The sequence below is a fragment of the Dendrobates tinctorius genome, unplaced genomic scaffold, assembly GCF_039654945.1.
Source record: "Dendrobates tinctorius isolate UK_male_01 unplaced genomic scaffold, ASM3965494v1 ptg000103l, whole genome shotgun sequence".
Lineage (NCBI taxonomy): Eukaryota > Metazoa > Chordata > Amphibia > Anura > Dendrobatidae > Dendrobates > Dendrobates tinctorius.
This window is the reverse complement of record NW_027361771.1, coordinates 33,657,705-33,946,062: the sequence shown is the minus strand read 5'-3', so window position 1 is coordinate 33,946,062 and position 288,358 is coordinate 33,657,705. Positions and strand designations below refer to the sequence as shown.

At 43.2% G+C, this 288,358-nt stretch overlaps 3 protein-coding genes across 11 annotated transcripts in view; all 3 read left to right on the top strand.

Annotated features, from left to right (window-relative positions):
• LOC141100177 (uncharacterized) overlaps positions 1-43,980 on the top strand; it is a 53,352-nt gene extending 9,372 nt beyond the window's left edge. The window contains exons 2-9 of one of the 4 annotated variants that reach the window (XM_073588465.1): positions 7,766-7,894; positions 10,155-10,334; positions 10,420-10,543; positions 30,256-30,353; positions 30,537-30,615; positions 30,973-31,070; positions 31,198-31,309; positions 41,132-43,980. In XM_073588465.1, the coding sequence (XP_073444566.1) occupies positions 7,817-7,894; positions 10,155-10,334; positions 10,420-10,543; positions 30,256-30,353; positions 30,537-30,615; positions 30,973-31,070; positions 31,198-31,309; positions 41,132-42,285 (1,923 nt within the window). In that variant the 5' untranslated portion in view covers positions 7,766-7,816 and the 3' untranslated portion in view covers positions 42,286-43,980. Of the gene's footprint in view, positions 1-7,763; positions 7,895-10,154; positions 10,335-10,419; positions 10,544-25,742; positions 25,781-26,331; positions 26,826-30,255; positions 30,354-30,536; positions 30,616-30,972; positions 31,071-31,197; positions 31,310-41,131 lie in introns of those variants that run through there. The other 3 variants (XM_073588466.1, XM_073588467.1, XM_073588468.1) reach the window with 3 other exon arrangements.
• Positions 43,981-50,599: 6,619 nt separating this feature from the next.
• Positions 50,600-117,490, top strand: LOC141100171 (uncharacterized). Of its 4 annotated transcripts, none has more exons than XM_073588458.1 (8): positions 50,600-50,745; positions 73,236-74,103; positions 84,702-84,787; positions 84,885-84,963; positions 85,446-85,543; positions 89,817-89,931; positions 116,203-116,353; positions 116,434-117,490. In XM_073588458.1, the coding sequence occupies exons 2-8, from the start codon at positions 73,257-73,259 to the stop codon at positions 117,203-117,205; spliced, it is 2,148 nt and encodes a 715-aa protein (XP_073444559.1). In that variant the 5' UTR covers positions 50,600-50,745; positions 73,236-73,256; the 3' UTR covers positions 117,206-117,490. The 4 variants fall into 4 exon arrangements, with proteins under 4 accessions (XP_073444559.1, XP_073444558.1, XP_073444560.1 ...); XM_073588457.1 differs by lacking the exon at positions 50,600-50,745 and adding an exon at positions 56,243-56,400; XM_073588455.1 differs by lacking the exon at positions 50,600-50,745 and adding an exon at positions 56,418-56,634.
• An 18,344-nt stretch (positions 117,491-135,834) lies between these two features.
• On the top strand, positions 135,835-286,538 carry LOC141100191 (uncharacterized). 3 transcript variants are annotated; one of them, XM_073588504.1, is made up of 9 exons: positions 135,835-135,987; positions 236,527-236,602; positions 244,467-244,507; positions 249,223-249,367; positions 255,296-255,478; positions 256,331-256,385; positions 283,705-283,802; positions 283,925-284,039; positions 285,070-286,538. In XM_073588504.1, exons 4-9 carry the CDS (start codon positions 249,290-249,292, stop codon positions 286,227-286,229), a joined length of 1,689 nt encoding a protein of 562 aa, XP_073444605.1. In that variant the 5' UTR covers positions 135,835-135,987; positions 236,527-236,602; positions 244,467-244,507; positions 249,223-249,289; the 3' UTR covers positions 286,230-286,538. The 3 variants fall into 3 exon arrangements, with proteins under 3 accessions (XP_073444605.1, XP_073444604.1, XP_073444606.1); XM_073588503.1 differs by lacking the exon at positions 244,467-244,507 and having other exon boundaries at positions 135,836-135,987; XM_073588505.1 differs by lacking the exons at positions 135,835-135,987; positions 236,527-236,602; positions 244,467-244,507; ... (2 more) ...; positions 283,925-284,039; positions 285,070-286,538 and adding an exon at positions 257,329-267,795 and having other exon boundaries at positions 255,442-255,478.
• Positions 286,539-288,358: the final 1,820 nt, after the last annotated feature.

Below are 288,358 nucleotides of genomic sequence, written 5' to 3'. Positions count from 1 at the left end.
TTTATGCATTTTCCAACATATATATCAATCCGATTTCACAAACCTTGTTATATCATGCAATGGTAAGATCTAACTAAAACTTCTAAACTACAGCTAGCACTACATCAACTAATATCTACTATTTCCGCAGCCTGGTCTCCTATATCATATTATGTCGCGTGTGATGTCTCAGCCTTGTAAAGTGAGGTGAGAGGAATTCCACCCAAATCTTTTCAAATTTTCCCGGGCATCCCCTATTTTGATATAACGTGCGCTCATATGGAACAATTGAATTTACCAACTCGATCCAGAATCTAAGGGAAGGACATGAGCCGCCCATCCACCGCAATGCCAGCGCCTTCCGTGCCATAAACAGCGTCTCACGCAGGAAGACCCCAGTATAGCGATCCCAAGTCTCCTCCCCCCATACCCCAAATATGCAGACCAATGGCTCTAGAGGGACAGGGGCCTGCACCAGGGATGTCAGTAGTGTAGTCACCTCTTTCCATTAATGTAGGATAATGGGACACTGCCACATCATATGAATAAAATCCGCATCTGGCGAGTGACATCGCATGCATTCTGATGATTGAAGCCGACCCATCCTAAAAAGGCCAACGGAGTCAAATATGATTGATTTATTATATACAATTGTATCATTCTGTTATTAATAGATGGTGATACTCCAGTCGGAGACTCTAGAATCTCCTCCCGCTCTCTTTGTGTATTAGGGATGAGTCGTTCCCACTTCCTCTCAACAGAGCTTATGGCCGATTCTGCCCCTACTGATAGCATGTATGTATCCAAAGAGGATATGAGACCCTGGGGACCCTGCGAATTAAGGACTCCTATCAGAGGTAGAGATAAAATAGTACGGTCCACACCCCTATCCCTCACATGTGATTGAAGAGCCGATCTCAACTGAAAATAACGAAAAAACTGAGATCTCAGAATATCATGTGTGACCTGTAATTGTTCAAAAGACTTTAACCCCTTCCTGCCATCCGACGTACTATCCCGTCCACGGTACCCGGGCCCGTATGACCGGGGACGGGATAGTACGTCGGCGCGATCAGCGGCGCCCACGTGGTGAGCGCCGCTGATCGCGGCCGGGTGTCAGCTGATTATCACAGCTGACACCCGGCACAATGTGTCAGGGGCGGTCACGGACCGCCCCCGACACGTTAACCCCTTGCACACCGCGATCAAACACGATCGCGGTGTACCGGGGGTTAAAGGGAAGCATCGGCAGGGAGGGGGCTCCCTCCGTGCTTCCCTGACCCCCCCACGGCAGCGCAATGTGCAGCGCTGCTGCGGGGGACTCCCTTCCTTCCAGGCCCCCGAATCCAAGATGGAGACGGGGGCCTTCGGGGGCCTGCGGAAGCTGGCTTCCTCAGTGCCTGCAAAGCGCAGGCATGAGGAAGCCTTCTGCAGTGCCTGTGTCAGATCGCTGATCTGTCACAGTGATCTGTGATGTGACAGATCGCTGATCTGTCACAGGACAGTGATGTCCCACCTGGGACTATTTAATAAAGTAAAAAAAAAATAAAAAAAAGTGTAAAAATAATTTTAAAAAAATCGCCAAATAAATTAGAAAAAAAAAAAAAAATATTCCCCCAATAAATCCATTTTTTGGAAATAATAAAAAAAAAAACAATAAAAGTACACATATTAGGTATCGCTGCGTCCGTAACGACCCGCCCTATAAAACTGTCCCATTAGTTAACCCCTTTAGCGAACCCCTTAAAAAATAAAAATAAAAAACGAAGCAAAAAATAATGATTTATTATCATACCGCCAAACAAAAAGTGTAATAACGCGCGATCAAAAAGACGCATATAAATAGCCATGGTACCGCTGAAAACGTCATCTTGTCCCGCAAAAAACAAGCCGCCACACAGCATAATCAGCGAAAAAATAAAAAAGTTATAGCTCGCTGAATAAAGCAATGCAAAAATAATTATTTTTTATATAAAGTAGTTTTCATTGCATAAAACCGACAAAAACATAAAAAACGACCTAAATGAGGTATCGCTGTAACCGTACTGACCCGAAGAATAAAACCGCTTTATGAATTTTACCGCACGCGGAACGGTGTAAACGCACCCCCCCCAAAAGAAATTCATGAAACACTGGTTTTTGTTCATTCTGCGTCCCAAAAATCGGAATAAAAAGCGATCAAAAAATTTCACGTGCCCGAAAATGGTACCAATAAAAACGTCAACTTGTCCCGCAAAAAATAAGACCTCACATTACTCGGTGGGTCAAAATACGGAAAAATTATAGCTCTCAATATGTGGTGATGCAAAAACTATTTTTACAATAAAAAGCGTCTTTTAGCGTGCGACAGCCGCCAAACATAAAAACCGCCATAAATAGTAAATCAAACCCCCCGTTATCACCCCCTTATTTAGGGAAAAATAATAAAATTAAAAAAATGTATTTATTTCCATTTTTCCATTAGGGTTAGGGCTAGGGTTAGGGCTAGGGGTGTGTTGGGGTAGGGTTAGGGTTAGGTTAGGGTTAGGGCTAGGGCTAGGGTTAGGGCTAGGGTTAGGGCTAGGGTTAGGGTTAGGGGCGTGTTGGGGTTCGGGTTGGAGTTAGAATTGGGGGTTTCCACTGTTTGGGCACATCAGGGGCTCTCCAAATGCAACATGGCGTCTGATCTCAATTCCAGCCAATTCTGAGTTGAAAAAGTCAAATGGTGCTCCTTCCCTTCCAAGCTCTGCTATGCGCCCAAACAGTGTTTTACCCCCACATGTAGGGTATCAGCCTACTCAGGACAAATTGCAAAACAATTTTTGGGGTCCAATTTCTCCTGTTACCCTTAGGAAAATAAAAAATTTGGGGCAAAAATATCATTTTTGTGGAAAAAAATGATTTTTTTATTTTCACGTCCGAGTGTTATAAACTTCCGTGAAGCACTTGGGGGTTCAAAGTGCTCACCACACATCTAGATAAATTCCGTGGGGGGTCTAGTGTCCAAAATGGGGTCACTTGTGGGGAGTTTCAATAGTTTAGGTACATCAGGGGCTCTCCAAACGCACATGACACCCGCAGACCATTCCATCAAAGTCTGCATTCCAAAACGTCACTGCTTCCCTTCCGAGCCCCGACGTGTGTCCATACAGTAGTTTTCTCCCACATATGGGGTGTCAGCGTACTCAGGACAAATTGGACAACAACTTTTGGGGTCCAATTTCTCCTGTTACCCTTGGGAAAATGAAAAAATTGGGGACTAATTGATCATGTTTGTGGAAAAAATACGATTTTTTTATTTTCATGCCCTGGCATTATAAACTTCTGTGAAGCCCTTGGGGGTTCAAAGTGCTCACCTCACATCTAGATACGTTCCTTAGTGGGTCTAGTTTTCAAAATGGGGTCATTTGTGGGGGGTTTCCACTGTTTAGGTACATTAGGGGCTCTCCAAAGGCAACATGACACCCGCAGACCATTCCATCAAAGTCTGCATTCCAAAACGTCACTACTTCCCTTCCGAGACCCGACGTGTGCCCATACAGTAGTTTTCTCCCACATATGGGGTATCAGCATACTCAGGACAAATTGGACAACAACTTTTGGGGTCCAATTTCTCCTGGTACCCTTGGGAAAATAAAAAAATGTTGACTAAAAGATGTTTGTGGAAAAAATACGAATTTTTTTATTTTCACGCCCGGGCGTTGTAAACTTCTGTGAAGCACTGGGGGGTTCAAAGTGCTCACCACACATCTAGATAAGTTCCTTGGGGGGTCTAGTATACAAAATGGTGTCATTTGTGGGGGGTTTCCACTGTTTAGGTACATTAGGGGCTCTCCAAAGGCAACATGACACCCGCAGACCATTCCATCAAAGTCTGCATTCCAAAACGTCACTACTTCCCTTCCGAGCCCCGACGTGTGCCCATACAGTAGTTTTCTCCCACATATGGGGTATCAGCATACTCAGGACAAATTGGACAACAACTTTTGGGGTCCAATTTCTCCTGGTACCCTTGGGAAAATAAAAAAATGTTGACTAAAAGATCATGTTTGTGGAAAAAATACGAATTTTTTTATTTTCACGCCCGGGTGTTATAAACTTCTGTGAAGCACTGGGGGGGTCAAAGTGCTCACCACACATCTAGATAAGTTCCTTAGGGGGTCTAGTTTCCAAAATGGTGTCATTTGTGGGGGGGTTCCACTGTTTTGGTACATCAGGAGTTTTCCAAACGCGACATGGTGTCCGATCTCAATTCCAGCCCAAAACGTCAAATGGCGCTGCTTCCCTTCCGAGCTCTGCCATGCGCCCAAATAGTGGTTTACCCCCACATGTGGGGTATCAGCGTACTCAGGACAAATTGCACAATAACTTTTAGGGTCCTGTTACCCTTGGAAAAATAAGAATTGAGGGTGAAAAGATCATTTTTGTGGAAAAAATATGATTTTTTAATTGTATGGCTTTATGTTATAAACTTCTGTGAAGCCCATGGGGGTTCAAAGTTCTCACCACACATCTAGATAAGTTCCTTAGGGGGTCTAGTTTCCAAAATGGTGTCATTTGTGGGGGGTTTCCACTGTTTTGGTACATCAGGGGTTTTCCAAACGCGACATCGTGTCCGATCTCAATTCCAGCCAAAAACGTCAAATGGCGCTGCTTCCCTTCCGAGCTCTGCCATGCGCCCAAATGGTGGTTTACCCCCACATGTGGGGTATCAGCGTACTCAGGACAAATTGCACAATAACTTTTAGGGTCCTGTTACCCTTGGGAAAATAAAAATTGGGGTGAAAAGATCATTTTTGTGGAAAAATATGATTTTTTAATTGTACCGCTGTACGTTATAAACTTCTGTAAAGCCCTTGTGGGTTCAAAGTTCTCACCACATATCTAGATAAGTTCCTTGGGGGGGTCTAGTTTCCAAAATGGGGTCACTTGTAGGGGGTTTCCACTGTTTAGGTACATCAGGGACTCTCCAAACGTGACATGGCGTCCAATCTGAATTCCAGCCAATTTTGCATTGAAAAAGTCAAACGGCGCTCCTTCCATTCTGAGCTCTGCCATGCGCCGAAACAGTCGTTCCCCCCCACATATCAGGTATCTGCGTACTCAGGACAAATTGCACAATAACTTTTGCAGTTCAATTTCTCCTGTTACCCTTGGTAAAATAAAAAAAATTGAACCTGAAGTATTTTTTTTATGAAAAAAAGTTAGATGTTCATTTTTTTTTAAATATTCAAAAAAATTCCTGTGACGCACCTAAAGGGTTAATAAACTTCTTGAATGTGGTTTTGAGCACCTTAAGGGGTGCAGTTTTTAGAATGGTGTCACTTTTGGGTATTTTCTATCATATAGACCCCTCAAAGTGGCTTCAAATGTGATGTGGTCCTAAAAATAAAATGGTGTTGTAAAAATGAGAAATCGCTGGTCAACTTTTAACCCTTATAACTTCCTAACAAAAAAAATTTTGGTTCCAAAATTGTGCTGATGTAAAGTAAACATGTGGGAAATGTTAGTTATCAAGTTTTTTGTGTGCCGTATCTCTGTGATTTAAGGGCATAAAAATTCAAAGTTGGAAAATCGCGAAATTTTCAACATTTTCGCCAAATTTCCGTTTTTCTCACAAATAAACGCAAGTTATTTGAATGAAATTTTACCACTAACATGAAGTACAATATGTCACGAGAAAACAATGTCAGAATCACCGGGATCCATGGAAGCGTTCCAGAGTTATGACCTCATAAAGGTACAGTGGTCAGAATTGTAAAAATTGGCCCGGTCATGAACGTGCAAACCACCCTTGGGGGTGAAGGGGTTAAGGTCCCCTTGTCATACAAGTCTTCCACTGAAGAAACTCCACACTGGGTCCAAAAAACAGCGGATGGGTGATTCAGCAGCTCGGGAAAATAGTTATTACTCCACAGAGGCATTTCCGCCATAACATCTTTAAACCCAATTACCTTCTTGATTTGTCTCCATATTAATCGTGCCAGCCGGAGCAGGGGCAGCAGACGTGGGACATTAGTTTTCTCCAACTCCAGGAAACCTAATGGGCAATCCGCTTGTGCAGCGTGGAGCAAGTGACTTTCAGAATTGGGGAGACAATTACCCGGCATCCATTTACTTAAAGCTTTAGCCTGCCCAGCTAAGTAATATAGGAAAAAATCTGGCAACGCCGCCCCACCTCCCTTCTTTGGCCTTTGTAAAGTGGACAGTTTAAGTTTGGGCCTAGTTTTCCCCCAAATAAAGGACGTGACGAGGGAGTTAAGATTAATAAAAAAGGACTTGGGCACCGCTACCGCGCTGTGCTGAAGCGAGTAGCTAGATTTAGGGAGTAATATCATTTTAATCAGATTAATGCGTCCAGCCACAGATAATGGGAGCCTACTCCAGGATGCAAATTTAGCTTTAACTAGTTCCAGCAACTGGTGGACATTAAGTTGTAGATCAAGTGTACTATTATTGGATATATGGATGCCCAAATACTTTAAACTAGATACGATAAACAGCGAGGAGAGAGCCTCCAGCTGGGGCATCGGGGAATGGGAAAGGGGTAACAGGGCAGACTTCTCCCAATTTATATGTAGACCTGAATATTTACTAAATTTATCTATAAGGGATATCACCTGTGGCAAAGTTTCCTCCACATTATTCAAGAATATCACCATATCATCGGTATAAAGGCCTATGGTATCCACCCGGCCTGCTATATCTATACCTCAGATATTAGGGGAGGACCTAATACGTATTGCTAGTGCCTCTATCGCAAGGACGAAGAGGGCCGGGGAAAGAGGGCAACCCTGACGGGTTCCCCTATGCAATGCAAAAGACTCAGATATAGAATTATTTATTATAATACGGGCCTTGGGTTTCATATATAATATTTTGATCCATGTTATAAATTTATTGCCAAAGCCATACCTTTGCAAACATGCGGAAAGGAAAGGCCATTCAAGAGAGTCAAAAGCCTTGGCAGCATCTAACGATGCCAATGCCCATTTGTTATCTGGCATTAGGGAGCTATATTGGACTATTGACTGGACCCGTCTGATGTTAATGGAAGTACTTTTACCAGGCATAAAGCCCGTTTGACCTGGATGTATAAGATTCAATATAATTGAATTCAGTCTAGTAGCTAGAATCTTGGTGAAAATTTTATAGTCCACATTTACTAATGAAATGGGACGATCGGATCCACATTCCAAAGGGTCCCTCCCCTCCTTCCTCAGCACTATGATATTAGCCCTGTAAAAGGACTCAGGCATAGAATTCCCCTCCCATATTCCCCGAAATACCTTTACCAAAAGTGGCGTCAATATATCCCGATACTTCCTGTATAGTTCAATAGGTAACCCATCAGGTCCAGGGGCCTTCCCAGAGGCCATGTCTGTCATAGCATTATCTATCTCCTCTGCGGTGAACTCAGCATCCATAAGGGCTCGCTGTTCCGAATCTAATGTGGGGAATGATACGTAAGATTTTTGTTGCCCACAGTGTCGCATTTCTAGAAGTTTAACCAATAGTTCTGTGGTGGGGGAAAAAAAGTTTTTCACAATGTACCGCAATGTTTAATTTTAATTGCTCCTTTTATGGCAACTTATGTACATGGGGTTGCTGTCACGCAAATGTAGGGCCATCAAAGTGTAGGATTTTTTTAATCCTCCTGGTTATGCAGAACTGATCACAAATTCAGTATTGCGGCTATTTATACTTTTGTATAAATGCTGAAAAATTTCCACCAATATCTGCCGGAACGTTGCAATACGGATGTATTTATATATCTTCGTTTGATAGAAGAATTTGTGTTTTTTAGTGAAGGTACCTGCAGTATTGCAGTATAGGAAACATCTCGCTGATTTCAAGAATGAAAAAGCGGAGGAATAAACTCACCAGAACGATACTGAACTTTACCCTTGAAATCATCTACCTGTTGACTGGAGAGGTGAGAGATTTTGGGAACTATGTTTTGAGATACCACTCTACTAATAAAATGAGGGCACAACTAGAAAAGGGAGAGATGTTGTAGGGTAAAGAGAAACCAACTGGGTCATTATTTCCACTTTTGTTACAGAGAGATGAGGTAATGTGGACACGTCAAGAGAATCTCCTTTTCACCTCATGATAGTTTACTGATGGGTTGGTTGTTTCTGGCTAAAAAGACTCGCTAGGGTCCGAACTGATGTCATGGTGCATATGAATATGTGGTTGAGGGCACCATGATTTAGAGTACTTATACCTAAGGTAAAACTAATTTCTGGAGCCTTCCAAGCCAAGGACGGGTATAAGGAAGACTGAAAATTAGTTCTAACATTGTCATATAAATAAGTCGTTCACTGGAAAAAACCCTTTGGTCATCAGTTCATCAGTTAGGCCCTTTTCGCATGATTTAGTTTTCTGTACATATGCTATCTGTGTTTGTAACAGCACACAGACATGTTATAGTCTAGGTCATTAATGGAAAATTCCTAGAGATTGCAGGAAACTCTGTCCCCTCAAGATAAGAGCTTCAGGGTTTGTCAGTAATCCATACTGCATGTTAGCGAGTTGCGGGTCTTGATGTAGGGCACATTACAGTGTTGTTGGCAAGGTGTACCTCATCAGGAGAGAAAACCTATTAAAGGGAATTTCACCACCAAGAATGCTAAACGGCTCTCAAATCATGACTGGCCGACTAATGGGAGCAACAGCTGCAGGGAGGAAATTGTTTTTATTCTCCCTGCATTTTCTTACTTCTACAGTTGTCAGCGCAGTGGAGGGAGCCATTACAGTTACCGCTCACTACACAGTGGCACTATGATTGACAGACTGCTCTCAGTGAGAATAAGACTTTGATTACTCCCTGTATCTGCTCTTTCAGTAAACCCGTCAGACACCCTTTAAATGCTATTTACTTGCAAGTCCCCACCAAATCTGCAGGTAGTCGTTTTCGAGGTGATTGGTTTCCTTCAAGGCACCATTTGTTTTCAACAGCTATTAGTCAACCAGGAATTCCTCCCAACAACTCCTTGCTCCCTTCGTGTGCACGTGCACCTGTGGCATCTTATCTCCATGGAAAAGAAAAGGATTGGGTGTTGAAATGTATAATGCCCAATTCTTCTTCGCCCTGACATCATTAATCCTTGGAAAGTCTGGAGGCCTCCATACACATAAGATAATCAGCCGGGTTCAGCTGATTTCTTCAGTGTGTATGAATATCTTTAGAATAAAGAGGCCTTTATCAGACTGGGTGAATTCGATTCGGACATCTGTGACCTTGGATGCTTTTAAACCTTGAGCAATAAATAAAATATAAGAAAGACATGAGGATGTTAAGCTGGCTATATGCATTAGATAGCTGCCATCTGATTAATGGTTAGGCCGACAACTACCTCAGCCGACTCCTATACACAAGAGTGCTCCTTCCGCCAAGTGCTCCTTTGTATAGTATTAGCATTCTGAAATTTGACATGTTCAATTAACATTTTTACCAAGCATTAGTTGGATGACACCCCTATACAAAATAGACCATTGTCTTTACCTGTTGATTTCGATAGTCTAATGTATTTTGGTACCTTTAGGCTCTGAGGAGGTTGTGAACTAGAGTGGTGACATTTCCTCCCCTAGCTTGTAGCCACTGTCAGACTGAGGAACATTGGGCCCACCAGAGGACTCAATTCTGAGGGCCCACCTTTCATCTATACAAAACCAATGCATTTTCATTGGACCTGGGCTAATTTTCAACAGGCACTATATCAAGTGATATAACCGTAGGATACACAATGTTTGGTTTCGGCACTGCTTGCTGATTCAGTCGGTTATCACGTGATTGCTCAGATACTGTTGAAATACAGATGGTGGCACTGGTTCTCCCTCACTGAAAAAAATTCCTGGCATCTGCAAGGTCTGCACTATAGACTTTCCTGGAGGAGAAGCCAAGGCCCATCTGAGGATCCTCCGGTTCTCTGGTGGGCCAGTCTAATCTTGGTTTTAGCTTAATGAAGAGAGTTGTGGAAGGGCTGAAATGTAACTTTATAGCAATGGGAATAAGACATGATTGTTACCTCCTTTACTAAAACCAGAGCTCAGCTGGTGAGGAGAGGGATTCTGGTGTCTATTTCACTTCACACATTATTCTTGTCTGTCTTAATAAAATAGGGATGTAACCAGAGATTGATTTTGGCAATGTATATAATGATATGTAACAAGAATATATCCATAAACAGGATTACACAGTAATAAAGAATACAAATGGTGAGTGTCTGACCCTCAACAGCTGCCTTGAAAAGTCAGGTGGATGGAGCACGACCCGGAACCCATTTACTCATTCAGTGATGCATGAAAGAAGCAAGGAGCGTAAGATCCTCAGACTCGCCAACAAGATGATTGAGCTGCTGACCGGAGAGGTGAGCGCTGCTGGGAATACTGGGGCATTATACAGTAACACAAGGGATGATGTGTCTGGGTGATGACTGTATCATTGTGTGTCAGGTTCCTATAAGGTGTCAGGATGTCACTGTCCATTTCTCCATGGAGGAGTGGGAGTATATAGAAGGACACAAGGATCTATACAAGGATGTCATAGTGGAGAGTGAACAACCCATCATATCACCGGGTAAGAGGAGACCTTTTTAGGCTACATTCTAAAGTAGCAAATGTATGCTTTTTATGATATATGTTAGGCTAGTTTCACACTTGCTTTTTTTTGCAGCGCGTTTTTCCCGTAAAAAAATGCATTGAAAAAACGCATACAAAAGCATACAACTGCTGCGTTTTTTTCAAGCATTTTTATGAGCATGCATGAAAAAAACGCAGCGTTTTTATGCGTTTGTATGCGTTTTTAGTGCGTTTTTACCGCGTTTGCGGTTTTTTCCAACATTAGGTGGCCCCTCACACTAACCCAAACCATGACTTTACTAACCCTAACCCTGACCCTAACCCTAACCCTGACCCTAACCCTTAACCAAACCATACTTAACCCTAACCCAAACCCTAACTAACCCTAACCCTGACCCTAACCCTGACCCTAACCCTAACCCTGACCCTAACCCTAACCCTTAACCAAACCATACTTAACCCTAACCCAAACCCTAAACCCTAACTAACCCTAACCCTAACCCTGACCCTAACCCTGACCCTAACCCTTAACCAAACCATACTTAACCCTAACCCAAACCCTAACTAACCCTAACCCTGACCCTAACCCTTAACCAAACCATACTTAACCCAAACCCTAACTAACCCTGACCCTAACCCTGACCCTAACCCTAACCCTGACCCTAACCCTTAACCAAACCATACTTAACCCTAACCCAAACCCTAAACCCTAACTAACCCTAACCCTGACCCTAACCCTGACCCTAACCCTGACCCTAACCCTTAACCAAACCATACTTAACCCTAACCCAAACCCTAAACCCTAACTAACCCTGACCCTAACCCCAACCCTAACCCTAACCCTAAACCCCCTTAACTAACCCTAACTCTAACCCAAACCCCTAAATTCCATGGTTAACAAAAAAAACGCATGTGCAAAAAAACGCATACATAAGCATGCCAATGCGCACATATGCGCACCCATAGACTTATATTGGGTGTCTTGCTGTAAAAAAACGCATTGCGCGCGCATGCGTTTTTTTGAGGCAAATCGGACGCACAAAAAATGCAACAGGTTGCATTTTGTGCGCCCGAGCGCATACCGCAAAAAAACGCATGCGCGGTAAAACGCGTACAAACGCATGTGTATGCGCACATAAGCGCATCCCATGCAAAGTATAGGGAAAAAAAACGCATGCGCTATTTAGCGCTAAATTACCGCGAAAAAAAACGCAAATGTGAAACCAGCCTTATGTCTATTTTTCTAAAATTGAGTCCCACATTATAATGGTAACAGACACAGTAAGAGCAGCTAAAATACTGTTAATATACTGTTTGTGTAAATGAAGAGAGTCCGATTGCAATTCATCACAGGTGACAACAGTATATGATATCTAAAGACTGTCAAGTGCACCGTATCTAGTAAATTAGACCAAACTAACAACATTTCAGAATGAATGAGACTCAAACCTTAGTATTAGCATACGTGACAATCCATGAGCGCAAAATAAACGTGTGAGACGAAATACACTTTTTGATTATATAACCATGAGGTCTGCTCTTGTTGGCTTTCGTCGCAAAGTATTTGTCTACGTCATATACTGTTTGCCATACTATTGGTGGTTATTGGTAGTTAAGGGCCCGACTGAAACATCCTTAAAGCTGTCATACACATTAGATGGCTGTCGGTTGAACAATGATTTGGCCATTTGGTTGGCAGCCATCTCGGCAGGGTCTCCCATACAAAGGAGTGCATACTCGGCCGAGCGCTCCTGCGTTCTTTATAATTGAGTGGTCGCTTGGCATGCAGGTGCCAAACACTACAGTCATGCAAGGACAATATCCACCTGCATATTACCAGGGGCATTGGAGGAACATTTTGTTTTTCTCCGTTTCTATTGAAATGATATTACATGTATAGCTCCTATTTCTATGTTGTATATGTAGTCTCTCCCTCTCTTTAGGCCGATGAGTGCGCGCTGCATCTCCAACCTCTTCACTACAGGCCAGGACTTTCAGCCAGTTCTTAGAGGTCTTGGTACATCTCAAGGTTGCAGCGCACTTATTGACATCACAACCTTACAACACGCAGTGACCTCCAAGGCCAGGACGCTGCTGAAAGTCCTGGCCTATAATTAAATCTATCATCAGGGCAGCATGAAGTAAAAACTGAGATCCAAATTTCAGCGATGTGTCACTTACTTGTTACTTAGTGTAGTTTTGATAAAATAACTTTAATCAACAGGAGATAATGATTAGAGGACTAGTAAACTTTTTGCCAGGCAGTCATAATCATGAGCTCTGTATAACCACACCTCCACCAGCGATTGGCAACTTTCTGGCCATGTACAGTGTTTACAGAAAACTGCCAATCGGTGGTCTGTCAGAGTGACTGCAGACTTGTGATTCCTTACGGCGTGCGCTGTCAGCATTCGCCAGCATCAAGCACAGGTGGTCCTGAGAACACAAGTATGAACTATGCATACTTTTGGCCACGTTCTGACAAGACAGTGCGGCCTCACTCAATTCACTTGTATTTACCGAAGCCACGCATGTCTAGTCGGAATGTGGCTGAATGATACATATTGTATTTTTGCAGTCACATAACCGCTTGGTCTCACCACTGACACAGAAGAATCCTCACATTGCTTGATCTAAGCTCTGGGAGGATTCACAAGTCTACAGTCACATAGACTGACTTTCGTGAAAATCCTGGAATACCCCTTTAATGACCAAGCTCCTTTTTTCAGTTCTGACATGTCACTTCATGTAATAATAACTCCAATGGTTTAAGATATTCCTGTGGTTCTAAGTTTGTTTTTTCATGATACATTGTACTTTATATTAGCTGTAAGTTTAGGCCAATACGTTTTGTGTCTTTTTGACTGTAATTTGATGTAAACTTAAAACAATTTGCAATTTTCAAACTTTGAATACTTATGCCTTAAACCAGATAGTCATACCACGCACAACAGTCAATAAGTAACATTTCTCATGTGTCTACTTTATGTCAACATCATTTTTCAAACGTCCTTTTATTTTTTTTTATCATGTTAGAAGGGTTGATATTTTACATCAGTCTTTCATTTTTGTCAAAGAAATGTAAAAATTTTATTTTTTTATTGCCCCTTTCAGACAAAAAGGTATTTTGAGAGGCTATATGATGAAAAACCCTTATGTAAAGTATACACAGAAAGCTACCAATCACTGCTGGGGGCGGGGTTCCACAGAACTCATGAATGGGCAGCACGGTGGCTCAGTGAATAGCACTGCCAGCCTTGCAGCGTTGGAGTCCTGGGATCAAATCCCACCAAGGACAACATCTGCAAGGAGTTTGTATGTTCTCCCTGTGTTTGTGGGTTTCCTCCAGGTTCTCCGGTTTCCTCCCACATTCCAAAGACATACTGATAGGGAATTAAGATTGTGAGCCCCATCGGGGGCAGTGCCAATAATTTCTCTAAAGTGCAGTGGAATTAATGGCGCTATATAAATGAGTAAAATAAAAATAAAATATGCTTGACAACTTGACAGTTGTTTTACTAGTCTTCTAATGAAAATCACCTTCTGATAAAACTGTGATTTTTATCAAAACTGCAGCAAGCAGCCAAGTAAGTGACACATCACTGTAATCGAGTCTCTGTCTCTACTTTATGCTGCTCTTAGAATAGGTGGCAAAAGCCTTGTGACAAATTCCCTTTAACCCCAAGTTTGTAATTTTCACATGGGTAAATAGGAGAAAATGGATAACGTAATTTGTTACACAAATTAACATTTGTTTGGGTGCATAGCAGGACTAGAATGCATTGTGAACATTGTCGCATTTGCAGGTCTCCTGACATGCCTAGACAGCAGAATCTTCCCACCCCTGTTTTGGAAAATAGACTTTTCAAGGACTTAATATAGGGGCGTGTTAAAATTTTTTAACCTACAGGTGATTCACAGAACTTATCTATAATTTAAGAAAAATGTGTCTTTTTTTTACAGTAGAATGTTTTGGCACCAAATTTGTAATTTTCACAAGTGGTAATAGGATAAAATGTACCCTATAATTTGTTATGCGGTTTCTTTTGAATGCAAGTGACACCTCATATGTGGCCAAAGACTAATGTTTGGGCACATGGCAAAACATTGTAAGCGAAGAGCTCAATTTAATTTTTGGTGTGTAAATTTGGACACCATGTTGCATTTATAGAGCCCCTGAGGTGCCAAAACAGCTGTAACATCCACAAGTGACCCCATTCTAGAAACTGAGCCCCACTTGAAATTTATCTAGGTGTGGTGAGCTTTTTTGTCCCACAAATTACATTTGGAACATTTATAAAATTGGGCTATAAAAATGAAAAATTGAAGGATTTTCTACAAAAATGTTATTTAGACTTTAAAGTTTAAAATTTTCACAAGTGTTAATAGGAGAAAATGGACAAAACAAGTTATTAGGAAATTTTTACCTAATTTGTCAGTACTCCATATGTGGTTGCACAGTACTGTTCGAGCACATGGTGAAGGCCGGATGGAAAGGAGTGCTACTTGGCTTTTAGAATGCAGATTTTGTTTAAACAGATTGTTAATGCCATTAGCTGAGCTCCTGAGGTGCCAGAGCACACAAAAAAAATTGTGACCCTGTTTTTTAATCTTCACTGCTCTAGGAATTCAGGATTCATATAGGGATATGCATACATTGTAGGCTGTGTGCACACTGTGCATTTTTGGTGTCTTTTTTTTTGCACGGAATTGGCCCAAAAATTCAATGGAATCCTTATCCAGCTAAGTAAATAAGAGTTCTGAAGTGCTGTGCACATGATCAGTAATTTTCCTTTCAGGATTTGCTGTTCCTATAAATCTGCAGAATGTCAATTCTTTGTGCATTTTTGCCGCACTTTTCACCCACCGTTAAGATTATTACCATCGTACAGAACATTGCGGGGTCACACTGTGAAATGTCAGTGTGATCCCTCAGCTGTGACAAACGGTAAGAAGCTTACCACAGGTGACAGGCATCGGCTGATGAAAGACTACTACTTCCATCAGCCGACGAATGCTGTCACTGATTACGAGAGCAGGCGGTAGCTGATGGATGTAATCATTAGCCGGCACCTGTGCTCAAAGTAAACAAAAAAAAGTAGAAATACATATTGAAACAAAATTAAAAAACAGTATATACTCACCTTACACCTAATCCCTGAAGCCCTTGTCTCCAGTAAAAAAATAAAAAACACCATATACCCAACTTAACGCCTAATGTCACCAAAAAAGAGAAAAATAATAAACCACCATATCACCTGTAGAGCAGTCACATCAGCTGATAACATAACATAACATAGTTTTGAAGGCTGAAGGAAGACCTTATGTCCATCTAGTTCAGCCTATTTTTAGTGCAGCTGTTCTGCATTGTTGGTCCTGGGGAAGGCAAAAAACCCACAGAGTTGAAGCCAATTTTCTCCATAGGGAAAAAAAATTCCTTCCCCCTAAGTTGGGTCAACCATCTACCTATAATATTATGTTATTCGTAACCTATACTGTTACTCACAAGAAAAGCCTCCATTCCTTTCTCAAATTCATTCAGTGAGTTGGTCATCACCACTTCCTCAGGAAGAGAATTCCAGAGCCTCACTGCTCTTACCGTGAAGAACCCTCTTCTATGCTGGTGCAGAAATTGTCTTTCCTACCTGGCAGCCGGCGACACACTGACAGGAGTGTGTAATTGCTCTGTGGTAAAGTTCACCGGACTTCATCAGCTGAAGAGACCTGGTGACTCTTTTACGGCACTACTGCATGAGAAAGTTCTTACGCAGCAGCACCATCAGTGAGATCATCGGGGTTCATCAACTGATCAACTCCGGTGAAATTTCTCACCGCAGCTCAGCGCTACACACTGCAGGAATGATTACCTTTTGTGTCAGTGTGTAGCCTGCTGTCCTTGAGAGCAGTTGCATCAGTGACTGCTCTCAAAGTCTTCAGAATTGTCGTGGGACATTATGGATAATCTCTTCACTTCGGAGAGGTGAGGAATATTGTGGTTTATTATATTTTTTAATTTACAGAAGATGTTGGCTTCAGTGGACTGGGTGATGATGTGAGTATGGTTTAATTTAGAGTCATTAAAGGACTCACATTATTTAAAATAAAGAACTTTATTCTGGATGTGTGCTTTTTTTATACAACATAACTATGGTGATGATAATGGGGGCGTCTTATAGACACCTCTCCACTAATCTCTGAGCTTGATGTCACCTGACATTACAAAGTTGATATCAACCCCTCCAACTAGCACCTCGCTTGCCAATGCACCAGGGCAAGTGGGAAGAGCAAGGCTAAGTGCCAGAATTGGCGCATCTTATGGATGCGTCTTTTCTGGGGTGACTGAGAGCTGATATTTTTAGTCAGCCTATTAATATCAACCCACAGAAGTGTGCCTAGCCTTTGCTGGTTGTTATTTATAATGGGACCCTACGACATTTTTTTGGAAGGGTCCCCCATTTTAATAACCAGTAGAGGCAAAGTGTACAGCTGTGAGCTGATATTAACCCCTTCATGACCCAGCCTATTTTGACCTTAATGACCTGGCCATTTTTTTTGTGACGTAATAACTCAGGAACGCTTCAACGGATTCTAGCGATTCTGAGATTGTTTTTTTCATGAGATATTGGGCTTCATGTTAGTGGTAAATTTATGTCGATAATTTTTGCGTTTATTTGTGAAAAATTTGGAAATTTGGTGAAAATTTTGCAATTTTCACATTTTTAATTTTTATTCTATTAAACCAGAGAGTTATGTAACACAAAATAGTTAATAAATAACTAATTTCCCACATGTCTACTTTACATCAGCATAATTCTGGAAATAAAAGTTTTTTTTTGTTAGGAAGTTATAAGGGTTAAAAGTTGACCGGCGATTTCTCATTTTTACAACAAAATTTACAAATCCATTTCTTTAGGGACCACCTCACATTTGAAGTCACTTTGAGGGGTCTATATGGCTGAAAAGACCCAAAAGTGACACCATTCTAAAAACTGCATCCCTCAAGCTGATCAAAACCACATTCAAGAAGTTTATTAACCCTTCAGGTGTTTCACAGCAGCAGAAGCAACATGGAAGGAAAAAAATGAACATTTAACTTTTAGTCACAAAAATGATCTTTTAGCAACAATTTTTTTTATTTTCCCAAGGGTAATGGGAGAAAGTGGACTTCAAAAGTTGTTGTCCAATTTGTTCTGAGTACGCTGAAACCCCATTTGTGGAAGGGAACCACTGTTTGGGCGCACAGCAGGGCTCGGAATTGAAGGAATTCCGTTTGACTTTTTGAATGGAAAATTAGCTCCTGTCGTTAGCGGGGACACCATGTCGCGTTTGGAGAGCCCCTGTGTGCCTAAACATTGGAGCACCCCCACAAGTGACCCCATTTTGGAAATTAGACCCCCCAAGGAACTTATATAGATGGATAGTGAGCACTTTGAACCCCCAGGTGCTTCACAAATTGAGCCGTAAAAATGAAAAAGTACTTATTTTTCCCAAAATGTTTTCTTTTAGCCTACATTTCTTTCATTTTACATGGGCAACAGGATAAAATGGATCCTAAAATTTGTTGGGCAATTTCTCTTGAGTACACCGATATCTCATATGTGGTCATAAACCACTGTTTGGGCGCACGGCAGGGCTCTGAAGGGAAGGAGCGCCATTTGCCTTTTTGAATGGAAAATTAGCTGCAATCGTTAGCGGACACCATGTTACGTATGGAAAGTAATAAGTGTATGTCAGGTTGGTGTGTGGTGTGGTGTAGTGTACGTCAGGTTGGCATGTGTGGTGTATACTACACCACACGTACACCAACCTGACGTGTACTACACCACATGTACACTACACCACACACCAACCTGTCGTACATTATGCCACACACACCAATCTGACACCCTATGTGAGGTTGGTGTGTGTGGTGTAGTGTACGTCAGGTTGGTGTGTAGTATACACCACACATACACCAACCTGACGTACACTACAACACAAACACCAACCTGACGTACACTATACCACACCACACACACCAATCTGATGTACTGTATGTCAGGTTGGTGTGGTGTAGTGTAGTGTATGTTAGGTTGGTGTGTGTGGTGTAGTGTACGTCAGGTTGGTGTGTGTGATGTTGTGTATGTCAGGCTGGTGTGGGTGAGTTCTGTAGTGGAGTGTCAGGATGTGTTTAGTCCACGGACGTGTGATGAATTCTGAAGCATTCATTCAAACACAGTGCAGGTGTTTCAGGATACGTTTCACATTGGAAACAAGTTGTTTTTCTTGTCCCCCTTTTATAGCACACCCGACACCTTTTTCTTACTTTCCCCTCCCTGGGAAAATGTTGCCCTGGTACCATACGGGAAACTTGAGTTCCTGGGGTGCACTCCGTCCTTGTCTCCAAAAATCATGGCCTTTATCACTGCCTCCTGGAACTGAAGTAAGGTGTTGTTGTTCTGGTCTGCACATCATGATAGTACGTATGCGTTATACAGTGCCACTTGTACGATGTGCACAGCCAGTTTTTTATACTACACCTTCGCCTTTCGCATGACACTATAGGGCTGGAGGACTTGATCAGAAAGATCAACTCCCCCCTTGTGTTTGTTGTAGAATCAATCATAGAATCGTAGAGTTGGAAGGGACCTCCTGGGCCATCTGGTCCAACCCCCTGCTCAAAGCAGGATTCGCTAAATCATACCAGTTAGATGTCTGTCCAGCCTCTGTTTGAAGACTTCCATTGAAGGAGAACTCACCACTTCTCGTGGCAGCCTGTTCCACTCATTGATCACTCTAACTGTCAAAAAGTTTTTTCTAATATCTAATCTGTGTCTCCTCCCATTCAGCTTCATCCCATTGCTTCTAGTCTTTCCTTGTGCAAATGAGAATAAAGTTGATCCTTCTACAATGTGACAGCCCTTTAGATATTTGTAGACAGCTATTAAGTCTCCTCTCAGTCTTCTCTTTTGCAAACTAAACATTCCCAAATCCTGCAACCTTTCCTCATAAGACAGGGTTTGCAGACCGGTCACCATTCTGGTCGCTCTTTTCTGAACTTGCTCCAGTTTGTTGATGTCTTTTTTAAAATGTGGTGCCCAAAATTGGACACAATATTCCAGATGAGGTCTGACCAAAGAGGAGTAGAGGGAAATAATTATTTCACGTGATCTAGACTGTATGCTTCTGTTAATACATCCTAGAATTGCATTTGCCTTTTTTGCTGCTGCATCACACTGTTGACTCATATTCAGTCTGCGATCTATTAGTATACCCAAGTCTTTTTCACATGTGCTGTCACTTAGCCCTATTCCTCCCATTCTATATATGCTTTTTTCATTTTTATTGCCCAGATGTAGTACTTTGCATTTCTCCCTGTTAAAAACCATTCTGTTAGTTGCTGCCCACTTCTCCAGTTTATTTAAATCTTTTTGAATCCTCTCTCTCTCTTCTCTAGTATTAGCTATCCCTCCTAGCTTTGTGTCATCAGCAAATTTAATCAGTTTACCCTCAATTCCTTCATCTAAATCGTTGATAAAGATGTTGAACAATACAGGGCCCAGGACAGAGCCCTGTGGTACCCCACTTGAGACATTCTTCCAACTGGATGTGCAGCCATTTACGACCACTCTTTGGGTCCGATCACTAAGCCAGTTATGAATCCACCTAACAGTTGCCTTGTCCATTCCATACTTAGTCATTTTTTCAATAAGGATTGTATGAGAGACTTTGTCAAATGCTTTGCTGAAGTCAAGATATACTATATCTACAGCATTTCCTTGATCCACCCAATCAGTAATACCATCATAGAAGGAAATTAAATTAGTCTGACATGACTTATTAGTTACAAACCCATGCTGACTTTGTTTAATCACTTCATTCTTATCCAGGTATTGACATACATGTTGTTTAATAATTTGTTCAAAGATCTTTCCTGGTATAGAAGTCAGACTCACCGGCCTATAGTTGCCTGGGTCCACCTTCTTCCCCTTTTTGAAGATAGGAACAACATTTGCTCTTCTCCAGTCTTCTGGCACTTCTCCTGTTCTCCAAGAATTTTCAAAGATTATGGAGAGGGGTTCAAAAATTTATTCTGCTATCTCCTTCAGTACTCTGGGGTGTAATTCATCTGGACCTGGAGACTTGAATACATTTAGGTTAGCTAAGTGTTTCCTCACTATCTTTCTGTTTATAGATATCCTGGATTCTTCTATTCCCTTAATAGGACAGTGAATAACAGTTGATGTTACATTTCCTTTCTGAGAGAAAACAGATGCAAAATAGGAATTTAAAAGTTCAGCCTTCTCAACATCCTGTCTTACCATTTCATCATTTTCATCCTGTAAAAATCCTATAGCATCTTTGACTTTTCTTTTACTTTTGACATATCCCCAAAATCCTTTATTATTGCTTTTGACATCTCTTGCAAGCCTCAATTCATTTTCAGCTTTAGATAATCTGATTTGTGCCTTGCAGGTTCTGCAGACAGCATTATATTCTTCTTTAGATATGCCTCATTCTTTCCATTTTATAAACATTTTTTGCTTCCTTTTTAGCATGTGCTTAAGTTCTGTGTTCATCCATCCTGGTTTCCTTAAATGCTTCCTATTCTTCCCTCTTTTCGGAATTGTTAACAACTGTGCTTTGAGAATTTCATTTTTCAAGATTTCCCATCCTTCCTGGACATTTTTGTCTTTAAGGATATCCAGCCATTGGATCCCTCCAATTCTCTTTCTGAATCCCTTAAAATCTGCCTTTCTGAAATCTAACCTTGACGTCTGAGTCTTCACAGGTCTTCCGCCTCTAGTTATCCAAAATTCTAAAATAGCATGGTCGCTACCTCCTAGGGTCCCAGCCACTTTTACCTCCTCAACCATTTCCTCCCTGTTTATAAGGATTAGATCCAAGGTAGCAGTTCCCCTTGTTTTCTCCTTTACCTTTTGGAAGATAAAGTTGTCAGCAAGAGAGGATAAGAATTTCCTTGACCTGTTAGTTTTGCCTGAGAGAGATTCCCAACAAATGTCTGGATAGTTGAAATCTCCCATGACAACTATGTCATATTTTTTGGAGAACTTGGCCATTTGATGCATAAAGAGTTCATCCATATCTTCAGCTTGCACAGGCGGCCTGTAGTAAATGCCTACAATGGTGTCCTTTCCATTGTTCTGTCCTTGTATTCTTACCCAAACAGTTTCCACAGAACTCCCAGTCTCTGAAGCTTCAATCTCTGTGCAGATATACGCATTTCTAACATACAATGCGACACCCCCTCCTCGTTTATCAAGTCTGTTTCTTGCAAATAAGTTGTATCCTTCTAGTCTTGTATTCCAATCATGTGTATTGTCCCACCAAGTTTCAGTGATTCCAATGACATCATATTTCTTTTCCTGTGTTAGTAGTTCCAATTCTCCTTGTTTGTTGCCCATGCTTTGTGCATTAGTATAGAAACATTTTAGTTTGTGATTGGTTTCTCTTTCTCCAATATTTTTTTTAATTAGATTCTTTCGTCTTTGTTCTTCCTTTCCACTTCTAATAGCAGAGTTCTCAGTAGCATTTGTCAGGTGTATGGCTTTTTCTGGTCTTTTGCTTCCCTTCCCATGTTGTTCTAGTTTAAAGATCTCCTTACAAGTGTAGCAAGGCGACTTCCAAATACCTGCTTTCCAGTCTTCGTAAGGTGCACCCCATCTCTAGCAAGTAGTCCATCGTATAAGTAGTTCACTCCGTGATCCAGAAATCCAAATCGTTGCTGACGGCACCATCGACGTAGCCAGTTGTTCACCTGCAGAATCTTATTCCACCTCCTTGTTCCATGGCCATCCACTGGGAGGATGGAAGAGAAGACCACCTGCGCTCCCAGTTCTTTCACTTTCTTGCCTAAGTCTTCAAAGTCTCTGCAGATGGTTTCCAGGTCGTTTCTTGCGGTGTCATTTGTCCCCACATGTAGTAGCAGGAATGGGTAGTCATCTGTAGGTCTGAAGAGTCCTGATATCCTGTCAGACACATCTTTAATTTTTGCACCTGGAAGACAGCACATTTCTCTTGAAGTTATATCCGGTCTGCAGATAGCGGCCTCTGTTCCTCTCAACAGGGAATCCCCCATGACCACCACTCTCCGTTTCTTCTTCACAACATTTTTCTTTCTCCATCCAGGAGGACTCTGAAGGCGTACAAGGTTGCTGTTTGTTGGCAAAGTCTTATCCTGATGTATTTCTTCATCGTTTTCCTGCGTGAGAGCCTGGTACTGGTTTCTGAGCAGTATGGGTGCTGACTGCCTCCTGATCCTCCTGCTTCTCTGGGTCACATGTCTCCATTCCTCTGTTTCTTCAGGTGCACTTCGAATTTCTTCTCTTTCTGTAACATGAAGAGATAATTCTGCTCTGTCCAAGAACTCTTCACCTTCCTTAATGATCTTCAACGTAGCTAACCTCTCTTCGAGATTTTGCAACTTTTCCTCCAACAGGGTCACAAGCTTGCATTTGTGGCATGTGAAGTTTGGCTTTTCCACTGGTAAATCTGTGAACATGTAGCAAGAAATGCAGCTCACCAAATGGCTCCTGGCCTCTTCCATCTTGAGATTTCTTAAAAAGATGAAAGATGAGCCAAAATTCTCCGATTTCCTCTTTTCAGCTGCAACGGCCAAAACCCAGTGATCGTTGAGCTCGCGGAGACTCTTCACTTATCCCAGAAGGCACTGGGAATATGCAAATGATCTCCTCAAGACTCTTCCCCTGGTTTCTCCGATTTCCTCTTTTCAGCTGCAACGGCCAAAACCCAGTGATCGTTGAGCTCGCGGAGACTCTTCACTTATCCCAGAAGGCACTGGGAATATGCAAATGATCTCCTCAAGACTCTTCCCCTGGTTTCTCCGATTTCCTCTTTTCAGCTGCAACGGCCAAAACCCAGTGATCGTTGAGCTCGCGGAGACTCTTCACTTATCCCAGAAGGCACTGGGAATATGCAAATGATCTCCTCAAGACTCTTCCCCTGGTTTCTCCGATTTCCTCTTTTCAGCTGCAACGGCCAAAACCCAGTGATCGTTGAGCTCGCGGAGACTCTTCACTTATCCCAGAAGGCACTGGGAATATGCAAATGATCTCCTCAAGACTCTTCCCCTGGCACAGTCCGGTTTGTGGACCTGTGCTGGGGTACCTCGAACGGTGGTAGCCGTGGTGCTGGGACCATGGATTGTTGTCAAGAAAAAGACGTCTCTTTTGTCATTGAATTTGACCACAAGCATGTGCCACTACATTGGGCTTGGATCTCACCTTTTGGGAGAGCCTGCTCAATTAGCGACAAAGGGAGACCCCTCTGGTTTCTGCGCACAGTACCGCAAGCAACGGTAGCTCTGGCAGAGAGGGATTGAAAGAGTGGGATGCTTGTATAAAAGTTATCAACGTACAGATGGTAACCTTTTTTTTTTTTTTTTTAAACTCTTTTTATTAAAGAATTCCACATCATAGTATATCAAAAAGAACATTACAATATAGAGTCAGAGTTATTCATAGTGACATAACCATGATATCATATTTCAGTAATAAGAAACAAACAAAACAGTTACAACGCAATATTCTTACACAGTACAGTATACCATTCGTTGCATCTTTTAGCTTACAGGGTCTATTTAGGATCCATGAGCTCGTATCAGGTCTGATTATAGAAGATACACATTCTAAATTTCACAAAAATCAAAGCTTGCATGGTCTAGAAGTGACATCACACCATATCTCGAAATCGAAGAGACCATATCATTAGGAGCCAATTGTGTCAAAGGGGAGTCACACCACCTTTCCCAAATCCTGTGGAACTTTTGGGGACATTTTCTGTTTTTACATAATATGTTCTCGTAAGGAATTATGTCATTTACCAATTTCTTCACAGATGGTAACCTTTATCAAGCAGTGGGTGGACCAAATCCCACACTATTTTCCCACTCACCCCAAAGCAGGTGGACATTCTGGGGGCTGGATCTTGGTGTCCTTTCCTTGGTAAACTCTAAAGCTGAGAGTGCACCCTGAGGTACTCTCACACAGCTTATAGAGTTTTATCCCGTACCTCGCCCTTTTGCTGGGCAGGTACTGACAGAACTGAAGCCGCCTTTTGAAGTGGATGAGAAATTCATCCACACAAATTTCCCTTTAGGGAATGTACACTTCAGCAAACTTGTTGCTGAAGTGTTCGATGACCGGCCAAATTTTGAACAGTCTTATCAAAATTCAGGTCATCGTGGGGAAGGCTGTCAGTATTGTCCCTAATATGGAGAAACTTATGAATCACCTTAAAACGTTTGCGAATCATAGCCATACCAAATACTGGAGTTTGATGTAAAATATCATTCCTCCAGTATTGGCGAATTTCCGTTTTTTTCACAATCCCCATGTGAAGGACCAGTCCCCAATATTTCATCATTTCTACAGAGTTAACGGGACTCCAAGTAGAAAATGATGAATTCGGGTTTTCAGCAAAAAATTGCTGGGCATACAAGTTTGTTTGCTCCACCATGAGACTGACAAGTGACTCCGAGAAATAGACTTTGAAAAAGTCTATTTCCCTGAAGTTGGCAGTCTCGAACTGGAATCCTGATAGGGGAACGAAATCAGGAATCTGTGGAGCAAAATTTTCAGGGATGAGGGTCCAGACCGGGGCACTAGTGCTAGGTTGGGTGTGACTAGCACTAGGTTGGGGGTTACTCACACTTGACTGTGGGTCTTCTCCCCCAGCCTCTGGCTCTTCCTCCCTGGGCTCCGGACGATTTCTCGTCCTGCGACATCTTGCGGTGGTAAGTCTGTGTCGCTGGAGGAAGAGTGGGAGGAATAGAGAAAAGTGAGGTCCTCTCCCTCACTATCAGTTTCAGAGGCAATAATGTCATATGCCTCCTCAGCTGAGTACACCCTTTGTAACTGGGATGAGCGGGACATTGTGCATGTGTGTATAAAAAATCTAAACTTTATTATAGTGTGTGCGTGTGTTTGTGCAAGTGTTTGGTGAAACTTTCTACTGCAGGAGGAGGCTGTCAGGCATTGGGGGCTGTCAGGCGCGGGGGGAAGGAGGGGGCTGTCAGGCGCGGGGGGGGGCAGGAGGAGGCTGAGGAGATGCAGCAGCGGATGGAGCCGGCAGCAGCAGCACGTGATCAGGGAGTGATTGGAGTGATCACTGGGGCGGGGGGGGGGTGATCACTGGAGGCAGGAAAGGGCTGTCAGGTGCAGGGGGCAGGAGAGGAGCAGAGGAGGAGATGCAGATTGAGCCAGCAGCAGCAGCAGTAGGTGGTCAAGGGGGCAGCGGATGATTGGGGTGATCACTAGGGTGGGGGAGGAGGGGGCTGTCAGGCACAGGGGGGCAGGAGGGGAACAGAGGATGAGATGCAGATGGAGCCGTCAGCAGGTGATCAGGGGGTGATTGGGGTGATCACTGGGGCGGGGGATGATCACCAGGGAAGGAGGGGGCTGTCAAGCGCGAGGGGGGCAGGAGGGGAGTAGAGGACGAGATGGAGCCGGCAGCAGCAGCTGGTGATCAGGGGGGGGCAGGGGGTGATTGGGGTGATCATTGGGGGGTGTGATCACCAGAGGAGAAGGGGGCTGTCAGGTGTGGGGTGGGCGGGCAGGATGGGAGCAGAGGGAGAGATGCAGATGGAGCCGGCAGCAGGTGATCAGGGGGGCAGGAGGGTGATCACCAGGCGAGGAGGGGGCTGTCAGGCGTGGGGGGGGAGGGGAGCAGAGGATGAGATGCAGGTGGAGCGAGCAGGGGATGATCAGGGGGGCAGGGGGGAGGGAGCGGAGGTTGGGGGAAGGGGAGGGCAGCAAACTGGATGTCGTTTCTATTCTATACAGTCGGGTCCTGCTGTGATTTTACTGTATGCGGCAGATGAAATGTCGAGTTTTTTAAGAACATGGGTGTTTAAAAATCTGACTGCACTCACATGGTCAGTATGCCGGCTGTTGTTTCTCTCGCACCAATTGACTTGCATTGATGAATCTCGTCCGATATACAGGACAATCGCAGCAGGCTACAATTTTTTTCTCATTCCGAATTTAGCTGAGAAAAAAAATCGCAGATTAGCAGGGACTCATTGATTAACATTGATCCGAGTGCAATCCAATTTTTTTTTATCAGACAATTTGAAATTTTTATTGATACCATATTTATTTTTAGTTGAAAATGCTCAATAAGCACATCTAATGTCCTGGTACACACACACACACACATATTATCTAAAATGATGTCACTTAACCCCTTCATGACCCAGCCTATTTTGACCTTAATGACCAGGCCATTTTTTGCAATTCTGACCAGTGTCCCTTTATGAGGTAATAACTATGGAACGCTTCAACGCATCCTAGCGATTCTGAGATTGTTTTTTCGTGACATATTGGGCTTCATGTTAGTGGTAAATTTAGGTCGATAATTTTTGCGTTATTTGTGGAAAGAAAAGGAAATCTGGCGAAAATTTTGAAAATTTTGCAATTTTCACATTTTGAATTTTTATTCTGTTAAACCAGAGAGTTATGTGACACAAAATAGTTAATAAATAACATTTCCCACATGTCTACTTTACATCAGCACAATTTTGGAAACAAAATTTTTTTTTCGTTAGGAAGTTATAAGGGTTAAAAGTTGACCAGCGATTTCTCATTTTTACAACAAAATTTACAAAACCATTTTTTTAAGGGACCACCTCACATTTGAAGTCACTTTGAGGGGTCTCCCAAAAATGACACCATTCTGAAAACTGCACCCCTCAAGCTACTCAAAACTACATTCAGGAAGATTATTAACCCTTCAGGTGCTTCACAGGAACTAAAGCAACGTGGAAGGAAAAAATGGACATTTTAATTTTTCCAACAAAAATTTTCTTTTAGCATCAATTTTTTCATTTTCACATGGGTAACAGGATAAAATGGATCCTAAAATTTGTTGGGCAATTTCTCCTGAGTACACCGATACCTCATATGTGGTCATAAACCACTGTTTGGGCGCACGGCAGGGCCCAGAAGAAAAGGAGCACCATTTGACTTTTTGAATGGAAAATTAGCTCCAATCGTTAGCGGACACCATGTCGCATTTGGAGAGCCCCTGTGCGCCTAAACATTGGAGCTCCCCCACAAGTGACCCCATTTTGGAAACTAGACTCCCCAAGGAACTTACCTAGATGTGTGGCGAGCACTTTGAACCCCCAAGTGCTTCACAGAAGTTTGTAACGCAGAGCAGTGAAAATAAAAAATCTTTTTTTTTCCTAAAAAATGATTTTTTAGCCAGCTATTTTTTATTTTCACAATGGTAACAGGAGAAATTGGACCACAAAAGTTGTTTTCCAGTTTGTCCTGAGTACGCTGGTACTACGCTGGTACCCCATATGTGGGGGGGCACCACTGTTTGGGGACACGTCGGGGCTCGTAAGCGAAGTAGTGACGTTTTGAAATGCCAACTTAATGGAATGGTCTGCGGGCATCATGTTACGTTTGCAGAGCCTCTGATGTGCCTAAACAGTGGAAACCCCCCACAAGTGACCCCATTTTGGAAACTAGACCACCCAAGGAACTTATCTAGATGTGTGGTGAGCACTTTGAACCCCCAAGTGCTTCACAGAAGTTTATAACGCAGAGCCTTGAAAATAAAAAATAATTTTTTTCCTCAAAAACTGACTTTTTTAGCCCGCAATTTTTTATTTTCACAAGGGTAACAGGAGAAATTGGACCCCAAAAGTTGTTGTACAGTTTGTCCTGAGTACGCTGGTACCTCATATGTGGGGATAAATCACTGTTTGAGCACACGTTGGGGCTTGGAATGGAGGGAGCGCTGTTTGACTTTTTGAACGCAAAATTGGCTGGAATAAATCATGGCACCATGTGCGTTCGGAGACCCCGTGATGTGCCTAAACTGTTAGGCGTCGGATTCCTGCAGCTGCACAGCGGAAATCCAGAGCCATACATCTAGCGGTCTCCCATTCCTTTCTGACCTCTCAGGGACCTGCACAGCAATCTCGGCGATCCAGGCGCCCTGCTCAGACCAGCTCTCTGGGTCTGGATGTTGCTACCACCTCTGGACCAGCAGTGGTAGCGCAACCTGCTTTGCAGGAAACCACTCCAGAGGCTAAGTCCTCTCGCCGCGCTACTGGGCATGGCTATGTGTGAATGGTGACGGATGTATGATTCTGGTGACTGACTCATTATGAAACCCCTTCCCTCTGATATTACGCATGTGGATAGGGAATTAGAGTTATAGTCAGCGCCAGCCAGTGGCAAGCCATACGCCACAGTGCATACCGCACCGCTACACTAGCGTCCGATAGTATGATGCCTCACGGCACTGTCGTACAGAGGCTGTAGTTACCGCCGCGCTGCAGTTAGCAGCACTTACTGGCGTCCACGGTAGCGACGCCGCACGCACGGTAGGTCAAGACGGGCACCGACCTCTGCCTTGGGCCGTGTCCTGTGACCATATACTGTGTGTGCACGCCAGCTGAGCCCTGTGAAGCTAACAGTCTCGGCGTTTATGTTTTATTCGTACTAAAGCGCCTCTGCTCAGCCCATTTTCCTACCTCCGTTTGTGTTTTCATCTTGTCTCACCGACAATATATGTTTGGGGGCTATCTATTCCTTTGGGGTCTGCTCTGGGGCAGTTTAGATTTCCCCTTTCTTGCTTTAGGCTTATTTAGTTCTCTGGCTGTGTCGAGGCGTCTAGAATCATCATAGGTACGCTCCACGGCTACTGCTAGTTGTGTGGATTGGATCAGGGGTCTGCAATCCGCTTAGTTACCAACCTCTCTGGTTTTCTGTGGCTTGGTCTTGCTCTCCTCCTCGGTGACCCAATCATAACACCTACCCCTAATTCTAACCCTAACCCTATTTCTAACCCTAACCCTATCTCTAACCCTAATTCCAACCCTAACCCTAATACAACCCTAACCCTAATTCTAACCCTAATGGAAAAATAAAAATATTTTTTTCATTTTATTATGTGTGCCTATCTATGGGGATGGTAAACGGGGGGTGTATTTACTTTGTTCTTTCATTTTGATCACTGTGAGAGTTTATAACAGTGATCAAAATGAAAAATGAATGGGAAGCCGGCAAATTCATGGGTACCGCCATCTTGGAATGGCAGGTACACTGCGCATGCGCCCACCATTTTCCAAGATGGCGGCGCCCATGATCGAGGACGGCGGGACCCCGGGAGCCACAGCAGGATGTCGGAGGTACCGGGGGGTGAGGGGGGGGTCGGAAGGTGGGAGGGAGCGGAGGGAAGGGGAGGGGGAGCAGATGATGACGGCGGCGACTGATCGCCGCCGTCCGTCGGTGTCGGGGGCCGATCGTCCCCGCCAGTCAGTGGGGGGGGGGTCGGGTCTCGGTGTACAGCCATGTCCAATGCTATTGCAGCATCAGCCATGGCTGGATTGTAATATTTCACCAAATTTCATTGGTGAAATATTACAAATCGCTCTGATTGGCTGTTTCACTTTTAGCAGCCAATCAGAGCGATCGTAGGCACGTGAGGGCTAAGCCACGCCCACTGGGGTTAACTGTTAAGTGTCCTCTGTGTGTGGGTCGGGTGACCTTTCAGTGACCCCGGTCACCCGACCTGCAGGGGGGCAATCAATTCATGACGCCACATAGGCGTCATGGGTCGTATTGGCACGACTTTTCATGACGCCTACGTGGCGTCAAATGTCGGGAAGGGGTTAATGATCACGTCACGTGTAAAACATGCATAGTCATTGTGTGTGTGTGTCTCTTGCAGATATGATCAGTACCGAAAATCAGTCTGAGCGAAGTCCCAGTTCTCTACATTTCCAGGATTTTTCAAAGCTAAATGAATGTGTCCCACAAGATCATCAGGTAAACTGAGCTGAAGTCTTGCCACATATTAAAATATCATTAACAGTAACTCATTTAACAAAAGGGTTTTTTTTTATCTTACTAATGATTTACCAACAGGTGGCGCTATAGACTTCAAGTCCTATTTTTCTCTGAAGAGGCAATTTGCATAATGATTTACAATAATTTTTCTTATCTGTTTAGGGTGAAGCAATTTTTGATATTAAAGTTGAAGTAAAAGATGAAGTAGAAGAGGAGCCTTTCATGAAGGCAGATTACCAATGTAAGAAGGCGGAGAAGTCGACTAACGTGTAACTAAACTTATAGATGTGTTCTTTTCTAGAAATATGAAGTCTAGTAGATTGGTGGAGGTTCGGATCTTGAAACACTATCTATTGCTCAAAAGACTGTACAAAAGCGCCCTGGCGTGTACTCATTGGCAAGGGTATGGTCTGTACATATTGCTTTGAGGTTGCTTATACAGGAGTGATTTAGAGTAATTAATGGGGATCTTTGGTTCCTTACTGATCTATTTAAAAAAAAAATCTTAATATTTAGTTAGAGGTGTTTTGAGAGTCAGCTAGATATCATTGGTTCATTGCACATGAATATTAGAACTCACTGTTTGCTTTTCCTACAGGTGAATTTAGTCCAAGAAATCCACCCGACGGACATCTCAGGTTTCTGTATTCCCACAGTTATCCAGAAGAGGATCATAATATCCCACAGAATTATCAGGTAGATGGATTAAAATTGTGGCAACCTCCTGGTCATTGAAAGATGTAGTCTTAGATTTTTGCTGTTTTTTAGAAGAATAAGTTGAACTTCTCCAAATGTCTTCTCAGTTGTACATATGTCAAATCAGGGTGAAGAACTCTCGGATTCAAAAGTGGAGAGAATATCGGATGAAGAGGGGGCGTTTGTGAAAGGAGTGCAGCTGTGGAATGAGGAACAAATTCCAGTATTTCTTGGCACAGGTTAGTAATAACCATAGGGGATAACCCTAAGTAGACTACTCCTTCACCAATATCAACACAGACTGACAGAATTGAATTATTTTGTTTCCTTGTCCAATGTTTGCAAACATTTTTTTTCCTAAGCATGGATCTTCTCGAAATAATAAACTGAGGCAGTGATCAGGTGACTAGAACAGCATGTCATCTAACCGCTGCAACCTATCACAGGATTCGCTTGTCCTGTCAAATCCGTATGGTGCAAACAGCACTTACAGAGTGGTGTTGACTGGATCCATGGGGATGATGGAAGGTGAGTGCTACCATTTATTAATTTGGAAAAGTTCATGCCTAGAAAAAAAAGTTTCAGAGTTGGACACTCCTTTAGGGTAATGTAAGCCTGAATGGTTTTTGTTTAATTTTTTTCATTGGGAATGCTTTTCGACACCCTGGAGGCACGTGTGTTTCTGCCCGAAAAAAGTAATCTGCCCTGCTACACAGGATTCGCTCTCTCAGAAGTCCCTCCACTTGCTTCCTCCGGGTTCTGCATGTGCATACTAGCTAAGATGGTAGCCTCAATGGAAGCAGTTCCATTGGCTCAGTTCCACACCCGTCCTCTAAAACTCTTTCTTCTGTCAAGATGAGAAAAGTCCTCTCGCTCCCTGGACCAACTTGTCACACTTCCTTTCCAGATTCATAAGTCCCTGGATTGGTGGAGATGTTGCCCCCTCATCCTTCACAGAAAATCGTTTCTTCCAATGCTTTGGAAGGTCGTAACAACGGATGTCAGTCTGCTCGGTTGGGAACAGATTTTCAAGACCTATTAGTCCAGGGCAAATGGAACGCTCAGGATTCGTCTCTTCCCATCAACATTCTGGAACTCAAAGCAGTATTCTTTGCTCTTCTTAACTGGCAGAACCTTCTCTCCAGTCGTCGTATACAAGTTCAGTCCAACAATGCCACGGCATCAACCACCAAGGAGGAACTCGAAGTTGAGCATTGATGTCAGAGGTGGCTTAAATCCTGTCATGGGCATAAAGGAACGTACTGGCAATCTCAGCGGTACACATCCCAGGGGTGGACAACTGGGCCGCCGACTGTCTCTGCCAAGAGGGCCTCGTCATCTGTGAATGGTCCCTAAACCCGTTAGTTTTCGACAAGGGTACTTTCTTCGGGCAAAAAAACCTTATCTGCTTATCTGCACTGTGTTTAATAGCATTCCCATGGTTTTCTGTGTCCCCCAATGAAGGCTCAGAGAAAGAGATTTTACATTTGAGTACCCAACATCTTTTCAGTGTGTTTTGGGTGTCTTTTTATTGGCCCTTTTCTGAAGTGTTTTAAAATCCATTAAGCAGATGACTAAAGCATTCATGATTTTTGTCTCAAATACACTTACAAATTGCTCAAAAAGAAGCCCAGGCATCTTTTTATCTTAATTAATGACTTCTGTTGTACATCATATAATGTCTTCCTGGTGTAAAATGCCTGTAGAATGGACAGTTCACATCTCGTAAATGTTTGGTGTCCTTGAAAGCCTAATACAGCTAAAGACACTCAAAAGCTAGAACAAATGAACAGCAAGTAATTTTTCCATTTAAATAAATAGGACAATTCTTTCGAGTGCTTTCTTTAGCACTTTTTTCTGCGTTTTTTTTTTTAGGAGTGAACTTGCTCAAACAAAGGCCTGAAAAAGTCACAGTATGCACATACCATTAGGCGTCCCCTTCACAGGACCATTTTTTCGTCCATATGCGGTCTGTTTTTTAAACGCAAATACAGATCCATGCTCACACATTGTATTCAGTGGAGCCGCACGCACATGTCAGGTTTTTCAGATGGACATCATGGAGGAAATGCGTGCCACACTCGTGCTCACTGATGACATATGGATGACACTCGAGTGATGTTGGTATCATGCGAAGATTAATCAAAAGTTTTGGTGGCTGGGAAAAGCCATAAAGTTAGCGTTTTATCAGGCGCCGGATACTGACTACAATTCTCATCATCCTCGCCTGGGATCAGCGAGACCAGGTGACGCTGATAATAGTTGTAGTCAGTGCATTAAATAAATAAATACAACAATGTGGGGTCCCCCCTATAGTATAAACCAGCTCAGATAAAGCAGACAACAGGCTTCTGTTATCAGGCTAGGACAGTCCATGGTTAATGGCCCATTTCGAGCTCAAAAATAGAAGCCCACAGCCACCCCATAATTGGCACATCACATTAGATGCGCCCATTCCGGCACTTTACCGGACACATCCTAATGTCCTGGTGCGGTGCCATTTGGGGTAATAAATGGGTTTGAAGTCAACTGTGATTTGTCAAAATAACCAGTAAAAACTATGTAGACAGATGTTAGCTGTTATTAATGGGCTGGGATGCTCCATGGATATTGGTCTCTTCCCAGAATAATAACATAAGTTCATAGTCTTGCTTGCCCTCAGCTGGTTATTAGAAATGAGGGGGAGCCGACGCCATTTTTTTCTCCATACACACACAAAGCACTGAATACATATCTCTCTGACATATATCTATCTATCTTAGAACATCTAACACCTAAACATCTGTCATTTGTATTCTTCATTCTATTCCAATGCTTATCACACTGATAGTGCACATGGATTATTGGTTGTAGTTTTGAATTAGATCATTCAGGTTACCATACAACACACTGGAAATATGGGAAAAAATTCCAAGTGTCATGAAATTGTGAAATTGGGGGGGGGGGGGGTTGTTTCCACAGTGCTCATTTTGCAGTAAAAATTTACTTGCAACATGATTCTCTGTTTCTTAAAAAAAACCAAAGTACCGTAACAATTGAAGGGTGTTGGGGGTTATGGTATTTTTCTGTCAATGGACCTATGTGAGGGCTTTTTCCCTGCATGGCAAGTTAATATTTTTATTTGTAACATTTTGGAGTACATAAAATGTTTTGATAACTTTGTATTGCATAGTCAAGGCCTGTTTCACACTTCAGTATTTTGACTTCAGTCCAAATCCATTGTTTTGCAAAAAAAACGGATCCGCCATTTTTTTTGGCCGATCCGTTTTTTTTTCCCATTGACTTGCATTGTGGCGGATTTTGACGGATGGTCATCCGTTGCATCCATTTTTTGACGGATCCGTCAAAAGTTTGGTGTCCGCTGTCTTGAGTGGACGGACAATGAAACTTTTTTGTGTGCGTCAAAAAAGCAGATAGCAACGGATCCGTCGCTGTCCGCCATGCATTATAATGGACACCTATGGGCGGTGGATCCGTTGGCAACCGATAATTGACGGAATTCGGCAATGGATCCGCCTTTTTATACTGAGCATGCCCAAAAGAATTTCCTTTAAAGAATTTTAACCCCATATTCCGTTCTGGCAGCAAAAAAATCTCTCTCTCCTCTCTCGCCTCTCTCTCCTCTCTCTTCTCTCTCTCTCTCTCTCTCTCTCCTTTTCCAGAGTCATGTCACTTTAAATTTATGAAAATTCAGCTAAAAACGGATCCAGTGTCATCCGTTTGTGGCAAAACGGATCAGTTTTTTCACACTCTGGCGGATTTTGACTGACGTCAAAAAACTGAAGTGTGAAACAGGACTTAGGGAGGTGTGGCAACTAAAAAAAAACAATTCTGAGATTTCATTTTTTTTTTAAATCTTTACAGTATTTATCATATTGATTAATCAGTGTTCTATTTTGACAGATATGACTTTTACTAATATAACAATACCAAATATGCTTATTTTTCTCTCTTCTATTATTTCTTTATTTATCTTTATTATTAAAGAGGGAAAAAGTGGGGTGATTTTTTTTTAACTGATTTTCTTGCACAAAGATAGTAAAATATTAAAAATAAAATCAATGAACTGTGTGTCACTCTAATCGTATCGACTTGCAGAATAAAGCTGGACAAACTGTCTTTTATTTTTTAACTTCATGGAATAGTAGCTTAAACGAGTTACTACATATTTTAAAGGGATCCTTCTCAAAGAAAAGCTCCGAGTATTATGTTTAAAAAAATATCTCATATCATTAGGGGATTCCCTCACATACCTTTTTATTTCAGTCATCAGGGTAGAGCTTTTTATCGTTTCAGTCACGGATCAGTCAGTGTCCTGCAACCGGTAAGCCAAACCTCGGTTTCCCTGACTCCGACCCCTCGCTTTCCCTGACTCCGACCCCTCGGTTTCCCTGACTCCGACCCCTCGGTTTCCCTGACTCCGACCCCTCGGTTTCCCTGACTCCCGACTTCACAGCACTGCCTCACTACTGAGCATGTACCGTACATTAAAGTGCTGCAAAGATTCATCTCAGCTAAAATCTCAGATCCTTAGAGCAGGAACAGACATTTATAGGACATTTCATAACTTTCCCAAATTCTTAGGAAAACATTTACAGCACATCCTGCACTGAACTACTGTACCCAATGTATTATGTATTTTAGGAATCAAAGTACCGTATATACTCGTGTTTAAGCCGAGATTTTCAGCCCATTTTTTGGGGCTGAAAGTCCCCCTCTCAGCTTATACACGAGTCATATACCGGGGGGGGGTCGGCGGGGGAGGGGGAGCGGGGGTGTCAGAGATCATACTCACCCTCTGCAGCCCCCCTGCTTGCTCCATGGTACCGCTCATTAAACTCATGAATATGCACATATTTAAGACTAATGAGCGGTACCACGTGACCGCTGAAGCTGGAAGAGCACAGCAGTGCAGAGACCTGCGCCAGAGCTGGCAACGCTGATGAGCAGCAGGAGGTGAGTATACAGTTTGTTTGTTTTTTTGTAACGGAGGCAGCAGCAGCAACATGATGGGGCCACTCACTGTCCTCATTATCTGGGGCCACACACTGTGCAGCAAAACTGGGGCCACTCACTGTGCAGCATTATCTGGGGCCACTCACTGTGCACCCTAGGCTTATACGCGGGTCAATAAGTTTTCCCAGTTTTTTTGTGACAAAATTAGGGGGGGGTCGGCTTATACACGGGTCGGCTTATACACAAGTATATACGGAAGGTCCAAAATGGACTCCGACAGCACAGCCCTGGTATCCTGTTCAAATTATGCTCACCCACAGCATTGTGATTGAATGCCGTGACCGGCCCCACGTCATGGCAACCATCTAGCAAATCCCACGCGTGTGCACTGACACTCTGCTCCACGAGCATGCACAGTGACTCTAGTCTAAACAGCCCCAGCTTCATATCAGATGTGCGCATGCTCTGGAGTGCAGAATGGAGGGGGACAAATGGCGTGCATAGCGTTTGCCCTCACATGTCGTATAGCCACTGACTCACAGTGTGACTCACATGCACACATCTGATATAATCTGGGACTGTACGCCCAGGGCTAGTGCACATGCCCAGGGAGTGGATGGGCAGTTCATATTCATGGGATTTGCTAGGTGATTGCTGTGATGTCGGTCCAGTCACAGCAATCAACCGCAATGCTGTGGGTGTGCATAATTTGAACAGGACATTGATCTGTGACTAAAGTGATAAAGCTCCACCCCCTATGACTGAAGTAAAAGGTATGTGAGGCAATTCCCTAACGATATAAAGTGGAGGGGGTGATGGGAGAAGCTGCTGAGGAGAGGGGGTGATGGGGGAAGCTGCTGAGGAGAGGGGGTGATGGGAGAAGCTGCCGAGGAGAGGGGTGATGGGAGAAGCTGCTGAGGAGAGGGGGTGATGGGAGAAGCTGCCGAGGAGAGGGGTGATGGGAGAAGCTGCTGAGGAGTGGGGGTGATGGGGGAAGCTGCTGATGAGAGGGGGTGATTGGGGAAGCTGCAGAGGAGAGGGGTTGATGGGAGAAGCTGCTGAGGAGAGGGGGTGATGGGGGAAGCTGCTGAGGAGAGGGGGTGATGGGGGAAGCTGCTGAGGAGAGGGGGTGATGGGGGAAGCTTCTGAGGAGAGGGGGTGATGGGGAAGCTGCTGAGTAAAGGGGGTGATGGGAGAAGCTGCTGAGGAGAGGGGTTGATGGGAGAAGCTGCTGAGGAGAGGGGGTGATGGGAGAAGCTGCTGAGGAGAGGGGGTGATGGGGGAAGCTGCTGAGGAGAGGGGGTGATGGGGGAAGCTGCTGAGGAGAGGGGGTGATGGGGGAAGCTTCTGAGGAGAGGGGGTGATGGGGGAAGCTGCTGAGGAAAGGGGGTGATGGGAGAAGCTGCTGAGGAGAGGGGGTGGTGGGGAAGCTGCTGAGGAGAGGGGTTACACAGTACTGAGGATAGGGGATGAGAGGGGAGAAACCTGACACCACTTTCCCCTGGATGGCTGTAAAGCGCAACAATGTTAGCTGGTTTGAAACAAATTTATATTCTTTAAATTCAGCATTGAAAATTCAACTTTTATTTCAGTGCAAATGTACTGTATGTAGTCTTGACAAAAGATAACTTAGAATAGAATTTATATAACATCCAGTATATTATTATTATTATTTATTGTTATAGCGCCATTTATTCCATGGCGCTTTACATGTAAGGAGGGGTATACATAAAAACAAGTACAATAATCTTAAACAATACAAGTCATAACTGGTACAGGAGGAGAGAGGACCCTGCCCGCGAGGGCTCACAATCTACAAGGGATGGGTGATAATACAGTAGGCGAGGGTAGAGCTGGTCGTGCAGTGGTTTGGTCGATCGGTGGTTACTGCAGGTTATAGGCTTGTCGGAAGAGGTGGGTCTTCAGGCTCTTTTTGAAGGTTTCGATGGTAGGTGAGAGTCTGATATGTTGTGGTAGAGAGTTCCAGAGTAGGGGTGATGCGCAAGAGAAATCTTGTATGCGATTGTGGGAAGAGGAGATAAGAGGGGAGTAGAGAAGGAGATCTTCTGAGGATCGGAGGTTGCGTGCGGGAAAATACCGGGAGACGAGGTCACAGATGTATGGAGGAGACAGGTTGTGGATGGCTTTGTATGTCATGGTTAGGGTTTTGTAATGGAGTCTCTGGGAAATTGGGAGCCAGTGAAGGGATTGACAGAGGGGAGAAGCTGGGGAATAGCGGGGGGACAGGTGGATTAGTCGGGCAGCAGAGTTTAGAATAGATTGGAGGGGTGCGAGAGTGTTTGAGGGGAGGCCAGAGAGCAGGAGGTTGCAGTAGTCAAGGCGAGAGATGATGAGGGCATGGACTAGGGTTTTAGCAGATTCTTGGGTGAGGAATGAACGGATTCGTGAAATATTTTTGAGTTGAAGTCGGCAGGAAGTGGAAAGGGCTTGGATATGTGGTTTGAAGGAGAGATCAGCGTCAAGGATTACTCCGAGGCAGCGAGCTTGTGGGACTAGGGAGAGTGGGCAGTCATTTACTGTAATTGATAGGTTCGTAGGGGGGGTCACGTGAGATGGGGGAAAGATGATGAATTCTGTTTTTTCCATGGTAGGTTTCAGAAATATAGCGGAGAAGAAGGATGAAATAGTGGTCAGACATTGAGGGATTCTGGTTAGTAGGGAGGTGATATGTGGTCCAGAGATGTAGATCTGTGTGTCATCAGCGTAGAGATGATACTGAAAGCCATGAGATTCTATGAGCTGTCCCAGGCCAAAGGTGTAAATAGAGAACAGCAGGGGCCCAAGGACTGAACCTTGTGGGACTCCGACAGATAGGGGGCGAGGTGAGGAGGTGGTGTGTGAGTGGGAGACGCTGAATGTCCGGTCTGTTAGGTATGATGAGATCCAGGATAGGGCCAAGTCTGTGATGCCGAGGGATGAGAGGGTCTGTAATAATAGGGAATGGTCCACTGTGTCAAAGGCAGCCGACAGGTCCAGGAGGAGGAGGACAGAGTAGTGTCGCTTGCTCTTGGCGGTTAAGAGGTCATTGGTGACCTTAGTAAGGGCAGTTTCAGTGGAGTGGTGTGACCGGAAGCCAGATTGTAAGCGGTTGAAGAGGGAGCAAGAAGAGAGATGGGAGGACAGTTCAAGGTAGACGTGTTGTTCCAGTAGCTTGGAGGCGTAGGGGAGAAGTGATATAGGGCGATAGCTAGATACAGAGGATGGGTCAAGAGAGGGCTTTTTGAGGATAGGTGTGATGGAGGCATGTTTAAAGCTTGAGGGGAAAACACCAGTTGTTAGTGATAGGTTGAAGAGATGGGTTAGGGTTGGGATGAAGACTGTGGTGAGGTGTGGTATGAAGTGGGATGGGATTGGGTTGAGTGCACAGGTGGTGAGATGTGATCTTGAGAGTAGAGTGGAGAGTGGATCTTTTATAATGGTGGAGAAGTTGGTTTTGAAGGTGGAGGGCTGGGAAGTCGGGAGGAAGGGCTCTGGGGGTTGTTGACCAAAACTGTCTCTGATGTTATCAATCTTCTGCTTGAAAAATGAGGCAAAGTCTTCAGCTGAGATGAGTGGGGAGGGAGGAGGTGCTGGGGGGCGGAGGAGAGAATTGAAGGTGTTGAATAACTGTTTAGGGTTGGGAGACAGTGAGGATATGAGAGATGAGAAGTAGGTTTGTTTAGCTGTGGCTAGTGTGGTCTTGAAAGTAATGAGGGACTGTTTGAATGCGATGAAGTGCTCGTTGGAGTGGGACCTTTTCCATCTGCGCGCAGCAGCCCTGGAAGCTCGCCTCAGCTCTTTGGTCAGGCTGGTGTGCCAGGGCTGTCTGTTGATTTTGCGAGTTTTGGTATGTGTAAGTGGGGCAGCGGATTCCAAAGCTACAGCTATTGTGGTGTTATATAGAGCGGCAGCGTCATCCGCATTGTGTAAGGAACTTATATCTGTAAGAGGGAGGAGGGATTCAGAGAATGAGTGTAGGTCAAGGTGTTTAAGATTCCTGCGAGGGTGTGAAAGTTTGTGGGGTGGGGATTGTAGACATGGAGTGAAGAGGGAAGAGAATGTGAGAAGGTTGTGGTCAGAGAGAGGAAGAGGTGAGTTAGAGAGGTTAGATAGGGAGCAGAGGCGGGTGAAGATGAGGTCCAGTGTGTGGCCATCTTTGTGGGTGGCTGTAGAAGACCATTGAGTGAGGCCGAAGGAGGAAGTGAGAGATAGGAGTTTAGTGGCAGCTGAGAGGGAAGTGTCAATGGGGATGTTTAAGTCGCCCATGATGATAGTAGGGATGTCCGCGGAAAGGAAATGAAGTAACCAGGTGGTGAAGTGGTCAAAGAAGGTGGTGGCTGGCCCTGGGGGGCGGTAGATGACAGCCAGTTGGAGGTTGGAGGGGGAGTAGATGCGCACAGAGTGCACCTCAAAGGAAGGGAGGGTAACAGAGGGTGGCAGTGGGATTGGGGTGAAGGAGCAGGTATCTGACAGGAGAAAACCAACTCCTCCGCCATGTTTGCTGCTGGGGCGGGGGGTGTGAGAAAGGTGGAAGCCGCCATACGAAAGTGCAGCAGGAGAGGCTGTGTCAGAAGGGGTAAGCCAGGTTTCGGTGATGGCGAGGAAGGAAAGTTTGGTAGTAACAAAAAGATCATGGATGTAGGAAAGCTTGTTGCAGACAGAGCGAGCGTTCCACAGAGCTCCTGTTAGTGGGACTGGGGAAGCAGGGTCTGGGTGAATGGGTATAAGGTTGGAGAGGTTACGGAAGGTTGTGATAGAGCGTGGATGGGAGGTAGAAATGACTGTGGGAATGTGGTGAGGAGGACCAGGATTTGGAGAGATATCACCAGCAGTGAGAAGGAGCAGAGAAAGTGTTAGCAGGTGGGAGCAGGAGAGGGAATGAGGGGGCTGTCTGTGTTTGGAGACAGAGGATTGTATGGTAAGGAATAGTTTTGAGGCGGAGGTGAGGTGGATGGGGAGGATTGAAGAAGAGATGAACAGTTCCTTACTAGGAGTAGGGATTAGGGGAATTAGCAGAAAGTGAAGGATTATAGGGGTGAAAGTATATGTTTACTTTAGTCTGAAAAACTGAAAATAATAATCCTATCCGTTTTTAATCTTAACAGATCATCTAAGCAGAAACACAGAGAGGAACTGCCTGTTGTCACATCAAGAAAAAGATAAAGATATACTACACTCTTCAGTGGAAAACTTAATTACCCTAACTGTATATCCAGGCCATCACATTACAGATTTGTCATCCAATTCCCCAAATCATAAAGAACCTTCTGAGAAATCACAGATTTTTACTCCAAGTACAGATCACAGGCAGAACAAAATGTTTCAATGTGGTGAATGTGGGAAACTGTTTACAAAAAAGTCAAATCTTTTTGTACACAAAAGAATTCACACTGGGGACAAGCCATACTCCTGTGCAAAATGTGGAAAATGCTTTACCCGTAAATTCAGCCTTGACCAACATGTGAGAACTCACACAGGACATAAGCCATTTTCATGTTCAGAATGTGGGCAAAGCTTTGTTCAGAAATCATTACTTTTCAGACATGAGATGATGCATACAGGGGAAAAACCAGTTGAACTAACATGTTTTGAATGTGGAAAATATTTTACCAAGAAATCAGGTCTTGCTGAACATCAGAAAATTCACACAGGGGAGAAGCCATTCTCTTGTTCTGAATGTGGAAAAGCTTTTATTCAGAAATCAGGTCTTGTTGAACATCAGAAAATTCATACAGGTGAGAAACTACATAAGTGTTTGGAATGTGGGAAATGTTTTACCCGGAAATCAAATCTTGTTAAACATCAACGATTTCACACAGGCGAGAAGCCATATCCATGCTCAGAATGTGGGAAGCGTTTTACCCAGAAATCAGTTCTTGTTGAACATCAACGTATTCACACGGGAGAGAAACCATTTTTATGTTCTGAATGTGGAAAACGGTTTACACAAAAATCAGATCTTGTTGAACATCAGAGAATTCACACAGGCGAGAAGCCTTATTCTTGTTTCGATTGTGGAAAATGCTTTATCACTAAAGTAAAACTCAAGGTTCATCAGAGAATTCATACTGGGGAGAAGCCATTCACATGTTCTGAATGTGGGAAAGGCTTTACTCAAAAATCACATCTTATTAAACATCATCGATTTCACTCAGGGGAGAAGCCATTTGCATGTTCTGAGTGTGAAAAATGTTTTTCCAAGAAATCAAGTCTTGTTTATCACCAGAGAATTCACACAGGGGAGATGCCATGTTCATGATCAGAATGAAGAGAATGTTTTACCCAGGAATCAGCTTGTTCACGATCAGAAAATTCTCTTGGAGCAGCCCTGCTTGTGTTCAGCATATGGAAAAATGGTTTTGGAACAAATAAAGAATGCTGGAAATGTTTTAACCAGACATTAGCTCATGTTAAACATCATTGCATTCACACGAGAGAGAAACCATTTTAATATTCAGATTGTAGAAAACATTTTACATAGAAATCAGATCTCATCATCATCGAATTGACGCAGAGGAAAACTTTTATTCTTGTTGACTGAGAATTCATGCTGGGAAGAAGAAAAATGTTTTAATTAGTGAGATGAACCTGGATTTGCTAAGCCACCAAATAATGTCAACAGTGCTTGTCATATGAGGAAAAGAGTTAATAGCATTATCCAATACTTTGATATTGATGATTTATCTTTATGATAGGTCATCATTATCAGATTTTTCTGGTTTCAACACCCACACATGAGCTAATAATCACCTCTGATGGCAGCCTATGTCAACAATATACAGAGTGGAACACCACAGCACATTGAAGAGAATAGAAATTGTGCAGTAATAGTAATGTATGGAGCTGTAGTGTTCTACTGCACACCTTGTTTACATCCATCTGCTTATAGAGGTGAGAAAAGGAACTGAGCTGCAGTACGCAACAGCAGCCCTTAAACCATGTACAGAGCTGTGGTGATCCTGGAAACCCTTTACAAAACAAAGAAGGGAAAAATCTTTCCTGTATTTTGATGCAGTGAAGCTGAATTGTCACTATGATTTTTGTCATTGAGTTAATAAAATTAAAATCTATGCTGCAGAGTAGAAATAAAAGTCACTTATTGTGAATCTTCAAAATGTCATGCTCCATCAAGTTATTATTCTAAATCATGTGAAATACTTGTCAATATGCCTTAAGTGGCCATCTCAGTCTCCTGACCTCAATATCATTGAGCCAATCTCGGGAGATCTTAAGTGCGCAGTTCATGCTAGATAGCCCAGGAATTTACAGGAACTGGAAGCTTTTTGCCAAGAAGAGTGGGCAGCTTTACCATCTGAGAAAATAAAGACCCTCATCCACAACTACCACAAAAGACTTCAAGCTGTCATTGATGTTAGAGGGGGCAATACACAGTATTAAGAAATGGGGTATGTGAACTTCTGATCAGGGTCATTTGGATGTTTTGGGCTGTCATTATGATTCAAAAAGAGAAAACACAGTAGTTTGACAATAAGTGGCTTCACTCAACCACTAACCGTGAGAGGAGAAAAAGTTTTGTTGTTGTCATTCATATTCTCTGAAAAAAGGCCAAGAAAGCAAAAATTATGCCCGGGTATGTAAACGTTTGAGCACAACTATATCTTCTCTACCATTTTTGTGCACACGTGGCTGCAGTGCGATTAAATGCTTCACATTCATTCACACCTAAAACAAGTGTGTTGGTGTTTCCATATTACCTTCTAAAAAGTACACACACTGTCAGTTACTGCTGCAAATCTTTTGGGGTATGTCTCTACCAGTTTACTAGCTTTGCACATCTAGATGCTGAAATTTTTGCCCATTTTTTGTCATTGGTGTGTCAGAGGCTGCAAACAGTCACACTGCACCTAGTTGCAGTAGGTCTCTGAGTTTGGCCTTGCAGACAGCTTCTTAAAGGGAACCTGTCACCCCCCCCAGGCGTTTTTTAAGTAAAAGAGCCACCTTGTGCAACACTAATGCTGCATTCTGTCAAGGTGGCTCTTTTATTTAGCGTCCCTTGCACCGCCGAAATAAGCGTTTTTAAAATTAGTCAGACATACCAGAATTTTGACCGGGGGGCAGGTCTTTCCCCCTCTGACACAGACGCCTCGCATCCATCATTCATTTCCTCCTTATGTCTTTGCTCCGCCTCCTCTGTGTTCAATTCAAATGCTGGCGCCTGCGCTGTAATATATTTTCTTGGGCATGTGCAGTTAGCACTGCCCGTTCTCTCACATCACTTCATGGCCTGGCTATCGCGCCCACGTGGACACGCCGGCAGAGATCCCGCCCCGCAGTGTGAATAAATCAGCGACTGCGGGGCGGGATCTCTGGCAGCGCGTCCACGTAGGCGCGATAGCCAGGCCATGAAGTGATGTGAGAGAACGGGCAGCGCTAACTGCGCATGCCCAAGAAAATATATTACAGAGCAGGCGCCCGCATTTGAATTGAAAACAGGAGGCGGAGCAAAGTCATAAAGAGGAAATGAATGATGGATGCGAGGCGTCGGTGTCAGAGGGGGAAAGACCTGTCCCCCGGTCAAAATTCTGGTATGTCTGACTAACATTAAAATCGCTTATTTCGGTGGTGGAAGGGACGCTAAATAAAAGAGCCACCTTGACAGAATGCAGCATTAGTGCTGCACAAGGTAGCTCTTTTACTTAAAAACGCCTGGGGGGTGACAGGTTCCCTTTAACCCTTCTGATTCTTTGACCCAGTAGCAACCTTTCTCCGGCTCTAATTGACACACCTAGACCTTGGTGTTTATAGACTCCAAGCCTGCTGCTGGGAGTTGCCGGTGATATTTCCATTTCCCCCTGTTGAGGCTTGGAGCTATAACATTCAGCTATCTTCCTCTTTGGTGTTGCTGCAGGACATCTGTGTTACATCTGAGTCTACTCAAGATAAGTGTTCCCCTTTTTCGTCTATCCCAGCTGTCTTTATTGGTAGTGGGGATCGACTATTGCTACCCCGTCCTTTCCTAAGTCTAATCAGGGCTTATTGCCATGGTCAGGCAGATATTAGGTTCCTGCTCCGCAATAGGTACCCAACAGGGTGACTATAGATCTGCCTAGGGGTTCCCTTTTCCCTAGTGTTGGGCTCCCTTCCCCTCATCCCTTTGTGTTGCACTTAGTCTTTCCCACACTGTGAGTGACATTTTTATTTGTAAACTAGCTCTTGCTCAGGTTGATTTGAATGAGACCGTCTTTAAACAGCAATTTTCAAGTCTTGCCCCAGATTCTCAATGTGATTTAGGTCTGGACTGTGACTGAGCCATTCAAATGCATAAATGTGCTTTAATCTAAACCATTTCATTGTAGATCTGTCAGTACATTTAAGGGTCATTGTCCTATTTGAAGGTGAACATATTCCCCAGCCTCAAGACTTTTGCAGTCTGTAATAGGTTTCTTTCAGGATTGCCCTGTATTTTCAACCATCAACACCCGTAGAATGTAAGTCCGCAAGGACAAGGTTCTCTCCCCTCTATACCAGTCTGTCATTGTAAATTTGTTTACTGTAAACAATATCTATAACTTTGTATGTAACCCTTTCTCATGTATAGCACCATGGAATTAATGGCGCTATATAAATAAATAATAACCAGTCATATTCCCATCAACTCTGACCAGCTTGCCTGCCCTTTCTGAAGAGAAGCATTGCCACAGCATGATGCTGCTGCCACCATGTTTGGTGGTGGAGATGGTGTTATCAAAATGATGTGCAGTGTGAGTTTTCCACCACACAAAGCAATATGCATTTAGCCTAAAAAGTTCTACTTTGGTCTCACCTGACCAGAGCACCTTATTCCGCATGCTAGCTGTGTCCTTTACTTGGCTTTTGGCTTTTTGACAGCTAATAGTTGTCCTGTGGACAGATTCACCTACCTGAGTTGTGAATATTTGCACATCCTCCGGAGTGACCATCTGCTTCTATAGTGCTCTCCTTGCTAGATATGTCCGTTTAGATGGACTACCATGTTTTCCCATATGCCTTCCATTTTTTGATGATGGCTTGAAGACTTCTCTGTGAGATGTTTAGAGCTTGGTCTACGGTTTTATAACCTAACCCTGCTTTTTCTCCACAACTTTAACCCTGACCTGTTTGATGTGTTCCTTGGTTTTCATTATTCTGTTTGATCCCTAATGTTCTCAAAGAAACCTAGTTATACTGAGAATAAATTGCACACAGGTGGACTCCATTTACGAAATAGGTGATTTCTGTAGGCAATTCGTCACACAGGATTTTACTGTATTTTTCGGATTATAAGACATTCCGGATTACAAGACGCACCCCAAATTTTGAGGAGAAAAATAGAATAACATATTTTTTTTAATAAAATGGTGGTGCTTCTTATAATCCATGTGTCTTATTGTTACTGGGGGTGGTAGCTGCGGTGAAGCGGGTTCCCAGGGTAGCTGCTGGAAGAGGCGGAGAGGGTTGATGCTGCAGGCTGGGATGAGAGGGTGTTCCGATATGCAGCAACCACTGCGGGTGTCCAGTGCGGCTGCGGGGGTGTCCGGTGCTGCTGTGGGGGTGCCCGGCGGTGCTGCAGGGGTGTCCGGTGCTGCTGTGGGTGTCTCTGGTGCTGCAGGGGCTCTGCTGACATTTTGTGAAAGGCCCGAGCACCCGCAGTTCCATGGCTTCCTATACGGTGGACTCTGGGAAAATGGCCGCCAGGGCGGCGCATGCGCAGATGGAGATCTTGGATGATGAGATCTCAGCGAGATCTTGGTGCCGAGATAAGTAAGTACCATCGCTAAACTTTGACCAAATTTCATGATTCTCATGTTTATTTTGAACAACATATTTTGTAAGGATTTGCACTAATCAATTTTTAATGCACCAGTCGTCACTTTCTCAGCATTTGACTCTGCAAAACCCTGTGATGTTCACAATGGCAATTCATTAATCCACATTGAAACACCTGCACCATGCACTTTATACTGTATCTCATTGTGGATGAATAGCCCTCTACATACATATTCGGATAGAATTAACACATCACTTGATTGCTTCATTTGAGTGCTAAAACAAATCTATCATACTTTTTTATACTAATTTATTCAAAATTAAAAGAAGTAGATAAATCTTTACACAAAAAAGTAACAAATTTATTAAATGAATGAAATAATATATGAAAACATCAGCTGTCGGTTCTTGGTAAACTTATGACATATAGCATGACAAGTTGTGTAAGTAGGGGGCTTTTTGTGCATGATGCTTATACCTGATACTGATTAAATAGGGATGTTCTGAAAATTTTGTTCCTTTTTTTTATAATTGGCATACCACTACCCCCTTTACCCCCAAGGGGGGTTTGTACGTTAATGACCGGGCCAATTTTTACAATTCTGACCACTGTCCCTTTATGAGGTAATAACTCTGAAACGCTTCCATGGATCCCGGTGATTCTGACATTGTTTTCTCGTGACATATTGTACTTCATGTTAGTGGTAAAATTTCATTCATATAACTTGCGTTTATTTGTGAAAAAAAAACGGAAATGTGGCGAAAATTTTGATAATTTCGCAATTTTCCAACTTTGAATTTTTATGCCCTTAAATCACAGAGATATGGCACACAAAAAACTTAATAAATAACATTTCCCACATGTTTACTTTACATCAGCACAATTTTGCAATTTTGGAACCAAATTCTTTTTGTGTTAGGAAGTTATAAGGGTTAAAAGTTGACCAGCGAATTTCTCATTTTTACAACACCATTCTTTTTTAGGGACCACATCACATTTGAAGTCACTTTGAGGGGTCTATATGACAGAAAATACCCAAAAGTGACACCATTCTAAAAACTGCACCCCTTAAGGTGCTCAAAACCACATTCAAGAAGTTTATTAACCCTTCAGGTGCTTCACAGGAATTTTTTGAATGTTTAAAAAAAATGAACATTTAACTTTTTTTCACAAAAAAATACTTCAGGTCCAATTTTTTTATTTTACCAAGGGTAACAGGAGAAATTAGACTGGAAAAGTTATTGTGCAATTTGCCCTGAGTACGCTGAAACCTGATATGTGGGGGGGGAACCACTGTTTTGGTGCATGGCAGAGCTCAGAAGGGAAGGAGCGCCAACTGGCTTTTTCTACGCAAAATTGGCTGGAATTGAGATCAGACACCATGTCTCGTTTGGAGAGCCCCGATGTGCCTAAACAGTGGAAACCCCCCACAAATGACACTATTTTGGAAACTAGACCCACAAGGAACTTATCTAGATGTGTGGTGAGAACTTTGAACCCGCAAGGGCTTCACATAAGTTTATAACGTACAACCATACAATTAAAAAATCAGATTTTTTCCACAAAAAAAAAAATTTCACCCCATTTTTATTTTCTCAAGGGAAACAGGATCCCAAAAGTTATTGTGCAATTTTTCCTCAGTACGCTGATATCCCATATGTGGGGTAAACCACTGTTTGGGCGCATGGCAGAGCTCGGAAGGGAAGGAGCGAATTTTGACTTTTTCAATGCAAAATTGGCTGGAATTGAGATTGGGAGCCATGTCGCATTTGGAGATCCCCTGGTGTGCCTGAACAGTGGAAACCCCCCACAAGTAACCCCATTTTAGAAACTAGACCCCCCAAGGAACTTATCTAGATGTGTGGTGAGCACTTTGAACCCCCAAGTGCTTCACAGAAGTTTATAACGCCCGGGTGTGAAAATAAAAAATCATATTTTTTTTCCACAAACATGACCTTTAGTCCCCAATTTTTTATTTTCCCAAGGGTAACAGGAAAAATTGGATCCCAAAAGTTGTTAATAATAAAGTAACTTGGCACTCAACTGGATAATCCTTTGCAAATTAGATTTATTTTATAATTTATTGCAGTCCTGGAAACGTTTCGGCCTATTATCGGCCTTCCTCAGTCTGCCTGCACGTGACATCTTTTGATCACTTTTTTCCGCGTGTGGTAAAATTGATAAGGCGGTTTTAGTCTTCAGGTCAGTACGATGAAAGCGATACCTCATTTATATCATTTTTTTATGTTTTGGCGCTTTTATACAATAAAAACAATTTTATATAAAAAATAATAATTTTTGCATCGCTTTATTCTGCGAGCTATAACTTTATTTTTTTTGCTGATGACGCTGTATGGCAGCTCGTTTTTTGTGGGATAAGATGACGTTTTCAGCGGTACCATGTTTATTTATATCCATCTTTTTTATTGCGCGTTATTGCACATTTTGTTCGGCGATGATAAAGCATTGTTTTTTGCCTTGTGTTTTTTTTTTTTAAAGTGGTTCACTAAAGGGGTTTACTAGTGGGATAGTTTTATAGGGCGGGTCGTTACGGCGATACTGAATGTGTATTTTTATTGTTTTTTTTTAGTTACAGAAAAAGAATTTATTAAGGAATTTTTTTGTTATAATTTTATTATATTGTCCCGTGGGGGACATTACTTTAAAGTGTCAGATCGCTGATCTGACACTTTGCACAGCACTGTGTCAGATCAGCAATCTGGCAGGCGCTGCAAGGCTTTCTCTGTGCCCGCCTCTCTGCAGGACACCGAAGGCCCCCGTGGCCATATTGGATCTAGGTAGGAGATCCTCGGAGCAAAGCGAGTACATCGCGCTGCTCCGAGGGTCTTAGGGAAGCACGCAGGGAGCCCCTCCCTGCGCGATTCTTCCCTATGCCCCGTTACACTGTGATCATGTTTGATTGCAGTGTGCGAGGGGTTAATGTGCCGGGGCGGTCCATGACCGCCCCTGGCACATAGTGCCAGGTGTCAGCTGTGATAATCATCGTCCCAGTCTCAGGTCTTTTGCAGACTCCAACAGGTTTTCTTCAAGAATGGTCCTGTATTTGGCTCCATCCATCTTCCCATCAATTTTAACCATCTTCCCTGTCCCTGCTGGAGAAAAGGAGGCCCAAACCATGATGCTGCCACCACGTTTGAAAGTGGGGATGGTGTGTTCAGGGTGATGAGCTGTGTTGCCCTTATGCCAAACATATCGTTTGGCATTGTTGCCAAAAAGTTCGATTTTGGTTTCATCTGACCCGAGCACCTTCTTCCACGTTTGGTGTGTCTCCCAGGTGGCTTTCTATTGTAAGGTGACATTACGCCCGGGTTAGTAATGGAGAGGTGTCAGTAAGACACCTATCCATTACTTATCCTATAGTAAATAAAGGGTTAAAGAAACACACAATTAGGATAAAGTATTTTAATGAAAGCAGACAACACACACATTTTTAAAATCTTTAAACTGGTAATTCCTTTGCGAAGCCCTCGCTCTTCTGGGAAAAAAGCATAAAATAATAAACCAAACATGTATATTACCTGTCCGGTGCTCAGTCACGTCCCACGGTGTAAATCCATCTCGGGGGTTAATACGTTTACAGCCGGAGCGCTGCTAACACAGCTGCTCCAACTGTGAATGACTGGGGAATAAATGGAGCAGAGCGCACTCAGTGATGAGCAGTGACATCACCGCTAGTTACTGAGCATGCACCGGCTGCTTCCAGGCAGAACCGCAAGAGTATAGAGCAGGCAGAGTGACAAGAGTACTAAGTAGGCAGAGCCGCAAGGGTGCGGAGCACCAGCAGAGCTGCAAGAGTACGGAGCACAGGCAGAGTCACAAGAGTACAGAGCAGGCATAGCCGCAAGAGTATGGAGCACAGACAGACGGAGAGGACACAAGGATAGACACAGCAGGGAATGTAGCCACAGATGAGGAGACCAAGAGAAAGAGGCAGGACTGAGTTCACACAAGGTAATGGTACGAGACAAGGTATGGAAACAAAGACACAGGGACCAGGGTATACACAGGCACAAGGCAAGGCTAGAAACAATAGCACAGAGACCAGGCTATACAGCCTCCTGGAGGGCAGACAGACAAGTACAAAGCAAAGCTAGGAATTAAGCATAGGACTTATGGGTTAAAAAAAAGTTTACGTGTAGATTTGGTGTCCATATATTGGGAATATAACCTATGGGAAGGCATCCATGCAACTCTATTCTCGTTAGTCTGGTTAGATATATAAGCTGCTTCTGAATCCTTCAAACACTGTTCCATTTCACTATCTTCCTGTTAGGCATCGGGTTCCTGTTGCTGCACAGCAGGAATCCCGAGCCTTGCATTCGGCAGTCTCCCATTCCTCTCCAGCCACAGAGGAGGCTGCTCAGCAGACTCGTCGATCCAGGCGCTCTGCTGAGACCAGCTCTGTAGGTTTGGTTACTGCTGCTACCTCTGGTTCAGTTATAGCAACGCATGCTGGTGAGCAGCGAGCTACTCCAGGGACTAAGTCCTCCTTTCGGTCCACTGAGCATGGGGTGATCTCTCATTGGAGATCAGGGGTCACATGCTCAGGTCCTCCAGCTCGGATTGGACCATCTGGAAGGTCAGGAAGGACGTGCTATAAAAGGTTTGCATGGCCGCTTGGCCATGCGCTAATATAGAGATTGATTTAGACCATGTGGAGTGAGAGTTGTATGCACGTATGAATGTCTCTGGTGAATGACTCATTGGAAACCCCTACCCTTGGTACGCATGTGTTGTGTAGCCTAGCCTGCTAGCGCCCAGGCTGAGGAGCAAGTAGGAGGCAGACTCAGAGACTGGCATCAACGCCAAGTGGTGGCTTGGTCTGTGTGTCAGGGTTCTCTTGGTCGACACTCCACTGTCGCCAGCGTCCCTTAGGGGCGTTCGCAGTTGCGACGCCGCACGCTTAGTAGGACTAGAGGGACTCAGACCCTGTGTCCTTGAGGCTGAGATCTGTGACCTGATACGGAGCGTTTACCTTGCCGAGCTCTGTGAGCTTTAACAGCCTCCGGCATTTATGTTCAGCGGTAGTGCGGCTCTGTGAAGCAACAGAGTCCGCCCCTGTACACACCGGGTGACGTTAACCCGCGTGGGCCCCTCTATTATACCGCCATATAGCATACACCATTACTAGCAGCAGTTTACCACCCCTGCATGGTGGACCCCGGGCTGCGAACGCACCTTATTACCATTTTTATTATTTGGTGCGTTCCACCAGCCCTAACACTTCCTTTGAGGTCATTCGTTTAATATATCAGATTGTAGACAATAGGCAACCCCTCAGGTATGCCTTAAGGGTATCCCAGAACAGGTTAATATTTTGGGGTTCAGGAGGGGATGAGATGAAGCAGCTCAGTTCGTTTACAGTTCTATCATTCGAATCTATCAGCTTCAGTCAGAATGGGTTTAGCTTCCAGAATATAGTGTGGTTTGACCGGCCAAGACAAAGGACGGACTGTGATCTGAAATTCCCCTATTACCATGTTCCACGCCATTTACCCACATTGCTAGACTGCTGGAACCAAATATGTAGTCTATACGGGATAAAGTACGTTTAGTAGAGGAATGACAAGTATATTCCCTTACCATGGGGTGATGTAACCTCCACTGATCTAGACAATCACTGCCTTCCATGAATAACACTAGCTGAGACGGGGAGGGGGCTCCCCTAGAAATTATACTATCTAATCTACTTCTGTCAAGGCTAGTATCCAAAACTAGATTAAAATCTCCCATACATATAACATGCACATCCGGATAATTTAAAGCAAAACTCAATGCCATTTGAAGAATTGAGATATTAGCTGGAGGAGGATTATAGATACACAGTATGACATATCTTGTACAGTTTATCATTGCGTATACAAAAATAAAACGCCCTTCCGGGTCCCTTCCAGCTTCTCTGACCTCCCACCTAACATCTCTATTTAACAACAACGAAATCCCATTGAATAACTAGTATGAAACATATGAATGAACCATTGTACCCAAGGCTTCTGTATGTGCCGAGTAGAATCTCTGGTTAAGTGCATCTCAACCAGAGCCACACAGCACAGCTTCCCCCACATGGCACAGGGAGCCCCCCCCACACACAGCACAGGTGTCCTCACATGGCACAGGGAGCCCCCCTCACACAGCACAAGGAGCCCCCACACACACAAAGCACAGGTGTCCTCACATGGCACAGGGAGCCCCTCCCCCTTCACAGGAGACCCCATATGGCACAGGGAGCCCCCCCTCACACAGCACAGGTGCCCCCACATGGCACAGGGAGCCCCTCCCCCTTCACAGGAGACCCCATATGGCACAGGGAGCCCCCCCTCACACAGCACAGGTGCCCCCACATGGCACAGGGAGCCCCCCTCACACAGCACAGGTGCCCCCACATGGCACAGGGAGCCCCCCTCACAGCACAGGGAGTCCCCCTCACACAGCACAGGTGCCCCCACATGGCACAGGGAGCCCCCCTCACACAGCACAGGTGCCCCCACATGGCACAGGGAGCCCCCCCTCACACAGCATAGGTGTCCTCACATGGCACAGGGAGTCCCCCTCACACAGCACAAGTGCACCCACATGGCACAGGGAGCCCCCCTCACACAGCACAGGTGTCCTCACATGGCACAGGGAGTCCCCCTCACACAGCACAAGTGCCCCCACATGGCACTGGGAGCCCCCCTCACACAGCACAGGTGTCCTCACATGGCACCGGGAGCCCCCCCTCACACAGCACAGGTGCTCCCACATGGCACAGGGAGCCCCCCTCACAGCACAGGGAGTCCCCCTCACACAGCACAAGTGCCCCCACATGGCACAGGGAGCCCCCCTCACACAGCACAGGTGTCCTCACATGGCACAGGGAGCCCCCCCTCACACAGCACAGGTGCCCCCACATGGCACAGGGAGCCCCCCCTCACACAGCACAGGTGCCCCCACATGGCACAGGGAGTCCCCTTCACACAGCACAAGTGCCCCCACATGGCACAGGGAGCCCCCCTCACACAGCACAGGTGTCCTCACATGGCACCGGGAGCCCCCCCTCACACAGCACAGGTGCCCCCACATGGCACAGGGAGCCCCCCTCACACAGCACAGGTGCCCCCACATGGCACAGGGAGCCCCCCTCACAGCACAGGGAGTCCCACTCACACAGCACAAGTGCCCCCACATGGCACAGGGAGCCCCCCTCACACAGCACAGGTGTCCTCACATGGCACAGGGAGTCCCCCTCACACAGCACAAGTGCCCCCACATGGCACAGGGAGCCCCCCTCACACAGCACAGGTGTCCTCACATGGCACCGGGAGCCCCCCCCTCACACAGCACAGGTGCCCCCACATGGCACAGGGAGCCCCCCCTCACACAGCACAGGTGTCCCCACATGGCACAAGGAGCCCCCCCTCACACAGCACAGGTGTCCCCACATGGCACAAGGAGCCCCCCCTCACACAGCACAGGTGTCCTCACATGGCACAGGGAGTCCTCCTCACACAGCACAGGTGCCCCCACATGGCACAGGGAGTCCCCCTCACACAGCACAGGTGCCCCCACATGGCACAGGGAGCCCCCCCCACACACAGGTGTCCTCACATGGCACAGGGAGCCCCCTCCTCACACAGCACAGGTGTCCTCACATGGCACAGGGAGCCCCCCCCCCCCTCACACAGCACAGGTGTCCTCACATGGCACAGGGAGTCCCCCTCACACAGCACAGGTGCCCCCATCACACAGCACAGGTGTCCTCACACGGCACAGGGAGCCCCCCCTCACACAGCACAGGTGTCCTCACATGGCACAGGGGGCCCCCTCACACAGCACAGGTGCCCTCACATGGCACAGGGAGCCCCCCTCACACAGCACAGGTGCCCTCACATGGCACAGGGAGCCCCCCTCACACAGCACAGGTGTCCTCACATGGCACAGGGCGCCCCCCCACACAGCACAGGTGTCCTCACATGGCACAGGGCGCCCCCCCCCACACAGCACAGGTGTCCTCACATGGCACAGGGCGCCCCCCCCCACACAGCACAGGTGTCCTCACATGGCACAGGGCGCCCCCCCCACACAGCACAGGTGTCCTCACATGGCACAGGGCGCCCCCCCCACACAGCACAGGTGTCCTCACATGGCACAGGGAGCCCCCCCCCACACAGCACAGGTGTCCTCACATGGCACAGGGAGCCCCCCCCACACAGCACAGGTGTCCTCACATGGCACAGGGAGCCCCCCCCCCCACACAGCACAGGTGTCCTCACATGGCACAGGGAGCCCCCCCCCCACACAGCACAGGTGTCCTCACATGGCACAGGGAGCCCCCCCCCACACAGCACAGGTGTCCTCACATGGCACAGGGAGCCCCCCCCCCACACAGCACAGGTGTCCTCACATGGCACAGGGAGCCCCCCCCCACACAGCACAGGTGTCCTCACATGGCACAGGGAGTCCCCCTCACACAGCACAGGTGCCCCCACATGGCACAGGGAGCCCCCCACACACAAAGCACAGGTGCCCCCACATGGCACAGGGAGCCCCCCACACACACAGCACAGGTGCCCCCACATGGCACAGGGAGCCCCCTCACACAGCACAGGTGTCCTCACATGGCACAGGGAGCCCCCTCACACAGCACAGGTGTCCTCACATGGCACAGGGAGCCCCCTCACACAGCACAGGTGTCCTCACATGGCACAGGGAGCCCCCCTCACAGCACAGGGAGCCCCCTCACACAGCACAGGTGTTCTCACATGGCACAGGGAGCCCCCCCTCACACAGCACAGGTGTCCTCACATGGCACAGGGCGCCCCCCCCCACACAGCACAGGTGTCCTCACATGGCACAGGGCGCCCCCCCACACAGCACAGGTGTCCTCACATGGCACAGGGAGTCCCCCTCACACAGCACAGGTGCCCCCACATGGCACAGGGAGCCCCCCACACACACAGCACAGGTGCCTCCACATGGCACAGGGAGCCCCCTCACACAGCACAGGTGCCCCCACATGGCACAGGGAGCCCCCTCACACAGCACGTGTCCTCACATGGCACAGGGAGCCCCCTCACACAGCACAGGTGCCCCCACATGGCACAGGGAGCCCCCTCACACAGCACGTGTCCTCACATGGCACAGGGAGCCCCCCTCACACAGCACGTGTCCTCACATGGCACAGGGAGCCCCCTCACACAGCACAGGTGCCCCCACATGGCACAGGGAGCCCCCTCACACAGCACGTGTCCTCACATGGCACAGGGAGCCCCCTCACACAGCACAGGTGCCCCCCTCACACAGCACGTGTCCTCACATAGCACAGGGAGCTCCCTCACACAGCGCAGGTGCCCCCACAGAGAGCCCCATTTTCACTGCTGAGCTCCTCCCCCCTAATGTCACATGACTTCACCGCAGGTCCTGCAGTCACTTAGTATGCTCAGCGCTGTCGCTCATCACGTGACGGTGACATCTTCCCAGGTCCTACAGTCACTGCTCGGCATCCTCTCTTTAATAAAACTTGCCCTTTTTTTTTTTTCTTTTGTCACTGATCACGTGACAGTGACGTCACCACAGGTCCTGCAGGCACCATTATTGAGCGCTGCTCCATTGCAGGTCTAGCTCGGGGTACGTATGACGTGTGCTGTGTGCATTGTATGATGCTTTATGCTTGTCAATAATGTTGCTAATAGTGTCTCACCGCAGAACCTCACAATGGCCTGCCACTCAGTCAGCAAGGGCTCCATACAGAACTTTACTAGCAGAGGAAGCATGCTGAAAACCACAGAGATCTGGGCTGAGGCTATATGGCGACTGTGGCTGCGATATTTGTGGTGTGACCAAAGTTCCCTATCTGAAAAGGTCTGTAGTGTCCCCCCAGGGTAATATGACTGCGACAAGTCACAACAAGTCCAACTTCAGCGTCTTAGCTTTTTCCCTGTCGCAATACCCCAGGAGGGCGTCACTTGCCCTGCGATGTAGCTGCGATACATAGCGAACGTTGGGGTCAAAGTGGCCATGTAGCCCCAGGCTTAGGATTGGTTCCCACACACCAGTGTTCAGCTTCATAGCTGTAGCAAATCTGCATCAAAATCCACATGTTCTATATATGCATGGCAGCGGGGGAAATCTGCTGAGATAATCAGGATGAATGCATACGCTTTCACGTTTAAGGCCACGTGGACACGTTGAGTATATGCATTTTTCATCCTCTCCTGGTTTTGGCTTACAAATCACGATGCAAAATGCTGAATGTGTGAACATGGCCTAGAGTGGTTGTCCCCAGACCTGGTTGCTAGCATTGGCTGACCCGTTGGCAGTGGGTCAACTAATGGGCGAGCTCAGCGGGCTGTGAGCAGGGTATCGTCTACACTGGCATAGACGTTGAGCTCAGTGAATGGCTGCTGCACTGTCAGTGTGACATCAGCACCCCTGCCATTGCCAGACACTGAGAGCAGTGCACTTTTTTTTAATACCGAAGTGTACATGAGGACAAAGATGTCCTGAAAAGTGTCAAGCCCTTTAAATCCGAACAACAGATGAATTTCTGCTGCAGATTTGATTCCACCACTCAGGGATGAGATTTGTTAAAGTTCCTTCCACTTTACCAATATTATAATTAATTAATTGAATTTTCCATTCATAAAACTGGATGGCAAATCCAGAGTCTACTCACCACCTGCAGATATATCTTAAACGAGAGGAGACTATGTCTGAGGCCTGCCTATGTAGAAATAGGTTCCCCTGACTCCTGATCTTACTTGTCAACTTTTGAGAAGGGACATATGGGAGATTGCAAAGAGGATTCTAGAAAGTGGCACATCTGACTTTACGCCCTCCCAATTTACAGCATATGAATGACAAATATTACATAGAGATCCCTTCATTTTATACCAAAATGAGTATAGAACACACACCAGACACAGGATCATCAAACTTATTTCCCTGCCTACATCCTTAACGCTAGATTTCTTTTATCCTAACCTGTTGCAAAACCCATTATACAAATTCAATACTAAACCCTTCTATTTACAGACCTTAGACCAGACCTGACCAAGACCTGGCTTTCTTTATGTAGAGCTTAGACCAGACCCTCACTACATCTTGCTATATATTTAGTCCCTGAACTATTCCTTTACAGATAAAATTCCGGCACTTGGTGTTAAAAATTAAATCCTTTATTCAGTAATGAGTAAAAAATCATGTATTCATGTACTGTGGCCAAAAAGTGAACCAATGTGTTTAAAAGTATGAGCAATGACTAAAGCCCCCGTTACACACTGCGATATCGCTAGCAATATCGCTGTAAAGTCACCGATTTTGTGACGTTACAGCGATATTGCTAGCGATATCGCTGCATGTGAAACTTACGTCCGACCGGCTCCCCCGCTGGTTATCGCTGATCGCGTGAGAAGCTCCTGGACCATTCCTCGTCGGGCGCTTCCTGCGCGCCGGCGAGCGACGCGTGGAGCCGGGCGGGAGGACGCAGGATCGCCGCGTCTGACAGGTAAGTAGCGACCCCCGACCCCTGCGATGTCGCTGGTGAGATCTGCCTGTGTGGCAGCTCACTAGCGACCACTTAGCGATGCACCAGCGATCCTGACCGCGTCATATCGCTGGTCGGGATCGCTGGTGCATCGCTAGGTGTAATGGTACCCTAAGGGTGGACATGTCTGAAATGCATAGTCTCTTCTTATGACAACAACACATGGATATGTGTGTTTAATCATGATTGAATAGAGGATTTTATTTTTTATACCATGTGTCTGTTTACCTTTGTCCAGAAGCTTCGGTGCATTGGACAATATGATTAAAACTCCAGAGCTTCCTACACATACTGTAAGCTGCTAGACTGGTGGTCTGCATCCCCCATTTCTCTTTTGTTTATATACACTCTTTTACAGACCAGATGTTTAGATACTCAGACACTTTTCCCCATTAATTCACATTCCTCCACTCCCAGGGCATCAGATACAATCTACCAAGAAACTGATGGTTTGCAATAAATCTCAGTGTGCAGAGGCCAAAGACTAGGAGTCTGTGTTTTAGCTGCAAAAAATAAAGTGATAAAACACGTGTAAAACTTGGAGGTGTGGATGGAACCTAATATCCATCACCTGTATATATATATATATATATATATACAGTGCCTACAAGTAGTATTCAACCCCCTGTAGATTTAGCAGGTTTACACATTCGGAATTAACTTGGCATTGTGACATTTGGACTGTAGATCAGCCTGGAAGTGTGAAATGCACTGCAGCAAAAAAGAATGTTATTTCTTTGTTTAATTTTTTTGTAAATTGTGAAAAGTTTATTCAGAGGGTCATTTATTATTCAACCCCTCAAACCACCAGAATTCTGTTTGGTTCCCCTAAAGTATTAAGAAGTATTTCAGGCACAAAGAACAATGAGCTTCACATGTTTGGATTAATTATCTCTTTTTCCAGCCTTTTCTGACTATTTAAGACCCTCCCCAAACTTGTGAACAGCACTCATACATGTTCAACATGGGAAAGACAAAGGAGCATTCCAAGGCCATCAGAGACAAGATCGTGGAGGGTCACAAGGCTGGCAAGGGGTACAAAACCCTTTCCAAGGAGTTGGGCCTACCTGTCTCCACTGTTGGGAGCATCATCCGGAAGTGGAAGGCTTATGGAACTACTGTTAGCCTTCCACGGCCTGGAGAGCCTTTGAAAGTTTCCTCCCGTGCCGAGGCCAGGCTTGTCCGAAGAGTCAAGGCTAACCCAAGGACAACAAGGAAGGAGCTCTGGGAAGATCTCATGGCAGTGGGGACATTGGTTTCAGTCAATACCATAAGTAACGTACTCCACCGCAATGGTCTCCGTTCCAGACGAGCCCATAAGGTACCTTTACTTTCAAAGCGTCATTTCAAGGCTCCTCTACAGTTTGCTCATGATCACTTGGAGGACTCTGAGACAGACTGGTTCAAGGTTCTCTGGTCTGATGAGACCAAGATCGAGATCTTTGGTGCCAACCACACACGTGACGTTTGGAGACTGGATGGCACTGCATACGACCCCAAGAATACCATCCCTACAGTCAAGCATGGTGGTGGCAGCATCATGCTGTGGGGCTGTTTCTCAGCCAAGGGGCCTGGCCATCTGGTCCGCATCCATGGGAAGATGGATAGCACGGCCTACCTGGAGATTTTGGCCAAGAACCTCCGCACCTCCATCAAGGATCTTAAGATGGGTCGTCATTTCATCTTTCAACAAGACAACGACCCAAAGCACACAGCCAAGAAAACCAAGGCCTGGTTCAAGAGGAAAAAAATCAAGGTGTTGGAGTGGCCTAGTCAGTCTCCTGACCTTAACCCAATTGAAAACTTGTGGAAGGAGCTCAAGATTAAAGTCCACATGAGACACCCAAAGAACCTAGATAACTTGGAGAAGATCTGCATGGAGGAGTGGGCCAAGATAACTCCAGAGACCTGTGCCGGCCTGATCAGGTCTTATAAAAGACGATTATTAGCTGTAATTGCAAACAAGGGTTATTCCACAAAATATTAAACCTAGGGGTTGAATAATAATTGACCCACACTTGTATGTTTAAAATTTATTAAAATTTAACTGAGCAACATAACTTTTTGGTTTGTAAGATTTATGCATCTGTTAATAAATCCTGCTCTTGTGTGAAGTTTGAAGGCTCTAACTTATTTGCATCTTATCAAACCTGCTAAATCTGCAGGGGGTTGAATACTACTTGTAGGCACTGTGTATATATATATATATATATATATATATATATATATATATATATATATATATATATATATATACACTAGATGGTGGCCCAATTCTGTCGCATCGGGTATTCTAGAGTCTCTGTTAAAATAAAAAATAGTTATATACTCATCTTCCGACGGCCCCCGGACTCTTTCTCTCCTCTCCATGCTATCGGCATCTTCCGGTTCCAGTAATGCTTTGCGCGAAACACCGCTGATGACGTCACGCTCTTGCGAGACTGACGTCATCTCTGGCCCTTCTTGCTAAGCATTACTGGAACCGGAAGATGCCAGGCGTGTGGTGAGAGGAGGGACAGGGTCCGGGGGCTGTCGGAAGGTGAGTATATAACTATTTTTTATTTTAACAGAGACTCTAAAATACCCGATGCATTAGAATCGGGCCACCATCTAGTGTATTATACTCCTGTTACACCAGGAGCTGCTGTCACTGTTCTGCTGTTACCTAATGTATTGTACTCCAGTTACACCCAGTCACTGTTCTCCTGTTACCTAATGTACTCCTGTTACACCCAGAGCTGCACTCACTGTACTGCTGTTACCTAATGTAGTGTACTCCAGTTACACCCAGATCTGCAGTCACTATTCTGCTGTTACCTAATGTATTGTACTCCAGTTACTCCCAGATTTGCAGTCACTGTTCTGCTGTTACCTAATGTACTCCTGTTACACCCAGAGCTGCAGTCTCTGTTCTGCTGTTACCTAATGTATTGTACTCCAGTTACTCCCAGAGCTGCAGTCACTGTTCTGCTTTTACCTAATGTATTGTAGTCCAGATACACCCAGAGCTGCAGTCACCATTCTGCTCTTACCTAATGTACTGTACTCCAGTTACACCCAGAGCTGCAGTCACTTTTCTGCTCTTACCTAATGTATTGTACAAAAGTTACACCCAGAGCTGCAGTCACTGTTCAGCTCTTACCTAATGTACTGTACTCTAGTTACACCCAGAGCTGCAGTCACTTTTCTGCTCTTACCTAATGTATTGTATGCAAGTTACACCCAGATCTGCAGTCACTGTTCTGCTGTTTCCTAATGTACTCCTGTTATACCCAGAGCTGCAGTCACTGTTCTGCTCTTACCTAATGTATTGTATATGTATAGGACTGTGCCTGTGTAATGAGCGACGCAGCAGTGATGCCTTTAATGACTGTAATGTGCTTGTACAATAAGTGATGCGGCCATGTTGCCGCGACGACTAAGCGACTGTCGCTGATTGGACACGGCCTATCCGCCACAACCAATCAGCGATGCAGGATTTCGGTTACAGACAGACATGATAAGACAATTATATATATAGCTTTATATATTTCTGTTCTTCAGGATATAAACGTTGACAGTTCATCAGTGTGTGATTGGTAGAGGTCTAACTTTGCAATTCAGCACAATAGAGACTTGACATTCACCCAGGTGCAACATTAAACTTTTTAGTATTAGTTTATCCTTTCCAAAATTTGATACAACGGGAACCTGTCATATTGTACCTGCAGTTTGTTCTGAGGACAGCATGGTGTAGAGAAGAAGAAGCTGAGCAGAATGATGTAAGGGCTTGTGGGATAACTCAATATAACTTGCATTATATTCATTGAAATCCATGTTGTTTGTATGTATACAATTTCAGTAGGCTATCCTTCTAGTAATTTACAGTGATCTCTTGATACTCAGTCGTATAAGGGAGACTGTTAGTTATTAGTAGGATAGCCTATTGAAATTGTATACATATACAGCATTCCAATATGCTGCTTTGTATCATTGCTGAGAGGTGCTGGTCTTATCTCATATGAGACAAAACTGGTGACAGGTTCCCTTTAAAAGGAACCTGTCAGTAGGTTTTTGTACCCCAAACTGATATAACCTGTGTTAGGTTGCTGTAATCAGGGCGCTGGGGTCAGTAAGCCAAACCTCCATCTCTTGACTCCGACTCCTCTATTTTCCTGACTGTCGACTCCATGACTCCGACCCCACAGCACTGCTTCACTACTGAGCATGTACAGTGGGGGAAATAAGTATTTGATCCCTTACTGATTTTGTAAGTTTGCCCACTGACAAAGACATGAACAGTCTATAATTTTAAGGGTAGGTCAATGTTAACATTGATAGATAGAATATCAAAAATATAACCCAGAAAACCAGATTGTATAAATTATATAAATTTACTTTCATTTTGCAGTGAAAAATAAGTATTTGATCCCCTACCAACCATTAAGATGTCTGGCTCCTAGAGACCAGTTAGATGCTCCTAATCAACTTGTCACCTGCATTAAAGACAGCTGTCTTACATGGTCACCTTTATAAAAGACTCCTGTCCACAGATTCAATTAATCAGTCAGACTCTAAAGGTACTGTCACACTTAGCGATGCACCAGCGATCCCAACCAGCGATATGACACGGTCAGGATCGCTGGTGCATCGCTAAGTGGTCGCTAGTGAGCTGCCACACAGGCAGATCTCACCAGCGACATCGCTGGGGACGGGGGGTCGCTACTTACCTGTCACACTATGTGATCCTGCGTCCTCCGGCCCGGCTCCACGCTCGTCGCTCGCCTCTCCACAGGAAGCGCCGCAGGAAGCTGACGACGAGAAACAGTCCAGGACGTTCTTGCGCGATCAGCGATAACCAGTGGGGGAGTGGGTCGTAGGTAAGTATCAGACACAGCGATATCGCTATAACGTCACAAGTTATAGCGATATTGCTAGAGATATCGCTTAGTGTGACAGGTCCTTAACATCTACAACATGGGCAAGACCAAAGAGCTCTATAAGGATGTCGGGGACAAGATAATAGACCTGCACAAAGCTGGAATGGTCTTCAAAATCATAAGTAAGATGCTGGGTGAGAAGGAGACAACTGTTGGTGCAATAGTAAGAAAATGGAAGAAATACAAAATGACTGTCAGTCGACATCGATCTGGGGCACCATGCAAAATCTCACCTTGTGGGGTATCCTTAATCATAAGGAAGGTGAGAGATCAGCCTAAAACTACACTGGGGGAACTTGTTAATAATCTCAAGGCAGCTGGAACCACAGTCACCAAGAAAACCATTGGTAACACATTACACTGTAAAGGTTTACAATCCTGCAGTGCCCGCAAGGTCCCCCTGCTCAAGAAAGCACATGTGCAGGCCTGTCTGAAGTTTGCCAATGAACACCTGGATGATTCTGTGAGCGATTGGGAGAAGGAGCTGTGGTCAGATGAGAAAAAAAATTGAGCTCTTTGGAATTAACTCGCCGTGTTTGTAGGACGAGAAATGCTGCCTATGACCCACAGAACACCGTCCCCACTGTCAAGCATGGAGATAGAATCATTATGTTTTGGGGTGTTTCTCTGCTAAGGGCACAGGACTACTTCACCGCATCAATGGGAGAATGGATGGAACCATGTACCGTAAAATCCTGAGTGACAACCTCCTTCATTCCGCCAGGACATTAAAAATGGGTCGGGGCTGGGTCTTCCAGCAAGACAATGATCCAAAACATACATCCAAAGCAACAAAGGAGTGGCTCAAAAAGAGGCACATTAAAGGGAATCTGTCACCCTTTTTTTTGCCTTTCAGCTGCCGACATTGACATCAGGAGCTTATCTACAGCATTCTGTAATGCTGTAGATAAGCCTCCGATGTAATCTGAAAGATAAGAAAAAGAGTTAGATTATACTCACCGGGGTGGGCGGTCTGGTCCGATGGGTATTGCGGTCCGGTCCGGCGCCTCCCTTCTTCATGCGAGAACATCTTCTTCTTCTCGTCCTGTAATGGCTCCGGCGCAAGCGCACTGCTCTGCCCTATTGAGGGCAGAGCAGAGACCTGAAGTGCGCAGGTATCGGGAGAGGTCTGGCGCCTGCGCATTGCAGAATTCTGCTCTGCCCTCATCAGGGTAGAGAAGTGCGCCTGCGCCATAACAGGACGGGAAGAAGAGGACGTCATCGCATGAAGAAGGGAGGCGTCGGACCGGACCGCAACACCCATCGGACCGGACCGCCCACCCTGGTAAGTATAATATAACGTGTTTTTCTTCTCTTTCAGGTTACATCGGAGGCTTATCTACAGCATTACAGAATGGTGTAGATAAGCCCCTGATGTCAATGCCGGCAGCTGAAGGCAAAAAAAAAGGGTGACAGATTCCCTTTAAGGTCACAGAGTGGCCTAGCCAGTCTCCAGACCTTAATCCCATAGAAAACTTATGGAGGGGGTTGAAGCTCAGAGTTGCCAAGCGACAGTCTCAAAATCATAATGATTTAGGCTAGGTTCACATTACCGTTTGAGTCCGCAGCGTATCATCCGCAAACGCATGTTTACGCAGCGGTTTTTATCCGCATCATCTTACTCATGACGCAAAAAAAAGCTGCGTTTGTATGCGTTTTTGCATGTGTTTGCATTGTTTATGCGCATGCGTTCGATATGACATCAAATAAAAATGGGCGTGTCTCATGGGATTTCTATTTACATTTTGAAGAATGCATGTGTGCACATGTCCTTGCGTATGCATGCGTTCCCATAGACAGCAATGCGTTTTTTGACGCACTGATCCGCATACGCATGACTGCGCATATATGACTGATTTTTGCCACTTCCAAAAATGCAACATGTTGCGTTCGCCGGACCCCTCCGCACACCGAAAAACGACACATGCGTACGCAGATGCATGCAAGCTGATGCAAGCACATGCCCCTGCGTACACTATGTTAAAGGTAGGTACACATGACGCATGCGGATCTATGCGGATGAAACGCTGCGCACACAGACGCAAATATGAAACCAGCCTTAGGGTATGTGCACACGTATTTTTTTGGCTCTGCGGATACTGTAGAGAAAACCGCAGGTAAATCCGCAGGACAGAGTCCTGCGGTTTATCTGCGGTTTTGCCCTGCGGTTTTACACCTCATAATCGATGAGGTGTAAAACTGCAGCGTTTCTGCACCAAACAATTGACACATGTGCACAGCTTTTTTTTATTTCCATAGGAAATAAAGGTACTGTACAACGCAGCAGAATCTGCTGCGTTTCTGCAGAGCCAAAACCGCTGCGGAAGCGCAGCAGAAACTGCAAAGTGTGCACATACCCTTAGAGATGATCTGCAAAGAGGAGTGGACCAAAATTCCTCCTGACATGTGCGCAACCCTTATCATCAACTACAAAAAACGTCTGACTGCTGTGCTTGCCAACAAGGGTTTTACCACTAAATATTAAGTCCCTTTTTGATAAAGCAAACGCGAAACGTACGTCAAAGGGAGTGTGTCGGGCTCCCAGGCATCCTGCTACTTTCATTATGGGTAAGCACTAAATCACTTAAAGGAATGTTTTATTTCTCTTCTATGAGATTTATCTCTATGACAGTTTAGGGAAATTTCTCTTATGACAAGTTCCCTTATTATGTGCATTTATATCTGCACAATCATACAGCACCCATGTTATTTCTGTGAGTTTTATCATATTATAAATATTAAGTCTTGTTTGCCAGAGGTATCAAATACTTACCGTATTTCTCACTGCAAAATGCAAATAAATTTATATCATTTATACAATGTGATTTTCTGGATTTTATTTTTGATATTCTATCTCTCAATGTTTAAATTATAGACTGTTCATGTCTCTGTCAGTGGGCAAACTTACAAAATCAGCAAGGGATCAAATAATTATTTTCCCCACTGTACATACTTCAACCCCACAGCACTGCCTCACTGCTGAGCATGTACATATCCTGACCCCACAGCATTGCCTCACTACTGAGCATGTACATACCCCGACCCCACAGCACTGCCTCACTACTGAGCATGTACATACCCTGACCCCACAGCACTGCCTCACTACTGAGCATGTACATACCCCGACCCCACAGCACTGCCTCACTACTGAGCATGTACATACCCCGACCCCACAGCACTGCCTCACTACTGAGCATGTACATACCCAGACCCCACAGCACTGCCTCACTACTGAGCATGTACATACCCCGACCCCACAGCACTGCCTCGCTACTGAGCATGTACATACTCCGACCCCACAGCACTGCCTCACTACTGAGCATGTACATACCCCGACCCCACAGCACTGCCTCACTACTGAGCATGTACATTCCCTGACCCCACAGCACTGCCTCGCTACTGAGCATGTACATACTCCGACTTCACAGCACTGCCTCACTACTGAGCATGTACACACAGCACTGCCTCGCTACTGAGCATGTACATACCCCGACCCCACAGCTCTGCCTCACTAAAGAGCATGTACATAACCCGACCCCACAGCACTGCCTCACTTCTGAGCATGTACATATCCTGACCCCACAGCACTGCCTCACTACTGAGCATGTACATACCCCGACCCCACAGCACTGCCTCACTACTGAGCATGTACATACCCTGACCCCACAGCATTGCCTCGCTACTGAGCATGTACATACTCCGACTTCACAGCACTGCCTCACTACTGAGCATGTACACACAGCACTGCCTCGCTACTGAGCATGTACATACCCCGACCCCACAGCTCTGCCTCACTAAAGAGCATGTACATAACCCGACCCCACAGCACTGCCTCACTTCTGAGCATGTACATATCCTGACCCCACAGCACTGCCTCACTACTGAGCATGTACATACCCCGACCCCACAGCACTGCCTCACTACTGAGCATGTACATACCCCGACCCCACAGCTCTGCCTCACTACTGAGCATGTACATACCCCGACCCCACAGCTCTGCCTCACTACTGAGCATGTACATACCCTGACCCCACAGCACTGCCTCGCTACTGAGCATGTACATACTCCGACTTCACAGCACTGCCTCACTACTGAGCATGTACACACAGCACTGCCTCACTACTGAGCATGTACATACCCTGACCCCACAGCACCGCCTCACTACTGAGCATGTACATACCCCAACCCCACAGCACTGCCTCACTACTGAGCATGTACATACCCCGACCCCACAGCACTGCCTCACTACTGAGCATGTACATACCCCGACCCCACAGCACTGCCTCACTACTGAGCATGTACATACCCCGACCCCACAGCACCGTCTCACTACTGAGCATGTACATACCCCAACCCCACAGCACTGCCTCACTACTGAGCATGTACATGCCCCGACCCCACAGCACTGCCTCACTACTGAGCATGTACATACCCCGACCCCACAGCACTGCCTCACTACTGAGCATGTACATACCCCGACTCCACAGCACCGCCTCACTACTGAGCATGTACATACCCCTACCCCACAGCAATGCCTCACTACTGAGCATGTACAAACCCCGACCCCACAGCACTGCCTCACTACTGAGCATGTACATATCCTGACCCCACAGCACTGCCTCACTACTGAGCATGTACATACCCCGACCCCACAGCACTGCCTCACTACTGAGCATGTACATACCCCGACCCCACAGCAGTGCCTCACTACTGAGCTTGTACAATACATACCCTGACGCCACAGCACTGCCTCACTACTGAGCATGTACATGCCCCGAACCCACAGCACTGCCTCACTACTGAGCATGTACATATCCCGACCCCACAGCACTGCCTCACTACTGAGCATGTACATACCCTGACCCCACAGCACTGCCTCGCTACTGAGCATGTACATACTCCGACTTCACAGCACTGCCTCACTACTGAGCATGTACACACAGCACTGCCTCGCTACTGAGCATGTACATACCCCGACCCCACAGCTCTGCCTCACTAAAGAGCATGTACATAACCCGACCCCACAGCACTGCCTCACTTCTGAGCATGTACATATCCTGACCCCACAGCACTGCCTCACTACTGAGCATGTACGTACCCCGACCCCACAGCACTGCCTCACTACTGAGCATGTACATACCCTGACCCCACAGCACTGCCTCGCTACTGAGCATGTACATACTCCAACTTCACAGCACTGCCTCACTACTGAGCATGTACACACAGCACTGCCTCACTACTGAGCATGTACATACCCCGACCCCACAGCTCTGCCTCACTACTGAGCATGTACATACCCTGACCCCACAGCACTGCCTCGCTACTGAGCATGTACATACTCCGACTTCACAGCACTGCCTCACTACTGAGCATGTACACACAGCACTGCCTCACTACTGAGCATGTACATACCCCGACCCCACAGCACTGCCTCACTACTGAGCATGTACATACCCCGACCCCACAGCACTGCCTCACTACTGAGCATGTACATACCCCGACCCCACAGCACCGCCTCACTACTGAGCATGTACATACCCCAACCCCACAGCACTGCCTCACTACTGAGCATGTACATACCCCGACCCCACAGCACTGCCTCACTACTGAGCATGTACATACCCCGACCCCACAGCACTGCCTCACTACTGAGTATGTACATACCCCGACCCCACAGCACCGCCTCACTACTGAGCATGTACATACCCCTACCCCACAGCAATGCCTCACTACTGAGCATGTACAAACCCCGACCCCACAGCACTGCCTCACTACTGAGCATGTACATACCCCGACCCCACAGCACTGCCTCACTACTGAGCATGTACATATCCTGACCCCACAGCACCGCCTCACTACTGAGCATGTACATACCCCGACCCCACAGCACTGCCTCACTACTGAGCATGTACATACCCGACCCCACAGCAGTGCCTCACTACTGAGCTTGTACAATACATACCCTGACGCCACAGCACTGCCTCACTACTGAGCATGTACACGCCCCGAACCCACAGCACTGCCTCACTACTGAGCATGTACATATCCCGACCCCACAGCACTGCCTCATTACTGAGCATGTACATATCCCGACCCCACTGCACTGCCTCACTACTGAGCATGTACATACCCTGAACCAACAGCACTGCCTCACTACTGAGCATGTACATGCCCCGACCTCACAGCACTGCCTCACTACTGAGCATGTACATACCCCGACCCCACAGCACTACCTCACTACTGAGCATGTACATACCCCGACCCCACAGCACTGCCTCACTACTGAGCATGTACATACCCCGACCCCACAGCACTGCCTCACTACTGAGAATGTACATACCCCGACCCCACAGCTCTGCCTCACTACTGAGCATGTGCATACCCGACCCCACAGCATTGCCTCGCTACTGAGCATATACACAGCACTGCCTCACTACTGAGCATGTATATACCCTGACCCCACAGCAGTCTCACTACTGAGCATGTACATACCCCGACCCCACAGCAGTCTCACTACTGAGCATGTACATACCCCGACCCCACAGGACTGCCTCGCTACTGAGCATGTACATGCCCCGACTCCCACAGCTCTGCCTCACTACTGAGCATGTACATACCCTGACCCCACAGCACTGCCTCACTACTGAGCATGTACATACCCCAACCCCACAGCTCTGCCTCATTACTGAGCATGTACATACCCCAACCCCACAGCACTGTCTCACTACTGAGCATGTATATACCCTGACCCCACAGCAGTCTCACTACTGAGCATGTACATACCCTGACCCCACAGCACTGCCTCACTACTGAGCATATACATACCCCAACCCCACAGCTCTGCCTCACTACTGAGCATGTACATACCCGACCCCACAGCACTGCCTCACTACTGAGCATGTACATACCCCAACCCCACAGCACTGTCTCACTACTGAGCATGTATATACCCTGACCCCACAGCAGTCTCACTACTGAGCATGTACATACCCTGACCCCACAGCACTGCCTCACTACTGAGCATATACATACCCCAACCCCACAGCTCTGCCTCACTACTGAGCATGTACATACCCTGACCCCACAGCACTGCCTCACTACTGAGCATGTACATACCCCAACCCCACAGCTCTGCCTCACTACTGAGCATGTACATACCCCGACCACACAGCACTGCCTCATTACTGAGCATGTACATACCCCGACCCCACAGCACTGTCTCACTACTGAGCATGTATATACCCTGACCCCACAGCAGTCTCACTACTGAGCATGTACATACCCTGACCCCACAGCACTGCCTCACTACTGAGCATATACATACCCCAACCCCACAGCTCTGCCTCACTACTGAGCATGTACATACCCCGACCCCACAGCACTGCCTCACTACTGAGCATGTACATACCCCAACCCCACAGCTCTGCCTCACTACTGAGCATGTACATACCCTGACCCCACAGCACTGCCTCACTAGTGAGCATGTACATACCCCGACCCCACAGCACTGCCTCACTACTGAGCATGTAAATACCCCGACCACACAGCACTGCCTCACTACTGAGCATGTACATACCCCAACCCCACAGCACTGCCTCACTACTGAGCATGTACATACCCTGACCCCACAGCACTGCCTCACTACTGAGCATGTACATACCCGACCCCACAGCACTGCCTCACTACTGAGCATGTACATACCCCAACCCCACAGCACTGCCTCACTACTGAGCATGTACATACCCCGACCCCACAGCACTGCCTCTCTACTGAGCATATACGTAAACTGCAGCACAGAATCAGTTGAACTAAAAGCCGAGATCCTTAGATCAGGAACAGAACCGACATTTCATAACTTTCCCAAATTCTTAACAAAAAATGTACAGCACATTCTGCATTGAACTACTGTACCCAATTTATTATATATTTTTGGAGTCAGTCCATTTTATATCGACTCCAACTCCATCAAAGTAGACCCTGACTCCAACTCCACTGACCTGGCTGTAATAAGAAATAAATCCATATTTTAGCTTATCAAACATTGATTCTGTTTAAGTGAAATCACTTGTCCAATTTTTTGTGCTAATAAGGTAGAAGTGCAGGGGCTGGGTCTCTGGCTTCTCTCCTTTTGGTCCCACCACTCTTCTGTGGTCATTGAGTGACAGGTTATTCTTATCTGAATGACTTGTCTCCCCCTCCAAGATCTTTCACAAGCATTCCCTTATGTGGTACATAGCAGTAAAACCTGAAGAATGTTCTAGAGCCGAACTATGGATCTGCTTATACACCACCCGCTATATACAGACGACAGTTGTGAGAACGAGAAGCAGGAGACATATTGCAGCCGTGTCTTCTTACTTTAGTGAGTCTGCATTGGTAATAAGTCTACAAATATCCCTCCTTTATGACCTCTGTGCTACCAATTAGGGTATGTGCACACGTTGATGTGGAATTGCATCAGATCCGCAGTGTAGTGTATTGCCAATGTTACTCAATGGTAAATTAAGTATTTCTGTGCAAATGCTGCGTAAAAATTTGCGCAGATTTGCAGCAGCTTTTTTTCAGCAGCTTGTCAATTCTTTTTGTGGATCCGTTGCATCGCTCTCTCATTTTGCAATGTTTGCTCAGTCTGCACTATGGATTGCTGGCTGCAGAATGGGTTTACTGACAATCCATCAGTGCATTATTCTGAATGGCCAATGGGAGAGTTTCAGTCTCTTTTATCACTCATTTTCATAGCTCCTCTCAGCTAATATATGACCGTTTAAGTTGAATATGCATGGAACCAAATAGCCTTCTAAAGCGAAAAAGGTACTACTTTTGCAATTCAGTTATTACAGTGATTTACAGCCACAAATGCATGTACATGTAAAGAGAATCTGAGATTAAGATTTTATACCTCAAACAAATGGCATGTATGCAAAACAGCTTTAATGCTGGTTAAATACATATCTTTCTTGAATAAATCATTTATTTCCATTTTAGAGAAGTCCATCTTTGAAATTCTGTACTATTGAGTTGCAAGTGCAGCTGGGAGGGGCAGTGATGCACTTGCAGATCTCCTTCCTCTCTTCCTATTTTATACCTGCGCCTGCCTCCTGTGTGTGACTGAGAGGTCACTGAAAAAAGAGTGATCTATTAGTCAGACACAGTAGGCAGGTGTGTAATACGGAGCGAGAGAGGAAACCTTCAAGTGCATTGATCCACCCTTGCTGCACTTGCAACCCATAACTTATAATTTTATCTATGAATTCCTCTAGAACAAAACCGATTTCTACAATAAATGGATACATTAAAGCTGCTTCACATACATACTATTTGTTTGGGAGTATAGAATCCTGATCATCGGTTCTCTTTGGAAAAAAAAAGTACATAAGATCAACCCCTTTTTAAGGACTTGTCCATTAGTTGATCTTGATTGTCTATCCTTGGGATAGGCTATCAATATCTGATTGGTGGGGGTGCTAATCATTTGTCCCTGCTGCCAGCTTGATGTGCCCAATTTCAGAGCTGCACAGCTCCATCACCTGAATAGTGGCCACAGCCAGGTACAGTACATCCGCCCCTTATTTGTATAAAAAGGGGGCGGATGTGCAGTACCCCGCCACTGCCACTATGCACCTAAACTATGCTGTGCAGCTCTGCAACTCGGCCCATCCAATCGGCACTGGGAACAGCTAATCGGCAGGGTGGTGGGTTTAATCCCTCCTCATCAACCTGATATTGATCTAAAAGTCCCAGACAACTCCTTTTAAGTCTGCATTTAACTCCTAACATTTGACCAGCTGCTATGATATATCTGAACCAATGTTATTATGTTTTGTTACTTAATTTGGTTGTTTAGCTTTGCTTCCATGTCCACTAAGTGTCAATTGCAAAACCATACTATAGCTGTCATTCACTTAAAAACTAGTATCGAAGGCATTATATATAGCCGGATTAATAAAACTAAATTAAAAAATAACTTAATACATTTTTCCTGTTTTATTTTTTTTCAGAGAAAAAAAAATATTGCAAACATGCCTTCATGCATTGTGAACCAGTGTTGTAACAAATCCGGACGCAAAGGCCAAAGTCAAGCTATAATGTTTCACAAATTTCCAAATGATATTGGCAAAATAATATCATGGCTGGAGAGCAGTGGACAAAAATTTAATGACATCCACGTATTATCAAAGAAAATAATGGATAGCCGTGCAACCAGTAAATATGTCATCTGCTCTGGCCATTTTTCAGCTGATTGTTACGACTACCATTATAATGGAATAAAATTAAAACCTGACGCCATACCATCAATATTTCCCACTGTCAGCGAGGGTGAAACCATAATTGAAGAGAATTTAAAAAAAAATCGTCACCGAAGCACAAAGCGAGTTTTCGAGTCACCTGCTCAAAAACTGTGTCTGATTGAAATGGCAGAGACTGAAAATTTGAGCAGTCATGAAGATGATTTGACCAAACCTGGATTTAGAAGCTTCAGCACTCAAACATACAGCACACTGATAAATTCTACATTAATCTGGACAGGGAACAGCGTACCGGGAATCCATGCACTGACCTCCACACTGACTGGGGATAAACCTACATTACATTCTTCTGAAAGCCAAGAATTTTCTTCACCCTTGAAGAAATCCGCTCCTACAAGAAGCATCTTATTCCAAACTACTGAACCAAACTTACTTGAGCAGACAGCAACGCTATCTCCAATTATAGAGGAACGAACCACGGCGCAGCAGGACATGGAAATTTCTGTTGAAGACAACAGTTGCAAAGCAAAATTGGAGGAAGTTTCAGATCATTTGCCCCAGCTATCAATCATTGACGATTCTGACCTTTGCGGACGTGCATCTCTTTTCAAAGATTCAGGTAAACTTTCCTGATAGAGCTGAATCTATCAGAGGAAGACATTTTCAAGGATTGAAAAGTTTTAGTTTTTGAATCCTGTCTCGACAATTTAATTATGAATCATGAAGGATAAAGGGGTTGTGCAGGTTTGTCAAGAACCTTCTCAGTGCTCACACTGTCAGGATTCTACGGAACTGGCAGCAAGAGTGGGCTGTCATGTGATGGCAAGTATGCGATTTGCATACTTTCGGTCACATTCGGACTAGACTTGTGTGGCCTCTGTCAATTCACTAGTGTGAGTGAGGCACCACACGTCCAGTCGCAATGTGGCTGGAAGTATGTATATCACATACTTTTGGTCACATGACCAACTATTCTCTGTACCTCATTGTGAGGATTTACAAGTCTGCAGTCACATAGAGTGACTGCAAACTTTCATGAGAAACATGCACAACCCCGTTAAATGTCAACATGACAGTCATTTTACTTATATAGTAAATACTTTTGAGAAAGATTTTTTCATGTTGTCCACTACATTGTATAATGCCCCCACCAATTTAAAGCTTGTAAAGAAGTATTTTTGTAAATACCTCTCGTTGCCATCTGTCCCTGTGAGCGGCACTAACACTGCCCGCACACTTGCCATCCCATGACCCCGGCTGCAGCCACCGCTGACATCTGTTGATGTCACGTCAAGTTCCGGATCTCCTGCATTCTCCCGGGTGTGACCCAGTCTCCCACCCTTCCTGATTTGACTGGGCCGTGTGTGGTGTTTCACTGCACGTCACAGCCCAATATCCAGCGCGTTTGCGGCTAATGAAAGCAGAGGGCAGAGGGAAAGCGCCCTCTGGATACTGGTCTGTGACATGCGGTGAAATACCGCCAATAGCACAGTCAATCAGGAAGGGTCTATGTTTTATTATGTTGAGGAAAAGCATTCCAGAGTAGTGGGGATTCACAGGAAAAATTTTGTATGCGATTGTGGGTAGAGGAGAAGATGGGAGTAGAGAAGAAGATATTGTGAGGATCGGAGGTTGCGTGCAGGATGTCAGAGGAGGCTGTAGCCGGGGTCACATGATGCCGAGTGAGCGGCCAGCAATCGCGCCGTTCACAGGCACAGATGTCAGCGAAATATATAAAAAATACTTTACAAGGTTTAAATCGGTAGGGGCATTATACAATGTAGTTTGCAACCTCTTTAAAGCTCTTTCTGTAAAATAACTGGCGAGTTATGTGTCTGGATACTATTGATTTTAATGTATAGGAAAATGTCGTTGACATAACAAGTCTGTGACTCGAAAGTTGTAAGACGTTCTCATATGTATGCTCAACACCACATTCATGAAGTTTATGAACCCTTTAGGTACTTCACAGGAATTAAAGCAATGTGCTTTATGTTTCTTTTAGCTCCAAATTTTTCATTTTTACAAGGGTAACAAGAAAAAAATGGATGATACCTTTTGTTATGCAATTTCTCCTAAGTACACCAATACGCCATATGTGGGGGGGAAACTACTGTTTGGGTGCATAGCAGGGCTCGGGAGGGAATGACCGCCACTTGACTTTTGAAGTGCAAAATTGGCTGGAATAGATAGCGGACGCCATGTTGCATTTTCCGACTCCCTAATGTGTCTAAAAAGTGGAAAACCCCCCACAAGTGATCCCTTTTTGGGGACTAAAACCCTAAATGAATTTTATTTTGAGGTTTAGTGAGCATTTTTTTTTTTTAATTTGTTTATTAACCAAGAAAAACAAGAAAACAACATGTACCCTTATGCATACATCAAAATAATACAAGTGCATTTTGTCAAAATAATTATGGGAGAATAGCAATTCACACATTAAATTGTTTATACAATTTAGTTTCACAGGTCTATGAGTTATTGCTTAAATAGTAGATTATTGAACAGGTGCTTTAAGCTCTATATCCTTTGAAAGTACATATCACCACGACACTACAAATCTTACTAGACTATAACTATGCCTAACATGCTGCCTAGTACATTACACAGTATTAAAAAATGCAAAGCAAATAAAAAATATATTATGTGATGCCATAAATATATCTCAATGCATTTCAACTATAACAGTCATGATGATACCGAGCCTCCGCTCCCGGAAATAGTGAGATGAGAGGATTTCCATTTATCCCAGATTTTGTCGAATTTCCCTAGACAGTCCCTATTTTGGTAAAGTGTTCGCTCATATGGAATGACCGAGTTTACCAGGTCAATCCAGGCTCTAAGAGAGGGGTGTGACCCTCCCATCCAACGTAGCACCAACACCTTCCTAGCCAATAAAAGTGTCTCACATAAAAAGATCCTAACATAGTGTCCCCATACCATATGTATATATGAACATATGAACCTGAACATGTGAACAGTACCTAAATGAGCAGGATTCAGACACATGTGACATGCACATATATGAACAGGTTAGATTTTTTACTACAGAGTATTTTTGCACGTTTGTCATTTTGTGCTTTCTTTTTGTTTCAGTCATTGGGTGGTGTGAACACTGTCCGACCGACCTGTTCACATTTGTGCATGTCACATGTGTTTTTATTCCATTATTTCCTTGCTTATGCAAGCTTTGGGAGATTCCCGCCTCTCTCTTGTGAGACATGCACATAAAGAGCTGTCTTACACCACGTGCCCACATCAGGAAGCGCCTGTCTGAATTCTGCTCATTTAGACACTGTTCACATGTTCAGGTTTTAAATACATTAGATAGGGACTGCTCCGTTAAGGGTTACCGTGACGAGGTGGAGTAGCTTAGTATACATTTTTTACAAAAAACAAATCGACTAAATACCCTGTATTTGTTCTCATCTTTCTACTAGCACTAGCTGACTACTGTCATATTTTTTTACTACAGAGTATTTTTAACATTTGTCATTCTGTGCTTTTTGTGTTTAAATAATTATCCGGCATCCATTTACTTAAAGCTTTAATCTGTCCTGCTAGATAACACAAATAAAAAATCCGGCAGCGTCGCTCTCCCCATACACCTAGACTTCTGTAATGTGGATAGTTATAAGCTTAGGTCTAGAGCTCCCCCATATAAAGGACATGGCCAGGGAGTTCAGATTGGTGAAGACTGCCTTAGGAACCATCACCGCACTATGCTGGAGGGTGTAACTAAGTTTGGGAAGTAGTGAGCATTTTTAACCCTCAGGTCATTTTAAAAAATTGTATAATATTGGGCTGAGTTACTGAAAAATTACCGTTTTTTTCCCACTAAAATGTTGCTTTGGTACTCTATTTCTAATGTTCAAAAGGTCTAATAGGAGAAAATGAGCAGTACAATTTGTTACACAAATTCTCCAGAATTCACGGATACTGCATATATGGAGGAAAACTACTTTTGAGTACTATTATAGTGCCAGCTTTTCTGTTAGGGTTTGCGGGTGCCATGTCACACTGGCAGAGCCCCGGAGGTGCCAGAATAGCAGTACACTCCCATAAGAGACCCAATTTTACAAACTACTCTTCTTGATGAATTCATATAGGGCGAACCTATGGCACGCAGAGCCCTCTCAGCTGGCACGCGGCCTCGCCTCACTGCTCCAGAGCTGCAGCTTCCTTCCTCTCACTTATTGAGCGGCCCGGTGAATGATGATGCCATGCCGCCGCGGCCACGCCGCTCAGTGTGTGAAAGGAAGGAAGCTGCCGGCGCGTAGAGAGGTGAGTGTGGCCGCTGGTGTGTGAGTGTATGTGTGGACGCTGGTGTGGGTGTGGCCGCTGGTGGGTGTGTGGCCATGTGTGGCCGCTGGTGTGTGTGTGTGGTCGCTGGTGTGTGTGTGTGTGTGTGCGCCCGTGTATGGTCCCTGGTGTGTGTCTGTGTGTGGCCACTGGGGTGTGTGTGTGATGGGGAGAGGGGAATGATGGGAGTGATGGGGAGAGGGGAATGATGGTAGTGATGGGGAGAGGGGAATGATGGGAGTGATGGAGAGAGGGGAATGATGGGAGTGATGGGGAGAGTGATGGGGAGAGGGGAATGGTGGGGAAAGGGGAGTGGGCTAATGATGGGAATGATGGGGAGAGGGGAGTGATGGGGAGAGGGCTAATGATGGGAGTGATGGGGAGAGGGGAGTGATGGGAAGAGGGGAATGATGGGAGTGATGGGGAGAGGGTTAATGATGAGTGATGGGGAGAGGGGAATGATGGGGAGAGGGCTAATGATGGGAGTGATGGGGAGAGGGGAATGATGGGGAGAGGGGAGTGATGGGAGTGATTGGGAGAGGGGGATGATGGGAGTGATGGGGAGAGGGCTAATGATGCGAGTGATGAGGAGAGGGGAATGATGGGAGTGATGGGGAGAGGGGAATTATGGGAATGATGGGGAGAGGGCTAATGATGGGAGTGATGGGGAGAGGGGAATGATGGGAGTGATGGGGAGAGGGGAATGATGGGAGTGATGAGAGGGCTAATGTTGGGAGTGATGGGGAGAGGGGAATGATGGGAGTGATGGAGAGAGGGGAATGATGGGAGTGATGGAGAGGGCTAATGATGGGAGTGATGGGGAGAGGGGAATTATGGGAGTGATGGGGAGAGGGGAATTATGGGGAGAGGGGAATGATGGGGAGAGGGCTAATGATGGGAGTGATAGGGAGACAGCTAATGATGGGAGTGATGGGGAGAGGGGAATGATGGGAGTGATAAGGAGAGGGCTAATGATGGGAGTGATGGGCAGAGGGGAATGATGGGATTGATGGGGAGAGGGGAATGATGGGAGTGATGGGGAGAGGGGAATAATGGGGAGAGGGGAATGATGGGAGTGATGGGGAGAGGGCTAATGATGGGAGTGATGGGGAGAGGGGAGTGATGGGGAGAGGGGAATGATGGGAGTGATGGGGAGAGGGCTAATGATGGGAGTGATGGGGAGCGGGGAATGATGGGGAGAGGAGAATGATGGGAGTGATGGGGAGAGGGGAATGATGGGAGTGATGGGGAGAGGGCTAATGATGGGAGTGATGGGGAGAGGGGAGTGATGGGGAGAGTGGAATGATGGGAGTGATGGGGAGAGGGGAATAATGGGGAGAGGGGAGTGATGGGGAGAGGGGAATGATGGGAGTGATGGGGAGAGGGGAATGATGGGAGTGATAGGGAGAGGGCTAATGATGGGTGTGATGGGGAGAGGGGAATGATGGGAGTGATAGGGAGAGGGCTAATGATGGGAGTGTTGGGGAGAGGGCTAATGATGCGAGTGATGGGAGAGGGGAATGATTGGAGTGATGGGGAGAGGGGAATGATGGGAGTGATGGGGAGAGGGCTAATGATGGGAGTGATGGGGAGAGGGGAATGATGGGAGTGATGGGGAGAGGGCTAATGATGGGAGTGATGGGGAGAGGGGAATGATGGGAGTGATGGGGAGAGGGGAATTATGGGAGTGATGGGGAGAGGGGAATGATGGGAGTGATGGGGAGAGGGCTAATGATGGGAGTGATGGAGACAGGGGAATGATGGGAGTGATGGGGAGAGTGCTAATGATGGGAGTGATGGGGAGAGGGGAATTATGGGCATTATGGGGAGAGGGGAATGATGGGGAGAGGGCTAATGATGGGAGTGATGGGGAGAGGGGAATGATGGGAGTGATTGGGAGAGGGAAATGATGGGAGTAATGAGGAGAGGACTAATGATGAGAGTGATGGGAGTGATGGGGAGAGGGCTAATGATGGGAGTGATGGGGAGAGGGGAATGATGGGAGTGATGGGGAGAGGGCTAATGATGGGAGTGATGGGGAGAGGGCTAATGATGGGAGTGATGGGGAGAGGGTAATGATGGGAGTGATGGGGAGATGGGAATGATGAGAGGGCTAATGATGGGAGTGATGGGGAGAGGGGAATGATGGGAGTGTGTCACGATGACCCGTCCTGTGTGACGCGGCCAGCAGGCCGGTAACTAAAACAACAAGACGCAGCACGTGATACTGTCCTGTTTGACACGGCCCGCAGGCCGGTAACTAAAACAACAAGACACGGGGAAAGGGGAAACAGTTACAACGGTGGGCCCTGCGATAGGGAAAGGGGACGTGGAGACCTCCTGCACTCCCCTGAGTCAGTGTCCCTAACGCTCCCAACGTTCCCTATGCCGTTTCCGCACCGGGGCGCCGATCAGGAACCTGTCGCCCTAGCACACCCTACACATATCCCTTTGCTCAGGAGCTGGGTGGCGCAGGCAGTGGCCCCACCGCTGTACTAATACACACTAAGGAAAAAACACAAACAGGGAAACACCACTTAGCTTTACTCTGTTGCTCTTGCTCCTGGCAACAGAGTCCACCACCAGAATGCAGCTCTCCTCCTGAATCGCTGCCACCAAGCTCTGTCAGAGCTACAAGGAAATCCCCTATGACTCCTTCCACACCAGGGCTAAGACAGTGCTACAAGGAACGCTGTCCAGCTCCTTCCTCCACCAAGGATGGTTGAAATGAGCACTGTCACCAACACTGATTGCAACACCTGTGACTCTTTTATAGCAGAGCCAAAGCAATTACACCTGCATTATAATCATGTGCACTTAACTAAAGAAACAAGAGTGCAATGACGCTCACCACCACCGGGGGCAAACTTAGAACAAAAGACACCACAGTGCAATAATCCTAATGGCCACCGGGGGCAAAAACCAAACTTAAGCACAGCTTAGGAAAAAAAAAAGGTTACCTGTGTGTTTTATCAGTCCTGATCCAGCATGGATCATGACAGAGTGATGGGGAAAGGGCTAATGATGGAGAGAGGGGAATGATGGGGAGAGGGGAATGATGGGAGTGATGGGGAGAGGGGAGTGATGGGGAGATGGCTAATGATGGGAGTGATGGGTAGAGGGGAATGATGGGAGTGATTGGGAGAAGGGAATGATGGGAGTGATGGGGAGAGGGCCAGTGATGGGGAGAAGGCAATGATGGGGTGTATACAATGAGTTATTTTTATATGGTTTCAATCAGTTTAATATAATATACACTGGGATGAGGTAAGCAAAAGGTCACTGAAACTTACTTAAGATAAAGGAATGTAAATTACTGGTCATTTGTTTATCCATCAACAAAGGACCATTGATATTCAAGGCAACTACCCTAATTAGATTGGGTGTGTTAACTTTCCCAAGGATGTTATCTTGTGCTCCGAAGCCCCTCCTCCAGCTTGCTGTATTTCTGCCATGTGGCACACATGAGGCCCCCTCTAGCTTCCTGTATTATATACTGGTTAAAACAGGTATTGAGGGGATGTGTTTATAGCCAATGCACAATAGACTTGTGACATCATTCCCCACATGGTGGGGCTGGACACACCTTTTAGCTGGACATTTAAAAGAACCAGGACACATGTTGCTCAGTCTCTTTTGGCTCCTGGAGGATGGCTGGTCGACGTCTATCTGAATAATGTAACGTATGAATAATGCTTGTTTCTGATTAATGCATATATATTTATAGTTTTATACTGTTTATTATTTGATAACACTTAAGTAAATCAATTTAGTAATTCAATTCTTGTGTGAGCATTTTCTTATTCATCACAATCCATTGGAACCCTTACAATACATGGGGTGATGGGCAGGAGGAAATGATGGAGGTGGTGGAATGGGCAATTTCTACAAGAAGGGGATCATGATGGGGCAAATTTCTGCATGAAGGGGATCATGATGAGGCATATTACTACAAGAAGGGGATCATGATGGGGCATATTTCTGCATGAAGGAGATCATGATGGGGCATATTTCTGCATGAAGGGGATCATGATGGGGCATATTTCTGCATGAAGGGGATCATGATGGGGCATTTGGCACGTGTTGGCACTTCGTCATAAATAATTGGGTTTTAGGTTGCAGTTTGGGCACTCGGTCTCAGAAAGGTTTGCCATTACTGATTTAGGGGTTCAGTGATCATATTAACATCACAGAACTTTATATCATTAGTTTGTAAAGAAAAAATAATTACATTTTTTACCATAAAAAAATGGTTTTGGCCCCAGATTTTACATTTTTGTAAGGTAAAATGGGTAAAAATGGCACCAAAATTTGTCACAATTTCTGCTGAATGTGGGAATACCCCATATGTGGCTATACAGTACTGCTTAGTTACATGGTGAGACTCGAGAGGGAAGGAGCGCTATTTGACTTTTGGATCACAGCTTTTCCTAGAATAGTTTGCGGACTCTATATACAGAGCTTCTAAGTGCCAAAGGAGCAGAATCCCCCCTCAAGTGACCCCTTTTTGGAAATTGTACTCCTTTGGAAATTTATCTATAGGTGTAGTGACTATTTTGCTTCCATGGTTTTTTCCAGAAACAAGCAGCAGTGGATATTGCTGAGTGAAAATTTCAAGTCTGCCATTGCAGTGCCCATACATTTTGCCCAACTTGTGCTACTGGAGATACGCACCTGAAAATTAAACGGGCTCTCATCGCTACAGAAGTGCCAGGCATGTTGACGCTAAATGTTGGTTAGGTGCACAGAAGGGAGGGGACATTTGGTTTTGGTAGCACAGAATTCAGTGGGTTTCTTTTGTGGGGCAAGGAGCCATTGCGCTTTTCCTGAGCCTTTGTGCTACCATTTTACATAACGTTTTTACATCCCATTTATCCTGCGCTCTACGCTGAGCACTTAAATGGTGGTTTTCATCTAAAACTCTGAATGACGTGATTCAAATGAAACCCATGAGGTATCCATTCACTATAATGAGGCAGCAGCGTTACTCTGTCCCCCATCTGGCCTCTGTTCAGCGGTGTCCTTCTTTTCAGAAGTGCACAAACCTGTGGTTTCCGTGCTTTTATGCACACTTAAAAACACAGACACCACTAGATTATAGGTCAGACGGTGTCCACAGTGCCTCGGGATCCAAATGAATCACGTATTCCATAGATTTACACTGACATTCCGAGGTAAACGCTCAGCGTATTGCGCAGGATAAATGTGAGCTGAGTCTTACTACGATCTCTGGGAGGAAAAATGACCAAATCAGCAGCAGGTGAAGAATTGGTTTGAATTATTTGTACGCCATTTGTTGTGCGGTGTAAGTGATTAGATGACTTTATTCTTTGGGTTGGTGCGATTACCAGATTTATAGTTTGTTTTTTTATGTTTGGTTGCTATCACACACTTTTTTTTGTTTTTTTTTGCAAAGTTTTTGCATCACCATATTTTGAGAGTTATAACTTTTCTATATATCTGCCTACAGTCATGCAAGTTTTTTTTTATGGGGGGGGGCGGGTATGGTACCATTTTCAGGCGCATAAAATTTTTTGATCGCCTTATATTCCTATTTTTGGAAGGCAGTATGAACAAAATCAGCAATTCAGGAATTTGTTTTGTTTTTTTTTTAATGCTGTTCACCAGCTTTATTCTTCAGGTCAGTACAATTACAGCGAATCACATTAATGTTGTATTTTTGTGATTTGCCACTTTCACACACTAAAAACAATTTTATAAATTATATTCTGAGAGCTATAGCTTTTTTTATTTTTCCACTGAATGATATCTATGGAACTTGTTTTTTTGCGGGACAAGGTGACGATTTTAGTAATGCAATTTTTATTTACATTCGACTTTTTGATTGATTGCTTTTTATTCCACTTTTCTCTGGTGGTATAATGATTTTTATTTTTTTTTACAATGTTCACTGAGGGGATTAACTAGTGTAACAGTTTTATTTATTGGGTTGTTCCAAACACGGTGATGCCAAATATGTGTCCTTTTTTTTTGTTCTTTGTTTTTGCATTAATTTATATATTTATTGGTATAATATTTGTAATTTTATTTATTTTTTTTAACTTTTTTTCCTAGTTTATCTTTGAGACTTCAACTTTCCCTGCCCTGATCGCTGATCTAATACACTGCATTGCCGTTGCATTGCGTGTCCCCTCCTGCTCAAAGCAGTACCTTACAGGCCACCGTACCTGGGGTAACCTTTTAGGTTCACTATAGGCTTTACAGGGAAAGAGGCGAGAAACGAGCGCTGACTTTTGCTCTTCCCAGCACTTGAAGCTTCATTTGCACTTGCTAGGAAAAGGTTTAAATATAACCATTTATCAGTACAGTTACAAGCTGTAACCGTTCCTCTCTCATGTTATTTTTGTCATGTGACAAGAATTTAAAGGTTTTGTAGCAAGATGGCTTTTCAGGAGTACACTGCTCCCCTGCCTACCGGCTTCCTGCTTGATGGGAGCGGGTGCTTCTGAATGAATGAAAGTTCAGACCTATGACATCCTTGCATAGTTGTCCAGAACTGTGTGCTCGTCGATGCTGCTATATATCGGCTGCAATCTCTTTCCAATTATATTTAAACACCTTTAAATTACCAGAAAGTGTCATTCTCAATCCTCGAAACTCTTGACTGACTCTTTGCTTCCAAGATTGCGTTAGTACCAGCCCAAGAGCTCGCTTGGGAGCTTCAGAAATGGCGTTGCAGTGGCCGAGATCCCAATGTAAAATTTTAAGAATGGTCAGAACTGATATAAACTATCCCACCACTGCACTCTTCAGTGTTCTCTTCATGTCTACTCTTATTGTGGTTTGCAAAATTGGTTTGACAGAACTGGGACTTGTGTCTATACACATGTACATTACTATCTCCTGGTCCTCACAAGTATATAATAGAGTCCATCGCTTTGTGCTTTACTACAGGTCCAGCCAAGAAAAGATCAAGATCAGAGAAATGTCCTGGTCGTCTGCATTTCCTGAATTGTCACAAACGCCAGCAGGTTCATCAGGTAAATAAAATGGACTTATTTTACAAAGTTATTTCGCTTTAGAGTCATTGTGCGTGAAATTATTTTACATTTTCTATTTCTTACTTTGTCTGTTTAGGCTGAAGGTTTACTAGACATTAAGATTGAAGTCCTAGACAAAGAAGAGGAGGAGATGTATATAAGGGCTGATCAGCAGAGTAAGGAGACCGCTATTGTTTGTAGTGTAGATAAGATAGATGATTACTAAAGGGCCTGTCACACATAGCGATATCGCTAGCAATATCACTATAACGTCACTGGTTTTTGTGACGTAGCAGCAATATTGCTAGCGATATCGCTATGTCTGATACCTACAACCCGCTCCCCCGCTGATTATCGCTGATCACGCGAGAACGTCCTGGACCGTTTCTCGTCGTCCGCTTCCTGTGGCGCCGACGAGCGACGCATGGACGCGGGCGGGAGGACGTCAGGATCGCCTCGTCTGACAGGTAAAGTAGTGACCCCCGTCCCCAGCGATGTCGCTGGTGAGATCTGCCTGTGTGGCAGCTCACTAGCAACCACTTAGCGATGCACCAGCGATCCTGACCGCGTCATATCGCTGGTCGGGATCGCTGGTGCATCGCTAAGTGTGACAGTACCTATACAGTGTAGTCTGTCATTATCTCTGTGATTCCAACAGATGGATCTTGTAAGAATAATCCACCAGAGAGATGTTCCAGTCCTTTGTATTCTCAAGTTTTTCTAGGCCGGAATGACAGTGTCAAACAGGATCATCAGGTGAGACTGAGCTAAGACACCTACGTAATTCTTATAGAGCTTGTTTGGGACTGCATAGTCATAATCTTAAAGGGAACCTGTCATGTCCTCAAACTCTATTAACCTGTGGATATAGGGTTAATCTGCAGGTCAATAGCGTTCCAATGCTGTCTGGACGTCTTGCTGAAAGTATGGCTACTTGGATAAAATTAACTTTAATCCTCCCGGGAGCTGCAGGGTTTCAGTCATAGAGGCGCAGCTAATATGGCTACAGTCAATGATCAGTACACAGTGATCGTCGGCTGTAACCATGTCCGGGACTTTGACAGCTTGCTCTGCAGCTCATCAGTCAAGAGTGAGCTGTCATTCATAGTGATGGGGCACGCTTGCAGCTGTTGTTCACGATGACATAACTGCAGCCACTCCGGGCACATCGTTATGACTGAAAGCTGGCGGCCCCCAGGAGGAATAAAGTTAATTTTCTCCTAGTAGCCTTGTTTTCAGTAAGGCGGCTTTACAGCGTTGGAATGCTATTAACCTGCAGTGTAACCCTATATCTGCAGGTAAATAGCATTTGCAGACATAACGGGTTCTTTTTATAGGGAGTCTATCAGTAGGTTCAACACTTCTAAGCAGTTTCTATGGGCATGTAGGTGGTAGGAAGCTGAATAGAATTATACCTTGATATCTGCAATCTGATGTCTTATTCAAGAGAAATCCACATTCTTATATGTAAATGAGCTGTTGAGGGCAATAGACAGCACACTGGTCTGCATGAGAATCTGCCTCCAGAGCTAGTTTTTATAAGAGACATGTGAGACCTGTAACTAACACAGAACAGGAGAACTGAACTTTCTCTGATAATAAACACATTGGCAGCTGCTGCTCTCACAGCTCTGCTGTATGGCAACCCTGTCTGCCTGTGAGATGGAAGCTGATGCTGAGAGGAACCTACAGATGTGTCAGTTATAGTCACACACAGCTCTGCAGTGAGATCAGGAGAGAAGCGAGCTGCCATTACATATCACACTGGTAACTCCACTGCATGTAAAATACACCTTGGAGGCAGATTCACATACAGATCAGTGTAGAGCCCTTAGAATCATAGAATCATAGAATCATAGAATCATAGAATCGTAGAGTTGGAAGGGACCTCCTGGGCCATCTGGTCCAACCCCCTGCTCAAAGCAGGATTCGCTAAATCATCCCAGTCAGATGTCTGTCCAGCCTCTGTTTGAAGACTTCCATTGAAGGAGAACTCACCACTTCTCGTGGCAGCCTGTTCCACTCATTGATCACTCTAACTGTCAAAAAGTTTTTTCTAATATCTAATCTGTGTCTCCTCCCATTCAGTTTCATCCCATTGCTTCTAGTCTTTCCTTGTGCAAATGAGAATAAAGTTGATCCTTCTACAATGTGACAGCCCTTTAGATTTGTAGACAGCTATTAAGTCTCCTCTCAGTCTTCTCTTTTGCAAACTAAACATTCCCAAATCCTGCAACCTTTCCTCATAAGACAGGGTTTGCAGACCGGTCACCATTCTGGTCGCTCTTTTCTGAACTTGCTCCAGTTTGTTGATGTCTTTTTTAAAATGTGGTGCCCAAAACTGGACACAATATTCCAGATGAGGTCTGACCAAAGAGGAGTAGAGGGAAATAATGACTTCACGTGATCTAGACTGTATGCTTCTGTTAATACATCCTAGAATTGCATTTGCCTTTTTTGCTGCTGCATCACACTGTTGACTCATATTCAGTCTGTGATCTATTAGTATACCCAAGTCTTTTTCACATGTGCTGTCACTTAGCCCTATTCCTCCCATTCTATATATGCTTTTTCCATTTTTATTGCCCAGATGTAGTACTTTGCATTTCTCCCTGTTAAAAGCCATTCTGTTAGTTGCTGCCCACTTCTCCAGTTTATTTAAATCTTTTTGAATCCTCTCTCTCTCTTCTCTAGTATTAGCTATCCCTCCTAGCTTTGTGTCATCAGCAAATTTAATCAGTTTACCCTCAATTCCTTCATCTAAATCGTTGATAAAGATGTTGAACAATACAGGGCCCAGGACAGAGCCCTGTGGTACCCCACTTGAGACATTCTTCCAACTGGATGTGCAGCCATTTACGACCACTCTTTGGGTCCGATCACTAAGCCAGTTATGAATCCACCTAACAGTTGCCTTGTCCATTCCATACTTAATCATTTTTTCAATAAGGATTGTATGAGAGACTTTGTCAAATGCTTTGCTGAAGTCAAGATATACTATATCTACAGCATTTCCTTGATCCACCCAATCAGTGATACCGTCATAGAAGGAAATTAAGTTAGTCTGACATGACTTATTAGTCACAAACCCATGCTGACTCTGTTTAATCACTTCATTCTTATCCAGGTATTGACATACATGTTGTTTAATAAGTTGTTCAAAGATCTTTCCTGGTATAGAAGTCAGACTCACCGGCCTATAGTTACCTGGGTCCACCTTCTTCCCCTTTTTGAAGATAGGAACAACATTTGCTCTTCTCCAGTCTTCTGGCACTTCTCCTGTTCTCCAAGAATTTTCAAAGATTATAGAGAGGGGTTCAAAAATTTCTTCTGCTATCTCCTTCAGTACTCTGGGGTGTAATTCATCTGGACCTGGAGACTTGAATTCATTTAGGCTAGCTAAGTGTTTCCTCACTATCTTTCTGTTTATAGATATCCTGGATTCTTCTATTCCCTTAATAGGACAGTGAATAACAGTTGATGTTACATTTCCTTTCTGAGAGAAAACAGATGCAAAATAGGAATTTAAAAGTTCAGCCTTCTCAACATCCTGTCTTACCATTTCATCATTTTCATCCTGTAAAAATCCTATAGCATCTTTGACTTTTCTTTTACTTTTGACATATCCCCAAAATCCTTTATTATTGCTTTTGACATCGCCTTAGCCTGGAACAGTTCAGTGTAGAGCCCTTAGCCTGGAACAGTTCATTTACATATAAGAAAAACATGAATATCTGTGGAATGAGACATCAGATCGCAAATAGCAAGGTATCATTTTATTCCGCTTCCTATGACATGCATACCCATATAGACAACTTAGGGAGGGCAATCCTACTGATAGAGTCCATTCAAGGTGCATTCACACTGGCAGACCGAGTCCATTAAACGGCCACCTGTCAGCTACATCCAAGCCGATCAGTGATGGTTTAATAGCTGACCTCACACTATGGTTCTCTATGCATAGAATAACATTGTTTTCGGCAGCACATGTCCTGTTCCCTCAGGATGATGTGCTGTGAAAGTGATGATTATTCAGCAAACTTAAAAATCATTTCACCCGACGCTTTTCTTGATCATCAGGTGGTCAGTGACCTGTTATTTGGGAACTGAATGTGCAAGTGTAAATGCACTTTAGCAGGTACAAATAATACAAAACTAACAACCCTTTCTGGCCATACAACAATTACCTAAATATACTATTGCAAAAAAAACACTGTTTGGGAGAGAAGAACAGACAATTCGCGGCACCCTAAGTGCGTAAACACAATATTGTAGTCTTTAAAGGGTGCGCAATTTTATGCACTCACCTGATAGAAGACTAATATAGCTTTGGATTATGTATCCTCAAAAATCCTTCCTTTTGGGATACTTCCCAGAAGACAGGGCTTGCAGCTTGCCTCGGCTGGATCCAAGTGAAAGAGCCAGGTTCAGGCTCACACAGGATGAGTAAATCAAGATAAAGACATCCAGCCCATAAACGGCAGCGCTTCCCAGGACTCACATCCAAAGATGATATTCCATTTTTTTTATTTCACAGGTTAAAAAAGAGATACAACGCGTTTCGGATACAGTGTATATCCTTCATCAACTGAATTTTATACTATTAGGATTTGTACTGTGTTTTTATGATACCTGATGAAGGATATACACTGTATCCGAAACGCGTTATCTCTTTTTTAACCTATGAAATAAAAAAAATGGAATATCATCTTTGGATGTGATTCCTGGGAAGCGCTGCCGTTTATGGGCTGGATGTCTTTATCTTGATTTACTCATTCTGTGTGAGCCTGAACCTGGCTCTTTCACTTGGATCCACCCAAGGCAAGCTGAAAGCCGTTTATGGGCTGGATGTCTTTATCTTGATCTAAATATACTATTGGCAATTGCGTATTGCACACAATGTATATACAAAAGATGCATAAATTATAACGCTTACAAAGGAAAGATCAGTTGGTGTCACAGGATTCATTGTAGAATATATTTTTAGACTTCTCCACCTGTGTACTGAATTTTACATCTGTGAGGTCAGGGTGAAGATCTGACTAATATTAAACTGGAGGTTAAAGTAGAAGAGGAAGAAGAGACGTATGTGACGGGTGATCATCAAAATAAGGAGGAGGAAATGCATGTAGATATTGATAAAGGTCAGTAATAAACACGTGCATGTAGAGGTGTGTGGGTTTTTTTTGTTTTGTGTTTGTTTTTTTGTGGTTTTTATTTTTTAGTAATTCTGATATTAGATCAGGCTACATTTATCATACTACAGAAGCCATGTATGTATGGTAGCCCCATTTATAAAAGGCAGGTTCTGGTGTTGGCTCCTTCAGGGTAGAAGAACGACATCTAATTTTAATGCGGCTTCACTACTATATTAGAAATTGGAAAGTCGTTGTTGAGGAGGAAAGAAAGTTCAACTCATCACACTTTATAATGTTTAGTTCTATGCACTTCTCTCACCTTTATTTCATGCAACATAAGTGCAGGGTAGACATGGAAGGCAGCTTGGCACTGTAGGCTTAGCTGACACAGACTGTGAAGCAGGAATGGGCACTATATGAAGACACTCAAGGTTTTCACGAGAACACTGTATTGGAAGATGTTGTAGTGTTAACAAGAGGCGGAAAAATCTTCAGCATTTAACCGTACCAACAAATTGAATGAGTTTTCTCCAAGTACTGTCCACTAGTGTAATGACAAAAAATTTTTTTTTATGAAACCATGTGCAATGGAGGAACTTTTCTGGGTTATTTAAGAATAAGTATTGCTTTTTTTGTTTTTTTTTAAGAAGTTCCCCCTTTCATTCAAATGAAATAAGGCAAAAATAGTTTTTTCCCCCCAAAAAAGGACATGCAATTTTGCATTATTGAAACGATAATAGTAATAACTAAGCAACTTGTATTATTCTTTTTCCAACAAATACGGTATAAAACAGTTAATTATAAGTACAATATGTACAAAAGAAGTGTTTAAAAATTATTTTTTCCTATGAATTTTAGATTCAAAAATTCAATTTGTTTCGATTTCGCATGTAGTTCCTCCATCAGTTTTACAGCACGTTCAGCATTTTGGTTAGATCTGGGAATGTCAATTAATGACTCCTCGGCCAACCAGTGCGCCTTCAAACACTTAATTGCCTTCTTCTTCTGCCTTCGCCGTTTCTCGCTGTTGAACAGAAAACTGAAGTTTCCAAGAATTTGGCAGTTCGTTGGCATCCGCGTGAGATTGGAGAGCTTTTCAACATATGGAATACTTGGATCCCTTTTATGTTGAGAATAGGAGGGCAGATTCCTCGTCCAGATAGACCTGTTTGCCTTTGCACTGTTGCTGGAATTTCTAGAAGACATTTTCTGAATGACCTGTCCTGCACTTCTTGATTGTAAAACTTGAAGCTTTGCACTGAAAATGAAAAGAGAATACTAAATTACAAAATATTTTAAAATATTCCAGAAGGTTCTAGATGTGAATAAAATACCACTTTTTGTTACAACTTAGAAAGATATTTTCTTTATAGATTTAAATTAAAACACGAAAAATCTTTTTTTTTTAAATTTTGAAATGAAAAGAGGGGGAACTTTTTTGAATATTTTACAAATTTGATGATACTAATGTCATTTGTATGGAATTGTTCCACCAATGTAAGGGGTTTCATTTTCGTTTTGCAAAATTTTTAAAATAGTCATCACCCTACTGTCCACACATTGGGTAAAATATTGATTGAAGATTTTAGTCGTCAAAATGTCATTTATGCTGCTGATATTCACCTTTTGCAATGCATGAGGGTAAATTCCACTTGTACCAAGTTTGTGGAAAAATTCATAGTTGCGTCTTTTCTGCTTCATTTACATTCCATGTGAATGTGTCTTTAACCCCTTCATGACCATGGTGATTTTCCTTTTTCTTTTCCTCTCCCTCTTCCAAGATCCATACCTTTTTTTTTTTTTTTTTGTATTATTTTGGGAAGGGGGGAAAATATTGCAAGCGTGTTGAAATTTTTTTTTTTTTTAAATTTACTATGTTCACAATACGGTAAAACTGTATAATTCTCCAGGTTGGTACAATTACACAAATACCAAACATGTACAGGTTTTGGGCTGTTTTTTTTTTTTTTAAGTGGAGTGCAAGACAGCATTAGGTTTTGTGTGTGTGCACTTTTCCAAAAAGCCTCTGTGTATGTAATCTGCATCTGTGTCTGTGGGAATAGTGTGCCTAAAAACAATTTTTTTTTACTCTTCGGCCCGTGTCTGTGGGAGTAGTGTGGCTAAAAAAAAAATAGTTCTACTATGCACCCTTGTCTGTGAGAGTACTATGCCTAAAGAACCTCTTCCAAAAATGAGGAAATCATAAAATAGGAGACATGACTGTGGTAGTGCTGGTGTAGCTGCTCATGGTGTAGATACTGAAGGGAGAGGACTTGGTCGTTCTGTGCCTGCTACATGCCCAAATGAAACCCCTTCCTCTGGTGCACGCAGGCAACTGGACATTCTGCGTCATTTTGTAGAGCCGAGTACTGCTACACAAATGGTGAGGACAGAACACAGAACATGTTGAGGCAACGTTAGATTGGATGGCTGAGAGTGCCTCCAGTTCCTTAATATTATCTTCCACCCGATCCACTGCAGAAAGCGGAGAGTTGGCACCTGAGGGCCATGGTTATCTGGATTACACCTCACCCCCTTGCAAATCAGCCAAGCAGTCTGAGCCGCAAGTCATGCATCGGTCTTTTCTGCTTTTTGATTAGTCAGCTGGCCGGGGTTCCGTGGCCCATCCACCTGGCCCTGCCCCCAAGTGTAAGAGAATGAGTGCACTGATGACCAACCACTTGTTATCTTGGAGGATGAGTACATGGGAGGCCCAGTGCACACGGTCATCGGACCACCGAAGCACATCTCAGAAGATGACGAAACACGATTTCTAACTGCAGTGTCATTCTGCAGTGTGCAGACCATCAAGGAGGGCAGGGGTGAAGAGTGGAAGATGATCTGGGAGATGATGAGGTTCTAGACCTCGCATGGAACGAAGGAACATTGAAGAGAAAAAGACTAGACTAACAACGGTATGCACAACCACAAAGGTAAAAAAATAGAAAACCTTTATTTCACCTCAAACAAGACAAACATTAAAATCAGTTAAAATTGATACATGACAATGAACCAACACCCCCTTATTAAAAATCAATTGTGTGGAAATCCACCCTTAATGACAGTTAAGCTGGCTAATAAAAGAAACACATATAGACGTCAAGATAATTCATCTAAAATTGGATGTGATATTGTGCATTCATGAAAAACATATACAAATAACAATTGATGATATGTCTTGATTATATCATGGCAATGGCTCCTATAAATGAGCACATTTTTATTAATCCTCAAATATGCAAACTTTGCAATGATTCAAAAACCATGAGACCGCATTGTGTTAGCCCTCAAATATACAGACCTTGCAATGAATCAAAGAGCATAAGACCGCATGAGAGCACTATAAGCCCAAGAGGAGCTCCGTTTCTATTCTGTAGCAGGAGAGCGCCAGGGAAGCGCCATGCTGGGATATTTATAATGAGAGCAATCTGGCAATGGGCCTCCCAGAGTCTTGGGACCCGGGTGGTAGCCCAGATTGCCCTCATTATAATCTGCCTTTGGGTGAGACGGACAGTTTAAAAAAACTGATGGTGGTGGCTGTCTTGCAGTATGTTGTTTCAAAAAAGGACCCTTCACACCATTATAATAATAAGAATAATAATACATTTTATTTCTATAGCGCCGACGTATTCCGCAGCACTTTACATTTCAGAGGGGACTTGTACAGACGATAGACATTACAGCATAACAATAATCACATGATCATAACAGATACCAAGAGGAATGAGGGCCCTGCTCGCAAGCTTACAATCTATGAGGAAAAAGGTAGACACGAAAGGTGGGTGGTAACAATTGCCCTGATTGTATGGACCAGCCATAATGTTAAGTGTGTAACAGTACAGACACATGTCGTCCCAACATGGCTTGGAGGGTGGGTTCCTGTAACAAAAGCGGTCAGGTACACAACTGTCCAACCAGGGGATAGTTTTGGAGGATGAGGAGTAACCGTGGTCCAAGTAGGGTGGAACTCAAAGCAGCACACGGGCATCACTGGAGCATGTCTGGTGGGATACAGAGGACCCAGACCATACATCTCTCACCAAGGACAGCTTGTCGTTGCCTTTGGGCAGTCTTGCAGACATGACACAATGCATGCTGTTGTGTTGTGCATTGTGTTTCTCCCCTCTACTAACCTCACTCTACCTAACATCGAAATAACCCTGGAGGGTTCAACCATAACTCCCAAGCAGCAAGCCCGCTGTCTTGGGGTCATATTCGGCACCCAACTTTCCTTTACTCCCTATATCCGATCACTCACTCACTCTTGTCACCTGCATCTTAAAAACTTCTCCAGAATCCGACCTTTTCTCACCTTTGAAACTGCTAAGACTCTTACTGTTGTTCTTATTCTCGTCTGGACTACTGCAACTCTCTTCTGATCGGTCTCCCTCTTACCAAACTTTCTCCTCTCCAATCAATCTTGAATGTGGCAGACAGGGTCATATTTCTGTCCAGCTGCTTCACCGATGCCTCCATCTTGTGCCAGTCATTACACTGGCTACCTATTCACTACAGGGTCCAGTATAAACTCATCTTTCTCACCCACAAAGCTCTCCACAGTTCTGCACCGCCTTATATCTCCTCTCTCATTTCTGTCTATCGCCCTACACGTGCCCTCCGTTCTACAAATGACCTAAGATTAACATCCCCCATAATCCGTACCTCGCATCTCCATCTCCAAGACTTCTCTCGTGCTGCGCCAGTTCTCTGGAATGCACTTCCCCAGACGATCAGACCGATACCTAGCCCCGACCTATTCAAGCGCGCTTTGAAAACCCATCTCTTCAAACAAGCCTATCACATCAACTACTCAGTAAACTAACTTTGCCCTGTTCCCTCCTTCCAAATATTATTCTGAATCTGCACCCTACTATTCATCTGTCTCCACACCCTCCATGCACACGATAACTGCACTTGATACTTGACTATTGCACTTAAGCACACGGGCTGATGACTGGGTCATGCAGCTTTATATTAAAATCCCTATTTATTATAATTGCCAGACCTGAAATAACAAGCACTTTTCACCCACTGTATCCCTCCATTTCCTTGTAGATTTTAAGCTAGCGAGCAGGGACCTCACTCCTAATGTCACTGTACATGTCCCCGCTTAATTGTAAAGTGCTGCGGAATATAAGTCGAGATTTTCAGCCCAAAAAATTGGGCTGAAAGTCCCCCTCTCGTCTTATATTCGAGTCATATACAAAGGGGGTCGGAGGGGGCGGATGTGTCAGGTCATACTTACCCGTCCTGACGCTGTGTCTAGAGCCCCCAGCTTCTCCCCGTGCTCTCTCTTCCTGCCTTCATCGGTCACATGGTGCCGCTCATTAAACTCATGAATATGCGCATATTCATGAGTTTTAATGAGTGGTACCACATGACCGCTGAAGGCAGGAAGAGAGAGCGCACGGAGAAGCTGGGGGCTCAAGCGACAGCGTCAGGACGGGTAAGTATAGCGATACTCACCTGTCCTGCGTCCATGGCTGCTTGCTGCTGTCTGTCATCGGTCAGTGACTTCAGACAGCAGAGGGCGCGGTGACGTGGTTAGTGCGCGCCGCGCCCCCTGCAGTCTGAACGTCACTGACTGATGATGTGCAGATAGCGGTGAGCAGCCATGGACGCAGGACAGGTGAGAATCTGACACCCAGCGACGGAGAGGTGAGTATGTCATTTTTTTTATTTTTACATGCAGCAGCAGCATGGGGGCAGCATATGAGGGAACAATCTATGGAGCTATTTATGGGGGCAGCATATGGGGGAACAATCTATGGAGCTTCTTATGGGGGCAGCATATGGGGGAACAATCTATGGAGCTTCTTGTGGGGGCAGCATATGGGGGAACAATCTATGGAGCTTCTTATGGGGGCAGCATATGAGGGAACAATCTATGGAGCTTCTTGTGGGGGCAGCATATGGGGGAACAATCTATGGAGCTTCTTGTGGGGGCAGTATATGGGGGAACAATCTATGGAGCTTCTTGTGGGGGCAGCATATGGGGGAACAATCTATGGAGCTTCTTGTGGGGGCAGCATATGGGGGAATAATCTATGGAGCATTTCCCACCCTAGACTTATACTCGAGTCAATAAGTTCTCCCAGTTTTTTGTGGCAAAATTAGGGGGGTTGACTTATACTCGGATCGACTTATACTCGAGTATATATACGGTAAATAAAAATTATTATTATTATTATGCTGCTGTGCCTGCACAAAGACCACAAAGTTTCCTGGATTTTTATCACTGCTTATTAGGAGTGGCAACCCTGCTGGATACCCGCTTCAAGGACAATGTGCCATCATTACTGTCGTCACTGGAGCAGAAACACAAAATGCATGAATTTAAGCGCTCACTGGTAGCGGCAGTACTCGTGGCATTCCCACATGATAGCAGGAGCTCAGTGGAATAACAAGGCAGAGGAGAACGAAGTCGCCAACACAGCTGGGGCACCATCACCAGCTTAGAAGGCAGGGGGTTATCATGACCGATATAAGGCAAAACTGTCTCTGCATGTCACAGTATCCAGCACCTCCCTCTGATATGGTACTTATTAGCAGGAGGCAGTTATAACAATATGGTGGAAAAGTATAGGTACACACGTCTCCATGTACTAACTGATTGGTCTGCCCAATTAAACTTCTGGGTCTCCAAACTAGACACATGGCCTGAGCAAGTGTACTGTCACAATGTGTGTTTAGCATGGCAGGGGGTGTGACTCAGACAGGCGCATCCGCCTGTCCACATCCAACTTGGGGAGGTTAAAGTGCACTTGTCACCTGTTTGGGCCACTATAAGATGTGGCCGCTGCCTTTCAGGGCTTATCTACAGCATTCTATAATGCTGTAGATAAGCCCCTCATCCGACCTGCAAGATAAAAAAAGTTTTATTATACTCACCCGTGGGGGCGGTCCGATGCGGTCGCAGGTCCAGGTCCGGCGCCTCCCATCTTGCGATGCCATCCTCCTGCTTGCTTCATTGCTCACAGCATCGCACTTCTGCGCAGGTGTACTTATCTGCCCTGTTGAGGGCAGAGCAAAACTGCAGTGCCCAGGCGCTGGGCCTCTCTGACATTTCCTGTTGCCTGCGAACTGCAGTACTTTGCAATGCCCTTGAGGGCTGAGAAGTATGCCTGTGCAGAAGGGCGGCGTCGCAAGAAGATGAGAGGCGCTGGACCAGGACCTGCGACACCCATAGGACCGGACCGCATCGGACTTGCGCCCCCCCTGGGTGAGTATAATAAAACTTATTTTTCTTATCTTGGAGTTCGGACCGGGGACTTATTTACAGCATTATAGAATGCTGTAGATAAGCCCTGAAAGGCAGTGGCCGCATCTTATAGCGGCCAAAACAGGTGACAGGTTCCCTTTAACATTCATTAAAATAAACCAGGCGTCGATGCTGCAGGACTTGCCGGTACCTTTTGGCTAACTAGACAACTTATAGCAGCCGGATCAAGCCAGTGTTACACTCTTTTTCCCATTCATTTTATTTTGGGGCCTCCCCAAATATAAAAACATAAAATAAAAGAAAAACCCCACAAAAACAATGTTGGATACCTCCTCCACCTCTTCATCCACTTGTACCTTCACCTCCTTGTTCTAGATTATTTTTTAATTCTGTTATTTTAAGTAATTTCTCTCTATACCCCCTCGTTTGCGTCTCTTTGTGGCCCTCTAGCCCTTACTGTGACAATTTTAAAGCCATTTCAAAGCACCAAAGTTCTGGTCCCCATTAACTTCTATTGGGTTGAGGGTCAAGTTCGGATGTTGATGAACCCGAATATCCACGATCTGTTCATCCCTACCTGTAACGTTTTCAAGTTTCAGGATATGGGGCTGTGTGAGGGCTTATTTTTTTTTTTTGCACCCTGAGAAGTCGTTTTTAAATATACCATTTTGGGGTACATAAGATTTATCTCCTGTGGTTGCATTTTAATTTTGTGGCCAAAAAAACCCAAGTAATTATGGCGTTTTGATTCCCCCCCGTTACTCTAATTGCTGATTTGGGTACATTTATTTTATATTTTGATCAAACTTTTACCACTGCAGCTATACCAATTACCAAATGTGTATTTCTTTTTTTTGTTTTATTTTTTTTTAATAGGGCAAAAGGAGGGTGATTTCAGCTTTTTGTGCTTTTATTTATTTTTATACTGTATTTAATAGTCTCTGCTATGTATAGAGAAAATCAGGATCTCCTATGAACGGCTTTCACAGGAGAATTGTCATGACGAGCACAGAGTTATTCAACAGAACCCTGGCTGTCATGGCAATCCATCGGCGTCCCGCGAACACTTAGCGGTGTACTGATGGGCGTGTGGAATGGGGCACCTTCCCCCTACCTGTGCGTATTAAATGCCGCTGTCAGAGATTGACAGTGACATTTTAACAGGATAACAGCCGTGGCTGTTAAGGGCCTGTCACACTAAGCGATATCGCTAGCAATATCGCTATAACTTGTGACGTTATAGCGATATTGCTAGCGACATCGCTGTGTCTGATACTTACCTACGACCCGCTCCCCCGCTGGTTATCGCTGATTGCGCGAGAACATCCAGGACTGTTTCTCGTCGTCAGCTTCCTGCGGCGCTTCCTGTGGAGAGACGAGCGTGAAGCCGGGCGGGAGGACGCAGGATCACATAGTGTGACAGGTAAGTAGCGACCCCCGACCGCTACGATGTCGCTGGTGAGATCTGCCTGTGTGGCAGCTCACTAGTGACCACTTAGCGATGCACCAGCGATCCTGACCGCGTCATATCGCTGGTGCATCGCTAAGTGTGACAGTACCTTTAGAGGCACAATGATGGCTGATAAAATCAGCCATCATTTGGCAGGAAAAATGGGGGCTATGATGACACTAGCTCTCTTGGGGCTCACGTGATATTGTGTCTTGCAAGCTTAAGGAACTTTTTTTTTCTTTTATAAAGATCTTTTAGAGCACATTTTAAAAACAGTCAAATAATTTTTTGTTTTTAAGGTCATCAAGCAAGTGTGGTACCATATAAGGCTTTTTTTTTTTTTTTTTTTTAAACAGATTGAATTATTGTACATACAGTGCAGTATTTAACGAATTATTATATTTGAGGTAGAGACTAGATTAGGCTTATCTTTTTAATACAGGAAAAAAGCAATATTCTGGCTCAGCATGAATCATTTTATATCAGTTAAAATAAGGATAAGTAGGATCACATCTCAAAGATGTGAGCAGCTACGTTCTAAAGATATGGGCAACTATTGAAATAAACCTAGCCATGTTCACGAAGGAATTTTGAGATAATGTATGCCTTGTCACATGGTACATTATCGTCTAAAAACTTGTGACTGGCAAATAGATAAACTTTTCCGTTTAAATGAAGGCTGATTCATTTTATAGAGGGCAGGATTTTAAGACAAGGTAGCATTTTTCTTAATGTTAGTGCTGTGCATAATGATGCAGGCAATGAGTGTAGACCAGAATCCTGAATTACATCAGGTTTTTTTTTTTTTTAATAGGAATTGAACTTAAAAATAGTCAAATTTGTTTTTAATCAAGCAGAAAATTCCAGCAAGAAATCAGAAGGACACTTCACATTTTCTCCAAACTGTAACGTAGAAGATTCAGATATCATTCAGCATGCTGCATCTCATTTGCACAAGGAAAGACTAGAAGCAATGGGATGAAACTGAATGGGAGGAGACACAGATTAGATATTAGAAAAAACTTTTTGACAGTTAGAGTGATCAATGAGTGGAACAGGCTGCCACGAGAAGTGGTGAGTTCTCCTTCAATGGAAGTCTTCAAACAAAGGCTGGACAGACATCTGTCTGGGATGATTTAGCGAATCCTGCTTTGAGCAGGGGGTTGGACCAGATGGCCCAGGAGGTCCCTTCCAACTCTACAATTCTATGATTCTAAGAAACCTTATAAACCCTAATGTGCATCTGGGATTTCAAAGATTATATCTGCCCTCTACAACTCGAAATAATGAGGAACCCTCAACTGATCAACTGCAGATGATTACTCCAAATATGGATATTGGAGGGAAAAAAATGTTTCAATGTGATGAATGTGGGGAACAGTTGACAAAAAAGTGGAAGTCTTTCTATACATAGCAGGATTAACACAGGGGAAAAGCCATATTTCTGTCCAGATTGCGTAAAATGTTTTAGTAAGAAATTCCTTTTTTTCTAGACATAATTCACACACTGGAAAAATCATTTTTGTGTTCTGAATGTGGGAAACGTTTTATTAATAGAACCAACCTCTGGGTTCACCTGAGAATTCACATTGGGGAGAAACCATTTACTTGTTCAGAATTTGGGAAATGTTTTACGCAGAAATCCTCTCTAGTCAAACATGAGAGTCACCATTCTGGGGAAAAGCCATATCTGTGTTTTGAATGTGGAACATTTTTTGCCAAAAGGTCAGGTCTTGTTTGAACATCAGAAAACTCACACAGGGGAAAAGCGTTTTTTGGGTTCTGAATGTGGGGAATATTTTATTACTAAAGCTAAAGTTAGAGATCATCAGAGAAGCCACACAGGGGAGAAACCATTTCCATGTTTAGAATGTGGGAAATTTTTTACCAGAAAAGCAGATCTTGTAGAACATCGGCGTATTCACACAGGGGACAAGCCATTTTTTTGTTCTAAATGTGAAAAATGCTTTATTAATCAAGTTAACTCAAGATTCATCAGAGAACTCACACAGGGGAGAAACCCTTTGTATGTTCTGAATACGGCAAATGTTTTACCCAGAAATAAAATCTTGTTAAACATCAGGGGATTCACACCGAAGAGAAGACAGATTACTTTTTATAAGGCGGATAAATGTTCTTGGACTAAATATTGATTAGGGCACAGTCAGACAATCTTATAAATTTGGAGCGAGCTCAGAATGCAGTGCACGGACTGGCCGGCAACTCTCCCTACTTGAGTGTGACTGCTTCATGTATTTCTATACAATGGTAGAGTGATATATCTGTTGCGCTGCTGGTCAAGAAATGCAATTGCAATTCTAGTATTGATCAAAGAGCGTTATTAAGTTATGCATTTCAGAGTTGAAAAAATCATAGATTAATAAAACTGCTCTTTGTTCAACACCATCATTATCCATATATCCCTTTCTACTATTGCACTTATTCCTTGTTTAAATCAAGCATGCAAAGAAGCAACTGCTGGTATCTATGTCTGCATAAGAATTGTGCCTGACACAACCCAACAAGATGAGCAATGCCATACTATCCACAACATTTATTGCCTGGGTCATTATCTAGTGTGCGTTTTTGTCACTTTTTAGCTGTTCATCATGTATTTCTACGCAGCTGTAATGCTCTGGTCGGGAGAGCCGCTGGCCAGTCCGTGCACTGCGTTCCGATCTCGCTCTGATTTATACGGCCATCTGACTGTTCCCTCATAGTGAACTACATACCGTTCAGTGGCAATACTGGAGGTGTCCAGGTTTTATGGCTCTCTCACTGATCCTAAAATTCAGCCATATAAGGTCACACTACCATGTGAAACCAGCCTAAAATGCATTAGTTACATGTTGCTTGTAACAGCTGTGGTGTAGTGACCACTGTGGCCACTAGGGGGCGCTGTATGGATGTCCCAGGAGAAGGGATGAATGGCAGAATACTGAATAACCGTTATGTATCTCAAGGTGGGTGGCCTTGAGATGGAGACTTATGTGTGTGTTGATCAGCAGTGATACTGCTGAGGTGCTGTTTCAATGCGTTGGGAAGTCACTAGGTAGCTGGAGAGTCGGGCGGGACCAATTACCTACAAATCCACCCAGAGGTGTGGTTAAGAACGCTATTGTAAAGTATGTGTGAATGGTTCAAGGACCTGTGGTGAGGTCATAGCCATGTGACCCAGTGGGCATGGCTACGGACCATATAAGATGGCCAGGGTAGGTCACATGGAGTGAATGCAGGGACCTGGTTGGTCCGTTTTGGAAGGCCCCGTCTGGGAGAGATGGGGGCTGTCTTCCTGACAGCAAGGAACGCTGTGTTGAATGGCTGCACGTGCCTGATGATTCCATGGAGGAAATGGACGTCTGCAGCATGATGAAGGAGCTATGAGGAAACCCTGACGTGGGTGAGATAACTGAGGCTGAAGAGCCCCTGTATGCATAACCTATGTGGCCACAGGAGTTATAGAGCTGAACTCTGTCATGGACGCTATACTGATGTTATGAAGTTTATGTTGCTGCCGTGGGTTTATGATGCTGAATAAGCCGCATGGACTATGATTGTTTATGAAAAACCCGTGCCGGATCTGGTTTTGTGGCAGCTAAGCGAGTGTCCCCTACTTGAATAACAGCGCTACCTTACACAGCCAATAACAACATTGCATTTTTCTTGGAATTAGCCTGATTCTGCCATACCTTCAAATCACATTTGCCTGAAAACAACTATTGTAATTAACTGAGGAAAATATGTCTCAATGCTAGAGTTAAACAGGAAGTTTTGTGCTACCATGCATCCAGTCCAGTCCTCCGTGGCATCCTGATTGGAGCAGTCATATTTTGTGTGTCGTCACCACATTATTTGACACGTTCTGGGATGTTGTGCCTGCTCGAAATCTATAAATATATATATAAAACTGAGTGAATGTATGTGTGTGTGTATCAGCCATGCCCACTCCACAAAGCATCTTTCATTTCAACAGAGCTGTTTAAAAGAAGCTGAGCTGTGATTGGTTATTATGAGCAACAGTTTTTCTTATCATTTCTATGGTGTTCTCGTCCTTCTGTAAAGCTGAAAATAACACAATTTATTACCGTGCCAACACAGACCACCCTCTGACACAGACTACAGGGGGAGCCCAGTATCACACAGGATAGGATTAGATACACAGCTCAGCAGACAGTAACACACAGGATAGGATTAGATACACGGCTCAGCAGTCATTAACACAGGATAGGATTAGATACACAGCTCAGCAGTCATTAACACAGGATAGGATTAGAAACATGGCTCAGTCATTAACACAGGATAGGATTAGATACACAGCTCAGCAGTCATTAACACAGGATAGGATTAGATACACAGCTCAGCAGTTATTAACACAGGATAGGATTAGATACTCGGCTCAGGAGACAGTATCACACAGGATAGGATTAAATACACAGCTCAGCAGACTGTATCACACAGGATAGGCTTAGGGACACGGCTCAGCAGACACTAGCACACAGGATAGGATTAGATACACAGGTCAGCAGACAGTAACACACAGGATAGGATTAGATACACAGGTCAGCAGACAGTATCACAGGATAGGATTAGATATACGGCTCAGCAGACTGTATCAGACAGGATAGGATTAGATACACGGCTCAGGAGACAGTATCACACAGGATAGGATTAGATACACGGCTCAGGAGACAGTATCACATAGGAAAGGATTAGATACACAGCTCAGCAGTCAGTATCACACAGGATAGGATTAGATACACGGCTTGGCAGACTGTATCACACAAGATAAAATTAGATACACAGCTCAGGAGACAGTATCACACAGGATAGGATTAGATACACAGCTCAGCAGTCGGTATCACACAGGATATGATTAGATACACGGCTTGGCAGACTGTATCACACAGGATAAAATTAGATACACAGCTCAGGAGACAGTATCACACAGGGTAGGATTAGGTACACGGCTCAGCAGTCAGTATCACACAGGATAGGATTAGATACACGGCTTGGCAGACTGTATCACACAGGATAAAATTTGATACACAGCCCAGGAGACAGTATTACACAGGATAGGATTAGGTACACGGCTCAGCAGTCAGTATCACACAGGATAGGATTAGATACACGGCTTTGCAGACTATCACACAGGATAGGATTAGATACACAGCTCAGCAAACAGTATCACACAGGATAGGATTAGATTCACAGCTCAGCAACAGGATGTGCCAAAGGAAAGGACATTTTCATTCCAAGAATTCCACTCATTCCATCTGATTTGCCTTTTGATTTTAAACGCCTCCAGTTTCCACTTCGATTGGCATTTGCAATGTCCATTTACAAGGCTCAGGGACAGTCCTTGAAAGTAGTAGGGATCGATTTGCAATCTCCATGCTTTTCTCATGGTCAGCTTTACATGGCCTGTACAAAAAAATCTGTTCATCTTTGCACCGAAAGGAAAAACAAAAAATGTTGTTTATCAAAAGGCTTTTGATTGATTTGAAAATAAAATACTATCACTACTTGGGTAATCGTTTAGGCTGTGTGCACACGTTGCGGATTCTGCTGCGGATTTTTCCGCTCAGATTTGGCTAAATCTGCAGTTAAAATGACTTGCGGTTTACGTACGGATTTAGTGCGGATTAGCCTGCGGTTTTCCCCTGCGGTTTGACACCTGTAATGGAGCAGGTGTCGTGTCAAATCGCTGCGGATTCCACACAAGGAAGTGACATGCTGCGGATTTAAACCCGCAGCAAATCCGCGCAGAAAAATCCGCAACGTGTGCACTGCGTTTTTCATTTTACATAGACTAAAATGGTACTGTACAACATACAGTTGTGGCCAAAAGTATTGACACCCCTGCAATTCTGTCAGATAATACTCAGTATCTTCCTGAAAATGATTGCAAACACAAATTCTTTGGTATTATTATCTTCATTTAATTTGTCTTAAATGAAAAAACACAAAAGAGAATGAAGCAAAAAGCAAAACATTGATCATTTCACAGAAAACGCCAAAAATGGGCCAGACAAAAGTATTGGCACCCTCAGCCTAATACTTGGTTGCACAACCTTTAGCCAAAATAACTGCGACCAACCGCATCCGGTAACCATCAATGAGTTTCTTACAATGCTCTGCTGGAATTTTAGACCATTCTTCTCTGGCAAACTGCTCCAGGTCCCTGATATTTGAAGGGTGCCTTCTCCAAACTGCCATTTTTAGATCTCTCCAGGTGTTCTATGGGATTCAGGTCTGGACTCATTGCTGGCCACCTTAGAAGTCTCCAGTGCTTTCTCTCAAACCATTTTCTAGTGCTTTTTGAAGTGTGTTTTGGGTCATTGTCCTGCTGGAAGACCCATGACCTCTGAGGGAGACCCAGCTTTCTCACACTGGGCCCTACATTATGCTGCAAAATTTGTTGGTAGTCTTCAGACTTCATAATGCCATGCACACGGTCAAGCAGTACAGCCCAGAGGCAGCAAAGCAACCCCAAAACATCAGGGAACCTTCACTATGTTTGGCTGTGGGGACCGTGTTCTTTTCTTTGAATGCCTCTTTTTTTCTCCTGTAAACTCTATGTTGATGCATTTGCCCAAAAAGCTCTACTTTTGTCTCATCTGACCAGAGAACATTCTTCCAAAACGTTTTAGGCTTTTTCAGGTAAGTTTTGGCAAACTCCAGCCTGGCTTTTTTATATCTCGGGGTAAGAAGTGGGGTCTTCCTGGGTCTCCTACCATACAGTCCCTTTTCATTCAGACGCCGACGGATAGTACGGGTTGACACTGTTTTACCCTCGGACTGCAGGGCAGCTTGAACTTGTTTGGATGTTAGTCGAGGTTCTTTATCCAACATCCGCACAATCTTGCGTTGAAATCTCTTGTCAATTTTTCTTTTCCGTCCACATCTAGGGAGGTTAGCCACAGTGCCATGGGCTTTAAACTTCTTGATGACACTGCGCACGGTAGACACAGGAACATTCAGGTCTTTGGAGATGGACTTGTAGCCTTGAGATTGCTCATGCTTCCTCATAATTTGGTTTCTCAAGTCCTCAGACAGTTCTTTGGTCTTCTTTCTTTTCTCCATGCTCAATGTGGTACACACAAGGACACAGGACAGAGGTTGAGTCAACTTTAATCCATGTCAACTGGCTGCAAGTGTGATTTAGTTATTGCCAACACCTGTTAGGTGCCACAGGTAAGTTACAGGTGCTGTTAATTACACAAATTAGAGAAGCATCACATGATTTTTCGAACAGTGCCAATACTTTTGTCCACCCTCTTTTTTTATGTTTGGTGTGGAATTATATCCAATTTGTCTTTCGGACAATTCTTTTTGTGTTTTTTCATTTAAGACAAATTAAATGAAGATAATAATACCAAAGAATTTGTGTTTGCAATCATTTTCAGGAAGAAACTGGGTATTATCTGACAAAATTGCAAGGGTGTCAATACTTTTGGCCACAACTGTAGCAGAAACTGCTGCGGATCCACAGGGCCAAATCCGCTGCGGATCTGCAGCAGAATCCGCAATGTGTGCACACAGCCTTAGTTAATTTGTGTTGCAAATCTGTAGTGTTGAATATATGGTGTGAAATGTTTTTATGTGCAATATAATCATTATAATTTTTTATAACTCACCAGCGTTAATTACTATGCCTGGGCAGCATCGGGCTCTTGTTAGTTTATGAATATTTTTTTTTTTCATTATTTATTCATTGGACTTGTATTTTCTGTGTTTTTTCTTTGTTCCAAAGAAAAGAGTAAGCCTGGCATAATGGGTAACAGAGCCATCACCAGGAACCAGTGACCAGAAAGAAATTATTTTTAACCTTATTGTTACTATCAGACCTCTGGATTGAATTGTGGACCGACTGTGTCACTAAAAAACTTACTATAGGGTTTTATCGGGATGCAGTGTTAAATAGATCTTGGAATTTCAGCCTAATACTGGTATAAAGTTTGTCCAGGGACTCTTCACATTGTGTCCACAGAAAAGCTGATGGCAACTATTGATGGCAGGGTATTTCCAAAGCATGATCATAGAAACTGTGATGTCGGGGCTGGCAGAATTTATGCAACATGAAAGAACAAATCCACAAGAGCAAAGAAATAAAAAATATTCAGATGATGAAGACACAATATTTATTTGCTTTATATGATGTAGATTAATGATGATGTTAAATGATGAAAACCATTTATCGCCTATCCTTTGGTGATTGGTGTTGGTTGGTAATGAGTAAACTTATTGATCGGTGTGGATCCGACTGCTGGGATCTGTACCAATTTGCAGGCCAAGGCTGTTGGATTCCAATTAGAATGAGAAAATGCTCAATTGCTGCTCTGTTCATGCCCTATAGGGATGCCGAATGATTTAATTGTCTTTTTCCGTCTGCCCAATAGAGAATGAATGGAGTGGTGGTCCACCATTTCATTCTGTAATGGGATAAGAAAAAAAAAAAAAAAGTTTTGCTATCGGTGGTGATCCCAGAGGTCCTCCAATCAGTTAGAGTAACCATAGTTTTAATTCTTCATAATTCAGTAGTGCAAGTGAAAAGAAAAATTTCTAATATATCTTAGAGAAATCTGCTTCTTTCTTCTCCAGGACTGATGATATTCTCAATATTTTCAATTCATGGCTAAAATCTGTTTTCAGTGAATACAGATTTTCTCATTGAGATAGGAGATGACCGTTGGTGCCTATGAGATTCTATGTAGAGAGGTGGAAGGAGCTTAAGGCAGACACAGGTATATGTCAGGAGAATGTAGCAGAATGTCTCTCATCCTTTACCACAGGAATGTGAAAGTCTGTATTTACAGAAGACGAATTTTGCCTGTGAATTGAGAATTTTGAAAATGAAAGACCATTCATGGAGAAGAAAGTGGACTTCTCTGATAAGATATATCTTTTCTTATTTTTATGTGTACTGTTGACTTGAGAAAAAAAATCAAAAATTAAAACTGCATTTGTTCTTAATAACTAGTTTTCAAGAGAGCCTGTCACATCCCCCTTTGCTATTAAACTGCCCCCAGTGTTTTGTTGTTGATGCACATTGCATCACGAACATGTTTATCTCAAGCAAAACATCCGAGTATTTATCGCAAGAAACACTTTTTATTCTTACTTTGCCCCACATGTCATCTGTTTCAGTCATAGGGGTGGGGATCTCTAGCTAGTCACAGTCAGTCAAATGCCTCTTGAAATTCTCCACACCCATCGCATCGTAATTCCCTCCCTACCACTACTTCCTACGTCACCGAAATCTCCCAGCAGATCCTGCGTTGCGCAATGAGTATCTGCTTTCTGGGAATGCGCACTGAATCTGGCTGTATTTTTCAGCTTCATTGCATATGTGCGCATGCGCCAGCGGAAGGAATTATGATGCGATGGGCTTAGAGAATTTGAAAAGGCATTTGACTGACCGTGACTGTAAAACTAAAGACCCCATCCCTATGACTGAACCAGAAGGTACCGTGGGGAAAATAAGTATTTGATACACTACCGATTTTGCAAGTTTTCCCCCCTACAAAGAATGAAAAGGTTTGTAATTTTTATCTTAGGTACAGTGCCTTGTGAAAGTATTCGGCCCCCTGGAACTTTTCAACCTTTTCCCACATATCATGCTTCAAACATAAAGATACCAAATGTAAATTTTTGGTGAGGAATCAACAAGTGGAACACATCTGTGAAGTTGAACGAGATGTATTGGTTATTTTAAGTTTTTGTGGAAATTCATAAACTGAAAAGTGGGGCGTGCAATATTATTTGGCCCCTTTAACTTAATACTTTGTTGCGCCATCTTTTGCTGCGATTACAGCTGCAAGTCGCTTGGGGTATGTCTGTATCAGTTTTGTACATCGAGAGACTGAAATTCTTGCCCATTCTTCCTTGGCAAACAGCTCGAGCTCAGTGAGGTTTGAAGGAGATCGTTTGTGAACAGCAATTTTCAGCTCTTTCCATAGATTCTCGATTGGATTCAGGCCTGGACTTTGACTTGGCCATTCTAACACCTGGATACGTTTATTTGTGAAGCATTCCATTGTAGATTTTGCTTTATGTTTGGGATCATTGTCTTGTTGGAAGACAAATCTCTGTCCCAGTCTCAGGTCTTTTGCAGACTCCAACAGGTTTTCTTCAAGAATGGTCCTGTATTTGACTCCATCCATCTTCCCACCAATTTTAACCATCTTCCCTGTCCCTGCTGAAGAAAAGCAGCCCCAAACCATGATGCTGTCACCGCCATGTTTGACAGTGGGGATGGTGTGTTCAGGGTGATAAGCTGTGTTGCCTTTACGCCAAACATATCGTTTGGCATTGTTGCCAAAAAGTTCGATTTTGGTTTCATCTGACCAGAGCACCTTCTTCCACATGTTTGGTGTGTCTCTCAGGTGGCTTGTTGCAAACTTTAAATGACACTTTTTATGGATATCTTTGAGAAATGGCTTTCTTCTTGCCACTCTTCCATAAAAGCCAGATTTGTGCAGAGCACGACTGATTGCTGTCCTATGGACAGACTTTCCCACCTCAGCTGTAGATCTCTGCAGTTCATCCAGAGTTATTATGGGCCTCTTGGCTGCATCTCTGATCAGTCTTCTCCTTGTTTGAGATGAAAGTTTAGAGGGATGGCCGGGTCTTGGTAGATTTGCAGTGGTATGATGCTCCTTCCATTTCAATATGATCGCTTGCACAATGCTCCTTGGGATGTTTAAAGTTTTGGAAATCATTTTGTATCCAAATCTGGCTTTAAACTTCTCCATAACAGTATCACGGATCTGCCTGTTGTGTTCCTTGGTCTTCATGATGCTCTCTGTGCTTCAAACAGACCCTGAGACTATCACAAAGCAGGTGCATTTATACAGAGACTTGATTACACACAGGTGGATTATATTTATCATCATTAGTCATTTAGGACAACATTGGATCATTCAGAGATACACAATAAACTTCGGAAGTGAGTTTGCTTCACTGAAAATAAAGGGGCCGAATAATATTGCACGCCCCACTTTTCAGTTTTTGCATTTCCACAAAAATTTAAAATAACCAATAAATTTCGTTCAACTTCACAATTGTGTCCCACTTGTTGTTGATTCTTCACCAAAAATTTACATTTGGTATCTTTTAGTTTGAAGCATGATATGTGGGAAAAGGTTGAAAAGCTCCAGGGGGCCAAATACTTTCGCAAGGCACAGTAAACTTCAACTGTGAGAGAATCTAAAAATACAGAAACGGAAAATCACATTGTGTGTTTTTAAAATTATTGAATTGCTTTTTATTGCATGAAGAAAAGTATTTGATCACCTACCAACCAGCAAGAATTCTGATCCTCACAGACCTGTTAGTTTTTTATTTAAGAAGCCCTCCTACTCGGCAATCATTACCTGTATTAATTGCATCTGTTTGAATTCGTTATCTGTATAAGACACCTGTCCACATGCTCAATCAATAACACTTCAACCTCTCCACCATGACAAAGACCAAACAGCTGTCTAAGGACACCAGGGACACAATTTTAGACCTGCGCAAAACTGGGCTATAGGACAATAGGCAAGCATCTTGGTGATAAGTCAACAACTGATGGCACAATTATTAGAAAAAGGAAGAAAAACAAGATGATTGTCAGTCTTCCTTTGTCTGGGGCTCCATGCAAAATCTCGCCTCATGGGGTAAGGATAATTCTGAGAAAGGTCAGGAATCAGCCCAGAACTACGCTTGATCAATGACTTGGAGAGCTGGAATCACAGTCTCAAACATTACCGCTAGTAACACACTAATTATTGATAGAAATCCTGCATGGCACACAAGGTCCCCCTTCTTACATCAGGACATGTCCAGGCACTTTTGAAGTTCGCCAGTGGTCATCTGGATGATTCAGAGGAGGCATGGGAAAAGGAACTTTTTGGTATCAACTCCACTCACCGTGTTTGGAAGAAAAAGGATGAGTAGAACCCCAAAACACAGTCCCAACAGCGAAGCTTGGTGGGGAAACTTCATTCTTTGGGGTTGCTTTCCTGCAAAGGGGACAGGACGACTACACTGTATTGAACGGAGGATGGAAAGAATAAAGTCTCGTGATATTTTGGCCAAGAACCTCCTTCGCTCAGTAAAAGCATTGAAAATGGGTTGGGCAGGGTATTCCAGGCCTAGCTAGTCTGCAGACCTGAACCCAATAGAAAATCTTTAGAGGGAGCTGAAACTCTTATGTTGCCCAGCGACAGCCCTGAAACCTGAAAGATCTGGTGAAGATCTGTATGGAGGAGTGGGTCACTGCTGCATTGTGTGCAAACTTGGTGAAGAACTACAGGAAACGTCTGACCTCTCTAATTGCAAACAAAAGTTTTCTGTTTAAATATTAAGTTCTGTCAATGAGGAACCAGCTAGCTGAAGCCCCCACAAGTGGATATGACAACCATAAGAGTCATGTAGTGAGCATTTTGAACCCACAGAAATTCATGGATCATACATTTTGCTGAAAGTTTAGACGCTCTGTAAATTTCATCTATAAGGTACCAGAGCACCAGAAAATAAATGACCCCATTTGGAAACTATACCTTCTGATAATTCATCCATGATTGTAGTGACTACCGTAAATTAACCACACAGATATTTCCAGAAATAAGCTGGCAGTGGAAGTTGGAGAGTGAATACTGCAAATTTGCCATTTTAGTGTCCAACACATCATACCCACGTATGCTTTTGGTGACATGCATCACATAAATTAAGTGGGCTCTTCCCACTATAACAATGACAATTGTGGCTTGGATACATTGAAAGGCTCATAAGGTAGGGTAAGCCATATGATTTTAGGAGTACAGAATTTTCGGGAGGCCATGTCACTTTCTATGGAGGTTTTGAATAAAGAGGAAACTCCCAAATTTCCAATTGGCAATCCGAGTGACGTGGGGGTTTGTTTTTTGCCAGATGACTTAACTTTATGTACCTAGAAATAGTAACAATAAAAGCGTAATCACTTTTCAGGCTAGGTTCACAATTATCCTGTGTGTTATGTGGAGTACTTATGAGGGGGGTTGACATCTAAATCCCCAAAGATCGGGATTTGGACAACCCCCAACTTGTAGTAAAAACTTTATCAAGATGTTTCAAATCTACAGGTTTCTTGGTCAAACTGATCTTTTTCATCAGGAAAAATGCATTGTACAAACATGCTATAGCCACAGGTTTAAATGAATAAAAGGGCGCAAAATGCTGACCTCACTAGGTGGATGTATCCCTTTAAACATACAATAAGTAATGATATAATTGGCGATAAATATGCAGTTGGGATAGCATGATTCTTGGCTTAAAGGGAACCTGTCAGCTGGATTGTGTTGAGTAAGAGCAGCGCCATCTTGGAGGGGGGTTTTTTCTCTAGCAAGATGGAGCCACCTGCGAAGTAGCATCTAAAGGATCGCCGATAACTGCTGCTGCATAAGCGTGGCCGGCGCCATTTTGAGACAGTTTTTTTTTTAAATGAATTTATACCAGCAAATTAACAATTAAATGCACATTATTCATGTGACCATGCTGCAGCGCAGGCACCGGCACCTGCCTGCTGAAGGTTATTTTTTTTTTTTCCTATTTAATATTCATTATGTAAAATAGGGGGCAGGTCAGCGAGAGATCAGTGACCTGTCAGAAGCCATACCGATGCATATCTGTTTTTTTTATGCATATCTAAGCAGAGCACCACATGAAGACCCCCCCCACAGGCCGCCCCAGGTCACGAGCATATCGTTAACTGAAAATACAGATTAAACAACAACAAGAAGGGCTTCATCAACCAATCAGTATAACGGCGCCAACCTGACACTGTCTGTAGGTTACTCAGCACAATCCTGCTGACAGGTTCCCTTTAAACTAATAAAAACTGGTAGTATATGATAGAATTAAGGCCAGGTTCATATAGCTTTAACACAGCCTGTTCAACGGATAGCGTTGATGGGCTGTGTTAACGCTATAGCCTAACGCGATATGCGTTATGCTATACCGCTAGCGCTGATGCCTCATCAGCGCTAGCGGTGACGGAGCCTCAGACGCTGCAGCCCGCGTCCGAGGCTCAGTCAGTGAATGACAGCACGCGTCGCGATGCGCCACATAATGGGGGTCTATGGCAGCGTTAATGGACTGCGTTACACCGCGGTGTAGCGCAGTCCGTTTAACGGACTCCCATAACGCAGTGTGACCCCAGCCTAACAGATCTGGAAATGGGAGGTGTGTGCACTGCTGTGAGAGTGAATGAAGGATTAGCTAAGGTAAGTTACAGTGGGGAAAAAAAGTATTTAGTCAGTCAGCAATAGTGCAAGTTCCACCACTTAAAAAGATGAGAGGCGTCTGTAATTTACATCATAGGTAGACCTCAACTATGGGAGACAAACTGAGAAAAAAAAATCCAGAAAATCACATTGTCTGTTTTTTTTTTCATTTTATTTGCATATTATGGTGGAAAATAAGTATTTGGTCAGAAACAAAATTTCATCTCAATACTTTGTGATATATCCTTTGTTGGCAATGACAGAGGTCAAACGTTTTCTGTAAGTCTTCACAAGGTTGCCACACACTGTTGTTGGTATGTTGGCCCATTCCTCCATGCAGATCTCCTCTAGAGCAGTGATGTTTTTGGCTTTTCGCTTGGCAACACGGACTTTCAACTCCCTCCAAAGGTTTTCTATAGGGTTGAGATCTGGAGACTGGCTAGGCCACTCCAGGACCTTGAAATGCTTCTTACGAAGCCACTCCTTCGTTGCCCTGGTGGTGTGCTTTGGATCATTGTCATGTTGAAAGACCCAGCCACGTTTCATCTTCAATGCCCTTGCTGATGGAAGGAGGTTTGCACTCAAAATCTCACGATACATGGCCCCATTCATTCTTTCATGTACCCGGATCAGTCGTCCTGGCCCCTTTGCAGAGAAACAGCCCCAAAGCATGATGTTTCCACCACCATGCTTTACAGTAGGTATGGTGTTTGATGGATGCAATTCAGTATTCTTTTTCCTCCAAACACGAAAAGTTGTGTTTCTACCAAACAGTTCCAGTTTGGTTTCATCAGACCATAGGACATTCTCCCAAAACTCCTCTGGATCATCCAAATGCTCTCTAGCAAACTTCAGACGGGCCCAGACATGTACAGGCTTAAGCAGTGGGACACGTCTGGCACTGCAGGATCTGAGTCCATGGTGGCGTAGTGTGTTACTTATGGTAGGCCTTGTTACATTGGTCCCAGCTCTCTGCAGTTCATTCACTAGGTCCCCCCGCGTGGTTCTGGGATTTTTGCTCACCGTTCTTGTGATCATTCTGACCCCACGGGGTGGGATTTTGCGTGGAGCACCAGATCGAGGGAGATTATCAGTGGTCTTGTATGTCTTCCATTTTCTAATTATTGCTCCCACAGTTGATTTCTTCACTCCAAGCTGGTTGGCTATTGCAGATTCAGTCTTCCCAGCCTGGTGCAGGGCTACAATTTTGTTTCTGGTGTCCTTTGACAGCTCTTTGGTCTTCACCATAGTGGAGTTTGGAGTCAGACTGTTTGAGGGTGTGCACAGGTGTCTTTTTATACTGATAACAAGTTTAAACAGGTGCCATTACTACAGGTAATGAGTGGAGGAAAGAGGAGACTCTTAAAGAAGAAGTTACAGGTCTGTGAGAGCCAGAAATCTTGATTGCTTGTTTCTGACCAAATACTTATTTTCCACCATAATATGCAAATAAAATGAAAAAAAAACAGACAATGTGATTTTCTGGATTTTTTTTTCTCAGTTTGTCTCCCATAGTTGAGGTCTACCTATGATGTAAATTACAGACGCCTCTCATCTTTTTAAGTGGTGGAACTTGCACTATTGCTGACTGACTAAATACTTTTTTTCCCCACTGTATATCAAAGCCATGAAAGTGTACATTTAGCAAGTAGCATTCAACGATGTAACAATGTAATTTGTAAAAAAGTAAAATCCCTCGTTTAATTAGCAAGGTAGCAATTATGCTTTTCAGACTAAAGAAGCCTGTATTGGACAAAAAGCCACCATACTGTAGTGAAAGCCGGCACTTGAGTTTGCAGAATAGAATGAGTTGTCAGAAAGAAATCACCCTTATCAAAAAGCAGGAGCCATATTGAAGAGCATATATAAAATGGGTACCGCTACAAATTGCCATAGGTGTGGGGAAAAGGTGACAGAGTCTATACATCTGATGTGGTATTGCCCTCCTATAGCAGACTTTTGGAAAGTGGTCAAAGCGATCCTCATCGAGCATCCTACAACCCCCTGTACCTCTCTGCCCTAAGGTGTGTTTATTAGGAATACTTGATGTAGAGACCTGGCCTCACTATCCTCACACTCTCCTAAGGGAAACCTTGTTTTTGTCTCGCAAGGCTATCGCTATGAGATTGATGAAAAAAGATCCATGAGATTCCTACGAATTTCACACTGGGTTAATATGGTAAAAACTGTAGCTTCCTTTTGAGAGGGTGGTATATAAAAATAGACATTGTCCTAAAAAATTTGATAAAGTAGGAAAGCCTTGGTTTGATTTCCTTTTGACTCATATTAGTCCCCAGGTGATGAGTATTCTTATGTGATAAAGACATGGGCGCCTTATGCTTTTGGTTAAGATATTAGACCCATGGTATGTTAAGGGCAAGGTTAAATTTGCCAGACAGTATTAATAAGCAATGAGAATTGTTTTTTGTTCTATGATGTAACCTCGTTATGTTGTATAATCTTAAGTTAAATGAAGTTTAAAAAAAAATTGTGGGGTGAAAGAATGACTAAGCGATACCAATGATAAAAAATATTGACGTGGTGGGGAATATGGAAAAAAGAATACATTAATTGGTAATTGCTTCCAAAACAGAAACAACTGCTTTATTAAAAGTATGAACAAAAAAGTACACAAAAAACTTTTTGCACAATCTTCAACAGACGTAAAGAGGTAATCCGGGTCTATGCTTATTTTTAGCTACAGGGCTAAGAGCTTACAAATTTGTGGCTTGTGTGTCACATCGACAGACCAGATCTTACTTTTCCAGTCTACTTTCTTGGCTGGACATTTCTTCTCCTCTTTCTGTTCTCCATGCTTAGTGTGGCACACACAGACACACAATGCAAAGATTTAGTCAAGGTCTCCACCTTTTCTATAGTTTCAGGTGTGATTTTCATTTTGCCCACACCTGTTTCTTTCCACAGGTGAGTTTGTGAACAAGCATCACATGCTTGACATAATATGCCAACAATTATGTCCAGCCTATTTGGGGTTTTCTGTGAAATTATGTCAAATTTGCCTTTTTTTCTGTTTTTTTTTTTGTTTGTGTTGTTCCAATACATATAAAAGAAATAAACATGTATTCCAAAATACATGTAATTGCAATAATTTTCTTGGAGAAATATGCCATTTTGTGGAACAATTTCAAGGGTGCCAATATTTTCGGTCATGACTGTATATCATAGTATTTATGTTTATATAAGTGTTAAAGGGGTCAGCGGAAAAAGCTCATCTATAACGCAACATTTTCGAACTGTCTACATAATATTAGCAACCACAAAAAAAATGTAGAAAATGTTTAATTCCCTAATTTTTTTGGACAAGTTTTGAAAACCTATATGTAATGATTACTTTACAGTGGATGATGTAACTAGACACTGGAGAAGCTGCCAAGGTCAGAACCCGAGGGAGACGATGCAGAATGTTAAAAGTGGATTGTCCGCTAAAAAAAAGAGGCCATCCATATATTTTGAACGGCTTAGCCTATCATCAAATATTGAGCAGCGCCCGTAAGTGCAATATTTGATATGTACATTGCCAAAATGTTTACATGTGTGCATTGTAATGATTTTTTTATTACACATTTCAGCTCCAAAAGCAACATACAAGAACTGGATCCTGCTTTGGAAGAAGAGGCATCGGACATATCTGGCACTGAAGAGGTAGTGGAACCGGAGAAGACTGAAGAGGTCTCGGTTGCTACTTCCACAGCACCAGAGCCAGCAAATGTTCCTTGCTGTGCTTCAATATGGCCCCATAAGGAAAAGGGACCGACCACAACTACTGTGACGGAGTTTGATACCAGAGTTCTGGATTATTTAAGCCGCCTTGTAAATGATGATGGTGAGGAGTCATTTTGCCGCAGCTTGGTCCCTTATGTACGGCGTGTGCCAGAGCAGATTCGCCTTCGGACTCGGGCTGCTTTACAAATAGTGGTTCAGGCAGCCATCCCACCTAATGACCCCATGGAATTATTTACTGTTTTGGAGCATTGGCAACAAACTGGCCACACTACTGTTAATACCATTATCCCACCCCCTGTGCCTTCTCAGCCACCTCCAGCTACTGGCCATTCTCATATGGCTTATTCTCAGCCACATGGGCCTTACAGAACATTTGTTGACTCGGAATTAGACTCTCAATTTCATGTTTCCATCAAAAATCACCCTCCTTTTTTTCGTGGTCGCCAACCAAAAAATCCCTTGCCTCCGTCAAATTCTGCCCATACCTATACTGCTCTTAAAACAGCCACAGCGTATAACCCTTCACTCCACACTTTTCCCTCTTCTTCAGCCAATTTTCGCCCACAACATCCAACATCAGAAATGTCTGTATCACCCAGGCATGTACCTCCTCCTTGATCTTCTGGCTCTTTTTATAATTTGTAATATATATTCTTTGTCATAAGCATATTTTGTTATTTGATAAGTTTCTTAGTTTTTTGGGGTTTTTTTGGGGGGGGATGTTGTTATGTGTTTTTAAACCAAAAAACTACATATTTGTAGATTGTAAATTGTAGTAATGACTTGTACAGCATGAAGTAAACAATGTCTTACAATCTCCAACAATGTGTTTCTAACATCATTTTGCAGAATGTTCAAGCCTTAAATGTAATGAGTAAGAAAATACATAGTTTGAACACTAAATTGTTTAATGTGATCCAAACAAAATAAATTTACAAGTGCGCACTAGAATAAGGATGTTACCCTACAGTAGCTCCTTCAAGCAGAAGAAACTAATTGGCAAATAAACCAAGCTCTCTTGGAATGATTTATTTTGCCTATCATTCTGTAGATTTTCTGGAATTTTTACTGTAGAGGCTAATTAAGGGATATTCTTACTGCTGTGATATTTTATTTTCTTTATCGCCTTATTTGGGGACACAGATTACCATGGGTGTATGCTGCTGCTGCTGCTAGGAGGTTGACACTATGCAAAACAAAAAAATTAGCTCCTCCCCGGCAGTATACACCCACTGACAGGCACCAAGTACCTCCGTTTGTACTTAGTGTCTGTAGGAGGCAGACCGGGATCTCCCAGATCCGCACTTAACGATTTCTTTTTAGGCTTTAGTTGTGTGTGTATTAATCTTTTCCATTTATTTATCAGATTCAGCATCAGGAAACAGGGTGTAAGTTCACCCTGCTTTCCCATATCAGGCGGCTGAGCGAGCAGTGTGGTAGTGCCCACATCGCAACTCTCAGGACCGCAGGCAGGACTTTTCCCCTATCACCCTCGGGTGCTATGGGCTGATGACGGTGGCCGGTCCTAGCCAATTACCCTTCTCACCCCTCTCCCGGGACAGGGCTGAGAGGAAGACGGTGGTGACATTCCTCCTTCCAGCAAGAAATGGCGCCGCCTTCTGCACTATAGGGACATGGTGCGGGTACAGAGGACTTTCGCGCCCAGCGGCCTGCTCTCTGTTTGTGGGCCCCTGCGGTCACCCTCCTCAGGGACATCAGGTAAGGTGTCTGAATGTCCCCTACAGCCCCGCATTCACCTGGACCTATGCTGACCCCTCAGTACCGCAGCGTGACACAGGCATCTAGTAGCAGTAACTGGGGGAGCTGGCCCGTTTGAATCTCCCACCCTGCGTTCTGTTCACATGGCAGTTTTCAGGACTGGCTCCTATAATAGCCGGTTTGAATTTCCTGCCCCCTTTTCCCCCGGGCGCGCGTCTCCCCTGCCATCGCTCTGCTCTGAGGGAGTTCACCGGTGTTTCTTCTCGGTGGGCAGCAGTTACCTTCTTCTTTCATATGTCCGCAGCATCACGGGCGCCGGGTACGCCGTTCGACATTAGCCTCGGGGGGAGACGTGCTTTAACTTTCACTTTGGCCTCTCTGCGGGCGCTTTATTCGCGCCTTTTTCAGCCCATCACGGGGCTGCTTTCTCTTCAGCGCCATCAGTCTCCCCCTCTAGCCGCGACCCCCCTCAGTCTTCATCCAATCACACGGCTCAGCCGTTAAGCTCCGCCCACCGCTAGCGTTTTTCTGGCATTTCTGAGAGATCACTTTCTCTCCCTTCTCCGGATCTCTTCTTGGGGGACACAAGGTGTTTGCTCCGCATCTGAACCTCGGTAGGCTCGGCGCTGCTATAGTTTGACGCTACACTTAGCTCCCCACGGCAGTTCCCTGTCAGCTTAGTGCTACTGCCGCATAGACTTATGCCCAAGTCTGCAAGGGCTCTCTGTTCCAGACCCACCGCTATTCACTACGCCTGCGCACGCTGTAAAAAGAAGTGGGCATCAGGTCAGTCTCCTTTCTGCCCGTCCTGCAGCCCTTCCACCATGTCTGCCCCCCAGGAGCACTCCGAGTCCCGAAATGAGAGTACGCCACCCCCTGAGTGGGCCGTTGCAATGTCTCAGTCAGTCTCTGATTTGACTAAAGTTTCTCAGTCTCTGGTCCAGGTCTTAGAACGGTTACCTCAGCTATCTACAGCCACCTGTGCGCCGACCGCCCCTCACGGTGAGTCGCCTGCACCTGACCGCGACCTTCGAGCAGACAGGCCGGGTAGAGATTCTAGGAAGCGGGCTCTGTCTGGCTCTTCTTCTAGCTCGCAAGGTCCTTCCGCTTCACCCAGGCTACGCTCCTCGTCTCCCTCATCAGCAGACGACCATAGGTCAGACGATGATTCCCAATCAGGATCTGACTCAGAGGCGGACAACATGGCTAGAACTCGGGACATGGTAGATAGCTGATATGAGACTATCTTCCAAACCCTCAAAATAAAGGAAGATAAGGCACCTCCTCAGGAATGCTCTGTCTCTTTTAAGCGAGCGAGGCCTTCCCCTCGAACCTTTCCTAATCACAAGGAGTTCGACACCTCCTTAGCCAATCACTGGGAACATACTGAGAAACGTTTTTCAGGCTGCAAATACTTAGATGTGCTATATCCCTTCGAGGCGGATCTAGTCACGAAATGGACCAAAGCTCCTGAGGTAGATCCTCCAGTTTCCCGTCTTTCCTCTAAGACGGTTCTATCCCTCCCGGACGGAGCTTCGCTTAAAGATCCGACGGACAGGCAAATAGAATCTCTGGCTAAGTCAATTTTTGAGGCATCCGGTGCCTCCCTCTGTCCTATTTTCGCCTCCGCCTGGTAGGCAAGGTCATTTCAGCTTGGGCAAAAAACCTTCGCAAGGGCATCTTAGCGGCAGCACCTCAGGACGAGCTGGCAGATTTGGCAGATCAAATTAATAATGCAGGTAAATACCTTCTGGCCGCCTCCTTGGACGCGGCCGGGTGTGTAACAAGAGCTAACAGCAACATAGTAGCCATACGCCGCATCCTCTGGTTGAAGTCGTGGAGTGCGGACACCACCTCTAAAAAGTCGCTCACCAACCTGGCTTTTCACGGCTCTAGGCTCTTTGGCGCCAAGCTGGATCAGATAATTTCGGATGCCACTGGTGGTAAAAGTACCTCTCTTCCTCAGTCCCGGCCTAGGTTTTTCAACAAAAAGGCTGCTCGGCCGTTTAGGTCCTTTCGCCCCTTCGCTTCCACAGAAGGTTCATCCCAGCAGGACCGGCCCTCCGCTTCCAGGGACCGGAGGAAACCATCATATAAACCCTTTCCCCGCTGGAGGTCAAGAGGCCAGCCCACCAGGTCTTCAGGCTCCCGGTCCGGCAGATTTTCCTCTAAGTGACGGGTCACCCCCACCTGGAAATTCTTCCAGGGTGGGAGGCAGACTTTCCTTTTTCAAGGACGCTTGGCTGTCTGTTGTCGACAATGCTTGGGTCAGGGAAATCATCACTTCCGGTTACAAAATCGAATTTTCTTCCCTCCCAAACAGTTGCTTCTTCCTGTCTCGACCCCCAAGACAGCAGTCCCAGATTCCAGGGTTCCTTCAGGCCGTCTCCTCCCTTCTTTCCGCCGGGGTTGTTGTCCCCGTTCCTTCAAACGAACGGTTTTCAGGGTTCTACTCAAATCTCTTCGTAGTCCCGAAATAAGATGGCTCTCTTCGTCCAATTTTGGACCTCAAGTTGCTCAACCGCCATGTGAGGGTCCTCCACTTCAAGATGGAGTCCCTGCGCTCGGTAATAGCCTCGATGGAACCCGGAGAGTTCCTCTGCTATGTCGACATACAGGATGCCTACCTCCACATCCCTATTTGTCTGCAATATCAGAGATTCCTCCTGTAATAATTAGATCTGTCTCTTTAAGCAAGCCAGACTTATGGGACTTGGGGGGTGGAGACAAGAGGGATGAGAAGGGAAGTTTCAGTTTCACTTCTGTGTAGCATGGGAATGCAACTGTTATGCTGTGTGCTGGAGGACGAAGAATAAAACATATCTAAAGTTTAATACCTTGAATTCTTCATAACGTGTGGATATTACAACTGGCGACGAGGATGGGATATAATCACCTACTGCTGTGAGTACAGACTATATTTTACCGCTTCACACGCCAGCACCACTGAGAGACTCTATCATGGCTGACTACTTGCACACATTCCCACAATTTGATATGACTGATGTCATTAATCTCTCCCATAACTGGAGAAAATGGCTAAACAGATTTGAGAATTTCCTAGAAGCCATGGACATAAAGGAGGAGAAAAGAAAGAGAGCTTTGCTCCTGCATTGTGCAGGCACAGGAGTCTATGACATATACAGTACGTTACCTGCAGCAGAAACAGACACATACAGCAACTGCACTAAAGCTCTCACTGGTTACTTCAACCCCAAACAGAACATCAGATATGAAAGATATAAATTCAGGATTGCCAAGCAGCTTCCAGAAGAGTCCATAGACACTTATGTCACACGGCTGAAAGAGTTAGCACATGGATGTGCCTTTACAGATGTAGATGATGAAATCCTAACTCAAATAATTGTCACCTGCTCGTCTAATAACCTAAGGCGTAAGGCTCTGCAGCAGGATATCTCTCTACATGATTTGCTCAAAATGGCCCGTGCTATAGAAATAGCAGATCATCAGGCTACCGTAATGGAGAATGGGGATAAATTACATGTGCATAATCTCAAACAGAAAAATTTACCAGACAAACAAGCCCAGAAACAGAAGAAATGTTATAGATGTGGACAGGATTTCCCTCACCACCAGAACAAATGTCCAGCTATGGGACAAACCTGCAGTAAATGTGGAAAAGGGAATCATTTTGCAGCTGTTTGCAAATCAGCGCACTACAAGCCTCCGCTGCCTATGACAAAATCTGCAGATGTAAAAGTGATAAATCAGGACACAGAAGAAATGTCTGCGACTGAGAACTATGTGTTCACTACCTCTGTCACTGGTTCAGTACAGTCTCCCTGTGTTACACTCTCAATCTGCAACACTGACATTACCTTTACAATAGATACAGGAGCTTCAGTGGATATCATAGATGGCACTACATATGAACAATTGAAAACAAGGCCAGTCTTACAACAAGTGCAGACTAAAATCTTTCCTTATGGATCTAAAACACCTCTAGCTATAATGGGACAATTTGATGCTGAAATTAGATATAAAGAAAACAGGCAGAAAACCACTTTCCACACATTACAAGGATCGGGAGGCTGTCTTCTCAGCTATCACACTGCCTTGGAGCTAGGGCTCATCCAGATTATTCATACCATAACTGACCCTGCAGATATGGATGTACAAACTATGGTGAACAGCTTTTCCAGTAGCCCAGCCTCACAGGCGTATTCCATTTCACCTGAGACAGAAGGTAGAAAAGGAACTCCAATTGCTCATGGATGAGGACGTTATTGAAACTGTTACTGGTCCCACTCCGTGGGTCTCTCCACTTGTGGTAGTTCCAAAACCAAAGACTCCTGATCAAGTGAGACTGTGTGTTGACATGTGCCTGCCCAACACCGCTATCCAGAGGGAAAGACATATCTCACCTACGATTGATGACATTATTCATTTATTAAATGGAGCCACCGTCTTCTCAAAGCTCGACCTCAATAAGGGATACCATCAATTAGAACTGAGTCCAGAGTCCCGATACTTGACCACATTTTCCACCCATGTGGGCCTCAGAAGATACAAAAGATTGACTTTTGGAGTCTGCTCAGCAGCAGAAATTTTTCAGGATGCAATAAGGAGTGTCATTCAACACATCCCAAATGCCTTTAATTACAGTGATGACATATTGGTTTTTGGTAAAACTCAAGCTGAGCATAATCGTGCTCTATATGCTATCTTCGAATGTCTGCTTTCTGCTGGACTCACTTTAAACAAAGAGAAGTGCGAGTTTGACAAGGGTTCATTAGAATTCTATGGTCACATCTTCTCGGCAAAAGGAGTACAACCAGACCCCAAGAAAGTGGAAGCTATCAGAACAGCCTCAATTCCACAGGATGCCAGTGAAGTGCGTTATTTCCTTGGAATGGCAAGCTACTGTGCTAGATATATTCCGAATTTTTCAACAATCAGCAATCCACTACGGGAAATTACAAAACAAAGTTGTATTTTTCAATGGTCTCAAGACTGTCAGGCCTCTTTTGAAACAATTAAAAATGAACTCTGCTCGACAACCACTATGGCTTATTTTGATCCAGCTCTTCGAACTGAACTGATTGTGGACGCCAGTCCCGTGGGACTGGGTGCTATTCTAGCGCAATACAAGGATAACAATCAAAATCCTCACATCATTTCTTATGCAAGTAAAAGCTTAACAAACACTGAAAGAAAATATTCTCAACCTGAAAAAGAAAGCTTGGCAGTTGTCTGGGGATGTGAACACTTTCACTTATTTCTCTATGGAGCTCCCTTCACCATTGTCACAGATCATCAAGCACTTCTTACAATTTTTGGAAATCCCAGAGCTAAAATGCCTGCACGAATTGAACGATGGGGCCTACGTCTACAGGACTACAACTATAAAATTGTTCACAAACCTGGAAAATACAGCAATCCGGCTGATTATCTTTCAAGACATCCTACTAATGATGATATACCTGTGCATTCCTCCATTGAAGAATACCTACGTTTTGTTACAGATCATGCCGTGCCAAAAGCACTTTCTCTTGATCAATTTATAAATGAAACAACAAAAGACAAGACACTCTGTGCCCTAATACAAATCATCCAAAATCGAAGGTGGCATGAAATTCAAAAGGAAAAATTTCCTGATTCTGAGATTGATCTGAAAGAGTTAAAACTATTCTCAAACGTACGTGAGGAATTATCAGTCACTGAAGAACACCTCATTCTTCGAGGTACCAAACTAGTTGTACCTAAGACTTTGCGTAACTTAGTCATACAGATAGCACATGAAGGTCATTTAGGAATTGTTGGCACAAAGAAGTTACTCAGAGAAAAAGTGTGGTTCCCAAATATGGATCACTTGGTGGAAGAAAAGATTAGACGCTGTTCTACTTGTCAATTAATCACTCCATCATCAACCTTAGAGCCATTACAAATGTCTCCGTTACCCACTGCTGTCTGGGAGGAAGTGGCAGTCGATATATATGGACCATTGCCAAATGGCCAATACATTCTCGTAACAATTGATGAATATTCTCGATACCCTGTCATTTCATTTATCTCTTCAACATCTGCTAATAATGTTATACCAGAGCTGGACGACATTTTCTCGGCATATGGTATTCCAAGAGTGGTCAAAACAGACAATGGACCTCCATTCAATGGACATGTGTTTACACAATTTTCTGAATACTTGGGATTCAATCACAGGAAAATCACACCTTGCTGGCCGCAAGCCAATGGAATTGTGGAACGTTTTATGCGCACTCTGGGGAAACGTATCAAGGCAGCGAGTCTGGAGCACATCCCACTGAAACAGTCATTATACAAATTCATGCGTAATTACCGCAATACGCCACACTCCACTACTAATGCTGCTCCAGCTCATTTAATGTTCAGCAGAACCCTGCGTATACGTCTCCCTGATGTGACCAGCCATCCCCGACCGAGTGACTCCTCAGTGAGATCCACAGATTTCTCCAACAAACAAGCCATGAAACGTTATGCAGACAGAAGGCGAAGGACACAATCAAGTGCCATCGAGAGAGGGGATGTCGTGGTGGTACGTCAAAGACCAACCAACAAGACCTCACCTGTATATGGTCCTGCAAAATATTATGTTACTAAAAGGAAAGGTAGCATGATCACAGCTGAACGAGATGGACACTCCATAACGCGAAATTCTTCATATTTTAAAGTCATACCGCAGAATGATGACAATGAACTCTCTTTGGTGGAAGATTTGGTATCCGATGGTGGAGAGGACCAACAAGAGGTAGCTGGTCCATCAATAATGAACCCTCTCAATGAGCCCAGACGTTATCCTACACGAGAGAGAAGAGCTCCATCGAGGCTTATTGAAGAAGTGTAATTACAGTTTTGTTTTTTTTTTTGTTTGTTTCTCTGGTTTTGAAATTGAACAAATAAGACAAAACGGACATATGATTTCTTTGGACGTTTTCATGTTGTTGCATTTATCAGTAATATGGGTTATTTATAGAAAAAAAAAAAAAATTGCGATTCAGGACAATCACTATCAGTTCGCGGCCCTTCCCTTCGGCCTGGCCTCCGCTCCCCGTGTCTTTATGAAAGTAATGGCAACAGTCATGGCCATCCTTCAATCCAGGGGGATTCTCATCATCCCTTATCTGGACGATCTCCTGATCAAGGGCTCGACCTGCCAAGACTGTCTTCAAAGTCTTCAGATAACCCTGGATGCTCTCGGCCGCCTCGGATGGATAGTCAACAAGGAGAAGTCCATCCTGCACCCTACCCAGCATCTGACCTTTTTGGGCATGGAATTCGACATGAATCTAGCCCTGGTGTTTCTACCGAGGGACAAGTTTTCAACCCTTTGCAAGGGAATCCGATCCCTAAAACGCTCGTAGATCATGCCCCTTCGGTCCTGCATGAGGGTCCTGGGGAAGATGATAGCTTCCATGGAAGCAGTGCCTTTCGCATAATTTCACTCTCGCTCTCTCCAGCTGTTCCTCCTTTCAGTCTGGGACAAGACTTAGTTTTCTCTGGACCGCCCCATCCTCCTTCCGCTCAGAGTCAGACAGTCGCTGACTTGGTGGACTTTGCCGGCATCAGTTCTCTAGGGAAGGTCCTTTCTTCTGCCTCAGTGGCAAGTCATCACCACCGATGCCAGTCTCCTGGGATGGGGGGCGGTTTACCATCGGAAAACGGCCCAAGGGCGCTGGAACGCCCAGGAGGCTCTTCTTCCCATCAACCTTCTGGAGATCAGAGCAATCTTCCTTGCTCTCTTTCGTTGGCAGCCTCTCCTCGTAGGCAAACCAGTCCGCATTCAGTCAGACAACGCCACGGCCGTGGCGTACATAAATCACCAGGGCGGTACTCACAGTAGGCAGGTAATGTCAGAAGTGGCAAGGATACTGCGTTGGGCAGAGCGCCACGTTCCGGCGATCTCCGCCGTTCACATTCCAGGGGTGGAGAATTGGGCAGCCGACTTCTTAAGTCGCCAGGGTCTAGCGTCAGGCGAATGGTCCCTTCATCCCACAGTCTTCAATCAGATATGCCAGCACTGGGGCACCCCAGACGTCAATCTCATGGCATCTTGGATGAACAACAAAGTTCCTCACTTTGTAGCCAGGTCCAGGGATCCTCTAGCCGTCGGTTGCGACGCCCTGGTAATTCCGTGGTCCCAGTTCCAACTGCCTTACCTGTTTCCTCCCCTTGCCCTAATCCCAAGGGTGGTCAAAAAGATAAAGTCAGAGGGCATCCCAGTCATTCTGGTGGCTCCAGACTGGCCAAGACGTTCTTGGTACGCGGAGTTGGTGAACATGCTCACAGACGTCCCCTGGAGGCTTCCAGACCGTCCAGATCTTCTCTCACAAGGCCTCCTTTACCACCAGAATTTTCAGTCTTGAGTCTAACGGCATGGCCGTTGAGGCCGTGATTCTGAGAGAATCAGAGTTTTCCAGCCGGGTCATTCAAACCATGATCAGAGCTAGGAAGCCAGCTTCCTCCCGCATTTACCATAGGTACTGGAAGGCATTTTTCCGTTGGTGCGATAACAATGTTTTTCCATTGTCATTCTCCATTCCATCCATACTTCGCTTCCTCCAGTCCAGTTTGGATGCAGGCCTGTCTCTCAGTACCCTCAAAGGTCAGGTGTCTGCCCTGGCAATCCTCTTCCAGAAGGATCTGGCTTCCTTACCGCAGGTGAAGACTGTTCTCCAAGGAGTCGCCCATGTGGCTCCTCCTCATCATTCTCCGATAGATCCGTGGGATCTCAATCTCGTTCTTGGCGCTCTCCAAAAGGCGCCGTTCGAACCAATCCAGGACATTCCTCTGTCCCTTCTCTCATGGAAGGTGGCTTTTCTAATCGCCATTACCTCCATCAGGAGAGTTTCTGAGCTGGCGGCTTTATCCTGTCATTCCCCGTACCTAATCCTCCACCAAGATAAGGTCGTTCTCAGGCCAGTTCCTTCCTTCCTTCCAAAGGTGGTATCCCCCTTTCACCCGAAAATATCGTCCTTCCATCATTTTGTCCTGCGCCTGCTCATCCTCTGGAAAAGTTGCTTCACAACTGGATGTAGTGAGAGCCTTGCGTGTCTACCTTGTCAGGACCGCTTCTTTTCGCCAATCCGATTCCCTGCTTGTCATCTCTGAACGTCGCCGGAAAGGGCTTCCGGCATCCAAATCCACGATTGCTCGCTGGATTCGTTCTACCATTCTGGAGGCCTACCGACTTCAGGAAAAACGGCCCCCTCCGGGAGTGAGAGCCCACTCCACCCGGGCCGTAGGGGCTTCTTGGGCTGTGCGACACCAGGCTTTGGCCTTACAACTTTGCAGAGCTGCGACCTGGTCGTCTTTGCACACCTTTGCGAGGTTCTATAGGGTTCATACCCAGGCCTCGTCTGATGCAGCTCTTGGTAGGAAGGTTCTGCAGGCGGCGGTAGCACATCGACTGACCTAAGCCCTTCCTTCTTTCGTTCCTTTATGGCTGTTCCCACCCTCGGGACTGCTTTGGAACGTCCCATGGTAATCTGTGTCCCCCAATAAGGCGATAAAGAGGGATTTTGGGTTCTTACCGTAAAATCTCTTTCTTGGAACCTTCATTGGGGGACACAGCACCCTCCCTGTTTAAGTTGTACCGTGTTGGGTCTTCGAGTCCCTTGTTGGGTTGGTACATATGTTGATAGTTTTTGGTTGCTTCTCCTACTGCTTTCTCACCAACTGAGGTACTTGGTGCCTGTCGGTGGGTGTATACTGCCGGGGAGGAGCTAAGTTTTTTGTTTTGCATAGTGTCAGCCTCCTAGCAGCAGCAGCAGCATACACCCATGGTAATCTGTGTCCCCTAATGAAGGCTCCAAGAAAGAGATTTTACGGTAAGAACCCAAAATCCCTCTTGTGAGGATACAGTTTTCAGTGAGGGGGTCCTGTTACTGTGCAGAGTAACACCGTTGCTTTTTAGTCTTCATCTGGCGTAGTGTAGAAGTTGGGGTAAAATTAGGGAATGTGCTCTAGATATCCATGCTATTTTCCACAAAGATGAGTCCTGGCTGGAAGAAGTGATGGGGGTCTGTGCTGGATGAAGAAAAAAACGAAGATGAAGGACTTCAACTAGAGACTTTATCTGTGAGTCAATGCAGGGGCGGATATACAGCCGGTGCAGCTGCATCGGGGCCTGGAGTTGGAGGGGGGCCCATGCAGGGCAGCTAATTATGAGGGGAATCTGGCCTCTTTCTCCAGCCCCAAGGCTCCGGGGGGCCCATGGTCAGACTGCCCTCGTTTATGGCGAGCTCCGCTGCCTACAAAAGAAAATGGGGACTAGCGTAATGGAATGTGAATTAAAACTAACATTTAAAATCAAGACAATAAAGTGCACATGCGAAAACAAGCAAAAAAAATACAGTGGTGCTACACATCACTCAAAGATAGTTGCCCAGTGATCCTTAGGATATTACATCCTGGAAACCATGATTGGGTACCAACATAATATTGCAGTCAAATTGGCAGTTTGTGCCCGTATTCTTAACTAGACAACTTTATGCAATATAGTGTGTATAGTCTACATAAGCACAAATGTAGAAAAGTTACAAAGTCACTGTACATCTGTGTCCTGTTACGATATTCACTCACAATTCTCAATTGGCATTGTATCAAGCATAGGTGCCTTTCAATACCTTATGCAATAATTAGCATCAAATGGCACTGTATATTGTGATCAGTCACAACCCTGTTCTCGCCTGGTCATGGTGCAGCGTATGGCAAAAAAAATAGGATCACAGGACCATATTAATTCACAGCATTTGTAATATAGCAATTAAATGCATCAGTACTGTCCATCTGACACTCATTATATTACATCATGCTTTAAGTAGATCAATGCGACAGTCTCACCCGATTTCAGAGGGCCCTGATCAGTCTCCTCCCATGGATCGATAGTGGACTCAGATCACTTGTCTCCCTTCTTCTGACGCATTTCGTCACCACTCATCAGGGGAGTCTCTAGGGATATATCCGATCATGCTGCTAAGTCAGGTTGCCTTTACAGTATAGTTGCTACATGGTTTGTCCTTATAGCACGTGCAATGCTATTGAGTATATAATATCACCTGTAATCACTGTATTACTTGTACAATTAAACTATACACTGTATACCACCCTGTTATGAATGAGTCACCGAAGGAGGAAAAAACAAAATTACAAGCTAAGTCCAGAAAACCGGAGAGGTTGGTAGCTATCGGATTGCAGACCCCTGATCCTATCCACAACAACTAACAGTAACCGTGGGGGGTTCCTACGATGCCCTAGACCCCTCGATCACAGCCGGAGAACTAAATAGGCCTAAAGAAAGAAAGGGGAAATCTAAACTGCCCCAGAGCAGACCCCAAAGCAATAGGCAGCCCCCAACATATAATGACGGTGAAGCAAGATGAAAACACTAACACAGATAGAAAGATAGGTTGAGCAAACGATGGGGCCCAAGCTAACTAAAAAGGACAGGATAGAAAAGCTGCTGTCTGCAATCCGTAAAAAACCCTACCAAAAAATGTCCCAACCGTCTGATAGGAAAAACAGGCCCTGAAGTCGCTAGGACTTCAAAAAGACTATATCAGCACTAAGGTAAATTCTGAAGACAGAGCAAAGAGACAAACTGATCAGAGACAAAAATGGAACTCAGCACACCCCTGACCGGGGATGGCTGAACTCCAAAAAACAAGGTAAACAAAACAAAACTAATAAGTTCAATAGAAGAGCAAAAACTTATCTTTGGGAAGCAGGAATCAGACTGGTCTCCAAGAATCCAGCAGAGAAATCACCAGCGACTCAGAAGGGCGTCGGCTGCCTTATATCCAGTCAGAAATTCCTGTTACCCAGTCATCATCTACCAGATCAGGTGTTTGGTAATCAGCCTCACTACCTTCCTTCACCAGAAGAGGGAGTTCATCAGACATCGACGGTGAAGGGGAAAATGAACTCACAACAATCCTCCATCCCATAGTCGAGTGCCCATATACCCATCACACATCCTTCATCCCATAGTCCCATGCCCATATACCCATCATACATATTCTACATCCCATAGTCCCATGCCCATATACCCATCATACATATTCGCCATCCCATAGTCCCATGCCCATATACCCATCATACATATCCGCAATCCCATAGTCCCGTGCCCATATACCCGTCACACATCCTCCATCCCATAGTCCAGTGCCCATATACCCATCACACATCCTCCATCCCATAGTCCCGTGCCCATATACCCATCACACATCCTCCATCCCATAGTCCCGTGCCCATATACATATCCGCCATCCCATAGTCCCATGCCCATATACCCATCATACATAATCTACATCCCATAGTCCCATGCCCATATACCCATCACATCCTCCATCCCATAGTCCCATGCCCATATACCCATCACACATCCTTCATCTCATAGTCCAGTGCCCATATACCCATCATACATATCCTCCATCCCATAGTCCCATGCCCATATACCCATCACATATCCTCCATCCCATAGTCCAGTGCCCATATGCCCATCACACATACTCCATCCCATAGTCCCGTGCCCATATACCCGTCATACATATCCACCATCCCATAGTCCCGTGCCCATATACCCGTCATACATATCCTCCATCCCATAGTCCAGTGCCCATATACCCATCACACATCCTCCATCCCATAGTCCCGTGCCCATATACCCATCACACATCCTCCATCCCATAGTCCCGTGCCCATATACATATCCGCCATCCCATAGTCCCATGCCCATATACCCATCATACATAGTCTACATCCCATAGTCCCATGCCCATTTACCCATCACACATCCTCCATCCCATTGTCCCATGCCCATATACCCATCACACATCCTCCATCCCATTGTCCCATGCCCATATACCCATCACACATCCTTCATCTCATAGTCCCGTGCCCATATACCCATCATACATATCCTCCATCCCATAGTCCCGTGCCCATATACCCGTCATACATATCCTCCATCCCATAGTCCAGTGCCCATATACCCATCACACATCCTCCATCTCATAGTCAACCATTATGACATCATAATGAGCGGCGGGGCTTGCAACCTATGATTAATCAGCGTCGCCATGGCAACCATTATGACATCATAATGAGGGGCGGGGCTTGACACACACACACTTTATCCCCATTATGTAGATAGGGGCAAAATTGTTTGGTGAATTGGAACGTGCGGGGTTAAAATTTCGCCTCACAACATAGCTTAGGATGCTCTCGGGGTCCGGACGTGTGACTGTGCCAAATTTTGTGGCTGTAGCTGCGACAGTGCGGATGCCTATCCCGGACATACACACACACATACATACACACATTGAGCTTTAAATATTAGATGATGGCTCCAGTTCTTCCATATAACGTATGATGGCCCCATCCCCCATATACATATATAGTATGCTGGCCCCATCCCCCATATATATAGTATGATGGCCCCAGCCCCTATATATATATATATATATATATATATAGTATGATGGCCCCAGCCCCCATATACAGTATGATGGCCCCAGCCCTCATATATATATATAGTATGATGGCCCCAGCCCCCATATACAGTATACAGTATGATGGCCCCAGTTCCCCCATATATACAGTTTGATGGCCCCAGCCCCCATATATACAGTATGATGGCCCCAGCCCCCACATATACAGTATGATGGCCCCAGCCCCCATATATTCAGTATGATGGCCCCAGCCCCCATATATACAGTTTGATGGCCCCAGCCACCATATATACAGTTTGATGGACCCAGCCCCCATATATACAGTATGATGGCTGCAGTTCTTCCATATAACGTATGATGGCCCCAGCCCCCATATATTCAGTATGATGGCCCCAGCCCCCATATATACAGTTTGATGGCCCCAGCCCCCATATATACAGTGTGATGGCCCCAGCCCCCATATATACAGTATGATGGCCCCAGCCCCCATATATACAGTATGATGGCTGCAGTTCTTCCATATAACGTATGATGGCCCCAGCCCCCCATATATACAGTATGATGGCCAATGCCCCCATATATATATATAGTACGATGGCCCCAGCCCCCATATACAGTATGATGGCCCCAGTTCCCCCATATATACAGTTTGATGGCCCCAGTTACCCCTATACAGTATGATGGCCCTAGTTACCCCCATACATACAGTATGATGGCTCCAGTTCCCCCATACATACAGTATGATGGCCACAGCCCCCATATATACAGTATGATGGCCCCAGCCCCCATATATACAGTATGATGGCCAATGCCCCCATATATATATATAGTATGATGGCCCCAGCCCCCATATACAGTATACAGTATGATGGCCTCAGTTCCCCCATATATAGTTTGATGGCCCCAGTTACCCCCATACATACAGTATGATGGCCCCAGCCCCCATATATACAGTTTGATGGCCCCAGCCCCCATATATACAGTATGATGGCTCCAGTTCCCCCATACATACAGTATGATGGCCTCAGCCCCCATATAGTTTGATGGCCCCAGCCCCCATATATACAGTTTGATGGCCCCAGCCCCCATATATACAGTATGATGGCCCCAGCCCCCATATATACAGCTTGATGGCCCCAGCCCCCATATATGCAGTATGATGGCCCCAGCCCCCATATATGCAGTATGATGGCCCCAGCCCCCATATATACAGTATGATGGCCCCAGTTCCCCATATATACAGTTTGATAGCCCCAGCCCCCATATATACAGCATGATAGCCCCAGCCCCCATATATACAGTTTGATAGCCCCAGCCCCCATATATACAGTATGATGGCTGCAGTTCTTCCATATAACGTATGATGGCCCCAGCCCCCATATATTCAGTATGATGGCCCCAGCCCCCATATATACAGTTTGATGGCCCCAGCCCCCATATATACAGTATGATGGCTGCAGTTCTTCCATATAACGTATGATGGCCCCAGCCCCCATATATACAGTATGATGGCCAATGCCCCCATATATATATAGTATGATGGCCCCAGCCCCCATATACAGTATGATGGCCCCAGTTCCCCCATATATACAGTTTGATGGCCCCAGCCCCCATATATGCAGTATGTTGGCTCCAGCCCCCATATATACAGTATGATGGCCTCAGCCCCCATATATTCAGTATGATGGCCCCAGCCCCCATATATACAGTTTGATGGCCCCAGCCCCCATATATACAGTTTGATGGACCCAGCCCCCATATATACAGTATGATGGCTGCAGTTCTTCCATATAACGTATGATGGCCCCAGCCCCCATATATTCAGTATGATGGCCCCAGCCCCCATATATAGTTTGATGTCCCCAGCCCCCATATATACAGTATGATGGCCCCAGCCCCCATATATACAGTATGATGGCCCCAGCCCCCATATATACAGTATGATGGCTGCAGTTCTTCCATATAACGTATGATGGCCCCAGCCCCCATATATACAGTATGATGGCCCCAGCCCCCATATATACAGTATGATGGCCCCAGCCCCCATATATACAGTATGATGGCTGCAGTTCTTCCATATAACGTATGATGGCCCCAGCCCCCATATATTCAGTATGATGGCCCCAGCCCCCATATATACAGTATGATGGCCCCAGCCCCCATATATACAGTATGATGGCCCCAGCCCCCATATATACAGTATGATGGCCCCAGCCCCCATATATACAGTATGATGGTTGCAGTTCTTCCATATAACGTATGATGGCCCCAGCCCCCATATATACAGTATGATGGCCAATGCCCCCATATATATATATACAGTATGATGGCCCCAGCCCCCATATATACAGTATGATGGCCAATGCCCCCATATATATATATATAGTATGATGGCCCCAGCCCCCATATACAGCATGATGGCCACAGCCCCCATATATAGTTTGATGGCCCCAGCCCCCATATATGCAGTATGATGGCTCCAGCCCCCATATATACAGTATGATGGCCCCAGCCCCCATATATACAGTATGATGGCTCCAGCCCCCATATATACAGTTTGATGGCCCCAACCCCCATATATGCAGTTTGATGGCCCCAACCCCCATATATGCAGTATGATGGCTCCAGCCCCCATATATACAGTATGATGGCTCCAGCCCCCATATATACAGTATGATGGCCCCAGCCCCCATATATTCACTATGGCCCCAGCCCCCATATATACAGTTTGATGGCCCCAGCCCCCATATATACAGTTTGATGGACCCAGCCCCCATATATACAGTATGATGGCTGCAGTTCTTCCATATAACGTATGATGGTCCCAGCCCCCATATATTCAGTATGATGGCCCCAGCCCCCATATATAGTTTGATGTCCCCAGCCCCCATATATACAGTATGATGGCCCCAGCCCCCATATATACAGTATGATGGCTGCAGTTCTTCCATATAACGTATGATGGCCCCAGCCCCCATATATACAGTATGATGGCCCCAGCCCCCATATATACAGTATGATGGCCCCAGCCCCCATATATTCAGTATGATGGCCCCAGCCCCCATATATTCAGTTTGATGGACCCAGCCCCCATATATACAGTATGATGGCCAATGCCCCCATATATATATATAGTATGATGGCCCCAGCCCCCATATACAGTATGATGGCCACAGCCCCCATATATAGTTTGATGGCCCCAGCCCCCAGTTCCCCCCATATATACAGTATGATGGTCCCACAGCCCGATCATATAAAACATAATGAAGTTTATACTCACGTCATCCTGATTCCCGGCACAGCAGCCTCCATCTTCTCTTCTGGCCTGTAGAGCAGCGAGACAATGACGTCATAGCGCCCCCTGCATGCGCACACTGAGGTCGGCGGCTTATGAGACAGACTGATGCGCGTGGCCGTTCTACCGCCGGTCGCATCACAGCAGACACAGCCGTGCGCAGTTTGGTATAACCCCCCCCCCCCCTTTTTAATAAGGAATCAATAGTTTTTGTATATAGTGGGTGGGTCTTTTCTTATTTTTGTCCAGTTTTCTTCGTACCTGCTAAGGTTTATTATTTCTTGCGTTTTCTCCATACTAGAACGGAGGTGCTGCAGTGAGGACACCCTTATAGACAATATGGGCACACAGAAATTCTGAACGCGTCCGTGTCGGAGTGGGGGCCAAGGGCCCAGTTACATCAACTCCAGGGCCCCACTTTTCATCTCCATGCAAATATGACTGTACCGTCCATCATGCACACATTTCCATAGCAATAAACTGGGGTTGTTACATTATTAATTCTTGTAACATTGTTGATGCTTAGTCCATTATCAAACTGAGCAATACTCCCCAAAGAAGTGCTGTGGTAATATCTCCTGAGCACAGGGACCTCTCCGGCCTGTTCTGTAGTGAGGACCCCGACTTTCTGCGCCATCATAAACACCACGTGACGTGCCACACAGGGACGGACATCGGGGTTACTGTAGGGAGGAGCGCGCACGAGACGGACCCATCTCCTTCTGCCGCATATTATGGCCATTCCTAGCCAGCCCTTCCCACACACGGCTGGTCACGTGAATATGACGTCATCACGGGACCTAAAGCTGAATAGACTTTAGTGTCTACTATTTTCCGAGGCTTGGAACGCATCAGCCGGAAGTAGCAGTAACAGCTTCCAGTGCCTTAGCGACCAGACGGGGGAGGAGTCACCGCGCAGGCTGCAGTGTCCTGACGTAAGTGTTCTCCCTTCTATAACCTACAGCTGGAGGAGACTGTGGTGTCCTGTCTGTTGTTATTATTATTATTATTATTCAGGAGGAGCAGACTGTGGTGTCCTTTTTGTCATTATTATACACGAGGAGCAGACTGTGGTGTCCTGTCTGTTATTATACAGGAGGAGCAGACTGTGGTGTCCTATCTGTTATTATTATACAGGAGGAGCAGACTGTGGTGTCCTGTCTGTTGTTATTAGACAGGAGGAGCAGACTGTGGTGTCCTGTCTGTTGTTATTAGACAGGAGGAGCAGACTGTGGTGTCCTGTCTGTTATTATACAGGAGGAGCAGACTGTGGTGTCCTGTCTGTTATTATTATACAGGAGGAGCAGACTGTGGTATCCTGTCTGTTATTATTATACAGGAGGAGCAGACTGTGGTGTCCTGTCTGTTGTTAGTATTATACAGGAGGAGCAGACTGTGGTGTCCTGTCTGTTATTATACAGGAGGAGCAGACTGTGGTGTCCTATCTGTTATTATTAGACAGGAGGAGCAGACTGTGGTGTCCTGTCTGTTGTTATTATTATTAATATTCAGGAGGAGCAGACTGTGGTATCCTGTCTGTTGTTATTATTATTATTATTATTATTATTCAGGAGGAGCAGACTGTGGTATCCTGTCTGTTATTATTAGACAGGAGGAGCAGACTGTGGTGTCCTGTCTGTTATTATACAGGAGGAGCAGACTGTGGTGTCCTGTCTGTTATTATACAGGAGGAGCAGACTGTGGTGTCCTGTCTGTTGTTATTTTACAGGAGGAGCAGACTGTGGTGTCCTGTCTATTATTATTATACAGGAGGAGTAGACTGTGGTGTCCTGTCTGTTATTATACAGGAGGAGCAAACTGTGGTGTCCTGTCTGTTGTTATTATTATACAGGAGGAGCAGACTGTGGTGTCCTGTCTGTTATTATTATTATACAGGAGGAGCAGACTGTGGTGTCCTGTCTGTTGTTGTTATTATTATACAGGAGGAGCAGACTGTGGTGTCGTGTCTGTTATTATTATTATACAGGAGGAGCAGACTGTGGTGTCCTGTCTGTTGTTGTTATTATTATACAGGAGGAGCAGACTGTGGTGTCCTGTCTGTTATTATACAGGAGGAGTTGACTGTGGTGTCCTGTCTGTTGTTATTATTATTCAGGAGGAGCAGACTGTGGTCTCCTTTTTGTCATTATTATACACGAGGAGCAGACTGTGGTGTCCTGTCTGTTATTATACAGGGGGAGCAGACTGTGGTGTCCTGTCTGTTGTTATTATTATACAGGAGGAGCAGACTGTGGTATCCTGTCTGTTATTATTATTATACAGGAGGAGCAGACTGTGGTGTCCTGTCTGTTATTATTAGACAGGAGGAGCAGACTGTGGTGTCCTGTCTGTTATTATACAGGGGGAGCAGACTGTGGTGTCCTGTCTGTTGTTATTATTATACAGGAGGAGCAGACTGTGGTATCCTGTCTGTTATTATTATTATACAGGAGGAGCAGACTGTGGTGTCCTGTCTGTTATTATTATTATACAGGAGGAGCAGACTGTGGTGTCCTGTCTGTTGTTGTTATTATTATACAGGAGGAACAGACTGTGGTGTCCTGTCTGTTATTATTATTATACAGGAGGAGCAGACTGTGGTGTCCTGTCTGTTATTATTATTATACAGGAGGAGCAGACTGTGGTGTCCTGTCTGTTATTATTATTATACAGGAGGAGCAGACTGTGGTGTCCTGTCTGTTATTATTATTATACAGGAGGAGCAGACTGTTGTGTCCTGTCTGTTATTATTATTATTATTCAGGAGGAGCAGACTGTGGTGTCCTGTCTGTTATTATTATACAGGAGGAGCAGACTGTGGTGTCCTGTCTGTTATTATTATACAGGAGGAGCAGACTGTAGTGTCCTGTCTGTTATTATTATTATACAGGAGGAGCAGACTGTGGTGTCCTGTCTGTTATTATTATTATACAGGAGGAGCAGACTGTGGTGTCCTGTCTGTTATTATTATTATACAGGAGGAGCAGACTGTGGTGTCCTGTCTGTTATTATTATTATACAGGAGGAGCAGACTGTGGTGTCCTGTCTGTTATTATTATTATACAGGAGGAGCAGACTGTGGTATCCTGTCTGTTATTATTAGACAGGAGGAGCAGACTGTGGTGTCCTGTCTGTTATTATACAGGAGGAGCAGACTGTGGTGTCCTGTCTCTTATTATACAGGAGGAGCAGACTGTGGTGTCCTGTCTGTTATTATTATTATTTTACAGGAGGAGCAGACTCTGGTGTCCTGTGTTTTATTAAAATACAGGAGGAGCAGACTGTGGTGTCCTGTCTGTTATTATTTTACAGGAGGAGCAGACTGTGGTGTCCTGGCTGTTATTATTAAAATACAGTAGGAGCAGACTGTGTTGTCCTGTCTGTTATTTTTATTATACAGGAGGAGCAGACTGTGGAGTCCTGTATGTTGTTATTTTTATTATACAGGAGGAGCAGACTGTGGAGTGCTGTCTGTTGTTATTATTATTATTATTATTATTATTATTATTATTATTATTATTATTATTATACAGGAAGAGCAGACTGTGGTGTCCTGTCATTGTTATTATTATACAGGAAGAGCAGACTGTGGTGTCGTGTCTGTTATTATACAGGAGGAGCAGACTGTGGTGTCCTGTCTTGTTATTGTTATACAGGAGGAGCAGAGTGTTGTATCCTGTCTGTTATTATACAGGAGGAGCAGACTGTGGTGTCCTGTCTGTTATTATTATACAGAAGGAGCAGACTGTGGTGTCCTGTCTGTTATTATTATTATTATACAGGAGGAGCAGACTGTGGTGTCCTGTCTGTAGTTATTTTTATTATACAGGAGGAGCAGACTGTGGTGTCCTGTCTCTTGTTATTGTTATACAAGAGGAGCAGACTGTGGTGTCCTGTCTGTTATTATACAGGAGGAGCAGACTGTAGTGTCCTGTCTGTTATTATTATTATACAGGAGGAGCAGACTGTGGTGTCCTGTCTGTTATTATTATTATACAGGAGGAGCAGACTGTGGTGTCCTGTCTGTTATTATTATACAGGAGGAGCAGACTGTGGTGTCGTGTCTGTTATTATAAAGGAGGTGCTGACTGGTGTCCTGTCTGTTATTGTTATACAGGAGCAGCAGACTTTGGTGTCCTGTCTATTGTTATTATTATACAGGTGGAGCAGACTGTGGTGTCCTGTCTGTTGTTATTATTATACAGGAGGAGCAGACTGTGGTGTCCTGTCTTATTATTATTATACAGGAGGAGCAGACTGTGGTGTCCTGTTATTATTATTATACAGGAGGAGCAGACTGTGGTGTCCTGTCTGTTGTTATTATTATACAGGAGGAGCAGACTGTGGTGTCCTGTCTGTTATTATTATTATACAGGAGGAGCAGACTGTGGTGTCGTGTCTGCTATTATACAGGAGGAGCAGACTGTGGTGTCCTGTCTTTTATTATTATACTCGAGTAGCAGACTGTGGTGTCCTGTCTGTTATTATTATTATACAGGAGGAGCAGACTGTGGTGTCCTGTCTGTTATTATACAGGATGAGCAGACTGTGGTGTCCTGTCTGTTATTATTATTATACAGGAGGAGCAGACTGTGGTGTCCTGTCTGTTATTTTTATTATACAGGAGGAGCAGACTGTGGAGTGCTGTCTGTTGTTGTTATTATTATTATTATACAGGATGAGCAGACTGTGGTGTCCTGTCTGTTATTATACAGGAGGAGCAGACTGTGGTGTCCTGTCTGTTGTTATTATTATACAGGAGGAGCAGACTGTATTGTCCTGTCTGTTATTAGTATACAGGAGGAGCAGACTGTGGTGTCCTGTCTGTTGTTATTATTTTACAGGAGGAGCAGACTGTGGTGTCCTGTCTGTTATTTTTATTATACAGGAGAAGCAGACTGTGGAGTCCTGTCTGTTGTTAAGATTATTTACAGGAGGAGCAGACTGTGGTGTCCTGTCATTGTTATTATACAGGAGGAACAGACTGTGGTGTCGTGTCTGTTATTATTATTATTATACAGGAGGAGCAGACTGTGGTGTCCTGTCTGTTATTAAACAGGAGGAACAGACTGTGGTGTCCTGTCTGTTATTATTATTATACAAGAGGAGCAGACTGTTGTGTCCTGTCTGTTATTATTATTATACAGGAGGAGCAGACTGTGGTGTCCTGTCTGTTATTAAACCGGAGGAGCAGACTGTGGTGTCCTGTCTGTTATTATTATACAGGAGGAGCAGACTGTGGTGTCCTGTCTGTTTTTATTATACAGGAGGAGCAGACTGTGGTGTCCTGTCTGTTATTATTATACAGGAGGACCAGACTGTGGTGTCCTGTCTGTTATTATTATACAGGAGGAGCAGACTGTGGTGTCCTGTCATTGTTATTAGACAGGAGGAGCAGACTGTGGTGTCCTGTCTGTTATACAGGAGGAGCAGACTGTGGTGTCGTGTCTGTTGTTATTATTATTCAGGAGGAGCAGACTGTGGTGTCGTGTCTGTTGTTATTATTATTCAGGAGGAGCAGACTGTGGTGTCCGGTCATTGTTATTATACAGGAGGAGCAGACTGTGGTGTCCTGTCTGTTATTATTATTATACAGGATTAGCAGACTGTTGTGTCCTGTCTGTTGTTATTAAACAGTAGGAGCAGACTGTGGTGTCCTGTCTGTTATTGTTATACAGGAGGAGCAGACTGTGGTGTCCTGTCTATTATTATTATACAGGAGGAGCAGACTGTGGTGTCCTGTCTGGTATTATTATTATACAGGAGGAGCAGACTGTGGTGTCCTGTCTGTTATTATTATTCAGGAGGAGCAGACTGTGGTGTCCTGTCTGTTATTTTTATTATACAGGAGGAGCAGACTGTGGTGTCCTGTCTGTTATTATTATACAGGAGGAGCAGACTGTTGTGTCCTGTCTGTTGTTATTAAACAGGAGGAGCAGACTGTGGTGTCCTGTCTGTTATTGTTATACAGGAGGAGCAGACTGTGGTGTCCTGTCTATTATTATTATACAGGAGGAGCAGACTGTGGTGTCCTGTCATTGTTATTATACAGGAGGAGCAGAATGTGGTGTCCTGTCTGTTATACAGGAGGAGCAGACTGTGGTGTCCTGTCTGTTGTTATTATTATACAGGAGGAGCAGACTCTGGTGTCCTGTCTGTTATTATACAGGAGTAGCAGACTGTGGTGTCCTGTCTGTTATTATTATTATACAGGAGGAGCAGACTGTAGTGTCCTGTCTGTTATTATTATTATACAGGAGGAGCAGAGTGTGGTGTCCTGTCTGTTATTATTATTATTATTATACAGGAGGAGCAGACTATGGTGTCCTGTCTGTTGTTATTATTATACAGGAGGAGCAGACTGTGGTGTCCTGTCTGTTATTATTATTTTACAGGAGGAGCAGACTGTGGTGTCCTGTCTGTTATTGTTATACAGGAGCAGCAGACTTTGGTGTCCTGTCTGTTGTTATTATTATTATACAGGAGGAGCAGACTGTATTGTCCTGCCTGTTAATATTATTATACATGAGGAGCAGACTGTGGTGTCCTGTCTGTTATTATTATTATACAGGAGGAGCAGACTGTGGTGTCCTGTCTGTTGTTATTATTATTATTATACAGGAGTAGTAGACTGTATTGTTCTGTCTGTTATTATTATTATACAGGAGGAGCAGACTGTGGTGTCCTGTCTGTTATTATACAGGAGGAGCAGTCTGTGGTGTCCTGTCTGTTATTATTCAGGAGGAGCAGACTGTCGTGTCCTGTCTGTTATTATACAGGAGGAGCAGACTGTGCTGTCCTGTCTGTTATTATTATTATACAGGAGGATCAGACTGTGGTGTCCTGTCTGTTATTATTATTATACAGGAGGAGCAGACTGTGGTGTCCTGTCTGTTATTATACAGGAGGAGCAGACTGTGGTGTCCTGTCTGTTATTATTATACAGGAGGAGTAGACTGTGGTGTCCTGTCTGTTATTATTATACAGGAGGAGCAGACTGTTGTGTCCTGTCTGTTGTTATTAAACAGGAGGAGCAGACTGTGGTGTCCTGTCTGTTATTGTTATACAGGAGGAGCAGACTGTGGTGTCCTGTCTATTATTATTATACAGGAGGAGCAGACTGTGGTGTCCTGTCATTGTTATTATACAGGAGGAGCAGAATGTGGTGTCCTGTCTGTTATACAGGAGGAGCAGACTGTGGTGTCCTGTCTGTTGTTATTATTATACAGGAGGAGCAGACTCTGGTGTCCTGTCTGTTATTATACAGGAGTAGCAGACTGTGGTGTCCTGTCTGTTATTATTATTATACAGGAGGAGCAGACTGTAGTGTCCTGTCTGTTATTATTATTATACAGGAGGAGCAGAGTGTGGTGTCCTGTCTGTTATTATTATTATTATTATACAGGAGGAGCAGACTATGGTGTCCTGTCTGTTGTTATTATTATACAGGAGGAGCAGACTGTGGTGTCCTGTCTGTTATTATTATTTTACAGGAGGAGCAGACTGTGGTGTCCTGTCTGTTATTGTTATACAGGAGCAGCAGACTTTGGTGTCCTGTCTGTTGTTATTATTATTATACAGGAGGAGCAGACTGTATTGTCCTGCCTGTTAATATTATTATACATGAGGAGCAGACTGTGGTGTCCTGTCTGTTATTATTATTATACAGGAGGAGCAGACTGTGGTGTCCTGTCTGTTGTTATTATTATTATTATACAGGAGTAGTAGACTGTATTGTTCTGTCTGTTATTATTATTATACAGGAGGAGCAGACTGTGGTGTCCTGTCTGTTATTATTATACAGGAGGAGCAGTCTGTGGTGTCCTGTCTGTTATTATTCAGGAGGAGCAGACTGTCGTGTCCTGTCTGTTATTATACAGGAGGAGCAGACTGTGCTGTCCTGTCTGTTATTATTATTATTATTATTATTATTATACAGGAGGATCAGACTGTGGTGTCCTGTCTGTTATTATTATTATACAGGAGGAGCAGACTGTGGTGTCCTGTCTGTTATTATACAGGAGGAGCAGACTGTGGTGTCCTGTCTGTTATTATTATACAGGAGGAGTAGACTGTGGTGTCCTGTCTGTTATTATTATACAGAAGGAGCAGTCTGTGGTGTCCTGTCTGTTATTATTCAGGAGGAGCAGACTGTGGTGTCATGTCTGTTATTATTATTATACAGGAGGAGCAGACTGTGGTGTCCTGTCTGTTATTATTATTATACAGGAGGAGCAGACTGTGGTGTCCTGTCTGTTATTATTATTATACAGGAGGAGCAGACTGTGGTGTCCTGTCTGTTATTATACAGGAGGAGCAGACTGTGGTGTCCTGTCTGTTATTGTTATACAGGGAGAGCAGACTGTGGTGTCCTGTCTGTTATTGTTATACAGGGAGAGCAGACTGTGGTGTCCTGTCTGTTATTAATATCCAGGAAGAGCAGACTGTGGTGTCCTGTCTGTTATTATTATACAGGAGGAGCAGACTGTGGTGTCCTGTCTGTTGTTGTTTTTGTTGTTATTATTATTTTTATTATTATTATACAGGAGGAGCAGACTGTGGTGTCCTGTCTGTTGTTGTTATTATACAGGAGGAGCAGACTGTGGTGTCCTGTCTGTTATTAACATACAGGAGTAGCAGAATGTGGTGCCCTGTCTGTTATTATTATTATATAAGAGGAGCAGACTGTGGTGTCTTGTCTGTTATTATTATACAGGAGGAGCAGACTGTGGTGTCATGTGTTTTATTATTATTATACAGTAGGAGCAGACTGTGGTGTTGTGTTTGTTATTATTATACAGGAGGAGCAGACTGTGGTGTCCTGTCTGTTGTTATTATTATACAGGAGGATCAGACTGTGGTGTCCTGTCTGTTATTATTAAAATACAGGAGGAGCAGACTGTGGTGTCCTGTCTGTTATTTTTATTATACAGGAGGAGCAGACTGTGGAGTCCTGTCTGTTGTTATTATTATACAGGAGTAGCAGACTGTGGTGTCCTGTCTGTTTTTATTATTAGACAGGAGGAGCAGACTGTGGTGTCCTGTCTGTTATTATTATACAGGAGGAGCAGACTGTGCTGTCCTGTCTGTTATTATACAGGAGGAGCAGACTGTAGTGTCCTGTCTCTTGTTATTGTTATACAAGAGGAGCAGACTGTGGTGTCCTGTCTGTTATTTTACATGAGGAGCAGACTGTGGTGTCCTGTCTGTTATTATTATACAGGAGGAGCAGACTGTGGTGTCCTGTCTGTTATTATACAGGAGGAGCAGACTGTGGTGTCCTGTCTTATTATTATACAGGAGTAGCAGACTGTGGTGCCCTGTCTGTTGTTATTATTATACAGGAGGAGCAGACTGTGGAGTCCTGTCTGTTGTTGTTATTATTATTATTATTATACAGGAGGAGCAGACTGTGGAGTCCTGTCTGTTGTTGTTATTATTATTATTATTATACAGGAGGAGCAGACTGTGGTGTCCTATCATTGTTATTATACAGGAGGAGCAGACTATGGTGTCCTGTCTGTTATTATTATACAGGAGGAGCAGTCTGTGGTGTCCTGTCTGTTATTATTATACAGGAGGGGCAGCCTGTGGTGTCCTGTCTGTTATTATTATACAGGAGGAGCAGACTGTGGTGTCCTGTCTGTTATTATACAGAAGGAGCAGACTGTGGTTTCCTGTCATTTTTATTATTATGCAGGAGGAGCAGACTGTGGTGTCCTGTCGGTTACTATTATTATACAGGAGAAGCAGACTGTGGTGTCCTGTCTGCTGTCATTATTATACAGGAGGAGCAGACTGTGGTGTCCTGTCTGTTATTATTATTTAACAGGAGGAGCAGACTGTGGTGTCCTGTCTGTGATTATTATTATTATACAAGAGGAGCAGACTATGGTGTACTGTCTGTTGTTATTATTATACCGGAGGAGCAGACTGTGGGGTCCTGTCTGTTATTATTATACAGGAGTAGCAGACTGTGGTGCCCTGTCTGTTGTTATTATTATACAAGAGGAGCAGACTGTGGTGTCCTGTCTGTTTTTATTATTAGACAGGAGGAGCAGACTGTGGAGTCCTGTCTGTTTTTATTATTATTATTATTATTATACAGGAGGAACAGACTGTGGTGTCCTGTCATTGTTATTATTATACTGGAGGAGCAGACTGTGGTGTCCTGTCTGTTATTATTATACAGGAGGAGCAGTCTGTGGTGTCCTGTCTGTTATTATTCAGGAGGAGCAGACTGTGGTGTCCTGTCTGTTATTATACAGGAGGAGCAGACTGTGGTGTCCTGTCTGTTATTATTATTATTATTATACAGGAGGAGCAGACTGTGGTGTCCTGTCTGTTGTTATTATTATTATACAGGAGGAGCAGACTGTGGTGTCCTGTCTGTTATTATACAGGAGGAGCAGACTGTGGTGTCCTGTCTGTTATTATTATACAGGAGAAGCAGACTGTGGTGTCCTGTCTGTTATTATTATACAGAAGGAGCAGTCTGTGGTGTCCTGTCTGTTATTATTATTATACAGGAGGAGCAGACTGTGGTGTCCTGTCTGTTATACAGGAGGAGCAGACTGTGGTGTCCTGTCTGTTATTGTTATACAGGGAGAGCAGACTGTGGTGTCCTGTCTGTTATTAAACAGGAGGAGCGGACTGTGGTGTCCTTTCTGTTATTATTAAAATACATGAGGAGCAAACTGTGGAGTCCTGTCTGTTGTTGTTATTATTATTATTATTATTATTATTATTATTATTATTATTATACAGGAGGAGCAGACTGTGGTGTCCTGTCATTGTTATTATTTTACAGGAGGAGCAGACTGTGGTGTCTTGTCTGTTGCTATTATTATACAGGAGGAGCAGACTGTGGTGTCGTGTCTGTTATTATTATACAGGAGGAGCAGACGGTGGTGTCCTGACTGTTGTTATTTTTATAATACAGGAGGAGCAGACTGTGGTGTCCTGTCTCTTGTTATTGTTATGCAAGAGGAGCAGACTGTGGTGTCCTGTCTGTTATTATACAGGAGGAGCAGACTGTGGTATCCTGTCTGTTATTATTAAAATACAGGAGGAGCAGACTGTGGTGTCCTGTCTGTTATTTTTATTATACAGGAGGAGCAGACTGTGGTGTCCTGTCTGTTATTATACAGGAGGAGCAGACTGTGGTGTCCTCTCTGTTATTAAACAGGAGGAGCGGACTGTGGTATCCTGTCTGTTATTATTATACAGGAGGAGCAGACTGTGGTGTCTTGTCTGTTGTTATTATTGTACTGGAGGAGCAGACTGTGGTGTCCTGTCTGTTATTATTATTATACAGGAGGAACAGACTGGTATCTTGTCTGTTATTATTATTATACAGGAGGAACAGACTGTGGTGTCCTGTCTGTTATTATTATACAGGAGGAGCAGACTGTGGTGTCCTGTCATTGTTATTATTATACAGGAGGAGCAGACTGTGGTTTCCTCTCTGCTGTTATTATTATACAGGAGGAGCAGACTGTGGTGTCCTGTCTGTTGTTATTATTATACAGGAGGAGCAGACTGTGGTGTCCTGTCTGTTATTATCATACAGGAGTAGCAGACTGTGGTGTCCTGTCTGTTATTATTATACAGGGGGAGCAGACTGTGGTGTCCTGTCTGTTATTATACAGGAGGAGCAGACTGTGGTGTCTTGTCTGTTATTATTATACTGGAGGAGCAGACTGTGGTGTCCTGTCTGTTATTATACAGAAGGAGCAGACTGTGGTGTCCTGTCTGTTATTATTATTATTATTATTATACAGGAGGAGCAGACTGTGGTGTCCTGTCTGTTGTTATTTTTATTATACAGGAGGAGCAGACTGTGGTGTCCTGTCTCTTGTTATTCTTATACAAGAGGAGCAGACTGTGGTGTCCTGTCTTTTGTTATACAGGAGGAGCAGACTGTGGTATCCTGTCTGTTATTATTAAAATACAGGAGGAGCAGACTGTGGTGTCCTGTCTGTTATTTTTATTATACAGGAGGAGCAGACTGTGGAGTCCTGTCTGTTGTTGTTATTATTATTATTATTATTATTATTATTATTATTATTATTATTATTATTATGCAGTAGGAGCAGACTGTGGTGTCCTGTCATTGTTATTATACAGGAGGAGCAGACTGTGGTGTCCTGTCATTGTTATTATTATACAGGAGGATCAGACTGTGGTGTCCTGTCTGTTATTATACAGGAGGAGCAGACTGTGGTGTCTTGTCTGTTGTTGTTATTATTATACAGGAGGAGCAGACTGTGGTGTCGTGTCTGTTATTATTATACAGGAGGAGCAGACTGTGGTGTCCTGTCTGTTATTACTATTATACATGAGGAGCAGACTGTGGTGTCCTGTCTGTAGTTATTTTTATTATACAGGAGGAGCAGACTGTGGTGTCCTGTCTCTTGTTATTGTTATACAAGAGGAGCAGACTGTGGTGTCCTGTCTGTTATTAAACAGGAGGAGCGGACTGTGGTGTCCTGTCTGTTATTATTATACAGGAGGAGTAGACTGTGGTGTCCTGTCATTGTTATAATTATACATTACGAGCAGACTGTGGTGTCCTGTCGGTTATTATTATTATACAGGAGGAGCAGACTGTGGTGTCCTGTCTGCTGTTATTATTATACAGGAGGAGCAGACTGTGCTGTCCTGTCTGTTATTATTATTTAACAGGAGGAGCAGACTGTGGTGTTCTGTCTGTGATTATTAATATTATACAGGAGGAGCAGACTATGGTGTCCTGTCTGTTGTTATTATTATACCGGAGGAGCAGACTGTGGTGTCCTGTCTGTTGTTATTATTATACAGGAGGAGCAGACTGTGGTGTCCTGTCTGTTATTATCATACAGGAGTAGCAGACTGTGGTGCCCTATCTGTTGTTATTATTATACAAGAGGAGCAGACTGTGGTGTCCTGTCTATTATTATTAGACAGGAGAAGCAGACTGTGGTGTCCTGTCTGTTATTATTGAAATACAGGAGGAGCAGACTGTGGTGTCCTGTCTGTTATTTTTATTATACAGGAGGATCAGACTGTGGAGTCCTGTCTGTTTTTATTATTATTATTATTATTATTATTATTATACAGGAGGAACAGACTGTGGTGTCCTGTCATTGTTATACAGGAGGAGCAGACTGTGGAGTCCTGTCTGTTTTTATTATTATTATTATTATTATTATTATTATTATTATTATTATTATTATTATGCAGGAGGAGCAGACTGTGGTGTCCTGTCTTATTATTATACAGGAGGAGCAGACTGTGGTGTCTTGTCTGTTATTATTATTATAAAGGAGGATCAGACTGTGGTGTCTTGTCTGTTGTTATTATTATACAGGAGGAGCAGACTGTGGTGTCGTGTCTGTTATTATTATACAGGAGGAGCAGACTGTGGTGTCCTGTCTGATATTATACAGGAGGAGCAGACTGTGGTGTCCTGTCTGTTATTAAACAGGAGGAGCGGACTGTGGTGTCCTTTCTGTTATTATTAAAATACATGAGGAGCAAACTGTGGAGTCCTGTCTGTTGTTTTTATTATTATTATTATTATTATTATTATACAGGAGGAGCAGACTGTGGTGTCCTGTCATTGTTATTATTATACAGGAGGAGCAGACTGTGGTGTCCTGTCTGTTATTATACAGGAGGAGCAGACTGTTGTGTCCTGTCTTTTATTATACAGGAGGAGCTGACTGTGGTGTCCTGTCTGTTATTATTATACAGGAGGAGCAGACTGTGGTGTCGTGTCTGTTATTATTATACAGGAGGAGCAGACTGTGGTGTCCTTTCTGTTATTATTAAAATACATGAGGAGCAAACTGTGGAGTCCTGTCTGTTGTTTTTATTATTATTATTATTATTATTATTATTATTATTATTATTATTATTATACAGGAGGAGCAGACTGTGGTGTCCTGTCATTGTTATTATTTTACAGGAGGAGCAGACTGTGGTGTCTTGTCTGTTGCTATTATTATACAGGAGGAGCAGACTGTGGTGTCGTGTCTGTTATTATTATCCAGGAGGAGCAGACTGTGGTGCCCTATCTGTTGTTATTTTACAGGAGGAGCAGCCTGTGGTGTCCTGTCTGTTATTATTATCCAGGAGGAGTAGACTGTGGTGTCCTGTCATTGTTATTATTATACAGGAGGAGCAGACTGTGGTGTCCTGTCTGTTATTATACAGGAGGAGCAGACTGTGGTGTCGTGTCTGTTATTATACAAGAGGAGCAGACTGTGGTGTCCTGTCTGTTATTATGCTGGAGCAGCAGACTGTGGTGTCTTGTCTGTTATTATTATACAGGAGGAGCAGACTGTGGTGTCCTGTCTGTTGTTATTATTATTATTATACAGGAGGAGCAGACTGTGGTGTCGTGTCTGTTGTTATTATTATTATACAGGAGGAGCAGACTGTGGTGTCCTGTCTGTTGTTATTATTATACAGTAGGAGCAGACTGTGGTGTCCTGTCTGTTATTGTTATTATTATACAGGAGGAGCAGACTGTTGTGTCCTGTCTGTTGTTATTATTATACAGGAGGAGCAGACTTTGGTGTCCTGTCTGTTATTATTATTATACAGGAGGAGCAGACTGTGGTGTCCTGTCTGTTATTATACAGGAGGAGAAGACTGTGGTGTCCTGTCTGTTGTTATTATTATACAGGTGGAGCAGACTGTGGTTTCCTGTCTGTTATTATTATACAGGAGGAGCAGACTGTGGTGTCCTGTCTGTTGTTATTATTATACAGGAGGAGCAGACTGTGGTGTCCTGTCTGTTGTTATTATTATACAGGAGGAGCAGACTGTGGTGTCCTGTCTGTTATTATACAGGAGGAGCAGACTGTGGTGTCCTGTCTGTTATTTTTATTATACAGGAGGAGCAGACTGTGGTGTCCGGTCTGTTATTATTATACAGGAGGAGCAGACTGTGGTGTCGTGTCTGTTATTATTATTATTATACAGGAGGAGCGGACTGTGGTGTCCTGTCTGTTATTATTATACAGGAGGAGCAGACTGTGGTGTCGTGTCTGTTATTATTATTATACAGGAGGAGAAGACTGTGGTGTCCTGTCTGTTATTTTTATTATACAGGAGGAGCAGACTGTGGAGTCCTGTCTGTTGTTGTTGTTGTTGTTGTTATTATTATTATTATTATTATTATTATTATTATTATGCAGGAGGAGCAGAATGTGGTGTCCTGTCTTATTATTATACAGGAGGAGCAGACTGTGGTGTCTTGTCTGTTATTATTATTATACAGGAGGAGCAGACTGTGGTGTCTTGTCTGTTGTTATTATTATAAAGGAGGAGCAGACTGTGGTGTCGTGTCTGTTATTATACAGGAGGAGCAGACTGTGGTGTCGTGTCTGTTATTATTATACAGGAGGAGCAGACTGTGGTGTCCTGTCTGTAGTTATTTTTATTTTACAGGAGGAGCAGACTGTGGTGTCCTGTCTCTTGTTATTGTTATACAAGAGGAGCAGACTGTGGTGTCCTGTCTGTTATTAAACAGGAGAAGCGGACTGTGGTGTCCTGTCTTATTATTATACAGGAGGAACAGACTGTGGTGTCTTGTCTGTTATTATTATTATTATACAGGAGGAGCAGACTGTGTTGTCTTGTCTGTTATTATTATTGTACAGGAGGAGCAGACTGTGGTGTCCTGTCTGTTATTATTATACAGGAGGAGCAGACTGTGGTGTCTTGTCTGTTATTATTATTATACAGGAGGAGCAGACTGTGGTGTCCTGTCTGTTATTATTATACAGGAGGAGTAGACTGTGGTGTCCTGTCATTGTTATTATTATACAGGAGGAGCAGACTGTGGTGTCCTGTCGGTTATTATTATTATACAGGAGGAGCAGACTGTGGTGTCCTGTCTGCTGTTATTATTATACAGGAGGAGCAGACTGTGGTGTCCTGTCTGTTATTATTATTTAACAGGAGGAGCAGACTGTGGTGTCCTGTCTGTTATTATTATTTAACAGGAGGAGCAGACTGTGGTGTCCTGTCTGTTGTTATTATTATACAAGAGGAGCAGACTGTGGTGTCCTGTCTATTATTATTAGACAGGAGGAGCAGACTGTGGAGTCCTCTCATTGTTATTATTATACAGGAGGAGCAGACTGTGGTGTCCTGTCTGTTATTATTATACCGGAGTAAGAGACTGTGGTGTCCTGTCATTGTTATTATTATACAGGAGGAGCAGACTGTGGTGTCCTGTCTGTTGTTATTATTATACAGGAGGAGCAGACTGTGGTGTCCTGTCTGTTATTTTTATTATACAGGAGGAGCAGACTGTGGAGTCCTGTCATTGTTATTATTATACAGGAGGAGCAGACTGTGGTGTCCTGTCTGTTGTTATTATTATACAGGAGGAGCAGACTGTGGTGTCCTGTCTGTTATTATACAGGAGGAGCAGACTGTTGTGTCCTGTCTGTTATTATACAGGAGGAGCAGACTGTGGTGTCCTGTCTGTTATTATTATACAGGAGGAGCAGACTGTGGTGTCCTGTCATTGTTATTATTATACAGGAGGACCAGACTGTGGTGTCCTGTCTGTTATTATTATACAGGAGTAACAGACTGTGGTGTCCTGTTATTGTTATTATAATACAGGAGGAGCAGACTGTGGTGTCCTGTCTGTTGTTATTATTATACAGGAGGAGCAGACTGTGGTGTCCTGTCTGTTATTATACAGGAGGAGCAGACTGTTGTGTCCTGTCTGTTATTATACAGGAGGAGCAGACTGTGGTGTCCTGTCTGTTATTATTATACAGGAGGAGCAGACTGTGGTGTCGTGTCTGTTATTATTATACAGGAGGAGCAGACTGTGGTGTCGTGTCTGTTATTATTATACAGGAGGAGCAGACTGTGGTGTCCTGTCTGATATTATACAGGAGGAGCAGACTGTGGTGTCCTGTCTGTTATTAAACAGGAGGAGCGGACTGTGGTGTCCTTTCTGTTATTATTAAAATACATGAGGAGCAGACTGTGGTGTCCTGTCATTGTTATTAGACAGGAGGAGCAGACTGTGGTGTCCTGTCTGTTATACAGGAGGAGCAGACAGTGGTGTCGTGTCTGTTGTTATTATTATTCAGGAGGAGCAGACTGTGGTGTCGTGTCTGTTGTTATTATTATTCAGGAGGAGCAGACTGTGGTGTCCGGTCATTGTTATTATACAGGAGGAGCAGACTGTGGTGTCCTGTCTGTTATTATTATTATACAGGATTAGCAGACTGTTGTGTCCTGTCTGTTGTTATTAAACAGTAGGAGCAGACTGTGGTGTCCTGTCTGTTATTGTTATACAGGAGGAGCAGACTGTGGTGTCCTGTCTATTATTATTATTATACAGGAGGAGCAGACTGTGGTGTCCTGTCTGGTATTATTATTATACAGGAGGAGCAGACTGTGGTGTCCTGTCTGTTATTATTATTCAGGAGGAGCAGACTGTGGTGTCCTGTCTGTTATTTTTATTATACAGGAGGAGCAGACTGTGGTGTCCTGTCTGTTATTATACAGGAGGAGCAGACTGTTGTGTCCTGTCTGTTGTTATTAAACAGGAGGAGCAGACTGTGGTGTCCTGTTATTGTTATACAGGAGGAGCAGACTGTGGTGTCCTGTCTATTATTATTATACAGGAGGAGCAGACTGTGGTGTCCTGTCATTGTTATTATACAGGAGGAGCAGAATGTGGTGTCCTGTCTGTTATACAGGAGGAGCAGACTGTGGTGTCCTGTCTGTTATTATTATACAGGAGGAGCAGACTCTGGTGTCCTGTCTGTTATTATACAGGAGTAGCAGACTGTGGTGTCCTGTCTGTTATTATTATTATACAGGAGGAGCAGACTGTAGTGTCCTGTCTGTTATTATTATTATACAGGAGGAGCAGAGTGTGGTGTCCTGTCTGTTATTATTATTATTATACAGGAGGAGCAGACTATGGTTTCCTGTCTGTTGTTATTATTATACAGGAGGAGCAGACTGTGGTGTCCTGTCTGTTATTATTATTATACAGGAGGAGCAGACTGTGGTGTCCTGTCTGTTATTGTTATACAGGATCAGCAGACTTTGGTGTCCTGTCTGTTGTTATTATTATTATACAGGAGGAGCAGACTGTATTGTCCTGCCTGTTAATATTATTATACATGAGGAGCAGACTGTGGTGTCCTGTCTGTTATTATTATTATACAGGAGGAGCAGACTGTGGTGTCCTGTCTGTTGTTGTTATTATTATTATTATACAGGAGTAGTAGACTGTATTGTTCTGTCTGTTATTATTATACAGGAGGAGCAGACTGTGGTGTCCTGTCTGTTATTATTATACAGGAGGAGCAGTCTGTGGTGTCCTGTCTGTTATTATTCAGGAGGAGCAGACTGTGGTGTCCTGTCTGTTATTATACAGGAGGAGCAGACTGTGGTGTCCTGTCTGTTATTATTATTATTATTATTATTATTATTATTATACAGGAGGAGCAGACTGTGGTGTCCTGTCTGTTATTATTATTATACTGGAGGAGCAGACTGTGGTGTCCTGTCTGTTATTATACAGGAGGAGCAGACTGTGGTGTCCTGTCTGTTATTATTATACAGGAGGAGCAGACTGTGGTGTCCTGTCTGTTATTATTATACAGAAGGAGCAGTCTGTGGTGTCCTGTCTGTTATTATTCAGGAGGAGCAGACTGTGGTGTCATGTCTGTTATTATTATTATACAGGAGGAGCAGACTGTGGTGTCCTGTCTGTTATTATTATTATACAGGAGGAGCAGACTGTGGTGTCCTGTCTGTTATTATTATTATACAGGAGGAGCAGACTGTGGTGTCCTGTCTGTTATTATACAGGAGGAGCAGACTGTGGTGTCCTGTCTGTTATTGTTATACAGGGAGAGCAGACTGTGGTGTCCTGTCTGTTATTATTATACAGGAGGAGCAGACTGTGGTGTCCTGTCTGTTATTATTATACAAGAGGAGCAGACTGTGGTGTCCTGTCTGTTGTTGTTTTTGTTGTTATTATTATTTTTATTATTATTATACAGGAGGAGCAGACTGTGGTGTCCTGTCTGTTGTTATTATTATACAGGAGGAGCAGACTGTGGTGTCCTGTCTGTTATTAACATACAGGAGTAGCAGAATGTGGTGCCCTGTCTGTTATTATTATTATATAAGAGGAGCAGACTGTGGTCTCTTGTCTGTTATTATTATACAGGAGGAGCAGACTGTGGTGTCCTGTCTGTTATTATACAGGAGGAGCAGACTGTGGAGTCCTGTCTGTTGTTATTATTATTATTATGCAGGAGGATCAGACTATGGTGTCCTGTCTCTTGTTATTGTTATACAGGAGGAGCAGACTGTGGTGTCCTGTCTGTTATTAATATACAGGAGGGGCAGCCTGTGGTGTCCTGTCTGTTATTATTATACAGAAGGAGCAGACTGTGGTTTCCTGTCATTGTTATTATTATACAGGAGGAGCAGACTGTGGTGTCCTGTCTGTTGTTATTATTATACAGGAGGATCAGACTGTGGTGTCCTGTCTGTTATTATTAAAATACAGGAGGAGCAGACTGTGGTGTCCTGTCTGTTATTTTTATTATACAGGAGGAGCAGACTGTGGAGTCCTGTCTGTTGTTATTATTATACAGGAGGAGCAGACTGTGGTGTCCTGTCTGTTTTTATTATTAGACAGGAGGAGCAGACTGTGGTGTCCTGTCTGTTATTATTATACAGGAAGAGCAGTCTGTGCTGTCCTGTCAGTTATTATACAGGAGGAGCAGACTGTGGTGTCCTGTCTCTTGTTATTGTTATACAAGAGGAGCAGACTGTGGTGTCCTGTCTGTTATTTTACAGGAGGAGCAGACTGTGGTGTCCTGTCTGTTATTATTATACAGGAGGAGCAGACTGTGGTGTCCTGTCTGTTATTATACAGGAGGAGCAGACTGTGGTGTCCTGTCTTATTATTATACAGGAGTAGCAGACTGTGGTGCCCTGTCTGTTGTTATTATTATACAAGAGGAGCAGACTGTGGTGTCCTGTCTGTTATTATTATACAGGAGGATCAGACTGTGGTGTCCTGTCTCTTGTTATTGTTATACAAGAGGACCAGACTGTGGTGTCCTGTCTGTTATTATTAAAATACAGGAGGAGCAGATTGTGGTGTCCTGTCTGTTATTATTATTATACAGGATGAGCAGACTGTGTCATCCTGTCTGTTATTGTTATTATTATACAGGAGGAGCAGACTGTGGTGTCCTGTCTGTTTTTATTATTATACAGGAGGAGCAGACTGTGGTGTCCTGTCTGTTATTTATATTATACAGGAGGAGCAGACTGTGGAGTCCTGTCTGTTGTTGTTATTATTATTATTATACAGGAGGAGCAGACTGTGGTGTCCTATCATTGTTATTATACAGGAGGAGCAGACTGGGGTGTCCTGTCATTGTTATTATTATTCAGGAGGAGCAGACTGTGGTGTCTTGTCTGTTATTATTATTATACAGGAGAAGCAGAATGTGGTGTCCTGTCTGTTATTATTATACAGGAAGAACAGACTGTGGGGTCCTGTCTTTTATTATTATTATACAGGAGGATCAGACTGTGGTGTCCTGCCTGTTGTTATACAAGAGGAGCAGACTGTATTGTCCTGTCTGTTATTTTTATTATACAGGAGGAGCAGACTGTGGAGTCCTGTCTGTTGTTATTATTATTATTATGCAGGAGGATCAGACTATGGTGTCCTGTCTCTTGTTATTGTTATACAGGAGGAGCAGACTGTGGTGTCCTGTCTGTTATTAATATACAGGAGGGGCAGCCTGTGGTGTCCTGTCTGTTATTATTATACAGGAGGAGCAGACTGTGGTGTCCTGTCTGTTTTTATACAGAAGGAGCAGACTGTGGTTTCCTGTCATTGTTATTATTATACAGGAGGAGCAGACTGTGGTGTCCTGTCGGTTACTGTTATTATACAGGAGAAGCAGACTGTGGTGTCCTGTCTGCTGTCATTATTATACAGGAGGAGCAGACTGTGGTGTCCTGTCTGTTATTATTATTTAACAGGAGGAGCAGACTGTGGTGTCCTGTCTGTGATTATTATTATTATACAAGAGGAGCAGACTATGGTGTACTGTCTGTTGTTATTATTATACCGGAGGAGCAGACTGTGGTGTCCTGTCTGTTGTTGTTGTTGTTATTATTATTATTAATATTATTATTATTATTATTATTATACAGGAGGAACAGACTGTGGTGTCCTGTCTGTTGTTATTATTATAAAGGAGGATCAGTCTGTGGTGTCCTGTCTGTTATTATCATACAGGAGTAGCAGACTGTGGTGCCCTGTCTGTTGTTATTATACAAGAGGAGCAGACTGTGGTGTCCTGTCTGTTATTATTGAAATACAGGAGGAGCAGACTGTGGTGTCCTGTCTGTTATTTTTATTATACAGGAGGAGCAGACTGTGGAGTCCTGTCTGTTTTTATTATTATTATTATACAGGAGGAACAGACTGTGGTGTCCTGTCATTGTTATTATTATACTGGAGGAGCAGACTGTGGTGTCCAGTCTGCTGTTATTATACAGGAGGAGCAGTCTGTGGTGTCCTGTCTGTTATTATTCAGGAGGAGCAGACTGTGGTGTCCTGTCTGTTATTATACAGGAGGAGCAGACTGTGGTGTCCTGTCTGTTATTATTATTATTATTATTATTATACAGGAGGAGCAGACTGTGGTGTCCTGTCTGTTATTATTATACAGGAGGAGCAGACTGTGGTGTCCTGTCTGTTATTATACAGGAGGAGCAGACTGTGGTGTCCTGTCTGTTATTATTATACAGGAGGAGCAGACTGTGGTGTCCTGTCTGTTATTATTATACAGAAGGATCAATCTGTGGTGTCCTGTCTGTTATTATTCAGGAGGAGCAGACTGTGGTGTCATGTCTGTTATTATTATTATACAGGAGGAGCAGACTGTGGTGTCCTGTCTGTTATTATTATTATACAGGAGGAGCAGACTGTGGTGTCCTGTCTGTTATTATACAGGAGGAGCAGACTGTGGTGTCCTGTCTGTTATTGTTATACAGGGAGAGCAGACTGTGGTGTCCTGTCTGTTGTTATTATTATACAGGAGGAGGAGACTGTGGTGTCCTGTCTGTTATTATTATACAGGAGGAGCAGACTGTGGTGTCCGGTCTGTTGTTGTTGTTGTTATTATTATTTTTATTATTATTATACAGGAGGAGCAGACTGTGGTGTCCTGTCTGTTGTTATTATTATACAGGAGGAGCAGACTGTGGTGTCCTGTCTCTTATTAACATACAGGAGTAGCAGAATGTGGTACCCTGTCTGTTATTATTATTATATAAGAGGAGCAGACTGTGGTGTCTTGTCTGTTGTTATTATTATACAGGAAGAGCAGACTGTGGTGTCATGTGTTTTATTATTATTATACAGTAGGAGCAGACTGTGGTGTCCTGTCTGTTATTATTCAGGAGGAGCAGACTGTGGTGTCCTGTCTGATATTATACAGGAGGAGCAGACTGTGGTGTCCTGTCTGTTATTAAACAGGAGGAGCGGACTGTGGTGTCCTTTCTGTTATTATTAAAATACATGAGGAGCAAACTGTGGAGTCCTGTCTGTTGTTGTTATTATTATTATTATTATTATACAGGAGGAGCAGACTGTGGTGTCCTGTCATTGTTATTATTTTACAGGAGGAGCAGACTGTGGTGTCTTGTCTGTTGCTATTATTATACAGGAGGAGCAGACTGTGGTGTCGTGTCTGTTATTATTATACAGGAGGAGCAGACGGTGGTGTCCTGACTGTTGTTATTTTTATAATACAGGAGGAGCAGACTGTGGTGTCCTGTCTCTTGTTATTGTTATACAAGAGGAACAGACTGTGGTGTCCTGTCTGTTATTATACAGGAGGAGCAGACTGTGGTATCCTGTCTGTTATTATTAAAATACAGGAGGCGCAGACTGTGGTGTCCTGTCTGTTATTTTTATTATACAGGAGGAGCAGACTGTGGTGTCCTGTCATTGTTTTTATACAGGAGGAGCAGACTGTGGTGTCCTGTCATTGTTATTATTATACAGGAGGAGCAGACTGTGATGTCCTGTCTGTTATTATACAGGAGGATCAGACTGTGGTGTCTTGTCTGTTGTTATTATTATACAGGAGAAGTAGAAGGTGGTGTCCTGTCTGTTATTTTTATACAGGAGGAGAAGACTGTGGTGTCCTGTCTGTTGTTATTATTATACAGGAGGAGCAGACTGTGGTGTCCTTTCTGTTATTACACAGGAGGAGCAGACTGTGGTGTCCTGTCTGTTATTATTTTACAGGAGGAGCAGACTGTGGTGTCCTGTCTGTTGTTATTATTATACAGGAGGAGCAGACTGTGGTGTCGTGACTGTTATTATTATACAGGAGGAGCAGACTGTGATGTCCTGTCTGTTATTAATATTATACATGAGGAGCAGACTGTGGTGTCCTGTCTGTTGTTATTTTTATTATACAGGAGGAACAGACTGTGGTGTCCTGTCTGTTATTATACAGGAGGAGCAAACTATGGTGTCCTCTCTGTTATTAAACAGGAGGAGCGGACTGTGGTATCCTGTCTGTTATTATTATACAGGAGGAGCAGACTGTGGTGTCTTGTCTGTTGTTATTATTGTACTGGAGGAGCAGACTGTGGTGTCCTGTCTGTTATTATTATTATACAGGAGGAACAGACTGGTATCTTGTCTGTTATTATTATTATACAGGAGGAACAGACTGTGGTGTCCTGTCTGTTATTATTATACAGGAGGAGCAGACTGTGGTGTCCTGTCATTGTTATTATTATACAGGAGGAGCAGACTGTGGTTTCCTCTCTGCTGTTATTATTATACAGGAGGAGCAGACTGTGGTGTCCTGTCTGTTATTATTATTTAACAGGAGGAGCAGACTGTGGTGTCCTGTCTGTGATTATTATTATTATTATTATTATTATTATTATTATTATTATACAGGAGGAGCAGACTATGGTGTCCTGTCTGTTGTTATTATTATACAGGAGGAGCAGACTGTGGTGTCCTGTCTGTTGTTGTTGTTATTATTATTATTATTATTATTATTATTATTATTATACAGGAGGAGCAGACTGTGGTGTCCTGTCTGTTGTTATTATTATACAGGAGGAGCAGACTGTGGTGTCCTGTCTGTTATTATCGTACAGGAGTAGCAGACTGTGGTGTCCTGTCTGTTGTTATTATACAGGGGGAGCAGACTGTGGTGTCCTGTCTGTTATTATACAGGAGGAGCAGACTGTGGTGTCTTGTCTGTTATTATTATACAGGAGGAGCAGACTGTGGTGTCCTGTCTGTTATTATACAGAAGGAGCAGACTGTGGTGTCCTGTCTGTTATTATTATTATTATTATTATTATTATTATTATACAGGAGGAGCAGACTGTGGGTGTCCTGTCTGTTGTTATTTTTATTATACAGAAGGAGCAGACTGTGGTGTCCTGTCTGTTGTTGTTATTATTATTATTATTATTATTATTATTATTATTATACAGGAGGAGCAGACTGTGGGTGTCCTGTCTGTTGTTATTTTTATTATACAGGAGGAGCAGACTGTGGTGTCCTGTCTCTTGTAGTTATTATACAAGAGGAGCAGACTGTGGTGTCCTGTCTTTTGTTATACAGGAGGAGCAGACTGTGGTATCCTGTCTGTTATTATTAAAATACAGGAGGAGCAGACTGTGGTGTCCTGTCTGTTATTTTTATTATACAGGAGGAGCAGACTGTGGAGTCCTGTCTGTTGTTGTTATTATTATTATTATTATTATTATTATTATTATTATTATGCAGGAGGAGCAGACTGTGGTGTCCTGTCACTGTTATTATTATACAGGAGGAGCAGACTGTGGTGTCCTGTCACTGTTATTATTATACAGGAGGATCAGACTGTGGTGTCCTGTCTGTTATTATACAGGAGGAGCAGACTGTGGTGTCTTGTCTGTTGTTGTTATTATTATACAGGAGGAGCAGACTGTGGTGTCCTGTCTGTTATTATTATACAGGAGGAGCAGACTGTGGTGTCCTGTCTGTTATTACTATTATACATGAGGAGCAGACTGTGGTGTCCTGTCTGTAGTTATTTTTATTATACAGGAGGAGCAGACTGTGGTGTCCTGTCTCTTGTTATTGTTATACAAGAGGAGCAGACTGTGGTGTCCTGTCTGTTATTAAACAGGAGGAGCTGACTGTGGTGTCCTGTCTGTTATTATTATACAGGAGGAGCAGACTGTGGTGTCTTGTCTATTATTATTATACAGGAGGAGCAGACTGTGTTGTCTTGTCTGTTATTATTATTGTACAGGAGGAGCAGACTGTGTTGTCTTGTCTGTTATTATTATTGTACAGGAGGAGCAGACTGTGGTGTCCTGTCTGTTATTATTATACAGGAGGAGCAGACTGTGGTGTCTTGTCTGTTATTATTATTATACAGGAGGAGCAGAATGTGGTGTCCTGTCTGTTATTATTATACAGGAGGATCAGAATGTGGTGTCCTGTCTGTTGTTATTATTATTATAAAGGAGGAGCCGACTGTGGTGTCCTGTCTGTTGTTATTATTATTATACAGAAGGAGCAGACTGTGGTGTCCTGTCTGTTATTATTTTACAGGAGGAGCAGACTGTGGTGTCCTGTCTGTTATTATTATACAGGAGGAGCAGACTGTGGTGTCCTGTCTGTTGTTGTTATTATACAGGAGGAGCAGACTGTGGTGTCCTATCTGTTATTATTATACAGGAGGAGCAGACTGTGGTGTCCTGTCTGTTGTTATTATTATACAGTAGGAGCAGACTGTGGTGTCCTGTCTGTTATTGTTATTATTATACAGGAGGAGCAGACTGTTGTGTCCTGTCTGTTGTTATTATTATACAGGAGGAGCAGACTTTGGTGTCCTGTCTGTTGTTATTATTATACAGGAGGAGCAGACTATGGTGTCCTGTCTGTTATTATACAGGAGGAGAAGACTGTGGTGTCCTGTCTGTTGTTATTATTATACAGGTGGAGCAGACTGTGGTGTCCTGTCTGTTATTATTATACAGGAGGAGCAGACTGTGGTGTCCTGTCTGTTATTATTATACAGGAGGAGCAGACTGTGGTGTCCTGTCTGTTATTATTATAAAGGAAGAACAGACTGTGGTGTCCTGTCTGTTATTATTATACAGGAGAAGCAGACTGTGGTGTCCTGTCTGTTGTTATTAAACAGGAGGAGCAGACTGTGGTTTCCTGTCTGTTGTTATTAAACAGGAGGAGCAGACTGTGGTGTCCTGTCTGTTGTTATTATTATACAGGAGGAGCAGACTGTGGTGTCCTGTCTGTTGTTATTATTATACAGTAGGAGCAGACTGTGGTGTCCTGTCTGTTATTTTTATTATAATACAGGAGGAGCAGACTGTTGTGTTCTGTCTGTTGTTATTATACAGGAGGAGCGGACAGTGGTGTCCTGTCTGTTATTATTATACAGGAGGAGCAGACTGTGGTGTCTTGTCTGTTATTATTATTATACAGGAGGAGCAGACTGTGTTGTCTTGTCTGTTATTATTATTGTACAGGAGGAGCAGACTGTGTTGTCTTGTCTGTTATTATTATTGTACAGGAGGAGCAGACTGTGGTGTCCTGTCTGTTATTATTATACAGGAGGAGCAGACTGTGGTGTCTTGTCTGTTATTATTATTATACAGGAGCAGAATGTGGTGTCCTGTCTGTTATTATTATACAGGAGGAGTAGACTGTGGTGTCCTGTCATTGTTATAATTATACAGGAGGAGCAGACTGTGGTGTCCTGTCGGTTATTATTATTATACAGGAGGAGCAGACTGTGGTGTCCTGTCTGTTGTTATTATTATACAGGAGGAGCAGACTGTGCTGTCCTGTCTTTTATTATTATTTAACAGGAGGAGCAGACTGTGGTGTTCTGTCTGTGATTATTATTATTATACAGGAGGAGCAGACTATGGTGTCCTGTCTGTTGTTATTATTATACCGGAGGAGCAGACTGTGGTGTCCTGTCTGTTGTTATTATTATACAGGAGGAGCAGACTGTGGTGTCCTGTCTGTTATTATCATACAGGAGTAGCAGACTGTGGTGCCCTATCTGTTGTTATTATTATACAAGAGGAGCAGACTGTGGTGTCCTGTCTATTATTATTAGACAGGAGGAGCAGACTGTGGTGTCCTGTCTGTTATTTTTATTATACAGGAGGATCAGACTGTGGAGTCCTGTCTGTTTTTATTATTATTATTATTATTATTATTATTATTATTATTATTATTATTATTATTATACAGGAGGAACAGACTGTGGTGTCCTGTCATTGTTATTATTATACAGGAGGAGCAGACTGTGGTGTCCTGTCTATTATTATACAGGAGGAGCAGACTGTTGTGTCCTGTCTGTTATTATACAGGAGGAGCAGACTGTGGTGTCGTGTCTGTTATTATTATACAGGAGGAGCAGACTGTGGTGTCCTGTCTGATATTATACAGGAGGAGCAGACTGTGGTGTCCTGTCTGTTATTAAACAGGAGGAGCGGACTGTGGTGTCCTTTCTGTTATTATTAAAATACATGAGGAGCAAACTGTGGAGTCCTGTCTGTTGTTTTTATTATTATTATTATTATTATTATTATACAGGAGGAGCAGACTGTGGTGTCCTGTCATTGTTATTTTACAGGAGGAACAGACTGTGGTGTCTTGTCTGTTGCTATTATTATACAGGAGGAGCAGACTGTGGTGTCGTGTCTGTTATTATTATCCAGGAGGAGTAGACTGTGGTGTCCTGTCATTGTTATTATTATACAGGAGGAGCAGACTGTGGTGTCCTGTCTGTTATTATACAGGAGGAGCAGACTGTGGTGTCGTGTCTGTTATTATACAAGAGGAGCAGACTGTGGTGTCCTGTCTGTTATTATGCTGGAGTAGCAGACTGTGGTGTCTTGTCTGTTATTATTATACAGGAGGAGCAGACTGTGGTGTCCTGTCTGTTGTTATTAAACAGGAGGGGCAGACTGTGGTTTCCTGTCTGTTGTTATTAAACAGGAGGAGCAGACTGTGGTGTCCTGTCTGTTGTTATTATTATGCAGGAGGAGCAGACTGTGGTGTCCTATCTGTTATTATTATACAGGAGGAGCAGACTGTGGTTTCCTGTCTGTTGTTATTATTATACAGTAGGAGCAGACTGTGGTGTCCTGTCTGTTATTGTTAATATTATACAGGAGGAGCAGACTGTTGTGTCCTGTCTGTTGTTATTATTATACAGGAGGAGCAGACTGTGGTGTCGTGTCTGTTATTATTATTATACAGGAGGAGCAGACTGTGGTGTCCTGTCTGTTGTTGTTATTATACAGTAGGATCAGACTGTGGTGTCCTGTCTGTTATTGTTATTATTATACAGGAGGAGCAGACTGTTGTGTCCTGTCTGTTGTTATTATTATACAGGAGGAGCAGACTTTGGTGTCCTATCTGTTATTATTATTATACAGGAGGAGCAGACTGTGGTGTCCTGTCTGTTATTATACTGGAGGAGAAGACTGTGGTGTCCTGTCTGTTGTTATTATTATACAGGTGGAGCAGACTGTGGTGTTCTGTCTGTTATTATTATACAGGAGGAGCAGACTGTGGTGTCCTGTCTGTTGTTGTTATTATTATACAGGAGGAGCAGACTGTGGTGTCCTGTCTGTTGTTGTTATTATTATACAGGAGGAGCAGACTGTGGTGTCCTGTCTGTTATTATACAGGAGGAGCAGACTGTGGTGTCCTGTCTGTTATTTTTATTATACAGGAGGAGCAGATTGTGTTGTCCGGTCTGTTATTATTATACAGGAGGAGCAGACTGTGGTGTCGTGTCTGTTATTATTATTATACAGGAGGAGCAGACTGTGGTGTCCTGTCTGTTGTTGTTATTATTATACAGGAGGAGCAGACTGTGGTGTCCTGTCTGTTGTTGTTATTATTATACAGGAGGAGCAGACTGTGGTGTCCTGTCTGTTATTATTATACAGGAGGAGCAGACTGTGGTGTCCTGTCTGTTATTATTATAAAGTAAGATCAGACTGTGGTGTCCTGTCTGTTATTATTATACAGGAGAAGCAGACTGTGGTGTTCTGTCTGTTGTTATTAAACAGGAGGAGCAGACTGTGGTTTCCTGTCTGTTGTTATTAAACAGGAGGAGCAGACTGTGGTGTCCTGTCTGTTGTTATTATTATACAGGAGGAGCAGACTGTGGTGTCCTATCTGTTATTATTATACAGGAGGAGCAGACTGTGGTGTCCTGTCTGTTGTTATTATTATACAGTAGGAGCAGACTGTGGTGTCCTGTCTGTTATTGTTATTATTATACAGGAGGAGCAGACTGTTGTGTCCTGTCTGTTGTTATTATTATACAGGAGGAGCAGACTTTGGTGTCCTGTCTGTTGTTATTATTATACAGGAGGAGCAGACTATGGTGTCCTGTCTGTTATTATACAGGAGGAGAAGACTGTGGTGTCCTGTCTGTTGTTATTATTATACAGGTGGAGCAGACTGTGGTGTCCTGCCTGTTATTATTATACAGGAGGAGCAGACTGTGGTGTCCTGTCTGTTGTTGTTTTTATTATACAGGAGGAGCAGACTGTGGTGTCCTATCTGTTATTATTATACAGGAGGAGCAGACTGTGGTGTCCTGTTTGTTATTATACAGGAGGAGCAGACTGTGGTGTCCTGTCTGTTATTATACAGGAGGAGAAGACTGTTGTGTCCTGTCTGTTGTTATTATTATACAGGAGGAGCAGACTGTGGTGTCCTGTCTGTTGTTATTATTATACAGGAGGAGCAGACTGTGGTGTCCTGTCTGTTGTTGTTATTATTATACAGGAGGAGCAGACTGTGGTGTCCTGTCTGTTGTTATTATTATACAGGAGGAGCAGACTGTGGTGTCCTGTCTGTTATTATTATAAAGGAAGACCAGACTGTGGTGTCCTGTCTGTTATTATTATACAGGAGAAGCAGACTGTGGTGTCCTGTCTGTTGTTATTAAACAGGAGGAGCAGACTGTGGTTTCCTGTCTGTTGTTATTAAACAGGAGGAGCAGACTGTGGTGTCCTGTCTGTTGTTATTATTATACAGGAGGAGCAGACTGTGGTGTCCTATCTGTTATTATTATACAGCTGTTATTATTATACAGGAGGAGCAGACTGTGGTGTCCTGTCTGTTGTTATTATTATACAGTAGGAGCAGACTGTGGTGTCCTGTCTGTTATTGTTATTATTATACAGGAGGAGCAGACTGTTGTGTCCTGTCTGTTGTTATTATTATACAGGAGGAGCAGACTTTGGTGTCCTGTCTGTTGTTATTATTATACAGGAGGAGCAGACTGTGGTTTCCTGTCTGTTATTATACAGGAGGAGCAGACTGTGGTGTCCTGTCTGTTATTGTACAGGAGGAGCAGACTGTGGTGTCCTTTCTGTTATTATTATTATACAGGAGGAGCAGACTGTGGTGTCCTGTCTGTTATTATTATTATACAGGAGGAGCAGACTGTGGTATCCTGTCTGTTGTTATTATTATACAGGAGGAGCAGACTGTGGTGTCCTGTCTGTTATTATACGGGAGGAGCAGATTGTGGTGTCCTGTCTGTTATTATACAGGAGGAGCAGACTGTGGTGTCCTGTCTGTTATTATTTTTATACATGAGGAGCAGGCTGTGGTGTCCTGTCTGTTGTTATTATTATACAGGAGGAGCAGACTGTGGTGTCCTGTCTGTTATTATACGGGAGGAGCAGATTTTGGTGTCCTGTCTGTTATTATACAGGAGGAGCACACTATGGTGTCCTGTCTGTTATCACTATACAGGAGGAGCAAACTGTGGTGTCCTGGCTGTTATTATTATACAGGAGGAGCATACTGTGGTGTCCTTTCTGTTGTTATTATTATACAGGAGGAGCAGACTGTGGTGTCCTGTCTGTTGTTGTTATTATTATTATTATTATTATTATTATTTAGGAGGAGCAGACTGTGGTGTCCTGTCTGTTTTTATTATTATACAGGAGGAGCAGACTGTGGTGTCTTGTCTGTTATTATACAGGAGGAGCAGACTGTGGTTTCCTTTCTGTTATTATACAGCTGGAGCAGACTGTGGTGTCCTGTCTGTAATTATTATTATACAGGAGAAGCAGACTGTGGTGTCCTGTCTGTTATTATTATTATACAGGAGGAGCAGACTGTGGGGTCCTGTCTGTTATTATACAGGAGGAGCAGACTGTGGTGTCCTGTCTGTTGTTATTATTATACAGGAGGAGCAGACTGTGGTGTCCTGTCTTATACAGGAGGAGCAGACTGTGGTGTCCTGTCTATTATTATTATACAGGAGGAGCAGGCTGTGGTGTCCTCTCTGTTATTATACTGGAGGAGCAGGCTGTGGGTCCTGTCTGTTATTATACAGGAGGAGCAGACTGTGGTGTCCTGTCTGTTATTATACAGTAGGATCAGACTGTGGTGTCCTGTCTGTTATTGTTATTATTATACAGGAGGAGCAGACTGTTGTGTCCTGTCTGTTGTTATTATTATACAGGAGGAGCAGACTTTGGTGTCCTATCTGTTATTATTATTATACAGGAGGAGCAGACTGTGGTGTCCTGTCTGTTATTATACTGGAGGAGAAGACTGTGGTGTCCTGTCTGTTGTTATTATTATACAGGTGGAGCAGACTGTGGTGTTCTGTCTGTTATTATTATACAGGAGGAGCAGACTGTGGTGTCCTGTCTGTTGTTGTTATTATTATACAGGAGGAGCAGACTGTGGTGTCCTGTCTGTTGTTGTTATTATTATACAGGAGGAGCAGACTGTGGTGTCCTGTCTGTTATTATACAGGAGGAGCAGACTGTGGTGTCCTGTCTGTTATTTTTATTATACAGGAGGAGCAGATTGTGTTGTCCGGTCTGTTATTATTATACAGGAGGAGCAGACTGTGGTGTCGTGTCTGTTATTATTATTATACAGGAGGAGCAGACTGTGGTGTCCTGTCTGTTGTTGTTATTATTATACAGGAGGAGCAGACTGTGGTGTCCTGTCTGTTGTTGTTATTATTATACAGGAGGAGCAGACTGTGGTGTCCTGTCTGTTATTATTATACAGGAGGAGCAGACTGTGGTGTCCTGTCTGTTATTATTATAAAGTAAGATCAGACTGTGGTGTCCTGTCTGTTATTATTATACAGGAGAAGCAGACTGTGGTGTTCTGTCTGTTGTTATTAAACAGGAGGAGCAGACTGTGGTTTCCTGTCTGTTGTTATTAAACAGGAGGAGCAGACTGTGGTGTCCTGTCTGTTGTTATTATTATACAGGAGGAGCAGACTGTGGTGTCCTATCTGTTATTATTATACAGGAGGAGCAGACTGTGGTGTCCTGTCTGTTGTTATTATTATACAGTAGGAGCAGACTGTGGTGTCCTGTCTGTTATTGTTATTATTATACAGGAGGAGCAGACTGTTGTGTCCTGTCTGTTGTTATTATTATACAGGAGGAGCAGACTTTGGTGTCCTGTCTGTTGTTATTATTATACAGGAGGAGCAGACTATGGTGTCCTGTCTGTTATTATACAGGAGGAGAAGACTGTGGTGTCCTGTCTGTTGTTATTATTATACAGGTGGAGCAGACTGTGGTGTCCTGCCTGTTATTATTATACAGGAGGAGCAGACTGTGGTGTCCTGTCTGTTGTTGTTTTTATTATACAGGAGGAGCAGACTGTGGTGTCCTATCTGTTATTATTATACAGGAGGAGCAGACTGTGGTGTCCTGTTTGTTATTATACAGGAGGAGCAGACTGTGGTGTCCTGTCTGTTATTATACAGGAGGAGAAGACTGTTGTGTCCTGTCTGTTGTTATTATTATACAGGAGGAGCAGACTGTGGTGTCCTGTCTGTTGTTATTATTATACAGGAGGAGCAGACTGTGGTGTCCTGTCTGTTGTTGTTATTATTATACAGGAGGAGCAGACTGTGGTGTCCTGTCTGTTGTTATTATTATACAGGAGGAGCAGACTGTGGTGTCCTGTCTGTTATTATTATAAAGGAAGACCAGACTGTGGTGTCCTGTCTGTTATTATTATACAGGAGAAGCAGACTGTGGTGTCCTGTCTGTTGTTATTAAACAGGAGGAGCAGACTGTGGTTTCCTGTCTGTTGTTATTAAACAGGAGGAGCAGACTGTGGTGTCCTGTCTGTTGTTATTATTATACAGGAGGAGCAGACTGTGGTGTCCTATCTGTTATTATTATACAGCTGTTATTATTATACAGGAGGAGCAGACTGTGGTGTCCTTTCTGTTGTTATTATTATACAGTAGGAGCAGACTGTGGTGTCCTGTCTGTTATTGTTATTATTATACAGGAGGAGCAGACTGTTGTGTCCTGTCTGTTGTTATTATTATACAGGAGGAGCAGACTTTGGTGTCCTGTCTGTTGTTATTATTATACAGGAGGAGCAGACTGTGGTTTCCTGTCTGTTATTATACAGGAGGAGCAGACTGTGGTGTCCTGTCTGTTATTGTACAGGAGGAGCAGACTGTGGTGTCCTTTCTGTTATTATTATTATACAGGAGGAGCAGACTGTGGTGTCCTGTCTGTTATTATTATTATACAGGAGGAGCAGACTGTGGTATCCTGTCTGTTGTTATTATTATACAGGAGGAGCAGACTGTGGTGTCCTGTCTGTTATTATACGGGAGGAGCAGATTGTGGTGTCCTGTCTGTTATTATACAGGAGGAGCAGACTGTGGTGTCCTGTCTGTTATTATTTTTATACATGAGGAGCAGGCTGTGGTGTCCTGTCTGTTGTTATTATTATACAGGAGGAGCAGACTGTGGTGTCCTGTCTGTTATTATACGGGAGGAGCAGATTTTGGTGTCCTGTCTGTTATTATACAGGAGGAGCACACTATGGTGTCCTGTCTGTTATCACTATACAGGAGGAGCAAACTGTGGTGTCCTGGCTGTTATTATTATACAGGAGGAGCATACTGTGGTGTCCTTTCTGTTGTTATTATTATACAGGAGGAGCAGACTGTGGTGTCCTGTCTGTTGTTGTTATTATTATTATTATTATTATTATTCAGGAGGAGCAGACTGTGGTGTCCTGTCTGTTTTTATTATTATACAGGAGGAGCAGACTGTGGTGTCTTGTCTGTTATTATACAGGAGTAGCAGACTGTGGTTTCCTTTCTGTTATTATACAGCTGGAGCAGACTGTGGTGTCCTGTCTGTAATTATTATTATTATACAGGAGAAGCAGACTGTGGTGTCCTGTCTGTTATTATTATTATACAGGAGGAGCAGACTGTGGGGTCCTGTCTGTTATTATACAGGAGGAGCAGACTGTGGTGTCCTGTCTGTTGTTATTATTATACAGGAGGAGCAGACTGTGGTGTCCTGTCTTATACAGGAGGAGCAGACTGTGGTGTCCTGTCTATTATTATTATACAGGAGGAGCAGGCTGTGGTGTCCTCTCTGTTATTATACTGGAGGAGCAGGCTGTGGTGTCCTGTCTGTTATTATACAGGAGGAGCAGACTGTGGTGTCCTCTCTGTTGTTATTATACAGCTGGAGCAGACTGTGGTGTCCTTTCTGTAATTATTATTATACAGGAGGAGCAGACTGTGGTGTCCTGTCTGTTATTATTATTATTATGCAGGAGGAGCAGACTGTGGTGTCCTGCCTGTTATTATTATTATACAGGACGAGCAGACTGTGGTGTCCTGTCTGTTGTTATTATTATACAGGAGTAGCAGACTGTGGTGTCCTGTCTTATTATACAGGAGGAGCAGACTGTGGTGTCCTCTCTGGTATTATTATTGTTATACAGGAGGAGCAGGCTGTGGTGTCCTGTCTGTTACTATTATACAGCTGGAGCAGACTGTGGTGTCCTGAGTGTTGTTATTATTATACAGGAGGAGCAGACCGTGGTGTCCTGTCTGTTGTTATTATACAGGAGGAGCAGACTGTGGTGTCCTGTCTGTTATTATTATTATTATTATTATTATTATTATTATTATTATAATACAGGAGGAGCAGACTGTAGTGTCCTGTCTGTTATTATATTGGAGGAGGAGACTGTGGTATCCTGTCTGTTTTTATTATTATACAGGAGGAGCAGACTGTGGTTTCCTGTCTGTTGTTATTAAACAGGAGGAGCAGACTGTGGTGTCCTGTCTGTTGTTATTATTATACAGGAGGAGCAGACTGTGGTGTCCTATCTGTTATTATTATACAGGAGGAGCAGACTGTGGTGTCCTGTCTGTTGTTATTATTATACAGTAGGAGCAGACTGTGGTGTCCTGTCTGTTATTTTTATTATAATACAGGAGGAGCAGACTGTTGTGTCCTGTCTGTTGTTATTATACAGGAGGAGCGGACAGTGGTGTCCTGTCTGTTATTATTATACAGGAGGAGCAGACTGTGGTGTCTTGTCTGTTATTATTATTATACAGGAGGAGCAGACTGTGTTGTCTTGTCTGTTATTATTATTGTACAGGAGGAGCAGACTGTGTTGTCTTGTCTGTTATTATTATTGTACAGGAGGAGCAGACTGTGGTGTCCTGTCTGTTATTATTATACAGGAGGAGCAGACTGTGGTGTCTTGTCTGTTATTATTATTATACAGGAGCAGAATGTGGTGTCCTGTCTGTTATTATTATACAGGAGGAGTAGACTGTGGTGTCCTGTCATTGTTATAATTATACAGGAGGAGCAGACTGTGGTGTCCTGTCGGTTATTATTATTATACAGGAGGAGCAGACTGTGGTGTCCTGTCTGTTGTTATTATTATACAGGAGGAGCAGACTGTGCTGTCCTGTCTTTTATTATTATTTAACAGGAGGAGCAGACTGTGGTGTTCTGTCTGTGATTATTATTATTATACAGGAGGAGCAGACTATGGTGTCCTGTCTGTTGTTATTATTATACCGGAGGAGCAGACTGTGGTGTCCTGTCTGTTATTATCATACAGGAGTAGCAGACTGTGGTGCCCTATCTGTTGTTATTATTATACAAGAGGAGCAGACTGTGGTGTCCTGTCTATTATTATTAGACAGGAGAAGCAGACTGTGGTGTCCTGTCTGTTATTTTTATTATACAGGAGGATCAGACTGTGGAGTCCTGTCTGTTTTTATTATTATTATTATTATTATTATTATTATTATTATTATACAGGAGGAACAGACTGTGGTGTCCTGTCATTGTTATTATTATACAGGAGGAGCAGACTGTGGTGTCCTGTCTATTATTATACAGGAGGAGCAGACTGTTGTGTCCTGTCTGTTATTATACAGGAGGAGCAGACTGTGGTGTCGTGTCTGTTATTATTATACAGGAGGAGCAGACTGTGGTGTCCTGTCTGATATTATACAGGAGGAGCAGACTGTGGTGTCCTGTCTGTTATTAAACAGGAGGAGCGGACTGTGGTGTCCTTTCTGTTATTATTAAAATACATGAGGAGCAAACTGTGGAGTCCTGTCTGTTGTTTTTATTATTATTATTATTATTATTATACAGGAGGAGCAGACTGTGGTGTCCTGTCATTGTTATTTTACAGGAGGAACAGACTGTGGTGTCTTGTCTGTTGCTATTATTATACAGGAGGAGCAGACTGTGGTGTCGTGTCTGTTATTATTATCCAGGAGGAGTAGACTGTGGTGTCCTGTCATTGTTATTATTATACAGGAGGAGCAGACTGTGGTGTCCTGTCTGTTATTATACAGGAGGAGCAGACTGTGGTGTCGTGTCTGTTATTATACAAGAGGAGCAGACTGTGGTGTCCTGTCTGTTATTATGCTGGAGTAGCAGACTGTGGTGTCTTGTCTGTTATTATTATACAGGAGGAGCAGACTGTGGTGTCCTGTCTGTTGTTATTAAACAGGAGGGGCAGACTGTGGTTTCCTGTCTGTTGTTATTAAACAGGAGGAGCAGACTGTGGTGTCCTGTCTGTTGTTATTATTATACAGGAGGAGCAGACTGTGGTTTCCTGTCTGTTGTTATTATTATACAGTAGGAGCAGACTGTGGTGTCCTGTCTGTTATTGTTATTATTATACAGGAGGAGCAGACTGTTGTGTCCTGTCTGTTGTTATTATTATACAGGAGGAGCAGATTGTGGTGTCCGGTCTGTTATTATTATACAGGAGGAGCAGACTGTGGTGTCGTGTCTGTTATTATTATACAGGAGGAGCAGACTGTGGTGTCCTGTCTGTTATTATTATACAGGATGAGCAAACTGTGGTGTCCTGTCTGTTATTATTATACAGGAGGAGCAGACTGTGGTGTCCTGTCTGTTATTATTATACAGGAGGAGCAGATTGTGGTGTCCTGTCTGTCATTATTATTATACAGGAGGAGCAGACTGTGGTGTCCTGTTTGTTATTATTATTATACAGGAAGAGCAGACTGTGGTGTCCTGTCGGTTATTATTATTATTATTATTATTATACAGGAGGAGCAGACTGTGGTGTCCTTCCTGTCTGTTATTATTATTATACAGGAGGAGCAGACTGTGGTGTCGTGTCTGTTATTACTATTATACAGGAGGAGCAGACTGTGGTGTCCTATCTGTTATTATTATTATACAGGAGGAGCAGACTGTAGTGTCCTGTCTGTTATTATTATTATACAGGAGGAGCAGACTGTGGTGTCTTGTCTTATTATTATACAGGAGGAGCAGACTGTGGTGTCCTGTCTGTTATTATTATTATACAGGAGGAGCAGACTGTGGTATCCTCTGTTATTATACAGGAGGAGCAGACTGTGGTGTCCTGTCTGTTATTATTATACAGGAGGAGCAGACTGTGGTGTCCTGTCTGTTATTACTATTATACAGGAGGAGCAGACTGTGGTGTCCTGTCTGTTATTATTATTATACAGGAGGAGCAGACTGTGGTGTCCTGTCATTGTTATTATTATACAGGAGGAGCAGACTGTGGTGTCCTGTCTGTTATTATTATTATACAGGAGGAGCAGACTGTAGTGTCCTGTCTGTTATTATTATTATACAGGAGAAGCAGACTATGGTGTCCTGTCTGTTGTTATTATTATACAGGAGGAGCAGACTGTGGTGTCTTGTATGTTATTATACAGGAGGAGCAGACTGTGGTGTCCTGTCTGTTATTATAAAGGAGGAGAAGACTGTGGTGTCCTGTCTGTTATTATTATTATTATACAGGAGGAGCAGACTGTGGTGTCCTGTCTGTTTTTATTATTATACAGGAGGATCAGACTGTGGTGTCCTGTCTGTTATTATTCAGGAGGAGCAGACTGTGGTGTCCAGTCTGTTATTATTATTATTATACAGGAGGAGCAGACTGTGGTGTCCTGTCTGTTATTATTTTACAGGAGGAGCAGACTGTGGTGTCCTGGCTGTTATTATTAAAATACAGTAGGAGCAGACTGTGTTGTCCTGTCTGTTATTTTTATTATACAGGAGGAGCAGACTGTGGAGTCCTGTATGTTGTTATTTTTATTATACAGGAGGAGCAGACTGTGGAGTGCTGTCTGTTGTTATTATTATTATTATTATTATTATACAGGAAGAGCAGACTGTGGTGTCCTGTCATTGTTATTATTATACAGGAAGAGCAGACTGTGGTGTCGTGTCTGTTATTATACAGGAGGAGCAGACTGTGGTGTCCTGTCTTGTTATTGTTATACAGAAGGAGCAGAGTGTTGTATCCTGTCTGTTATTATACAGGAGGAGCAGACTGTGGTGTCCTGTCTGTTATTATTATACAGAAGGAGCAGACTGTGGTGTCCTGTCTGTTATTATTATTATACAGGAGGAGCAGACTGTGGTGTCCTGTCTGTTGTTATTAAAATACAGGAGGAGCAGACTGGTGTCCTGTCTGTTATTATTATTTTACAGGAGGAGCAGACTGTGGTGTCGTGTCTGCTATTATACAGGAGGAGCAGACTGTGGTGTCCTGTCTTTTATTATACTGGAGTAGCAGACTGTGGTGTCCTGTCAGTTATTATACAGGAGGAGCAGACTGTGGTGTCCTGTCTGTTGTTATTATTATTATTATACAGGAGGAGCAGACTGTGGTGTCCTGTCTGTTATTATTATACAGGAGGAGCAGACTGTGGTGTCGTGTCTGTTATTATTATTATATAGGAGGAGCAGACTGTGGTGTCCTGTCTGTTATTATTATTTTACAGGAGGAGCAGACTGTGGTGTCCTGTATGTTGTTATTATTATTATACAGGAGGAGCAGACTGTGGTGTCCTGTATGTTGTTATTATTATTATACAGGAGGAGCAGACTGTGGTGTCCTGTCATTGTTATTATACAGGAGGAGCAGACTGTGGTGTCCTGTCTGTTGTTATTATTATTATACAGGAGGAGCAGACTGTGGTGTCCTGTATGTTGTTATTATTATACAGGAGGAGCAGACTGTGGTGTCCTGTCATTGTTATTATACAGGAGGAGCAGACTGTGGTGTCCTGTCTGTTGTTATTATTATTATACAGGAGGAGCAGACTGTGGTGTCCTGTCTGTTGTTATTATTATTATACAGGAGGAGCAGACTGTGGTGTCCTGTCTGTTATTATTATTATTATACAGGAGGAGCAGACTGTGGTGTCCTGTCTGTTATTATTATACAGGAGGAGCAGACTGTGGTGTCGTGTCTGTTATTATTATTATGCAGGAGGAGCAGACTGTGGTGTCCTGTCTGTTATTAAACAGGAGGAGCTGTCTGTGGTGTCCTGTCTTTTTTTATTATTATACAGGAGGAGCAGACTGTGGTGTCCTGTCTGTTATTATTATTATGCGGGAGGAGCAGACTGTGGTGTCCTGTCTGTTATTATGATACAGGAGGAGCAGTCTGTGGTGTCCTGTCTGTTATTATTCAGGAGGAGCAGACTGTGGTGTCCTGTCTGTTCTGTCTGTTATTATTATTATTATTATTATACAGGAGGAGCAGACTGTGGTGTCCTGTCTGTTATTATTAAAATACAGGAGGAGCAGACTGGTGTCCTGTCTGTTATTATTATTTTACAGGAGGAGAAGACTGTGGTGTCCTGTCTGTTATTTTTATTATACAGGAGGAGCAGACTGTGGTATCCTGTCTATTATTATTATACAGGAGGATCAGACTATGGTGTCCTGTCTGTTGTTATTATTATACAGGAGGAGCAGACTGTGGTGTCCTGTCTTTTTTTATTATTATAAAGGAGGAGCAGACTGTGGTGTCCTGTCTGTTGTTATTGTTATACAGGAGGAGCAGACTGTGGTGTCCTGTCTGTTATTATTATTATACGGGAGGAGCAGACTGTGGTGTCCTGTCTGTTATTATTATTATACAGGAGGAGCAGACTGTGGTGTCCTGTCTGTTATTATTAAAATACAGGAGGAGCAGACTGTGGTGTCCTGTCTGTTATTATTATTTTACAGGAGGAGCAGACTGTGGAGTCCTGTATGTTATTATACAGGAGGAGCAGACTGTAGTGTCCTGTCTGTTATTATTATTATACAGGAGGAGCAGACTGTGGTGTCCTGTCATTGTTCTTATTATACAGGAGGAGCAGACTGTGGTGTCCTGTCTGTTATTATTATTATACAGGAGGAGCAGACTGTGGTGTCCTGTCTGTTATTATTATACAGGAGGAGCAAACTGTGGTGTCCTGTCTGTTATTATTATTATACAGGAGGAGCAGACTGTGGTGTCCTGTCTGTTATTATACAGGAGGAGCAGACTGTAGTGTCCTGTCTGTTATTATTATTATACAGGAGGAGCAGACTGTGGTGTCCTGTCATTGTTATTATTATACAGGAGGAGCAGACTGTGGTGTCCTGTCTGTTATTATTATTATACAGGAGGAGCAGACTGTGGTGTCCTGTCTGTTATTATTATACAGGAGGAGCAAACTGTGGTGTCCTGTCTGTTATTATTATTATACAGGAGGAGCAGACTGTGGTGTCCTGTCTGTTATTATACAGGAGGAGCAGACTGTAGTGTCCTGTCTGTTATTATTATTATACAGGAGGAGCAGACTGTGGTGTCCTGTCTGTTATTATTATTATACAGGAGGAGCAGACTGTGGTGTCCTGTCTGTTATTATTATACAGGAGGAGCAGACTGTGGTGTCGTGTCTGTTATTATAAAGGAGGTGCTGACTGGTGTCCTGTCTGTTATTGTTATACAGGAGCAGCAGACTTTGGTGTCCTGTCTATTGTTATTATTATACAGGTGGAGCAGACTGTGGTGTCCTGTCTGTTGTTATTATTATACAGGAGGAGCAGACTGTGGTGTCCTGTCTTATTATTATTATACAGGAGGAGCAGACTGTGGTGTCCTGTTATTATTATTATACAGGAGGAGCAGACTGTGGTGTCCTGTCTGTTGTTATTATTATACAGGAGGAGCAGACTGTGGTGTCCTGTCTGTTATTATTATTATACAGGAGGAGCAGACTGTGGTGTCGTGTCTGCTATTATACAGGAGGAGCAGACTGTGGTGTCCTGTCTTTTATTATTATACTCGAGTAGCAGACTGTGGTGTCCTGTCAGTTATTATTATACAGGAGGAGCAGACTGTGGTGTCCTGTCTGTTATTATTATTATTATACAGGAGGAGCAGACTGTGGTGTCCTGTCTGTTATTATTATACAGGAGGAGCAGACTGTGGTGTCGTGTCTGTTATTATTATTATATAGGAGGAGCAGACTGTGGTGTCCTGTCTGTTATTATTATTTTACAGGAGGAGCAGACTGTGGTGTCCTGTATGTTGTTATTATTATTATACAGGAGGAGCAGACTGTGGTGTCCTGTACGTTGTTATTATTATTATACAGGAGGAGCAGACTGTGGTGTCCTGTCATTGTTATTATACAGGAGGAGCAGACTGTGGTGTCCTGTCTGTTGTTATTATTATTATACAGGAGGAGCAGACTGTGGTGTCCTGTATGTTGTTATTATTATTATACAGGAGGAGCAGACTGTGGTGTCCTGTCATTGTTATTATACAGGAGGAGCAGACTGTGGTGTCCTGTCTGTTGTTGTTATTATTATTATACAGGAGGAGCAGACTGTGGTGTCCTGTCTGTTATTATTATTATTATACAGGAGGAGCAGACTGTGGTGTCCTGTCTGTTATTATTATTATTATACAGGAGGAGCAGACTGTGGTGTCCTGTCTGTTATTATTATACAGGAGGAGCAGACTGTGGTGTCGTGTCTGTTATTATTATTATGCAGGAGGAGCAGACTGTGGTGTCCTGTCTGTTATTAAACAGGAGGAGCTGACTGTGGTGTCCTGTCTTTTTTTATTATTATACAGGAGGAGCAGACTGTGGTGTCCTGTCTGTTATTATTATTATTATGTGGGAGGAGCAGACTGTGGTGTCCTGTCTGTTATTATGATACAGGAGGAGCAGTCTGTGGTGTCCTGTTATTATTCAGGAGGAGCAGACTGTGGTGTCCTGTCTGTTCTGTCTGTTATTATTATTATTATACAGGAGGAGCAGACTGTGCTGTCCTGTCTGTTGTTATTATTATTATTGTTAAACAGGAGGAGCAGACTGTGGTGTCCTGTCTGTTACTATTATACAGGAGGAGCAGTCTGTGGTATCCTGTCTTATTATACAGGAGGAGCAGACTGGTGTCCTGTCTGTTATTTTTATTATACAGGAGGAGCAGACTGTGGAGCCCTGTCTGTTGTTATTATTATTATTATACAGGAGGAGCAGACTGTTGTGTCCTGTCATTGTTATTATTATACAGGAGGAGCAGACTGTGGTGTCCTGTCTGTTATTATAAAGGAGGAGCTGACAGTGGTGTCCTGTCTGTTATTGTTATACAGGAGCAACAGACTTTGGTGTCCTGTCTGTTGTTATTATACAGGAGGAGCAGACTGTGGTGTCCTGTCTGTTATTATACAGGAGGAACAGACTGTATTGTCCTGTCTATTATTATTATTATACAGGAGGAGCAGACTGTGGTGTCCTGTCTGTTGTTATTATTATACAGGAGGAGCAGACTGTGGTGTCCTGTCTGTTTTTATTATTATACAGGAGGAGCAGACTGTGGTGTCCTGTCTGTTATTATTATACAGGAGGAGCAGTCTGTGGTGTCCTGTCTGTTATTATTCAGGAGGAGCAGACTGTGGTGTCCTGTCTGTTGTTATTATTATTATTATTATTATTATTATTATTATTATACAGGAGGAGGAGACTGTGGTGTCCTGTCATTGTTATTATACAGGATGAGCAGACTGTGGTGTCCTGTCTGTTATTATTATTATACAGGAGGAGCAGACTGTGGTGTCCTGTCTGTTATTTTTATTATACAGGAGGAGCAGACTGTGGAGTGCTGTCTGTTGTTGTTATTATTATTATTATACAGGATGAGCAGACTGTGGTGTCCTGTCTGTTATTATACAGGAGGAGCAGACTGTGGTGTCCTGTCTGTTGTTATTATTATACAGGAGGAGCAGACTGTATTGTCCTGTCTGTTATTAGTATACAGGAGGAGCAGACTGTGGTGTCCTGTCTGTTGTTATTATTTTACAGGAGGAGCAGACTGTGGTGTCCTGTCTGTTATTTTTATTATACAGGAGAAGCAGACTGTGGAGTCCTGTCTGTTGTTAAGATTATTTACAGGAGGAGCAGACTGTGGTGTCCTGTCATTGTTATTATACAGGAGGAACAGACTGTGGTGTCGTGTCTGTTATTATTATTATTATACAGGAGGAGCAGACTGTGGTGTCCTGTCTGTTATTAAACAGGAGGAACAGACTGTGGTGTCCTGTCTGTTATTATTATTATACAAGAGGAGCAGACTGTTGTGTCCTGTCTGTTATTATTATTATACAGGAGGAGCAGACTGTGGTGTCCTGTCTGTTATTAAACCGGAGGAGCAGACTGTGGTGTCCTGTCTGTTATTATTATACAGGAGGAGCAGACTGTGGTGTCCTGTCTGTTTTTATTATACAGGAGGAGCAGACTGTGGTGTCCTGTCTGTTATTATTATACAGGAGGACCAGACTGTGGTGTCCTGTCTGTTATTATTATACAGGAGGAGCAGACTGTGGTGTCCTGTCATTGTTATTAGACAGGAGGAGCAGACTGTGGTGTCCTGTCTGTTATACAGGAGGAGCAGACTGTGGTGTCGTGTCTGTTGTTATTATTATTCAGGAGGAGCAGACTGTGGTGTCGTGTCTGTTGTTATTATTATTCAGGAGGAGCAGACTGTGGTGTCCGGTCATTGTTATTATACAGGAGGAGCAGACTGTGGTGTCCTGTCTGTTATTATTATTATACAGGATTAGCAGACTGTTGTGTCCTGTCTGTTGTTATTAAACAGTAGGAGCAGACTGTGGTGTCCTGTCTGTTATTGTTATACAGGAGGAGCAGACTGTGGTGTCCTGTCTATTATTATTATACAGGAGGAGCAGACTGTGGTGTCCTGTCTGGTATTATTATTATACAGGAGGAGCAGACTGTGGTGTCCTGTCTGTTATTATTATTCAGGAGGAGCAGACTGTGGTGTCCTGTCTGTTATTTTTATTATACAGGAGGAGCAGACTGTGGTGTCCTGTCTGTTATTATTATACAGGAGGAGCAGACTGTTGTGTCCTGTCTGTTGTTATTAAACAGGAGGAGCAGACTGTGGTGTCCTGTCTGTTATTGTTATACAGGAGGAGCAGACTGTGGTGTCCTGTCTATTATTATTATACAGGAGGAGCAGACTGTGGTGTCCTGTCATTGTTATTATACAGGAGGAGCAGAATGTGGTGTCCTGTCTGTTATACAGGAGGAGCAGACTGTGGTGTCCTGTCTGTTGTTATTATTATACAGGAGGAGCAGACTCTGGTGTCCTGTCTGTTATTATACAGGAGTAGCAGACTGTGGTGTCCTGTCTGTTATTATTATTATACAGGAGGAGCAGACTGTAGTGTCCTGTCTGTTATTATTATTATACAGGAGGAGCAGAGTGTGGTGTCCTGTCTGTTATTATTATTATTATTATACAGGAGGAGCAGACTATGGTGTCCTGTCTGTTGTTATTATTATACAGGAGGAGCAGACTGTGGTGTCCTGTCTGTTATTATTATTTTACAGGAGGAGCAGACTGTGGTGTCCTGTCTGTTATTGTTATACAGGAGCAGCAGACTTTGGTGTCCTGTCTGTTGTTATTATTATTATACAGGAGGAGCAGACTGTATTGTCCTGCCTGTTAATATTATTATACATGAGGAGCAGACTGTGGTGTCCTGTCTGTTATTATTATTATACAGGAGGAGCAGACTGTGGTGTCCTGTCTGTTGTTATTATTATTATTATACAGGAGTAGTAGACTGTATTGTTCTGTCTGTTATTATTATTATACAGGAGGAGCAGACTGTGGTGTCCTGTCTGTTATTATACAGGAGGAGCAGTCTGTGGTGTCCTGTCTGTTATTATTCAGGAGGAGCAGACTGTCGTGTCCTGTCTGTTATTATACAGGAGGAGCAGACTGTGCTGTCCTGTCTGTTATTATTATTATTATTATTATTATTATTATTATACAGGAGGATCAGACTGTGGTGTCCTGTCTGTTATTATTATTATACAGGAGGAGCAGACTGTGGTGTCCTGTCTGTTATTATACAGGAGGAGCAGACTGTGGTGTCCTGTCTGTTATTATTATACAGGAGGAGTAGACTGTGGTGTCCTGTCTGTTATTATTATACAGGAGGAGCAGACTGTTGTGTCCTGTCTGTTGTTATTAAACAGGAGGAGCAGACTGTGGTGTCCTGTCTGTTATTGTTATACAGGAGGAGCAGACTGTGGTGTCCTGTCTATTATTATTATTATACAGGAGGAGCAGACTGTGGTGTCCTGTCATTGTTATTATACAGGAGGAGCAGAATGTGGTGTCCTGTCTGTTATACAGGAGGAGCAGACTGTGGTGTCCTGTCTGTTGTTATTATTATACAGGAGGAGCAGACTCTGGTGTCCTGTCTGTTATTATACAGGAGTAGCAGACTGTGGTGTCCTGTCTGTTATTATTATTATACAGGAGGAGCAGACTGTAGTGTCCTGTCTGTTATTATTATTATACAGGAGGAGCAGAGTGTGGTGTCCTGTCTGTTATTATTATTATTATTATACAGGAGGAGCAGACTATGGTGTCCTGTCTGTTGTTATTATTATACAGGAGGAGCAGACTGTGGTGTCCTGTCTGTTATTATTATTTTACAGGAGGAGCAGACTGTGGTGTCCTGTCTGTTATTGTTATACAGGAGCAGCAGACTTTGGTGTCCTGTCTGTTGTTATTATTATTATACAGGAGGAGCAGACTGTATTGTCCTGCCTGTTAATATTATTATACATGAGGAGCAGACTGTGGTGTCCTGTCTGTTATTATTATACAGGAGGAGCAGACTGTGGTGTCCTGTCTGTTGTTATTATTATTATTATACAGGAGTAGTAGACTGTATTGTTCTGTCTGTTATTATTATTATACAGGAGGAGCAGACTGTGGTGTCCTGTCTGTTATTATTATACAGGAGGAGCAGTCTGTGGTGTCCTGTCTGTTATTATTCAGGAGGAGCAGACTGTCGTGTCCTGTCTGTTATTATACAGGAGGAGCAGACTGTGCTGTCCTGTCTGTTATTATTATTATTATTATTATTATACAGGAGGATCAGACTGTGGTGTCCTGTCTGTTATTATTATTATACAGGAGGAGCAGACTGTGGTGTCCTGTCTGTTATTATACAGGAGGAGCAGACTGTGGTGTCCTGTCTGTTATTATTATACAGGAGGAGTAGACTGTGGTGTCCTGTCTGTTATTATTATACAGAAGGAGCAGTCTGTGGTGTCCTGTCTGTTATTATTCAGGAGGAGCAGACTGTGGTGTCATGTCTGTTATTATTATTATACAGGAGGAGCAGACTGTGGTGTCCTGTCTGTTATTATTATTATACAGGAGGAGCAGACTGTGGTGTCCTGTCTGTTATTATTATTATACAGGAGGAGCAGACTGTGGTGTCCTGTCTGTTATTATACAGGAGGAGCAGACTGTGGTGTCCTGTCTGTTATTGTTATACAGGGAGAGCAGACTGTGGTGTCCTGTCTGTTATTGTTATACAGGGAGAGCAGACTGTGGTGTCCTGTCTGTTATTAATATCCAGGAAGAGCAGACTGTGGTGTCCTGTCTGTTATTATTATACAGGAGGAGCAGACTGTGGTGTCCTGTCTGTTGTTGTTTTTGTTGTTATTATTATTTTTATTATTATTATACAGGAGGAGCAGACTGTGGTGTCCTGTCTGTTGTTGTTATTATACAGGAGGAGCAGACTGTGGTGTCCTGTCTGTTATTAACATACAGGAGTAGCAGAATGTGGTGCCCTGTCTGTTATTATTATTATATAAGAGGAGCAGACTGTGGTGTCTTGTCTGTTATTATTATACAGTAGGAGCAGACTGTGGTGTTGTGTTTGTTATTATTATACAGGAGGAGCAGACTGTGGTGTCCTGTCTGTTGTTATTATTATACAGGAGGATCAGACTGTGGTGTCCTGTCTGTTATTATTAAAATACAGGAGGAGCAGACTGTGGTGTCCTGTCTGTTATTTTTATTATACAGGAGGAGCAGACTGTGGAGTCCTGTCTGTTGTTATTATTATACAGGAGTAGCAGACTGTGGTGTCCTGTCTGTTTTTATTATTAGACAGGAGGAGCAGACTGTGGTGTCCTGTCTGTTATTATTATACAGGAGGAGCAGACTGTGCTGTCCTGTCTGTTATTATACAGGAGGAGCAGACTGTAGTGTCCTGTCTCTTGTTATTGTTATACAAGAGGAGCAGACTGTGGTGTCCTGTCTGTTATTTTACATGAGGAGCAGACTGTGGTGTCCTGTCTGTTATTATTATACAGGAGGAGCAGACTGTGGTGTCCTGTCTGTTATTATACAGGAGGAGCAGACTGTGGTGTCCTGTCTTATTATTATACAGGAGTAGCAGACTGTGGTGCCCTGTCTGTTGTTATTATTATACAAGAGGAGCAGACTGTGGTGTCCTGTCTGTTATTATTATACAGGAGGATCAGACTGTGTCATCCTGTCTGTTATTGTTATTATTATACAGGAGGAGCAGACTGTGTCATCCTGTCTGTTATTGTTATTATACAGGAGGAGCAGACTGTGGTGTCCTGTCTGTTATTTATATTATACAGGAGGAGCAGACTGTGGAGTCCTGTCTGTTGTTGTTATTATTATTATTATTATTATACAGGAGGAGCAGACTGTGGTGTCCTATCATTGTTATTATACAGGAGGAGCAGACTGGGGTGTCCTGTCATTGTTATTATTATACAGGAGGAGCAGACTGTGGTATCCTGTCTGTTATTATTATTCAGGAGGAGCAGACTGTGGTGTCTTGTCTGTTATTATTATTATACAGGAGAAGCAGACTGTGGTGTCCTGTCTGTTATTATTATACAGGAAGAAAAGACTGTGGGGTCCTGTCTTTTATTATTATTATACAGGAGGATCAGACTGTGGTGTCCTGTCTGTTGTTATACAAGAGGAGCAGACTGTATTGTCCTTGTCTGTTATTTTTATTATACAGGAGGAGCAGACTGTGGAGTCCTGTCTGTTGTTATTATTATTATTATGCAGGAGGATCAGACTATGGTGTCCTGTCTGTTATTATTATACAGGAGGAGCAGTCTGTGGTGTCCTGTCTGTTATTATTATACAGGAGGGGCAGCCTGTGGTGTCCTGTCTGTTATTATTATTATACAGGAGGAGCAGACTGTGGTGTCCTGTCTGTTATTATACAGAAGGAGCAGACTGTGGTTTCCTGTCATTTTTATTATTATGCAGGAGGAGCAGACTGTGGTGTCCTGTCGGTTACTATTATTATACAGGAGAAGCAGACTGTGGTGTCCTGTCTGCTGTCATTATTATACAGGAGGAGCAGACTGTGGTGTCCTGTCTGTTATTATTATTTAACAGGAGGAGCAGACTGTGGTGTCCTGTCTGTGATTATTGTTATTATACAAGAGGAGCAGACTATGGTGTACTGTCTGTTGTTATTATTATACCGGAGGAGCAGACTGTGGGGTCCTGTCTGTTATTATTATACAGGAGTAGCAGACTGTGGTGCCCTGTCTGTTGTTATTATTATACAAGAGGAGCAGACTGTGGTGTCCTGTCTGTTTTTATTATTAGACAGGAGGAGCAGACTGTGGAGTCCTGTCTGTTTTTATTATTATTATTATTATTATACAGGAGGAACAGACTGTGGTGTCCTGTCATTGTTATTATTATACTGGAGGAGCAGACTGTGGTGTCCTGTCTGTTATTATTATACAGGAGGAGCAGTCTGTGGTGTCCTGTCTGTTATTATTCAGGAGGAGCAGACTGTGGTGTCCTGTCTGTTATTATACAGGAGGAGCAGACTGTGGTGTCCTGTCTGTTATTATTATTATTATTATACAGGAGGAGCAGACTGTGGTGTCCTGTCTGTTGTTATTATTATTATACAGGAGGAGCAGACTGTGGTGTCCTGTCTGTTATTATACAGGAGGAGCAGACTGTGGTGTCCTGTCTGTTATTATTATACAGGAGAAGCAGACTGTGGTGTCCTGTCTGTTATTATTATACAGAAGGAGCAGTCTGTGGTGTCCTGTCTGTTATTATTCAGGAGGAGCAGACTGTGGTGTCATGTCTGTTATTATTATTATACAGGAGGAGCAGACTGTGGTGTCCTGTCTGTTATTATTATTATACAGGAGGAGCAGACTGTGGTGTCCTGTCTGTTATTATTATTATACAGGAGGAGCAGACTGTGGTGTCCTGTCTGTTATACAGGAGGAGCAGACTGTGGTGTCCTGTCTGTTATTGTTATACAGGGAGAGCAGACTGTGGTGTCCTGTCTGTTATTAAACAGGAGGAGCGGACTGTGGTGTCCTTTCTGTTATTATTAAAATACATGAGGAGCAAACTGTGGAGTCCTGTCTGTTGTTGTTATTATTATTATTATTATTATTATTATTATTATTATACAGGAGGAGCAGACTGTGGTGTCCTGTCATTGTTATTATTTTACAGGAGGAGCAGACTGTGGTGTCTTGTCTGTTGCTATTATTATACAGGAGGAGCAGACTGTGGTGTCGTGTCTGTTATTATTATACAGGAGGAGCAGACGGTGGTGTCCTGACTGTTGTTATTTTTATAATACAGGAGGAGCAGACTGTGGTGTCCTGTCTCTTGTTATTGTTATGCAAGAGGAGCAGACTGTGGTGTCCTGTCTGTTATTATACAGGAGGAGCAGACTGTGGTATCCTGTCTGTTATTATTAAAATACAGGAGGAGCAGACTGTGGTGTCCTGTCTGTTATTTTTATTATACAGGAGGAGCAGATTGTGGTGTCCTGTCATTGTTTTTATACAGGAGGAGCAGACTGTGGTGTCCTGTCATTGTTATTATTATACAGGAGGAGCAGACTGTGATGTCCTGTCTGTTATTATACAGGAGGATCAGACTGTGGTGTCTTGTCTGTTGTTATTATTATACAGGAGAAGTAGAAGGTGGTGTCCTGTCTGTTATTTTTATACAGGAGGAGCAGACTGTGGTGTCCTGTCTGTTGTTATTATTATACAGGAGGAGCAGACTGTGGTGTCCTTTCTGTTATTACACAGGAGGAGCAGACTGTGGTGTCCTGTCTGTTATTATTTTACAGGAGGAGCAGACTGTGGTGTCCTGTCTGTTGTTATTATTATACAGGAGGAGCAGACTGTGGTGTCGTGACTGTTATTATTATACAGGAGGAGCAGACTGTGGTGTCCTGTCTGTTATTAATATTATACATGAGGAGCAGACTGTGGTGTCCTGTCTGTTGTTATTTTTATTATACAGGAGGAGCAGACTGTGGTGTCCTGTCTGTTATTATACAGGAGGAGCAGACTGTGGTGTCCTCTCTGTTATTAAACAGGAGGAGCGGACTGTGGTATCCTGTCTGTTATTATTATACAGGAGGAGCAGACTGTGGTGTCTTGTCTGTTGTTATTATTGTACTGGAGGAGCAGACTGTGGTGTCCTGTCTGTTATTATTATTATACAGGAGGAACAGACTGGTATCTTGTCTGTTATTATTATTATACAGGAGGAACAGACTGTGGTGTCCTGTCTGTTATTATTATACAGGAGGAGCAGACTGTGGTGTCCTGTCATTGTTATTATTATACAGGAGGAGCAGACTGTGGTTTCCTCTCTGCTGTTATTATTATACAGGAGGAGCAGACTATGGTGTCCTGTCTGTTGTTATTATTATACAGGAGGAGCAGACTGTGGTGTCCTGTCTGTTGTTGTTGTTATTATTATTATTATTATTATTATTATACAGGAGGAGCAGACTGTGGTGTCCTGTCTGTTGTTATTATTATACAGGAGGAGCAGACTGTGGTGTCCTGTCTGTTATTATCATACAGGAGTAGCAGACTGTGGTGTCCTGTCTGTTATTATTATACAGGGGGAGCAGACTGTGGTGTCCTGTCTGTTATTATACAGGAGGAGCAGACTGTGGTGTCTTGTCTGTTATTATTATACTGGAGGAGCAGACTGTGGTGTCCTGTCTGTTATTATACAGAAGGAGCAGACTGTGGTGTCCTGTCTGTTATTATTATTATTATTATTATACAGGAGGAGCAGACTGTGGTGTCCTGTCTGTTGTTATTTTTATTATACAGGAGGAGCAGACTGTGGTGTCCTGTCTCTTGTTATTCTTATACAAGAGGAGCAGACTGTGGTGTCCTGTCTTTTGTTATACAGGAGGAGCAGACTGTGGTATCCTGTCTGTTATTATTAAAATACAGGAGGAGCAGACTGTGGTGTCCTGTCTGTTATTTTTATTATACAGGAGGATCAGACTGTGGTGTCCTGTCTGTTATTATTAAAATACAGGAGGAGCAGACTGTGGTGTCCTGTCTGTTATTTTTATTATACAGGAGGAGCAGACTGTGGAGTCCTGTCTGTTGTTATTATTATACAGGAGTAGCAGACTGTGGTGTCCTGTCTGTTTTTATTATTAGACAGGAGGAGCAGACTGTGGTGTCCTGTCTGTTATTATTATACAGGAGGAGCAGACTGTGCTGTCCTGTCTGTTATTATACAGGAGGAGCAGACTGTAGTGTCCTGTCTCTTGTTATTGTTATACAAGAGGAGCAGACTGTGGTGTCCTGTCTGTTATTTTACATGAGGAGCAGACTGTGGTGTCCTGTCTGTTATTATTATACAGGAGGAGCAGACTGTGGTGTCCTGTCTGTTATTATACAGGAGGAGCAGACTGTGGTGTCCTGTCTTATTATTATACAGGAGTAGCAGACTGTGGTGCCCTGTCTGTTGTTATTATTATACAAGAGGAGCAGACTGTGGTGTCCTGTCTGTTATTATTATACAGGAGGATCAGACTGTGTCATCCTGTCTGTTATTGTTATTATTATACAGGAGGAGCAGACTGTGTCATCCTGTCTGTTATTGTTATTATACAGGAGGAGCAGACTGTGGTGTCCTGTCTGTTATTTATATTATACAGGAGGAGCAGACTGTGGAGTCCTGTCTGTTGTTGTTATTATTATTATTATTATACAGGAGGAGCAGACTGTGGTGTCCTATCATTGTTATTATACAGGAGGAGCAGACTGGGGTGTCCTGTCATTGTTATTATTATACAGGAGGAGCAGACTGTGGTATCCTGTCTGTTATTATTATTCAGGAGGAGCAGACTGTGGTGTCTTGTCTGTTATTATTATTATACAGGAGAAGCAGACTGTGGTGTCCTGTCTGTTATTATTATACAGGAAGAAAAGACTGTGGGGTCCTGTCTTTTATTATTATTATACAGGAGGATCAGACTGTGGTGTCCTGTCTGTTGTTATACAAGAGGAGCAGACTGTATTGTCCTTGTCTGTTATTTTTATTATACAGGAGGAGCAGACTGTGGAGTCCTGTCTGTTGTTATTATTATTATTATGCAGGAGGATCAGACTATGGTGTCCTGTCTGTTATTATTATACAGGAGGAGCAGTCTGTGGTGTCCTGTCTGTTATTATTATACAGGAGGGGCAGCCTGTGGTGTCCTGTCTGTTATTATTATACAGGAGGAGCAGACTGTGGTGTCCTGTCTGTTATTATACAGAAGGAGCAGACTGTGGTTTCCTGTCATTTTTATTATTATGCAGGAGGAGCAGACTGTGGTGTCCTGTCGGTTACTATTATTATACAGGAGAAGCAGACTGTGGTGTCCTGTCTGCTGTCATTATTATACAGGAGGAGCAGACTGTGGTGTCCTGTCTGTTATTATTATTTAACAGGAGGAGCAGACTGTGGTGTCCTGTCTGTGATTATTATTATTATACAAGAGGAGCAGACTATGGTGTACTGTCTGTTGTTATTATTATACCGGAGGAGCAGACTGTGGGGTCCTGTCTGTTATTATTATACAGGAGTAGCAGACTGTGGTGCCCTGTCTGTTGTTATTATTATACAAGAGGAGCAGACTGTGGTGTCCTGTCTGTTTTTATTATTAGACAGGAGGAGCAGACTGTGGAGTCCTGTCTGTTTTTATTATTATTATTATTATTATACAGGAGGAACAGACTGTGGTGTCCTGTCATTGTTATTATTATACTGGAGGAGCAGACTGTGGTGTCCTGTCTGTTATTATTATACAGGAGGAGCAGTCTGTGGTGTCCTGTCTGTTATTATTCAGGAGGAGCAGACTGTGGTGTCCTGTCTGTTATTATACAGGAGGAGCAGACTGTGGTGTCCTGTCTGTTATTATTATTATTATTATACAGGAGGAGCAGACTGTGGTGTCCTGTCTGTTGTTATTATTATTATACAGGAGGAGCAGACTGTGGTGTCCTGTCTGTTATTATACAGGAGGAGCAGACTGTGGTGTCCTGTCTGTTATTATTATACAGGAGAAGCAGACTGTGGTGTCCTGTCTGTTATTATTATACAGAAGGAGCAGTCTGTGGTGTCCTGTCTGTTATTATTCAGGAGGAGCAGACTGTGGTGTCATGTCTGTTATTATTATTATACAGGAGGAGCAGACTGTGGTGTCCTGTCTGTTATTATTATTATACAGGAGGAGCAGACTGTGGTGTCCTGTCTGTTATTATTATTATACAGGAGGAGCAGACTGTGGTGTCCTGTCTGTTATACAGGAGGAGCAGACTGTGGTGTCCTGTCTGTTATTGTTATACAGGGAGAGCAGACTGTGGTGTCCTGTCTGTTATTAAACAGGAGGAGCGGACTGTGGTGTCCTTTCTGTTATTATTAAAATACATGAGGAGCAAACTGTGGAGTCCTGTCTGTTGTTGTTATTATTATTATTATTATTATTATTATTATACAGGAGGAGCAGACTGTGGTGTCCTGTCATTGTTATTATTTTACAGGAGGAGCAGACTGTGGTGTCTTGTCTGTTGCTATTATTATACAGGAGGAGCAGACTGTGGTGTCGTGTCTGTTATTATTATACAGGAGGAGCAGACGGTGGTGTCCTGACTGTTGTTATTTTTATAATACAGGAGGAGCAGACTGTGGTGTCCTGTCTCTTGTTATTGTTATGCAAGAGGAGCAGACTGTGGTGTCCTGTCTGTTATTATACAGGAGGAGCAGACTGTGGTATCCTGTCTGTTATTATTAAAATACAGGAGGAGCAGACTGTGGTGTCCTGTCTGTTATTTTTATTATACAGGAGGAGCAGACTGTGGTGTCCTGTCATTGTTTTTATACAGGAGGAGCAGACTGTGGTGTCCTGTCATTGTTATTATTATACAGGAGGAGCAGACTGTGATGTCCTGTCTGTTATTATACAGGAGGATCAGACTGTGGTGTCTTGTCTGTTGTTATTATTATACAGGAGAAGTAGAAGGTGGTGTCCTGTCTGTTATTTTTATACAGGAGGAGCAGACTGTGGTGTCCTGTCTGTTGTTATTATTATACAGGAGGAGCAGACTGTGGTGTCCTTTCTGTTATTACACAGGAGGAGCAGACTGTGGTGTCCTGTCTGTTATTATTTTACAGGAGGAGCAGACTGTGGTGTCCTGTCTGTTGTTATTATTATACAGGAGGAGCAGACTGTGGTGTCGTGACTGTTATTATTATACAGGAGGAGCAGACTGTGGTGTCCTGTCTGTTATTAATATTATACATGAGGAGCAGACTGTGGTGTCCTGTCTGTTGTTATTTTTATTATACAGGAGGAGCAGACTGTGGTGTCCTGTCTGTTATTATACAGGAGGAGCAGACTGTGGTGTCCTCTCTGTTATTAAACAGGAGGAGCGGACTGTGGTATCCTGTCTGTTATTATTATACAGGAGGAGCAGACTGTGGTGTCTTGTCTGTTGTTATTATTGTACTGGAGGAGCAGACTGTGGTGTCCTGTCTGTTATTATTATTATACAGGAGGAACAGACTGGTATCTTGTCTGTTATTATTATTATACAGGAGGAACAGACTGTGGTGTCCTGTCTGTTATTATTATACAGGAGGAGCAGACTGTGGTGTCCTGTCATTGTTATTATTATACAGGAGGAGCAGACTGTGGTTTCCTCTCTGCTGTTATTATTATACAGGAGGAGCAGACTATGGTGTCCTGTCTGTTGTTATTATTATACAGGAGGAGCAGACTGTGGTGTCCTGTCTGTTGTTGTTGTTATTATTATTATTATTATTATTATTATACAGGAGGAGCAGACTGTGGTGTCCTGTCTGTTGTTATTATTATACAGGAGGAGCAGACTGTGGTGTCCTGTCTGTTATTATCATACAGGAGTAGCAGACTGTGGTGTCCTGTCTGTTATTATTATACAGGGGGAGCAGACTGTGGTGTCCTGTCTGTTATTATACAGGAGGAGCAGACTGTGGTGTCTTGTCTGTTATTATTATACTGGAGGAGCAGACTGTGGTGTCCTGTCTGTTATTATACAGAAGGAGCAGACTGTGGTGTCCTGTCTGTTATTATTATTATTATTATTATTATTATACAGGAGGAGCAGACTGTGGTGTCCTGTCTGTTGTTATTTTTATTATACAGGAGGAGCAGACTGTGGTGTCCTGTCTCTTGTTATTCTTATACAAGAGGAGCAGACTGTGGTGTCCTGTCTTTTGTTATACAGGAGGAGCAGACTGTGGTATCCTGTCTGTTATTATTAAAATACAGGAGGAGCAGACTGTGGTGTCCTGTCTGTTATTTTTATTATACAGGAGGAGCAGACTGTGGAGTCCTGTCTGTTGTTGTTATTATTATTATTATTATTATTATTATTATTATTATGCAGGAGGAGCAGACTGTGGTGTCCTGTCATTGTTATTATACAGGAGGAGCAGACTGTGGTGTCCTGTCATTGTTATTATTATACAGGAGGATCAGACTGTGGTGTCCTGTCTGTTATTATACAGGAGGAGCAGACTGTGGTGTCTTGTCTGTTGTTGTTATTATTATACAGGAGGAGCAGACTGTGGTGTCGTGTCTGTTATTATTATACAGGAGGAGCAGACTGTGGTGTCCTGTCTGTTATTACTATTATACATGAGGAGCAGACTGTGGTGTCCTGTCTGTAGTTATTTTTATTATACAGGAGGAGCAGACTGTGGTGTCCTGTCTCTTGTTATTGTTATACAAGAGGAGCAGACTGTGGTGTCCTGTCTGTTATTAAACAGGAGGAGCGGACTGTGGTGTCCTGTCTGTTATTATTATACAGGAGGAGTAGACTGTGGTGTCCTGTCATTGTTATAATTATACATTACGAGCAGACTGTGGTGTCCTGTCGGTTATTATTATTATACAGGAGGAGCAGACTGTGGTGTCCTGTCTGCTGTTATTATTATACAGGAGGAGCAGACTGTGCTGTCCTGTCTGTTATTATTATTTAACAGGAGGAGCAGACTGTGGTGTTCTGTCTGTGATTATTAATATTATACAGGAGGAGCAGACTATGGTGTCCTGTCTGTTGTTATTATTATACCGGAGGAGCAGACTGTGGTGTCCTGTCTGTTGTTATTATTATACAGGAGGAGCAGACTGTGGTGTCCTGTCTGTTATTATCATACAGGAGTAGCAGACTGTGGTGCCCTATCTGTTGTTATTATTATACAAGAGGAGCAGACTGTGGTGTCCTGTCTATTATTATTAGACAGGAGAAGCAGACTGTGGTGTCCTGTCTGTTATTATTGAAATACAGGAGGAGCAGACTGTGGTGTCCTGTCTGTTATTTTTATTATACAGGAGGATCAGACTGTGGAGTCCTGTCTGTTTATTATTATTATTATTATTATTATTATTATTATTATTATTATTATACAGGAGGAACAGACTGTGGTGTCCTGTCATTGTTATACAGGAGGAGCAGACTGTGGAGTCCTGTCTGTTTTTATTATTATTATTATTATTATTATTATTATTATTATTATTATTATGCAGGAGGAGCAGACTGTGGTGTCCTGTCTTATTATTATACAGGAGGAGCAGACTGTGGTGTCTTGTCTGTTATTATTATTATAAAGGAGGATCAGACTGTGGTGTCTTGTCTGTTGTTATTATTATACAGGAGGAGCAGACTGTGGTGTCGTGTCTGTTATTATTATACAGGAGGAGCAGACTGTGGTGTCCTGTCTGATATTATACAGGAGGAGCAGACTGTGGTGTCCTGTCTGTTATTAAACAGGAGGAGCGGACTGTGGTGTCCTTTCTGTTATTATTAAAATACATGAGGAGCAAACTGTGGAGTCCTGTCTGTTGTTTTTATTATTATTATTATTATTATTATTATTATTATACAGGAGGAGCAGACTGTGGTGTCCTGTCATTGTTGTTATTATACAGGAGGAGCAGACTGTGGTGTCCTGTCTGTTATTATACAGGAGGAGCAGACTGTTGTGTCCTGTCTTTTATTATACAGGAGGAGCTGACTGTGGTGTCCTGTCTGTTATTATTATACAGGAGGAGCAGACTGTGGTGTCGTGTCTGTTATTATTATACAGGAGGAGCAGACTGTGGTGTCCTTTCTGTTATTATTAAAATACATGAGGAGCAAACTGTGGAGTCCTGTCTGTTGTTTTTATTATTATTATTATTATTATTATTATTATTATTATTATTATTATTATTATTCAGGAGGAGCAGACTGTGGTGTCCTGTCATTGTTATTATTTTACAGGAGGAGCAGACTGTGGTGTCTTGTCTGTTGCTATTATTATACAGGAGGAGCAGACTGTGGTGTCGTGTCTGTTATTATTATCCAGGAGGAGCAGACTGTGGTGCCCTATCTGTTGTTATTTTACAGGAGGAGCAGCCTGTGGTGTCCTGTCTGTTATTATTATCCAGGAGGAGTAGACTGTGGTGTCCTGTCATTGTTATTATTATACAGGAGGAGCAGACTGTGGTGTCCTGTCTGTTATTATACAGGAGGAGCAGACTGTGGTGTCGTGTCTGTTATTATACAAGAGGAGCAGACTGTGGTGTCCTGTCTGTTATTATGCTGGAGCAGCAGACTGTGGTGTCTTGTCTGTTATTATTATACAGGAGGAGCAGACTGTGGTGTCCTGTCTGTTGTTATTATTATTATTATACAGGAGGAGCAGACTGTGGTGTCGTGTCTGTTGTTATTATTATTATACAGGAGGAGCAGACTGTGGTGTCCTGTCTGTTGTTATTATTATACAGTAGGAGCAGACTGTGGTGTCCTGTCTGTTATTGTTATTATTATACAGGAGGAGCAGACTGTTGTGTCCTGTCTGTTGTTATTATTATACAGGAGGAGCAGACTTTGGTGTCCTGTCTGTTATTATTATTATACAGGAGGAGCAGACTGTGGTGTCCTGTCTGTTGTTGTTATTATTATACAGGAGGAGCAGACTGTGGTGTCCTGTCTGTTGTTATTATTATACAGGAGGAGCAGACTGTGGTGTCCTGTCTGTTATTATACAGGAGGAGCAGACTGTGGTGTCCTGTCTGTTATTTTTATTATACAGGAGGAGCAGACTGTGGTGTCCGGTCTGTTATTATTATACAGGAGGAGCAGACTGTGGTGTCGTGTCTGTTATTATTATTATTATACAGGAGGAGCGGACTGTGGTGTCCTGTCTGTTATTATTATACAGGAGGAGCAGACTGTGGTGTCGTGTCTGTTATTATTATTATACAGGAGGAGAAGACTGTGGTGTCCTGTCTGTTATTTTTATTATACAGGAGGAGCAGACTGTGGAGTCCTGTCTGTTGTTGTTGTTGTTGTTGTTATTATTATTATTATTATTATTATTATTATTATGCAGGAGGAGCAGAATGTGGTGTCCTGTCTTATTATTATACAGGAGGAGCAGACTGTGGTGTCTTGTCTGTTATTATTATTATACAGGAGGAGCAGACTGTGGTGTCTTGTCTGTTGTTATTATTATAAAGGAGGAGCAGACTGTGGTGTCGTGTCTGTTATTATACAGGAGGAGCAGACTGTGGTGTCGTGTCTGTTATTATTATACAGGAGGAGCAGACTGTGGTGTCCTGTCTGTAGTTATTTTTATTTTACAGGAGGAGCAGACTGTGGTGTCCTGTCTCTTGTTATTGTTATACAAGAGGAGCAGACTGTGGTGTCCTGTCTTATTATTATACAGGAGGAACAGACTGTGGTGTCTTGTCTGTTATTATTATTATTATACAGGAGGAGCAGACTGTGTTGTCTTGTCTGTTATTATTATTGTACAGGAGGAGCAGACTGTGGTGTCCTGTCTGTTATTATTATACAGGAGGAGCAGACTGTGGTGTCTTGTCTGTTATTATTATTATACAGGAGGAGCAGACTGTGGTGTCCTGTCTGTTATTATTATACAGGAGGAGTAGACTGTGGTGTCCTGTCATTGTTATTATTATACAGGAGAAGCGGACTGTGGTGTCCTGTCTTATTATTATACAGGAGGAACAGACTGTGGTGTCTTGTCTGTTATTATTATTATTATACAGGAGGAGCAGACTGTGTTGTCTTGTCTGTTATTATTATTGTACAGGAGGAGCAGACTGTGGTGTCCTGTCTGTTATTATTATACAGGAGGAGCAGACTGTGGTGTCTTGTCTGTTATTATTATTATACAGGAGGAGCAGACTGTGGTGTCCTGTCTGTTATTATTATACAGGAGGAGTAGACTGTGGTGTCCTGTCATTGTTATTATTATACAGGAGGAGCAGACTGTGGTGTCCTGTCGGTTATTATTATTATACAGGAGGAGCAGACTGTGGTGTCCTGTCTGCTGTTATTATTATACAGGAGGAGCAGACTGTGGTGTCCTGTCTGTTATTATTATTTAACAGGAGGAGCATACTGTGGTGTCCTGTCTGTTATTATTATTTAACAGGAGGAGCAGACTGTGGTGTCCTGTCTGTTGTTATTATTATACAAGAGGAGCAGACTGTGGTGTCCTGTCTATTATTATTAGACAGGAGGAGCAGACTGTGGAGTCCTCTCATTGTTATTATTATACAGGAGGAGCAGACTGTGGTGTCCTGTCTGTTATTATTATACCGGAGTAAGAGACTGTGGTGTCCTGTCATTGTTATTATTATACAGGAGGAGCAGACTGTGGTGTCCTGTCTGTTGTTATTATTATACAGGAGGAGCAGACTGTGGTGTCCTGTCTGTTATTTTTATTATACAGGAGGAGCAGACTGTGGAGTCCTGTCATTGTTATTATTATACAGGAGGAGCAGACTGTGGTGTCCTGTCTGTTATTATTATTATACAGGAGGAGCAGACTGTGGTGTCCTGTCTGTTATTATACAGGAGGAGCAGACTGTTGTGTCCTGTCTGTTATTATACAGGAGGAGCAGACTGTGGTGTCCTGTCTGTTATTATTATACAGGAGGAGCAGACTGTGGTGTCCTGTCATTGTTATTATTATACAGGAGGACCAGACTGTGGTGTCCTGTCTGTTATTATTATACAGGAGTAACAGACTGTGGTGTCCTGTTATTGTTATTATAATACAGGAGGAGCAGACTGTGGTGTCCTGTCTGTTGTTATTATTATACAGGAGGAGCAGACTGTGGTGTCCTGTCTGTTATTATACAGGAGGAGCAGACTGTTGTGTCCTGTCTGTTATTATACAGGAGGAGCAGACTGTGGTGTCCTGTCTGTTATTATTATACAGGAGGAGCAGACTGTGGTGTCGTGTCTGTTATTATTATACAGGAGGAGCAGACTGTGGTGTCGTGTCTGTTATTATTATACAGGAGGAGCAGACTGTGGTGTCCTGTCTGATATTATACAGGAGGAGCAGACTGTGGTGTCCTGTCTGTTATTAAACAGGAGGAGCGGACTGTGGTGTCCTTTCTGTTATTATTAAAATACATGAGGAGCAGACTGTGGTGTCCTGTCATTGTTATTAGACAGGAGGAGCAGACTGTGGTGTCCTGTCTGTTATACAGGAGGAGCAGACAGTGGTGTCGTGTCTGTTGTTATTATTATTCAGGAGGAGCAGACTGTGGTGTCGTGTCTGTTGTTATTATTATTCAGGAGGAGCAGACTGTGGTGTCCGGTCATTGTTATTATACAGGAGGAGCAGACTGTGGTGTCCTGTCTGTTATTATTATTATACAGGATTAGCAGACTGTTGTGTCCTGTCTGTTGTTATTAAACAGTAGGAGCAGACTGTGGTGTCCTGTCTGTTATTGTTATACAGGAGGAGCAGACTGTGGTGTCCTGTCTATTATTATTATTATACAGGAGGAGCAGACTGTGGTGTCCTGTCTGGTATTATTATTATACAGGAGGAGCAGACTGTGGTGTCCTGTCTGTTATTATTATTCAGGAGGAGCAGACTGTGGTGTCCTGTCTGTTATTTTTATTATACAGGAGGAGCAGACTGTGGTGTCCTGTCTGTTATTATACAGGAGGAGCAGACTGTTGTGTCCTGTCTGTTGTTATTAAACAGGAGGAGCAGACTGTGGTGTCCTGTTATTGTTATACAGGAGGAGCAGACTGTGGTGTCCTGTCTATTATTATTATACAGGAGGAGCAGACTGTGGTGTCCTGTCATTGTTATTATACAGGAGGAGCAGAATGTGGTGTCCTGTCTGTTATACAGGAGGAGCAGACTGTGGTGTCCTGTCTGTTATTATTATACAGGAGGAGCAGACTCTGGTGTCCTGTCTGTTATTATACAGGAGTAGCAGACTGTGGTGTCCTGTCTGTTATTATTATTATACAGGAGGAGCAGACTGTAGTGTCCTGTCTGTTATTATTATTATACAGGAGGAGCAGAGTGTGGTGTCCTGTCTGTTATTATTATTATTATACAGGAGGAGCAGACTATGGTTTCCTGTCTGTTGTTATTATTATACAGGAGGAGCAGACTGTGGTGTCCTGTCTGTTATTATTATTATACAGGAGGAGCAGACTGTGGTGTCCTGTCTGTTATTGTTATACAGGATCAGCAGACTTTGGTGTCCTGTCTGTTGTTATTATTATTATACAGGAGGAGCAGACTGTATTGTCCTGCCTGTTAATATTATTATACATGAGGAGCAGACTGTGGTGTCCTGTCTGTTATTATTATTATACAGGAGGAGCAGACTGTGGTGTCCTGTCTGTTGTTGTTATTATTATTATTATACAGGAGTAGTAGACTGTATTGTTCTGTCTGTTATTATTATACAGGAGGAGCAGACTGTGGTGTCCTGTCTGTTATTATTATACAGGAGGAGCAGTCTGTGGTGTCCTGTCTGTTATTATTCAGGAGGAGCAGACTGTGGTGTCCTGTCTGTTATTATACAGGAGGAGCAGACTGTGGTGTCCTGTCTGTTATTATTATTATTATTATTATTATTATTATACAGGAGGAGCAGACTGTGGTGTCCTGTCTGTTATTATTATTATACTGGAGGAGCAGACTGTGGTGTCCTGTCTGTTATTATACAGGAGGAGCAGACTGTGGTGTCCTGTCTGTTATTATTATACAGGAGGAGCAGACTGTGGTGTCCTGTCTGTTATTATTATACAGAAGGAGCAGTCTGTGGTGTCCTGTCTGTTATTATTCAGGAGGAGCAGACTGTGGTGTCATGTCTGTTATTATTATTATACAGGAGGAGCAGACTGTGGTGTCCTGTCTGTTATTATTATTATACAGGAGGAGCAGACTGTGGTGTCCTGTCTGTTATTATTATTATACAGGAGGAGCAGACTGTGGTGTCCTGTCTGTTATTATACAGGAGGAGCAGACTGTGGTGTCCTGTCTGTTATTGTTATACAGGGAGAGCAGACTGTGGTGTCCTGTCTGTTATTATTATACAGGAGGAGCAGACTGTGGTGTCCTGTCTGTTATTATTATACAAGAGGAGCAGACTGTGGTGTCCTGTCTGTTGTTGTTTTTGTTGTTATTATTATTTTTATTATTATTATACAGGAGGAGCAGACTGTGGTGTCCTGTCTGTTGTTATTATTATACAGGAGGAGCAGACTGTGGTGTCCTGTCTGTTATTAACATACAGGAGTAGCAGAATGTGGTGCCCTGTCTGTTATTATTATTATATAAGAGGAGCAGACTGTGGTCTCTTGTCTGTTATTATTATACAGGAGGAGCAGACTGTGGTGTCCTGTCTGTTATTATACAGGAGGAGCAGACTGTGGAGTCCTGTCTGTTGTTATTATTATTATTATGCAGGAGGATCAGACTATGGTGTCCTGTCTCTTGTTATTGTTATACAGGAGGAGCAGACTGTGGTGTCCTGTCTGTTATTAATATACAGGAGGGGCAGCCTGTGGTGTCCTGTCTGTTATTATTATACAGGAGGAGCAGACTGTGGTGTCCTGTCTGTTTTTATACAGAAGGAGCAGACTGTGGTTTCCTGTCATTGTTATTATTATACAGGAGGAGCAGACTGTGGTGTCCTGTCTGTTGTTATTATTATACAGGAGGATCAGACTGTGGTGTCCTGTCTGTTATTATTAAAATACAGGAGGAGCAGACTGTGGTGTCCTGTCTGTTATTTTTATTATACAGGAGGATCAGACTGTGGAGTCCTGTCTGTTGTTATTATTATACAGGAGGAGCAGACTGTGGTGTCCTGTCTGTTTTTATTATTAGACAGGAGGAGCAGACTGTGGTGTCCTGTCTGTTATTATTATACAGGAAGAGCAGTCTGTGCTGTCCTGTCAGTTATTATACAGGAGGAGCAGACTGTGGTGTCCTGTCTCTTGTTATTGTTATACAAGAGGAGCAGACTGTGGTGTCCTGTCTGTTATTTTACAGGAGGAGCAGACTGTGGTGTCCTGTCTGTTATTATTATACAGGAGGAGCAGACTGTGGTGTCCTGTCTGTTATTATACAGGAGGAGCAGACTGTGGTGTCCTGTCTTATTATTATACAGGAGTAGCAGACTGTGGTGCCCTGTCTGTTGTTATTATTATACAAGAGGAGCAGACTGTGGTGTCCTGTCTGTTATTATTCTACAGGAGGATCAGACTGTTGTGTCCTGTCTCTTGTTATTGTTATACAAGAGGACCAGACTGTGGTGTCCTGTCTGTTATTATTAAAATACAGGAGGAGCAGATTGTGGTGTCCTGTCTGTTATTATTATTATACAGGATGAGCAGACTGTGTCATCCTGTCTGTTATTGTTATTATTATACAGGAGGAGCAGACTGTGGTGTCCTGTCTGTTTTTATTATTATACAGGAGGAGCAGACTGTGGTGTCCTGTCTGTTATTTATATTATACAGGAGGAGCAGACTGTGGAGTCCTGTCTGTTGTTGTTGTTATTATTATTATTATACAGGAGGAGCAGACTGTGGTGTCCTATCATTGTTATTATACAGGAGGAGCAGACTGGGGTGTCCTGTCATTGTTATTATTATTCAGGAGGAGCAGACTGTGGTGTCTTGTCTGTTATTATTATTATACAGGAGAAGCAGAATGTGGTGTCCTGTCTGTTATTATTATACAGGAAGAACAGACTGTGGGGTCCTGTCTTTTATTATTATTATACAGGAGGATCAGACTGTGGTGTCCTGTCTGTTGTTATACAAGAGGAGCAGACTGTATTGTCCTGTCTGTTATTTTTATTATACAGGAGGAGCAGACTGTGGAGTCCTGTCTGTTGTTATTATTATTATTATGCAGGAGGATCAGACTATGGTGTCCTGTCTCTTGTTATTGTTATACAGGAGGAGCAGACTGTGGTGTCCTGTCTGTTATTAATATACAGGAGGGGCAGCCTGTGGTGTCCTGTCTGTTATTATTATACAGGAGGAGCAGACTGTGGTGTCCTGTCTGTTTTTATACAGAAGGAGCAGACTGTGGTTTCCTGTCATTGTTATTATTATACAGGAGGAGCAGACTGTGGTGTCCTGTCGGTTACTGTTATTATACAGGAGAAGCAGACTGTGGTGTCCTGTCTGCTGTCATTATTATACAGGAGGAGCAGACTGTGGTGTCCTGTCTGTTATTATTATTTAACAGGAGGAGCAGACTGTGGTGTCCTGTCTGTGATTATTATTATTATACAAGAGGAGCAGACTATGGTGTACTGTCTGTTGTTATTATTATACCGGAGGAGCAGACTGTGGTGTCCTGTCTGTTGTTGTTGTTGTTATTATTATTATTAATATTATTATTATTATTATTATTATTATTATTATTATTATACAGGAGGAACAGACTGTGGTGTCCTGTCTGTTGTTATTATTATAAAGGAGGATCAGTCTGTGGTGTCCTGTCTGTTATTATCATACAGGAGTAGCAGACTGTGGTGCCCTGTCTGTTGTTATTATACAAGAGGAGCAGACTGTGGTGTCCTGTCTGTTATTATTGAAATACAGGAGGAGCAGACTGTGGTGTCCTGTCTGTTATTTTTATTATACAGGAGGAGCAGACTGTGGAGTCCTGTCTGTTTTTATTATTATTATTATACAGGAGGAACAGACTGTGGTGTCCTGTCATTGTTATTATTATACTGGAGGAGCAGACTGTGGTGTCCAGTCTGCTGTTATTATACAGGAGGAGCAGTCTGTGGTGTCCTGTCTGTTATTATTCAGGAGGAGCAGACTGTGGTGTCCTGTCTGTTATTATACAGGAGGAGCAGACTGTGGTGTCCTGTCTGTTATTATTATTATTATTATTATTATACAGGAGGAGCAGACTGTGGTGTCCTGTCTGTTATTATTATACAGGAGGAGCAGACTGTGGTGTCCTGTCTGTTATTATACAGGAGGAGCAGACTGTGGTGTCCTGTCTGTTATTATTATACAGGAGGAGCAGACTGTGGTGTCCTGTCTGTTATTATTATACAGAAGGATCAATCTGTGGTGTCCTGTCTGTTATTATTCAGGAGGAGCAGACTGTGGTGTCATGTCTGTTATTATTATTATACAGGAGGAGCAGACTGTGGTGTCCTGTCTGTTATTATTATTATTATACAGGAGGAGCAGACTGTGGTGTCCTGTCTGTTATTATACAGGAGGAGCAGACTGTGGTGTCCTGTCTGTTATTGTTATACAGGGAGAGCAGACTGTGGTGTCCTGTCTGTTGTTATTATTATACAGGAGGAGGAGACTGTGGTGTCCTGTCTGTTATTATTATACAGGAGGAGCAGACTGTGGTGTCCGGTCTGTTGTTGTTGTTGTTATTATTATTTTTATTATTATTATACAGGAGGAGCAGACTGTGGTGTCTTGTCTGTTGTTATTATTATACAGGAGGAGCAGACTGTGGTGTCCTGTCTCTTATTAACATACAGGAGTAGCAGAATGTGGTACCCTGTCTGTTATTATTATTATATAAGAGGAGCAGACTGTGGTGTCTTGTCTGTTGTTATTATTATACAGGAAGAGCAGACTGTGGTGTCATGTGTTTTATTATTATTATACAGTAGGAGCAGACTGTGGTGTCCTGTCTGTTATTATTCAGGAGGAGCAGACTGTGGTGTCCTGTCTGATATTATACAGGAGGAGCAGACTGTGGTGTCCTGTCTGTTATTAAACAGGAGGAGCGGACTGTGGTGTCCTTTCTGTTATTATTAAAATACATGAGGAGCAAACTGTGGAGTCCTGTCTGTTGTTGTTATTATTATTATTATTATTATTATACAGGAGGAGCAGACTGTGGTGTCCTGTCATTGTTATTATTTTACAGGAGGAGCAGACTGTGGTGTCTTGTCTGTTGCTATTATTATACAGGAGGAGCAGACTGTGGTGTCGTGTCTGTTATTATTATACAGGAGGAGCAGACGGTGGTGTCCTGACTGTTGTTATTTTTATAATACAGGAGGAGCAGACTGTGGTGTCCTGTCTCTTGTTATTGTTATACAAGAGGAACAGACTGTGGTGTCCTGTCTGTTATTATACAGGAGGAGCAGACTGTGGTATCCTGTCTGTTATTATTAAAATACAGGAGGCGCAGACTGTGGTGTCCTGTCTGTTATTTTTATTATACAGGAGGAGCAGACTGTGGTGTCCTGTCATTGTTTTTATACAGGAGGAGCAGACTGTGGTGTCCTGTCATTGTTATTATTATACAGGAGGAGCAGACTGTGATGTCCTGTCTGTTATTATACAGGAGGATCAGACTGTGGTGTCTTGTCTGTTGTTATTATTATACAGGAGAAGTAGAAGGTGGTGTCCTGTCTGTTATTTTTATACAGGAGGAGAAGACTGTGGTGTCCTGTCTGTTGTTATTATTATACAGGAGGAGCAGACTGTGGTGTCCTTTCTGTTATTACACAGGAGGAGCAGACTGTGGTGTCCTGTCTGTTATTATTTTACAGGAGGAGCAGACTGTGGTGTCCTGTCTGTTGTTATTATTATACAGGAGGAGCAGACTGTGGTGTCGTGACTGTTATTATTATACAGGAGGAGCAGACTGTGATGTCCTGTCTGTTATTAATATTATACATGAGGAGCAGACTGTGGTGTCCTGTCTGTTGTTATTTTTATTATACAGGAGGAACAGACTGTGGTGTCCTGTCTGTTATTATACAGGAGGAGCAAACTATGGTGTCCTCTCTGTTATTAAACAGGAGGAGCGGACTGTGGTATCCTGTCTGTTATTATTATACAGGAGGAGCAGACTGTGGTGTCTTGTCTGTTGTTATTATTGTACTGGAGGAGCAGACTGTGGTGTCCTGTCTGTTATTATTATTATACAGGAGGAACAGACTGGTATCTTGTCTGTTATTATTATTATACAGGAGGAACAGACTGTGGTGTCCTGTCTGTTATTATTATACAGGAGGAGCAGACTGTGGTGTCCTGTCATTGTTATTATTATACAGGAGGAGCAGACTGTGGTTTCCTCTCTGCTGTTATTATTATACAGGAGGAGCAGACTGTGGTGTCCTGTCTGTTATTATTATTTAACAGGAGGAGCAGACTGTGGTGTCCTGTCTGTGATTATTATTATTATTATTATTATTATTATTATACAGGAGGAGCAGACTATGGTGTCCTGTCTGTTGTTATTATTATACAGGAGGAGCAGACTGTGGTGTCCTGTCTGTTGTTGTTGTTATTATTATTATTATTATTATTATTATTATACAGGAGGAGCAGACTGTGGTGTCCTGTCTGTTGTTATTATTATACAGGAGGAGCAGACTGTGGTGTCCTGTCTGTTATTATCGTACAGGAGTAGCAGACTGTGGTGTCCTGTCTGTTGTTATTATACAGGGGGAGCAGACTGTGGTGTCCTGTCTGTTATTATACAGGAGGAGCAGACTGTGGTGTCTTGTCTGTTATTATTATACAGGAGGAGCAGACTGTGGTGTCCTCTCTGTTATTAAACAGGAGGAGCGGACTGTGGTATCCTGTCTGTTATTATTATACAGGAGGAGCAGACTGTGGTGTCTTGTCTGTTGTTATTATTGTACTGGAGGAGCAGACTGTGGTGTCCTGTCTGTTATTATTATTATACAGGAGGAACAGACTGGTATCTTGTCTGTTGTTATTATTATTATTATACAGGAGGAACAGACTGTGGTGTCCTGTCTGTTATTATTATACAGGAGGAGCAGACTGTGGTGTCCTGTCATTGTTATTATTATACAGGAGGAGCAGACTGTGGTTTCCTCTCTGCTGTTATTATTATACAGGAGGAGCAGACTGTGGTGTCCTGTCTGTTATTATTATTTAACAGGAGGAGCAGACTGTGGTGTCCTGTCTGTGATTATTATTATTATTATTATTATTATTATTATTATTATTATTATTATACAGGAGGAGCAGACTATGGTGTCCTGTCTGTTGTTATTATTATACAGGAGGAGCAGACTGTGGTGTCCTGTCTGTTGTTGTTGTTATTATTATTATTATTATTATTATTATACAGGAGTAGCAGACTGTGGTGTCCTGTCTGTTGTTATTATACAGGGGGAGCAGACTGTGGTGTCCTGTCTGTTATTATACAGGAGGAGCAGACTGTGGTGTCTTGTCTGTTATTATTATACAGGAGGAGCAGACTGTGGTGTCCTGTCTGTTATTATACAGAAGGAGCAGACTGTGGTGTCCTGTCTGTTATTATTATTATTATTATTATTATTATTATTATTATTATACAGGAGGAGCAGACTGTGGGTGTCCTGTCTGTTGTTATTTTTATTATACAGAAGGAGCAGACTGTGGTGTCCTGTCTGTTGTTGTTATTATTATTATTATTATTATTATTATTATTATTATTATTATTATTATACAGGAGGAGCAGACTGTGGGTGTCCTGTCTGTTGTTATTTTTATTATACAGGAGGAGCAGACTGTGGTGTCCTGTCTCTTGTAGTTATTATACAAGAGGAGCAGACTGTGGTGTCCTGTCTTTTGTTATACAGGAGGAGCAGACTGTGGTATCCTGTCTGTTATTATTAAAATACAGGAGGAGCAGACTGTGGTGTCCTGTCTGTTATTTTTATTATACAGGAGGAGCAGACTGTGGAGTCCTGTCTGTTGTTGTTATTATTATTATTATTATTATTATTATTATTATTATTATTATTATTATGCAGGAGGAGCAGACTGTGGTGTCCTGTCACTGTTATTATTATACAGGAGGAGCAGACTGTGGTGTCCTGTCACTGTTATTATTATACAGGAGGATCAGACTGTGGTGTCCTGTCTGTTATTATACAGGAGGAGCAGACTGTGGTGTCTTGTCTGTTGTTGTTATTATTATACAGGAGGAGCAGACTGTGGTGTCCTGTCTGTTATTATTATACAGGAGGAGCAGACTGTGGTGTCCTGTCTGTTATTACTATTATACATGAGGAGCAGACTGTGGTGTCCTGTCTGTAGTTATTTTTATTATACAGGAGGAGCAGACTGTGGTGTCCTGTCTCTTGTTATTGTTATACAAGAGGAGCAGACTGTGGTGTCCTGTCTGTTATTAAACAGGAGGAGCTGACTGTGGTGTCCTGTCTGTTATTATTATACAGGAGGAGCAGACTGTGGTGTCTTGTCTATTATTATTATACAGGAGGAGCAGACTGTGTTGTCTTGTCTGTTATTATTATTGTACAGGAGGAGCAGACTGTGTTGTCTTGTCTGTTATTATTATTGTACAGGAGGAGCAGACTGTGGTGTCCTGTCTGTTATTATTATACAGGAGGAGCAGACTGTGGTGTCTTGTCTGTTATTATTATTATACAGGAGGAGCAGAATGTGGTGTCCTGTCTGTTATTATTATACAGGAGGATCAGAATGTGGTGTCCTGTCTGTTGTTATTATTATTATAAAGGAGGAGCCGACTGTGGTGTCCTGTCTGTTGTTATTATTATTATACAGAAGGAGCAGACTGTGGTGTCCTGTCTGTTATTATTTTACAGGAGGAGCAGACTGTGGTGTCCTGTCTGTTATTATTATACAGGAGGAGCAGACTGTGGTGTCCTGTCTGTTGTTGTTATTATACAGGAGGAGCAGACTGTGGTGTCCTATCTGTTATTATTATACAGGAGGAGCAGACTGTGGTGTCCTGTCTGTTGTTATTATTATACAGTAGGAGCAGACTGTGGTGTCCTGTCTGTTATTGTTATTATTATACAGGAGGAGCAGACTGTTGTGTCCTGTCTGTTGTTATTATTATACAGGAGGAGCAGACTTTGGTGTCCTGTCTGTTGTTATTATTATACAGGAGGAGCAGACTATGGTGTCCTGTCTGTTATTATACAGGAGGAGAAGACTGTGGTGTCCTGTCTGTTGTTATTATTATACAGGTGGAGCAGACTGTGGTGTCCTGTCTGTTATTATTATACAGGAGGAGCAAACTGTGGTGTCCTGTCTGTTATTATTATACAGGAGGAGCAGACTGTGGTGTCCTGTCTGTTATTATTATAAAGGAAGAACAGACTGTGGTGTCCTGTCTGTTATTATTATACAGGAGAAGCAGACTGTGGTGTCCTGTCTGTTGTTATTAAACAGGAGGAGCAGACTGTGGTTTCCTGTCTGTTGTTATTAAACAGGAGGAGCAGACTGTGGTGTCCTGTCTGTTGTTATTATTATACAGGAGGAGCAGACTGTGGTGTCCTATCTGTTATTATTATACAGGAGGAGCAGACTGTGGTGTCCTGTCTGTTGTTATTATTATACAGTAGGAGCAGACTGTGGTGTCCTGTCTGTTATTTTTATTATAATACAGGAGGAGCAGACTGTTGTGTCCTGTCTGTTGTTATTATACAGGAGGAGCGGACAGTGGTGTCCTGTCTGTTATTATTATACAGGAGGAGCAGACTGTGGTGTCTTGTCTGTTATTATTATTATACAGGAGGAGCAGACTGTGTTGTCTTGTCTGTTATTATTATTGTACAGGAGGAGCAGACTGTGTTGTCTTGTCTGTTATTATTATTGTACAGGAGGAGCAGACTGTGGTGTCCTGTCTGTTATTATTATACAGGAGGAGCAGACTGTGGTGTCTTGTCTGTTATTATTATTATACAGGAGCAGAATGTGGTGTCCTGTCTGTTATTATTATACAGGAGGAGTAGACTGTGGTGTCCTGTCATTGTTATAATTATACAGGAGGAGCAGACTGTGGTGTCCTGTCGGTTATTATTATTATACAGGAGGAGCAGACTGTGGTGTCCTGTCTGTTGTTATTATTATACAGGAGGAGCAGACTGTGCTGTCCTGTCTTTTATTATTATTTAACAGGAGGAGCAGACTGTGGTGTTCTGTCTGTGATTATTATTATTATACAGGAGGAGCAGACTATGGTGTCCTGTCTGTTGTTATTATTATACCGGAGGAGCAGACTGTGGTGTCCTGTCTGTTGTTATTATTATACAGGAGGAGCAGACTGTGGTGTCCTGTCTGTTATTATCATACAGGAGTAGCAGACTGTGGTGCCCTATCTGTTGTTATTATTATACAAGAGGAGCAGACTGTGGTGTCCTGTCTATTATTATTAGACAGGAGGAGCAGACTGTGGTGTCCTGTCTGTTATTTTTATTATACAGGAGGATCAGACTGTGGAGTCCTGTCTGTTTTTATTATTATTATTATTATTATTATTATTATTATTATTATTATTATTATTATTATTATTATTATACAGGAGGAACAGACTGTGGTGTCCTGTCATTGTTATTATTATACAGGAGGAGCAGACTGTGGTGTCCTGTCTATTATTATACAGGAGGAGCAGACTGTTGTGTCCTGTCTGTTATTATACAGGAGGAGCAGACTGTGGTGTCGTGTCTGTTATTATTATACAGGAGGAGCAGACTGTGGTGTCCTGTCTGATATTATACAGGAGGAGCAGACTGTGGTGTCCTGTCTGTTATTAAACAGGAGGAGCGGACTGTGGTGTCCTTTCTGTTATTATTAAAATACATGAGGAGCAAACTGTGGAGTCCTGTCTGTTGTTTTTATTATTATTATTATTATTATTATACAGGAGGAGCAGACTGTGGTGTCCTGTCATTGTTATTTTACAGGAGGAACAGACTGTGGTGTCTTGTCTGTTGCTATTATTATACAGGAGGAGCAGACTGTGGTGTCGTGTCTGTTATTATTATCCAGGAGGAGTAGACTGTGGTGTCCTGTCATTGTTATTATTATACAGGAGGAGCAGACTGTGGTGTCCTGTCTGTTATTATACAGGAGGAGCAGACTGTGGTGTCGTGTCTGTTATTATACAAGAGGAGCAGACTGTGGTGTCCTGTCTGTTATTATGCTGGAGTAGCAGACTGTGGTGTCTTGTCTGTTATTATTATACAGGAGGAGCAGACTGTGGTGTCCTGTCTGTTGTTATTAAACAGGAGGGGCAGACTGTGGTTTCCTGTCTGTTGTTATTAAACAGGAGGAGCAGACTGTGGTGTCCTGTCTGTTGTTATTATTATGCAGGAGGAGCAGACTGTGGTGTCCTATCTGTTATTATTATACAGGAGGAGCAGACTGTGGTTTCCTGTCTGTTGTTATTATTATACAGTAGGAGCAGACTGTGGTGTCCTGTCTGTTATTGTTATTATTATACAGGAGGAGCAGACTGTTGTGTCCTGTCTGTTGTTATTATTATACAGGAGGAGCAGACTGTGGTGTCGTGTCTGTTATTATTATTATACAGGAGGAGCAGACTGTGGTGTCCTGTCTGTTGTTGTTATTATACAGTAGGATCAGACTGTGGTGTCCTGTCTGTTATTGTTATTATTATACAGGAGGAGCAGACTGTTGTGTCCTGTCTGTTGTTATTATTATACAGGAGGAGCAGACTTTGGTGTCCTATCTGTTATTATTATTATACAGGAGGAGCAGACTGTGGTGTCCTGTCTGTTATTATACTGGAGGAGAAGACTGTGGTGTCCTGTCTGTTGTTATTATTATACAGGTGGAGCAGACTGTGGTGTTCTGTCTGTTATTATTATACAGGAGGAGCAGACTGTGGTGTCCTGTCTGTTGTTGTTATTATTATACAGGAGGAGCAGACTGTGGTGTCCTGTCTGTTGTTGTTATTATTATACAGGAGGAGCAGACTGTGGTGTCCTGTCTGTTATTATACAGGAGGAGCAGACTGTGGTGTCCTGTCTGTTATTTTTATTATACAGGAGGAGCAGATTGTGTTGTCCGGTCTGTTATTATTATACAGGAGGAGCAGACTGTGGTGTCGTGTCTGTTATTATTATTATACAGGAGGAGCAGACTGTGGTGTCCTGTCTGTTGTTGTTATTATTATACAGGAGGAGCAGACTGTGGTGTCCTGTCTGTTGTTGTTATTATTATACAGGAGGAGCAGACTGTGGTGTCCTGTCTGTTATTATTATACAGGAGGAGCAGACTGTGGTGTCCTGTCTGTTATTATTATAAAGTAAGATCAGACTGTGGTGTCCTGTCTGTTATTATTATACAGGAGAAGCAGACTGTGGTGTTCTGTCTGTTGTTATTAAACAGGAGGAGCAGACTGTGGTTTCCTGTCTGTTGTTATTAAACAGGAGGAGCAGACTGTGGTGTCCTGTCTGTTGTTATTATTATACAGGAGGAGCAGACTGTGGTGTCCTATCTGTTATTATTATACAGGAGGAGCAGACTGTGGTGTCCTGTCTGTTGTTATTATTATACAGTAGGAGCAGACTGTGGTGTCCTGTCTGTTATTGTTATTATTATACAGGAGGAGCAGACTGTTGTGTCCTGTCTGTTGTTATTATTATACAGGAGGAGCAGACTTTGGTGTCCTGTCTGTTGTTATTATTATACAGGAGGAGCAGACTATGGTGTCCTGTCTGTTATTATACAGGAGGAGAAGACTGTGGTGTCCTGTCTGTTGTTATTATTATACAGGTGGAGCAGACTGTGGTGTCCTGCCTGTTATTATTATACAGGAGGAGCAGACTGTGGTGTCCTGTCTGTTGTTGTTTTTATTATACAGGAGGAGCAGACTGTGGTGTCCTATCTGTTATTATTATACAGGAGGAGCAGACTGTGGTGTCCTGTTTGTTATTATACAGGAGGAGCAGACTGTGGTGTCCTGTCTGTTATTATACAGGAGGAGAAGACTGTTGTGTCCTGTCTGTTGTTATTATTATACAGGAGGAGCAGACTGTGGTGTCCTGTCTGTTGTTATTATTATACAGGAGGAGCAGACTGTGGTGTCCTGTCTGTTGTTGTTATTATTATACAGGAGGAGCAGACTGTGGTGTCCTGTCTGTTGTTATTATTATACAGGAGGAGCAGACTGTGGTGTCCTGTCTGTTATTATTATAAAGGAAGACCAGACTGTGGTGTCCTGTCTGTTATTATTATACAGGAGAAGCAGACTGTGGTGTCCTGTCTGTTGTTATTAAACAGGAGGAGCAGACTGTGGTTTCCTGTCTGTTGTTATTAAACAGGAGGAGCAGACTGTGGTGTCCTGTCTGTTGTTATTATTATACAGGAGGAGCAGACTGTGGTGTCCTATCTGTTATTATTATACAGCTGTTATTATTATACAGGAGGAGCAGACTGTGGTGTCCTGTCTGTTGTTATTATTATACAGTAGGAGCAGACTGTGGTGTCCTGTCTGTTATTGTTATTATTATACAGGAGGAGCAGACTGTTGTGTCCTGTCTGTTGTTATTATTATACAGGAGGAGCAGACTTTGGTGTCCTGTCTGTTGTTATTATTATACAGGAGGAGCAGACTGTGGTTTCCTGTCTGTTATTATACAGGAGGAGCAGACTGTGGTGTCCTGTCTGTTATTGTACAGGAGGAGCAGACTGTGGTGTCCTTTCTGTTATTATTATTATACAGGAGGAGCAGACTGTGGTGTCCTGTCTGTTATTATTATTATACAGGAGGAGCAGACTGTGGTATCCTGTCTGTTGTTATTATTATACAGGAGGAGCAGACTGTGGTGTCCTGTCTGTTATTATACGGGAGGAGCAGATTGTGGTGTCCTGTCTGTTATTATACAGGAGGAGCAGACTGTGGTGTCCTGTCTGTTATTATTTTTATACATGAGGAGCAGGCTGTGGTGTCCTGTCTGTTGTTATTATTATACAGGAGGAGCAGACTGTGGTGTCCTGTCTGTTATTATACGGGAGGAGCAGATTTTGGTGTCCTGTCTGTTATTATACAGGAGGAGCACACTATGGTGTCCTGTCTGTTATCACTATACAGGAGGAGCAAACTGTGGTGTCCTGGCTGTTATTATTATACAGGAGGAGCATACTGTGGTGTCCTTTCTGTTGTTATTATTATACAGGAGGAGCAGACTGTGGTGTCCTGTCTGTTGTTGTTATTATTATTATTATTATTATTATTCAGGAGGAGCAGACTGTGGTGTCCTGTCTGTTTTTATTATTATACAGGAGGAGCAGACTGTGGTGTCTTGTCTGTTATTATACAGGAGGAGCAGACTGTGGTGTCCTGTCTGTTGTTATTATTATACAGGAGGAGCAGACTGTGGTGTCCTGTCTGTAATTATTATTATTATACAGGAGAAGCAGACTGTGGTGTCCTGTCTGTTATTATTATTATACAGGAGGAGCAGACTGTGGGGTCCTGTCTGTTATTATACAGGAGGAGCAGACTGTGGTGTCCTGTCTGTTGTTATTATTATACAGGAGGAGCAGACTGTGGTGTCCTGTCTTATACAGGAGGAGCAGACTGTGGTGTCCTGTCTATTATTATTATACAGGAGGAGCAGGCTGTGGTGTCCTCTCTGTTATTATACTGGAGGAGCAGGCTGTGGGTCCTGTCTGTTATTATACAGGAGGAGCAGACTGTGGTGTCCTGTCTGTTATTATACAGTAGGATCAGATTGTGGTGTCCTGTCTGTTATTGTTATTATTATACAGGAGGAGCAGACTGTTGTGTCCTGTCTGTTGTTATTATTATACAGGAGGAGCAGACTTTGGTGTCCTATCTGTTATTATTATTATACAGGAGGAGCAGACTGTGGTGTCCTGTCTGTTATTATACTGGAGGAGAAGACTGTGGTGTCCTGTCTGTTGTTATTATTATACAGGTGGAGCAGACTGTGGTGTTCTGTCTGTTATTATTATACAGGAGGAGCAGACTGTGGTGTCCTGTCTGTTGTTGTTATTATTATACAGGAGGAGCAGACTGTGGTGTCCTGTCTGTTGTTGTTATTATTATACAGGAGGAGCAGACTGTGGTGTCCTGTCTGTTATTATACAGGAGGAGCAGACTGTGGTGTCCTGTCTGTTATTTTTATTATACAGGAGGAGCAGATTGTGTTGTCCGGTCTGTTATTATTATACAGGAGGAGCAGACTGTGGTGTCGTGTCTGTTATTATTATTATACAGGAGGAGCAGACTGTGGTGTCCTGTCTGTTGTTGTTATTATTATACAGGAGGAGCAGACTGTGGTGTCCTGTCTGTTGTTGTTATTATTATACAGGAGGAGCAGACTGTGGTGTCCTGTCTGTTATTATTATACAGGAGGAGCAGACTGTGGTGTCCTGTCTGTTATTATTATAAAGTAAGATCAGACTGTGGTGTCCTGTCTGTTATTATTATACAGGAGAAGCAGACTGTGGTGTTCTGTCTGTTGTTATTAAACAGGAGGAGCAGACTGTGGTTTCCTGTCTGTTGTTATTAAACAGGAGGAGCAGACTGTGGTGTCCTATCTGTTATTATTATACAGGAGGAGCAGACTGTGGTGTCCTGTCTGTTGTTATTATTATACAGTAGGAGCAGACTGTGGTGTCCTGTCTGTTATTGTTATTATTATACAGGAGGAGCAGACTGTTGTGTCCTGTCTGTTGTTATTATTATACAGGAGGAGCAGACTTTGGTGTCCTGTCTGTTGTTATTATTATACAGGAGGAGCAGACTATGGTGTCCTGTCTGTTATTATACAGGAGGAGAAGACTGTGGTGTCCTGTCTGTTGTTATTATTATACAGGTGGAGCAGACTGTGGTGTCCTGCCTGTTATTATTATACAGGAGGAGCAGACTGTGGTGTCCTGTCTGTTGTTGTTTTTATTATACAGGAGGAGCAGACTGTGGTGTCCTATCTGTTATTATTATACAGGAGGAGCAGACTGTGGTGTCCTGTTTGTTATTATACAGGAGGAGCAGACTGTGGTGTCCTGTCTGTTATTATACAGGAGGAGAAGACTGTTGTGTCCTGTCTGTTGTTATTATTATACAGGAGGAGCAGACTGTGGTGTCCTGTCTGTTGTTATTATTATACAGGAGGAGCAGACTGTGGTGTCCTGTCTGTTGTTGTTATTATTATACAGGAGGAGCAGACTGTGGTGTCCTGTCTGTTGTTATTATTATACAGGAGGAGCAGACTGTGGTGTCTTGTCTGTTATTATTATAAAGGAAGACCAGACTGTGGTGTCCTGTCTGTTATTATTATACAGGAGAAGCAGACTGTGGTGTCCTGTCTGTTGTTATTAAACAGGAGGAGCAGACTGTGGTTTCCTGTCTGTTGTTATTAAACAGGAGGAGCAGACTGTGGTGTCCTGTCTGTTGTTATTATTATACAGGAGGAGCAGACTGTGGTGTCCTATCTGTTATTATTATACAGCTGTTATTATTATACAGGAGGAGCAGACTGTGGTGTCCTGTCTGTTGTTATTATTATACAGTAGGAGCAGACTGTGGTGTCCTGTCTGTTATTGTTATTATTATACAGGAGGAGCAGACTGTTGTGTCCTGTCTGTTGTTATTATTATACAGGAGGAGCAGACTTTGGTGTCCTGTCTGTTGTTATTATTATACAGGAGGAGCAGACTGTGGTTTCCTGTCTGTTATTATACAGGAGGAGCAGACTGTGGTGTCCTGTCTGTTATTGTACAGGAGGAGCAGACTGTGGTGTCCTTTCTGTTATTATTATTATACAGGAGGAGCAGACTGTGGTGTCCTGTCTGTTATTATTATTATACAGGAGGAGCAGACTGTGGTATCCTGTCTGTTGTTATTATTATACAGGAGGAGCAGACTGTGGTGTCCTGTCTGTTATTATACGGGAGGAGCAGATTGTGGTGTCCTGTCTGTTATTATACAGGAGGAGCAGACTGTGGTGTCCTGTCTGTTATTATTTTTATACATGAGGAGCAGGCTGTGGTGTCCTGTCTGTTGTTATTATTATACAGGAGGAGCAGACTGTGGTGTCCTGTCTGTTATTATACGGGAGGAGCAGATTTTGGTGTCCTGTCTGTTATTATACAGGAGGAGCACACTATGGTGTCCTGTCTGTTATCACTATACAGGAGGAGCAAACTGTGGTGTCCTGGCTGTTATTATTATACAGGAGGAGCATACTGTGGTGTCCTTTCTGTTGTTATTATTATACAGGAGGAGCAGACTGTGGTGTCCTGTCTGTTGTTGTTATTATTATTATTATTATTATTATTCAGGAGGAGCAGACTGTGGTGTCCTGTCTGTTTTTATTATTATACAGGAGGAGCAGACTGTGGTGTCTTGTCTGTTATTATACAGGAGGAGCAGACTGTGGTTTCCTTTCTGTTATTATACAGCTGGAGCAGACTGTGGTGTCCTGTCTGTAATTATTATTATTATACAGGAGAAGCAGACTGTGGTGTCCTGTCTGTTATTATTATTATACAGGAGGAGCAGACTGTGGGGTCCTGTCTGTTATTATACAGGAGGAGCAGACTGTGGTGTCCTGTCTGTTGTTATTATTATACAGGAGGAGCAGACTGTGGTGTCCTGTCTTATACAGGAGGAGCAGACTGTGGTGTCCTGTCTATTATTATTATACAGGAGGAGCAGGCTGTGGTGTCCTCTCTGTTATTATACTGGAGGAGCAGGCTGTGGTGTCCTGTCTGTTATTATACAGGAGGAGCAGACTGTGGTGTCCTCTCTGTTGTTATTATACAGCTGGAGCAGACTGTGGTGTCCTTTCTGTAATTATTATTATACAGGAGGAGCAGACTGTGGTGTCCTGTCTGTTATTATTATTATTATGCAGGAGGAGCAGACTGTGGTGTCCTGCCTGTTATTATTATTATACAGGACGAGCAGACTGTGGTGTCCTGTCTGTTGTTATTATTATACAGGAGTAGCAGACTGTGGTGTCCTGTCTTATTATACAGGAGGAGCAGACTGTGGTGTCCTCTCTGGTATTATTATTGTTATACAGGAGGAGCAGGCTGTGGTGTCCTGTCTGTTACTATTATACAGCTGGAGCAGACTGTGGTGTCCTGAGTGTTGTTATTATTATACAGGAGGAGCAGACCGTGGTGTCCTGTCTGTTGTTATTATACAGGAGGAGCAGACTGTGGTGTCCTGTCTGTTATTATTATTATTATTATTATTATTATTATTATTATTATTATTATTATTATTATTATTATTATTATAATACAGGAGGAGCAGACTGTAGTGTCCTGTCTGTTATTATACTGGAGGAGGAGACTGTGGTATCCTGTCTGTTTTTATTATTATACAGGAGGAGCAGACTGTGGTTTCCTGTCTGTTGTTATTAAACAGGAGGAGCAGACTGTGGTGTCCTGTCTGTTGTTATTATTATACAGGAGGAGCAGACTGTGGTGTCCTATCTGTTATTATTATACAGGAGGAGCAGACTGTGGTGTCCTGTCTGTTGTTATTATTATACAGTAGGAGCAGACTGTGGTGTCCTGTCTGTTATTTTTATTATAATACAGGAGGAGCAGACTGTTGTGTCCTGTCTGTTGTTATTATACAGGAGGAGCGGACAGTGGTGTCCTGTCTGTTATTATTATACAGGAGGAGCAGACTGTGGTGTCTTGTCTGTTATTATTATTATACAGGAGGAGCAGACTGTGTTGTCTTGTCTGTTATTATTATTGTACAGGAGGAGCAGACTGTGTTGTCTTGTCTGTTATTATTATTGTACAGGAGGAGCAGACTGTGGTGTCCTGTCTGTTATTATTATACAGGAGGAGCAGACTGTGGTGTCTTGTCTGTTATTATTATTATACAGGAGCAGAATGTGGTGTCCTGTCTGTTATTATTATACAGGAGGAGTAGACTGTGGTGTCCTGTCATTGTTATAATTATACAGGAGGAGCAGACTGTGGTGTCCTGTCGGTTATTATTATTATACAGGAGGAGCAGACTGTGGTGTCCTGTCTGTTGTTATTATTATACAGGAGGAGCAGACTGTGCTGTCCTGTCTTTTATTATTATTTAACAGGAGGAGCAGACTGTGGTGTTCTGTCTGTGATTATTATTATTATACAGGAGGAGCAGACTATGGTGTCCTGTCTGTTGTTATTATTATACCGGAGGAGCAGACTGTGGTGTCCTGTCTGTTGTTATTATTATACAGGAGGAGCAGACTGTGGTGTCCTGTCTGTTATTATCATACAGGAGTAGCAGACTGTGGTGCCCTATCTGATGTTATTATTATACAAGAGGAGCAGACTGTGGTGTCCTGTCTATTATTATTAGACAGGAGGAGCAGACTGTGGTGTCCTGTCTGTTATTTTTATTATACAGGAGGATCAGACTGTGGAGTCCTGTCTGTTTTTATTATTATTATTATTATTATTATTATTATTATTATTATTATTATTATACAGGAGGAACAGACTGTGGTGTCCTGTCATTGTTATTATTATACAGGAGGAGCAGACTGTGGTGTCCTGTCTATTATTATACAGGAGGAGCAGACTGTTGTGTCCTGTCTGTTATTATACAGGAGGAGCAGACTGTGGTGTCGTGTCTGTTATTATTATACAGGAGGAGCAGACTGTGGTGTCCTGTCTGATATTATACAGGAGGAGCAGACTGTGGTGTCCTGTCTGTTATTAAACAGGAGGAGCGGACTGTGGTGTCCTTTCTGTTATTATTAAAATACATGAGGAGCAAACTGTGGAGTCCTGTCTGTTGTTTTTATTATTATTATTATTATTATTATACAGGAGGAGCAGACTGTGGTGTCCTGTCATTGTTATTTTACAGGAGGAACAGACTGTGGTGTCTTGTCTGTTGCTATTATTATACAGGAGGAGCAGACTGTGGTGTCGTGTCTGTTATTATTATCCAGGAGGAGTAGACTGTGGTGTCCTGTCATTGTTATTATTATACAGGAGGAGCAGACTGTGGTGTCCTGTCTGTTATTATACAGGAGGAGCAGACTGTGGTGTCGTGTCTGTTATTATACAAGAGGAGCAGACTGTGGTGTCCTGTCTGTTATTATGCTGGAGTAGCAGACTGTGGTGTCTTGTCTGTTATTATTATACAGGAGGAGCAGACTGTGGTGTCCTGTCTGTTGTTATTAAACAGGAGGGGCAGACTGTGGTTTCCTGTCTGTTGTTATTAAACAGGAGGAGCAGACTGTGGTGTCCTGTCTGTTGTTATTATTATGCAGGAGGAGCAGACTGTGGTGTCCTATCTGTTATTATTATACAGGAGGAGCAGACTGTGGTTTCCTGTCTGTTGTTATTATTATACAGTAGGAGCAGACTGTGGTGTCCTGTCTGTTATTGTTATTATTATACAGGAGGAGCAGACTGTTGTGTCCTGTCTGTTGTTATTATTATACAGGAGGAGCAGACTGTGGTGTCGTGTCTGTTATTATTATTATACAGGAGGAGCAGACTGTGGTGTCCTGTCTGTTGTTGTTATTATACAGTAGGATCAGACTGTGGTGTCCTGTCTGTTATTGTTATTATTATACAGGAGGAGCAGACTGTTGTGTCCTGTCTGTTGTTATTATTATACAGGAGGAGCAGACTTTGGTGTCCTATCTGTTATTATTATTATACAGGAGGAGCAGACTGTGGTGTCCTGTCTGTTATTATACTGGAGGAGAAGACTGTGGTGTCCTGTCTGTTGTTATTATTATACAGGTGGAGCAGACTGTGGTGTTCTGTCTGTTATTATTATACAGGAGGAGCAGACTGTGGTGTCCTGTCTGTTGTTGTTATTATTATACAGGAGGAGCAGACTGTGGTGTCCTGTCTGTTGTTGTTATTATTATACAGGAGGAGCAGACTGTGGTGTCCTGTCTGTTATTATACAGGAGGAGCAGACTGTGGTGTCCTGTCTGTTATTTTTATTATACAGGAGGAGCAGATTGTGTTGTCCGGTCTGTTATTATTATACAGGAGGAGCAGACTGTGGTGTCGTGTCTGTTATTATTATTATACAGGAGGAGCAGACTGTGGTGTCCTGTCTGTTGTTGTTATTATTATACAGGAGGAGCAGACTGTGGTGTCCTGTCTGTTGTTGTTATTATTATACAGGAGGAGCAGACTGTGGTGTCCTGTCTGTTATTATTATACAGGAGGAGCAGACTTGTCTGTTATTATTATAAAGTAAGATCAGACTGTGGTGTCCTGTCTGTTATTATTATACAGGAGAAGCAGACTGTGGTGTTCTGTCTGTTGTTATTAAACAGGAGGAGCAGACTGTGGTTTCCTGTCTGTTGTTATTAAACAGGAGGAGCAGACTGTGGTGTCCTGTCTGTTGTTATTATTATACAGGAGGAGCAGACTGTGGTGTCCTATCTGTTATTATTATACAGGAGGAGCAGACTGTGGTGTCCTGTCTGTTGTTATTATTATACAGTAGGAGCAGACTGTGGTGTCCTGTCTGTTATTGTTATTATTATACAGGAGGAGCAGACTGTTGTGTCCTGTCTGTTGTTATTATTATACAGGAGGAGCAGACTTTGGTGTCCTGTCTGTTGTTATTATTATACAGGAGGAGCAGACTATGGTGTCCTGTCTGTTATTATACAGGAGGAGAAGACTGTGGTGTCCTGTCTGTTGTTATTATTATACAGGTGGAGCAGACTGTGGTGTCCTGCCTGTTATTATTATACAGGAGGAGCAGACTGTGGTGTCCTGTCTGTTGTTTTTATTATACAGGAGGAGCAGACTGTGGTGTCCTATCTGTTATTATTATACAGGAGGAGCAGACTGTGGTGTCCTGTTTGTTATTATACAGGAGGAGCAGACTGTGGTGTCCTGTCTGTTATTATACAGGAGGAGAAGACTGTTGTGTCCTGTCTGTTGTTATTATTATACAGGAGGAGCAGACTGTGGTGTCCTGTCTGTTGTTATTATTATACAGGAGGAGCAGACTGTGGTGTCCTGTCTGTTGTTGTTATTATTATACAGGAGGAGCAGACTGTGGTGTCCTGTCTGTTGTTATTATTATACAGGAGGAGCAGACTGTGGTGTCCTGTCTGTTATTATTATAAAGGAAGACCAGACTGTGGTGTCCTGTCTGTTATTATTATACAGGAGAAGCAGACTGTGGTGTCCTGTCTGTTGTTATTAAACAGGAGGAGCAGACTGTGGTTTCCTGTCTGTTGTTATTAAACAGGAGGAGCAGACTGTGGTGTCCTGTCTGTTGTTATTATTATACAGGAGGAGCAGACTGTGGTGTCCTATCTGTTATTATTATACAGCTGTTATTATTATACAGGAGGAGCAGACTGTGGTGTCCTGTCTGTTGTTATTATTATACAGTAGGAGCAGACTGTGGTGTCCTGTCTGTTATTGTTATTATTATACAGGAGGAGCAGACTGTTGTGTCCTGTCTGTTGTTATTATTATACAGGAGGAGCAGACTTTGGTGTCCTGTCTGTTGTTATTATTATACAGGAGGAGCAGACTGTGGTTTCCTGTCTGTTATTATACAGGAGGAGCAGACTGTGGTGTCCTGTCTGTTATTGTACAGGAGGAGCAGACTGTGGTGTCCTTTCTGTTATTATTATTATACAGGAGGAGCAGACTGTGGTGTCCTGTCTGTTATTATTATTATACAGGAGGAGCAGACTGTGGTATCCTGTCTGTTGTTATTATTATACAGGAGGAGCAGACTGTGGTGTCCTGTCTGTTATTATACGGGAGGAGCAGATTGTGGTGTCCTGTCTGTTATTATACAGGAGGAGCAGACTGTGGTGTCCTGTCTGTTATTATTTTTATACATGAGGAGCAGGCTGTGGTGTCCTGTCTGTTGTTATTATTATACAGGAGGAGCAGACTGTGGTGTCCTGTCTGTTATTATACGGGAGGAGCAGATTTTGGTGTCCTGTCTGTTATTATACAGGAGGAGCACACTATGGTGTCCTGTCTGTTATCACTATACAGGAGGAGCAAACTGTGGTGTCCTGGCTGTTATTATTATACAGGAGGAGCATACTGTGGTGTCCTTTCTGTTGTTATTATTATACAGGAGGAGCAGACTGTGGTGTTCTGTCTGTTGTTGTTATTATTATTATTATTATTATTATTATTATTATTCAGGAGGAGCAGACTGTGGTGTCCTGTCTGTTTTTATTATTATACAGGAGGAGCAGACTGTGGTGTCTTGTCTGTTATTATACAGGAGGAGCAGACTGTGGTTTCCTTTCTGTTATTATACAGCTGGAGCAGACTGTGGTGTCCTGTCTGTAATTATTATTATTATACAGGAGAAGCAGACTGTGGTGTCCTGTCTGTTATTATTATTATACAGGAGGAGCAGACTGTGGGGTCCTGTCTGTTATTATACAGGAGGAGCAGACTGTGGTGTCCTGTCTGTTGTTATTATTATACAGGAGGAGCAGACTGTGGTGTCCTGTCTTATACAGGAGGAGCAGACTGTGGTGTCCTGTCTATTATTATTATACAGGAGGAGCAGGCTGTGGTGTCCTCTCTGTTATTATACTGGAGGAGCAGGCTGTGGGTCCTGTCTGTTATTATACAGGAGGAGCAGACTGTGGTGTCCTGTCTGTTATTATACAGTAGGATCAGACTGTGGTGTCCTATCTGTTATTGTTATTATTATACAGGAGGAGCAGACTGTTGTGTCCTGTCTGTTGTTATTATTATACAGGAGGAGCAGACTTTGGTGTCCTATCTGTTATTATTATTATACAGGAGGAGCAGACTGTGGTGTCCTGTCTGTTATTATACTGGAGGAGAAGACTGTGGTGTCCTGTCTGTTGTTATTATTATACAGGTGGAGCAGACTGTGGTGTTCTGTCTGTTATTATTATACAGGAGGAGCAGACTGTGGTGTCCTGTCTGTTGTTGTTATTATTATACAGGAGGAGCAGACTGTGGTGTCCTGTCTGTTGTTGTTATTATTATACAGGAGGAGCAGACTGTGGTGTCCTGTCTGTTATTATACAGGAGGAGCAGACTGTGGTGTCCTGTCTGTTATTTTTATTATACAGGAGGAGCAGATTGTGTTGTCCGGTCTGTTATTATTATACAGGAGGAGCAGACTGTGGTGTCGTGTCTGTTATTATTATTATACAGGAGGAGCAGACTGTGGTGTCCTGTCTGTTGTTGTTATTATTATACAGGAGGAGCAGACTGTGGTGTCCTGTCTGTTGTTGTTATTATTATACAGGAGGAGCAGACTGTGGTGTCCTGTCTGTTATTATTATACAGGAGGAGCAGACTGTGGTGTCCTGTCTGTTATTATTATAAAGTAAGATCAGACTGTGGTGTCCTGTCTGTTATTATTATACAGGAGAAGCAGACTGTGGTGTTCTGTCTGTTGTTATTAAACAGGAGGAGCAGACTGTGGTTTCCTGTCTGTTGTTATTAAACAGGAGGAGCAGACTGTGGTGTCCTGTCTGTTGTTATTATTATACAGGAGGAGCAGACTGTGGTGTCCTATCTGTTATTATTATACAGGAGGAGCAGACTGTGGTGTCCTGTCTGTTGTTATTATTATACAGTAGGAGCAGACTGTGGTGTCCTGTCTGTTATTGTTATTATTATACAGGAGGAGCAGACTGTTGTGTCCTGTCTGTTGTTATTATTATACAGGAGGAGCAGACTTTGGTGTCCTGTCTGTTGTTATTATTATACAGGAGGAGCAGACTATGGTGTCCTGTCTGTTATTATACAGGAGGAGAAGACTGTGGTGTCCTGTCTGTTGTTATTATTATACAGGTGGAGCAGACTGTGGTGTCCTGCCTGTTATTATTATACAGGAGGAGCAGACTGTGGTGTCCTGTCTGTTGTTGTTTTTATTATACAGGAGGAGCAGACTGTGGTGTCCTATCTGTTATTATTATACAGGAGGAGCAGACTGTGGTGTCCTGTTTGTTATTATACAGGAGGAGCAGACTGTGGTGTCCTGTCTGTTATTATACAGGAGGAGAAGACTGTTGTGTCCTGTCTGTTGTTATTATTATACAGGAGGAGCAGACTGTGGTGTCCTGTCTGTTGTTATTATTATACAGGAGGAGCAGACTGTGGTGTCCTGTCTGTTGTTGTTATTATTATACAGGAGGAGCAGACTGTGGTGTCCTGTCTGTTGTTATTATTATACAGGAGGAGCAGACTGTGGTGTCCTGTCTGTTATTATTATAAAGGAAGACCAGACTGTGGTGTCCTGTCTGTTATTATTATACAGGAGAAGCAGACTGTGGTGTCCTGTCTGTTGTTATTAAACAGGAGGAGCAGACTGTGGTTTCCTGTCTGTTGTTATTAAACAGGAGGAGCAGACTGTGGTGTCCTGTCTGTTGTTATTATTATACAGGAGGAGCAGACTGTGGTGTCCTATCTGTTATTATTATACAGCTGTTATTATTATACAGGAGGAGCAGACTGTGGTGTCCTGTCTGTTGTTATTATTATACAGTAGGAGCAGACTGTGGTGTCCTGTCTGTTATTGTTATTATTATACAGGAGGAGCAGACTGTTGTGTCCTGTCTGTTGTTATTATTATACAGGAGGAGCAGACTTTGGTGTCCTGTCTGTTGTTATTATTATACAGGAGGAGCAGACTGTGGTTTCCTGTCTGTTATTATACAGGAGGAGCAGACTGTGGTGTCCTGTCTGTTATTGTACAGGAGGAGCAGACTGTGGTGTCCTTTCTGTTATTATTATTATACAGGAGGAGCAGACTGTGGTGTCCTGTCTGTTATTATTATTATACAGGAGGAGCAGACTGTGGTATCCTGTCTGTTGTTATTATTATACAGGAGGAGCAGACTGTGGTGTCCTGTCTGTTATTATACGGGAGGAGCAGATTGTGGTGTCCTGTCTGTTATTATACAGGAGGAGCAGACTGTGGTGTCCTGTCTGTTATTATTTTTATACATGAGGAGCAGGCTGTGGTGTCCTGTCTGTTGTTATTATTATACAGGAGGAGCAGACTGTGGTGTCCTGTCTGTTATTATACGGGAGGAGCAGATTTTGGTGTCCTGTCTGTTATTATACAGGAGGAGCACACTATGGTGTCCTGTCTGTTATCACTATACAGGAGGAGCAAACTGTGGTGTCCTGGCTGTTATTATTATACAGGAGGAGCATACTGTGGTGTCCTTTCTGTTGTTATTATTATACAGGAGGAGCAGACTGTGGTGTCCTGTCTGTTGTTGTTATTATTATTATTATTATTATTATTATTATTCAGGAGGAGCAGACTGTGGTGTCCTGTCTGTTTTTATTATTATACAGGAGGAGCAGACTGTGGTGTCTTGTCTGTTATTATACAGGAGGAGCAGACTGTGGTTTCCTTTCTGTTATTATACAGCTGGAGCAGACTGTGGTGTCCTGTCTGTAATTATTATTATTATACAGGAGAAGCAGACTGTGGTGTCCTGTCTGTTATTATTATTATACAGGAGGAGCAGACTGTGGGGTCCTGTCTGTTATTATACAGGAGGAGCAGACTGTGGTGTCCTGTCTGTTGTTATTATTATACAGGAGGAGCAGACTGTGGTGTCCTGTCTTATACAGGAGGAGCAGACTGTGGTGTCCTGTCTATTATTATTATACAGGAGGAGCAGGCTGTGGTGTCCTCTCTGTTATTATACTGGAGGAGCAGGCTGTGGTGTCCTGTCTGTTATTATACAGGAGGAGCAGACTGTGGTGTCCTCTCTGTTGTTATTATACAGCTGGAGCAGACTGTGGTGTCCTTTCTGTAATTATTATTATACAGGAGGAGCAGACTGTGGTGTCCTGTCTGTTATTATTATTATTATGCAGGAGGAGCAGACTGTGGTGTCCTGCCTGTTATTATTATTATACAGGACGAGCAGACTGTGGTGTCCTGTCTGTTGTTATTATTATACAGGAGTAGCAGACTGTGGTGTCCTGTCTTATTATACAGGAGGAGCAGACTGTGGTGTCCTCTCTGGTATTATTATTGTTATACAGGAGGAGCAGGCTGTGGTGTCCTGTCTGTTACTATTATACAGCTGGAGCAGACTGTGGTGTCCTGAGTGTTGTTATTATTATACAGGAGGAGCAGACCGTGGTGTCCTGTCTGTTGTTATTATACAGGAGGAGCAGACTGTGGTGTCCTGTCTGTTGTTATTATTATTATTATTATTATTATTATTATTATAATACAGGAGGAGCAGACTGTAGTGTCCTGTCTGTTATTATACTGGAGGAGGAGACTGTGGTATCCTGTCTGTTTTTATTATTATACAGGAGGAGCAGACTGTGGTGTCCTGTCTGTTATTATTATTATACTGGAGGAGCAGATTATGGTGTCCTGTCTGTTATTATTCTGGAGGAGCAGACTGTGGTGTCATGTCTGTTATTGTACAGGAGGAGCAGACTGTGGTGTCCTTTCTGTTGTTAATAATAATAATAATAATAATAATAATAATATTATTATTATTATTATTATTATTATTATTATTATTATTATGCAGGAGGAGCAGACTGTGGTGTCCTGTCTGTTATTATTATACAGGAGGAGCAGACTGTGGTGTCCTGTCTGTTGTTGTTATTATTATACAGGAGGAGCAGACTGTGGTGTCCTGTCTGTTATTATTATTATACAGGAGGAGCAGACTGTGGTGTCCTGTCTGTTATTGTTATACAGGAGGAGCAGACTGTGGTGTCCTGTCTGTTATTATTTTTATTATTATTATTATTATACAGGAGGAGCAGACTGTGGTGTCCTGTCTGTTATTATAGAGGAGGAACAGACTGTGGTGTCCTGTCTGTTGTTATTATTATTATACAGGAGGAGCGGACTGTGGTGTCCTGTCTCTTGTTATTATTATACAGGAGGAGCAGACTGTGGTATCCTGTCTGTTATTATGCAGGAGGAGCAGACTGTGGTGTCCTGTCTGTTATTATACAGGAGGAGCACACTATGGTGTCCTGTCTGTTATTATTATTATACAGGAGGAGCAGACTGTGGTGTCCTGTGTAATATTATACAGGAGGAGCAGACTGTGGTGTCCTGTTTGTTATTATTATTATTATTATTATTATTATTATTATTATTATTATTATTATTATTCAGGAGGAGCAGACTGTGGTGTCCTGTCTGTTTTTATTATTATACAGGAGGAGCAGACTGTGGTGTCTTGTCTGTTATTATACAGGAGGAGCAGACTGTGGTTTCCTGTCTGTTATTATACAGCTGGAGCAGACTGTGGTGTCCTGTCTGTAATTATTATTATACAGAAGAAGCAGACTGTGGTGTCCTGTCTGTTATTATTATTATACAGGAGGAGCAGACTGTGGGGTCCTGTCTGTTATTATACAGGAGGAGCAGACTGTGGTGTCCTGTCTGTTGTTATTATTATACAGGAGGAGCAGACTGTGGTGTCCTGTCTTATACAGGAGGAGCAGACTGTGGTGTCCTGTCTATTATTATTATACAGGAGGAGCAGGCTGTGGTGTCCTCTCTGTTATTATACAGGAGGAGCAGGCTGTGGTGTCCTGTCTGTTATTATACAGGAGGAGCAGACTCTGGTGTCCTGTCTGTTGTTATTATACAGCTGGAGCAGACTGTGGTGTCCTTTCTGTAATTATTATTATACAGGATGAGCAGACTGTGGTGTCCTGTCTGTTATTATTATTATTATTATGCAGGAGGAGCAGACTGTGGTGTCCTGTCTGTTGTTATTATTATACTGGAGGAGCAGATTGTGGTGTCCTGTCTGTTATTATTCTGGAGGAGCAGACTGTGGTGTCATGTCTGTTATTGTACAGGAGGAGCAGACTGTGGTGTCCTTTCTGTTGTTAATAATAATAATAATAATAATAATATTATTATTATTATTATGCAGGAGGAGCAGACTGTGGTGTCCTGTCTGTTATTATTATACAGGAGGAGCAGACTGTGGTGTCCTGTCTGTTGTTATTATTATACAGGAGGAGCAGACTGTGGTGTCCTGTCTGTTATTATTATTATACAGGAGGAGCAGACTGTGGTGTCCTGTCTGTTATTGTTATACAGGAGGAGCAGACTGTGGTGTCCTGTCTGTTATTATTATTATTATTATTATTATTATTATTATTATTATTATTATTATTATTATACAGGAGGAGCAGACTGTGGTGTCCTGTCTGTTATTATGGAGGAGGAACAGACTGTGGTGTCCTGTCTCTTGTTATTATTATACAGGAGGAGCAGACTGTGGTGTCCTCTCTGTTATTATTTTTATACATGAGGAGCGGACTGTGGTGTCCTGTCTCTTGTTATTATTATACAGGAGGAGCAGACTGTGGTATCCTGTCTGTTATTATACAGGAGGAGCAGACTGTGGTGTCCTGTCTGTTATTATACAGGAGGAGCACACTATGGTGTCCTGTCTGTTGTTATTATTATTATACAGGAGGAGCAGACTGTGGTGTCCTGTGTAATATTATACAGGAGGAGCAGACTGTGGTGTCCTGGCTGTTATTATTATACAGGAGGAGCAGACTGTGGTGTCCTTTCTGTTGTTATTATTATACAGGAGGAGCAGACTGTGGTGTCCTGTCTGTTATTGTTATACAGGAGGAGCAGACTGTGGTGTCCTGTCTGTTATTATTATTATTATTATTATTATTATTATTATTATTATTATTTTTATTATTATTATTATACAGGAGGAGCAGACTGTGGTGTCCTGTCTGTTGTTATACAGGAGGAGCACACTATGGTGTCCTGTCTGTTGTTGTTATTATGCAGGAGGAGCAGACTGCGGTGTCCTGTCTCTTCTTATTATTATACAGGAGGAGCAGACTGTGGTGTCCTGTCTGTTATTATGCAGGAGGAGCAGACTGTGGTGTCCTGTCTGTTATTATACAGGAGGAGTACACTATGGTGTCTGTCTGTTGTTATTATTATTATACAGGAGGAGCAGACTGTGGTGTCCTGTGTAATATTATACAGGAGGAGAAGACTGTGGTGTCCTGTCTGTTATTATTATACAGGAGGAGCAGACTGTGGTGTCCTGGCTGTTATTATTATACAGGAGGAGCAGACTGTGGTGTCCTTTCTGTTGTTATTATTATACAGGAGGAGCAGACTGTGGTGTCCTGTCTGTTATTGTTATACAGGAGGAGCAGACTGTGGTGTCCTGTCTGTTATTATTATTATTATTATTATTTTTATTATTATTATTATACAGGAGGAGCAGACTGTGGTGTCCTGTCTGTTATTATACAGGAGGAGCACACTATGGTGTCCTGTCTGTTGTTGTTATTATTATTATACAGGAGGAGCAGACTGTGGTGTCCTTTCTGTTGTTGTTGTTGTTGTTATTATTATTATTATTATTATTATTATTATTATTATTATTATACAGGAGGAGCAGACTGTGGTGTCCTGTCTGTTATTATTATTATACATGAGGAGCAGACTGTGATGTCCTGCCTGTTATTATACTGGAGGAGCTGACTGTGGTGTCCTGTCTGTTATTATTATGCAGGAGGAGCAGACTGTGGTGTCCTGTCTGTTATTTTTAGTATTATTATTATACAGGAGGGGCAGACTGTGGTGTCCTGTCTTTTATTATTATTATTATTATTATTATTATTATTATTATTATTATACAGGAGTAGCAGACTGTGGTGTCCTGTCTGTTATTATTATTATACATCTGGAGCAGACTGTGGTGTCCTGTCTGTTGTTGTTATTATACAGGAGGCGCCGACTGTGGTGTCCTGTCTCTTATTATTATACAGGAAGAGCAGACTGTGGTGTCCTTTCTGTTGTTATTATACAGTAGGAGCAGACTGTGGTGTCCTGTCTGTTATTATACAGGTGGAGCAGACTGTGGTGTCCTGTCTGTTGTTGTTGTTGTTGTTATTATAATACAGGAGGAGCAGACTGTGGTGTCCTGTCTCTTATTATTATTATTATTATTATTATTATTATTATTATTATTATTATTATACAGCTGGAGCAAACTGTGGTGTCCTGTCTGGTATTATTATACAGGAGGAGCAGACTGTGGTGTCCTGTCTGTTATTATTATACAGGAGGAGCTGTTTGTGGTGTCCTCTCTGTTATTGTTATACAGGAGGAGCAGACTGTGGTGTCCTGTCTGTTGTTGTTATTATACTGGAGGCGCCGACTGTGGTGTCCTGTCTGTTATTATTATACAGGAAGAGGAGACTGTGGTGTCCTTTCTGTTGTTATTATACAGTAGGAGCAGACTGTGGTGTCCTGTCTGTTATTATACAGGTGGAGCAGACTGTGGTGTCCTGTTTGTTGTTGTTATTATAATACAGGAGGAGCAGACTGTGGTGTCCTGTCTCTTATTATTATTATTATTATTATTATTATTATTATTATTATACAGCTGGAGCAAACTGTGGTGTCCTGTCTGGTATTATTATACAGGAGGAGCAGACTGTGGTGTCCTGTCTGTTATTATTATACAGGAGGAGCTGTTTGTGGTGTCCTCTCTGTTAATGTTATACAGGAGGAGCAGACTGTGGTGTCCTGTCTGTTATTATTATACAGGAGGAGCAGACTGTGGTGTCCTGTCTGTTAGTATTATACAGGAGGAGCAGACTGTGGTGTCCTGTCTGTTAGTATTATACAGGAGGAGCAGACTGTGATGTCCTGTCTGTTGTTATTATTATTATACAGGAGGAGCAGACTGTGGTGTCCTTTCTGTTGTTATTATTATACAGGAGGAGCAGACTGTGGTGTCCTGTCTGTTATTGTTATACAGGAGGAGCAGACTGTGGTGTCCTGTCTGTTATTATTATTATTATTTTTATTATTATACAGGAGGAGCAGACTGTGGTGTCCTGTCTGTTATTATACAGGAGGATCACACTATGGTGTCCTGTCTGTTGTTGTTGTTATTATTATTATACAGGAGGAGCAGACTGTGGTGTCCTGTCTGTTGTTGTTATTATTATTATTATTATTATTCTTATTATTATTATTATTATACAGTAGGAGCAGACTGTGGAGTCCTGTCTGTTATTATTATTATACAGGAGGAGCAGACTGTGGTGTCCTGCCTTTTATTATACAGGAGGAGCTGACTGGTGTCCTGTCTGTTATTATTATGCAGGAGGAGCAGACTGTGGTGTCCTGTCTGTTATTTTTAGTATTATTATTATTATACAGGAGGAGCAGACTGTGGTGTCCTGTCTTTTATTATTATTATTATTATTTTTATACATCTGGAGCAGACTGGTGTCCTGTCTGTTGTTGTTATTATACAGGATGAGCCGACTGTGGTGTCCTGTCTGTTATTATTATACAGGAGGAGCAGACTGTGGTGTCCTTTCTGTTGTTATTATACAGTAGGAGCAGACTGTGGTGTCCTGTCTGTTATTATACAGGAGTAGCAGACTGTGGTGTCCTGTCTGTTGTTGTTGTTGTTGTTATTATAATACAGGAGGAGCAGACTGGTGTCCTGTCTCATTATTATTATTATTATTATTATTATTATTATACAGCTGGAGCAAACTGTGGTGTCCTGTCTGGTATTATTATACAGGAGGAGCAGACTGTGGTGTCCTGTCTGTTATTATTATACAGGAGGAGCAGTTTGTGTTGTCCTCTCTGTTATTGTTATACAGGAGGAGCAGACTGTGGTGTCCTGTCTGTTATTATTATTATACAGGAGGAGCAGACTGTGGTGTCCTGTCTGTTAGTATTATACAGGAGGAGCAGACTGTGGTGTCCTGTCTGTTGTTAGTATTATACAGGAGGAGCAGACTGTGGTGTCCTGTCTGTTGTTATTATTATACAGGAGGAGCAGACTGTGGTGTCCTGTCTGTTAGTATTATACTGGAGGAGCAGACTGTGGTGTCCTGTCTGTTGTTATTATTATTATTATACAGGAGGAGCAGACTGTGGTGTCCTGTCTGTTATTATTATTATACAGGAGGAGCAGACTGTGGTGTCCTTTCTGTTATTATTATACAGGAGGAGCAGACTGTGGTGTCCCGTATGTTGTTATACAGGAGGAGCAGACTGTGGTGTCCTGTCTGTTATTATTATTATACAGGAGGAGCAGACTGTGGTGTCCTGTCTGTTATTATTATTATACAGGAGGAGCAGACTGTGGTGTCCTGCCTGTTATTATTATTATACAGGAGGAGTAGACTGTGGTGTCCTGTCTGTTTTTATTTTTATTATACAGGAGGAGCAGACTGTGGTGTCCTGTCTGTTATTGTTATACAGGAGGAGCAGACTGTGGTGTCCTGTCTGTTGTTATTATTATTATACAGGAGGAGCAGACTGTGGTGTCCTTTCTGTTGTTATTATTATACAGGAGGTGCAGACTGTGGTGTCATGTCTGTTAGTATTATTATACAGGAGGTGCAGACTGTGGTGTCCTGTCTGTTATTATTATTATTATTATTATTATTATTATTATTATACAGGAGGAGCAGACTGTGGTGTCCTGTCTGTTATTATTATTATACATCTGGAGCAGACTGTGGTGTCCTGTCTGTTGTTGTTATTATACAGGAGGCGCCGACTGTGGTGTCCTGTCTGTTATTATTATACAGGAAGAGCAGACTGTGGTGTCCTTCCTGTTGTTATTATACAGTAGGAGCAGACTGTGGTGTCCTGTCTGTTATTATACAGGTGGAGCAGACTGTGGTGTCCTGTCTGTTGTTGTTGTTATTATAATACAGGAGGAGCAGACTGTGGTGTCCTGTCTCTTATTATTATTATTATTATTATTATTATACAGCTGGAGCAAACTGTGGTGTCCTGTCTGGTATTATTATACAGGAGGAGCAGACTGTGGTGTCCTGTCTGTTATTATTATACAGGAGGAGCTGTTTGTGGTGTCCTCTCTGTTATTGTTATACAGGAGGAGCAGACTGTGGTGTCCTGTCTGTTGTTGTTATTATACTGGAGGCGCCGACTGTGGTGTCCTGTCTGTTATTATTATACAGGAAGAGCAGACTGTGGTGTCCTTTCTGTTGTTATTATACAGTAGGAGCAGACTGTGGTGTCCTGTCTGTTATTATACAGGTGGAGCAGACTGTGGTGTCCTGTTTGTTGTTGTTGTTGTTATTATAATACAGGAGGAGCAGACTGTGGTGTCCTGTCTCTTATTATTATTATTATTATTATTATTATTATTATTATTATTATACAGCTGGAGCAAACTGTGGTGTCCTGTCTGGTATTATTATACAGGAGGAGCAGACTGTGGTGTCCTGTCTGTTATTATTATACAGGAGGAGCTGTTTGTGGTGTCCTCTCTGTTATTGTTATACAGGAGGAGCAGACTGTGGTGTCCTGTCTGTTATTATTATACAGGAGGAGCAGACTGTGGTGTCCTGTCAGTATTATACAGGAGGAGCAGACTGTGGTGTCCTGTCTGTTAGTATTATACAGGAGGAGCAGACTGTGATGTCCTGTCTGTTGTTATTATTATTATTATACAGGAGGAGCAGACTGTGGTGTCCTTTCTGTTGTTATTATTATACAGGAGGAGCAGACTGTGGTGTCCTGTCTGTTATTGTTATACAGGAGGAGCAGACTGTGGTGTCCTGTCTGTTATTATTATTATTATTTTTATTATTATTATACAGGAGGAGCAGACTGTGGTGTCCTGTCTGTTATTATACAGGAGGAGCACACTATGGTGTCCTGTCTGTTGTTGTTGTTATTATTATTATACAGGAGGAGCAGACTGTGGTGTCCTGTCTGTTGTTGTTATTATTATTATTATTATTATTATTATTATTATTATTCAGTAGGAGCAGACTGTGGTGTCCTGTCTGTTATTATTATTATACAGGAGGAGCAGACTGTGGTGTCCTGCCTGTTATTATACAGGAGGAGCTGACTGGTGTCCTGTCTGTTATTATTATGCAGGAGGAGCAGACTGTGGTGTCCTGTCTGTTATTTTTAGTATTATTATTATTATACAGGAGGAGCAGACTGTGGTGTCCTGTCTTTTATTATTATTATTATTATTATTATTATTATTATTATTATTATACATCTGGAGCAGACTGGTGTCCTGTCTGTTGTTGTTATTATACAGGATGAGCCGACTGTGGTGTCCTGTCTGTTATTTTTATACAGGAGGAGCAGACTGTGGTGTCCTTTCTGTTGTTATTATACAGTAGGAGCAGACTGTGGTGTCCTGTCTGTTATTATACAGGAGTAGCAGACTGTGGTGTCCTGTCTGTTGTTGTTGTTATTATAATACAGGAGGAGCAGACTGGTGTCCTGTCTCATTATTATTATTATTATTATTATTATTATTATTATTATTATTATTATTCAGCTGGAGCAAACTGTGGTGTCCTGTCTGGTATTATTATACAGGAGGAGCAGACTGTGGTGTCCTGTCTGTTATTATTATACAGGAGGAGCAGTTTGTTTTGTCCTCTCTGTTATTGTTATACAGGAGGAGCAGACTGTGGTGTCCTGTCTGTTATTATTATTATACAGGAGGAGCAGACTGTGGTGTCCTGTCTGTTAGTATTATACAGGAGGAGCAGACTGTGGTGTCCTGTCTGTTGTTAGTATTATACAGGAGGAGCAGACTGTGGTGTCCTGTCTGTTGTTATTATTATACAGGAGGAGCAGACTGTGGTGTCCTGTCTGTTGTTATTATTATATACAGGAGGAGCAGACTGTGGTGTCCTGTCTGTTATTATTATTATACAGGAGGAGCAGACTGTGGTGTCCTGTCTGTTATTATTATACAGGAGGAGCTGTTTGTGGTGTCCTCTCTGTTAATGTTATACAGGAGGAGCAGACTGTGGTGTCCTGTCTGTTATTATTATACAGGAGGAGCAGACTGTGGTGTCCTGTCTGTTAGTATTATACAGGAGGAGCAGACTGTGGTGTCCTGTCTGTTAGTATTATACAGGAGGAGCAGACTGTGATGTCCTGTCTGTTGTTATTATTATTATACAGGAGGAGCAGACTGTGGTGTCCTTTCTGTTGTTATTATTATACAGGAGGAGCAGACTGTGGTGTCCCGTATGTTGTTATACAGGAGGAGCAGACTGTGGTGTCCTGTCTGTTATTATTATTATACAGGAGGAGCAGACTGTGGTGTCCTGCCTGTTATTATTATTATACAGGAGGAGTAGACTGTGGTGTCCTGTCTGTTTTTATTTTTATTATACAGGAGGAGCAGACTGTGGTGTCCTGTCTGTTATTGTTATACAGGAGGAGCAGACTGTGGTGTCCTGTCTGTTGTTATTATTATTATACAGGAGGAGCAGACTGTGGTGTCCTTTCTGTTGTTATTATTATACAGGAGGAGCAGACTGTGGTGTCCTGTCTGTTATTGTACAGGAGGTGCAGACTGTGGTGTCCTGTCTGTTAGTATTATTATACAGGAGGTGCAGACTGTGGTGTCCTGTCTGTTATTATTATTATTATACAGGAAGAGCAGACTGTGGTGTCCTGTCTGTTGTTATTATTATTATTATTATTATTATTATTATTATTATTATTATTATACAGGAGGAGCAGACTGTGGTGTCCTGTCTGTTATTATGCAGGAGGAGCAGACTAGTGTCCTGTCTGTTATTATACAGGAGGAGCAGACTGTGGTGTCCTGTCTGTTATTATTATTATACAGGAGGAGCAGACTGTGGTGTCTTGTCTGTTATTATGCAGGAGGAGCAGACTAGTGTCCTGTCTGTTATTATACAGGAGGAGCAGACTGTGGTGTCCTGTTATTATTATACAGGAGGAGCAGACTGTGGTTTCCTGTCTGTTTTTATTATTATACAGGAGGAGCAGACTGTGGTGTCCTGTCTGTTATTATTATACAGGAGGAGCAGACTGTGGTGTCCTGTCTGTTGTTATTATTATACAGGAGGAGCAGACTGGGATTTCGTTTCTGTTATTATTATTATTATTATTATTATTATTATTATTATACAGGAGAAGCAGACTATGGTGTCGTGTCTATTATTATTATACAGAAGGAGCAGACTGTGGTGTCCTGTCTGTTATACAGGAGGAGCAGACTGTGGTGTCCTGTCTATTATTATACAGGAGGAGCAGACTGTGGTGTTCTGTCTATTATTATACAGGAGGAGCAGACTGTGGTGTCGTGTCTGTTATTATACAGGAGAAGCAGACTGTGGTGTACTGTCTGTTATTATTATACAGGAGGAGCAGACTGTGGTGTCGTGTCTGTTGTTATTATTATACAGGAGGAGCAGAATGTGGTGTCCTGTCTGTTGTTGTTATAATACAGGAGGAGCAGACTGTGGTGTCCTGTCTTTTATTATTATACAGGAGGAGCAGACTGTGGTGTCTTGTCTGTTATCATTATTATACAGGAGGAGCAGACTGGGGTGTCCTGTCTATTATTATACAGGAGGAGCAGACTGTGGTGTCGTGTCTGTTATTATTATACAGTAGGAGCAGACTGTGGTGTTGTGTCTGTTATTATACAGGAGAAGCAGACTGTGGTGTACTGTCTGTTATTATTATACAGGAGGAGCAGACTGTGGTGTCGTGTCTGTTGTTATTATTATACAGGAGGAGCAGACTGTGGTGTCCTGTCTGTTGTTGTTATAATACAAGAGGAGCAGACTGTGGTGTCCTGTCTTTTATTATTATACAGGAGGAGCAGCCTCTGGTGTCTTGTCTGTTATTATTATTATACAGGAGGAGCAGACTGGGGTGTCCTGTGTTTTATTATACAGGAGGAGCAGACTGGAGTGTCCTGTCTATTATTATACAGGAGGAGCAGACTGTGGTGTCGTGTCTGTTATTATTATACAGGAGGAGCAGACTGTGGTGTCCTTTCTGTTATTATTATTATTATTATTATTATACAGGAGGAGCAGACTGTGGTTTCCTGTCTGTTATTATTATACAGGAGGAGCAGACTGTGGTGTCCTTTCTGTTATTATTATTATACAGGAGGATCAGACTGTGGTGTCCTGTCTGTTGTTATTATACAGCAGGAGCAGACTGTGGTGTCCTGTCTGTTATTATTATACAGGAGGAGCAGACTGTGTTGTTCTGTCTGTTATTATTATTATACAGGAGGAGCAGACTGTGGTGTCCTGTCTGTTATTATACAGGAGGAGCAGACTGTGGTGTCCTGTCTGTTATTATACAGGACGAGCAGACTGTGGTGTACTGTCTGTTATTATTATTATACAGGAGGAGCAGACTGTGGTGTCCTGTCTGTTATTATTATTATACAGGAGGAGCAGACTGTGTTGTCCTGTCTGTTATTATTATACAGGAGGAGCAGACTGTGATGTCCTGTCTGTTATTATTATTATGCAGGAGGAGCAGACTGTGGTGTCCTGTCTGTTGTTATTATTATACAGGAGGAGCAGACTGTGGTGTCCTGTCTGTTATTATTATTATTATACATAAGGAGCAGACTGTGGTGTCCTGTCTGTTATTATTATACAGGAGGAGCAGGCTGTGGTGTCCTGTCTGTTATTATTATTATGCAGGAGGAGCAGACTGTGGTGTCCTGTCTGTTGTTATTATTATACAGTAGGAGCAGACTGTGGTGTCCTGTCTGTTATTATTATTATTATTATTATACATAAGGAGCAGACTGTGGTGTCCTGTCTGTTATTATTATACAGGAGGAGCAGACTGTGGTGTCCTGTCTGTTATTATTATTATTATTATACATAAGGAGCAGACTGTGGTGTCCTGTCTGTTATTATTATACAGGAGGAGCAGACTGTGATGTCCTGTCTGTTATTATTATTATGCAGGAGGAGCAGACTGTGGTGTCCTGTCTGTTGTTATTATTATACAGGAGGAGCAGACTGTGGTGTCCTGTCTGTTATTATTATTATTATACATAAGGAGCAGACTGTGGTGTCCTGTCTGTTATTATTAACATAACATCTGCATGGAATTTGTATGTTTTCCCCGTGTTTGCGTGGGGTTCCTACCAAACTCCAAAGACATACCGATAGGGAATTTAGATTGTGAGCCCCATCGGGGACAGTGATGAAAAAATGAGTGCGAACTGTAAAGCGCTGCGGAATATGTTAGCGCTAGATAAAAATAAAGATGATTATTATTATTATTATTATTATTATTATTATTATTATACAGAAGGAGCAGACTGTGGTGTCCTGTCTGTTATACAGGAGGAGCAGACTGTGGTGTCCTGTCTGTTATTAATATTATACAGGAGGAGCAGACTGTGGTGTCCTGTCTGTTGTTATTATTATACAGGAGGAGCAGACTATGGTGTCCTCTCTGTTATTATTATTATTATACAGGAGGAGCAGACTGTGGTGTCCTGTCTGTTATTATTATACAGGAGGAGCAGACTGTGGTGTCCTGTCTGTTATTAATATTATGCAGAAGGAGCAGACTGTGGTGTCCTGTCTGTTGTTGATATTATTATTATTATTATTATTATTATTATTATACAGGAGGAGCAGACGAAGGAATTTCCATTCCGAAATCGCGTCTGGGTTCCGCTGTATTTGATACCGGCGGCATTTAAAGGTACAGTCCCCCTTTTCACAAAGATTGCGGCTTTTTAATATTTTGTGATTCCTGTATGTTTTTTCATACTTGGGCCTTTATGCAGCTATGCCTATATTCCATTGAATGCATGCATATCGTCACTTTTTGCCTTTTTATATTAATACTAATTAATAGTGCGAATTCTTTTTTCTTTGTGATCCCTGTTTATTTATCACATTTGGGCATCATGCAGCTATGTTTGTATTTTAGTCAATTTGTGCACATTGTAACTTTCTTGCTTTCTTTATAAAAATATATTTTTGCACATAGCGTTTGCACTTTTTTTTATATAGTCACCCATTGTGGTAATATTACCTTGAATGATTGCGTGTTCCTGTTATATACCTTATACACTTGCATAAGGTGTTTCTTGCGCTTTTTCTTCTTTTTTCCTTATATGTTTTGTTATTACATTTTGTGGGATGATGCTTTTAGGATTCTTTTAGCTGCATATTGGTTGGGACTGTAATTTATAATGGATTTATTTGGGCGATATTAGTTTTTTATCTTTTATGTCTGCCAATTTTGACATAGATATTTTAGAATTTATTGTATTTATATTAATAATTTGCAATGCGGCCGGTAAATACAGGCACTGTGTGTTGGGTATTTTCCCATTGCCATTGTTTATACTATTTGCATATTAATAAAAATATTTTGTATCATATACCTACTTTGTCCGTTTGTATGAGTACTTTTGGTGTTTTTGTTCTTTTTAGGTGGTTTTCACGTCTGTGAGCACTGGTGATAGATATAATTCACGATCACTATTATTGATATCTTTATTATATAGTCTTTATTTTCATTTAGTGCTTATATATTGGTTAACATAGGATTACATGGTACTGTACACTGCATGGAAAACTGCTGCGGATCCGCAGGGCCAAATCCGCTGCAGATCCGCAGCCAAATCCGCAACGTGTGCACATACCTATAATGTGTGTTTGCACGTCTACAACTAAACTTTCAACTGCATTGTGAATAGGAAGTGTGCAGTGACTCTACATTTCTTCTTGCTTACTGGTAGAACTTTGTGATTTTATATTTTTCTGAGTGACAGTAAGAATGAAAATTAGCGTATGTGCACACATTGCGGATTTGGCTGCGGATTTGGCTTAATCTGCAGGTAAAATGACCTGCGTTTTACGTGCAGATTTTGTGCGGATTTCGCCTGCATTTTTACAACTGCGGATTCCTATAATGGAATGGGTGTAAAAACGCTGTGGATTCCGCACAAAGAATTGACTTGCTGCAGAAAATAAACCACAGGAAATCTGCGCGGAATTTTCCGCAGCATGTGCACAGCGGATTTAGTTTTCCATAGGATAACATTGTACTGTACACTGCATGGAAAACTGCTGCAGATCCGCAGCCAAATCTGCAACATGTGCACACACCCTTATCCTTCTATCCAGTAACTGTGTGTTGTCATACCACACTACCTTCCCCACACCCCCAGCTTCGTTGGGTTGTCCTTGATCTTTGGAAATTAGTGGTGGTCTACACTTTGCACACTAGAAAAAAAAATGCTATTTAAATTTGGAACATATGTTGCTTTGTTCTCAGGATGAGTTTTTGATGTTGCAGAATCTCTGCACCATTTCTGCACCTATTAGGTTACTTACATTTTTTCATTGCGGTTTTTGACACTGTTTTTTTTTGTGTCTTGTCTTGTCGATATTTCCCGGTATTTGGCTTTAACCCCTTAACGACCAGGGGTATTTTTGGTTTTACATTTTCATTTTTCCCTCCCCTTCTTTCCAGAGGCAAAACTTTTTTATTTTTCCGTCTATATGGCCATGTGAGGGCTTATTTTTTGCGGGACGAGTTGTACTTTTAAATGACATCATTGGTTTTACCATATCGTGTACTCGAAAACGGGGAAAAAATTCCAAGTGCGGTGAAACTGCAAAAAAAGTGCAATCCCACACTTGTTTTTTGCTTGGCTTTTTTGTTAGGTTCACTAGATGCTAAATCTGACCTGCCATTATGATTCTCCAGGTCATTACGAGTTCATAGACACCAAACATGTCTATGTCCTCTTTTATCTAAGTGGTGAAAAAAAATTCCAAAGTTTGATAAAAAAAAAATTTGCGCAATTTTCCGAGACCCGTAGCGTCTCCATTTTTCATGATCTGGGGTCGGGTGAGGGCTTATTTTTTCCGTGCCGGACTGACGTTTTTAATGATACTACTTTTGTGCAGATACGTTCTTTTGATCGCCCGTTATTGCTTTTTAGTGCAATGTCTTGGTGACCAAAAAAACGTAATTCTGGCGTTTTGAATTTTTTTCTCGCTACGCCGTTTAGCGATCGGGTTAGTGCTTTTTTTTTATTGATAGATCGGGCGATTCTGAACGCGGCGATACCTAATATGTGTATGTGGGATTTTTTTTTACTGTTTTATTTTGATTGGGGCGATGAGGTCATGAGGGGCGATGAGGTCATTTCCGGCCCGGCGGCCGGAAATGCTATTAAAGTGCCCGCTGTCAGCTTTGACAGCGGCATTTAACTAGTTAATAGGCGAGGGCGGACGGCGATTCCGCTCGCGCCTATTGCGGGCACATATCATCTGTTCATAACAGCTGACATGTCCCGGCTTTGATGCGGGCTCAGCGCCGGAGCCCTCATCAAAGCAGGGGATATGTCTAATGACGGACTGTGTCCGTCATTAGACATTAAGGGGTTAACAAAACATTATTGATATGGTCAGGTGCTGATTACATGTGTTTTTATGCATTTCCGCAGCGGAACACTAAAATTTCATGTGCCTTTTTTTTACCTTCGGATTTTCCGCATCTAATGCAAGTTTTTCCCGCCATTTTACTGCAAGGTGACACCATGAACCGTAAGTGAAAAAATCCTTTCCCTACTCCCTCCATTACCCACCGGCTGTCCTTGTCCTCAGAAAAAGTATCCACGCTTGTCTACCACATTTTAAAGGTTTTTATTGTCTTTTGGAGATATTTTTTTACAAAAATCCTGTCATATACCAGCTGATTGGCGGAAGGATACAAAATAGTCCCTACCCTGTGCCTAATCTGACAGGATTTCTCTCGTTGCATAATTAAAAGACATTGACTTTTTTGGGGAATCTCCTCTTGTCTGTTTGGGACCCTTTGGAAGTCCCAGGGTGTCCTGGTTTGGCTGTGTTCCCCTGCTTTGCGCGAGGCTGCGGGAGCTGTAACGGCTGCGGAGGGATCTCTTTCATCGCAACGGCCTATCTCAAGTTCGCCATTTTCCTGTCATAACAGATCTGTGAGGCGGAACGACACAAAATAGTCTGTGATTTGTGCATATTTCTATGTTACCTCCGCTCCCCACTGCTCCTGTGCGGCTCCACTGGGGTGATCTGCCTTTCTTCAGCAGTGCCGTGTATCAGCTGCCGGCTCCCCTGTTGCATATTTTATGAGCGGGGACTGACGTCACTGAGCCCTGTGTGAAGACTAGCCGCCTGTCACGGCTGCATTTAATGTCACGGAGCGAGTCTATATCGGCGCTCAGTTAATAAGGGATTTTACTGTATGCATCATACAATATTAAAAGTGCCTTCTGATTCTGTGGTGTATCTCATTCCTCACGGTCCCTTTTATAAAAAGGCATAGGAAGACACAAGAATTTTCTATATTTTTAACGTTTATTCAGTATAATCATCACCAATAATATCAATTCTCTCTAATATAATCCCTGCAAGGCAGGATTCAAAAAAGGGCACAAGATGAGTCACAAGGTTACTCCAGTGTCCAAATCAACGAAAGTGTCTAATATGACTCCTCAAAAAGCACAAAAATTTCAGGATTCTTACAATCCTCACTTTAAAGATCAAGTGGATATCGTTAACCCATTTAAGGCCAGATCTCATAAAGAGGTCATGGATACATCTCTCTCATCAAAAAGGAAAAATCCTGGTAAAATTTCTGAAAAATTCACATCGCCAGCCGACGCTCCAAGTCCTGAGTCTGGAGATAATTCACCAAACTTTTCGCCAGAAAGGTCAAAATTTAAGATGGATAACACCAATCCTTCTCCTTCCCAAAATCTGGATGTTATATCCATACACTCTTACATGGATACTCTCGCCCAGAAAATCATGTCCAGTATGTCGCAATCATTTGAAAACCAAAATAAAATTTTACAGTCCACCTTGGATAAATTTAGCAGCTGGTTAGACAACCACGAAAAATGGCTAACTGTAGTGGAAGAACACACTGATGATTTATCAAAAGACACCCATGACCTCAAATCTGAATTTCACAGACTTAAAATTAAAGTTGCGGATATAGAAGACAGGAACAGACGAAACAACTTGAAAATAAGAGGAATACAAGAATCTATCTCACCGGATAAACTAGAAGACCTCGTCAAGACAATTTTCAAAAAATTACTACCGGCACTTACAGACCAGGATCTCATCATAGATAGGATCCACAGACTTCCCAAACTACGGAATATCGATAAAGATCTACCTAGAGATACCATCTTAAGGGTCCACTTCTTCAAGATCAAGGAAAAAATTCAAAAATCGGTTAAAGATCTAGGAGGTTTTCCAGAACCCTATGCTCACCTTCAGCTATTCACGGATCTTTCAAAGGAAACGATTGAAGGAAGAATCATAGAATCATAGAATCGTAGAGTTGGAAGGGACCTCCTAGGCCATCTGGTCCAACCCCCTGCTCAAGGCAGGATTCACTAAATCATCCTAGTCAGATGTCTGTCCAGCCTCTGTTTGAAGACTTCCATTGAAGGAGAACTCACCACTTCTCGTGGCAGCCTGTTCCACTCATTGATCACTCTAACTGTCAAAAAGTTTTTTCTAATATCTAATCTGTGTCTCCTCCCATTCAGTTTCATCCCATTGCTTCTAGTCTTTCCTTGTGCAAATGAGAATAAAGTTGATCCTTCTACAATGTGACAGCCCTTTAGATATTTGTAGACAGCTATTAAGTCTCCTCTCAGTCTTCTCTTTTGCAAACTAAACATTCCCAAATCCTGCAACCTTTCCTCATAAGACAGGGTTTGCAGACCGGTCACCATTCTGGTCGCTCTTTTCTGAACTTGTTCCAGTTTGTTGATGTCTTTTTTAAAATGTGGTGCCCAAAACTGGACACAATATTCCAGATGAGGTCTGACCAAAGAGGAGTAGAGGGAAATAATGACTTCACGTGATCTAGACTGTATGCTTCTGTTAATACATCCTAGAATTGCATTTGCCTTTTTTGCTGCTGCATCACACTGTTGACTCATATTCAGTCTGTGATCTATTAGTATACCCAAGTCTTTTTCACATGTGCTGTCACTTAGCCCTATTCCTCCCATTCTATATATGCTTTTTCCATTTTTATTGCCCAGATGTAGTACTTTGCATTTCTCCCTGTTAAAAACCATTCTGTTAGTTGCTGCCCACTTCTCCAGTTTATTTAAATCTTTTTGAATCCTCTCTCTCTCTTCTCTAGTATTAGCTATCCCTCCTAGCTTTGTGTCATCAGCAAATTTAATCAGTTTACCCTCAATTCCTTCATCTAAATCGTTGATAAAGATGTTGAACAATACAGGGCCCAGGACAGAGCCCTGTGGTACCCCACTTGAGACATTCTTCCAACTGGATGTGCAGCCATTTACGACCACTCTTTGGGTCCGATCACTAAGCCAGTTATGAATCCACCTAACAGTTGCCTTGTCCATTCCATACTTAGTCATTTTTTCAATAAGGATTGTATGAGAGACTTTGTCAAATGCTTTGCTGAAGTCAAGATATACTATATCTACAGCATTTCCTTGATCCACCCAATCAGTGATACTGTCATAGAAGGAAATTAAGTTAGTCTGACATGACTTATTAGTTACAAACCCATGCTGACTCTGTTTAATCACTTCATTCTTATCCAGGTATTGACATACATGTTGTTTAATAATTTGTTCAAAGATCTTTCCTGGTATAGAAGTCAGACTCACCGGCCTATAGTTGCCTGGGTCCACCTTCTTCCCCTTTTTGAAGATAGGAACAACATTTGCTCTTCTCCAGTCTTCTGGCACTTCTCCTGTCCTCCAAGAATTTTCAAAGATTATGGAAAGGGGTTCAAAAATTTCTTCTGCTATCTCCTTCAGTACTCTGGGGTGTAATTCATCTGGACCTGGAGACTTGAATTCATTTAGGTTAGCTAAGTGTTTCCTCACTATCTTTCTGTTTATAGATATCCTGGATTCTTCTATTCCCTTAATAGGACAGTGAATAACAGTTGATGTTACATTTCCTTTCTGAGAGAAAACAGATGCAAAATAGGAATTTAAAAGTTCAGCCTTCTCAACATCCTGTCTTACCATTTCATCATTTTCATCCTGTAAAAATCCTATAGCATCTTTGACTTTTCTTTTACTTTTGACATATCCCCAAAATCCTTTATTATTGCTTTTGACATCTCTTGCAAGCCTCAATTCATTTTCAGCTTTAGATAATCTGATTTGTGCCCTGCAGGTTCTGCAGACAGCATTATATTCTTCTTTAGATATGCCTCCCTCTTTCCATTTTATAAACATTTTTTTCTTCCTTTTTAGCATGTGCTTAAGTTCTATGTTTATCCATCCTGGTTTCCTTAAATGCTTCCTATTCTTCCCTCTTTTCGGAATTGTTAACAACTGTGCTTTGAGAATTTCATTTTTCAAGATTTCCCATCCTTCCTGGACATTTTTGTCTTTAAGGATATCCAGCCATTGGATCCCTCCAATTCTCTTTCTGAATCCCTTAAAATCTGCCTTTCTGAAATCTAACCTTGACGTCTGAGTCTTCACAGGTCTTCCGCCTCTAGTTGTCCAAAATTCTAAAATAGCATGGTCGCTACCTCCTAGGGTCCCAGCCACTTTTACCTCCTCAACCATTTCCTCCCTGTTTATAAGGATTAGATCCAAGGTAGCAGTTCCCCTTGTTTTCTCCCTTACCTTTTGGAAGATAAAGTTGTCAGCAAGAGAGGATAAGAATTTCCTTGACCTGTTAGTTTTGCCTGAGAGAGATTCCCAACAAATGTCTGGATAGTTGAAATCTCCCATGACAACTATGTCATATTTTTTGGAGAACTTGGCCATTTGATGCATAAAGAGTTCATCCATATCTTCAGCTTGCACAGGCGGCCTGTAGTAAATGCCTACAATGGTGTCCTTTCCATTGTTCTGTCCTTGTATTCTTACCCAAACAGTTTCCACAGAACTCCCAGTCTCTGAAGCTTCAATCTCTGTGCAGATATACGAGTTTCTAACATACAATGCAACACCCCCTCCTCGTTTATCAAGTCTGTTTCTTGCAAATAAGTTGTATCCTTCTAGTCTTTTAAGCCAGTCACCTCCACCTTGAGGGAAAATAATATCCCCTATAAATGGGGCTTTCCACTTAAACTTTTGGTATTCTATAAAGGAACGACGACCGTCCTATTCTCGCCTAAGGAAGGAAGAGATTTCCTGTCCTACTGCAGGATACCCGACCGCCATAGAAACTCTAACTCTCAAGACCCCAGGCCCTCTTCAGAGACGGGATGATCCAATGGAAAGACCCTGCCTACATATTTACTCACCTTGTTATAAAGCCTCTCTACACTTCTTGATTATTTGGTCAATGTACTGTACTGCTTATTCTTCTTTCCACAGGTTTTCTCACTTCTCCACTACTTTATGGACTCATAGATCACATGACATTATTTTCCTCCTGGGAATAGTGTTGTTATGCCAAGGGATGCCTCCAATGGGATCCATACACAAACGTTCCCCTCTAAGGAATTAGAGCCTTCCGGATCGGCTCTTCCTGAAGGACAATTTTGTTCTTATTGTTTCTGTGTCTCTTTTGTTTTTGGTTTCAAATAGGTATATAGTTTGAGGTTTTTGGACAACTAAGTTCTACAAAGGTAGGTGCGCTCTGGTTTCTGCATTTCCTCTACCCCACTTCATACGAACCCAGCCATTCTTGTAACATGAAAATAAAATTCATATCATACAATGTCAGGGGGCTAAATAGCCCTTGGAAGAGATTTTCCATTGGTAGGGAGATTAACGGGATGCATCCAGAGGTTGTATGCCTTCAAGAAACCAAGTTCAAAAAAGACAACCACCCTTCTATAAATCTCCAAAATTTTCCATTTGTATTTGAATCTTGCGGCCCACAAAAGAAAGCTGGGGTTTTAACCCTGATTCGTAACTCAATTTCCTTTGAATTGCTTTCTGAAGTAAAAGACGAAAAAAGGACATTATCATATTCTCTTGTGCAAATTGAACAGCCAAACCTTCACAATAGTTAATACTTATGTTCCCACCATCAGGCAAATTAGCTTCCTGAATAAGCTAATGAAAAAATTAGACACCTTACGATCAGGAACCCTACTTTTGTTAGGGGACTTTAATATGGTGTACTAGACTCCACCTCTCCCAGCAGACAAAAAACGCAATCCTTGAACAGCTGGATTTATAATCACGCGCTATTCGACTCATTCCGCTGTTTGAACACCACATCTAGAGAATTTACTCATTTTTCTGATGGCCATCAGTCAGCATCTAGAATAGATCTGATACTCACAGATGTCTTCTCCTTGCCAAGGTTCTCCTCCAGCTCCATACTTAATAAATCTATTTCAGATCATTCCCCTGTAACTGTATAACTTATAATAGTGTCCCCAATTCATCCCCGATTCATGTGGAAATTCAACTCCTCTCTGCTTCATAACCCCACCATCAAATCTGAAATCAGCTCAGCCTTACAAAATTATTTTAGTGAAAATGAATCAAGCCTCCTCAATCCGTTTACCTATTGGAATGCTCACAAGGCGGTGTTGAGGGGAGTCTTGATTCAAATTTCCTCCATACAAAAAAAATTAATAGGGATAAAATCCTTACCCTACAACAGTCTATTATATCTAAAGAAGAGGAACTATGTCGATCCTCTGTTTCCTCTAAAAAACAAGCTGTATTATCAGAACTTACTGATCTCAGGTTGCAGTTAAGGAAAATCATATTCAATTTTTACGACTCAGCTATTAGATCAGCAAAATGCAAACATTACTTATCTATAAATCGCCCTTCAAAATACATGTCAAACAGAATTAAGAATATACGGAAACGGAATAGAATTGACAGTATAACTTCCTCTAATGGTACATCCCTGGTCCACCCTAAAGATATTGTAGGAGCTTTTGCCGATTATTACAAAAATCTGTACAATATCAACCAAGACAACCACAATATGTAGCCATCTACCTCAGAGATTGGATCATTTCTTTCCAGCATGAACCTTCTTCTCCCTTTAATGAACAAGAAGTCCTAGATATCATAAACAAACTTAAAACATTCAAATCACCCTGCCCAGACGGGTTTAGTAATGATTATTTCAAGTCTTTTAGTAATATATTAACCCCCCACCTTGTCAAAGTATTTATTCATATTTATTCGTATTAATTCAGCTTTCCAAACAGGTCAATTTCCTAAAGAGATGCTAGAAGCGACAATTATCGTAATCCCAAAACCAAATTCTGACACTAGCTAAATTTTTAATTATAGACCTATATCCCTCATCAATACAGACGTAAAAATTTATGCAAAGATCCTGGCCAATAGACTAAAGGTACCGTTACACCTAGCGATGCACCAGCGATCCCGACTAGCGATATGACGCGGTCAGGATCGCTGGTGCATCGCTAGGTGGTCGCTAGTGAGCTGCCACACAGGCAGATCTCACCAGCGACATCGCTGGGGTCGGGGATCGCTACTTACCTGTTAGACGCGGCGATCCTGCGTCCTCCCGCCCGGCTCCACGCGTCGCTCGTCGGTGCCACAGGAAGCCCAGCATGAAGTGGCCGACGAGGAATGGTCCAGGAGCTTCTCGCGCGATCAGCGATAACCAGCGGGGGAGCGGTCAGAGGTAAGTACCACATGCAGCGATATCGCTAGCAATATCGCTGCAACGTCACAAAATCGGTGACTTTACAGCGATATTGCTAGCGATATCGCATTATGTAACGGGGGCTTTAATCAATTCCTCCGAGTTTAATTTCCAATGATCAGATAGGCTTCTTCAAAGGAAGACAATCCATAGATGGTAGGAGAAGACTCATTAACATAATTAAGCTTATTTCCTCGAACAAACTCAGGGCCATTGTTATCTCTCTTGATGCTGAGAAAGCGTTCGACCGCCTTAATTGGTCATATCTCGAAGCAACTCTCAAAAAATTTGGAATGGCTTCTCAGATCACGAGAGGTATTATGGCTTTGTACTCCGGCCCTGGTGCGAGGGTTTATTCCAACAATCATCTTTCCTCTATGTTTAATATAGCTAATGGGACCAGACAGGGTTGCCCATTGTCACCATTGCTTTTTGCATTAGCTATTGAACCTCTGGCCCAGCTAATCAAGAACAGCACAAAGATCTCGGGAATCAAAACTTTGCACAGAGATTTTAAAATAGCGGTGTATGCAGACGATATTATTCTTACCCTCACAGATCCAAGCAACTCTATCTCTGCCTTACAAACCTTAATCCAGACTTTTGCTAAAATCTCTTATTTTAAAATAGACGACTCAAAATCCAAAATACTTGGCTGTAACCTAGGATCAGACCAAGAGGAAATTGAGGGCCTCTCACCTTGGGGGTGGGCCGCTGATGGGCTGACATATCTAGGCCTAAAATTAGTCAAAAACGTAAACTCGCTACTAAAAATAAACTTAGAGCTGCTTACTAAAAAGCTTTTTAATGAATTCAGTTCATCTAGAGATGATGGGCTTTCTTGGTGGGGAAGAATCATGATGGTCAAGTCGTATATTTTCCCAAAAATCCTATACCTACTTCGCTCACTGCCTTTAAAAATACCCACTTCCTCTCTCACAAACCTTCAAGCCTCATTAAACTCCTTTATATGGAATAACAAAAGAGCCAGAATAGCAAAAAATATTCTATACAACCATAAATCTTATGGTGGAGCTGCTTCCCCAAATATTACGGCCTATTACATTGCAAATTTAGTCAAACAAAGCTCATACTGGTGGCCTCATGATCCGACACCAGCTTGGCATGAACTAGAACTGTTCTTTAATAGTTATAAACCTCTTCACCTACTAATTCTGAACCAACTCCTTCATAAAAAATTAATTATAAATCCTCATCCGATTTTTCAAGCTATTTCTGAAGCTTGGAAAAAATTTTCTGCTCCAAAAAGAGGCTCTAACAAAGAAGTCACAATAAAAAATCTGGCTGTATCAGTTATCTTTCAAGCGTCTAATCAGACCATTGACCCCATTTGGTCTGAACTTGGACTTAAAAAAATTAAAGATTTATACGATGGCGTTACTTGTACACTTTACAATAAACTCAAGGAAAGATTTCAATCTACTACCCCTGCTTTCTTACAATATGTTATCCTCAAAGACATAATCCATGAGTTCCTTACTATCTACCCGAGAATCTCTGAACCAGCAGTTAACCTTATTTGTAATATAGATCATAATATTTTTTGGAGTTTTGAATACACGTACAAATGGTGTAACAATAGCTTTGAAGCGGTAAAGACTCAAAATATTGTCAAATGGGAAACCGAATTGCACACGACAATTGACCCTTCTGACCTTGAACAGGCATGTACCCTCTCGTATGCCTCTTTCATTTCCTTATCACTACAAGAGAACCACTTCAAGCTTTTAACGAGATGGTATTATACCCCCGTTAGACTTCATAGGATCAACCCTGACAATTCTCCGCTCTGTTGGAGGGGTTGTGGAAGGCCAGGAAATATCTTGCATATATTTTGGAGAAAGATTTCTAACCTTATCGATTTTATCCTAGGAACACGACTTATTTTGTCTCCTCGTCTGGCCCTTCTTTCTCTGGACGCCGACAAAATTGATACTTCTAACAGGCTATTGATTATGCACATTTTACTAGTCTCCAAACATAGTATTGCCTTTCTTTGGAAAAACCCAAAACCCCCACAAATTAATGAAATTATAGACTAACTTAGCCTTCATCATTCTTTTGAATTGAAATTTGCGAATGTGCATAATCAATTTGCTAAATGTTCTAGGAAATGGTCTAGATGGCTGGAGTTGTTCTCTTAAGTCTTCACCCAGAGTGCACCTGCCTAAGGCCCCTTGTGTTTGGGTCTTTGGAACATATATATTAATATATTATACGCTTAAATACCTACCTTTGTAATAATTCACTGCATAATATGCTTCTGCATTAACTTGTTTCATTTTATGTCTTCTTTATATTTGGACTTTATTGTCCTTCCTTTTTCCTTCTCCCCCCCCCCCTTTTTTTTTTTCCCCATCTTTCCTCCCCCATCCTCCCCATTTATTGAAACTCAAAACATTTGGGAAACAAAAAATGATCAACGTGTATATGAGCATCAGTATTCTCATTTACTTTGTTGGCATCAGGAAACCCTTCTGGTTTTGTGATAAATCTGTGCAGAAAAAGACCCCACGACAAATCTGCAACATGTGCACAGGTCCTAAGATGTTGCATTTTTGAAGCAGTGAAAACACACAGTGTCAAAAACTCATCATGGGCACACAGCCTTAAGTTGATGTTTCCTTGTGCTATGTTTTTTTTAACAATTAATTTTTCATTAATTTCCAGATGAAGTTGTGAAGTCACTCTATTCCGGTACTCGATCTTCTTATGCAGATCACATGACTTGCTGAGGATGGAAAAGAACAAGAGTCAAGTGACTGAGGATGTACTGAATCTCACCCTAGAGATCATCTACCTGCTAACTGGAGAGGTGAGGCATGCATGAAATTTGAGTTCTTTTTATGTAGCTCAGTCTTCGTTATATGGATTACACTGTGATATAACCAGTGATGTAAATAGGTGTTTAGAAAGGTCCAAGAAATACAATTGTCTCATGCAAAGGTGTTGTCCAGCCCCTTCTTAATCATCCCCGTATGCTGTAAAAATTAAGAAAAAAGATATACTTTCCTTCCAGAACTTGCTCCTTTACTTTGAGCCCAGTGTCCCCTGCTAGTCTGACAACATGAACAATGTGATGTGACTGCTTCAGTGTTCACAATTACGTCTGAATGCAAGAAACGTTGTCTCTGAGTGGAAGTAAAGTGTTTCTTCCATGCAGACATAATTGTGAAAGCTGCAGCTGACATTGTTTGTCGGGGACACAGTGCGCAAAATATCCTCCCCTGATACAGAATCACATTGTTAAGAGCAGATCATGTGCACCACACACACCCTGGATGTTGGCAAACATCCACCATAAATGACACATGTAATAATAATATAATAATAATCTTTATTTATATAGCGCCAACATATTCCGCAGCGCTTTACGGTTTAACAGTTTCAAAACACAAGTCATAAGTAGCAACGATAACAATACAATAATTAAAGCAAAACGACCCTGCTCATGAGAGCTTACAATCTACAATGAGGTGGGGGAGATACAAAGTACAGGTGTGTATTTACAATGATGGTCCAGCCATCTTGAGGGAGTGTGGGATGGATGGAGATAGTGAATGGGCTACACACGCACACTTACACATAAAATGACTTTGATTAATGAACGTGATAGGCCTCTCTGAACAAATGCGTTTTGAGGGAGCGCCTAAAACTGTGCAAATTGTGGATAGTCCTAATTTCTTGAGGTAGAGCATTCCAGAGGAATGGCGCAGCTCGGGAGAAATCTTGGGAGTCGGGAGTGGGAGGTGCGGATTAGTACAGAGGTTAGTCGAAAGTCGTTTGCAGAGCGCAGCGGTCGGTTAGGCCGATAGACAGAAATGAGGGAGGATATGTAGGGGGGTGCTGCACTGTGGAGACCTTTGTGGGTGAGAACCAGTACTTTGAATTGGATCCTATAATGAATGGGCAGCTAGTGTAATGATTGGCGAAGAGCGGATGCGTCCGAGTACAGATTAGCCAGATGGATGACCCTGGCCGCTGCATTAGTATGGACTGGAGAGGGGAAAGTCGAGTAACGGGGAGGCCAATTAATAGAGCGTTGCAGTAGTCCAGGCGGGAGTGGATCAATGCTACACTGAGGTTCTTTGTTGTTTCCATGGTGAGAAAAGGGTGGATTCTGGAGATGTTTTTTAGGTGTAAGTGGCAAGAGATTGTATATGAGATGTGAAGGAGAGATTGGTGTCAAACATAATACCCAGACAGCGCGCCTGCTGCCGGGGTGTTATTATGGTGCCACCCACGGAGAGGGAAATGTCAGATTTAGGGAGGTTAGTAGACGGCGGGAGCAGAAGAAGTTCGGTTTTTGAGAGTTTAAGTTTCAGATAGAGAGCGGACATGATGTTGGCGACTGCGGACAGACAGTCACTGGCGATCTGTAAAACCGCAGGGCTAAGGTCGGGGGATGATGTGTATAGTTGTGTGTCATCAGCATAAAGATGGTACTGAAAGCCAAATCTGCTGAAGGTCTGTCCAATTGGGGCTGTGTAGAGAGAGAAGAGAAGGGGGCCAAGGATTGAGTCCTGAGGTACCCCGATAGCGAGAGGAAGAGGAGATGATGTGGAGCCAGCCAACAAAACACTGAAGGAGCGGTCAGAAAGATAGGAAGAGAACCAGAAGAGAGTGGTGTCCTTAATGCCTAGTGGCTGGAGCCTAGAGAGTAGGAGACAGTGGTAAACAGTGTTGAAAGCTGCAGAAAGGTCGAGAAGAATGAGCAGAGAGTGGTCACCATTACATTTATCTGTCAGAAGGTCGTTGGTCATTTTGATGAGTGCAGTTTTAGTCGAATGTAGGGGATGGAAGCCGGACTGTGAAGGGTCTAGGAGGGAGTGAGTGGAGAGGTAACGGGTAAGGCGGGAGTAGACTTGATGCTCCAAAAGTTTAGAGATGAAGGGGAGATTGGAGATTTGTCTGTAGTTGTTTGTGCAGGATGGGTCGAGAGCGGATTTCTTTAGTAATGGAGTAACGATAGAGTGTTTGAAGGAGGATGGGAAAATGCCCGAGGAGAGGGAGAGATTAAAGATTGTAGTTAGGTGAGTTGAGACGACTGGAGGAGATGTGAGGGAATGGGGTCAGTAGTGCATGTAGTTGGACGAGAAGAAGAGAGAAATCTGGAGACTTGTTCTTCTGTGATGGGATCAAATGTGGAGAATGAGCCAGGGGAAATGCAGGGAGGGATGGGAGTCACAGCACTTGGTGGTTGAGAGCGGATTTCCTGACTGATATTATCTATTTTCTCTGTAAAGTGGGAGGCTAGGTCATCCGCAGAAATGTCTGTGATAGGGGCTTGTGCTTTTGGCCTGAGGAGGGAGTGAAAGGTGTCAAAAAGTTTCTTGGGGTTGTTGGCTAGTGAGGAAATCAGGGTGGTGAAGTAGGTCTGTTTGGCAAGGTGAAGGGCAGAGTTATAGGTTCTTAACATAAATTTGAAGTGATTGAAGTCTTCTGGTGTGCGGGTTTTTCTCCATCGGCGTTCAGCGTTCCTAGAGCATCGCTGGAGAAGTCGAGTTTGCGATGTGAGCCAGGGCTGTTTTACTCTGTGCTTGGAGGTTCTGAGGGTGAGGGGAGCTACTTGATCAAGGGTGCTTCTAAGAGTGTCGTTGTAGTGATGAACAGCCAGATCAGGACAGGAAAAAGAGGAGATTGGGGACAGTGATGAGTGTAGCGAGTCTGAAAGTGTATGAGGGTTAATGGTTTGTAGATTTCTGACTGTGTGGTAGGTAGGAGTGTGCTGGGGTGGGCGAGGATTTGTGAGCGTGAAGGAGAGAATGTTGTGGTCAGAGAGGGGAAGCGGTGAGTTATTTAGGTAGGAGATTAAAGAGAGCCGAACAAAGACCAGGTCAAGGGTGTTACCGTCTTTGTGTGTCTCAGAGGTTGACAGCTGTGAGAGGCCTAGAGAGGTGGTTAGTAATAGAAGCTGGGATGCAGATGTGGAAGTGGGGCTGTTAATGGGGATGTTGAAGTCTCCCAGGATAAGGGTTGATAGTAAACCCAACAGGTATTCTTGAATAAAAGTGACTAGCCATCGACCCCATAACATTTCTAATTTAAGTGTGGCACCTCTCTTGAGATATATTTAATTTTCTAGTGATAGAATGTAACTATTGATATATTTTCTCATACATGGGACTACATTTGAAAGGCAATGCTGAGCAGTCAACTTCCTCACCGTGTACAGTAGTCTCCCTATTGCCACTTTACCAAATTCATCCAAATATCCCTTACATGTACAGTTGGCTCACAGGCCTCTAACCCAGCCAAACCAGTTCTGCTTTGCACATGATTCTGATTTGGTTGCTTACCCTAAGTCATGTGGCAAGGCCATTTTAAAGAGTTGATACTGATTTCTAGGATTGCTACTTCCAATGTACCACTAAGAGGCCATTTGCATTCTAGCTCTTGAGTCATGCGTTTTCACATCATTTAGACTGCATTGCCAGTTCGGATTGCTGAACAGTGGGAAAAGGGAGAGACCTGTCAAATGATCTGCGAGTAATTCAGCATAATAAATCATAAAAGGTTTATGACAAGATATCCTTAGATTTGAAAAGCAAGTGGGGTTAAGCGCTGATGAAAAATTGGAAAGTAGCAAGTTCCGTTAATAGCAAGCCATGGCCTGTTAGACTAAAGAAGATTTCTGACAATTTTCGCCCATACAAATTTTTAAAACTCACAAGCAATGTCTCATGTAATCCAGGCATCTGTGGCACAATAAGGCTACTTTCACACATCAGTTTTTTGCCGTCAGGCAGGATCCGGCTATTTTTAGAAAAAACGGATCCGGCATAAATTTTGGAGAACTGTAGAAACAGATCCGTTTTTCTGCTGGATCCGTCTAGCAGGTTATATCTGTTTCCTGGGGGCTGGCCAATTGGATCTAAGCATGCGTAGACTTAAAAAAACGGATCCGGTGGCTGGATCCGTCTTTTTCTGGATCCGGCGCTTTCCGGCGCCCATAGACTTTCATTGTAGCAAAAAGCCGGAAGCTTCGGATCCGGCGCTTCCGGCTTTTTCGCCGGAGACAAAAAACGTTACAGTAGCCGTTTTTTCCAGACGCCGGAATGAGACAAGTAGCCGGATCCAGCAAAAAACGGATGAAACGCAATGCCATCCGGCGCGATTCGGCGCTAATGCAAGTCAATGGGGAAAAACTGGATCCGGCATTGCATTTTGCCGGATTTGGTTTTACAAAAAAAAGCCGGATCGCGCCTGACGGCAAAAAACTGATGTGTGAAAGAGGCCTTAGGAGATGCATGGTGAAGAGCTTAGAAAAGCTGCAAAGCTTATAGCACAGAATAATTTGGAGTAATGAGACCGGTAATGAACTCTATGGTCACAAACATAAACACTGTGCTTTGAGAGGCGTCAACAAGGTCCATGGAGAAAAGTATACCATCCTCCTCAGCGGCAGCAAGGCATTTGAAATTTCTCCCTCCTGCCTTGATGAAGACTATACAAAAGGCATGTCCACATAATAATGGATGAGGGTATGCCATTGGATTCTTAAAAGGAAAAAAAAAGGTTTTGGTAATGTTTTAGCCAGTTGCAAAAAAGATTGTTCTCAGTGGACGAAATAAAATACTATTCAATTGGATTCCAAGTCACTGTGCTTTGAGGTGCAGCGGAGTAATGCTTTCAGTAGTTCAAGCGATCTTGTTTGAAGCCAAATTTCAAGCCCACCAGCAGACAAGGGTGAGGTATACATTATTGATGAATGAATCTAATACTGCCTCTGATCATATGGGAAGTGTGAAGTGACCAGCCTTTTAGTGCATTCCAGGGTACAGTGACTGATGCACCATAACAATCAGTAGAGAGGAGCACTGCATGCCTTTTTGTGGTATGGTCCACACAATACTGTGCAGTGCACAGTTCCTCGTCCATAGCAAAAGGGAACGCAAAAGCAAGCGTATCCATATGCTGTGAACAAGGGTTACTCAGCCCGATTTGATTTTTTATTTTTTTGCAAATGATGATTGCCAATATGATGTTTTCATGAAGTTGTAAATAAAGTTCTAAGTAATGCTAATCATTAAGTGCTGGACTACAATTTTATTTTGACTTCTACTTCAGCCGTGATTCAGAAGAATAGTAAACCTGCTTGCCTTGTAATCCCCCATATTCCTGAGCTCTATATAACCCTTCCTTTACCGTTAATAGCCATCTTTCTGCCTATGCACAGTGTACACAGAAAGCTGTATAACCCCTCCCACAGTGCTGTGGGCAGGGTTATACAGAGCTCGGCATTCAGAGAACAGGTAGATCAGGTCAAAGAGAAGCCAGAGATTGTGCCTTTTTTCCTAGAGAATAACATTGGTTACACTGCTGTTACTTTGCACAATCTGTAATGCCCCAAAAAAGCACTGAAAACCTAGGAAGTCTGAAAGACCATCCTTCTGTCCCAGTAATATGTTTTCATTAATATATGTATGCAAATAAAATATATATGGTGGCACGGTGGCTCAGTGGTTAGTACTACAGCCTTGCAGCGCTGGAGTCCTGGTATCAAATCCCACCAAGGACAACATCTGCAAGGAGTTTCTATGTTCTCCCGTGTTTGCGTGGGTTTCCTCCCACATTCCAAAGACCTACTGATAGGGAACTTAGATTGTGAGCCCCATTGGGGACAGTGAATGATGTCTGTTAAGTGCTGTGGAATGAATGGCGCTATATTAATGAGTAAAATAAATATAAAAGATCACTTTAAGGGATTTATTTAGCAGTATTTCTTTTGCTTAATACACAGGATTACATAATAGTGAAGAAGAAATCGAGAGAGTCTAAAGAACACAGCAATGAGCCTGCAGAGTGGAAGAGAGCCAACAGCCCTATTATCGTACCGCTACCCCACTCACTGATACACGAGAGGAGCCATGATCAAAAGATCCTAGAACTCACCAACCAGATCATACAGCTGCTGACTGAAGAGGTGACGTTATACTGTAATGCCCAGAGGATGCTCCTTGTGGTTGTCCTCATAGGTTAGGTCTTAGAACCTGTGCAAAGAAAATGATTTGATGTTGTATACAGCATATTTATTTATACAGGTGGTCACAAGTGGACAGATCTAAATTCTGTTAGGTCTCCGAGTTGTTAAATAATGCGCTACTTGTTTTACAAAGTATATCCTTAAAGATTTATACCCTTTAATCTAGCACAAGTCCTAAATGTGTACATTAGGGTGTCAATTGTGGGGTTTTTTTTTGCATTTATTATGGGTATGTGGTTTATAGTTGACATCTAAGGCCCCCGTCACACACAGCGACGCACCAGCGATCCCGACAACGATATTACCTTGTCAGGATCGCTGGTGTGTTGCTTCATGATCGCTGGTGAGCTGCCAAATAGGCAGCTTCACCAGCGATCAGCACCAGCGACACGGGGGTAACAAGCGATGCACGTCGCTTAGTTACCCTCTGTGTACCTTAGTTACCCGCGCGCTGGTACAGGGAGCTGGTAACTAAGGTACACATCGGGTTTCTAAGCAGCGCGCGCCACTTAGAAACCCTGCGTTTACCTTAGTTACCAACGCGCTGATCGCTGGTCTCCCGCCTGTCACACGCAGCGATGCGTGCTGGCCAGCGGGAGACCAGCGATCAAAAAAATGTCCTGGCTATTCCAGGACGATCAGCGATAACCGGCAGGGGGGCCGGTCACTGGTCAGTGTCACACACAGCGAGATCACTATGTGTGACGGAGGCTTTACAGTTGTGAATACATGTGTGAACAATTGAGGTCGCACTCCCCTGCTCTCACTTTTCAGTGTTTATTTTTCATGCAGGATTGTGAGTATCTTGAAGACAATAATGGCCTGTACCAGCCCCTCCCATCACCAGGTAAAAATCTTTCATGTATCTTCAGAAGCTGACCTATAGTAGGCTGACTTAAAGGGGATACTTATTCACGTTTTCTGCTTAGATGTATTTTTGTAATTTTACAGCTATTAAAAATTATGCACCGTTCAATAAAATGTCAATTTTTCATCTTCTGCAATGGCCCCCCCATGGTATTATTCAGTCTGTGAGTGTTGTCAGTCACTCCCAATGGCCACTCTGGTGGCAGAGCATGCACAGTTCCGCTCCTGCTGCTTACACAGGTCTGACAGTGCAGCTGAAGCAAAATGGTCTCGCCTATATGTCAGATCTGTGAAAGCGGAAAGAGTGTCTGTATGCAACCTCTGCAGCCACTGAGGATCCTTCAGGATGGAAAGCAGGAGATGTCTAAAACACTTCTTCATCACATGCTGTCCAGGCCATTTATAAGATTATCTGAGCACAGGAACATTTTTTTAAACATATCCAATTGTGTAAGGTATTATTATTCCAAAATGTGTTGATTAAAATCAACTTTAAAGTGAAGGTTGTTTGCAGCTTAATGACCAGGCCAATTTTTACAATTCTGACCACTGTCACTTTATGAGGTTATAACTCTGGAACGCTTTAACAGATCCTGCTGATTCTGAGACTGTTTTTTCGTGACATATTTTACTTCATATTAGTTGTAAAATTTCTTCTATATGACTTGCGTTTATATATGAAAAAAACGGAAATATGGTGAAAATTTGTACAATTTTGCAATTTTCAAACTTTTAATTTTTATGCCCTTAAATCATAGAGTTATATCACAAAAAATACTTAATAACATTTCTCACATGGCTGCTTTACATCAGCACAATTTTGGAACCAAAATTTTTTTTTGTTAGGAAGTTATAAGGGTTAAAAGTTGACCAGCAATTTCTCATTTCTACAACAAAATTTACAAAACCATTTTTTTTTTTAGGGACCACATCACATTTGAAGTCGCTTTGAGGGGTCAATATGACAGAAAATACCCAAAAGTGACACCATTCTAAAAACTGCCCCCCTCAAGGTGCGCAAAACCTCATTCAAGAAGTTTATTAACACTTTAAGTGCTTCACAGAAACTGAAGCAATGTGGAAGGAAAAAATTAACATTTTAACTTTTTTTTACAAACATTTTACTTCAGAACCAATTTTTTTCATTTTCACAAATGTAAAAAGAGAAAATGAACCATAAAATTTGTTGTGCAACTTCTCCTGAATACACCGATACCCCATATGTGGGGGTAAACCACTGTTTGGGCGCACGGAAGGGCTTGGAACGGAAGGAGCGCTGTTTGACTTTTTCAATGTAGAATTGGCTGGAATTGAGATTGGACGCCATGTTGCGTTTGTAAAGACCCTGATGTGCCTAAACAGTGGAAAACCCCAACAAGTGACCCCATTTTGGAAACTAGACCCCTTAAGGAACTTATCTTGATGTGTGGTGAGCACTTTGAACCTCCAAATGCTTCACAGAAGTTTATAACGTAGAGCCGTGAAAATAAAAAATCTTTTTTTTCCACAAAAATGATCTTTTTGCCCCCAAATTTTTATTTTTACAAGGGTAACAGGAGAAATTAGGACCCCAAAGTTGTTGTGCAATTTGTCCTGAGTACACCCATACCCCATATGTGGAGGTAAACCACTGTTTCGGCGCATGGTAGGGCTCAGAAGGGAAGAAGCGCCGTTTGACTTTTTCAACGCAGAATTGGCTGGAATTGTGATGGGACGCCTTGTCGCGTTTGCAGAGCCCCTGTTGTGCCTAAACAGTGAAAAAACCCCACAAGTGACACTATTTTGGAAACTAGACCCCTTAAGGAACTTGTCTAGATGAGTGGTGTGCACTTTGATCCCCCAAGTGCTTCACAGAAGTTTATAGCGCAGAGCCGTGAAAATAAATCATTTTTTTTCCTCAAAAATGATTTTTTAGCCCGATATTTTTTTATTTTCACAAGGGTAACAGGAGAAATTGAATGAACCCTAACCCTAATGGAAAAATGAAATAAAATATATTTTCTTTATTTCATTATATTTCCCTAACTAAGGGAAAAAGGGGGGTTATTTACTATTTGTTTTAATTTTGATTACTGTGATAGGGTTTATCACAGTGATCAAAATGTTCCTGTAATTAATGAATGGAATCTTCCGGTCGGCAGATTCGGCGGGCGCACAGCGCATGCGCCCGCCATTTTCTGCCCGGATGAAGATGCGGCGCCCACCGGAGGATGCAGGAGGGCCCGAGGACCATCGGGAGGTTCTGGGTGGGAATCGGGGACCCTATTTCTCTCTCCTCTGATGTGAGAAAGTAGATGCACAATCGCAATTTTTTTTTTCTGCGGTCACTGTTATGTGGTTAATAACGGTGATTGCAAAAGTGGGGTCGGTAAAAACTGACCTGAATCATGTTCTCTGGGGTCTCGGCTACCCCCGGCAGCTGAGACCCCAGAGAAAATCTGACTCTGGGGGGTGCTATACACTTTTTCCACAGCGCTGTGAATTCACGGCGCTGTGGTTTAAGTACCCTTAACTACCGCCATTAAAAGGCGTATCGGCAGTCGTTAAGGGGTTAATGACCAAGCCAAATTTTATAATTCTGACCATTGTCACTTTATGTAGTTATAACTCTGGAACGCTTCAATAAATCCCACTGATTCTGAGAATGTTTTGTCATGACATGTTATGCTTCGTGATAGTGGTAAAATTTCTTGGATACAACTTGCATTTATTTGTGAAAAAATGGAAATTTGGGGAAAATTTAGCAATTTTCAAACTTCGAATTCATATTCCCTTAAATCAGAGTTATGTCACACAAAATAATAATACATTTCCCACTTGTCTACTTTACACGAGCACAATTTTTTAAACATTTTTTTTTGTTAGGAAGTTATAAGGGTTGAAAGTTGACCAGTGATTTCTAATTTTTTCCAACAAAATTTACAAAACTTTGAGGGATCTATATGACATAAAATACCCAAGACTGACACCATTCTAAAAACTGCACCCCTAAAGGTGCTCAAAACCACATTCAAGAAGTTTCTTAACCCTTCACGTGCTTCACAGGAACTAAAGGAATGTGGAAGGAAGAAATGAACATTTAACTTTTTTCACAAAAATTTAACTTCAGAACCAATTTTTTTTTTATTTTCACAAGGTTAAAAAGAGAAAATGAACCACAAAATTTGTTGTGCAATTTCTTCTGAGCATGCTGATACCCGATATATAGGGAAAAAAACACTGTTTGAGCTCACGGCAGATCTCAAAATTGGCTGGAATCGAGAGCAGATGCCATGTCGGGTTTGGATAGCCCCTGATGTGCCTAACAGAAACCCCCCACAACTGACCCCATTTTGGAAACTATACCCCTCAAGGATTTTATCCAGGGGTATAGTGAGCATTTTGAGCCCACAGGTATGACACAGAATTTGATAACATTAAGTCGTCATATTGAAAAAGTTCATTTTTTTTCCACAAAAATATTGTTTTAGCCCCAAATTTCTCACTTTTGTCAGACATCACACCAAAAGTGGACCCCACAGTTTGTTACTCACTTTCTTACGAGCGTAACGATACCCCATATGTAGTCAAAAAGTTTTGTTTGGATGAACGGCAAAGTTTGGAGCGGAAGGAGCATCACAAAATTTGACTGTAAGAGACCGCGGGCACATGTCCCATTGGCAGGGCTCCTAAGGTGCCTAAACAGCAGAAACCTCCATCAACTGACCCCATTTTGGAAACTATACTTCTCATGGATTTTATCCAGGGGTATATTGGGCATTTTGAACCCACAGGTACGACACAGAATTTGATAACATTAAGTCGTCATATTGAAAAAGTTCGTTTTTCTCTAGTCACCTTCCATGACAGCATAGGGAGGTTGTCTCCACCCCCTAATGGGGGACAGGAAGCACAAAGTAAAAGACCCCTCCCACCTCCCAGTTGCCAGTGTCTTTCCTGTCCCCCATGTGGCATGGAGAGGCTTCTCGGTATGCTGCGTGGCCGGCAACGGCAGTAATACCTTAATCTTAAGCTGGGCAGTGGTGGTCGTGGGCTCAGCCTTCCTCATACGTGCTGCTCCCATCTCCCCTGCTGGTGGATTTGGGACCGCCATTGTCCCCATTCGGGGGTAAAGCCGGCCAGTCATCCCCATACCGGAGGCCTCCCTGAGCTCTCCGGCGTCTCCCCCTCCTGTGCGCGCCGTTCGATGACCCGGAAGTGGCGTCCATGTGTGTGAGCCACTTCCGGGTCTTGCGTTCCAGGGTGGAACGCATCCACTTCCGGTTTTGGCCATGTGTAGCCTCTGGGGCACCGAATGGCGTGTGAAGCACGCTGAAGATTACGGACTCCTGCTTTCGATCCTGGGAGGGGGAAGTAAAATGTCATCGCTGAGGGCAGAATTTATGGCTATTTAAACCTGCCGGAAGACATCTCCAGGTAAGACTGATCCCCTCTGTCAGCATGGAGAGTGCTTCCTGTCCTGCACCTGCAGAGCCCAGCGCTGCTCCAGCCTCAGTTAGTGTGATGTGGGGCGGGTCCTAGCCGAGGTCCTGGGTACCAACGGTCCCCCCTACTTATACTTCTCTCCCCTTATTTTAGGGAGACAAGTCTACCCATAAAGCCTCCACCAAAAAGTCAAATGTGCCATCTGTAACGTGAAGCTGCCCTTAAGATGGGTGAAAAACCTGTGCCAGTCCTGTACAGATAAAGTGGTCAGAGCAGAGCACCCCTCTCTGATTGAAGAGATACGTACCCTTGTTAAACAGGAGGTCCAAATCTCTTTGGCCACGTTTACCCCTCCCCCGCCGCCACCTTTGCCGGGTCCATCGCTCCCTAAAAAGAGAAGGATCCAAATAGAGGACTCTGATTCGGAGTCATTTCTCTCCTATGAGTCCTCTTCATGGAAATGGGAGGATTCTGCATCCCATAGAACAACTGAGGTCAGAAAATACCTGTTTTCTTCAGAACACAGAAGAATTGGTGAGCACAGTATGTAGCACTATGGGGTTAGAGGAGGAGTCAGTCCCCCAATCCATACAGGATGAGATGTTTGGGGGATTACATACGTACTGTGGTGTAATGACTACTGTGTCCGCTAGGGGGCGCTGTGTGGGTGTCCCAGGACAGCCGTATAAGCATTTCCATTGCCCTGATAGGTGTAGGATACTGAAAGATCATAATGATCAGCAGCGGTACTGCTGAGTAGTACGTTCCGTTACAATGTGTCAGGGAAGCCTGTGTGTGGCTGTGTGCAATAGGACCTTGGGTGAGGTCATAGCCATGTGATCACCTGTGGGTGTGGTTATGGACCATATAAGGTACCTGAGGTCTGGTCACATGGAGTGAATGCTGGGACTTGATTGGTCCAGTTTGGAAGGTCCCATGAGGAGAAGGATCTCCTCACTAACAGCCGGTGGAGTGGTTGTGTGTGTGTAATGGCGGCCAGTGTCTGAGAGTCCCTGAGGAGTGAGTGGATTTCTGCAGCCTGGAGAAACAGCCATGTGGGAACCATGACGTGGGTGAGATAAGGATGAGGCTGAATAGCCTGTATAATAGACGCTATCCTGTGATGCTGTTTATATTGCTGTGGTTTATGATGACAAATAAACCTCATGGACTGTTATGGCTTATGAAAACCCGAGCTGGATCTAATTGTGTGGCTGCCAAGCGAGTGTCCCCCAACCTTGAATGACAGCGCTACCTCACAATTGGTGGAGAAGGCTATGGGCAGTGGTGTAGCCTTGTTGCTGGGAGCAACGGATAAGGACTGCAAAATTCGGTGGCAAAGAGCAACGCTGAGCCAGGAGGGCTAACGGTTGTGAAAGCCATGTGATGTGCTGCTGACCTGCCACGTGTGAGCAGAGCCTGTGACGGCCTGCAAGTGGGGAAGCCACGGTCCGGCTGTGGTTCTGGAAACCGTGCGGCGGCCTAGTGATTAAGGCACTGTCCAGATCGGTGAGCCCAGTGCGGCCGCTTCCCCAGGAGAATGAGACTGGTGATTGCTAGGGTGCCTCTGCGGAGAAGAGGTACCCGAGGACATGTGTGGGCAACACAGGAGAAACGGACTGGTGTTCGTGTGGTACTGACCTGGGTCAGTGAGTAAAACGGTGACCCCTGTGGCCGTCACAGGTATCGGACAGGTGTTCGTGTGGTACTGACCTGGGTCGGTGAGGAAGACAGTGTACCTGGAGGGTTCAGTGAGGAAAGGTCCTGGAGGGTCAGCCCTGGGAGAAGAGTCGGATCCCAGGAGCACGTGGGGTGACCTTGGACCTGGTGAGTCGCGAGTTTTGGGCAGTCTCAGGCGGAGATAGATGTCCTGAAGAGCACCCGCCGAGCCCCTGGACCTGGTGAGGCCGGAGTGTGGGGAGACCCTGGGAGGAGGGTCGCTCCCTGAATCGCACCCGGTGCGCCCTGTGTGTGGGACGGTCTCAGGTGGAGACAGGAGCGTCCTGGATAGCACACAGTCAGGACACGTGAGTTTTTGTGGTGTGGTTTTTTTTCTTCTTTTTTCTCGACTCAGCCTGCTGTGGCTCAGTGGGAGTCAAGAAGGTGACAAGCGGCTTGATGTGGCTCAGTGGGGTCACGAAGGTGAAAAGCGGCTTGATGTGGCTCAGTGGGGTCACGAAGGTGACAAGCGGCTTCCGGTGGATCGGCGGGTCCACGAAGACGGCGCAGCAGGAGCTGCAGTGACTCCAGCCGCTGTGTGTGTGAACAGCAGCCGTGGTGCCGGTAATCGGTGACTGCAGGAGCTGTCGTGGTGCCAACAAAGACTTGTATGGTATCGTAAGAGACATAAACTGTGGTGTGAACTGTGGTCTGAGAAGACCGGTATAACAGACATGGGGAGATCCCGAAAGGGGGTGGAATCCCAAAGGGGAGGAGTCCCAAATTGGGGTGGTAGCCCAAAAGGGGGTGGAGTCCCAGAAGGGGGCGGTGACCCAAATTGGGGTGGTGGTCCAGAAAGGGGCCGAGTGTGAGGAAATGGCAGCACGGGTTGGCTCAGTGGGTGTGTCTGGGAAACTGCAGGGTTTGTGTATGTCATTTCCAGAGTGTGGGATATTCTTTCTGAGTGATGACTGGTATGTGTGTACTGTGATGCTGCACCGGAAAGGAATCTCGGGACGGTTGGACTCAAAGAGTCAGGTGACGCTGGTAGGAACTCCTCTCACTTTCTGTCTGACCGAGAAAATGGTCCAGGTTCGCTGTGCACATGGGGTCACAGTGAACTATGCGGTAGACAGAATAATGTTTGAGGCGCTCGAAGGCAGTGAGTGCCAAGGGGGCAGTATACCATCAGACTTAGTGTATGCCTTGGAGTGGGGCCGGGACTTTGTCAGGTTTGATGATATATGCCACGAGGGTGGAGACGTTCCTACTGTTTGTCTAACCAATACGAAGACGCTGACGCCTCCTAACATGGACAGGCCAGACGTAGGGGCGACCAGAGAAAGAATTGCATTAGATGAATTTACTGACCTGACGTCACCTGAAGGGTACCACAGTGTGAATGAGAATGGTGTGGTAAACAAAAAGAGCGGAGCTGACCCACGGATAGAGAGTGTCTTGGGAGTTCTCCGTACGATGTGGTGTGACTGTGACGTGTTGTTGCCAGTAGCCACCACTAGGACAGAATCTAGTGCTGTGCTGACTGAAACTCGTGACAAAACTGACGCTGACCTGGTGGATAAGACGGCGGAAGTAGTCACACGGTTAGTGAGTAACTTGGAGGGATTACTTAATCTCTGGGGGGTGACTGTGGCTCTTATAAAGAAAGGGAGCACAGAATAGCAGTGCTAGAGAAAGAAGTCTCTGAGCTCAAAGGCCACATGGTAACGTGGCAAGGACTGAATAAGGCCCTCAGAGAGGAGGTGGATGAGTGTGTCAAACGAGAAAGAGTCCCTAGACAAACGGCTGAGCACAGGGTCGAGGAGCTCAAGAAAGAGATGGAGGAACTCAGAGGAGTAGTAAAAAGTCTTCTGCGAGAGAAGTTGGACGAAGACTTACCACGGGTGAGCGTGAGTTATAAGACAGAACTGCCAGTAGCCATAGTGGCCAACGGTCATGAAGTGATCCAATCGTGTGAAGTGGATGAGTTAAGAACTGAAGAAGGCAGTCACCCGGTCGGGTCAACTGTAGTGAGGGAAGTGTCCGTGGTAAGGCCAGAGCCTCCTGGCCTGGAAGAGAGCAAGACCACGTCCTTCAAGACTGTGATTGACGTTCCAGAAGACATGCAAGAAGCCTGTGCAGAGGAAGGTGTACATGAGGCTTTCAAAGAGGCGGTCAAGGCGTGTGAGGTGCGCTGGGCAACTGAGACTCGGCAGTTAGTGATAGTATCAGCCAGAGAAGATACATCAAACCGAGTAGCTGTCCTGAAAGAGATGCATTTGCAGTGTCTACGTGTCAAACAATTGGTTAGGCAGAGTAATGTGAAGGCTGCTCGACGCCTAGAGATAGCAAGAGAGGCTATGGATCGGCGGGGTTTGCGGAAAGATGTGGTTCCGGTACCCAAAGCTCTGATTGGGAAAATCATTGGAAGATCCGGGAAGGTAATGCAAGACCTTGTGAATATCTCCGGTGTGGTGAGGGTGAGGATCCCTCCTGATGATGAAGACCAGGTATCCAGTGATGTGGGTAGAATTCCCATCATGGTGGTTGGCTCCATGGAGAGCCTGAGAGACTTTTGGATGCTCGTGGAGTGTCGAGTGGGGTACCTGCGAGAAATTCAGCAGTTGAGGCTGGACCGTCAGCGAATTAATAAAGAAGTACGGAATACCAGGTGGCGGCCGCCTGCAACCCAACAAGATGTAAGGACCCGAAGAGTTCCGCCAAGAAGTGACAGGGCAGATGGCCGAAGAGGGTCAGCAAGTGGTAGTTCGACTGGCAGGATGACAGTGAGAGACCGTAGTTCCTGTGAGACGCTGAAGGAGTCAGACTCAGGCCAGACAGTAGGGCCGATGAGGACTGATGACCGTACCAACCGGGAGAGCCGGTCAGTGGGAGAACGGTCAGGTGACGAAACGCACTCTAGAAGGGTGGTGACTAAACAGTGTCTGATGACGCAGACAGACGGTAACTGGAGGGTCAAAGTCAATGACCGATATGTTGACCGCTGGGGGCGGGGGAGGCCTAACGTAGAGAGGAGGCCGTATGACAGTTGGAATAGGTTCTCTCGACCTGTGGGGCAAGGTGTGATGAGTGCCCGGTCTCGAGATCCTGGTGTAAGATTGTGTGTTCAACCCCACAAGTTTGAACAGAGGGGCGGGGTATGTGGTGTAATGACTGCTGTGTCCGCTAGGGGGCGCTGTGTGGGTGTCCCAGGACAGCCGTATAAGCATTTCCATTGCCCTGATAGGTGTAGGATACTGAAAGATCATAATGATCAGCAGAGGTACTGCTGAGTAGTACGTTCCGTTACAGTGTGTAAGGGAAGCCTGTGTGTGGCTGTGTGCAATAGGACCTTGGGTGAGGTCATAGCCATGTGATCACCTGTGGGTGTGGTTATGGACCATATAAGGTACCTGAGGTCTGGTCACGTGGAGTGAATGCTGGGACCTGATTGGTCCAGTTTGGAAGGTCCCGTGAGGAGAAGGATCTCCTCACTAACAGCCGGTGGAGCGGCTGTGTGTGTAATGGCGGCCAGTGTCTGAGAGTCCCTGAGGAGAGAGTGGATTTCTGCAGCCTGGAGGAACAGCCATGTGGGAACCATGACGTGGGTGAGATAAGGATGAGGCTGAATAGCCTGTATAATGGACGCTATCCTGTGATGCTGTTTATATTGCTGTGGTTTATGATGACAAATAAACCTCATGGACTGTTATGGCTTATGAAAACCTGAGCTGAATCTAATTGTGTGGCTGCCAAGCGAGTGTCCCCCAATCTTGAATGACAGCGCTACCTCACAGTACAAACAGATCGGCTTTCCTGTACATAAGAGCATCTTGGATATGATCACCCAGGAATGGGAGCTTCCAGAGAAGCGGCTGAGCACCCCCTCAGAATTCAAACACCGTTTTTCCCTAGAAGGTGAAATGGAGTATTCCCAAGGTGGATGTTCAGGTGGCAAGAGTTGCAAAAAAGACCGCCTGGCAGATGCCTCTATGGAATCAATCCGTATTGCTGCCAGGTCATTAGTCCAGGCTAATTCGGCCAGAAGAGCCCTCTGGCTCAAAATGTGGAGTGGGGATGTAACTTCATAAATAAAATTGTTAGATTCCCTTTAAAGGCGAATATGTATTCAGGCCAGCACTGGATGAGATTCTTGAAAAGGCCACAGATAAAAAGAAAGCTCTTCCTGAGCAAAAACCTCCCATTAAGCTTTTTTTTCGTGCCTCCCAGCCTCAGTCCCCCCAGACCAAGGAGAAAGGAAAAATGGGGAGATGGAGTTACGCCAAGGTGGAAGGCTAAGAACATTCTTGTCCCCCAGCAGCAACAACAGCAGGACAAACAATGACTTCGACCCTGTGGGGGGGGGAGGCTCTCAAATTTTTTTCACAGCTGGCAGGCCATTTCCAGCAGCCACTGGGTCCTCAATGTCATCAGAGAGGGCGTACTTATAGAATTCGAGGCCTCTCCTCCTCGGGTTTTAAGAGTCACCTCCCCTCCATCTCGGGGAGCCCAAACCTTGATAATTTCTGGTCTTCAGGAATTGTTAAGCTCAAATGCAATATCGCCAGTTCCCATAAAAGAGCAGAGTAGAGGCCATTATTCCCATCTCTTCCTAGTAAAAAAAAACCACGGGAGAAGCCCGAATTATCATAAATTTAAAGGCTCTCAATCGCTACATTTTATACCGCAAATTCAAGATGGAGTCAATAAAATCAGCCATCCTTCACTTTATTATGACTATAGATCTAAAGAACGCTTACTTCCATGTGCCTATCCATCCTCAACACAGGAAGTATTTGAGGTTTGCGGTTCAGCAGAACCAGCAGATAGTACATTACCAGTACAATGTGCTTCCCTTCGGGATCTCCTCAGCACCTAGGATTTTTTCCAGAAACATGGCAGAGGCTGTATCATACATCCGGAAACAGGGCATCTGCATTGTGCCCTACCTGGACGACCTGCTTATCATTGGTCCCTCTGCCCAAATTCTCAGGAACCATGTGACCAAAACCCTCGACATCCTGCAAACCCTAGGATGGCTCCCCACCCTAAAAAAATCTCAACTCCAACAATCAAAGACAACAAGATTTTTGGGGGTCTTTCTAGACTCAGAAAGACAGATGACTTTTTTTTACTAGAGGACCATCACCGGAATGTGTTGGCAAAGGTCTCGGACTTCAGAAATCAAGAGTCCCCCTACCCTTTGGATGGCGGTCTGTCCTAAGGTCAATGATGGCATGTATCCAGTCAGTGTCTTGGGCTCAGGCCCACTCCCGTATACTTCAAGCCATTCAATACATTCTGAGGAACTGGAATGGAGATCCCAGCTCACTAGGCAAAATAATTCAGATGCCAAGGAGTATAAAAGCATCCCTAACCTGGTCGTTGAATCCCAGAAATCTATGCAGGGGTGTAAGCTGGGTTCAATCCCCACTGGTCACGATAACATCGGATGCCAGCAAAAGGTGTTGGGAAGCTATGATATCTCACACTTCGTTCCAGGGTCTCTGGAGTCAGAAAGTAAGTGCCAGATCCTCCAATTTCAGAGAATTAAAAGCAGTGGAGGAAGCTCTTCAGGTAGCAGGCAATCTGATCTCCGGATATTCACGTCAGAGTGTACTCGGACAATATGACTACTGTGGCCTACCTCAAGCATCAAGGGAGCACGAGGTTTGACAGTTTAAGAGGCATTTCATGCTGAATACTCTGCTTTGCCGAAAAACATCTCCTCTCCTTGACAGCAGTTCACCTGAAGGGGTACTCCAATCTCCAGGTAGATTTTCTGTGTCGCCGAGACATTCAGCCAGGGGAGTGGAGCTTGAAGAAGGAGATCTTCAGTATATTGGTAGACAAGCGGGGCCTTCCAGAGGTCGATCTATTTGCCTCAAGCCAGAATGCACAGGTCGAGACTTACTTCTCCCTAAATCCCAGGGACGCTTCTCTATGGGTAGATGCCTTTGCCCAGGGATGGAATTTCCGATTATCATACGCCTTTACCCCGATACCGATGCTTGCAAAGACCCTTCAAAAGAATTGAGAGGATAGGGTACCAACCATCCTAATAGCTCCTTTATGGCCAAAAAGGAGCTGTTTCAATCTCATTGTAGAGCTCCAGCTAGACGGACCAGTGCTTTTGCCCTTAGAGACCAACTTTCTTCTACAAGGTCCGCCTCACCACCCGAATCCCCGAATGCTGAACCTAGCTCCTGGTTACTGAAACCCAGATATTACATGCTAGAGGGCTCTCAGAATCAGTAAACTCTACCTTACAGAGATCAAGGAAACCAGTCAACAACACCATCTATAATAAGGTGTGGAAGAGGTTTTCATCTTGGTGTCACCAGAATCCATCCGATCCCTTCCACCCAAATATATCTCAAATATTGGACTTTTTGCAAACCAGGCTGGAATTAGGTCTTAAACCCAGGACACTGAAAGTCCAGGTTTCTGCGTTAAGCTCCGTTTTTGACCAAGATCTAGCCAACCAGCGTTGGATAAAGAGATTCATGATTTCAGCACTTAGACTTCATCCCAAGAAACAGATCGTCGTCCCATCCTGGGACTTGAACTTGGTACTCAGAGGTCTCACGGGTCCACCATTTGAACCTCTATCCTCTTGTGCTCCTCTCATACAAGGCAGCTTTCTGGTCGCCGTAACTTCAGCAAGGCGTGTAGGGGAGTTACAGGCTTTATCCATTAGAGAGCCTTATTTAATTATCACAGATGACTCCATAATTCTTCATCTTGATCCATCTTTTCTTCCAAAGGTAGTGTCTGATTTCTACCGGTCACAGGACATCGTTCTCCCTTCTTTTTGCCAGAACCCAGTGAACCCAAAGGAGGAGAAATTCCATACACTGGATGTCCGGTGCATAATCTTACACTACTTGGAACAGTCCAAGCCCTGGAGGGTTGACCAAAACCTGTTCATACATCCGTCAGGTCGTAATAGAGGAAGAAAGGTGGCAAAAAGTACAATTGCAAATTGGATAAAAAGGGCCATAACTGAAGCATATCTGGCCCAGAATGTGATGCCACCTACACGATTAAAAGCTCACTCTACCAGGTCCACCTCATTCTTCTGGGCTGAAAGGGTAGGCGCATCCTCTGAGCAGATCTGCAGGACGGCAACATGGTCGTCGTTACATAACTTTACCAAGTATTATAGATTGGACCTTTTGTCCAGTAGGGATCTAGTCTTTGGCCGGAAAGTACTCCAGGCCGTTGTTCCCCCCCAGTGCAGAATTGGTTGTTATTCCTCCCTATGCTGTCGTGGAAGGTGACTAGAGAAAATAGTTAGACATACCGGTAATTCGGTTTTTCTAGGAACCTTCCGTGACAGCACTAATCTCCTCCCTAAATTCTTGGATAATATTCTGGGAATCTAAAGGTAACCGGTGCTATGGTGTTAGTTGTAAGTCACTGGCAACTGGGAGGTGAGAGGGGTCTTTATCCTCTTTGTGCTTTCTGTCCCCATTAGGACATGGAGACAACCTCCCTATGCTGTCGTGGAAGGTTTCTACAACCGAATTACCGGTAGGTCTAATTCTATTTTTTCACACAAATCTTGCATTATCCCCAAATTTCTCTCTTTTGCTAGAGATTACACCAGAAAGTGGATCCCACAAATTGTTACCCACTTTCTTACTAGTGCAGTGATACCCCATATGTAGTCAAAAAGTTCTGTTTGGACAAACGTCAGGGCTCAGACATCAAGGAGGACAATGTGAATTTTAGAACACAAATTTAGCTTTATTTGAAATAGATTGTCATATTTGCAGATCAAGTTCTGTTTAATTGTCAAATGACCTGACTTTTTTCAAGAACATTTGTGGGGGGGTCCACAGTCTGGAGTATACAAATGTGGGTCTACGGATTAGAATTTGTTTGGTATGTGATTGATCAAGTCCTGGAATTAGTTGTGGACTGGGGTAAAATGGGATTTACTGATGAAAATATTCTCTTCATTACTTGTTTCCATAAAAATTACTCTACTGGGGTCAAGAGGAGAAAACATAAATTTATTTAAAAAAAAAAAAACCCCTAATAATTGTAAGATGTGTGGTAGGTCTCAAAACGGGGAGATACAAAGGCCTGGTTGGGATGAGCACATGGGTCAATAGTACCGGGAATCACTCCTGCTACCATGCTTCCTACAAACCCGGCATCTGTTTTGGGATACTTTTGGGTGGGAGTGGCAGGGACAGGGCAAGGAAAATGGCTCTCTGTAAGATTCATTACATCCTCAGGCTCGAAGGCATCCTCCTGTGCCATCAACTCAAATATGAGATACTCAACAATTTTCTCCTGGAACTGGAGAAAAGTGAGCTGTCTTTGGGATTCTTTGTATAATGCAAAACTATTGTAGATAGCAATCTGGATGAGGTAGATTGCTACCTTATTGTACCAGTCCCTTGTCTTCCGCTACACCAGGTATGGTTGCAGCACCTGGTCAGACAGGTCAACACCACCCATGAATTTATTGTAATCTGTGACGCAGATTTGTTTTTGCTTGTCCCTGGTGTTGCCTCTGTCTATGACAGTCACAGTGGTGTCCACATGCAGAGTGGTTAGCATGTAGACTTCCTTCCTGTCATTCCACTACCCTGGAAGAAGTTGGTTACTTGCGAGTGAGAATGACGCCCCCTTCTCCCAACATCTGGACACCAACTGTGATGGAAACCCCTCTCGGTTTTTCCTGACTGTCCCACAGGCCTCTGTATTTGCAGCGTGGAGGGATTTGTATAGGGGGATGCTCATGTAGTAATTGTCTGTGAAGATGTGGTTCCCTTGATGGAGAAAGGGTGTCATTAGCTCCCAGACATTTTTGCTTTGCCTGGGAGGCCAATTGTCTGAGGGCAGTTTGGGGGGCTGATTTGGCAGTCACTAACGTCATATATTAGGAAAGTGAATGTATAGCCTGATGTGCTCTCGCTCATTTTGTACAGTTTGATGCCGTATTTGTTTTGCTTGGAGGTGATGAATTGGCAGAATGACAGACGGCCCTTGAAACTCATGAAAGACTCATCGACTGCCACATTTTGCTCTGGGGCAGGGATCCCCAACCTGTGGCTCGCAGTCCCATTAAGTGTGGCTCGCTACTGTCTGCCAGCTTGATGCTTTAGCTCCAGGTCTAGCAAACAGGTATGAATAGAACATCTCACAATGGTGAGGTCTGGATTCATATATACTGTCTTGGGGTTTAGAGATGATTTAGGTATGGTACGCTGGAGGATGATACTACCTTCTAGAGGAGGTGCTCAAAGCTGAATGTGACAGAGTATTGGGAGTCATTGATGGGAGAATACTGAATGGGGGTATTGTGGAAACCCCTGGATCTTAGTGTACTTCTTTGGAGTGATTTATGTGGAAAAGCTTTGGTTATGATTATACCTCTAATGGCGGCTTCGGTTGACACTACTTTGATAAGGGTGGGAGCTGGATGTAGTCCGTGACCCTCTCTGTGCTGAATGTGGCTCACGACTCTCTCTCTAAGCTGAATGTGGCTCTCAAGGTCAGAAAAGTTGGGGACCACTGCTCTGGGGTATAGTAATTAAGAAATTAATGTTATAGAAGGGAAATTAGGGGTCTCAATTTGTTGAGACGATTATAGTTGGGGTCAGCTCTTGGGAGGAGGGCGGGGGCTTGGGAATTATCACTAAAGTGGAGGAATCTCATTAGAAACTACGGTAAGTGCATACAGAAAGAAGTGAGGTGAGATTGAACCATTCTTCTTGAGCGCTGGTAATATTGAGTAATTTATCAATCTACTGCATGCATTTTGGAGATTTACTATGTTTGAAGCTCTGATTGTGCATTTAATTTTGGCACACTCCTGAAAGTAATGATAACATTGAGCACCTTATACATCTAGGTACTTTTGTATTGTGAAGAAGTGTGTTGTCTTTTCTGAGCTCAGCTCTTTTATTGTGATATTTCTTTTAAATATTTGGTTAAAAGTTATTTTTTAATAAGTTAATGGGAGATCCCTTGGCTGTAGATTCTCAAACTCTCTCTGAAGTGATATAGAAACTATTTGTATATATGGAATAAGGCTTCATTAAAATTGCTAGACTCTGCCCTCAAAGCAGAAAAAAGCACATATACAATAGACTTCAAAAATATGCAGATGGAATAATGAATTGGTTGCAAACAATAAAAAGGTGCAATACACACGAAACTAGACAAAAAGAGGACTCAAAGGCAATGATGAATCGGGCCTAAGTGTTTTAAGAATTCTAGTTTTGTACATGAAGACTTAATAAAAAAAACATCTTGTACTTGAAGGTCTTAAAATTAGGTAAATACAACAACACATGTCAAATTACATAGTGACTTTATTATAAAAACAAAAATGCAGAAACAGATATGACAGTGTAGCACAAGCTTGAATCAATAGCTTGTCCATTCGCCTTCAGCAGCAATAACTTTTTTAAAGGGAACCTTTCATGTCCGATAAAACTATTAACCTATAGATATAGCGTTAATAGAATTATGAAGGTGCCCGGCCGCTTTACTTTTAGTTGCTGTTGGGAGAAATTAACTTTATTTGTCTCTTCCTCTCCCATCCCTCTCCAAATTTTGTCTCATAAGTTCACAGAGTATTCTCCCAAAAGTCTTGGGAATCATGAAGATGTTTTCTGGGAAAACTGAGACAAGCCTTTATGTTCTTATTGCTCCAGTGGTTTTCGTCTTGGAACTCTGCTATGCAGGCCATTTTTGCCCAGTCTCTTTCTTATGGTAGTTAAGGTCAGTGTTCATGACTGTAAGGCAAGTAAAAGAACAAAACCGTTGGCACAACCCTGGTAACCGGAGGTGGTGCACAAGTAGGATCCCAATCCGTGAACTTCAATTTATATAGACTTGGCACACACCAAAAAGATTCTGATGCAGAAAGGTGGTTTTAATGAATTGCAGTACATACAGTGTGGCAAAAAAGTATTTAGTCAGTCAGCAATAGTGCAAGTTCCACCACTTAAAAAGATGAGAGGCGTCTGTAATTTACATCATAGGTAGACCTCAACTATGGGAGACAAACTGAGAAAAAAAAATCCAGAAAATCACATTGTCTGTTTTTTTTTCATTTTATTTGCATATTATGTGAAGACTTACAGAAAACGTTTGACCTCTGTCATTGCCAACAAAGTATATATCACAAAGTATTGAGATGAAATTTTGTTTCTGACCAAATACTTATTTTCCACCATAATATGCAAATAAAATGAAAAAAAAACAGACAATGTGATTTTCTGGATTTTTTTTTCTCAGTTTGTCTCCCATAGTTGAGGTCTACCTATGATGTAAATTACAGATGCCTCTCATCTTTTTAAGTGGTGGAACTTGCACTATTGCTGACTGACTAAATACTTTTTTGCCCCACTGTACATACAGACGTTTCGGTCTAGGACCTTCATCAATGTACAATAAGTTGTACTATGAGCTCTTAGTGACTGGGCTTTAAGGGAGACACCAATACTGCAAGGAGGCACCTGCGGCCGTCCCACGTGGTTCTATATAACAAGTGGACGGGCACCCTTGTATTTGCAGCGGATACTGCGTCCACTTGTTATATAGAACCACGTGGGACGGCCGCAGGTGCCTCCTTTCAGTATTGGTGTCTCCCTTAAAGCCCAGTCACTAGGAGCTCACAGTACAACTTATTGTACATTGATGAAGGTCCTAGACCGAAACGTCTGTGTGTATGTACTGCAATTCATTAAAACCACCTTTCTGCATCAGAATCTTTTTGGTGTGTGCCAAGTCTATATAAATTGTAAGGCAAGTAAGGCTGCCTGCAGTTCTTTGGATTTGGTTGTGGGGTCTTTTGTGACCCCTTGGATGATTTGTTGCTGTGCTCGTGGGGTAATTTTGGTCATTCGCCGGCCACTCCTGTGAATTTTAACCACTCTCCCTGTGGTTCGCTGGCGTTCCAAAGTTTTAGAAATGGCGTTATAACCTTTTCCAGACTGATAGATCTCAGTTACTTTGTTTCTCATTTGTTCCAAAGTTTCTTTGGATCGTGACATGATGTCTAGCTTTTGAGCCTCTTTTGGTCTACTTCAGTTTTTGTCAGGCAGGTCCTATTTAAGTGATTTCTTGATTGAGAACAGGTGTCGCAGTAATCAAGCCTGCGTGTGACTAGGGAATCTGAACGCAGCTTCCCAAAGATGTAATAAACCACAGTTAAGTTATGTTTTAGTGCAGGAGGGGGGTGGTGGGGGATTACCTTTTTCACACTGTACCCTGTAGGTTTGGATTTCTTTCACTTTATCACTTCCCTGACTGGTGCAATTAAAAGGCAACTGGAAATAATAAAAATATCATAGGAACAAAAATGAATGGCAGTCTTAGATTTAGTCCTGTGTGGACTAAATCTAAGACATAATTTAAGGGTATCGATCACAGCATTTAGAAGGCTAGGGCCCGATCATTGCCAGATGACATCTGGGTCACCAGGATCTAGCAAGCTTGTTAAACCATGCTCAGAGCGTGGTCTAAGAGGCTTTTGTCGGAGCAGAAGTGACTGTTCTAATGCATTACAATGCTGGTGAAAGTGAAAGTTCCGTAGAGGCACCAAGTAAAAAAAAATATATATATATTACAATAAAAAAATAACAATATATTGTGCCCATAAATAAGCATTTTTATGTAAGAAAAGGTAAACATTTGTATCGCCGCATCCAGAACAACACGACCTATAAAACTGTCACACTAGTTAACGCCTAGTTAAAGGCAAACTATACTTTTTCATTATACTGCCTAACAAAAAGTGGAATAAAACACGATCAAAAAGACAAATGTAAATAAAAATGGTGTACGGAAGCTAAAAACGTCATCTTGTCCCTCAAAAAACAGCTGCCATACAGCTCCATCAGCAGAAAAATAAAAAATTATAGCTCTCGGAATACAGCGATGCAAAAATAATTATTTGTTCTATAAAACTTATTGTGTAAAAGCGCCAAAACACAAAAAAATTATAAAAATGTGGAATAGCTGTAATCGTACTGACCCGAAGAATAAAGCTGCCTTATCAATTTTACCCCAGGCAAAAAGGCATAAAAATCCTCCCAAATAAACAATGTGTCTGCAAATAAGTATATACCGTGTCTTCAATAAATTGGCACCAGAGATCGCAGTATGCACAAGTGCTGACTCTGGTGCCATTTTATTGAAGTAATGTACTACAACAGTGATTTATTATTACCTATTTTTCGGATTATAAGACGCACCCCAAATTTTGAGGAGAAAAAAACTTTTTTTTTAATAAAATAGTGGTGCTTATAATCCATCCAGTCTTATTGCTTACTGGAGGTGGTGGCTGCGGTGAAGCTGGGTCCCAGGGTCACTGCTGGAGGAGGCAAGAGTGGAGCGTTGCTGTAGGCCGCAGGCTGGGATGAAGCCGCTCCTGCGCTGTGTCCCGGTGGCGGTGCTGCACTGTGTCCCGTGGCGGTGCGCCGGGGGGCTCTGCCGACATTTTGTGAAAGGCCCGAGCCCCCAGCAGTTTCATTGTTTCCTTTGCGGTGGACTCCGGGAAAATGGCTGCCGGGGGGCTGCTGGGGGCGGCGCAAGCGCAGATGGAGATCTCTGCACCAAGATCTCGGGAGATGAGATTTCAGCACTGAGATCTCATCTCCCGAGATCTTGGTGTCGAGAAAGAAAGGACAGAGTCAAGGGTTACTCCGATGCAGCGGACTTATGTTACGGGGGAAAGTGTGATGTCATTTATTGTGATAGATCAGGTAAAGAAGATCTGTGAGATGAAGGAAAGATGATGAGTTCAGATTTGTCCACATTGAGTTTGAGGAAGCGAGAGGAGAAGGAGGAAGAGGATATGGCTTATAGATACTCTTGGATTCTGGACAGCAGAGAGGTGACGTCTGGGCCAGAGAGGTAGATCTGAGTGTCATCAGCAGAAAAGTGCTATTGGAATCCATGGAACTTTGTGACTTGTCCCAGTCCAAGTGTATAGATTGAGAAGAGTAGCGGTCCTAGAACAGAGCCTTGGGGGACTCCAACAGAGAGAGGGTGGGATGAGGAGGTAGTGTGGGAGTGGAAGATGCTGAATGTGCGTGCGGTTGGAAACGTATGAGGAGATCCAGGATAGGGCGAGGTCTTTGATGCCAAAGGAAGAGAGGATCTGTAGTAGGAGGCAGTGGTCAACTGTGTCGAAAGCAGAGGACCAGTCTAGAAGGAGGAGTATAGAGTATTGTCCGCTAGCTTTGGCTGTAAGTAGGTCGTTAGTAATTTTGGTCATGGCAGTCTCGGTGGAATTATGGGGACGGAAACCAGATTATAGATGGTGAAAGAGCAAGTTAGATGAGAGATGGGAGGAAAGTTCTGTGTGGATGTGCTGCTCCATGAGTTTGGAAGCGAATGGGAGCAGCGATATTGAGCTATAGCTGGGCATAGCGGTTGGGTCGAGAGTTGACTTTTTAAGGATAGGCGTGATTGTGGCATGTTTGATAGCAGAAGGGAAGGTACCAGAAGTTAGTAATAGGTTGAAGGGATGGGATAAGTGTGGTGGTGAGGTTGGGGAGGAGGTGGAATGGGATGAGGTCTAGTGCACAAGTGGTGAGGTGTGATTTGGAGAGGAGACAATTAAGCTCCCCTTCAGTGATGTTGGAGAGGGAGGTTATGGGATTATACAGAGGGTTTGTGGTGGTTGAACAATGAAGACTTGCCTTGTTTTGGTCAATCTTATTTTTGAAGTCTGTGGCAAAGTCCTCAGCAGAGATGAGGGAGGCTGGAGGGGGCAGTGCTGGGCGGAGGAGGGAGTTAAAAGTTTTGAATAGCTGTTTGGGGTTGTGGGTTAGGGAATATATGAGGGTTGTGAAGTAAGCCTGTTTAGCAGAGGTGAGGTCAGATTTGAAAGCGAGTGTTGCTTGTTTGAGTGCAGTGAAATCATCTTGCGAATTTGTTTTCTTCCAACGCCGCTCTGCAACCCTGGACACTTGCCGGAGCATTTTAGTGATGTTATTATGCCTGGGTTGTCTATTGATATGTCGCACTCTGCCATGAACGAGAGGAGCGACCGTGTTAATAGCTGATGCGAGAGTGTCACTGTAGAAAGCAGTGGCACTGTCTGTGTGGTGCAGTGAGGGTATAGATGCCAGTGGTAGAATAGAGTCTGAAAGCATGTGTGTGAGGCTTCTGTGGGGGTGTGCATGTTGCTGGACATGGGTGACATGCGAGGAGGACAGGGATGAGAAAGTGAGAAGATGGTGGTCAGATAGAGAGAGAGGGGAGGTTTTGAAGTTAGATACCGGGGATCCAAGTCAGGGCAATTGCCTTCAAATGCTCTGGAACTGACCCGAGGCTCCCTTAAAGGGATCTCCTGTACGGAAGATAGGGCAAATCCCTCAGTGCTGTGGTTCTGACCCCAGGCCTCTCTTAAAGGGATCATTGGTATGGAAGTCAGGGCAAATACCTCAGCGCTGTGGTTCTGACCCTAGGCCTCGCTTCAAAGGATCCCCGGTATAGAAGTTAGGACCGTTCCACTCAGCGCTGTGGTTCTGACCCCAAGGTCTCTTAAAAGGATCGTTGATATGGAAGTCAGGGCAATTCCAATAAGCGCTCTGGTTCTGATCCCAGGCCCCTCTTAAAGGGATCCCCGGTATGGAAGTTAGGGTAAATCCCTCATCGCTCTGATTCTGACCCCAGTCTCTCTTAAAGGGATCATTGTTATGGAAGTTAGGGCAATTCCACTCAGCGCTCTTGTTCTGATGCCAGGCCTCTCTTAAAGGGATCCCTGGTATGGAAGTTAGGACCATTCCACTCAGCACTCTGGCTCTGACCCCAGGCTGATGGGATGATGTGGGATATTAGGGGTAGTAGTCCAGTAGCTCTGACGGAATGATGTGGGATATTAGGGGTAGTAGTCCGGTGGCTCTTACGGGATGATGTGGGATATTAGTGGTAGTTGTCCGGTGGCTCTGGCTGACAGGATGATGTGGGATATTAGGGGTAGTAGTCCAGTGGCTCTGGCTGACGGGATGATGTGGGGTATTAGTGGTCCGGTGGCTCTAGCTGACGGGACGATGTGGGATATTAGTGGTAGTAGTCTGGTGGCTCTGGCTGATGGGACGATGTGGGATATTAGGGGTAGTAGTCCGGTGGCTTTGACAGGATGATGTGGGATATTAGGGGTAGTAGTCCGGTAGCTCTGGCTGATGGGATGATGTGGGATATTATATTGAATGTGGCTATGCGGAGTGGGCGGGGCTATGCACTCAGCTCTTTCTCTCTCTCTCTCTCTCTCTCTCTCTCTCTCTCTCTCTCTCTCTCTCTCTCTCTCTCTCTCTCTCTCTCTCTCTCTATATATATATATATATATATATATATATATATATATATATACACAGTACAGACCAAAAGTTTGGACACACCTTCTCATTCAAAGAGTTTTCTTTATTTTCATGACTATGAAAATTGTAGATTCACTCTGAAGGCATCAAAACTATGTGAATTAACACATGAGGAATTATATAATTAACAAAGTGTGAAACAACTGAAAATATGTCTTATATTCTAGGTTCTTCAAAGTAGCCACCTTTTGCTTTGATTACTGCTTTGCACACTCTTGGCATTCTCTTGATGAGCTTCAAGAGGTAGTCATCGGAAATGGTTTTCACTTCACAGGTGTGCCCTGTCAGGTTTAATAAGTGGGATTTCTTGCCTTATAAATGGGGTTGGCACCATCAGTTGTGTTGTGCAGAAGTCTGGTGGATACACAGCTGATAGTCCTACTGAATAGACTGTTAGAATTTGTATTATGGCAAGAAAAAAGCAGCTAAGTAAAGAAAAAACGAGTGGCCATCATTACTTTAAGAAATGAAGGTTAGTCAGTCGGAAAAATTGGGAAAGCTTTGAAAGTGTCCCCAAGTGCAGTGGCAAAAACCATCAAGCGCTACAAAGAAACTGGCTCACATGAGGACCGCCCCTGGAAAGGAAGACCAAGAGTCACCTCTGCTGCGGAGGATAAGTTCATCCGAGTCACCAGCCTCAGAATTCGCAGGTTAACATCAGCTCAGATTAGAGACCAGGTCAATGCCACACAGAGTTCTAGCAGCAGACACATCTCTACAACAACTGTTAAGAGGAGACTTTGTGCAGTAGGCCTTCGTGGTAAAATAGCTGTTAGGAAACCACTGCTAAGGACAGGCAACAAGCAGAAGAGACTTGTTTGGGCTAAAGAACACAAGGAATGGACATTAGACCAGTGGAAATCTGTGCTTTGGTCTGATGAGTCCAAATTTGAGATCTTTGGTTCCAACTGTGTCTGTGTGACGCAGAAAAGGTGAACAGATGGACTCTACATGCCTGGTTCCCACTGTGAAGGAGGTGTGATGTGTGGTGGTGCTTTGCTGGTGACACTGTTGGGGATTTATTCAAAATTGAAGGCATAGTGAGCCAGCATGGCTACCACAGTATCTTGCAGCGGCATGGTATTCCATCCGGTTTGCGTTTAGTTGGACCATCATTTATTTTTCAACAGGACAATGACTCCAAACACACCTCCAGGCTGTGTAATGGCTATTTGACCAAGAAGGAGAGTGATGGGGTGCTACGCCAGATGACCTGGCCTCCACAGTCACCAGACCTGAACCCTATCGAGATGGTTTGGGGTGAGCTGGACTGCAGAGTGAAGGCAAAAGGGCCAACAAGTGCTATGCATCTCTGGGAACTCCTTCAAGACTGTTGGAAGACCATTTCCAGTGACTACCTCTTGAAGCTCATCAAGAGTGTGCAAAGCAGTAATCAAACCAAAAGGTAGCTACTTTAAAGAACCTAGAATATAAGACATAAAGTATTTTGAGTTGTTTCACACTTTTTGTTAATTATATAATTCCACATGTGTTGATTCATAGTTTTGATGCCTTCAGAGTGCATCTACAATTTTCATAGTCATGAAAATAAAGAAAACTCTTTGAATGAGAAGGTGTGGCCAAACTTTTGGTCTGTACTGTATATATGTATATATATATATATATATATATATATATATATATATATATATACACACAGTGGGGCAAAAAAGTATTTAGTCAGTCAGCAATAGTGCAAGTTCCACCACTTAACAAGATGAGAGGCGTCTGTAATTTACATCATAGGTAGACCTCAACTATGGGAGACAAACGGAGAAAAAATCCAGAAAATCACATTGTCTGTTTTTTTTTCATTTTATTTGCATATTATGGTGGAAAATAAGTATTTGGTCAGAAACAAGCAATCAAGATTTCTGGCTCTCACAGACCTGTAACTTCTTCTTTAAGAGTCTCCTCTTTCCTCCACTCATTACCTGTAGTAATAGCACCTGTTTAAACTTGTTATCAGTATAAAAAGACACCTGTGCACACCCTCAAACAGTCTGACTCCAAACTCCACTATGGTGAAGACCAAAGAGCTGTCAAAGGACACCAGAAACAAAATTGTAGCCCTGCACCAGGCTGGGAAGACTGAATCTGCAATAGCCAACCAGCTTGGAGTGAAGAAATCAACTGTGGGAGCAATAATTAGAAAATGGAAGACATACAAGACCACTGATAATCTCCCTCGATCTGGTGCTCCACGCAAAATCCCACCCCGTGGGGTCAGAATGATCACAAGAACGGTGAGCAAAAATCCCAGAACCACGCGGGGGGACCTACTGAATGAACTGCAGAGAGCTGGGACCAATGTAACAAGGCCTACCATAAGTAACACACTACGCCACCATGGACTCAGATCCTGCCGTGCCAGACGTGTCCCACTGCTTAAGCCTGTACATGTCCGGGCCCGTCTGAAGTTTGCTAGAGAGCATTTGGATGATCCAGAGGAGTTTTGGGAGAATGTCCTATGGTCTGATGAAACCAAACTGGAACTGTTTGGTAGAAACACAACTTGTCGTGTTTGGAGGAAAAAGAATACTGAGTTGTATCCATCAAACACCATACCTACTGTAAAGCATGGTGGTGGAAACATCATGCTTTGGGGCTGTTTCTCTGCAAAGGGGCCAGGACGACTGATCCGGGTACATGAAAGAATGAATGGGGCCATGTATCGTGAGATTTTGAGTGCAAACCTCCTTCCATCAGCAAGGGCATTGATGATGAAACGTGGCTGGGTCTTTCAACATGACAATGATCCAAAGCACACCGCCAGGGCAACGAAGGAGTGGCTTCGTAAGAAGCATTTCAAGGTCCTGGAGTGGCCTAGCCAGTCTCCAGATCTCAACCCTATAGAAAACCTTTGGAGGGAGTTGAAAGTCCGTGTTGCCAAGCGAAAAGCCAAAAACATCACTGCTCTAGAGGAGATCTGCATGGAGGAATGGGCCAACATATCAACAACAGTGTGTGGCAACCTTGTGAAGACTTACAGAAAACGTTTGACCTCTGTCATTGCCAACAAAGGATATATCACAAAGTATTGAGATGAAATTTTGTTTCTGACCAAATACTTATTTTCCACCATAATATGCAAATAAAATGAAAAAAAAACAGACAATGTGATTTTCTGGATTTTTTTTTCTCAGTTTGTCTCCCATAGTTGAGGTCTACCTATGATGTAAATTACAGACGCCTCTCATCTTTTTAAGTGGTGGAACTTGCACTATTGCTGACTGACTAAATACTTTTTTGCCCCACTGTATATAATAATCATTATAATTTGTTATAACTAACCATAGTTAGTTACTATGCCCGGGCAGCGCCGGGCTCTTCAGCTAGTGAAACAATAAAAAAAAAAATAAAAATTCAAACGGACATATTTGTTATCGCCGCGTTCAGACTCTCCTGATCTATCAATAAAAAAATGGATTACCCTGATCGCTAAACAGCGTAGCCAGACAAAAATCAAAATGCCAGAATTCCTTTTTTTTTTTTTTTGGTCGCCGTGACATTACATTAAAATCATTAAAATACTGTATCTGCACAAAATTGGTATAATTAAAAACGTCAGCCCGGCACACAAAAAATAAGCCCTCACCCAACCCAAGATCACAAAAAATGGAGACGCTACGGATCTTGAAAAAAAAAATGTTTTATTAGCAAATTTTGGAATTTTTTCTCACCACTTAGATAAAAAAGAACCTAGACATGTTTGGTCTCTATGAACTCGTAATGACCTGGAGAATCCTAATGGCAGGTCAGTTTTAGCATTTAGGGAACCTAGCAAAAAAGCCAAACAAAAAACAAGTGTGGGAGTGCACTTTTTTTTTGCAATTTCACCACACTTGGAATTTTTTTTCCTGTTTTCTGTTACACGACATGGTAAAACCAATGGTATTGTTCAAAAGTACAACTCGTCCCGCAAAAAATAAGCCCTCAGAAGGCCATATTGACAGAAAAATAAAAAAGTTATGGCTCTGGGAAGAAGGGGAGCGAAAAATGAAAACGCAAAACCGAAAAAAGCTCCGGTCATTAAAGGGTTGTGTCCCGATGCACAAAATTATAAAAATCAAAGAAGAGTTGTTTTTTGCCAGGACTGTTCTTTAAAACTTCAATTCTATAATGTATAGCTCTTTGCTTATAAGGTACTGCCCACCCTACAGTCCCATCCTGGCTGGTTACGTAGGTTGAACTTTACAGCCTGCTTGCACCACTTGAAGACTGGTGGGATCACTGGATCTCCCCAGCCTTAGTCTCCCTGTGCTACCACTGTGAAGGCAAATCAGCCTTTATCAGACTACAGAGATGCTCTGTTCACACTAACAGCGTGATCATGCTGCTTTATTGGATGAAATGTCAATCTGCAGGAGCACAAGTGAAACTTCTGTATTATTATATTAATGTTAGATTATGTTATGCACAGACAATGTTCCCTCAATCACACATGTCCAGGACATGCAGTCGTATTTTGTCTCTTACATGATTAATGTTATTAGGTTGAGTTCACACTTCTTCACTTGAAGTACGTTGTTAAAGATCTTGATGCATAACACGACTTTATTCTTAGGTTGTCTTTTTGCCATACCTCATGGGGTTTGCATGAATGTATTTTTTTTTTTTCACCTGAATTGAAAAACTGTATTGACATTAATCCAAAAATGTATATCTTGCGCTATATTTCGTTTCCCGATAAGGTAGCTAGCACTTGTATTATGCTGGAGGTCGATAACACAGGGCCCACCACTGACAATAAGTGATGGACTTGGAATTCATTCCTACCCATGTACTATGATTCCCAGCACTGGAAAAAGAGGGTGCACACAAAAGTCCCATGCATTTATTTTGTCATAGATGGATCCAGTGATAAAAGTACACCGGAGAGATGTCACAGTCCTCTGTCTCCACAGGATTGTTTGGATGAAGATCATGATGATCCTCCAATAAACGAGGTACTCAGTGTTACCAAATGCAAAGGCATTATTTGTAACTAAAGCTTTATTGAATCCTTTAGAGAAATATTCTTACACAGTTTTTTGCTGAAATCAAAACATATTTTTTTTTGTCTTTTCAGTCTGACGATATGATTGACATCAAAATTGAAGTAGCCGAGGATGAAGAGGAGGATGAGTATCTCCTTGATGAGAGCCAAATTAAGGAAGAGGAAATTATGGTAGACATTGGCACAGGTTGGTGATAACCATGGAAAAAAAAATAGCTATTTTATCATTTTTTTTGTACAATTTCCAATGTTTGTATATTGGACAAGTTGCTGAAAAAAAGCTCCTATAATAGAAACGTACTTAGCACAGCATATATTTTATGTCTCTTCCCTGCTTTCTTCAACAAATGGTAATTGCGCCTTAACATCATGTTGTATTGCAAGAGGAACTGACAAGGTTGATACATTAGTTTTTGAGAAAAGATTCAGTTTAACCCGTGGTTTTATCATACACGCAAAGAAAGCTGTCAGTCACTGATAGGACTGCCCACTGGACTGAAAATCCCAGAACGAGCAGAGGCCTAAACGATAAAAACCATGGGCTACACTTAACTTTTTCTCATAAAACGGCACCACTCGGCTCCTCCTGTCCTATAACATGGTGCCTGCAGATTAGACTGCATTTTCATGGTAACAGGATCCTTTTAAAAGGACTCTATTAGCACAGAATGACTGTGCCAACCCCCCTCTTCTTTGATTGACAGCTCTGGCTTCATAGAGTCTGAGAAGGACAACTAGCAGGTGGGAAGGTGTAATTAAATGCTTGGTCACACTGTGAAGCACCGAGCACATGTACTTTATGTGAACAGTCATTCTGTGTTGACAGTCCCTTTTAAAGGCAATTTGTCAGCACATAATGACTGTTCAAACCAAGTACAGAGGCTCTGTTCACCCTTGGCATAGCTCAATAGTTCAGTGCACCTTTCCACCTACTTGTTTTCTGTCTACATCCACCCCCCTCCCCCTACTTTATAGAGGCAGAGATACAGATATGCATATGTTTTTCATTTTATGTGTATGAGACGTCAATTTTCAAGTAGATCTTAATCTTATGGATAAGTTAGACTGTTCTTGTTTTTGTAAAGAAATGCATTTCCCTGTGTAACTGACACTTCAAAGGCACTTTGTCAGCACCTGACTGTTCGGGTGCACTCTTGGTGTGGCCAAACGTTTAACTGAACCTTACCACCTACTTGTATTTCATCTTTTGCAATAAGGTACTCACAGAGATGTGGCAGATGAGCAGCTCTTATCTTCGGATTGTAAAAGTGAAGATAATGACTTTTCACAAGATTCTCCAGAAGAAAACTCAATTACACCTCAAGTCTTGGACACTACAGATCAGTCTCCTGATTCATCACAATATGAGCAACATTCTTTTGAGAAGGCATTTACTGACACTCAAGGTGCAGATCATAGTATGGACAAAATCTACACGTGTTCTGAATGTGGTAAATGTTTTACGACAAAATTTTTCTTGCTCCGACATCAGAAAATACACTCAAAAAAGATTCTGTTTTCATGCTCTGACTGTGGAAAATGCTTTATACATAAATCAGAACGCACTCGGCATGAAAAAATTCATAGTGGAGAGAAGCCTTTTTCATGCTTTGACTGTGGGAAAAGTTTTCCCCACAAATCAGAACTTGTTCGACATGAGAGAATTCACACAGGTGAGAAGCCATTTTCGTGCTCTGACTGTGGGAAGAGTTTCAGGCAGAAATCTGACTTTCTTAAGCATCAGAGAATTCACACTGGTGAAAAGCCGTTTTCATGTACAGAGTGTGGGAAATATTTTACACAAAAGTCTAATCTTGTTGAACACCAGAAAATTCATACTGGTGAAAAACCATTTGCATGTTCAATTTGTATGAAAAGTTTTGCAAGGAAAGCAGAACTTGGTAAACATCTGAGAATCCACACAGGAGAGAAGCCCTTTTTATGTTCTCAGTGTGGGAAGCGGTTTACACATAAATCAGAACACATACGACATGAACGAATTCACAAGGGGGAGAAGCCATTTTCATGTTTTGAATGTGGATACAGCTTTGCAATGAAATCTGAATTGGTTAAACATCAGAGAATCCATACAGGGGAGAAGCCGTTCTCTTGTATAGATTGTGGGAAATGTTTTACTCAAAAGTCGACTCTTGTCACTCATCAAAGAACACATACAGGAGAGAGGCCATTCATGTGTTTGGAGTGCGGAAAGGGGTTTACCCAGAAATCAGATCTTGGAAAACACCTAAGAATACACACAGGGGAGAAGCCGTTTTCTTGCTCTGAATGTGGGAAATGTTTTGCAAGGAAACCGGAACTTCTCACCCATGAGAGAAGTCATAAATATGAGAACACTAGCACAGTGTTAGATGAGTAGAAATTCTGAAATTTACTATTACTCGTAGACAAGCCATTTTCATATATTGAATGTTGTGGTATTTCTGGTTCTTTGTTTGTAGTGTTCCTCTTCACCATCCTATTTATATTTGTCTTCCTAGAAAGAAACATATGAAAATGCACCTTCTTAAATTTTATTCCTGTAAAATGCTTTATTTTTAAACATTGAAAGACAATAATGTAAAATACATCAATTTGAGAGCAAGTTATTTTTTTTCCCTTCATAAATGTGATTGAGATGAACCCTTCATCATAATTAAACATACCCTTGAGCTGGGTAACAATGCAAGTTTGTGTGTGACTGATCAATCCAAAAGTGAGTATTGGCATGCATTCCATAGTTATTACTTCACTTCCATAGATGCTTTAATAGCACCAGTGATAGGTCCTTTTTTCTATATGCCCCAGGTGTCCATGTCCTGACTTAATACATTGTAGTCAATTTTCCTAAAACATGGACTATCCCATCGATTTAACTGATGCTAGCAATATTGAAGGAAAAGTATTGTGGATTATGCCTGCTCAACCTTAAAGTGGTTTTCCAAGCTAGGAAATGAAGTCTGCAGTCACTGTTTTTGACTGCAGACTTATGAATCATCACAGATCGCATACCGCTCTGTCAGGATTTTACGGTGCTAAGAGCGGGCAAGCCCTTGACCACAAGACGCACAGCTTTGCTCAATACAAGTGAATTGAATGAGGCTTGACATGTCTGCTTGGAATGTGGCCGAAAGTATTCAAATCGTATACTTGTGATCACATTAACACCTGTTCCTGGCAAATCCAGACAGCGTGTACTGCGAGAATTCACAAGGCTGCAGTCACATATGGTGACTGCAGATGTGAACACCAAGTCTGGACAACCCCTTTTAACATGATAAAAATACTTGTTTCCATAGTGCATAGATACTTGATTCAGATCTTTCATTCATCCCCTCATATCCGATCACTGGCTCGCTCTTGTTATCTGCACCTCAAAAACATTTCTAGAATTCGACCTTTTCTTACTTTTGTCTCCGCAAAAACTCTTACTGTTTCTCTTATTCATTCTCGTCTGGACTATTGTAACTCTCTACTAATCGGCCTTCCTCTTACCAAATTCTCCCCTCTCCAATCTGTCTTGAATGCTGCAGTCAGGATCATGTTGCTCATTAACCATTACACCAATGCAACTACCTTGTGTCCGTCATCACACTGGTTACCCATCCACTCCAGAATTCAATATAAACTTATTACTCTCACCCACAAAGCATTCCAGGGTTCTGCACCACCCTACATCTCCTCCCTCGTCTCAGTCTACCACCCTACCTGTGCGCTCCGTTCTGCTAATGATCTACTGAGATTAACATCCTCAATAATCAGAACCTCCCACTCCCGTCTCCAAGACTTTCCACGTGCTGCGCCAATTTTTTGGAATGCACTACCTAGGTGAATTCGATTAATCCCCAATACCCACAGTTTTAATCTGGGCTTTTTTTTCTATTTTTTTTTTAAGGGTCTAAGAAATAACAGTTGTTAACCATCTGCCTGTTCTGCCCGCCGCCGACCTCTGCTAGCCAGTGTTCACAGACTGCTCCTGCCAGCATTCCTGCAGCTTCTGCTGACATGTTGAAAGAGCAGCTGCTTCTCTTCTGCTCTTTTGACAGAGCGTGACTGCCAATATGCTGATTGACAGCCTGCTGCCTATCGGCAAGACGATAGCAGTCACACCCAATCGACAGAGCAGCCTGGAAGAGAAGAGCTGTTCAGTAGACGTGAAGCATCAAAATCGCTGGCGGGAGCCGTCAATGACTGCTCTGAGACAGAGTGGGTAGAACAGGTAAGTAGTTAGCAACTACTTGTCTGTTATTTCTTTATTTCATTGTAAAAAAAATTGTCCTGGATACACCATTTAAGTGAGGTGACGAAGAAAAAACTAATTGTGAGACCCAGGGAACTAGAGGCCAGTGAGTCTGACTTCTATACCAGGAAAGATCTTTGAACAAATTATTAAACAACATGTATGTAAGTACCTGGATAAGAATGAAGTGATTAAACAGAGTCAGCATGGGTTTGTAACTAATAAGTCATGTCAGATTAACTTAATTTCCTTCTGTGACAGAATCACTG

Coding starts and splice junctions, on each gene's coding strand:
- LOC141100191 (XM_073588504.1), top strand. CDS start 249,290: ATGGAAAAGAACAAGAGTCAAGTGACTGAGGATGTACTGAATCTCACC. Junction 255,479..256,330: donor TACAGCTGCTGACTGAAGAG/GTGACGTTATAC, acceptor TTTTTCATGCAG/GATTGTGAGTATCTTGAAGA. Junction 283,803..283,924: donor ATGATCCTCCAATAAACGAG/GTACTCAGTGTT, acceptor TTGTCTTTTCAG/TCTGACGATATGATTGACAT.
- LOC141100171 (XM_073588455.1), top strand. CDS start 56,440: ATGCTTGTCAATAATGTTGCTAATAGTGTCTCACCGCAGAACCTCACA. Junction 56,635..73,235: donor AAAGTTCCCTATCTGAAAAG/GTCTGTAGTGTC, acceptor ATTTTTTTTCAG/AGAAAAAAAAATATTGCAAA. Junction 116,354..116,433: donor TCAAATATTGAGCAGCGCCC/GTAAGTGCAATA, acceptor TACACATTTCAG/CTCCAAAAGCAACATACAAG.